Here is a 251024-nt window from a genome sequence, read left to right as displayed (position 1 = left end):
CGCTGCCTGCTGCTGAGCAGTTTCCAGATTCCATGTTGTTGTTTTTGTTTTTTCACAAAGCAAAGCGGCAGGTTGATGAAAAGCCTATGAATAGCAACTGTACTGCAATTTGTCAGCATCAGGGATTGTACGGACAGATGTTCAATAGTGCGGGGAGTGTCTCCATATGTGTGATTGAGATTTATTGATGGTGGTAATTAAGCGTGTGAGGTGTTTTGGTGTCTTTAGAGGAAGAGAACATCACTGAGATGGTCCTGCAAAACCGAGTGTTTCTCAGGACTAATACAGAACCCGTCTCTATTCTGTAGCAATTAACAGCTCGGTTTTGTTCTTCAAATGTCTTCTGCTTGAATCAGCTGGCGAGTAGTCGCACACTCCAGGCAGACCTTTGACATATTGACTTGAATTCTGTTTAGGGCGGGTTTATCTAAAATGGATTATACAGTAATTATAGACTATCATGGAGGAATTAATTGAAATGATGGCATTCTCTGCTAACAGCTGCACAGAAAACACTGGAAAATATGTCTCTTATCAGAATCTCTGTCTGTAATTATAAGAAAACGCTATTTCACGGACATAACTCAGAAAATGAAGTGTACTACAATTTTGCTTGTGGATATGTAGTTACTTATGCTAGCATCACCAAGTGCAAAAACAAAACTATGGATGTCTGAAGATTTGATGCCACTAACCTGACTGTGACAGTGCTGTTACTGTTGACTAAAATTATTACAAATCATTTTTGTTACATTACAAATGAATTGAAGTAAAATAAAAATATAAAAAAAACCTAATAAAAATGACAAGTACATAATAAAATTACTAAAATTTAAACTTAAAACTTTCAAAATATTAAAAATACACTACAATAGCATATTAATAGCATAACACTAGACCGTAAAGACTGTAAAACCCAATCATTAGTTCCTTAAACATGACTCTTTTCACACAAACTGGGCAATTTGAGCAAACTAAATGGTGTATTTGTGTTATTATGGGACAATCACCAAAGATGTATAGGTGCTAATGTGTTTTGTTTGTTTGTGGTTGCTATTCTGTTGTCTCTGGCTGAGATTGTGTGATAGCCCATATTGAAGGAAAGCTGAGTGATTGGAGAGGCTCTGAAAACACTTCAGGCTAATCAAGCTGGAAAAGCCTAATATGTCTGTGTAAGTCTTTTTTATTATTATTATTATTATTATTGACAAGTCTAGATATACTGATTTTTCCCAAGGTTTCCCATTTTGTTAGTGTGGCTATCACCAGACCAAGCTCAATTTAAAATTGAACATTGGTCTGGGGAGTTTGCTATGTATTTCCTACTGCACAAGAGGCGTGATCAACGAGCATTAGTCACGCAATTGGATAGTCCTTCAACCAATCAGATCAACGATCCGGGTGACGTACTTTGCAGAGCGATGCGATGCGAAAACTCCAGACAGGTTTACCGTGGCCGTTTCTCAAAACCAAGTTTGCAAACTTCGGACTCGCATCCTTGGTAGTTATGACTTGGCAAGTTCGACTCAGGAGAACGAGCTCCCGTGGACGGGAGAACACAAGTCCGGTGATTCTGCAAATGGAACAGCAGCGTTCTTGATAACGTCACTCAGCTCGCTCTGGCTTCTCCGGTTATCTCTTTATGTATATTTTAGCCAACAATAAAACGAAATTTGTTATAAAACACCACTCTGCCTCTTTTCGTTTTATTTAAAAAACAAAAAAACAAAAACATATTAATAGTCTCAGGCAACCAGTGATTGATTATCTGCAATGTGCATATATTTATAACAAAACGAAATATTAAACAACCCTGCCTCTTTTCGTATATATTTCAAAAATATTAAATGTACTATCTGTGCTTACTCTGATTAACTTCACTGTAATAAAATGAAATAGGCTATAACATAAAACAAAACCATGTCTCTTTGTTTTATGTCAGTTTTAATGATCAATATAAAAGGTAAGAATATACAATAAGAAATAAAGCAAACAATTCAGTCAAGCGTACAAAATCAGCGCTTTAGTAGGATACAAAAGTTAAATAGCCATATATAAAGTTATGAACAAACGTCACGTTGCCCTCAGCCAAAACGGAGCCAGCGGCAAACGTCAGAAGGACAAGCCGAGATAAGGCTGCTCTCGGCTGGGTACATGAGCGCTGAGCGTCCGGTGATCGCCTGGATCTCACAACTCCGACAACGTCAGATCAAATTGTCAGAAAGGCGCAATCTGTATCAATAAAACACAAATTTGAGCTTTAAACCAACACATTCTCGCCTGAAAAACTCTTAAAACTACATATCATGACATAAAAACAGTAATATGTTTAAATTATGCGGGGTTTCTCCTTTACTATTGACGCTTGCTGGTTAGTGCGAGATGCATTCTGGGATACCTGGCTGTCTCAAGTCTGCACAAGTTACCTCTCGATGCATCCTCGATAAAAGGGGCGGATCAAGAACACATCCGGGAATTTGAACTGAACTTGGCTAGATGTGAACTTTGAATTGGAACAGTACTTGGACAGCGACTGATGACGTTTCACAAGTCCACGAGAGCACAAGTACAGACAAGTACGCATATTGAGAAACGGCCCGTGTGTCTCAATCAGCTCCCTAGTTCAGTAGTCAGGGCACTGATCAGGGAATCAGCCACATTCACTTTCATGATATACTGATTCACGACCTAGGGAACTAAGGAGCTGATTGAGACGCAGGTTTAGTTTGTATTGGTTTGTAGCATTGATCCGCGGTTTGCAGAAGCAGCAATGGCATCGAGCGATTTTTGCAGGTTGTGCAAAAAAACATGAAAGTGATCGGTATTTACACCCATTCGAGCGATTTGTTTGCTAACTAAAGAAGTCATTCAGCATCATCGAGAGTTTAAAAGGCGACTCTGATACTGTTCTGGTTCAGTGTAAATGAACGCGGAATATAACCGCCCTAAACTACGTCATTGTCATGACAACCAAAACGAATTCCAGTCAGCTCAGGCGGCGCGAGATTCAAGAAGCAGGGAGACGAAACATATAGAGCAAATAATACAAAATATTGTCTACCATCAAGGGGCATTGAAGTAAAAGAGTCCTGTACTCACATCGTGAAGCAAACCACCAAAATAACAGCAGAGAATCGTCGTGTGTCATCAATCGCCGTTTGTAATCTTCCTATGAAGAGACTGTCGGATCAACGCTCTGCTATATTTCTCTCAGATAAGGTAAATGCTTAACACAATCGGCGTCACTGTGATTGTGCATTGTTATTGGAGAGACGGGTAGATCAGATAGAGTTTGAAAGCTGCTTGACGTCGCTTCTCTATCGCCATCGTGTTATACCCGCCAATAGCGAGCAAGGTGGATAAGCCAGTCTGTGATTGGTTCCCGCAAAAGTGTAACAGCGCAGCAGAAATGAATGCACGGGTTTCCAGACTGAGTTGCCGAGCGAAATCAAATCGCCGGCAGATCAGGCTGGGTTTACCCAGACTACCATTTTGTCTCACCATGAATTTGAATTACTTTGCTGCAAACTGCTGTTTTTATACAGCAGTTCAAACTGCTGTTGTATATACAATGTTCATCTTTGAGTGTATGAAGTCAAGCTTCACTGACATGTTCTAAAGGTACCTGAGCAGTTACCTGAGTATCATTTTTGCTACTTTTACAAGTTGATTTTCAAATCATGGCCAAAAAGAAGCTTTTTTTTATTATTACAGTGTGGTTTGGTAGCGAATGTGCATTGCACAACATAATATAGTTTTGCAATGCACATTCTTTTTTATTTTATTCTTTTTTGGCCACAAGCTCTGCAATTGTTGTAATTGCAAAAGTTTTTCTTGTATTTTCTTCCCCTTCCCCTATATATATATATATATATATATATATATATATATATATATATATAATTCAGCATTATAATGTAATATTTTTTACTGGACAAATTTTGGTAGCAGGTGCTGTGAAGATCATTGGGTCAGTTTAATGCCTGACAGCATTATATTACATTGGCTGGTGCTTGACAAGAAACATTTGTGTCCAGGGTAATGGGTTTGTTACCATTTTCTGACTGTCATCGGCTGCCTGGTATATCAATAAGTATATCATTTTCCCCCACCCCCACAACACAACAGTCTTATCAGGTCATCGGAAAAACACCCGCTTGACTGGAAATATATGGGTAAACTGAAACTCTTTCCCATGATTTTTTTTTTTTTTTTTCCCGTTGTCTTTCATCACAGTTTGTCACCCTGCACCCCTACTTCACTGTACAGTGTGTTTGTCAGGTCTTTGTCAGCGCTGCTAGCTGAAATCGCTCCTTCCCCTTGAACAATGTGTAGATTGGCAAGGTCAGCCATGCACTTCACAGAAACCTGATACTCCTTTATCCCTCTGTGTGAGTGTGCTGGAAGTCAGACTGTTGTCAGTAACTGTTGATGCTCAGGGACATGCGGAATCATAGAGGGGCACCTGTGTAGGCTGGAAAATTGGTGGAAAGACTAGCACTTGAAACATTACGAGGCTGAGGTGGTCACACTACACTTTGCATATTCAGTTTTTTGCTGCGATCCAGTGTTTCCATTTGGTTAACTTATATTTGTGACCAATATTTGACCGGTAGAACACCTGCACAGCTGCTTAAACCAGCCTAGACTTAAGCTTTAAAAAATTAGATAAAAATTTAAATTAAAAATGAAGGTTAAAGATGGTCTCCCAGTCTTACCAGCTAAAACAATATGCCAAAAACCTCTCTAAAACCAGCCAACAGACCAGCCTGGGAGACTAGCTAGGAAATGGGTTTAAGATGGCTTTTACAATGAAACATCACACATTGCCTATTAGCTGGTTGCAGCAAGTGATATGCTGGTCTAAGATGATCTTTGACTTGTCAATATGTTCTAAAACCTGTCTGGACAACCTCAAGTAGGTATGACTGGTTTGCTGCTGGTCCAAAATTAACTACTAGATTGGATCACCAAAAGACCAGTTACCATATTCCATCTTATGCTGGATTTTCCAGTGTTGCAGGATATTGACGTGTTGGTAAATTTAAAATGTTAAAATATACCATCATAATGTTGATTCAAAACAGGCCCTAGAGCGACGTTCCTGCAGAGTTTAATTCCTAACATACCTGAACCAGCTAATCAAGGTCTTCAGGATTACTAGAAGGCAGGTGGATTTTATCAGCATTGAAGCTAAACTCTGCAAGACTGTGGTGTTCAAAGTCAGAGTTTGCCCATCCCTAACCTAGAGTGACATCATATCCTGTTGCCCATATTTGTGGAGGCAAAAATAATTCTGCATGCTTAAAGGAACAGTAAATTATCAGGAAATTTTTATTTGACTAATCCTGTAAAAAAGTCTGATGTGACTGCACCTTTACTATCACCCACATTTGAAACCGAAGAAGCAAATTAACGCAAGTAAAAAGTGTTTATTTACATCTGACAGAAGAAGCTTGACAGACAACAAATAAAAGCTGTGCAATGCTATTGGAATAAATGAAACGCAAGTAATATGGTATTGCCAAATTGAGCTTTGATGCCTTCTGAGTTCAGGGAAAACATCACAGAAAAAGCCCGCCGTAGTCCGCTGTGGAGCTTTTCGGCCTGCAGGGGTCCTGGAGTAGTTCTCCTCCAGATGTAGTGATCACTTCCTCCTGGAGGAAAAGCATACCATCAGCCAACAAAGTCAACATCAGTCCTTGGACAGCTAGGCATTAGCAACACTATTAATTCTCTGCATCAAACGCACAGATGGAAGGACAGGTGTGCTCGCCACGTTTATGTTCCTCGTGCCCCATGGGGTCTGCGATCGCCCTGTGAGCGTGTTTGTCAGTCGTGCTACAACGGTAGTATTATTCAGTATACAGAAAAAGTTCAGAGATGCAGTCTTTACATCAGTCTTCTTCAGTGAATTGTGATCCTTCAGATCAAGAAACATTTCTTTTTATCAATGTTGAAAACTGTTGGGCTGCCTTATATTTATATTTATATTTATATATATATATACACACACACACACACACACACACATATATATATATATATATATATATATATATATATACATACATACACATATACATACATATTATTTATATATATATATAATATGTGTGTGTGTGTGTGTGTGTACATTATATATTTTTATCCAATGTTTGTTTAGCAATTCTTTTTCTTTGTATGACAAAATATGTTCACATTAATAAAAAATAATATTTTACTTAAAGGATAATTTCAAACAGTAACATTTAACATTTTAGTCCTTTACTTTCATAGACGTATTGTGTTTGATTTCTTGCTAGCTAGCAATCTCTTAAATCGCCTTCCAAGACTTTATCTACTCCAGGAAAGAGAGCTTACCTTATGGAAGTCAATGAGGTCAGCTAAGGTGGCGTGACGGTTCTGGTCAACACCTAGGAAGCTGTAATAATCACCCGAGGCGTCAATGAGGAAGTGCTTAAAGCCAGAGGTGGTGCGGTAGGACAGCGTGTAGCCCCAGATTCGTTCACTCACTCTGACCAAGAAACAGCCCTCTGCAGCATTCGACAGCAAAGCCTCTGACTCCTGCCGTGATATTATTCCTGCAGAGGTAGGAGATGGGTGACAGTGAGAAAGACAGATGGAGAGCCGGAGACAGGATGAGGCAGAGTGATAGACAGGAGGATGCAGATATGGAGAGATGTTGAGTGAGAGTGCAGCTGGAAGCGCAGGTGTCTGACGCTGGCAGCACTCTCGTGTTTCCTGGTCGAATAGCGAATAGCACTCAGATGGTCGCTAATCTTATCATTGTCCAATCAGAGGCCACACAATGTGGCTCCACTAATCCTGGCACAAGCTTTAAATTATTGAGTCTTTCTGTCTGCCTCTTTCCTCTTCTCTCTGTCTCTTTCATTATTTTCTCAATTTAATCGATGTTTTCTTCATTACCACCACTGAACTCGTTCCCACTAAACTGGTGAGTCCATTTCTAAAAAAAAAAAAAAAAATACAGCAGTGTCTGTTTTTTTTTTTTTTTTACGTGACTCCTGTCAGCATTGCCCCAATGCGTTTGAACTCTGTGGAGTGCAGCATCAGCGATACCCTAGCGCCGGTCAAGCGTTGTAATGTGCCACTTAAAGTTCAAACTATTTCAACTTCAAATGACCCGTTTGCCACTGACCTTTTGAAGTGCAGTCAATGGTAAACGGACAGTTCTCATGATGTGTCTATCTTTGCAAGCTTTTGTTAGCTTTGCGCGTTTGCTTGTAATTTCTTCACAGGCCTACATGATTTTGCCTCTTGAGTTTTTTCATATATCCACTACTGTTCAAAAGTTTGGGGTCGGTAAGTTTTTTTAAAAAATGTCTAATATTGTAAAATATTAACTATTTATGTTTTTATATATCTTAAAATGTAATTTATTTCTGTTATGGCAAAGCTGAAATTTCGGAAGCCATTACTTCAGTCACACGATCCTTCAGAAATCATTCTAATATGCTGATTTTCTGCTCCGGAAACATTTCTTGTAGGAAAAAATATGTACCATGGCCATAAATTAACAGTTTGTTCCCATGACTTACTAATATTTCAGCAAGTTTTACTAATCATTTTAAGTAAATAGTATGCTTGATATATAATAATTTGTTCCCTCATTTTACTAAATCATGGCCACATTGTAATAATTCATTCCCTCCGTATTGAATCATGAGAACAAATTCTAGTTTACTATCTTGTGAAATCGCCCTTCCATTAAATGTACTTTTTTTCGTGTGAAGGTCAAAGCGCCGGATGATTCTTGTGTTGAAGCCCTGACGTGAGCTGTGAAAGGTCCTTAAAACCATTTTAGCTGTCTTTACCATGGAACCAAGGGGCGATGGTGTTGCTGCTTCGCTCATAACCCGCTCGTCTCGGTCTCTGCTCCTCTTTAAACCAGCGAATGATGGATTCGCGAGAGTTTGGCCTAGGTGGACGAATCCAAACTGGGCTGAAAGGCAGTGGATGTGTGGTTAGCCTTCAAATGATTCATTGTTTGTTTCACTTAATTGTGTGGCATATTGACCTAAGTGTGAGTGGTATATTTTGTCTGGAATATAAGTTACTAGGGGTGTGACGAGATTTCTCGTCGAGGCGAAAAGTCTCGTGATGTTGCGATGACAGAGTAGGATGATTAGGAAAGAATATGCCACCGCTACGTTTACATTACGCCTCCACTGTCGTTTTGCTTTGTATTTAAATAAAAAACATTAAATTCAGTTTCATAACGGTCGCCGTCGCTCCATATTTACAGAGTTACGCGCGATCGCTGAAAGTGAAAGTAAACGCGAGCGCGCATTCAAACGCGATTTCAATACCCCGCATTTTGAAAGCGGCTCCCTGATGAATGCAAGTATCTCTCAATATGAAAGCTATTTTAGGCTGGGCAGTGTAGTTGTAACCATCTCTCAGCTCTGTATCAAAGAAAAATTTGGTCTTATTTGCACTTTGAATATTGAGAGAGTGCGATTATGGTTGCACTTAATGTAAAGTGTTACCATAAAAACAAATAACAGATTTCTCTTAATCTTATTAAGCACAAACAACAAGGTTTCATTTGTTAACATTAGTTAATGCACTGTAAACTATGAACTAACAATGAATGACTATTTTTATTAACTAATATAAACAAAGATTAATAAATACTGTAGCACTTATATTGCTCATTGTTAGTTGATGTTGGTTAATACATTAATGTTAATAAATGAGACCTTATTGTAAAGTTTTAACATTTTTATTTATACTGATTTTATTAAGTAGAACTGAAATGACATTCATTACAAGATGATTAGTTAAAACATTTCAAATACACCTGCAGAATATTTTTTCTAGTCATGTATTTCACCACTGAGGATTTCTTATAAATAATGTGTAAAAATCCTGTCTCGTCACACCCCTATAAGTTATGCTACTCAAATTTTTGGTGCATGAAAACAATATCACACTCATAAACAAATACATGAGGTATTATCATTGATTTGATTGATTTTACCATTCTGTGAGAGACTGTGTGACCGGATTGCTGTAACGACGGTGTTGTCTGCGCCTGTAATGGCCTGAAGCAAGTTGGCCAGCACTAGTTGCGGGTGAATGGCTGGCCTCAGCTGGAGGGGTCGGATGTTCAACGACCGTGACGTGCCGTCGGTTGTGACTCGATCCGTTCAGGTGTGTCTTATGGAACAGGCCGCTGAGTCCAGCCACCAGGCCCTTCTCGATAGCCCGCAGAGACTGGCGCTTGTATTCATCTCTAGCCCGTCGTGCCTTGCACTTCATCTCCTCATCCGCCGCCTTGGAGCGTCGCACTGCGGGAAGCAGAGAGAAATTTGAATAGAAATAAGCTACTTTATATTAGAGCAGCCAAACTACCCATTTTCTTTCCCATTCCGTTTGTTCTCTCACATTGTTCCTGCCATTCTTTGTCATCTCTCTCACTCCTCTTTTCCTCCTGCTTCAGAGAGATGTACAGTTCCTTTGCTCTCCTCTCCTCCGTTTGGCGGATTTCTTCCTCGCCTCTCTGTCTCTCTTCCTCCTCACATTTCTGTGAGAAAAGGAGAAAGAATCAGCCCTAGATAACACAAAGGCACAGAAGTTTCACTGCGGCTTGCTTTAGTTTTCTCATTTCTGGTGCCATTAAGCTGGGAATATAAATGATTAATTCGGTGGACAATGTCATTAACCCAAACATCAGTGCTTTCAACTCTATTATAGATCAGGCGTACAAATGTTGGCCTTGTGTCTCAGAGATCGCTATCTACATTCTGAGAGGTTGCCAACCTTTAAATAATTCATTCTCAGAACATGGAACACATAGTAATTAAGCCTAATTAACCTCGATCTTTATTATGAGACCATAATTAAAGGACTGGTTGAAGAATAAATGCAAGGACCCTTAACTATTGGATCTTTTGTCACAACTGAGCCATTGAGATCAAGATTAAGCTTTTTTAGGGGGTTATAAATGTATTATAAATGGTGCTTTATAAGAGTTTTAATAAGATGAGACATAAATAGAGACATAAGACTAATATAAGACTAAGTGATATAAGTCTCTGGTGTCCCCAGAATGTGTCTGTGAAATTTCTGCTCAAAATAAACCATATAAGCATGTCAAATTTGCCCCTATTTGGGTGTGAGCAAAAACACGCCATTTTTCTGTGTCCCTTTACATGTAAATGAGCTGCTGCTCCCGACCTGCTTTCCAGAAGAGGGTGGAGCTTTAACAGCTCACGCTTCGGTTGCTCAACATCAACAAAGCTGGAGAATCTCACACAGCCAAAATGACGATTGTCAGTAACAGTGTTCAGCCTTACATTTTTCAAACCGGAGAGTTTGATGGAGAGACTCAGGAAGAAGTTACAAGAATTTACAACTTATAGAATGCATCTGGATATTTCTGAATGTGGAGTTGATTCAACTCGTCGACTAGCATGTGCCGTCATGTTAATCTTCTGTGCAAATCAAGCATTGAATTGACCCTCATTTGTGAAGCACTCCAGCGGAAAATGACGGCATGGCAACAACACCCTACAACAACTCTTCCTCTTCTCTAAACATGGCCTCACCCCCTTTGTTGCGTGTTCTCGGTGGCAGGGTTTATGTAAATTTTAGGGATAGTGATGTCACTAACCCAGGAAGAAGCTCGTTGTAGTCCCTACCAGCCATTTGTTGTAGTCCTTAAACAGAGAATTCTTTAAAAGAAAATATCTCGCTTTGCTTTGAACTTTGAGCGTCGTAACTTTGCAGATGTTGTTTATGCTCTAACAGCAACATTACACACTAACTAAAGTTAAAAAAGTGAAATCATAATCAACCACCCCTTTAATGAGAACAAAATTACTTAGTTTAAAAATGAGTTAGTTTTAAAACTTTAAAAATCCACTTGGCTAGAGGACACGAGGCATGATGCGTTTTTCAATGCTTTTTTTAGAACTGCGTCACCCTCTCAAAAATTGCATAAAATATTCTGTGTTTTTGTCATCTATTCAAAGGAACATACTCCAGCCAAACCCACCTTCAGTTCCTCTCTAATGCGATCTTCCTCTTCTTCCTGCTTGGCTGCCTTTCTGTCATCTGTCTCCTCCTTCCATTTTTCTGCCACGAAGCGAGCCTTTTCCTTCGCCATGGCATCTCGAAACTTCTTTTCAATCTCTGCCTCCTTCACACGCCTCAGGAAATTTAAGCAGAACTTGAGTGATGCGCATTCTATCCCCCTGTACTTTTATCATTATTACCCCCCTTGAATCACATCTGTCAATCTTCACCCACCCTCAGAGTCCCATTGCTCCCATCCCTTGACCCTGTCCCTATGGTTCTCTCACCGGAGTTCCTGTGCCTCTCGTTGGGCCTGCTTCCTGGCTCTCTCCTCCATCAGCTCTTCCACAATGTCTTCAAACGGCTTGTCCCCCGGGGCCTCCCCCATAACCCATACCCATACCTCGCCATCTGAGCCCAGAAGCCACTGAATGCCTCTGCGGTCGCCTGGGAAGAGACACCACACGGCAAACAGTGAAATAATAGCGTGAAAAACACTTTCCAGACCCATCAGACCGAATTCAGATAAGATAAAGACAAAATAACACAGACAGCGCGACAAAGCTGGAAGAGATTATCCTACTGGGATCCTTTGTACGTTGTGGGAACATGACAACTGAACAAGATAATGTGAGAACTTTTGAAAACAAGGAGACATTAGCTGTCAGTGCACAGACACAATCTGTGACATTCTTTGACCCAGTGTGATTGCACTTGCTAAAAATTGTAAATCTAATCCAGCTCATTTGCACCACTGCCGTAAAGTGGAAGTATATCATTTTTTAGATGTGTAAAAAATATAAGTGCTTTCTCCTATCCCCTATAATATGCAAAGATTCTGCGAGTAAGTCATTCGTAGACTGATTTCCCCACAAAGTTTTTATACTATATGGCTCTGTCGTGCTTTCAACATAGTGCTGTCTTTCAGCATCCCGCAGCAAGTTTGCGGAGTTTGAGGCGGGACTGTCTGTTTGTCAGAACAAGGGAAGATGGGCAAATCTGTTTTAAAGCAATCTTTATTTTTGCAATTTCATTTGGTGATGCTAACAGAGCAAAAAATAACACATTTTAACAATCTATAAAGAGATAGTTTTCTATTTCTTAGTAAAACATGTCACTTAATTTATGATGATCAATTTTTTTTTCTTGGAAATTACTTTTATTCAGCAAAATGCATTCTTTTGAACTCTGCACTCTATAATAAAATAGAAAACATTTATTTTAATATTTCTCAATATTAATCTTTATTAATGTTAGTTAATAAAAATCCAGCTGTTAATAAAAATCCATATTTCATGTTAACTAAAGTGTTACCACTTATATATATATATTAACCCTATGTGACAGAAATTACATAAGAGACACAACATTATGGGGAAAATGCTTATGTGATCATGTCTTAATCTAGCATTGAATAGTATTTTATATGGAATTATTTCAGAATTTTGCATTACAAATGATCATAAATAACAAATGTTCGGTAACACTTTATTTTATGGTCTATTAACTAGTTACTCATTAGCATGCATATTACTAGAATATTGGCTGTTTATTAATACTTATTAAGCACATATTAATGCCTTATTCTGCATGATCTTATTCTACATTCTTAACCCTACCCAATACCTAAACGTAACAACAAACTTACTATTAGTAAGCAGTAAATTAGGTGTTTATTGATGAAAAAGTCATAGTTAATGGTAAATATGTGTTTCCTGTACTAAAGTGTTACCACATGTGCAAAATACCAAATAGTACAAGAGCTTTTTTCGGAACTAAATTTCTTTTCCAATATTTGGTTTGAAAAGTGTGCTTGTGTTATCTTTCAGTTAATAAATGCCACTTTGTTTGATCATTTATCTAATCATTAGATGCAATATACCTAATACATTTTCAGATGTGGCTTAAATGTCAAAATACTTCTTAGAACCACTGTTTATTAAAAAACACTCATGTTTCAATTATATAACTCATATAGACATCATCAAATAAAGGTACAAAATGAACCCTGGACTCACTCTTCTTGTTTACAGCATGGCTGGGGTCTCTTCTCTCCCTCTCGTTCCAGCGCCGCACCTGCTCCTCCCGAATCTTATAAAAAAGGATCTGCTTCTGCTCTTCATTGAGTTCAGCCAACAGGTCAGGCTCGATATACATATCCTGAAGAATCTGCTGCATCATCCTGACAGATTGCCAAGTATATGTCCCTCTCGAAATCGTTTGACCTTTGTCTCTAGTCACTGCAGACTGTAAGTCCAACTGTCTGTCTGTCTCTTAGGATCAGTCTTCACTGCCTGAGGAAGTCCCAGGGTTTGTCCAGTGTAACGCACAGCTGATCTAAGGATCTTTTTGAGTGTGTCATTACTACTGTAAGCCTTTTCTTTCCTTTCACCCTCCTTTTTATATACCTCTCTGTTCGACAACTGTTGAACACAAATGCATCCCTTCCTTTAATCTTGACCTGAGTATGGTCTATGTCTCTCCACTCCTGCAGTGGTGTTTTGTTCTTACGTTTAGATCCTTTATGGGGTTTAATTTCACCCTCTCCGCCCTCTATCTGTCTCCTGCAGTGACCCTACAGGCCAGGTGTGTCTGACACTACTACCTGTGTGTGACAGCTCTACATGGTTTTTTTTTTTCCCAGCTTATTTTTAGGTTAAAATATATCTACGGATGTGGATTAATTGCCTCATACAAAAATTGTTTTCTCTTAGGCTACACCTCTGTCACAATAATTACTTAAAATAACAGATTGAAATCAGCTATATGCAAGCAATTACTCTTGCATAATTTGTGAGGTCAAATTATTAACAAACATATTATTACGAGAGAAAAAATTGTATGTAATTATGGATGCAATATGAAAATTTAAGATTTAATTGGTATACACAGTAGTATGTATGTGCTTGTGTGAGAATGGGCATGTTATCTGACCTGTCCCTTTCTCCCTACCTTTTCATGGTGTAATCTTACATCTGCGACTCATATTGCCATAGCTCTGCAATAGCAGATGGCGTTAACCCACCCGTGCCCCCCTCTTTTAACCCTGGACATCAGGTAGTCCGTGAGAAGACGATAATGCTATGACTTGCTTTTAAAGGGACGTTCGCCGTTTTCAGTTTTATTGGTTTCATTTATCTGTTCACATGCTGTTTAATGCAATCAGTTTAATTGACATCCTCATTATTTTTGTGCTTGATAAATACTGCTCTGATTGCATCTGATTATGTTGATTATTATATGTTTAAAAAATATCGCCCCCGTCAGTGGCGAGAACAGAATTCTCCAAGTAGGTGGATCTTTGTGGAATAGAGTGGACTGTTATTCTGTACTTATCAAATTATTATTTTTAAATTGTATAAACGTGTTTTTAAATGAATGAACAGTCTCATACTAATACAAATACAAAGATTTGAAATGCCACGTAGGAACTCAAAATGTTGAATCTTTTTGAAATGTGTTTGGAACATGGGGTTGGTGTATGATGAATTGATTTACTGGAATAAAGGCCCGTTCACACCGAGGACGATAACTATAACGATAAAGATATAGTTCTAAAAAATAATTCTAAATACAAAAGAATGGAAGAGCCTACACCACAACTATAACCATAATGGCACAGAGAAACTATATATTTGGAATCACATTCAGTATGATTTTTTTCTAGCTGAACGATAAAAACATTGAGCTTGAGCGTTTAAAGTGACAGACAACAAAACTGCAGCACAATCTTGGAATTTAAACAATGATATCATGCGCTGGTATGGACGCTAATATGGTTATCGTTATAGATACATTCATTATCGTTATTAGTGTGAACAGGCCTTAAATCAGACTTTCAAATTCTAAAATAAGAGAGAGACATTTAGGATGATTCAATAGAATTAATCAAACTTTCCAAAGCTACACATGAGGGAAGGAGTGTTTAAGATGGGGATGTCCAATCCTGCTCATGGAGGGCCACTGTCCAGAAGAGTTCAGCTCCAACCACAATTAAACACACCTGAACCAGCTAATCAAGGTCTTACTAGGCATACTAGGAACTTCCAGGCAGGTGTGTTCAGGCAAGCTAAATTCTGCAGGACATTGGCCCTGCAGGATCGAGTTTGGACACCCCTGGCTTAAGACAAACCGATTAACTAGAATGAATTGAACCTAACAGCACTACATACAAGAGCGAGCCAACAGTTATAGGCCAGAAGTCTTCAAACCTGCTCCTGGGGACCCACTGTCCTGCAGAGTTTAGCTACAACCCTGTAATCAAACACCTGAACCAGCCAATCAAGATCTTCAGGATGGCTTGAAAAATCACAGGCAGGTGTGCTGAAGCAGGTTGGAAATAAACTTTGCAGGAGATGGAGGCTGCATCCGAAATCGTAGACTCCCTTGAAGAGGTATTTATTTTGAATAAGTACTTACTTTGTGACCGCTAAAAAAATATGTTCTATATAGTATGAGTGTGTGTAGTATGAATGTAACCTGGACATACTATATTCTCCATGTTGTCATTATCATATGACCTACAAGCATTAGTTAGGTTACATCACTGCCATTCACAATCATCTCCCATGGCCTTATGGGATAGTAAGGTGTCCATAGTAAGCACACTTCAGAATCTCACAGGAAGAAGTAGGTCATCCAGGTATTTTTTGCCTACTCCTTTATGAATACTGTGAATTCTGGCATACTACTCTTACCACATACTGTTTTTCACCTACTATATAGTGGGGAAGTATGCAATTTCGGATACAGCCAGGCTCCCCAGGAGCAGGGTTGAAGACCCAGGCTGCATTCCACTCCACTTTTAGACACGCACTCGTGAACTTCCCTAAGCACTTCCCCTCGGGGGAATCCCTGACGCCATTTTGAAGTGCGTTCCACTTCGTGAAGTGGACAAGGGAAGTTGCAAGTGATCAAGGACTTAATTCAGCCCATTGAAAGGGTTCCACTAATAGTGGGCACTCATGCAACGTATGCAATGACGTACATCCGAGTCAGTGAGACTGAGGGAAGTTAGCGAGGGAAGGGCATAAAAAAACGAAAACAACAGCCATAGTGTTTAGGCTACCTTGGCAGTGAGGTAACAAACATGACATTAAAAACAGCAATCGTTGCGCTACAATGCTAATTGTCATGCAATGACTTTCCAGAGAATATAGAAAACAGATGTTGTTATTTTGCAGTTTTTCCCCACAACATTAGCAGGCTACCACCTTAATCTCAAGGGGAAAACATAACAATGTTACGAGGTGGCAATTTTTATATGAATCCATACAATGTTAATCTTACAAAAAGTGTAGTTTCACCTGAAGTTTTTTTTGCTTGAGCAGATAAGAGGACTCAAAGTAGCTTCCCCAACACTGGTTCTGTATAATTGTCAGTATTTTCATCTTCATGCCTCTCTTCACCTCTCGTCCCCTGCCGCCCTTTGGACCTGATTTCTACAAGGGGCTTTTCATGTTCTGCATAAAACCCCCATGACCTCATAATTACTCTTGTCTTTCCTGACTATTATTCTACTGTCACTTATTCATCCTGGTCACTATTAGCCAAAGGGAACAAGGAACGAGAGCAAGAGAAACAGAATAAAGAATGAGAGGAACAGAGAAAGAAAGAGAATGTGACAGTAAGAGTAAATTAATGCATTTGGCAATTGTTAAACTCAAACGATTTACATTCAGAAACATTATAGCGATAATATTTTCACATCTTCTGAAACCTGTCAAAGAGGCTCCTGCGTTCATGGGAGAACTCCAACACAAATGCTAATTGCGCCATTGATGTAATAATCATGTCTAACAGTGAGACTCGTTATCAAATGCAATTAATCAAAAACAAAACCCTGTCATGCCTGTCCAAAGCTCAGTGTTTACACTAACGCAGCTAATTCGTGGTGGGCGAATTTGGGCAAAAGATCGAGACTAATTATGTCATTTAGCCTTTCGCAATGTGCAGCCAGCACTCTGTGTATTTACTTTCCTTTCAAACCCACCGCGGCTTTCCGCTCATACCCGCAGACTTGCGACCTGAGAGGGCCTCGCTTCCATTATGCAGAAAGCAGTGGCTTTTAAAATCCTACTGCAGTACACAACATTATCAAAGATGTGCGCTGGATGTTCGTGTCAGTGCTGCTTAATAAAACAGGAGCACATTTCATCTTCATGATGACCTGTCAAGCAAAATTGGCCCTTATAGACAGTAGAGGACTGGGAGGAGCAGGTTTCCATGTGAGGCCAATAAATAATGATTATTTACTCTATCTGATCTAGACTGATGTGGCGCAGTCACATACGTTGCACTTGTTTGATCTTTGCTGTCATAGAATGTTTTTAATGCAGACTTGAGTGTAAAAAATAGTCACTTGTTATAAAGTGAAAGATGGAGCAGAGGAGATCTGCATTGACAGCTGTCTACTGCTAGGAACTCTGGAATTGTGGATTGCTGTGACCAGCAGTGTCCACTAGAGGCCGCTGTTTTTTTAGTGCAACCACAGTGGGGTGCTGTAACCCATCATCAGTAGTAAGTCTGTGCCCTCTCCTTCCTCTCAAAACATAATTACTTCAGCCAGAATTGGTCCAACCAGCCCAAGCCCCATCCGTTAGACTCTTCCTGTGAGTGCTAATGAGAACAGCTCAGACGGCTCAGGAAATGAAAGAGGAGGAAAATGAGAGACAATAGTGACACAGACGGGCTGACATGGCATGTCAATTTGACCTGGGGATGAAACTGACAGAGAGAAGACAGGGAGGCAATCATATACACATACGCTGCAGTCACACTGTGCTTGGCTTGATGCCTCTAATTCCATATTCAGATCTCATTTACACGGCAAAGGTCACACATGCCTCATTTCTACATAAAATGAAGGAGCCTGTAAGTGTCTAAAACTAAACCACCTTTTCACACCGTGTGAATCAGTTTTTTGGCGCCGCAGAAGAACCCTGCTGCTTTTCTCCTCGCCACCGCAAAGGACGCATCCCCTTTCGCCTCCTGCAGGTCATTCTCCAGAGGAAGCCTCTGTCAGAGTCTGTCATCAGCGCCAGCTGTGCCTTAGTGGATCCGGCATATAGACAGGCATTTTTATTTGCAGCTTGTCAAGCTATTTTTAGGGAAAGATGGAAAAAGTAGCAATTTAATACATACTTGTTTTTTCATTACTTTTTTAAAATGTGATAAAAATAGTACACTTGATCTGTGTGAAAGTATACATTGGACAGATTGTTAAATGGATTGCTGTAGATGATCAATATATTGACTTTCTAAAGCCTCTTTTAGTAATGTCTATTTAATGCTTAACTCATAGGCTAATGTCTGAATTGCCTTCATTTGGGCGAATTTCTCTGCAATTATAGGGATATGTAGTTAATCGGATTAACTAATCACCATATGATGTCATTAAAATTTTCAATCGATTGACAGCACTAGTAAAAACATCCCTTGTGCTGTGCTGTCAACACGAATTTGACAGGAGATGCTGTCATCCTGACCAAAGCAAACAAAAAAAACCAGACAAACAGTCAAAGAGATAGACAAAGAAGGAAAATGTGACATTGATGAATGTTTTTATGTGACTGCTGGGAAGGTTGTGATGGTGCCCTTCATGTTTATGATTGTGAGTTGTATTTTATTATTTATTGATTTGCCCGATTTTGATTGAGACCCATGAAACGGAGGTAGAGAAGCCAGTTTTTTAACATCACTCAGTAGTTGAGGTCATACACATATGCTCACTTATTTCTTTATGGATTTTGCTACAAATGAGCACTGAGCATCAGCTGCTAGAGCATCTCTTGAGCTGGCCTTTGTTATACTCACCCCCCTAAACCTCACTCCCATCTGGGTCACGGCACCAATGTAACCCCTCACCCAGGTCCTACTCACCCCCCTCTGTGCGGGCCTCAAACCTGGGTCTCCGGCACGGGAGTAGGACACTCTAACAAGGAGGCTAAAGGCAGCAATCTCTGAGTCTCTAGAGCATCTCTTGAGATCAGAGGAGTGAGGTTTACTTGCACAGCAACTACTAGCTGGCCTCCGTTATATATATACACACAGTTCAGTCATGAAACTCTAGATCAGTGGTTCTCAAACCTGTCCTGGGGACCCCCCACCACTGCACATTTGCATGTCACCCTCATCTAACACACCTGATTCAAGTCATTAGCTAATTAGTAGAGACGGCAAGAGTTGAATTGGGTGTGTTAGATGAGGGAGACATGAAAAATGTGCAGTGGTGGGGGGTCCCCAGGACAGGTTTGAGAACCACTGATCTAGATGGTGCAGATTGATGGGTCCTTAACGCAAGTTGATGAAAATTACAGCATTAACTACTTGGCACAAGCTGATTGGTCCATGTCACAGTGAGCTTGTTGCTCACACATTTAAATGGCTGGTTACATTAACTATAGCGGTTTGCAGCGCGCTTCAGAGTTCCTGTAAATCCCTCCACCTTCCCCAGCTCCACCTGTATAGATCTGCTATGGGTTATTTATATATGCTATTTGTGCAGCAGCACTATGTCTTACTCTCTGCATCAGCGTATGTATTGGCAGTAGTAAGTTCCTGTACTTGCTCTGCAGCAGCAGCAATAATCTACAACAACAATGATAATCTACAGCAGCAATTCAGCAGATCTCTCCCCGACCAGACCAAATACATTAACATTGTCATATCATGTCATAACATTGCCAAAACATGTTTTAGTGCCATTAGTGACAATGACAGGTTTTAGTGCCATTAACAAAACATTTTTGATCATATGTATTTGAACTGCATTTCCTTACAATGGTTTAAAGGGTTAGTTCACCCAAAAATGTAAATTCTGTCATTTACACTCATGCCGTTCCACACCCGTGAGACCTTCGTTAATCTTCGGAACACAAATTAAGATATTTTAGTTGAAATCCGATGGCTAGGTGAGGCCTCCGTAGGGAGCAATGACATTACCTCTCTCAAGATCCATTAATGTACTAAAAACACATCTAAATCATTTCATGTGAGTACAGTGGTTCAATATTAATATTATAAAGCGACGAGAATATTTTTGGTGCGCCAAAAAAAACTAAATGACTATTATAGTGATGGCTGATTTCAAAACACTGCTTCAGAAAGCATCGGAGCATAATGAATCAGCGTGTCGAATCAGCGGTTCGGAGCGGCAAAGTCCCGTGATTTCAGCAGTTTGGCGGTTTGACATGCGATCCCAATCATGATTCGACACGCTGATTCATTTATGCTCCGATGCTTCCTGAAGCAGTGTTTTGAAATCGGCCATCACTAAATAAGTCGTTATTTTGTTTTGTTTTTGCCGCACCAAAAATATTCTCGTCACTTTATAATATTAATATTGAACCACTGTACTCACATTAACTGATTTAAATATGTTTTTAGTACTTTAATGGATCTTGAGAGAGGAAATGTCATTGCTCCCTATGCCGGCCTCACGGAGCCATCGGATTTCAAAAAAATATCTTAATTTGTGTTCTGAAGATTAACGAAGGTCTTACGAGTGTGGAATGCCATGAGGGTGAGTAATAAATGACAGAATTTTCATTTTTGGGTGAACTAACCCTTTAAGTTTCAGTAACTTTATGTTCAAAATAAAACATTTTTGAGATCCTAAGCCTGTCAAAGTAATGATTTAAGTTCAGAAAGTTAGTTCAGTAACCATCTTTACTGATTCTGTGAGTGAATGAGCTGTTTCAGATCAATGAGTTCATCTGTGGCTCGTTGGGCAATTCATTGAAGAGAACCACATTTAGTCATTCATTCACCAATTGCACTATTGCTTGCGTTTGTTGCATGCAACTAGCGCGGACAATGCAATACAGAGTTTAGCTGTGTCTGAATTCCCGTACCTTCGGCTTCTGAGTATGAATTGAATTTGATGATAAACTTCAAGGCCGTTGACGGAGTGCGTTCTCTGTATGCAGGTGAGTTAATGCTGTTTTTCTGAACTTTCTATTTATCAAAGAATCTTTATTACAAAAAAGTATCACAGATTCCACAAAAATATTAAGCAAATATTAACTGTTTTCAATATCAATAATAATGATAAATGTTTCTGGAGCAAAAAAATCACCAGCCCTACTCAGTCAAGTCTACCCCCACTCCTTTTAATCATCTGTCACAGACAATACAGAAATACAGAAGCTCCCAGATTGAAACAGCAAAAACTGAGAAGAATCAGTTTAGATGAAACACTGTTCTTGAACAAAGGCACTAAGATGTGACAAGCTCTTGCTGCTCTTCTGTCATTCACACAGAGTGTTTTTCTCAAACCGCTTTTTGATTTGTGGTGTTACCTTTTGATGGGCTTCTGCCGTCTAACTCCTATGGATGACCCTGTGTCCTCTGCCAGCATCATCCCGACTGTACTGACACTGACACGAAATGACAAACACACTGTGTGTTTGTGTGACTGTGTGTATGTCTGTTAATGTGTGACAATGCAAACATAACCCTAGCAATGACCTCTCCTGGGATGTCTCTCAGCGGATACACACGTCACCCCACACTGCTGAGAAGGCAAACGGGTCTCATCAGAGCGGACATGCCAAGGGAGCATCGCACGGCAGCCTTTTACTGCTGTCACTCAAACGCTATTCCTTTCCTCGCTCCCTCACCATCCAGCTCTCAATTTCCAAACCTTTGATTTACGGTCTGAGAAAGAGAGCTAAGAAAGCTTTGATCTTGTGTTGTATTTATTCTGTGGATTGAATGCAATGCTGATGATGTTTAGGCTGCTTTTCACATTCTTCTTCATTTGCATGCATCCATGCTGAAATGGGGCTGATTTTCACTGCTCCCCTCGAGGCCCATAAAGAAATGATAAAACATGTATGACTCTGGCTAGATGATTACTGTTGTCTGTTTGATTCTGAGCTGCACCTTTGTTCTGCTCTTTGTTAGGACTGTCAATTTAACATGTTAATTAAGAGCAGTTAATTATAACAAAAGTGATCAATTATGCCCACTGATCTGTATGTAATCTGCACTCTAGCTGCTTTCATGCGTTAAAAAATGCTGGACATAGTGCAACAGAATAGAATAGAATGAAAAGGATAGTTCACAGAAAAATTCAAATTCTGTTATCATTTACACTACTGCTGTTTTTTTCTAAGAAATTAATACTTTTATTCAGAGAGGACACATTAAATGGATCAAAAGTGACAATAAAAACTTTAATTGTTACAAAAATAGGTTACACTTTATTTTACTGTGCCGTAGTTACATTGTAATTACTCAAATAAGTACTGAGTACTAATTAATGCACTACATGTACTTACTATAGCACTACATTTAGGGTTAGGGTTTGGATTAGGGTTAGTTACTTGTAATTATGCATAATTTACTGTTATTACTATAGTAAGTACATGTAGTAACGTGTAACTACGGCACTAAAATAAAGTGTTACCCAAAAATATTCTCTTTCAAATAAATGCTGTTTTCTGAACTTTCTCCCTGGTTTCACAGACAAGGTTTAAGCTAGTCCTAGACTAAAATTCATGTTTGAGCTGTTTGAACTGAAAGTAACTTGTATCGACAAGATATCTTAAAATATGTCAGAGCCATTGTTTTGTTTCAAGATGCACACCAGTAATGTTTTTTTCTAGTGAATGTTTATGAAAGCTACTTAAATGCCCTAATTAAACTAAGGCCTAATCCTGGTTATTCTCTAGTTATCGAAGAATCTTGAAAAGTATCACGGTTTCCACAAAAATTTTAAACGGCACAATTGTTTTCAATATCAATAATAAATGTTTCTTGAGCAACAAATCATCATCTTAGAACAATTTCTGAAGGATCATGTGACACTAAAGACTGGAGTAATGGCTGCTGAAATTTCAGCATTGCCATCACAGGAATACATTACATTTTAAGAGATATTAACATAGAGAACAGTTACAATATTTTTCACAATATTACTGCAGCCTTGGTGAGCATAAGATATGTCTTTCAAAGACATAAAAAAGCCATTTAGCTAGTTTAACTAACTGCCATTAAAAAGCCAGATAAAGAATAGCACATTTCCACCACCTTGACTGGAGTGTGAAGCACAGAAAAATAATGGCCTTCGCCACAATTTTACTGTAGCTTTTCTTGAATGTTTAATGTTACACTGTAAAAAAATCCCAAGAAACTTTACGGTAAAAAACCGGCAGCTGTGATTGCCAGAACTTTACCGTAAAAAATACAGTAGCAACGTAAAAAAAAAAAAAAATCTGTTAAATTTACGGTAAAATAACGTATTTCATTAACTGATATAATGTTAATTTACCAACCTAATGAAGTACTAATATCTGTTTTGTACCTTTATAATACACTGACAGTCACCAAACACAGTGGTGATAAGAGTCACATGATGAATCAAAGTTCATCACAAGCAGCTTTTCCACAAACTGAAGAGGACAATACTAATATATAGAAGGAGCACACAGTGTCATTCACACACACACTAAACACCATCATGGTAACATGCATGAAATTTTAAAAATGCAATAAACATTAATTTAACAACATTAGATGTAACATAAAACCCTAATATACATAACTGATTAGAAAAAAATCAGAAAAACTAAGAAGAAACAAAGTTATTTCAACGAAAATATATCAAATGTGAAGTGTCACGCAGGGAATGTCAATTTACGGTTTTTCACTGTAAATTTTACAATGAATTGTTTTTCACTTCCAAAAACTGTGAATTTAACGGTATTTTACCGTAAAATTACATTAAATGTACCGTTAGATCTATTACAGTTATTCACCGTATATAATACGGAAACTTTCTGTAAATCAATTGACAGTCTTTCACCGCAGCATTTTTACAGTCTTTTACTGTTAAATCACGGTCATTTTTTGCAGAGTATTTGTAGTTTAACTATGCCTTTAAGGGGCCGTTCACACAGAGCGCGTCTTTGCGTCTAAAAACGCGAGACGCGGCGCTCAAGAGTGGTTTTAAAAAAAGCACAGCGTAGAACGCGAGGGTCTCGAGACACGCTTTTGAGACGTGAGGCAATAACGACAATAACGGAAATAATAGAAATAGGCAAACAGCAGAATTGACAGATAGAAGTTTTGACATAGAAAAAAAAGAAAATAAGATAATAATGATGAGCGCCTACTCTGCCATGTTGCAGTCATATAAAACAGTTGTCATGCCAACTTGCTTCTGTAAACAGAACCTCCGAGTTCTTCTGATTGGTCCACTGTTTTGGAACTGACATTGATGAGCGGCGCTGCGTGTAAAAGTTGAAATTCTTTTAACTTGACACGGCGTCTTAAAAACGCAGCGCTCATGTGCGAGGCGCTGCAAAAGACGCGAGACGCGAGTGTAACGGTCATGCACGTCCGTCAAGCGTGTGTTTACATAGAAAAACAATGGGAAAGTAGCGCATTGGAATAGAAAAACACGTTCTGTGTGAACGGCCCCTAAGGCTCTTGAGATATGTGTTAATACAATGCTTCAAAGTCTTAATACTGTAAAAATGTTAAATTATCTTCATAATGTTCTATTTTCGATTTTGTGTTGGGATTGTAAAAAAAAAAAATAAATCTCAAAAATTCATTTGAGGAATTATTGAGCAAATATCATGTCATTTTTTTCTTGATCAACAAGCCTATCTTTCTATCAGTGCGTCAGTGAATGCATTTGTTTTACGTGATACTATAAATCTTACACCTAAGAGTGTTTTCCTAAAATACAATCTGTGATGACTGATGGTAAGCCTTTTCCCCCATTGTGCTCTGGTAGACTGCTAATTGTAGCAGATCTAATGTCTGATTTGCTTAAACCTCTCTCTGTTGTCTCAGCATGGTTATGGTTTGGACAAGAATGCTTTGTTGTTGTTTTTGTGTTGACGTTAATTAAAATAAATTAAGCAAGTGCCTTGATGCGCGTGCGAATGAGAGAGAGCGAAGCTGGCTTCTGATTGAAGTGGAAATGGGAGTACCTGACAACTGGCTCATCGCCAGAGCGAGCGAACGAGAGTTTGGGCCACGGCAGGGTCAGAGTCGCAGACTACACCGAGAGTAATTTGTACGCTCATCGTGGGGCTGGGCAGCCATCTTAGAGTGCTGTCTAGACTGCAGAGAAGATCCAAAGCCTGCTGGGGCCACACAAACTGCCATTCATGACAAATTACTGTTGTATTAAACCTTGGACTACAGAGGCACAAAGCTTGCTGTCCACACACTGGATTCTTGGCATGTTTTGAAAAGGTTTGGGCGGAAAAACTAACTGTAAACAAACAACTTCCACCTGGGAATCTTTCTGTGCTGAAACAAAATTATCAGTCTTGCGTGTGATTTATTTTTTAAACAGTGGGAGATGTTGAATTATTGCATTCGTAAAGACTTTATCAGAGCTTGCTTAGCTCACATTTTTTCATTGTGAGAATGGAGCTGCTTGGAATAACAGCCATGTGGATATTTATCAAGCTTGCCAGCATTGCCGGGCTATAAAGCATTAGTGGGGGTGGAATCCTCTTTTCGGTATCAGAGGTTACTAATGGTGATGTAGTACTAGCTCTCTGTCCTATAATAAGTAGCTGCGTATAACGCACACTTGAGCATTGATAACAGTACTCCACCCTACACAACACTGTTTTAGATGACTCTTTAATACATTACACATGAATTCATCCTGTTAGTATGGATGGCCGTGAATGAGTGGGTGTGATTTAAGGGTCATTCCTGATATGCAGTACACTAACTTTTGAGCCTTGTCAATCTGAGAAAAATGTATGACTGTTGTATTTTCAATGATTAGTTCACCCAAAAATGAAATGCATTTACTCACCTCATGTGATTCCAAACCTATGGAAGCCTGTTTCAAGCCTGTAAAAAAAAGGTAAGGTACTTGCAGCTGTATTATGTATTCTTATTTATTTATTTTTTTGTAATTGGGATTTTATGTCGCAATTTTGAATCTCACAACATGATTGTTTGGCAGTTTCAGATTTTCCCCTCATAATTCTGACTTTATCTCACAATATGACCTCATAATTGTCATTTGTCAAATTGTGACTTTCTCATTTGAATTTTTTTTTTTTATATATAATTGCATCATTATTTCTCATTATTGAGAATCTCAGTGTTACTCAATCTCTCAATATGTGACATATTAGTTTATCTCATAATTTAATATTTTTTCAAACGGCTTTGTATACAAACTGTCATTCGATTAAAAAAATTAACTAATTGATCACATTTTTTTTCTGTAATTATTCTGTAAACATTTATTATGCTTTAAAAAATAGCAACTTTTAATTTAAGTGAACATAAAACAATCTTCACTTAAGCCGCGCACACACTTAACGATTGTAAGGCCGATTATGAATGTAAATTGATACTTATGACTTATCGCGCTCAAACGCGTCCAGTCAGAGCCAGTTGCGTTCAGTCTGCGATTACAGTCGGTGTTCAAATTCCATGTGTAAGTATATAAATCGGCTCCAGTCGAAGGAAACAATCGGTATGTGTGTTCAGTTCAGTCTTAGAATGTTTCAGCTAATCGTTAGGTGTGTCCCCGGCTTTAAACCCCTATAAGTTGATTTAAAGGTGCTCTAAGTGATGTCACGTGTTTTTAGGCCAAAACATTTTTTGTCACATACAGCAAACATCTCCTCACTATCTGCTAGCTGCCTGTCCCCTGAACACACTGTAAAAAAACGCGGTCTCTGTAGTCGCCACAAGCTCCGAAAATGGCAATAAAAACTAACTGGTGCAGCCTGGACCACGAATCATAATAAACATGCTCCAGCCAATAACCAACAAGAATGATTTTAAATGCGCGTTCATGACCGTTTCAGGAAGCACGGAGGGGAGGGGGAGGGGGAGGGGGAGGAGGAGGGAGGGTCTAGCTAGCCTCTGTTTTGTTTGACAACACTTCGAATGTCAACAGAAAGTTACTCCGCCCAGGATCACTTAGAGCACCTTTAAGATGTTATTTAACTCATTTAAGACTGCTCTTATAAGGATACATGACAAAACAGGCATTTTGGCATGATTCTGTGTGTTATTGTTTGTTCAAGCGTGAAAGAGAACTCGATATTGGTGCACGTCTTTCTGTGCACACTCGTGTCACAGACAGCGCATTCTCATTTGTCTAATAGTTTAAAAGCATTTTCGTGAATAGGAGCGTGATCATATAAATGTAACGCTAGCCAAATTATGATGGAAAAAACAGATGCTGCATTAATTGAGTTAAATATTACTGAAAAAATTAATCCCATGCATTAACACGCTACTTTTGACAGCACTAATACAAAACCCATATGACTGTCTTTCTATGCACTATATTCTGAGCTTCTGAAACCTGTTGATAGCTTTGTGTGACAAACAAACTGAAAATTTAAGTCATTATTTGATTACCAAAGTGATTATCCAATGTGAAAAATGTTTGAAAGATCATAAACAGCACTCAGGACAAAAAAAGCGCATATCTGCTCAAATCAAAGCAACTTATAAAATAATTTAAAATTCACCCTATGCTCATTAAAGGGGACCTATTATGCCCCCTTTAACAAGATGTAAAATAAGTCTCTGATGTCCCCAGAGTGTGTATGTGAAGTTTTAGCTCAAAATACCCCACAGATAATTTTTTATAGCATGTTAAAATTGCCACTTTTGGGGGGTGAGCAAAAACGCACCATTTCAGTGTGTGCCCTTTAAATGCAAATAAGCTGCTGCGCTCCGCCTAAGAGGGCGGAGCTTCAAGAGCTGATTCTCCGGTGTCAGGAGTCAGTCAGGACGCGCTATAATGTCAGAAACTGCGAATATATGCTGCATAGAGAAAGAACAGGTATAGTTTAGTTCAATTACGGTTATAACTTTTATTGTCTTCTTGTTTTTATCCACTATACTAGTACAAGTCTGTTTACCGATGAGTATAACGCTTATTATACTTCACACAAAATATGAAGCGTCTGTTTTCACTCTAAGAAAATCACTGTGTAATGACTGAGAGAAATCAGACACAGTTATTTGTATCAGTTAACCAATACTTGTTTAAAGCTCACTCTGGGGTCTGTCCCCATCCCCTGAGAAGTTCTCAGTTACAAGTTTATTGCGCCAAAGAATGTGCTTGCCACATTGAGAGCAGAGAAGAGACACAGAAAATCTGCATCTTCCCTGCATTTTCCACACAGAACACAGACGTTCCTGCATTAATTTATAGACAGACTATTCTATAAATGAACATGCATATTCCCAGGAAATGGTATCCATTATTACTGTGTTGTATTGCAGTCATTGTATTTACATGTTTTATGATTTTTAAGTTTTATGACATTTAAGGTCACTTCAGTTATGCCATGTTTAGTGTCTATGGGTTCGTATTGAGCAGATTTAAATACTTGTGTATGCGGTATGTCCATACCTGTGCAACACATTAGTATTACAAGAATCTTTAATAGTTCTTCCGGCCTCGGCCTACAACCAAGCCATGTGGTCATCTAGAAGTCGTTCCATAGTACTTCATCCAACGCAGAAGATACTGGCAACAACTTCGGACTGAATCCTCAAGATCTCTCCTCAGATGGCAGATCCGATGCTCCTCAGCCTAAAGGCATCTTGCAAGTATCGTACATTTGAACACTAAACAACGATTTAGTATTCATTTGTAAAACTTACCTTTGTCATCAAAGGTGTTTTATTACTGAGGAAACTGATGATTCCTTTCCAGATTGTCTTTGACTTTTTCCTATAGCTCTAGAAACAGTACCTCTTCCGGTTCAACTCTATCATTACTCATTCTTACCTACGTATGTGTGTGACTTTTGTGTATGTTATGTTATGTGTTTGTTAGTTTATTTATGTGTTTGTGAGTTAGTTAATAAAGTCTGTGCACAATACCGGTTTGGTTCTGACTCCGTCTGCTAATAAATTGCCTCTTAAGTGATTTAGATCCTGACTACATGCTCTAAGTAGCACGGTACAATAAGAATGTTATTTTTCCATAACCTGGAAATGAACATTTCTTAGAATTAATAAACAATCAACACTGGACAACAGGTTAATTGATTGTAATATTAAGCTTAATGTAGCTATATCCAGTTAATCTGATTAACAGATTTACATATTCATAGTTAATCATAATTAATAATCATATTGAGTTATGAATAATTATTAATATTTCCCCTTTGAGTTAATTCGCTACAACTGCAATCGCTTAATAAAACACAGTGCAAGTGTGCATTAAAATATTATCCATAAACTCTCTCTCTCCCTTGCATTATCATCAACATATATAGTGAAGTACACAGAAACATTCGTTACAACTAACAGTAAACATATATATAAAGACCTTATGCCTTTTCAGGTGGTGCTACGGATTTACGTGTAATAAAGTGCTCTCACCTTTACTGCCGTATCCAGTATCACTCTGGAGACTGTATGTTTTGTATTGTCCCTTTGTATTGACATTTGTTCACAAAGCAGTCCGGTGTGAAATGATTAGTGTAGATGAATTTCGGTAGAGTTGAAGGAGCATTTTCTTCGAAAACAAAATTAATCCCCCTCGTCTTCAGCGGCTCCGAATTTGGGAGTAATTGAGAGAGCAATGTGGATTAATCCATCCAGTACACATTTATGTCCAAACAATGAAAAAAAGTGAATTTTGCATAATAGGTCTCCTTTAATGTCTTAATGCACTGGTCAAAATAGGTTGAAGACATGGAAATATACTGCATAACAGGAATGACTCTTAAAACACTGTTGTAACCTGTAAATCCATAACTGTTTATTCCTCCCAGTGAATAGGGAATGATGGATTATTTCCAGCCAAAGAAACAATTTTTCAAGGCGAGGATGGAGCATGTCCAAATAAAACAGTGACCTCAAGGCCAGAGTACCTAACAAACACTTCCACGGTCAGGAGACCAAGAGGTCAACAGATCTAGTTTAAGCTGTGTTGACCCTGTGACCCCACTATGGGAAATCTTCCAAATGGCTGACTCACACCGAAACGCTATTCTATCTTATTCCATTCATTGTTTCTTACAGCCTCTTTCTTTCTCATTCTCTTTTTCCTCAACCTTTGTCTCTCCAATCCCCAGCCTCTTCCATGTGTCATTGTCTTTTTCTCTCTCTTTGTCCTTTGCTTGCTTGCTTGCTTGTTTAGCAGCATGAGAATAAAAGAACAATACAAAAACACACAACAGAAGAGAAATATGCACAGGAGATATCTGAAACTCAATTAGGCTAATTTGAATACCTCTCCTTGTTAATGAGATATAGGCTACCGAACACTAGATCATTCTAAAAGACGAAATGTACAAAAAACACCACTCAGTTTGATTAATCAGCATAGCACTATATCTGTATTTGAAACCATAATGGCATTTTATCTATTAATTTTAGAGTAATGAGCCTCTGTGATTTGAACTGACTGTGTAGTACAACATGAAGGGAATCGTTTTGCTGTGTTATATGTTGTCTCTTTATTTCTCTTGTGCCTTTCTGTGTCTGATACCCTTGTTCTCTGTCTCTTCCTTCTGTTCGCTTTTTTTTCTTCTTATTCACACACACACCAGAAATAGCTTACAAAAATGTGTTTATTTGCCAGAGATCATGCAGAGCTTCCTTAACAAGCTGTAACCTCTTTTCTTGCAAAGATCTGCTTTCTCGGCTAGACCAGTGAACAAGAAAACGGGGGTTAGTTTTGTTTGAGTAATCCTCGGGGTACAATCGTGTGCATGCGCATGAGTTCGAGATCAAGTGAATGTAATTGTGATAATTATTCGTTCCATATGAAAGTTTCATGAGGCAGTTTGCAAAGTCAATATGGTTTAGCCAGAGGTGATGCCTCTGGTTGCTTTCAAAGTTCTTTGGTGAAACTAATTTAGATCAGTTTATCTGCAGAACTGCAGCAGAACGATCCCTGGTGGACCAAGCTTTCAGCATTGCGTGATCACATGCCTTGTCTCAGTCTCTAGTTGCAAAACCGTGCTGTGCATGTTCAAAAAGCAAGTTTTCGCAGGAAATTGCGTACATGGGTCACTTGTCAGAAAAGTTGCTCAGGCATAGGTTAGTTCTCACAAAGAGCATGAAAGGTTGACATAGAGCGGGCTAAATCTGGAACCTCTAGGGAATCACCTGTTCAGAACAAACGCCGAACAGAGGAGAGTCTGCTGGCAAAAAGAGAATGTGACAGAACGCATAATAAAATGAGAATCAACATAGCTTTTTGGAGATAGCAAGAACTAAGGGATTTAAAATGTTGTAAAAGCGACGCTGAGATGAGAAGAGCTTTCTTACACCGTGACTACATTGCGAATCATATTTGTAGCATCGTGCCACAACAGCTAGTGTATGGACGGAACAAAGTTGCGTTGCGAATCTATTTGTCCTTCATATGAGAAGTATCTCAAGTGCTTGGAGTAATCACAAATAGAAGGAGGCATCAGTTTACTGTCGGATTTGTAATGGTGTATCTAGTGTAGACAGCATCACTGATGATAATGGGTTCTATTGTCTTTTGTTGCGCCGCATCGTGTCGCTTTCGTCCGGTGTAGACAGTAGGGATGCCACAATTCTCAATATTATATTGAAACGTTTTATAGGACATCCATGGTCCAATACATGCTTTTGAATTGCGTTTTTTTCTTTAGTTTTGCATTTAAATTTCCTCTATGCACTGAGTCGTTTCAGTCATCCTGTGACAGCCCCATAGGCTAGGCTATGCAGTCTGTACAGGAAACAGAAATTAGTTCACCTCTCGAATCTTTGGGTCTGAGCCATTCGTTCTTTTGTCATGTGACGTGAAAGGCGTATTGGATACAGAAAACAGAAATTAGTTAATAATTCACAATCTTCAAGCACAATTTTTTTTTACTCTTACAGTTGTGCTTCTGGTCTCAAATTCCTTACAATTTGTGAGCTGCCAGTGTTCATTTTTATATATTTATTTTATATTATACAATACACTAGGAATGTGTACAAGTGAAATCTTTTTTTTGCTTTCAAGTAAAATAAAGAAAGAGTATTGCAATATAAAAATTTTATTTTTTCTTACTGTTCCTGTTGCCTGTAAGCAGAACAAAAAACACTCTGATGTGTCAAGCCATCAGAACCGAACTCAACCTAAAACCTTGGTACCTAAAACCTAAAAACAACTGAGGAATGTATTGAACCCTGGGCTAACTGTATTGTTGCATCCCTGGTAGACATGGTGTTACTCCACAGGTAAGTATGTTATTTTATTGAACAGATAAATTGCCATATGTAGCTCTCTAACAGAGTTCATTGTAAAGCATTATCTATTGTGAAGGGTCAAGGGAATTTATTTTCAAGGAAAGACCATGTCTGTTAATGGGTAAAGCTACAGTACAGCTTCAGCTAGTCAGCTTGAGATCCTTTCCATCTAAACACAGTTGCCACAAACTATATATTCATTCATGCAGAGCCCAAGAACAACCAAAACCATGTTTGTCTGCAAAATGCATGCAGTTTGTTTTTTAACTGCTAGAGGGCCAAATATTACATAGTGTACCTTTAAATAGCCCAATAAACAATTAAGGTGAGACACCCCAGGTGAATAGGGTAAAAAAAAAATTTACTAATAGATATCATCATACTTCCCCAGCTGATTGATTACATTAAAAATTGCAAACATTTTTTGTATTACAAGTTTTCTAAAATGTTGTTTAAATATGCAAATGAGGCGTTATCTAATTAAATATGCACTAATTTGCATACATTTCTAGAACAAAAATCTGAATATTGGATGAAGTCAGGTTCATTTAATTTTTTGGACATATTAAATTAAAAGGTTTTTACAGAAGGAATTTTGGATATCTCTTTTTATCACTCCATAAATCAGAATATATACTATCAACAGCCAGAAAAAAAATAATTTTCACCATTTTTTTTAGGAATAAAATGTTGTATAAAATCCTGCAAATTATATATCAACAAATCCCTCTGTAAAAACCTACAGAATATAGATAGGAATAAAACTGTAAAGTTTGGTGTATGCAAGTTCTGCTGAAAAGGAGATTTCTGACTCAGAGCAGAAGAAAAAACTTATTTTGAGAAAGATATTTACTGTAATTGAAATCTATAGACGCAAATAGATAAAGTGCTATAAAACATACACTTAAAAGTGTATTTTGGATGTTTTCTTTCCACCAGTCTGAAAAAACACTTTATGAAAAGCCAAAAAGCGCAAAATCTCAAAATTGACAGGTGCCTGAAAAAACAGTGTTTTTGTCTGTAGTGTCTCCCCTTAAATAATAAAATAATTTATTATTACAGGTTTTTATTGTTATTTAGTTAGTTAAAATATTTTTTGTAATTATATATATATATTATATATATATATATATATATATATAATATATATATATATATATTTTTTTTTTTTTTTTATTAAACTTTATATTTGTTGAGCAAATGTAAAAAAAAAAAAAAAAAAGTCTACATTCAATTTCCAATTTCAAATGCCTTGGCAAGTACTCCACCTTTATTTTGCAATTTGATATTTATCATATGGTGGCCAGTATTCTCACATCCGAAGCCTTGGCAAATGATCATATCTATTAATTTAGAAATAATTGTGTATTTCTGCCTCTAATTTCTTGAAGACACCCACTGAGACTCGGTTCATATGTTATTTAGCCTTGCTGCACTCATGCATAGAGCCCCTTCTCTCCTCAGCTCATGATTTCCTGTAATGGTATTTGCATCAGAAATTAGATACCATCTTTCTAATTAAGCTCATAAGCATAATCTCATTGCTCTTATCAATTCTGCTGTACACGAGTTCAAAAAGCACACCAACATCTGTGGGGAGAGGCATCACAAAGCCAAAACCCATAATGCTTATCTTTCATCTGATAATGTGGATATGTGCATGAGAAATGGAAAATGTGTGTGGTTACTAACAGAGCCGCTTTTCACTTTACAGAAAATAGTGTCTCAAAGCCCCCCAGTGAGCAAGACTGCAAAAACTGTAAGATGTTTTTAAGGGGGTGAGGAAGAAACCCTGGGAGGAACTTACAGACTCAGCAAGTGGATCCCTCAGGCTCAGATTTAAAGTGCCCTTATTATGCTTTTTTTAGATAATACCTTTCATGTAGTGTGTAATAGCTGTTTGTGAATGTGAATGTAAAAAACCTGCATGATTTTATAGACCAAAGTGCACAACCAATGGAGTTGTTGTCTTCCAAAAGAAAGAACCAATTCTCAACTGCTTGAAACAGTCATTATCAGACTCTTTCATATCACTATGTATACAAGAGGAAGCCTCCTGAGCTGAAATTCAGATATGGTAATGGGTGTTTCATTTCTAATGCGCTGTAAGCGGTTGACCAATCACAACAGACTGGGCCATCTGATTAAACATAACAGAGTAGGCTCGCGGAAAGGAGGGATTTTGAGAGACCTGATCATTTATCAAACCATTTAAAACCCTGTGAAAAAAGATGTAATGTATGTACGAAAATTAAAGTATGTTTGAGCTTGGATGCATGTAAACCTCTTGTAGGAAACCTCCAAAACAAAATGAAGAATCTTTAAAGGTCCCGTTTTTCGTGGTTTTTTAAAGCTTTGATTGTGTTTATAGTGTGCAATATAACATGTGTTCATGTTTCGCGTGTAAAAAAACACAGTATTTTTCACATAATTTACTTATCTGTATACCGCTGTTTCCACTGTCATAAAAACGGGCTGATGACTTCCTTGTTCTATGAAGTCCCTCCTTCAGAAATACGTAACGAGTTCTGATTGTGCCAGCGGTTCCTGTGTTGTGATTCGACAGCAGCTTAGCGAACCTTGCCCAGAAAGGTCACGCCTCTTACCATAACGTGGAGATGCACGCGCTCAGTGTTATTGTAAACATGTCTTTAATTTTACCCTATCAATTTGAGCCGGAATCAGACCCGGTGATTGGACTGCGGGATGAAAATAACAGCGTTTCGACGACATGGCGACAAACACACTCTACAAACGCAACTCAGGTTAGTCAAAGAACTGTTTTAGTGACGTCATTAAAGAAGGAAGTAGAGGGATGTAGTCCAAACTGGCCGTTCGATGTAGGCGACTTCTGTTAAATATCTCGCTTGGCATTGAACTTTGAGCTTTAAAATTTTACAGATTTTATTTATACTCTAACAACAACATTACACACTAACTAAAGTTTGAAACATGGGATCACGAAGAACGGGACCTTTAAAATACCATAATAGGGGCACTTTAAATAAGTATGCATAAGCAAAGTTAGTTACATATGCAGTAATTGGTCACAATTATTTAATAAATGAGTTAATGTGTAAGTAATTGTAGTAATTGTCAGCTGGAGTGATGCAGGCATTGGTCAGTGAAGCGTCTATCACTGTCTGGGTGTATTGGCGCTAGGTGTGGCACAAAGTCAGTTTGGAATGGAGAGCAACACAGATGCAACAAATTAGTTGCATCTGTTGTTTGTTAATTCTGTGTTGCCAGAGGAAAAGCTTAGAGTAAACCATATTTAAATCATATGTATCTCATTATGATATTGACAGCCTAGGCTTTATGTCACATCACTAATCCTGGTTTATTGAAAACAGTCTATTCACTGTGAATTTCATTGTGAAAATCCAATTTGACGGGTTTTATTTACCATGAAATAAATTTGAATATTTTTTATCCGTCACATACTTACTTTGTATACTCACCGGAACAATTTTGAATCAACTCCGTGATATGAAGTAATTTCACTGTATTTTATTGAGACCTTTTCTGCATTGTTATGGTTAGACATGATAAAATGTGTTTGTCAGTTTGTGAGTGTTAGTCGGATATAAAACATGTCTTACATTTAATTCTACACTGGTGCACGTTCCTTTAACAATAACAACAAATATGAAAATTTGCATTTTCTTGTGAACAGTGACACTAGAGTTATGATCAAGTATTAAAGTAGTCACATATGTTTCCCTGATCCACGAATGTGAAGTTCCCTCTGTATGTAATCAAGCTCACTGTCAACTTCAACGCTGTCAAGCTCTGTCTCACCTGGGAGGAACTCGGAGTCAGTCTGTTGTGCACATACACCTTTCATCTGCTGTATGAAGAGCCCTTTGGTGCTCATTTAAAAAGTTTTACACAAGACAGGCCTTCTGTGAGCTACAAGGTTGTTAATCAATGGCCGAAGCCATGACCTAGCACTATTTTATAACATATATTTTAAATAATCATGTTTAACGGCAGACATTACCCATTATTCAACAAAGAAATCTTCAGAAAATCGTGACAAGCAAAATCCAACAAAAGAGCTGTTTAGTGCCTACTCTCATAACGCACTGCAAAGGACATAATCTAGTCAATGTCCTACTTAAATATGTGTAAATATTGGTATCACTGAGATACCATAATAGTTTTTATTAACTCTTCCCCGGCATTGACAGACAAGATTTTCTGTCATATATAACACCGCTTCCCCGCCATTGACAGGTTTTCTGGCAATCCGTGTTTTCACTGTTTTATGGCAGGGGTACTTCTGAACTAGTACAGCATCTCTGGGTTCAAAAACAAGTGAAGATCATCTATATAAACCAGAAGGAGTGGACAGAAGATTGCTTACGCAATTGTAAGCTAACTTGATCGTCAAATAATTAACAGCGTTACCGAATGAAATGCTGAATCCACAAAATGGTATGGGGGCGTTGATAAACTCGATCACCACAATCATTGGTCTGAATCTGATCCAATCAAAGTCTTTGACAAATATGCAATTTTCTCAGCTTTTTTGAAACCTTCATATTCAAGTGTTGATAAAATAAGAATGAAGCTAGAATATGTAGCAGTTGTGGCCTAATGGTTAGAGAGTCAGACTGGTAACCTGAAGGTTGTGGGTTTGAGTCTCAATACTGGCAGGAAATGACTGATGTGCCCTTGAGGAAGGCATACCCGGGTGCTGCAGAAAAAATGGCTGCCCACTGCTCTGGGTGTGTGTGTTTACTTCTCACTATATTCTTTAAATGCAGAGGCTCTGTTATTTCTTTTGATATACTGAAAGTTGAAATGAAAAGTTGGTCATGAAAGTTTTGTGACTATGATGGTGCTGGCTGGAAAAGAGTTAATATCTTCAATGAATTATTTTTTTTCTGTTTTCATTTTTTATTCAATTTTATTCAAAGTTTTAATTTTTTTTTTTAAATGTCTATATACTATTTCATATTTTTTTTATTTCAGTTATTTTAGTACATCAGTTTAAACTACAGTTGCAAGAAAAAGTAAGTGAACCTCTTGCAGAATCTGTGAAAATGTTAATAATTTTAACAAAAGGGAGATAATACAAAATGCATGTTATTTTTTATTTAGTACTGTCCTGAGTAAGATATTTTACATAAAAGATGTTTACATATAATCCACAAGACAAAAAAATAGCTGAATTTATTAAAATAACCCCATTCATAAGTATGTGAACCCTTGATTCTTAATACTGCGTGTCATTACCTGGATGATCTACAACTGTTTTTTTGTTTTGTGATGGTTGTTCATGAGTCCCTTATTTGTCCTGAGCAGTTAAACTAAGCTCTGTTCTTCAGAAAAATCCTCCAGGTCCCACAAATTCATCAGTTTTCCAGCATGTTTTGCATATTTGAACCCTTTCCAGCAGTGACTGTATGATTCTGAGATCCATCTTTTCACACTGAGGACAATTGAGGGACTCAAACACAACTTTTAAAAAAGGTTCAAACATTCACTGATGCCCCAGAAAAAACATGATGCATTAATAGATGGGGGGTGAAAACATTTGGAATTTGAAGATCAAGGTAAATTGTATTTAATTTGTCTTCCTGGAAACATTTAAATGTGTTCTGTTGCTTCTGAAGGGCAGTACTAAATGAAAAAAAAAAAAAAGATATTTAAGCGAAATCAGAAAAATTTGGACCTCTTCATCCTGTTTAATAGTTTTCACTCCCCGACTCTTAATGCATTTGCATATTCAATGTTTCCTTCTGAAGCATCAATGAATGTTTGAACCTTTTTTAATAGTTGAGTTTGAGTCCCTCAATTGTCCTCAGTGTGAAAAGATGGATCTCAAAATCATACAGCCACTGCTGGAAAGGGTTCAAATATGCAAAACATGCTGGAAAACTGAAGAATTTTTGGGACCTGGAGGATTTTTCTGAAGAACAGAGCTCAGTTTAACTGCTCAGGACAAACAAGAGACTCATGAACAACCATCACAAAACAAAAAAAAAAAACAGTTGTGGATCATCAGGTAACCACACACAGTATTGAGAATCAAGGGTTCACATACTTTTGAATGGGGTCATTTTAATAAATTCAGCTATTTTTTTGTCTTATGGATACATCTTTTATGTAAAATATCTTACTCAGGACAGTACTAAATAAAAAATAACATGCACTTTGTATGATCCCTCTTATTTTGTAAAAAAAATTTGCACATTTTCACAGATTCTGCAAGTGGTTCACTTACTTTTTCTTGCAACTGTAAATGAAAATGAGAAATGCTGCTTTCTCAACCAGTTGAAGTGGTGAAAGTTTTTTTATATGGTTTTAGTTTTAGGTGCTGTTTACATGACACCATTTTTAACAGCAACAACAAAAAAACTTTTAAAAAAACTTTTTATGCGTTTTGGCCATTGTGTAGACCACTGTGTAAAATTCACAAAATATCAGTGTCATTTACATAAAACTCAAGAGACAATCATGCTGAACCATGTCAATAGATGACAGTGCAGAATCTAACACCATTATGGTATCGATACTTAAAGGTGCCCTAGAACTTTTTTTAAAAAGAAGTAATATAAGTCTAAAGTGTCCCCTGAATGTGTCTGTGAAGTTTCAACTCAAAATACCCCATAGAGTTAATTCATTTTTTTAACTGCCTATTTTGGGGCATCATTATAAATGAGCCGATTCAGGGCTGCTGGCCCTTTAATTCTCGTGCTCCACGCCCACGGAGCTCGCGCTTGCCTTGAACAGTGCATAAACAAAGTTTACACAGCTAATATAACCCTCAAAATGGATCTTTACAAAGTGTTCGTCATGCATGCGGCATGCATGGGTCAGATTATGTGAGTATTGTACTGTTATATTGTTTACATTTGATTCTGAATGAGTTTGAGGCTATGCTCCGTGGCTAACGGCTAATGCTACACTGTTGGAGAGATTTATAAAGAATGAAGTTGTGTTTATGAATTATACAGACTGCAAGTGTTTAAAAATGAAAATAGCGACGGCTCTTGTCTCCGTGAATACAGTAAGAAACGATGGTAACTTTAACCACATTTAACAGTACATTAGCAACATGCTAACGAAACATTTAGAAAGACCATTTACAAATATCACTAAAAATATCATGATATCATGGATCATGTCAGTTATTATTGCTCCATCTGCCATTTTTCGCTATTGTTCTTGCTTGCTTACCTAGTCTGTTGATTCACCTGTGCAGATCCAGACGTTACTGGCTGCCCTGGTCTAATGCCTTTCATAATGTTGGGAATGTGGGCTGGCATATGCGAATATTGGGGCGTACACCCCGACTGTTACGTAACAGTTGGTGTTATGTTGAGATTCGCCTGTTCTTCGGAGGTCTTTTAAACAAATGAGGAGGAAACAATGGAGTTTGAGACTCACTGTATGTCATTTCCATGTACTGAACTCTTGTTATTTGACTATGCCAAGATAAATTAAATTTTTCATTCGAGGGCACCTTTAAAGTAAACAAAGAACAGGGCTAGCTAAATATATACCGTATGTGCCTTTTATATAAATGGTTAATGTGGTTAGCAATAATCACATTTTGTGTAATTTTTCATATGATAAAAATACAGTGCAAATGACTTCCATTTCACCATAGATTGCACTGATTTGCAAGTGATATTGCTTAAGCATCCCATTTGTAATATAAAATGTGTTTGTTTCTAAACATGAGAAGTTCTTCACATCCTTCACAGCTATTTAAAATAAGCAATCTGTTTATCTACCATACCACTGAATGCACTCATTGTTCATTATCTCTTATCTATTGAATAATGAAAAAACTAGTCATCCATCGGAAAGCGTCTTTTGTTTTGGTTTGGGCTGCGAGTAGAATTGTGAGCGTTTCAGTTATTAAAAAAACCTATGGCCCGGTTTCACAGACAAGACTTAGACTAGGCCTCAGTTCAATTAGGACATTTAAGTAGCTTTTATAAACATGTCCTAGAAAACATTCCTGGTGTGCATCTTGAGACAAAACAATGGCACTACTGACATATTTTAAGATATGTCAGTGCAAGTTGCTTTCCATTAAAAAAGTCTGGGACTAAATTAAGCCTTGTCTGTGAAACCGGGTGTATATACGTTTTACCCACAAGTTTTATTCTGGGCCAGTGCGAACAGTCTAGAGAGAGTGAATTCTTCAGACAAATCAGAAAATATATATATAACTAGACAAACCAAAGGTACAGTGCTGCGGAAAGTATAATTTAGAAGTTACTGCAGCTCATTCCAGGTGACAGATACGTTTCACTTCTTGCCACTGCCCTCATTGCGTCTACATTGTGTTCAGCTCTGCACTCATTTCCCACCAGCATCTGTTGGTCTACCCCTGTTGCTCTGTGCTGTTGTACTCTCTCTAATGTCAGCAGCCTGCCTGAAGAAACATCCTGCCTTTATTAATATATCAGCATAGAGGAGAAATAGGCCTGCTCTTCAGAAACTCAAACATATGCACAGGGCTGTGGTGTTTGGTCTATCAAAAAAAAACAAAAAAAAAAAAACACATGATGCACACAGGACTCCAGCTATTTGTACATTACATCAGTGTTTTTGTGGCTTTCTCCCACCGGAGCCAAGATTGATTTGAGATTGAATTTTAAGCTGTTGGATGAACATGTGTAACGTTCTCGCAAAATGAAAGGATCGCTCATTATGTGTTTCAAAGCCGATGGCTCACACAAGATCTACAGAGAGACACGGTGTATGAGAAGAAAACAAATGTGTTTGTCTGCGAATTAATTAAAAAACTGCCAAATGTTGCTTCTGTGGGGCTCTAGTGGAAGAAACTGTTGGCACAGACAGCCAGCGGTTGGGTTTTTTCTTCTTGTTTGGATTATAATGTCAACTCACGCTGTGGCTCACGCTCAGGAAATTAGCCCGATAATTCATAAAGCGTTCGAGGTGCGATTCGCCCGTGTTGCCCTCGTTTGAGGTAAACACGACGAGAGACTTCAATGACACCGTGCTTTAATCTTTCTGCTGATTAATTCCACCCTCACCTGAAAAAAGAAATGAGCTAGTTAAGGAAACTTTTTTCCCCTCCTCTTTTGCGGTTTCAAAATAGCTGATGCAAAATAATGAGTCTGGGCTTAATTAGCAAGAGCTACTTTCACAGGAGATAAACAAGTAAATGATTAAATCCATTGATGGTCTTGTTGGATAGAGAGTCTGCCGCATCCGACTCCGCCGATCTCTGTTGCCATGGAGACAGACAGTGACTCTGCCGGTTTGTCTCCGTTCAGCACGTTCGTTGGATCGTTTCAGGGGATAGTTGCAGATACCTGGCTGCGGCGCTCAGCGAGCTCTCTGCTAAAAACAGAAGGTGTGAGATACACAACATCGATCGCATGGTTACGGGCAGATACTCTCTGATCAAATGACAGGGTGACATTCAGATTTTATTCAGAAACTGCCGTTTTCTTCTCAAGATCTCAAGCAAAACAGACAAAAAGACAGAGCTGGGCTGAGATTATAGAACAGCAGTTATTGGAAAAAAAGCATCTGCATTACCATGTTTTGCATCTTTATTTTCGTCACTCGGTATGTCATATACATGGAATATATGACATACATATAGTTTTGACATCTATTATATTTTTTCTTCTTTACAGTAGAGAAACAACATTGAGATGACACACTATTTGGTTTCTAAATTGAAGCTTTTGTTAAATAGTGGCATATAAATCCTTCTCAGTACCTCTTTAGATCAACATCCCACCAAAGTCCTCATTCTCTCGCATCTATTCACATTGTGTCGTCAGTAATGCAGTGTTTCAAATTCAGTTGTCAGTAGTTGTAGTACTTCACAATGCAGTAAAATAGTTCCAAAAGTAAGTGTCTTGCACAAGCGGGGACGTCGCAGCCCCATCCACGCCAACATGGAGTTTCCTAAGCAATCTTTTCATTTATCCAATCAGCTCTTGGGATACGTGAGGCAGGCCACACCTCTAACCCCGTTGGAAAAGGAGCTGTCTTTTTCGTCCCCCACAAATGGGGTTTGAAAACCGCCCCCCTGCTGCGCTTCCCCGAAGGCGGACCGATCCTCCTCTCCTCCGGTAGCCTTAGACAGCAGGTTGGCGGCCAACTGTGTGGTTTTCGCCCCTGATCCCAGTACGGTCATAGAAATGACAGTCTTTGCTCTCCTAGAGCTTGTGCCTGATCCCAAGGCCGTCGTGTAGGTAACAAGGCTTTTGTGTTTGATTTGGCCCCTTGACATCAGTGCAGACTCGGAGCAGGTGAGTGTCTGTGGATCCTGCGCCATCGCAGAGGAGCTGGCAAGTGATCGGCTGGAATTTGCCACAGCCTCGGGATTGATTAGGTTGTAGCTGGAAGCTCCCCTACCCCTGTTGTGCAGCTTGTTCCCGCCCCCATCCCCAAAATCAGGTCCCTGAACGGAGGGGATAATGGGTACGGAGTGGGCTCGGAAAGAAGGGGGAGGAAAGGTCGTTCCCTGGTCAAGACGTGTGCACGGAACATCGGCGTAGCCCGTCTTCCCTTTCGAATGGGCGGAAAGCATTATTTGCATATTCAAATTGCAACGGCTTTGTTGATTGCTGTCCGAGTGAGACTGGCACCTAGAGAGCGAGAAACCGAGGGAATTAGTACTTAACATCTCTTTATCCATAACATTGATTTTGTCCGTTACACATGAAAGAAAGCCATTGCTTGGCCACTGAGAACGTCGTGAAAATAATTTTATAGCCTAACAAAAAAACAAAAAACTATCACAGCAAATGATTTGGTGGTGGGAATTTTGAATCTCAGTGTAATTATGTATAATCTGCAGCTTGGGCTGTGTGCCTGTGGCAGGGTATCTGCAGGGTTTTTAAAATCAAATTGAATTTTAAGACCTTTTTTAAGACCTGTGCAAATCAAATTAATATCTTATGGGTTGGGTAGAGGAAGATATATGGTAACATGCAAACCATAAAATGACTGTAAAAACGACAATTTCAACAACTTTATAGTTCAAATAACACAGATTCTGACAAAAACAGTAAGTTTTATAAAATGATAAACCTCACATTTTAGCTTTTGGTGAAAATCAAGTTTTTAATGTTGTTTATATGTCTATGTGGTGTTTTTAATATGCTTTATGACAAGCCATGTGCAAATTCAATGTGGAGTATTTTCTTCTTTGCACATTTTGAAATCGCTGGTGTTTGTGATGTCACAAACTACCTTACAACCAATCACGTCAACGTGCCGGCGGGCTTTAGCATATCATTAACCGTGACCGCTCTGAAGCAGGGGAGTCTCAAGAGAATATATCCTGGTATATTTTTCTGTTGATATGAAAAATCGGGTAGATTTAGCAATATGGCGGGTGTATGATGTACATTACGATGTACTATATGCCTTTCTCCACTGACATTCTAAGCTGTTCAAAGCGTTTATAAGGATACTGATTTTTAGAAGGCACTGACTCTGAGATGGCGAACGTGAATATGGTTTGTAACATTAGCAACACATTATTAGCAGCTGTCTATTAATGTAGTCAAGCAAAAGGCTAAACATATTAATTACCGTTCTGTGTCTGACGAGTGATGTAAAGAGCGATACTATTGTGCAGCGTTTACCTCAGTAAGTTAACCAAGTGGATCTCTGAGCTCACGCGGGTTAGTGGAGGCGGGGCTAATTAGCATATTCCTAGATTTGATTAAACATTACAAAGTCAAAAAATAAAAAAATAAAAAAATGTATGGATGAATTGTTCACAAAAACATCTATAACATGCATTTGAATTTAATGCTGAGCACTATCTCTATTCTGAAGGCTTTATCATAGATTTAAGCCATTCTTATCAAAGCCTGTGTATCACCCAGACCTATGCGTTTATGAAGACCACGCTACTTGATTTGGCTATGGTTTTGATCTGCAGGAGGGGACTTCTTATCGAATCCCGCACACCTTGTGGTGAAAAACCAAAACATCTTTTGCTTTTTTGCTGGGAGACTGTTGTGGAGTAACACTCAGATCTTGCTTTGTGACCCGAGTGGTTTATCTAGGGTTTGTCAGATGTAAAATCATAGGAAATACTGTGGCTTTCTCAATGTTGAGGTTCAAACTGGCACAATTATCACCCTCTCATCTAAACCTTGACGTGATGACATTTAAATACAGTTTTGCATAATACCAAATCAGACACATAAAAAGGTATGTTTTGTCACTTCCCAGAAACCCCATCTCATCTAACCACTGAGTTATTGTCTAACATCAAAGACTGTTAAATAACAGGGCTTAAATAATTGAGCCCTGTAACACAATGCACGGGTATTAAAAGTGTATTCTAGCTGCAGGTTAATCCGGCAGATCTCAGCAAATCAAAACAATATCTAAATATAACTGCACCGATGGCACACACAGTTTCAATCCATATTTCATCTCTGACAGGTAAATATGTGTCTTTGCAGAGATTTTTTTTTTTATATATATATAAAACTGACAACATTCTGTGGGGGTCCTGCTGTCATAGTGAAGGGGATAAGCAAGCTCTTCATGCCCATCTCTCTCTCTCTCTCTCTCTCTCTCTTCCCCCCCTCTCCTCACTTCTTTTTTTTCCCTCCATTAGACTGGAGGGTGTCTCCATGGCAACAAGAGAGAGGTTCAGGGATGGTGTTGGTGTTTTAAAGCTGTTAAGTCTAGAAATAGGTCAGTTCAGCCCCAGCCTGTCTCTCTTTGGGCCGGCCAAGACCGGCCTGAGAAAGCTTCAGAAAGGCTTATCAATATTTAATTAATCAAGAACAATAATAACAATAGCTGAATACTGTGGACCCTTGTAGAGGGGTAACCCACTGGTTGTGCTTTCAGACACGAGCTTAAATTAATTAAGCAAAAGTCGAGCTAACCCAGCAGACCATAAAAAAAACCACAGAGTTCCCTGCTGCTGACACACTGGGAAAAAGAAAACCCCCCTTCTGTAAGCGTGTTAGTACGTATGTGCTTGATCACAGCCCTTAAATGAGTCTCCAAGCTCAAAGCTACACTGTTTAAGAATGTAAATTATGGAAATAGGTCAAATAGAGAGAGTTTGGCAGTGAGCAGAGTTTACAAGTCACTGTGAAGCTGGATCAAGTTGGCATGGTAATGAGAACATTGCTTGGAAATTCAAGAGCAAAGGCCTGTTCACATCAAGGACGATAACTATAACGATAAAGATGTAGTTCTAAAAATTGTTCTAAAAATAAAAGAAGAGCAGTCTACACCACAACTATAACGATAATGCCACAAAGAAACTATATAGTTGGAATCATATTCAGAACTTTTTTTTTTCTCCAGCTGATGAATGATAAAAACAATGACAGCCAATCAGAATCCATCCTGCTTTAAAGAGCCCGAGCATTTAAAGCGACAGATGACAGAACAGCATTGTGCGCATAAAATAAACAGAACGTTATCATCTGTTGGTGTGAATGCTATTATAATTATCATCATTATAGTTATCTTTATAGTTATTGTTTTTGGCATGAACAGTCCTTAAAGGAATAGTTCACCCAAAAATGAAAAATTGTCATCAGTTACAGTACGCACCTTCAAGTCGTTCGAAACCCACCTTCAAAACACAAATGAAGATAATTTAAATGAAATCTGAGAGATTTCTGTCTCTTCATTGACAGTCCACGCAACTACCACTTTGTCACTTTAAAAAGTTCATAAAGAGATTGTAATCTATATGAGTTGAGTGGTTTAGAAGAAATTTTCTCAAGAGACACGATTGCTTTATATGATGAACAGATTGAATTAAGGCTTTTATTCACATATAAACACTGATCAGCGAACATAAACAGACGCTCAACCGTACTCGCTTGATGTGCGAGAACAAACCTCATTGGTTTTAGTGGAAGTTCAAATGTGTTGCGTAACACACGAGAATGAACCTCATTGGTTCTTGCACGTCAAGCGAACATGCCTGAGCTTCCGTTTAACATAACTGATATGTTTGTTGATGAATTATGATGAAAAGCCTAAATTCAATCGTATTAAGTAATCGTGTTTCTTCAGAAAATTTGGTTTAAACCACTCAATAATATGGATTAGTTTTATGATCTCTTTACAAACTTTTCGAAGCAGCAAAGTGATAGTTGCACAGTACAGATGAAGATGAATGAAAGTCTCACAGGTTTGGAATGACATGAGGGTGAGTAAATGATGAAAGAATTTTCATTTTTGAGTGAACTAACCCTTTAAGTGCTACTAACTTGACTGAAGGACATTATTCCTGCCATGAGCTCTGTCAATGAAATCCAATTTCGCTTTCTGACTCTATATTGTATGCTCTGTAGAAATCTCACTTGACTCAGGATCTGGTTCTAGACCCGTTCTATATGAAATAATTCAGTGTTTATGGTCTTTATCCTTAAAGGTGCTACAGAGGATCTTTTCGTCGACTGAGAAACCAAAGACTGTTAGTGAGTTTTTGAAATGAGCGCAATCGTAAGAACAACCCCCCTCCTTCACAGCTCATTTCGAGGGAACGCCTCCCAAAACTTGTGCACGAGTATTGGAACACGAGTGTTTACCACCGGCATTCGCTGTGTCGTGTTAGTGGATTCATTATGTCGGACTCACCGCAGGCAACTCATAATCTGCAGTTGTTACTCCTGTCTCCTGACAAAAACATTGCATGCGGCGCCTGTGGAGTGTGGAAAGTTACTGGAGCGCGCAGCTGCGCTCGTCTCTCACAAGGAACGTCATGGCAGTGATTGACAAGCAAGAGGGCCAATCCGCGCACGTCTTTTACAAGGAACGTAATGGCAGTGATTGACAAGCCAGAGGGCCAATCGTTTACGCGATGATCGCGTAAACGATTGGCTGATGTTTTTAAGGCCCTACCTCGTGCACAGATGATGTATATTAATATCATTCCTTTCAGTGCACCTAATAAATAGTCTTTTATCAGTTAGTAAAGACAGTTTCAAGAAATATTGCAAAAATGTATAAAACAAAACATCCTCTGTAGCACCTTTAACATAAATGGGTGTTTCTTCAATTATGGGGAACTTTGGTCCTGTGAACCTTATTTTTGTCTACTAACAATGAACAAAAGTTTGTGGTCTATAAGATTTTGTAAATGTTTTTGAAATAAGTCTCTAATTCTCATCAATGCTGTGTTTATTTGATTAAAAATACAGTACAACAGTACTATTGTGATATATTATTACAATTTAAAATATTTCTGTGATGGCAATTTCCAGCATCCATTACTCCACTCTGATTTGGTCATCAAGTAATTCTTATTATCAGTTGAAAATGGTTAATATGCTGCTTAATATTGTGGAAACCAGTATACATTTTTACTGTCACTTTTGATGAATTTAATGTACCCTTAATGAATATAGGTATTTATTTATTTCCAAAAAAACAAACAAAAAAAAAAACAACAATTTCACTGACCACAAACCTTTGAACTGTTCATGCATCACAGGAAAATTTCCATCACATTTCAAATGTGTATATATATATATATATATATATATATATATATATATATATATATATATATATATATATATATATATATATATATATATATATATATATAATTATATATATACATTTGAAATGTGATGGAAATTTTCCTGTGATGCATGAATAAAATATATTCATAAACATATTTAAATTGCAAAAATAAATAATAAAGACGTGTTAAAAGGTTTCCAAGACAGTTTTAATTGCTGTCATATAATAAAAAGGAAATAAAAAGAAGTTGAAATCTGTCTGTTTTTATATATATATATATATAAAAAATAAATAAATTCTAGAACATAAAAGTGGCAGTAGTTAAACAAACACCCATGAAGTCTGTGAACCCTTAAGAATCTGATCAAAATAATCAACACTGTGCTTAGTGTTGCAGTTAGAGCTCAAAAACATAAATCATTGCAAGTGTGTTTGTCATATGATTACAAGTCAAGTCACCGTTATTTATATAGCGCTTTTTACAATGCAGATTGTGTCAAAGCAGCTTTACATTGATAACTGGTATATAATTTTGGCTGCACAGCAGCTCTTAAAGAACAGTGTCAATGCAGGCAGATCAAAGCACTGTCAAATATCAAATGTCAAGTCAAATGTCAAGTGTCCCCAACTAAGCAAGCCAAAGGCACTCTGACATTTTGTTGCATTTTATTGCTCACCTTCTCAAAGATTGTGGCATCACCTCATTGACCTCCACCTCCTGCAGATGTTTATAGGAATGAAGAGAATCTCGAGATCCTCCACTGAGATGATGGCCCGCTCTAGAGATGGGCGGGGTCCACTTTGAGACAGCTCGATAATTGGTTACCTTGTGTTTTAGGGCGGGGCTCGAGGAGAATGAGCAGCTTCTGTAGAAACACATAAAATTTTCCAAAGTGAAAAGACAAAAATCACAGATTATTTCAAAGATTTTATACAAGACAGCCTTAGGTTAGCACAAGGCTCAAATGCTAGAATTCAAAAGAAATAATTCAGTCCCCATTGTTAGATTCTTTCTATAATTCAATGTTTCTAAATAATTACTGTGGAAAAAAATATTCCACCATAATTCAGAAATGCTAATTATGGTTGTTACCAATTACAATTATTATAATTATTTTAAGTGGTGAATTTTTGACGTTAACATATGGTGCCATATTGAGAGCTGATTAAATTTCTCCCTCCGTCGCTTTCTCTTCTGTGGAGAGGGACGGAGTGTCAAAAGTTTTACAATAGATGTGAAGCTCTGGGAAAGTACCTGCAGCGCTTCCCCATGGAGAGACTGCGATTATGATTTGGTAGGGAGACTTTAGAGCTGCTGAGAACTATGCTGGCCGCCTGCGGAGAGGAGAAACCATGGGCTCTTCTGGTCTGTAAAACGAACAGGAAATAAAAGATATTATTTCAAGCGAACAGAACTATATAATGGATGACCTCACTTCTATGCATGTATGACTCATGACTTTCTATCCATGTGTGAATGTTTCATGGGTGTCAACAAAGTTAGAAAGTGAGAAAGCTGGATGAGTGACACAAGTGCTGGCTGTGATGTCGTGAAATTTTAAAGGCTCAGTTCATGAATATTAATTAGGTTATGCAAAAATAATTTCAAATGATCTTTTATGGTTTTCATTAAACAGACCAGGTCTGTAGAGCATTTGTTCATACCCTAATCAAACTTGAAAAGTAAATGTAACATTAGCGATTAGAAGTGTCCATAGAAACATTTTAAAACAATTTCAATAGCACAGTGACTCACTAAGCTATCATTACACACAGGGTTGAGAGAGCAAACACTTTTTTCTAACCAAGTTCACATGCCTGAATAATTTTGTGACATTTAATTGAACAACTTCATTCTTGTATCTACCAGTGTCTGGCCAGGATTTTGTAGGTCAGTGGATGAATGCATGGATCATATGACTTAGTCCAGCAGTTCGTCCTATTAAATAACTTATTTTAATAACTCCATTGCAGCTGAACTGCAGTGAATGTACACTACAGTTTAAATGTCCCCATGTGGTGAAAATCAAGTTTTTAATGTTGTTTATATGTCTATATGGTGTTTTTAATATGCTTTAAGACAAACCATGTGGGAATTCATAAGTCTTAAGAGTATTTTCTCTTTGATCTAAAGACAGTTTCAAAAACGCAGTTTGAAATCACTGTTTGTGACATCACAAACTACCTTGTAACCAATCACGTCAAAGTGGGGGTGGGCTTTAGCATATCATTACTATGCTGCAAAGCAGGGGGGTCTCAAGAGAAGCCAGGTTATCCTGGTATATTTTTCAGTTGATATGAAAAAGTGGGTAGATTTAGCAATATAGCGGGTGTATGATGTGTATTACAACGTTATGATGAACTATATGCCTTTCTCCATTGACGTTCAAAGCGTTTGTAAGTATGCTGACTTTTAGAAGGCAGCTGTCTGATGAACAGAATGGTGAATGGGATGAGTTAATTTAAAAACAAAAAAATTGGCTACAAGAAGACTTTAAATATTTTATTCTCACCAAAGCTGAATAAAAAGAAAAATAATGTGAAACATTATTAAATTTTAATAAATTTTTTAAAAAAAAGTTAGTTTTCAGTCATGATCTTTCAGAAATCATTCTAATATACTGATTTAGTGCTCAAAGAAACATTTCTTATTATTATCAATGTTGATACAGTTGTGCTGCTTAATATTTTTGTGAAAACATGTTTTTTTTTTCAGGATTCTTTGATTAATATAAAGTACAAAGAAAACTCATTTATTTGAAATAGAAATCTGCAACAGCATACATGTCTTTAGTGTTATTTTTGATAAATGTAATGCATCCTAGCTGAATAAAAGCATTCATTTCTTTCTTTCACTTTTGAACGGTAGTTATATGAGAAATGGGAATGCATTTGTTTGCATTTTGTTTTATGACTTGACTAGAACGGACTGGCTTTTCACCAATGATGACAACTGCAACAACCGCTCAGCAAAACATTAAAATCTAATTCCAGCGCCGGATTGCCACTCGTTATAACACACGCTAACAAAATGAAAACTCCTGCTCAGCAATTAGAGATGCTTCCTCTGTATTATCCACATCCCTGCCGCAAGCTATTTAATGAAGTGGTGTGGACATGACCAGCCGTAAATGACACGTATATGATTACTTTTGTGTTGTACAGCATCTTATCTCACTTCCCCTCACTTGTACAGACGGATAAATGTAGGAACACACAAAAAACGAAATAAAGGGATCATGAACTCTGAAGAGAGGCCGTTTTTAGATGTTCACTCTGCGATATACAGGCCCCTCAGTGAGGGAAAGCCACTTTAATTAGACTTTACATTTAAACTGCATATTAAGCGAGACATTCTCCCTTTTCGGCTACCCCAGTCAGGAATTAATCCCAGACAAGATTACATTAATTAATTCCTTTTCTGTCCCCTCTTAAAATTAAAGCCATTATCTTACAACAACCCAGCAATCCCGAGAGCAGCCCGCAATAAGTATCCCCTGCCCCCCGATGTTTCCTGATCAGGAAAAGACAGTCGATAATGCAGTTATTCCAGTTAGTGAAATCTCCCTCCCCCTGTCTGTCCTGTGGAACATCATTAAAACGATTGAGTTTGACTTTAAACTAGTTTGGGGCCTTACAGCTGAAAAACCATGTCGTTCTAACACTGCTGCTTCCTTGGGGACCTGTTAGCATTGTTCTTCTCTCCAACAAGAAAATTGGATGATTTCTGACCACCCTTTCATCGCCTTAGCAGAGTGAGAAAACTCAGAGCAAGAGAAGCAGAACAGAAGTATTTGCTGCTGTAAAAAAAAACTTTCCGGAGGGGTGGGGGTATGAAACATGCAGAATTCAAGTCTGAAGAAAAGATTGGAGCTCCCCCCTCAACCTCTTCTTAAATTAATTTTATAGTCGTCTGCAGCTAGCTCAGCAGATTTTTGTGACGATTATATAACCGGTCCAATTAAAGGTTTTCCGTGCATGCTTGGATTAACAAGAGTGACACTGATCTGATACGCTACACCCTGTGCCATTTATGCACTATATGCACTTTCGTCCAAATTACTTTGTTATAAAAGCATCTGCAAGGAAATGTTAAACCATTGGGAATAATCGAGGCTTGATTCTTCGCTCTCATTGGACCTGACAGTGCACATGGGAACATGAGCCGTCAACATTTGTGAACAGGATGAGAATGAACCGCCAAGTGGCACCAGAGAGAGACTGATCTTCCAGTTTGGATAATGCAACTCTATTAATCCAGTTCTTCATCAGCTAGGTGGCTGGCTGCCTTTGACTGTTGCAACAGATAGATGCAGTGTTTGCTCCCTAAGCTGCATGCAATGTTATTTCTGTCAGCTTGAGGGATCTTCGGAGCAGGTGGGAAAGCAGTAAAGCCGTGGAGGGCATCATTCCTCCAGCTGCCTGCTGGCCAATTGTATTCATTACTGGTGACTGTTATGCACAGGGGACTTTATACGAATCTCCATAACAGCACACGTGGGTGGCTTGATTTCTGACCGTACACGTATATATTTGGTATACACATGGGTGCGGAGATGCAGGCTTTTTTTTTTGGATAAGTGATCATTATGCGCACTGTCAGCACAAATGTGGACATCATGCAAATTTGCTCTCGGAAACAAACTAACGGCAGCTGCGAGATGTCACCTTTTGAAGCTGGAGGGTGCTCTCGAGTCTGGGGCTGGATTTAGACATGAGACCCGAGGCGTTGACAGTACAGTCCCTCAAGTTGCGAATTTCGGTCAGATGGGCTCGATGCTTCTCTCTTTGTCTCCTGCAAAGTGTTAATACATTTTTAAAACACTCAATTTTATTTTGTGCAATGAGAAACACCAATGACAGAAAAGAGGAAAGCAAAAATCTTTTAATAATCTAGTTCAAATACAAATTCTTAGAAATATACCTTTTGTATTCATGTTGATTTAGTAATATTTAAAAACATATAATAAAATATATAATCTTAATTATTACATAAAAAAAAGTTTTTAAATGAAAAGTTATTTTATTACGACAAATATCATGAATTTTTAATAAAAAAATGTTATTATGTTCTATGGGGGTTGCATTATATTACATTTTACAACCTGAACTACCCATGCCTTGTCATGAAAAGGCCAAATTATTCCATATTTTTTGGTTGTTGTGAATTTACAGACCTTGACAAATGACATTTATGTAAAAAAGCAATAAATAAGCAGATAATTAGTTTTGTTAAAAGATTTTTTAAGAAATTGTGATAAAAGATTATGCCAAATTACTTAAAGGGTTAGTTCACCCAAACATGAAAATTATGTCATTAATTACTCACCCTCATGTCGTTCCAAACCCGTGAGACCTTCGTTCATCTTCGGAACACAAATTAAGATATTTTTGATAAAATCCGATGGCTCAGTGAGGCCTGCATCGCCTGCAATAACACTCCCTTTTTCAATGCACAGAAAGCTACTAAAAACATTTTTAAAACAGTCCATGTGACTACAGTAATTCAACCTTAATACTGTAAAGTGATTAGAATACTTTTTGTGTGCCAAAAATAACAAAATAGCGACTTTATTCCACAATATCTAGCAATGGGGGCTTTCAAAACACTGCTTCATTAAGCTTCGAAGCTTACGAATCATTTGTTTCGAATCAGTGGTTCAGAGCGCCAAAATCACATGATTTCAGTAACCGAGGCTTCGTTACGTCATAAGTGTTTTAAAACTTCAATAGTTCATGTGACTTTGACAGTTTGATATACACTCCGAACCACTGATTCAAAACAAATGATTCATAAAGCTTCAAAGCTTCATGAAGTGGTGTTTTGAAATTGCCCATCACTAGATATTGTTTCATTAAGTCGCTATTTTGTTATTTTTGCCGCACAAAATGTATTCTCGACGCTTTATAATATTAAGGTTGAACCACTGTAGTCACATGAACTGTTTTAAATATGTTTTTAGTAGCTTTCTGTGCATTGAAAAAGGGAGTGTTATTGCTGGCAATGGAGGCCTCACTGAGCCATCGGATTTTATCAAAAATATCTTAATTTGTGTTCCGAAGATGAACGAAGGTCTTACGGTTGTGGAACGACATGAGGGTGAGTAATAAATTACATAATTTTCATTTTTGGGTGAACTGACCCTTTAATAATACTGTTTTCTTTAAAACATGATTTTTTAAAAAAAATAGGAAATTAAAAACATTTCATCATAGAAGATGTACAGTATAAGTCATTATGAATTGATGAACTCTTAAACTTGTTATTGTGTTGAAACAATGTTATTCTATCTTCCGATGATGGTTTGGACTTTGGACTCACTTGTTTTTGCAGTAAAGAGCCATGCAAGCCACTCCCAGCAAGCTGATCCCCATGGCTATGCTGAAAATGGACAGAATCTGTCTCTGATAAGTTTCTGCACTCTCTGAAAAGACAGATAAGGACAGCACACGCTCATCTTCAGGCTTTATTCACAGTCATGCAAGTATAGATTGTACAAAAGAATCTTGTGTAGCTAATCGGCTCTTATAGGTTGTAAGGAAATTTCAATGCCACAATAATGGAAACATTCCCAGTGTGAGAGAATATGAATTTTAGAGATGATTGTAAAAGGGACTGTTTCAGAACTAATCGGCTGGTTCAACCATTTCTGCATATTTAACTAGCATGCAAACATGTGCACACAATCACATTTGATTTGATGATGGAGGACAGACAGCAGAGAAACATGCAGGGAGCCGTCAGCTAAACATTCATGTGTGTCAGGGGTCAGGCAGGCTTGAAATGTGCTTTCTGTAAGGCTCTGCCTAATGATTGGCTTATAGGAAACCAGCACTATTGAACTGCCCACACCTGACAGGAAGCTGAACTGGTATTTGAATTGGAATTACACAAAGTGGAATTTACAGACAAAAAAAAAAAAAAGGGGGGTAATGGTATGCTGGGAAGTGCTTGGTCAATAAAATAAAAATAAATGGTTGTCTGTAGGGCTGGGCGATATAGCTAAATATAAATCTCTTATTTAAATTGTGTTTACACTTTGTTGGTTATAATGTACGGTGGCCCAGTAGTGCACAACACAACGAAATTAAAAAAGCAAACATAAGTTCACAACACAACGAAATAAAGCCACAACACAAAGAAATCAAGCCACAACACAACGGAAATGCTCCTGACCACTTGGGGGCTCTCAGAGCTCGGTAATATTACTATTCCTTGCCACTGTTCTATAAAGTCGACAGTTTTACAAATATATCAATACCATGATTAGTATGTAAGTATGTAAGCATTGTATATCGACATGAAATATTAATTAAAAATCAACTACGTTCACAATAGCTTCATATTTATACTTGTGAATGATTTGACGCGATACCACGGCACATGATAAAGGGAACATCCACCAATTCCATCAAGTGGTTAAAACGTATAATTTGTATTCATTAAAATTACTTTTAACATTTAAAAACAGACATGTTCAAATTCCAAAGGTTGTTAGTTCCTGTTGGTAAGAATGACAAGCTTTGGAATTTGAATATGTCTGTTTTTAAATGTTAAAAGTAATTTTAATGAATACAAATTATACGTTTTAACCACTTGATGGGATTGGCTGACGTTCCCTTCATCATGCGCCGTGGTAGCGTGTCAAATCATTCACAAGTATAAATATGAAGCTAATTTGCACGTAGGTGATATTGAATTAATATTTCATGTCGATATACAGTGGTTACATACTGTTTAAACTAATCGTGGTATTGATATTACTGCCGACTCTATAGAACAGTGGCAAGGAAAACTAACTTTACCGAGTTCTGAGAGCCCCCTAGTGGTCGGGAGCATTTCCGTTGTGTTGTGGCTTTATTCCGTTGTGTTGTGGCTTGATTTCGTTGTGTTGTGGCTTTATTCCGTTGTGTTGTGGCTTTATTCCGTTGTGTTGTGGCTTTATTCCGTTGTGTTGTGGCTTTATTCCATTGTGTTGTGGCTTTATTCCGTTGTGTTGTGGCTTGATTTCGTTGTGTTGTGGCTTTATTCCGTTGTGTTGTGGCTTGATTTCGTTGTGTTGTGGCTTTATTCCGTTGTGTTGTGGCTTTATTCCGTTGTGTTGTGGCTTGATTTCGTTGTGTTGTGGCTTTATTCCGTTGTGTTGTGGCTTGATTTCGTTGTGTTGTGGCTTTATTCCGTTGTGTTGTGGCTTGATTTCGTTGTGTTGTGGCTTTATTCCGTTGTGTTGTGGCTTTATTCCACTGTGTTGTGACTTGATTTCATTGTGTTGTGGCTTTATTCCATTGTGTTGTGGCTTTATTCCGTTGTGTTGTGGCTTGATTTCGTTGTGTTGTGGCTTTATTCCGTTGTGTTGTGGCTTGATTTCGTTGTGTTGTGGCTTTATTCCGTTGTGTTGTGGCTTTATTCCGTTGTGTTGTGGCTTGATTTCGTTGTGTTGTGGCTTTATTCCGTTGTGTTGTGGCTTGATTACGTTGTGTTGTGGCTTTATTCCGTTGTGTTGTGGCTTTATTTCGTTGTGTTGTGGCTTTATTTCGTTGTGTTGTGGCTTTATTCCACTGTGTTGTGACTTGATTTCATTGTGTTGTGGCTTTATTCCGTTGTGTTGTGGCTTTATTCCGTTGTGTTGTGGCTTTATTCCGTTGTGTTGTGGCTTTATTCTGTTGTGTTGTGACTCGATTCCGTTGTGTTGTGAACTTATGTTTGCCTTTTTAATTTCGTTGTGTTGTGCACTACTGGGCCACCGTAATAATGCAATAATTCACAAGCATATAGAACACAGTAAGCGAGCGTGATGAATGAAAACTTCAGCGTTTGGAGTGGCTTGAATAGATGCGCCACTGATTAACTTAAACGCCTCAGTTTCGCCATTTTGTTCAGACATTCAACACATTTATGATTGGTTACAATGCAAAAAACCTTTGACTTTCCTCACAGAAAGCTCAGACAAATATGTATAGGAGCATCTAAAAGCAGCACCTATCAGCTGTCATAGTTGATAGTTGTGAAAAAGGAGAGTGAAATAGGCTTAGATATTGCGATAATATTGCTTAAATATTCTATGTATCACCTAGCCCTACTTGTCTTTCTCTAGTGCCAACAGACCTAATTCACAGCAGTGCCATCTTTGATTTTTAATGGGAATGAAAGCGAGGCTCTGAGGAATAAACATACATCTCTTCAGTGTATTGTACTGTTATTTAATGTGTTTTTGGATCATTCTGCTGTCGAAATACTGTGAAAATATCTTTCCAAGAAATTTCAGTAGACAAAAAAAAAACACCCGACAATATGAGCTGTGAAAAATTATAAGTGATCTAGGAGCTTTATACAGCTTTTTACAGCAGATGCCATTAAAAATATGTTAAGTCTATCCCTCAAGCCTTACTTTCATACCTGTCATAGTGCTGCTCTGAAAAAAAGTCTATAAAAGACATTTTAAACTTTCAAAATAGGCTTTGTTCAAAATAAGCCTAGAACCAAATTCATGTGTTGGATTTTAAAAAGCATTCTCAATTCTAAATCTAAATGATGATAACTCTGAATAATAATTAACTTCAACTCTTCTGGGAGAAGTTCCACTAGATGTCAGAACATTGGTGTTGAGATTTGCTGTGTGACTTCTATCTGCTGATCCAATGCATCGCAAAGGGGTTCAGGTCTGAGCTTTGTTCTTCAAAGGTAGTTCTACTACATCAGAGTATATTTAAATAATCTATATGGATCAATCTTTGTGCCCAGGAGCAGAAATAAGCCATCCAAAACTATGTCTGTGGAAAACCAAGGGCAGCCAGTGGGATAGCAGGGACTGAAAGACTGGCCCTCACAGTTTGGTGGAGAGTCTCTGCAAGCAGATGGCTAGACTTCCCTCACAAACGCACACCCATGACTGAAATGCTCTCTCGTGCCACAAATGCACAGAGCTGACCATTCATGCACACGTGCACTCAACACCCCCCACCTCCACCCCCCTCTCTCTCACGGAAAACATGCTCCGTAATGGCCACAACTTGACTCGCTCACCATCCAGATTAAAATCACTGAGGCAGTCATTTCCGAGAAGCAGAAATGCATATCAGTTCCACTTTAACTATCTCTCCTTCTCTGACAGTTTTTGAGGAAATCTTGAGGCGAGTGTGTGAAGCACGACTAATGGAAAACTTCACAGGATTCACTCGTTCACTTAAAGATGCTTTCAGTTGTCAGGCACATGAGAGAGGGCAGGGTATGTGGACGCAGAAAGGGAGAAAGCCTGCAGAAAATCCATTTTCACAGCAGTTTCTGGGGTCCTTTTTGTTGGCACTGCTTTAAGTCTGTGGATACTGTGGTTTGTTAGGGTGTATAAAGGCATGTATTTAGCCCTTGGCTGTGTGATATTTCTCATCCCCAGAGACTTGCTATGTAACATGCCACCTCAGCAAGGTGCACACCTCGGGGCTTTGCAGTAATTAACAGCAAAGCACACAGCAACATATACAGGCGAGCGCAAGCAGACACACACATGTATGCGCACAAGCCACACAGACTTCATCGCCCATACAGATGCTGCCCTGTGCCTTTACAATACATTTCTTTTGCTCTGTTTCCATGGCAACTCAAGAACATTAGGCTTAGGAACATTAGGAACAGAGAGCATCATGTGTGTTTGTATACATTAATGCTGGTCAAGAATAGGAGGAGAAGCCTGTAGGTGTTTTTTTTTTTTAATATACATAATCATGATCCAAGATTAAAATGTATAAATATATATAAAGAGCTTTAGATTCATTGTTTTGTAAACCATTTATAATAACAGTTTGTCAGCAATTTAAATGGTTCTGTGGTGTGATGAATGTATTTAAAAAAAAATTATATTCCATGTAGTCTCTCTCAAATAAAATGAGGTCAAAAATAAATTATTTATATATTTATATTTATTAGGGTTGTGATAAGACAGTTAGCTCACGAGAACGAGACTAGATTCCTGTATGATTTCTTATGAGTTTCTTCAGACCTTAGAACTGTACATCCTAACTTTCCACTAATTGATCATATACAGAATAAATAAAAATGAATAACACAGTAATCTCTTATTAAGTGCAAACAATAAGTGCAACAATAATCAAAGTACTCTCTCAATATTCCAGAGACCAAATTTTTCTTCAAGTATGATACAGAGCTAAAAGATAGTTACAACTACACAGCCCAGATTAAGATAGCTTTCATATTGGGGGATATTTGCGGGCATCAGGGAGCCGCTATCAAAATGCGGGGTATTGAATTCGCGTTTGAATGCGTGCTCGTTAGGGCTGGACGATATGGCCAAAATTTATATCACGATATAATTCTTAATTTCGGACGATACGATATAATTCCGATATCGATATGAACTATATAATAGCCTCAGAAAAACTGCCAAGAACGGCCACAACGGATGTCTGTACCTACAAACGTCTGAAAAATGAATTTGCCAAATCTATAAAATCTCTTTCTATAAAACTATACAATATTTTAGAAATAAAAACAGTACAAATAAATTTATGTTAATCTTTTATTTGTATTTAGCTTTCATACAAACATAAAAATAAACATAAGACTCACTCACTTTAGTAGCCTAATATTAATATCTTTAACATTAAACTATAACGTAGGCTGATTTTATTATTCTTAAAGGGTCATGAAACCCCAAAACACTTTTTTTGAGATGTAAACAGATATGTATAGGCTGCACATCATTGAAAACACTAAAGGTATTCAATGTTATTAATAAGTGAAAAATTGTTACAATTTTACGATTTCTGTCTTCCTGTTTGAAAAGCTGAGTCGGAGCAACGATACAAAATCTGACGTCATTGTGTACTTTCGGCCTAAGTATGGGCATGGTCGAACATGCTGACGTAGACCCTTTCGAGCGAATCTCGACATATATATTCATGACATAAAGCTCATTTAATCCAATCACTGCGCTGTAGTATGCATAAGATTATAATTGCAGTATTATGCATGAGGAAGCATCGACTTCACTCGGAAGTGGATTGTTTTGCTGTAATCTACCAGCACAAAAGGAAAATATGTTCGCATGAGATCGCATTACAGCGGATAATTCAAATAACACAAAAGTGCTACTCATTCACCTCTGCCTGCTCTAGCTGCGTTCAAATACGCAAGCCGTTGGCTGTTTACCTCAGCACAGCACGTGTGTTGTTTGTATTTTGCTCGCGATGCGGTCAGAACTGGAGTTTGAATACGAACACATGAAAAATACGATTGTTTTTGACCGCGCATATGCTCGGTTTCAGCGCGGAGCTCCGCGATGAGTTTAATAACACTAGCCACGTGACACATAGCTCATACAGAACAAAGTATCCGTGGTTAAAGTTTTTATTTCACACATTCTCCTGCACCAAACATTAACCAGCACGGTGTAGTTATGCACACATAGTTTCATCAAGTTGTGGAAGCTTGTTCCGTCGCATTTGCATTAGGTGTACTCATTTTGTAAAACTTGCCGCGTTCGCGTTTGATCTTAGCGTACAACTGCTGAGCACTGGCTGGTGGCTGCATGTCTCTGTGGTGTACGTCATCACGCAAATAGCCAATCGCGTTCTGCTCTTTCTAACGGCTGCGCCTCAAGTCAGTGATGCTGTAATGTATATATCGAAATACCGGAAATGTGTTTAAAAATCATATCACCGTTATCGAAAAAAAATATATCGCGATATATATTGATATTGAATTATTGTCCAGCCCTAGCGCTCGTGTTTTACTTTCGCTTTCGATTTTGAGATCATGCATACTCTGTGTATAGGGAGCGGCATTGCTGAGCCTGCATTCTACAAGACAAGACATTTACCAGGCGCTTAGGCTCTGTTGCGCAACAAATACCCCTCCATGGTCTTGTCAGTCATCTCATCTTACTCTCGTCACATGATCAGTGAAGTCTAATTCCTGCTGTACTATATACGACTCTGCAGCTTGTGTTTGATGAGCAGCGGTGGCTTATTCTATCCTAATTTCACCCTCACACTCCGTCATGGCAATATCGTGAGACAACTTTTCACCTCAACGAGAAATCTCGCGAGATCTTGTCACACCCCTAATATATATATATATATATATATATATATATATATATATATATATATATATATATAAAATCCAACAAATAAATAATAACATAATTATAAAGTAATCAGCAAAATGCTATTTTAGATGGAGTTTCAGCATGTCAAACTGCAGGATTTTTCAAAAGAATTTCATATCGGGAGGTAAAAATAATGTTTAAGAAATAATACATTTCCTTACCCATAAACTCAATTCCCAGCTCATCTGCTGCTTCAGGGAGAGAAAGAGACAAGTGGTTAAATAGACGGAGATGAAGATAGAAACAGGGAGAAAGATGTTATCATACAGATTTCCACAAACAAAGACATATTAAATCACCCAGATAATAACCGTGAATAAAAAGCAAGCGAGTTTTGTCAACTAAAACTGCTCATTGTTCAGAAGGAGAAAAGGTTCTGTAGCGGCATCGTTTCGGAAACAAAAATAGCTTTCTCTTGATTACCCAAGATACGAGCAGCCACAATATTGAAGAGGGTGAAGCTGTTTATAATATAAAGCACATAAAGGCCTGTTAGTTGCCTGCAGAATAGATACTCTTCCCAAGAGAAGCCGGATTTTGTAAGGGACGGGCTTTAGAAATGCCTCAATGTCAACTGTAATGCCCAGGAGATGCTTATAATTGTCTTTTCTAGTTGAAAAATTTTATTAATTCATCCGAAGGCTTCAACCAATATGCCTCCTCTTTAAGGGAGTCTTCTTCAGCAGAGCACTGCACAATCTCCTTTCTAAATACAGTCACTCTCTCTCTCTCTCTCCCTCTCCCTTCTCTATCCCACTGAAGCCTCAAAACTGCTGGTCTGGATAAAGAGAAGAACACTCATGCTCTTTTCATTTGAATAGTCCCCTTTTTCACGCCACTGTAATATAATCTCATTTAAATTAAAATGAAACCCTCACACTTAATTGCTTTTCTGACAGAGGTGGTCTAAGGTTTTTAAATAGACTGCAGCTTGCCCAAGAAAGATTATTTTAGTGGACATACTTAAAGGGGAAAAAAACAGAAATTAAACACAGTGACAGAAAACCTTCTGTCAAATGATAAATCGCCACATAGCAGCCTCAATTTTTCAACGCCACATGTTTTTGCATATATTCATGCGGCAATTTAAACATGATCTGTGGGAAAATAACGAGCTGAAATGTCTTTTTTTCCTCTCAAAGAGGCCATGCTGCAGTTCTTAATGAGAATGCAAGGAATGGTAGTTTGAGCCTAAACAATTCCTGCTTGTGATTTAAATTCACGGTGAATAAGGACAGAACCCTTGTTTACAGGCAGCCGCACCACAGCGCAGGCACAATGAAGTATGTGGAATCGCTTAAAGGTTGTTTTAAATGCTAATGTAAGCAGAATTGTTGGTAATACTCCTACCCGAGATTTTTGCACTGTGTCTCTCCTCTGGGCCTATTGAATTCACTGTGTGTTGTGGGATCGGGTGAGATTTTTAAAAAACACAACACAGCTCTGTTAGACAAAAGGCCCAGGCGATGATCCAGCGGTTCTGTCGTATCCCTGCTGCCAGCGTTGCTTGGACCATTCATGCTGTGGCTGCCTCTGATTGCCCACAATAACTGCCACATTCATCCCCTCATAATCGCTGTGCTGTCATGAGCCACACACACAAAGTCATTAAGCACGGATATGCATGCATTCCTCGAATCCTGGCAGCAAGCTCCTGATGTACGGCTCCCATAAACCACAGGCTCCCATCCGTTGTCTTGTCACCCTTGGGAGACATTTACGCCATCGAAGAGGAATGGCACCCGGTGCACTGAATCAACGTCAGTCGCTCAGAGACTGAGTGGAAGAGCTACAAAAATGAATCAAATCCCTAATCCTTCCGATAGTTGGAGCAATAGGCGAAAGCTCCTTTGTGCGGCTTACTTACATAGCCTAATGCTCGAGAGATAAATACCTAAATGAGAGGGGCCGCTGTCCCCTGAGCAAGCCAGTTGTGAAATCCGTCTCCCTTGAGTCACCGGCTGAACCCCGAGCTTTTTCCATTGCTCTGAAAAAGGCTTCGCTAACCAAATTCCTTGTTCATGAGGAGGATGGTCCAAAAAAAGTCATAATTTTCTCTAGTTTCTTGTCACTCTTGTTTGTAGAGTTGTAATGAAAGGAGATGATGCTTCAAAATATCATCATAAAAGCATCATAAAAGTGGTGCATACAACATACAACACACGCTATATTTCAGTTCTGAAGATGTACAATAGCTTTTTGCAAAAAACATAGCTTTTGAAAATTCCCTTCATGTGAGCTTTTAACTACTACAACAATTGAGTTAGAACTTGAGAACCGAATGAGTTTGATTAATGAACAAATAATTTAGATTATTTTTGTGAACCAAATCAAAAAACTCATTTAAACTCATTGAAAAGGTTTAATTCAAAAGACTCATTAGTTCATGAATCGACAACACTATTCCCATGAACCTAAATTTTTCTTTTTCGCAAAAAGCTATGTTTGGCTTTAAAAAGACTTAATTAGGGTAGTGCAATATTTAATTTTGACAGGATTGAAAACGATGCAGTGAACTCAATGGATAGTACATGCCAATGCCAATTGTTCAGCTGACAAAAAATTCAGTACACAAAAACTAGTTTTGAAAATTGCATGTGATCTATACCTTTATAAATGAATGGAAGTCTATCCCTCACATGTTTTCCTCCATGTAAACTTCAATATGACGTCTTCCCTGACTAAGGTCTGTAGTGCGTGATTTATATGGATCACTTTTGTGATACTTTTTATAGCTTGAAAACATCAGTCCCTAAAAAAGCATAAAAACACATTTTCTCCTTTTGTGTTCTGTGGAAGAGTGAAAAGTTGTGAAAGTTGTACAGCTTTGGGAAAAAAAAACATGAGGGTGAGAAAATGGGTTTCAATTTTGGGTGAACTACTCCTCTAACTCCATTGCTCATACAGTGAAGGCATAATAGGTGACAGAAAGTCAACAACATTCCTTATATTAAGCACTGGGGTTCTTGCAGTCGCTGACCCGCAGTGCTTTCCTTTGCCAGGGAGCTGGGGGGAGGTAGGGGCCAAGCACAAGCGAGGCTCTTTTCGCATCTCTTATGCGGTAGTCGATATGGAGACAAAAAAGACAGTCGACAGATGATTTGTGCTTGTGTGTTGAGCAGAGATAGATTGTGAAAAAGCTCTGGGGACAAAAGACTTGGTGGCAGATAAAGCCAAGCCGCCCCCAGGGGGTGATTTGTGGCTCATTTGGTGGGTTAAGTGAATAAAGATGCACTGGACCAAACACATCAGGCTCAAACTAGGAACGGGGAAAAATAAACACTGGCCTCAACAGGGTGGAATAAAGATACATTGAAAGCATAATGGGCTATGAAAAAATAGTAAGGGCTGTAATTTGACATAAGATATCGAGAACTGTGATTGCTCCTCGTGCGGGCCGCTCCCAAGCCCGTTGTGTTTGTTTTCATGGCAGGAATGGATAGTAATTCAAGCACATAATCTGGATTAACTGGCTCATCTCTATCAATGTTGGATAGGTGGATACAACAAAAAACAAAAACTATAGATGCTGAAAGCTTCACCCATTTAGCAGATTTGCAACAGCACTGGCCTAAAATTGCTTCAATGCTAAACGGTGTCAACAGGAGGGTGGAGGAGGCAATACCAGCAGGACTGTGTAGGTGTATCCGTGAAGGAGATGATGGCACTGCTAGAGATGAGGGCTCCGTCTCCGAGGGCTTGATGGATAGCGGGGATATGAATGCTTTCATTGAGAAAATCAGATAGGAAAGAGAAGTATCTGGGACACAAAGTGAGCCCTGGCAGAAAAGCTACACAGAAAGATCCCATTACCAGCCACTCAGTAGGGTCAGCAGCTCAAAGTGCACTAAATGGGAGTTTAGGTTGCCGTATCACTCACTGGAAAAGATCACCCCCCAAAAGCTAGACAATTCATACGACGGAAGGCATTCAGAGAAACAGCCTTGTTGCAGATTCATCTGTGCGCTGGACAGCTCTTTTCACCGCTTTCTCCTTCCAAGGCTTGTAGTTCCTTTCATACCGGTATAATAGCTCTCGGAAAGTTGAGTCACAGGAAGAAGGGTTTATGAGTCAAGGCTTTCTGAGGTCTCACAAATCTTCCAATCCTAACCTGTAAGAAAGCAAACATCTCTCTTTGGCAGCCTTTTCAGTGACTATGAACTTCCCTTTGGCTACTTGTACTCCACTGTCCTTTTTTTAACCTGTGAGACACTTTCCTATCTCATCTAGCACAGAAATGGCTAATGACTTTAGCATCGACCTAAAATTAGCAAAGCAATTACTTTCATTCAGGGACTTTCCTAATGACAGGGGAAATGTACTCTTCATGAAAAATGGTCACTTGATCACATTTCGTTACCACTCCGAAACTTGTAAGAATCACACAACAAAGGTAAACGGGTTACGCGCTATATTTATCACGCTAAAAAATTCTGCACTAGCAGAGTTAGAGATCAGCTTTCCTATAGAGAAAATAGCATATGCAAATGCTTTCTGATTTTCATGAGAGTGTGGCATTGTAGGGTGATGGCAATTTCAGCACTTAGAGAGAGAGGTATAATTAACTACTTAAGCAATACATGGTTCTGAGAAGTCGGTGGAGAACTCTCAGCCCTGGAGGCTAAGAGACTCACCTGATGCTAGAGAGGCTGAAACTTTGAAAACTAAGACTGGAAAGCAAGTAAACAACCAGTAAATTATGTTCTCTCATCTTTTTTGCTGTATCTTGAAGCATTTTGTCACCGAAGGGAGGGCTTTGTGTTGTTCATGCTAGTAGGAATGGAAATAACTCAATAACATTGTGTTTATCCAAACCACATTCATTTTTCCTGTATCCCTGTATGAAGCACACAAAATAAAAAGATTCCCTCATATTTTCCCTCAAAGAAAACATACAGTGGCAAAAGTACATACTTGGGTCAGATAAGATGGAGTCTGTCTTCGGCACAAACTGGTCACAACGAAGTCCACGGTAACCCTCTTTACACCTGCAAAAGAAGACAAATACAGAAATATAAATGACCTTTGTGTGCACACTTTGATTATTTTCAACACTTTCATCAATATGGAGTCCATAATTCATAAATGTATGTGCAAAGCACCCATGAAAAAAAAAAAAAAAAAACACATAACAGAAAAAAAAAAAAAAAACTTTCCAGAATTCACAGTGTATAGTATGTGCAAATATCTGTGCATAAATACAATGGGCAATCATTGCATCGAGAGCACACATACACGGTTTGTTTGAATGATCTGATCGCAAACAGAGGAGAAAAATTAAAGGGTTAGAATAGAAACTTCCGCCTACCAGTGTTACAGATACTTGCGCCATTATAGATGCTCAGTGTGACAAACTCCCGACTTCTGAGATCAACTAACTGTGTGACGTAAATTAAGTTAATGATGGAATTTCACGTGCTTCAGGGATAGTTCACCCAAAAATTAAAATGTTGTCATCATTTACTCACCCTCATGTTGTTCCAAACCTGTTTGAGTTTATTTCTACTGTTGAACACAAAAGAAGATAATTTAAAGAATGTTGGTAACCAGACATTTGACGGTAGCCATTGACTTCCATATTGAACATAAGAAGAAAAAAAAAAAATTTTACAGGTTTGGAACAACTTGAGCGTGAGAAGGTGATGACAAAATATTCATTTTTGGGTGAACTATTCCTTTAAGGATTTTGAATCACTCGAATGCGTTAAAGGCACACTAGAAATCGCAGAGATTGAGCGCGGAATCTTGAGTTGTTGTTTTCACCTCACAGCTGGTGGAAAAGAATCGGGACAATTGCTAATGAGAGACGAGTGTGACACACGCCTTTAAAGCAGCAGAACTTTTATTATGCCGCAGTTGCCGCTTCCGCTTCTTCCAGTCAAGCGTATGTGGGGTAACGCAGCGCTGTTTTATCATATTAGATACATTTGACTGTGTTGAAAATGATGTTATAACGTTACTGTGCATTTGCTGGGCGGCTGCTGAGACACTTGTTGCACACACAGTAAGCTAGATTGATATTAGAATATCATATTAAGAAATACTGGATGGCTTGTATTGATAAATGGCATGCAATTAATTTTAAAACATATTGTATGATTGAGAAAATGCTGTATTACTGTTGCTAAAAATAAAGCTGCATCTGATTATGCTATGTTAGCCACTTGTCAAAATAGTGTTTATCTCAGACATGGTGAAAACACGCAGTCGTGGAAAATCAAGAAAACGAGATTCAAACAATAAGAATAAACGTGTTGAGCTATATAACAATAATTAGTTCTGTCAATAAATGTAACCAAACAGTTGTTCCCTTGCCTAATAAAACGTAATATATTAAATCGTCTTTGGTGTTTCCATGGTTTCTACAATATAAAACTGGAAATCGAGGGTAATGCAGGTATGACGTCAATGATAGGCGACGCATAGACACGAAATTTGTTTATTTCTCTGGATTTAAACATTCTTGGAAATATCTGGAACAACAAAACATATAACACTGCAAACAAAATATATAACACTGTTCTAGAGCTTTTTTTGATATTTTAAACCAAAAATCTTACATATTGTGCCTTCAACACATTAACTTTTAATGCAGTCTTAAAATGAGCATAAAATTCTTTCTTTTCTTATTTCAGGGGTAGTTTATATTTTTTAATATGCTGTCTTTTAGTCACCATTTCATTTTTAATCACCTTTTAGTGGTTTCTGCAGCTCACCTGAAGGCACAGCTTACCCAAAATATTAAAAATCTGTCATCATTTACAGGCATAAAAGAAGATATTTTGGAAAAATTATCGAATAAATGAGTAAATGATGACAGAGTTTTCATTTTGGGCTGAACTACCTATTTAAATAATCATGTAGTCTGACAAATACCTTTTAAGAGTACAAATATTCCATGCAATCTCTCAACTAATATCAAGTCATAAAAAGTGCATTTTTCTAATTATACGAGAAGCATAAAAATGTTTAAATTAGTTCTAGATGGCGCATATGACACTGCAGGGCACCGCTGTCACTGCTTGACGTCATGCCAACCCATTCAGAGTACAGATCTGCATCCACGTGTCCATCCATCATTATGTCATTTTCACAGAGAGATTGACTCAACATTAGAAATCAGAATACCCAGAAATGTTATAAATTAGCCTCATGCAGAAAAATATGAGGAAGTAAAGGAGGGAGGGGTGATAAGGAGAAGAAAAAAGAAGAAAAAAGAAGAAAAATAGGGATAACAGGGCGGGTCTGTCCAGAGCTCAGTGGTGCCTGCACTCGCACAGATAACACAGTCTTGACATTTATGTCACATCCCCACTGAGCTATGGGACCGTATGGAAAAGACGAAGGCATTTGACTAGACTCTTAGTGTGAGATCAATGTGAAACAGGGGACTTCTTCCAAAAGTAGCAATGTGCTCTGAATCTGTGTAGAAGAACCACAGAGAACACCAGCTGCCCTCCAGCAAAAGCATTTCAGACATCTTCTAATCTCTTTCTCCATCTCATTCTGTGCGTTGTTTTTACGTTTTAACCCAACAACTGTTGTCTTCCCATGTGCAAACACATATACAACACACCTCCAATGCTGCAAACAGACTCATTTATATTTTCCAGCAGCATCGCACCTTTTATTCGCACGTGTTTACCAGAAAATTGCCCAATTCTGAGATCTGCCTCTGTGATCACTTCTCTTTCCTGTGCAACGCTAACATCATTTTGAAGAGGTGTACAATGATAATGACAGTTCACAAAAGGAGACAAGAAGCATTCAGGCCGAGAAGTATCAAAAAACCCTCAACGGAATGATCTCGAAGTTGTTTCATCTGGCTTCGTTGCGACAGCTGCCTAGACTCAATCCTGTCTACGTGTCTGGTTTGAGGAAGCATGACTGAGGTTTGCTGAAAGAAACAGAAACGAGACTGAAAACTGACTGCAAAGAGGGAAAAAACATGGTTAGGCTGTAATTACAGTCACGGAAGCAGGTGAGGAGCACGTCGTGCGGTCTCATCTCTATCTGCCTTGCGCTCTGTTAGCTCACCGCCTGGTTAACACTGACTCACGTGTTGACGGCAGAATGATGGCTGTGACTGTTGGCAGCCTATTTGTATGTTTTTCCCCTTTCTCCCCTTTTCTGGTAGACGATACAATAGAGCTTTTAGGAGTATGCAGAGAAAACAAACCAACAAATGATTTCATGCATCATTGTTTACTTGTTATCGGAGGAAAGGAAAATCAATGTGTGTGCATGCGTTTATGACATCTGAGGTGCCTACAGAGTAAACAACATTGTAAACTAGATTTTCTGCATCTGCTCGATGGCTTTTCATTATCATTCAAGGACATGTAGCTTGGCATCAATGATCGTGCCCCCGTAGGTTAAATTACAGCTAGAGAGAAAAGGAGCGAAAAGATATATTTCCCCAGAAGGAGGCCAAGGCAATGAGCAGGACTTGCATGTGCCTACCGCCCAGCTTGTTAATTAAAACTGAAGTGTAAAATACTCCTGTTCTAGCTTAATATGCAGAGACGACTAAAAGTAAACCATTAGTGGGAAGATTTCCCCGAAAAGCGTAAACTCTGTGTCTCTGTGGCCCCATCAAAACATAGCTCTGTTTGTTCGAGAATTACGGACTGCCTCGCACGGCAACAGCGCTCAGCCAATGGCGTGAGTCCTGGGGCAGGGCACTCTGCTTGGAGGGAAACCTGTTTGAAATCAATCAGACATTATATTTGCTATAGCATGTGGTGCACTTCAGCTTTCAAGGTATGTGGATGCAAGTTGGAATAAACAGGAGAGCTTGTTTGTGAAGGAAAGCGTGTCTGCGAGTGGGATGTGCGTGGTGGTATTCTTTTCCTCCCTGTCAAACAGCTCCCACATAACAGACTGAGCTTGTGGCTTGCATGTGGGTGCTGCATATACTACCCACATTCACACACCCACATACTGTACAAACACACATTTACACAAAGATACTGTCATCTCTTCTCAAGATCCTGTGACAACTTTTCCCCATAAATAAGGCCCAATCTGATCCTGGCATCCTTTACTATTATTGATGGATTTGGAGGCTGAGATAAGGCCAGTATTGGAAACAATCTTTGTTCAATTGTTTCTTATCCAGCCTTTTCACAAAAGTGCTGTTTAAGAAACCTGGCTACTCTATTATCATACAGCCAATACATATTCATATGTATCTGTCTGGGTTTGCAGATGGGGAGAGGAGAGTGAGCACTGCAACAGAATGATTTTATTTGTTGAATGACATTGACTGATGCCCACTTCACCATTCAAGATGTTTGTTTGCGAGACAACCTCACTGATCAAATTCAGCACACAAACAAGGACTGGATCCCCACCAATTCAACAAGTGTTTCTTCAGTTCTGGGCATATAAATGTCCTAGGGGTTGGCTTCTATTCAAATGAACAGATTTCAACTATATATATATATATATATATATATATATATATATATATATATATATATATATATATATATATATATACACATACACACACACATATATATATATATATATATATATATATATATATATATATATATATATATATATATATATATATATATATATATATATATATATATATATATATATATACATATATATATATACACAGTACAGTCCAAAAGTTTGGAACCACTAAGATTTTTAATGGTTTTAAAAGAAGTTTCGTCTGCTCACCAAGGCTACATTTATTTAATTAAAAATACAGTAAAAAACAGTAATATTGTGAAATATTATTACAATTTAAAATAACTGTGAACTATTTAAATATATTTGACAAAGTAATTTATTCCTGTGATGCAAAGCTGAATTTTCAGCATCGTTACTCCAGTCTTCAGTGTCACATGATCCTTCAGAAATCATTCTAATATGCTGATTTGCTGCTCAAGAAACATTTATGATTATTTTCAATGTTGAAAACAGTTGTGTACTTTTTTTTTTCAGGATTCCTTGATGAATAGAAAGTTCAAAAGAACAGCATTTATCTGAAATACAAAGCTTCTGTAGCATTATACACTACCGTTCAAAAGTTTGGGGTCAGTAAGAATTTTTATTTTTATTTTTTTGAAAAGAAATTAAAGAAATGAATACTTTTATTCAGCAAGGATGCATTAAATCAATCAAAAGTGGCAGTAAAGACATTTATAATGTTACAAAAGATTAGATTTCAGATAAACACTGTTCTTTTGAACTTTCTATTCATCAAATAATCCTGAAAACAAATATTGTACACAAATATTTTTACAATTGTACACATTAAATGTTTCTTGAGCAGCAGATCAGCATATTAGAATGATTTCTGAAGGATCATGTGACACTGAAGACTGGAGTAATGATGCTGAAAATTCAGCTTTGCCATCACAGGAATAAATTACTTTGTGAAATATATTCAAATAGAAAACAGTTATTTTAAATTGTAATAATATTTCACAATATTACTGTTTTTTATGTATTTTTAATTAAATAAATGTAGCCTTGGTGAGCAGACGAAACTTCTTTTAAAAACATTAAAAATCTTAGTGGTTCCAAACTTTTGGACTGTACTGTGTGTGTATATATATATATATATATATATATATATATATATATTTGAATTGTGCATTAAAATGGTCTTACACCGTGTCCTAAACAAATGTGATGCGATAAGATTCTCAAACAGAAAAATAGAAACCGTTTCTAAAATAGAATCGTCACCGTCGCCGGCTGGTCACCGTGATTTTGAAAACTAAGACATGTTCCTGGATCAACATCTTTGTTGATTCTGGAACAACATTCCAATCAACCAATCAGATTTGAGAAACAAGTTTACCGTTTATGTCAAGTTTAGGCTTGCAACCAGGGTTAGGTGCTTCTACATCATTGTTATTCAGATCTTTCCCCTCTGATTTTAGGGATAAGTTATGGGTAGGATTAGGTTTAGGGGTAGGAATAGGGTTAAGACTAAATTTTCAGACTGGAATGTTGTTCCAGGATCAACAAAATTTCCATCACCTGAACAATTCTATCCTTAAAGCTTTTTTAAAGTTAGTATACATAAAATATGAGAAATGTCTGTACTATAATATTATATACAATATATATGCACAATAAAACATTGTTCAAAAATATAATATTATACATATTATATATTCTAATATTTAATGATGCATAAATAATATATAATATTATAATAAAAGTATTAAAATATACTATTATGTATAATATTATTATTATTTTACTGTACATCAATATTGAAAAAAACAAACCACATTCATTATTGTGCAAAAATGAATTTCAGGTGGACAAAAAGAAGAAAAATTAATAGTGACAGTGTAAAAAGTGTGTTTTCAATATTCTAGTATTCTTCTTGGCCAAAAGAGCCCACAAGTTGAATAAATACCCTCGTATGAAATACTGTACAGAATCAAGCAAGACAGCAAAGAATAAAAGTATCTTCATTAAGGAGCCATACATTTACTCTGAGCTTTGTCAAATGAAGAGTTTTCTACCCTTCACATGCTTTTTAAAACCACAAAGGCCTGACTTGAAAATAAACCTATTAAAATGGTAATCACGCATGAGTAGATAAGTCCCCCTAAGCTTTTACTTGCGGAAGTACAAATACTCAACCGGGAGTTCTCCTGACGACGGCATTGTCATGGCAGAGCGCTGGTTTTAGATAAGAGGAAGCAAAACAGTTTGTGTGGAGTCTATCCACCAGCATGAGGATCAGCAACCGTCTGAACGGCATATGGAAGAAGGGCAAGAAGTGAGTTAGAAACCTTGATGGCCATCTTCACATATGACAGGGTTTCACAGCTCTGACACAGACTATTCCGTGATGCTCTGATAAAAGGCCGATCGCAGTTGGCTAAATAAAGCTGTTCCCGTTGCTCACACAACACTAAACCATTCTTGTCAGACTAAAGATCACACACAGGTGTCAACGGAAAATAAATGTTTTTTGTCACACATCTTATTCTGAGACTGTTTTTAGGTCAATAACGATGGATTGGTCAGGTAGGTGTCGATGCGATCTGCTGTGAAAGTGCGCATATGTTCACAAAGACCATCTCACTTTACACGCTATACAACAGACATGTGCAACAGACAGTGAAACCGAACCGATGTCTCTTTACAACAAAAGCATGAATATCTCATTTTTCATCAGATATGGTTGGATAATCCAATGAAGCTGTGAGAGCGGCAGTCTGTCTCAGAGGTGTTTAAAAGCTTATCCTCCTTAATATCATTTACATGGCCCTTCTGCAGTCAGGGCAATAAGTGTAATTCCGTTAAATTGCGATATTGTCCTTCTCATCATTCTTCAGTCTTTATATATAGAGTCTGGTTAATCCTTTTCTTTTTAATCAAGCCGCTTTGATGTATTCATCATGCCATTTTATTTAATTTGCTATTCCCCTGCAGGGAAGGATAGAGGTGGACAGACACTGATGGAATCAACGTGCCGATGAGACGTGCATAGGTTCTGCATCTCTGTGGTGACATTCACCATGGTAACTTGGCTTGTTTGTGGGCTTAGTGCCCACCGGATTCACTGCAACCAAGGAAACGCATGTGAAACTAAGAGAGATGGGCAGTGTTGGCAATGAGATGGTGAATGTTGCGAAGAATCTCTGAAGCCTCGGAGTCTATTAACACTGTGAAAATCATACCTTGGAATCAAAGATTTTATGCGCATCTCTCTAAAAAAATCAATGCATTTGATTGACAACTCATTACAGGATAGCTTGCTCCTGAATACACTTTTTTTCCCCCATGGGAAATGAGTGAAATTTCTATTAATTCAATCTTGTTATTAAGCTGCTGTTATCGGAGGACTTTAATCAAGATTTCATAGAAATTTTAGTGCCGGAGGCTGTATTGACCATATTGAGGTCCTAATTAAATGCATTTCTTATCTTTTTTTCTTCAAGACAAACACAAATGCTTTATCAGCAGACATCTTATCAGTGTGACGGACGTCTCGTGGAGTTTTACTTGAAACTGGAATTATAGAATTACATTTGCTCTGAGTCAATATTGTTTTTCACTCATTACACAAGGACGAGACAATATCTTCAAGCATGCCATGCATCCTTAAAGAAGCTTTCAATGAAATGACAGGTTTTATAGAGTATATGCTAACATTATGCTAACCTCTTATAGTCATAACAGAGGGCTAACAAGGCTAGAAATTCACAGGTGGCTGTTAATTCATAGCGTCAAGCTGTTTCTAGCATTAATGACACAAACCGAGTTGTTATTTAATCATATTAACTTGTTAAAGCTAAGGGCTTTAACATGCCACAACCATCATTTAATTTTCAAGTGCATGGCATACGCTTACTGTGTCAACAAGACCCCTGCCATTTTGGGTCTCTGTGTCTCCCTGAAGTATCCTCAGAAAGTTTGCCTATGTTTAGTGACAGCTCCCCTCTCACAAGGCACAACTGGGCGTCTTCACATCCCCGCGAGTGATGTTCACAGAGGCAAAACTGCCGCTCCGGCACATGAACAAAAAGTGACATGCTTTAACCTGGGGTGGCAGAGAGCTAAAGGTTCGGGGGAGATGGTTTCAACTTTAACATCCCCGGCACTGCACAGCTTGCGATGTTTCAGAATATGCGGAAGGCTGGGAAATGTCCTGAGGCTGGATGAGACGGATTTCGGTTCAGTCAGGAACATTAATGGAATGGAAATGCTGGTATTCTTTTATGCGACTGCTGCTTGGCTGATAAAGCCTGTGCAGACAAGCAGATGTAAGATCACTCAGGGGAAACCCGCCTATCTGAGCTGAGTTTTGAGTAATTTTTTGTACTCTTCCTAGAAGTTTACTATAGGTATTCCCCCTTTGCTTGGCTGAGAAAACACGTTAGCCAATTAGACAGGCCAAAGCGGCATTTTAAAGCATCTGGCGCATTAATTATAGGCTCTTATGAAGGTTTGAAAAGACCAAACAAACATATTTGAGGATAAAGCTGATTATTTGCCAATTCATCAAGGCGTAGGATAATAGAAAACATCCGATTTTTAAGTAGCAGCAAGGCAAGGCTCTCGATCACATCAGAAAGCATTTCTCAGGCACCGTTAACAAACCTGGCGTTCAGAGGCATTGTGCTTCCTCTTGCGTGACGGAACACAAGCGCTTCGGGCGCTGGATTTTGGCAGCCATCAGCTCTCGCATCTTTGCCTGATCAAACAATCCCCACATTTTCCATGGCTGGCCCCATGTTTCTATACTTCTAGTCATCCGGCCAACTACATAGTTTTTATATGTGACCTTGCTGCCAAAAAAACACATGCTCTCTGGCGTTTTAAAATTGTTTTGCGTAAATAAAGACAACATTGCCTTTATGAGTGACATTTGTGATTCTGACATTTTCTTGAGCAATGTTAATCCTGTCAGCGGCATTCAGGATGACTGAGCTAAAATAATTGAAGATGAGAGTGTGCTCAGAGGGACAGGATCTCACCAGCATGTCCCACAACCACACACACACTCAAATTAAACCAGGCATACTAACTTGAAGTCATAGGGCAAATTCCAGTTGGAAGTGAGCATCTTTATGTCTACTCAGTGTGAAGGGCACTTGGCAAAGGGAGCAATGAAAGACAACATCATTTTCTTCACTTAGAATGTTACCATAACAATGCAAAGAGCCAAAAATATGAATTTCTTCTTATTGCTGTTAATATAATTGTTGCCAATAAATATACATTTTATAATAATATGTTAATAAATATGTTATAAATATGTGTGTGTGTTTCCTCTCTGCTTTATACCTATAAAATTTGGAAACTACATGTAGTCTGTACGGACGTACTACTATCAGATACATTTTATACACTCTTATATATAAAGATTCTTTATTGCTATTGATAGTTCCATGAAGATCTTTTAACGTCTATGGAACCTTTCCATTGCACAAGTCTAAAAGATAGCTTTAGAGGATTTAAAGAATGACAAATTGATCATGATTCAAAGAGCAGAAAAATGGGGAGCAATAGTTATACAAAACACAGAAAAATATATAATTAAGGTAAAAACTATGCTTAGTGATTCTTCATGTTATAAAAGATGAATGCTAGACCAGATGTTAAATAGACGTCTTGAAGAAAAATGGATGAATTCAAATGTTTAGCAAATCATCATCCAATTATACCAGTACTTTTGCATTACCCACAATAGTCAAGTCAACTGACCTTTATTTATAAAGCGCTTTATAACATACAGATTGTATCAAAGCAGCTTTACATTGATAACAGGAAAATGATTCAGTGATGCAAACAGAGTTCATTTCAGCTGTACAGCAGCTCTATAAGAAAATAGTGTCATTGTTCAGCTGAAGTCAGTTCAGTGTTGATTCAGTTCCGTTGTAAAGATCATCAATTATTAAATTAGTTCATTTAATCAATAAAGCAGTTCTGCATAAAAACAGTGATGTTGTCGTCCAGCTCAGTTCATTTCTCATCCAATAAGTGTCAGTGCAGTCAAATCAATAATATTGTTGAATATTAATAAATACATAAATCTAGATCCAGCTTTGCACCTTCTATCATCTTTTTTAAGAAGAGGCTGAAAACGTATTTTTTCTCCCAGGCGTCTTCTATTCCTGATTTTATTTTATTTTGTTCTATACTCTGATCAGCACTTTGGTCAGCTTTGCTGTGTTTAAATGAGCTATATAAATAAAATTTACTTACTTACAGTACAGTCCAAAATTTTGGAACCACTAAGATTTTTAATGTTTTTAAAAGAAGTTTCGTCTGCTCACCAAGGCTACATTTATTTAATTAAAAATACAGTAAAAACAGTAATATTGTGAAATATTATTACAATTTAAAATAACTGTTTTCTATTTGAATATATTTCACAAAGTAATTTATTCCTGTGATGGCAAAGCTGAATTTTCAGCATCATTGCTCCAGTCTTCAGTGTCACATGATCCTTCAGAAATCATTCTAATATGCTGATCTGCTGCTCAAGAAACATTTAATGTGTACAATTGTACAAAATATTTGTGTACAATATTTTTTTTTCAGGATTATTTGATGAATAGAAAGTTCAAAAGAACAGTGTTTATCTGAAATCTAATCTTTTGTAACATTATAAATGTCTTTACTGCCACTTTTGATTGATTTAATGCATCCTTGCTGAATAAAAGTATTCATTTCTTTAATTTCTTTTCAAAAAAATAAAAATAAAAATTCTTACTGACCCCAAACTTTATAATGCTACAGAAGCTTTGTATTTCAGATAAATGCTGTTCTTTTGAACTTTCTATTCATCAAGGAATCCTGAAAAAAAAAAAAAGTACACAACTGTTTTCAACATTGAAAATAATCATAAATGTTTCTTGAGCAGCAAATCAGCATATTAGAATGATTTCTGAAGGATCATGTGACACTGAAGACTGGAGCAATGATGCTGAAAATTCAGCTTTGCCATCACAGGAATAAATTACTTTGTGAAATATATTCAAATAGAAAACAGTTATTTTAAATTGTAATAATATTTCACAATATTACTGTTTTTACTGTATTTTTAATTAAATAAATGTAGCCTTGGTGAGCAGACGAAACTTATTTTAAAAACATTAAAAATCTTAGTGGTTCCAAAATTTTGGACTGTACTGTACATCTTATCGACCTATGGTTCACTCACTGAAAAGTTATCTGAATTTACAGATTCTCATTTACAACCATTGGTAAAACAATTGTCTTCTTTATTAAGAGACAGAACTGAAAAAAAAAAAAAAAAAGTCATATTCAAGTTTACACTGGATGTATCATCTTTATATACTTTGATTCCACATAAAGAAGGCTTAGAATCTTTGGACATTTTTCTAAAAACTCCAGATTCTACATTCATCTTAGATTTGACCAAATATATACTAAAAAAGTTTGATAAAAATGAATATCTTCAAGTTCAAGGTACTGCTATGGGTACTCCCTTAGCACCTAGTTATGCAAATATTTTAATGGGTAAATTTGAATTAGATTTAATTTAAAACAATAATCATTTTAGACATTACATTAAGTACTTAGATATATTGATGATTGTTTTCTGATTTGGAAAGGAAGAGAAGAGGAACTACATGAATTTGTGTTTTTGAACTCAAGACAGGATTCTATTACATTTTCATTTGAATGTTCATTTGAAATCCATTCATTTTTTTTTTTTTTTTTTTTTTTTTTTTAGATGTGTTGATATCTAAGATTAATAACATTGTTTCCACTATGGTGTTTCAAAAACCAACAGAGAAGAACACATTACTCTCTGCCAACAGTCATCACCCGCTACCTCTGAAAAAAGGTGTACCCTTAAGCCAGCTTTATAGATTGAGTCGTATATGCGATTCAGAAGAGAAAATTGACAAACTGTCTGCAATTCTCAGCAAACGCTTTAGTTCAAGAGGACACCCACGGACTTGGTTTCAATCAGCGTTTGATAAAGTGAAAACATCTGAGAGAATTCAATTATTAAATAACAAAAAAGAAAAAAAAACAAACAAAAAAAAACATTTTCAGTTAATGATATCCTTACTTATGAAGAATAGTCATCAGATCAAATCCATTGTCAATAAACATTGGTTTATATTAGCTTCAGATTCTTCCTTAAATTATGTTTTTAAATATCCTCTGATGTTTCCCTACCAAAGATATCAAAATTTGGCGAATATGCTAGTTAGATCAGATGTCATAAGTGATGACAAAAAAGCGTACATAAACGATTAAATTACTTTCTTGAAGTGACCATTGCATGTACCCTTCACTAACAGACTTGTGTAAAAGCGCATTGCGAAGGGATTCAAGATTCACTTTCTTTTTGAACTCCCCTACAAATGGCATCCCCTTCTCGAAGTGCCATTGAAGGGTACAAAAACGTTGTTTGGAATTTGCCCATACACTTATATGCAAGTAGCCGTTCACCAGATTTAGGACACTAGCTGGATCTGATGAGGATGGATTAAGGTCCTCTCTTACAGAGATGTGCCAGTTTCTCCCATCTCATTCTCCACCACCTCTCAGGACTGGAAGTAAAGGGCAGCCATCTTAAACCTGTCTGAGACACAGCTACAGCTAAGACTAAAGGCTTGTCACCAATCTCTACCAAGCTCCATGTGTCAAGTACAGGCTTTTGGGAAGAGGAAGAACAGGCTTAAAGAGCTCAAGGAGTGGCTAAAATCCATAACTTGTCTGTGGGCAAGCCATAATTCACTGCAAAATTCTCACGATACAATATAAGAGGTAATAGGCGTGTCACGGGTCATATATATTTGTGCGCAAAGCATATTGAGAGCATGGATTGTACATCTCTGGTTTGGCTCGCTTCTGAGAGAATTAAATCAGAATCCAATCAATATCAAGTTTAACAAATAACTTTTTATTCTAGGAACTCACCGGTGAATAAATAAGAAAATATTGGTGTGTTTACAAGAAAATTTGGTACGTATGCATCACTGTCAGCTGTGGACAAGCATAAATCTATAAGGTTGCAAAAAAGAGCACTTTGGGTGGTAGTTTTTCAAGCACACTTCTGCTCTAATGAGCTTTTCTTCCATAAATTTGCCTCAGTGACCCATTTTTCATTTGTAAATGTGCTGTGTATTCTCACAATTGTCTAGAAGCCTTTAGTCCCCCAGCCAAAATGCTGTTTATTTGTGTTTACATTTTCCTTCTCATCACATTGTTATCTTCACATTTTGGAATGTTCTGCTTGAGGCTATATTCATGATGTTGGCTTACACCTCAAAATTTTGTTCTAATAATAAGCATTCTGTCTGTGAATAATAAGATCAGATGCCATATTATATAAATGTGCTTCGTCACTCTCTTCAAAGAAATGAGGTGAGATGAGGATCAATGTCAATGTTATCCTTGTTAAAGGGATAGTTCACCCAAAAATGAAAATTATGTCATTATTATTATTATTTTTTTTACCCTCAAGTTGTTCTAAAACTGTATGACTTTCTTTTTTGTGTGGATGAAAAAGTTATTTAAAATATTTTAAAAAATAAAATATATTTTAATTACATTTTGCAAGTCTCTGGCCATCTTATCATTCTCTAACTATAGCCACTTTTCTTGTTAGCATCAGGTTTGTGGGCTTGGTGACATGGCGTGTCATTGTCACTGTTCATTACCTTCGCATTTCCTGTGCTTGTTGTGACAGAGAGGTAACGCCCCTTCACAGTGAAAACTCATTCCAGCTCCACAGGGAGCACTTTGTCTCCTCCACACTGCTATTGCACCACAGAAAATAACAAACGAAGGAATAATAAGATTTGTTTGTGTGGTAGGTAAGTGTTGTCTGAAAGGCGCTGAAACCCTGACATCCTAATCCTTATTAAAAACCTCATTAATGAGGTCCTCCGGAATTCTAGGTCTAGGTCTTGAACGCAGGTAATAGAATTAATCGCACACACAAGGGCTTACCGTCGAGTACACATTTAATTTAAAGACTTATTGCAAGTGGAGAGTTTAATATCTGCTGTGAGGGGTTTAACACCCGTATACGGACTCTCAGCAGGTCATTGCCAAAAGAAGAATTTTTGTCTGATTGGGGGAAAAAAAAAGAGACTGATTAGAGCATCTGGCCACTGGCAATCAGACGGACAAGCAACTTTGCGTTTCATTAAAACATAATTAAACCATCCTCTTAAGTTCTAGTGAAAACATTATGTTAATTCACCACAAGTTCAATGGCCAGTGCTTTTAATTCAAAGTGTGCCATTCCTCTGTTAAACCAAATCGAGTTTCAACAATGTATCGGGTCAGTGCTCCTTAAATGAGCTTCTCCCTTGTTTTTCACTTGTATTTTCCAGACTAAGTGCATTGGCAACCACAGCTCAAACAACAAAATGCCCTTATATTATTCAATCAATTTAACTTTTCTCAATATGAATGAGAGCTTCAGTAAATCTAGCCACTATGCCATTGGCTCATATTGCCACTGACCTCAAATAAGGCCAGTGAATGTGAATGCAGTGAATGAGCGTGGACTCATGGAACTTGTCGTCATTCCAATGGATCTAATAACATTAATGGTGAAATAATGTTTATGGATGAGTGAATGCATTCATGTTTTTATAAAGCAGGGTGTGGCCGATAATCGCGGGCGCGATTGCTATTAACACTCTGAGGTCTGAGGGTATTGCCGGCGATACCACCGTGGTTGTTTTCTTACCAGTGTGAAAGAGACTCAAAATACTCAGTTAATGTTGCACATACAATTAAGAGTTATACACCATTTTAATCTGTGGAATATCTTCTTTTATTTGTGTACACTCAGAGTAAAAACAAAATGTTGTGCTTTTTGTGAAATAAAGAAAACTAACATGATGTGTGATCTCTCTTCTCCCTCTGAAGGAAGTCCAATCTGATATTTCTCAGAAAATGAACTGTAACTTAGTGAATAATCACAAAAAAATTAGACTTATGTGTAAAAAAACATTGAAATGTCAGGTTTTAAATCGTGTAAGTCAAATCGAAAACAATCATTCTGTGTTTATGTAATCTGTATGAAAAGAGAGCCATGTCAGAAATCCGTGATTCAGCTCATTATCCGCTAATGCGGCCACGCCCTATTCAGCCAGCGCTATTCAGACGCAAATTCTGAGTCAATACATGCATTCATCGTCTCAATCGTGTATTTATTGTCTTGAAAAGTATTTTGAATAGCCATAGTTAGCGATCTCTGTCCTCTGTTAGTTCGGTTAGTTCCTGGATTGCCTATTCTTCTTTAGTGCTCAGGCATTTGTGGACTAAAGGTGTACAGAGCGCCCTCCAGCTGCGAGTATGAATTGTACACAGTATCCAGCATTCATAGTAAAGACAATAAATCCTGAATAAATATTACTCTTCTGTATAGAAAATTGACAAACATATGAGAATCCATCAATATTTCTCCAAATGTGCATGCTTTTAAGCTAAAAGCCTATATGAAATGCCACAGAGGTAACATAATTGTTCAGACACTTTGCATTACAGAAATACATTATATTTGAAAGAATATAATAGAATACCATTATTTTAAATTGTAATAATATTTCACAGTATTGCTGTTTTTTCTGTATGTTTGATTTACACCATGATGAGATTTGAATCATGATCACAGAGGGTTTTTTCACAGCCTACCTGACTGAAAGGCCTCATTAATATGCAAGTCATTTCAGGTCATTATTATGTGATTCTTTTGTCTTCTCAGGTGAGAATCACCCATTATACATGAGGATTCACGCCTCCACGCATACTGTGTTTCTTGACCAAAGATGTTTTAGAAAATTTAAATCTCTCTATTGTTTTATATGAACAAGTAGGCATCATAATTTTTACCTCATTTTGAAGCAAAAACTCTAGTCTACAACCTCAAATATATATAATATATATAAATATTTTTTGGCTTTATTTCAGTGACTTAAGTTTTTTGTTTTTTCAATAACCACGCATAAACATTATTCCTTCAAAAACACAAACATGTACATACATGTTCCTCACATATTATTGTAGCCTAGTTTGTGCTGAATACAGTGTAATGACACTTTTGTCATTAATATGTTTATGAACAACTGAAAAAAGCACAAATGTCAGGGCATGTCAAAACTTCTCCAGGGTCCCAAAAATCCTCAGACCCCTGAGGGTTAAGAGACTGATATAAGTGCCACACCTGAGTCCCAGTGGATACAAAGGAATGAGGGCATTTCATTCTACCGAACTACTCGCAAAGCTTAAATACTACTAATACAAGTCAGTTTATTTGATGAATTAAAATTGTGAGGTAACGCATATTCTAACATTTAATCTTGTTGAGCTATATAATATTGATTAGTCTTATGTAGTCTATTTGCTTACCTTGTCTAATAATGTGCAAGAGCGGCGTCAAGCCCCGTCAAGTCCCTTTGTCCCAAAGTTTGCTTGCCATAGTCCATAATGTTTGAACAAAAAAACAACAGCGTGTCGCTAGATGTTACCCTGCTGTCCGTGTCTGTTGCCATGGTTACTATGCAGTACAAGGAAACCAGGCATAACGCAGACAAGTGACAAGGGAGGAACGGGCACTATTTAAAATTGTGAATTTCTCGGAATTTACAAATTTTTGGAAACATTTAGGAAAATGTAAGTACACAGCTGAACGAAATATATAACACTGTGCAAGTGTTTTTTGGTTATTTTAATATAAAAATCTTACATATTGTGCCTTAAACCAAAGACTATAGAATAACACAAGACATGTCACTCGTATTGTTTTGAATGGGAGAAAGTGTAACGCGCAATATGGCGGAATAAGTCCCGCCTTCTAAATAAGAGCCAATCGCCAACTGGTAAAGTCATTGCGTCACTTCAGCGGCCGTTAGAATCACCGGTTTCTCCGAAGAGACGCGCAATTAGGTCTGCGCATGCGCATTAGCTTGATCCAGCCTGAAAAATAAAGTTTTTTTGTCATGATTCGAGCGTTTAGAAACTAAATTTATGAGCCGGTTGTTGTTAGATTTCATTGGTGATTTCAAATATGAAATGTAATCATAAGGTTGGCGAAAAGTTTTGGAGAATTTGATGTTTCCCCATTCAAAGAGATAGGGCATTATGCCCAGGATGCCCGAGAGGCGTTTCAAAGATGGCCGCCGAGTGAAATGACTTGTCTTAAAGGGACTTTGCTTAAACCAATGTTATGCAACTAAAAATGTCTTTTTTTTCTTGTGCGATAAGTCATTACAAAAATCATGGCAACGGATATCGGTAGGTTTACATATATCCCAGCCACTGCACTAGCCATTATTTTTTATCAAAGGAGACGTAGGCATATTATCCAAGCATTTATGTCAAGGAAAGCTCCTTATACTTGGGAGCGGCCATGTATGAGGTGTTTCTGGGTGTTTCTCCCTCCTATCTGCTTCGAGGTCTTGATATATTCAAATTGTAGCATTTCTGTTGTTTAGAATCCAGTAATACTTTTGTCTTTTTTGAGTTTAATGAAGAACTCTCATCTTCTGTCCAAAAATACACGTGACGTGTTTCCATTTTTTTTTTTTTTATTCGCAATTTCAATTTGCGCAATTTAAAGGGTAATGGAAATGCGCTTAGTGACACATATGTGTGAGGTACACCAAAGTACTGGACTCATGTGTGGCAGAAGTAGAATATTCTCCTCACCCACCACCCCCAAATTGCAGGCTTTACAGGCTGGGGGCAACGCTGTTCCACCTAATAACTTTGTTTGATCCCATACTGCTCAAGTATGCATTACCAATCAGGTCTCTCCTTTCAGGGCTTGCTTATAAACCTGATAAGTGCACGCGCTAGAATCCTAATCACTGACGCCCTTCTGAAAATGAGAAGCAGTCTGTGAAAATCAAATCTGATTGCACTCAGCAAACAAATACATATCATGAGTACGGAACATAATCAAGATTAGCTAGAATACGTGACTCGCTTCTGCGGGCATGTTTGCGCGTGTGATTTGAGCATTAAATCTCTGTGCCACCGGAATATCAAGTGATAGATAGGTGACCTCCTTCTAGCAGTAACCAATTTCCACGTGGAGTGGGGAAGATAATCTGATCACAACAAGGTATAAAGATAAAGGAAATCCCCATTGCCCTCTTTCTATTTCAGAGGGTTTTTTCCATGTGCAACCACCCAAAAGCATAGCTTTTTTTTTTTTTTTTTTGCCTTGAAAAAGAAGTGAGAAATGTCGGTTGGCCAAATTGCTCCAACCTATTTTGCTTATTACCATACAATCAAAATGCCTTATCAGAATGAGCAAAAAGAAGTGTTAATAGATAATTACTGAGCAGAACGCATAACACTGGAAGTAGGATCATATCTACAGGCTCCTCTATTATTCCAGAAAGCTCACTGCAATTAAATCTTGACTGTTTAAAGTAATATTCCAATTTTAGTACAAGTTAAACTCAATCGACAGCACATGTTGCATAATGTTGATTACCACAAAAATGAATTTCGACTATTAAAAATACAGCGCAAACATCTGGGCTACAGTGAGGCACTTACAATGGAAGTGAATAGGGACAATTCATCAGTGTTAAAATACTCAGTGTTTAAACAGTTGAACCACAAGACAAAAATAATGTGTGATAATATGAATAGTTAAAAAAAAAAAAATGTTACTGACCTTTTCTGTGTGAAGTTAAATAAAACTTTGTTGCCATGACCACATAACACCTAAAACCCAAAATGACTTTAAAATGACCAAAACACATTTCAAGATCAAATAATACAGGTTTTACAGATGAATGAATGTAGTGTAAGTGCTTTTATAAGAAGTATTACAGTTCTGCTTTTAAATCCCGAAAAAATCCTGAAAAATCCTTATGGCACAAATGCTGTCGATTGAGCTTAACTTGTATTGAACCCAGAACATTCCTTTCTCTGAGTTCCCTTAACACTTCTTCCCTGATTGTCTTTATCTCTGTTTTGTGTTAATTTCCTTCCTCTTCTCTGTCAAGAAAGGTTTAATAACCTTTCTTGCCAAGACTTTCTTTGATCGCCAAGTTGCTGACATTGCAAGGCTTTAACCCAAAGTCCCTGGCGCCGATTCTTGATAAACAGGGGTAAACAAACACAAGAAAGCCATTAGCCGGTGCCCACAGTCTAGAGTTTGCAAAAGACTCTCTTTGGAACGAGCGTTGGTTTGGTTCTGTTTACTTGTATTGCTTAACTCGCACACATAGGTACACACAAACACTGAGAGAAGTGACACAGAGGCTGCTCATTAACAGAAAAGAGGCGACGGTGACTCAGACATGCTCTTAAGGACGTGCCCTCACTCAATTCCTCCAAGACATTTCCAGATCCTTTCAGGCATTCATTTAAATCAGGGGAAAGGTCACATTCTGGTATCGCCACAGAGGATCTCTGACTGATTGATTAAAAACAGACGGATACATGGCAAGCTACAGCGGATCAGTCTGAGATGCTTGTGCTATTGGTCCTTTTGCTGAGAGCAAGGGAAAGAGGCATGTGAAATACAAAGCATAGAAAAAGGAATAATTCGGCATGACTTTCTCTGCAGATTAATTCTTCTGCGAGCCTCTGCTCAAAGTCCCGGTCTAATGAGGTGCTCTGACCTCAGCTAGGTTTAATGGAATAATAAATGTATCAATGCTTTGAAACCTGCAAGGTCTCTCACACACACAAACACACACGATCGAACAGAATAGTAACTCTGTTCGTATGTGTCTTAGCCCTTTGTATAGCACCACTGTATTGTTACTGATCCGTGCATGTGACGAATGAGGATCTTTTGATGGACAGCCGCAGAATACCAATTCATGCCTAAGGCCTTCATATTCTGCATCTATACAAACAACACATAAATCTTTGTTCCTGACAGGAAGGATACCCCATTTTTCAGGGTTTCCAGGTTGTGGCAGTATATATTTTAGTCATGTGACAAACGGAACTTAAAGAAATTCATTTAAACACAATCTGCATGTTTTTATTATTTAGTGTAGTAAATAATTTCAATAGCCAAAAAAAATTAATAAAATAAAATAATAATAATAATAATAATAATAATAATAATAATAATAATATATAATTACATATAATTATATATAAAATATAAAAAACTATCCTGTTATTAAAATGTATTATTTATATTTAAATATAAAAAGAAATAATAAAATAAGACATACTGTCGGTCTATGTATTAGTGATGGGGATTTTTCAGATATTCTTTCTGCAGGTCACTGCTTTATTCATTCAAACGATTCATTAAAACATCAATTCATAAAAAATTACTTTTTATATGCGTGAGTCATTGAATCATTTACTCAATCGATTAATCTAAATACTCCGAAAAAACACCGATGCGCAGTGATTATTCTGTGGCTTTGTTTGAAACTAATTTTGTTGGCAGAGCAAAAATATACAAAAGTAACTGTGTCTTTATGTTCCTCAACATTAACTTGTTTACTGATCCAGTTTTAATTTGTTACTGTATATTATTGTATTGCAGCACCACAGTACAAGTACTGTACACAGCAAGCCAGTAGTGATGTCCGGTTCGCGAACGAATCGTTCTTTTTAACCGGTTCTTTTCAGTGAACCGGTTGAACCAGTTCACCAAATCGGTCTGAATCGTTCCAAACAGTTCGCATATCCAGTTAGCAAACACGAATCCACAAATTACTAAAGTTATTCACTTTTTGACGTGCCTGACACTACCTCTCGAAATAAACCAACATCCCGGAGTTATTCGGTTACTCCAACAGTACAGTGACTTAACCTGCTGTAAAGAGAGAACTGATGATGATGACCACGAGCAGCAGAGTGCTTTCAAGTTATTTTTTTTAAAGATTGGAAACATTTATTTGTTTCATAAATAATCCATGGACAGTTTATTTAATTTCTAAACAAGGTGATATAAAGATAACTAGAGCAAACAAGCGACTCCTTTTGAATCGCTCTCGCGGTTGTCGAATCTCAATCTCGTTCTCGAGTAGAATCGGTTGCAACGGTTTTCGGATCACCAGTACACAACCGAGAATCACTTCTTTTGGACGTGTCCGATTTGAGAACCGGTGAGCTGATGATACTGCGCATGCGTGATTCAGCGTGTGATCTGAAGCTACCAAACAGTAACATCACAGCACCGGTTAACTAGGACAACTGATGCTATGAGAGGACTCGAATGAGGGGCCAATTCTGGCGAAACGTAAGTTTATTTAATTTCAAATAAATCGTAATGTAAGAGGATCATGGTTACTGCTCTGATGAAGACAAATTTATTCACTTTATAACTGTAAAACTTTTTTTGCACATCATTGCCTGTATATGTCATGTGTTTGGATGCTTTAGATGCAAAACTAAATTGTAAGAAATGCTTCAGATTATAATGTTTTAGTTGACTGATGTTATGATTACTGACTTTATTTGAATGTGTTAAGTTTTTTCATCCCGGCCCACGATAGACGACGTCATCGCGGATGACGTCATTACGTCGGAGCGTAAACCGGTTCGCGGAAAAGAACCGAACTTCCCATCACTACAAGCCAGAAACATTTGTGAAGCAAGACAAATTAAATACAAAATACAAGCTCAGATCCAATATGCGCTGTTGTTAATTGCTACAAAAATATGACTTTTAAAATGAAAAAATTCATAAATTAGAGAAGAATGTATGCAAAGCGGCCTGTGCATTACACTTGCTATATGCCGAAAATATCATTGAATTTCTATTTCAATATCACTGTCATTTCTATATTTTTGTAACAAAGCTACAGAACCAAAACCTTTCAATTGGTGACCTATACCAAAACAGCATGCAAAAGGTTGAAACAGTCAGGACAGGAACTTTTGTTTAACGTCTTTATACTTATTTCGAAATTCAAATTTAATTTAAGTATCTCGTATGTATCTCTTCATTCTCTTCAGTACTGCTCTTGTGCACACTGTATTTCTGCAAACTTACCTCAGGTAACTGATGACAATAAACCACCTTTAAAAGTGTTCAATAAAAGACTTGTCACTTATAGGTATGCTCAGCAAATTTATACAAATGGCCCACTTTCTCTTCTATTGGCTGATAAAATGTAAACCAAACAGTTTTCTGCTCTGAATCACGGTGAACTTCCATATTTAGGAAAACGGTGGATTGCTTTGTAATAGTAAAATCAATAAAAACCTACTCTGTATTAAAAATTGGTATCTGATGTTACAAAATTCATTTTTTTTATGTCAGGATGTTAAAGAAGATTGGAATAAAGTATGTTTTTCAGCTTTGTTTCAATAGATGGTCATTTTTGACTGAGGAGGAAGAACTTGAAACGTAAAATATTTCAAAAAATTAAAAAAACCCTATAATATAAACATTTTAACATTTGAAATTTAACAAACCTCCTAGTAACTTATTGACAAATACAGCACTGCTGTTTCTGGGTTTAACATTAGTAGTTCAGTAACACCGACTCCAAACTGCCTTGGGTGAGTCCTCGAAAGAAAATTACCTTCGCAGCTCCTGAGTCACGCATCTCCTGCACGTCCATCCAATCTTTCATATTTTCTACAGACTGTCTCGTTCTTTAAAGTCTCTTGAGCCTCAATTCATTCATTGCAGATTCTTCTTTGATTTTGTTAACATCTGTCACTATAGACCTCCGTTCAACTTCGAAGTTACACTGCTCTCATTGCTATTTGTGTTGAGAGAAGCCAAAAGTTGATACTGCGCATTCTTCTGCCCGGTTACCTAGATGATACACTGCTGAACTGCTATACAGGATATGAAGTATTGACAAAATGTCTCCAGTTACACTATCTCCAGCCTCCTTTGGCCTTCCAGCATCCTGTTCACCCTGAAACAATCCTGAAAGACACAGGCAAGAAAGGCAACAAGGCACTAATTACACATGCTGTTTAAAGTTTAAGGTCGTTAGCTGAGGAGATTGACAGGGCTGTGGAGCAGAGCGGAGCGGATGTATGGATGCCGGGTGTACGCGATATTAAAGCTTGTACAGCGTTCATCCACTCTTGTAATTACAACAATTAACTGTTGTGATTACCAAGAGCTTTATTTGGCACTATGGAGTGGAAATAAGGAGGCTTAATGTGGCAGGATGATTATTGATAACTCCTCATGGGTGAGGGACGGTCAAGGCAGCGAACGATAGGAATAATCCCCCGATTATCTTGTAGCAGAGATTAGCTTTAAGAAAATTAGCTGTGTTGGCTTTGCTAATGATCAGATTATTAGCCACAAACTATGGACTTTCAGCACAGTTGCAGACCTGCAGATTGGGCCCATGAAAGTGGATTAAGCCTTGTTTAGGCACTGGGGCTATTATTTATGAGTGAACTTAGCTTAATGGAACGCAAGCAAATCAAGCTAATGCTACGGCTAATTCTGTCAGCCTAAAATATCATTCTGCCCACAAGCATGTACAGTGAGAGTGAAGTTAAATAGGCCAGCATTACCATGGATACACAGCGCTGTTGGAGCAAAACAAACAAACAAATCAAGATGGAAATCCTCCTCGCTAACTGAAGAAATTATGCGTATTCAGTTATTATAATAAAAATGAAGCTAAATTACAAAAACAAGCCAAAGCTGCAAGACATATCGCTCCCCAAACAAAAACAAGGCCTTCCAGGCGCGCTTTTTCACGACAAGATCCGGTAACAGTTTCCTGTGCCTATAACATCTAATTATACGGCAAACAACACCATCGTGTAATCTTTCGCAAAGCAGGCCTGGTTTGTAATAGCTTTGTCACATTTGCTAAAAGACCAGACACCCACAACTTCCCTCTGATAGTAATTTCCTGTTTATACACTAACACAGCTTCTGGAGCTGTACCTATTCAGCCTGAGTTATTGATTAATGGGCATGTTGCCTCGCAGGCTCAGTCTCATTAAAAACGACTGGCTTTCAGTGATTTGGGTCTTGGGTACAGATGGAAGGAGCCTGCACAAATGGAGCTGAGTCAGGAATGCCAATCCTGGCCGTCTCTCTGTCTCCTGACCCTGTGCTTCAGCGCAAGATGGGCAAACTGAGTTATTTACAACTGCAGCATTTCCAGATCGGGCAGAGAAATTGTCGGAGAACACATCAATGTTTAAAAACATGCCACTGAACATCATTGTGTCTGGAGCATCCGTTAGGTCTAATTTTTGAGGAGAGCTGTTGTCACCGCCGGGTAAAACAACAGCACAGTGCACCGTATGAATTTTACAGGAAACATCTCAATGCTCTTCTAAGACTCATTCATTGTTCCTTTGGAGAGCAGTTTAACATTTTGAACATCACTCAAAGAGAGAGAGAGAGAGAGAGGAATTGTTCAGCATGCCATCTTTTGAAAAGATGAATCCTGATCCTCTGTTCAGCTCCATCTGCCAATTTTCTTTTTCTTTTTTCATCATGCTGTCTTCTGTAGCATCCTCTGTACATCTCCTTTAGATATACACACACAAGTGAACTGACAAAACTGACATTTTTCTCATGATTCAAACCTATTATTTGCAAGCTGTATTACGGGTAAACTGCTGGATGGCCGGCGAGAGGAAGATATGGTTAAAGAGATAGCCTAGAATGACTTGTGTGTGATAGTGCAAATCCTCTGCAGGGGAAAGCAAGGCAATCCTAAGTACTTTATTGATTTAGGGACTCACTGCAAAGTTCCATTCATTGTATGCAACCTGATCCGCCACCATCAAATCTTTCCAGCTCCATGGTGTGTGGTGGACTTAGAAAAATGAGTAGGTAATGTCTTCTCTTCTTCTTCTCTTGTCTAATCTTCGCTTTTTAGTCCAATGTATATACATGTTACAGGCCTATTTGATGTTTCCATGATGTTCAATTGATAGACTTAAATAACCATTAGTCAACAAATCTTCTGTAAACACAGTCATAATGCATTAAAGGTATAGTTCAGGCATCCTCAAATACTGGACAATGGTCCGGACCATAGTTTGCTTCCAACACAACCATGAGACAAAATGACAACGATAGCACCATTTTACCATTTCTACAGTTTAAAGTAGGGATGCACCGATCCGATATTCAGTATCTGTATTGGTTTCGATACTGTGATTTTTGCCGGATCGGGCATTGGTCAGACATGACAGATCCAAATGCGATACTTTGCGTAACTAAGGTTGTTAATGTTAAGCTCCACAAAAAAAGGACCATAAAAGATTTTGTGCACTATATTCCAAGTCTTCTGAAGTCATTCGATAGCTTAAAGGGTTAGTTCACCCAAAAATGAAAATTCTGTCATTTATTACTTACCCTCATGCCGTTCCACACCCGTAAGACCTTTGTTAATCTTCAGAACACAAATTAAGATATTTTAGTTGAAATCTGATAGCTCCGTGAGGCCTTCATAGGGAGCAATGGACACTTCCTCTCTCAAGATCCATAAAGGTACTAAAAACATATTTAAATCAGTTCATGTGAGTACAGTGAGTCAATATTAATATTATAAAGCGACGAGAATATTTTTGGAGCGCCAAAAAAAACAAAATAATGACTTATTTAGTGATGGCCGATTTCAAAACACTGCTTCATGAAGCATCGGAGCATAAATGAATCAGTGTCAAACTGCCTACGGCTGTTTTTGGCACTCCAAAAATATTCTCGTCGCTTTATAATATTAATATTGACTCACTGTACTCACATGAACCCATTTAAATATATTTTTAGTACCTTTATGGATCTTGAGAGAGGAACTGTCCATTGCTCCCTATGGAGGCCTCACGAAGCTATCGGATTTCAAATAAAATATCTTAATTTGTGTTCTGAAGATTAACGAAGGTCTTACGGGTGTGGAACGGCATGAGGATAAGTAATAAATGACAGAACTTTCATTTTTGGGTGAACTAACCCTTTAACCTGAGCATGTGCATTAGGGCTGGGAGAATAAATCTATTCATCTCAATTTGTAGATTCTGAGATGTTCCGAATGCATTGCGATTCTCTCTTGAATCGCTTCTGAGCTTAGTTTTTAACAGCAGATGGCGCTCTAAGGTAGTTTTTAACCGCATGCTCAAATGCGGATGAAGAAGTGTACTTGTGCGTTTGGCTATGTTCTTGCACCTCAGAATGCTTTTAATGATGCAAGATTAATGTAAACAGCCCACTGCAAACACTCTTGTAATTCGCTTCAACCTTTTCGAACTTTATGAATGATTATTTTATAGAAGTTTCAAATGGTGTGTGTAAGGAATTGAAAGAGAGCAGAGTACAGCTGTTTATAAAGCACACAGTGACGTCTGCTGTTAAAAACTAAGCTCAGAATTGATTCGAGAGAGAATTGCGATGGATTCGGAAAATCCCAGAATCGATCCAGAATCATTTCTTGATTTGCGATTCTACGATTTATTGTCCCAGCCCTCATGTGCATACAGAATGACGTGTCTGATGTAGTGGATTCAGGAGCCTCTATATTTTACTACACTTTACGGTCAGTTTTTTGAACGCTCAAGAAGTTGAAGATGGAATGGTTTCCTATAACAAATTCACATAGAAAATTCACTTTTGCTAAAATGCTTCAGAAATTATATCAGAAATATAGTTATTTTTTTATCCCGTTATCCCCGCGCCCCTGGCCAGACCTCCCCAGGTAAGGAAATATTGAGACCGGACCACATTAAAGGATTAGTTCACTTTTAAATACAATTTTCCTGATAAATTTACTCACCCCCATGTCATCCAAGATGTTCATGTCTTTCTTTCGTCAGTCGAAAAGAAATGAAGGTTTTTGAGGAAAACATTCCAGGATTATTCTCCTTACAGTGGATTTCAATGGCTACCAACAGATTTAAGGTCAAAATTACAGTTTCAGTGCAGCTTCAAGGGCTTTAAACGATACCAGATGAGTAATAAAGGTCTTATCTAGCGAAACGATCGGTCATTTTCGAAAAAAATACAACCGTTTGTGCTTTATAAACAAAATATCGCATTGAACGTACTTTCCGCATTCTTCATAACGCTTATGCTGAATGTTCTACGCCTTCCCTATTCAAGTTACGGAAAAAAAAACGAAACTGGCGCCGCGTTCGTTCCGAATAGGGAAGGCGTAGGACATTCAGCGTAAGCGTTATGAAGAATGCGGAAGCGGAAAGTACGTTCAAGGCGATATTTTGTTTATAAAGCATAAACGGTTGTATTTTTTTCGAAAATGACCGATCGATTCGCTAGATAAGACCCTTATTACTCATCTGGTATCGTTTAAAGCCCTTGAAGCTGCACTGAAACTGCAATTTTGACCTTCAATCTGTTGGTAGCCATTGAAATCCACTGCAAGGAGAATAATCCTGGAATGTTTTCCTCAAAAACCTTCATTTCTTTTCGACTGACGAAAGAAAGACATGAACATCTTGGATGACATGGGGGTGAGTAAATTTATCAGGAAAAGTGTATTTAAAAGTGGACTAATCCTTTAATTGAATAGTATATCCAAAATTTTACATTTATTTACTTACCCTCATGTTATGTCTATATTTTTCACAAGCACCTTTTCATATTTGCACAAGAAAATATTGTTGAGTAATATATATTGCACATCTTATAATTCTCTCTATTTTTTATTTTATTTTACAGTATATTGTATGATACTGTATTGCATTTATTGCTATTTTTCTATTCTATTCATATTCATGTTTATTGCTTTAATTTCCCACAGGGGATTAATACAGTACCATCCTATCTTATCTGATCCAATCTGATCCTATCCTATCCTATAAACTTTAAATTCACAGTTCATTTTGAGTTCATTTCAATTTGGACAAGACTGAAAATGGTGATGTAAAAGTGAGCGAGTTGTTTACTTTGGTATTAGTCCAGAGTCATTCAGAGCTGAAATGACAATGTCTTTTAAATTTCTGAATTTAAACTAAGGTGTGAACTGAGAATGTAAGGAATAGGATTAAAATGATTTAAAATTCAAAGAAATTCACATAACTCTAATTAATGGAAGAACAAATCAAAGAATCAATGAAGTTCAACTTCTCACCTTTTCACTTGTAATTTGCTGTTTACTCAATGCCTTGATGAAAACACTAGCTCAAAGAGATGATATAAATAAACCTCCCTCTAACACCTTACTTAATGATGTTATTGGTTTCGAACATTATTTGAGCTCATATGTAGTAATCTGTTTCATTTTTGTACTGTAGACTATTTTCTCATTGAAGAAAAACGGCCTTGATTCATTCCTTACTGAAAGGCCAAATAATTAACCCGGCTCATGCTCAGATCTATGACAGCTGTCCAGTTAAGCTGTGACTTGTGGCAATAGTAATGAAATGGCAATCAGGAATAAGGTACCGTGAGCAATGGAGCGGTTTTACTTACGAGCATTGCGCTCCTGGCGTTTACTGTGTCTTTAATTTAATAATGCCACACAGGAGTTCTGACAACAGTCATGCATTAGACATTACATCATCATTCATCACAGCCGCATTACTCCAGCCATCCAGATGCCAGACACACAGGGGGAGATACTGAGACAGAAGAGAAGAGTCAGAGAGCGACAGAATGAGACAGGGAGCAGCAAAAAAAAAAAGAGACAGGGACACGTGGAGAGCCAAAGCCATCCAAAGCACTTTATTGCATAACCATAGTTGACAGGAAAAGATGAGACTTTATATAATCTGATGGATCCAGGATGAAGGAGGATTTACCCTCTGCTTAAGCATGAGAAACTGAGCATGTCCCGCAATTGTGACAGACCACAGAGACACTCTCTCCTCGTCTGTCATCCCGTTGCTCCGCACCCCCTGGTACGCCAAGGACACGGTTTTGAAAAGATGCAAAGAAGCTCCCCAGAGGTAACCTGGATAGAGCTAGAGTTAGACTAAAACTTGCATTATCTATTAGGAGATGATAACAGGGTTACCAGTTGTGTTCTGCTTCATATCTTCCCACACAAACAAGCATGTCTAGACCCTCTTTAGGAGGGTTTCAGCCCCCTCTTTCCTATCAGCCCCCCAACCATCTGCGATTAACTGTCAGCCCACTTAAAAATCTGTGATTATGATATCTCTCTTCATGTTTGCTGAAAACAGCAGCTGCGCAAACATATCAGGTTATTTCACTCTGAATCTGCCTCTTATCAGTCGCTTAAAAGCTTAAAACTTAAATTAAAGATGTGCGATATCTGCACAGCTAGCGTCACCAAACGGAACTGCAAAAGTTGAAAAAACCTCAGCATCTCATATTCAGACTGAAATCCGAGAACCGGTCCCTCTTACTTTGCCTCGGCCTCTTTCCCGCTGTGAAATATTGTTCTGACCTTAACCCTCCATTAAAATTCAATTGACAATTTAGTAAGTGTCTTCCTACCAGGGCTTTCCTGTCTCTTCTTTTTGATGAAACGAGCTTTTTGATCGCCCCACGCTGCGAATGCTACACTCTCCCTAGAATCAGTAAGTTCTTAAATTGATCATCCTTCATTCTTTATTTGTTGTCCCTTTCCTTGAACAATGGCAGAAATTACAGGTTTCAGCTAAAAGAGGAAATCAAGACTAGCGTGGCAGCAAAGCCGCGGCAAAGATCAATAGAGTGGTGCAGGCGTTTCAACAAACACACACCTATCTGGGTTTTACAGACTGGGATGACATTTATATGTTGGATGGAAGATTTCAGAGAAGCTCTACTGTACTGAACTGGAAATATTACCTCTGCGACTTCTGTCATAGGAAGAATGCTTACCCGTAAATGTTTACGGAGCACACAGGCCCACACAGATTTATCGTGAGAATAACAGGCTTCTGTGTTCAAGACACACTCCCTGTCCTGAATCGATCCCGGCCTTACCTCTCCATAATGGGAGACACTGTTGCTAATAGGCTGTAATAAAGTAACTCGTGGCACTACTAAAATCTCTACGTTTAGCCTTGCCGCGTCGATTCGGCGTCTCGATATAATTCAGCATTAATGGCTGCCTGTGGATCAAGACCTGTGAAAACAAAAGCTACTGACTTTAAGGCCAACATAAATATGCGGACCTTTTACAAGCACATATTAGCCGTGACAAGCCATTAAAGGGGTAAAAATTTCCCAAGCGAGTGAAAAGTGCAACCGTTCGCTACCCTCCCTTTCCCAAAGCTGGGATTTTAAGCACGGGATGATCCATGATTTTGCTTGGGCTAAAGCGTTAAATATTTCACATCTCGGAAAAACAGTGAGGGAAAATCACCGCCGTCGTTTGTTTATTGCATCCCCCGGAGAATTTTTAGTAGATGGCTATGGGAAAAAAAAAATAATTAGCATTTTCTTGTGCTATCTATAACCTTCTCTTGTTCTAGATTATTGTAACATGTTCAATTATGGTTTCGCCGTGCCAACGGCTGTTTTTCTCTGTTCGAATTGCGAATGCAAGGGAATACGAAAACTTTTTTACAACCCTCCAGCTTCTGATCAACGAATCGCTCATGTACAAGCGGCGCCACGGTCTTAGACACATAAAGATTTTACATGTTTAATGCATTTGTCTGTTTTAACTAGGCCAATGAGAGGAATAAACAAAACATGCATTCAAGGATTTTGGGAATAAACAGTGATTTTCCAAAAAATACCCTAATTTACCCACCTGCTTCGGCAGAGCAAACACAGAAGCAAACAGTCCATTTGCTCTCAATGAAATGGTTGTTTCCAGGTTCATTGCCAGTAGAAATATAGCCTCTTTCTCTTATTCTCTCTCTCTTTGACTATGACCACCAGAGTATCACAAACCTAATGTCTCCTCTCTCTCACCTCACTGCAAAACTCATTGAGCTACTCAGAAATTTGAGCCCTTCTTGCTCTAAAGCACACATTAGGCTGAACAGTTCATTACCAAATGGAAATTGATGCTGCCTCTGTCACTTGCAGCAAAGCTTTCAAGAAAAAAAAAAAAGACCATAACATTCTTCTCTCTGGCAGGAGAAGAGAAAAAAAGAGAAGAGAATGGGATGAGAAACAGAAACATATGGTTTGCAGCAGAATTTTGATGAGACTCATTTGTTTCAGGAATACATTGTCCTCAAACCTGATACTTCAGAGGCTGTCTGGACTTCAGACTCTGTCAGGTTTAGTAGGGGGACCGTACGGGTGAGTTGCAACGATGTAACAATCACAAGTGATAATTCAGGCAAAATAAGATTGCCTCTCTACTTGTCTCTCTTGCATATTTTGATTTGCAAGAGGAAATGAGAAACAAGTCCAATCTGGTCTCATAGACATTGCGAGGCTCGACGTGTCACTCCTCAGTCTTATTCACGAGCGTCTCTCTCTCTCAACATTTCTAAAAACAAAACACACTGTGCTGGCAGTGACAAATCAGCCAATCATGTGATGTGAGATCATATTGCACTGTAAATATACACAAGGTTTCATTCATAAACACAGATGATGTACAATCTGGCACGAAACAAATTTAGTACAGATCAGACAATAATGTACAGTATTATAACTTTGATATGTGGGATGTACGTGAAGCCAAATAACTTATTCAGAAAGGCTCGAATAATGACTTCAAAAATGAATAAGAGAAAGAGTATATAACATAACTCTATAGACGGGTCATTGACGAATAAGGTTTTTAAAAGTGTATAATAAAATAATGGAGATATAATTAATTTTGAAGTTTTATTGATTATGTTTTTTTTTTTTTTTTAATAATCAATTAGCATGGCTTTTGTCATTTTTTATAAGATGGAAATTTGTCACACAAAAAAAAAAAAAAAAAAAAAAAAAAAAAAAAAATCAAGCAGTTTAACCAAAATTTTGGTTTTACAGAACGACACTTTTGGTTATATCGAATGATGATATTTTCAAACAATGCTAACAGGCTGATATCAAGCTAGCTAGCAAAAGGACAATCAAACATTTTATATTTCGTACAAGTTTTAAAATATTACAACTTTTTTCATGTTTTATAGTGGTGGTACCAAATGACCTGATGTTTCGGGACATGCATTAATTTTTACAAATAGTTAGGAGAGAGTTAATTACTTTGCTTCACGACCATGTGGTCCTTTGCAAGCTGTCTGAATGATGTCACATCCTGTCACATGATACTAACCGCACGACTTGATACAAAATGGTCTTTTTATATTGGTTACTCCGAATGACATCAAATGAAATTAATTTTTCCGGACATCCTTTCTCATGACAAAACAATAACTTCTACACATATTTTTAATTCCATTTTGCACTATGTTGATATATGATGTTATAAAATCATGCCAGAATAAAAAATATATACATGTATTACATTTTAAGATATTTAATCACAAATTAAATGGCTGTATTGGCATTTGGACGGTTAAACCGAATGACCGTTTAACACTTCAAAATCTTTAAATTACCTTGATATGTAGCAAAATATAATTAAAAACTTTTGGATTTAGTTGTACTACCTTACATACTTTGGATGTCATATCTTTGTTTTTTTATTATTAACCCTTAAATGCATACCTCGGGTCTTTAGTGACCCGGGATGTCATTCACTACCCTCCTCCTCATTCATTTTTTAAAGTTAGACTTCAACCTTCTTGGTATTCCTAATTGATTAATTATAAAGAATATAACATGAATAAAATCATAAAATTATAAAAGAATGCCTATTTTTGAATTCATTTTTTGTAAAAATTGTATAGGGTCGCTAACGACCCGAGGTGTGTATCAGTGTACGTATATTTTTTTTCTGCACTGAAACAATAATTTAATCTTAGAAGACGGAATAAGTGCAATTCACCTTTATTCCACAAGGTGGCAGTGTCTGATACACAGTGACAACTCTTTCAGGCAGAAAACGAAATAATAAGAAAAACATGAAATGGCTCAGTGATTTACTGCAGAGCAAGTACTGAACGCAATCAAATATGACTGTAACTGTCACTGGATGGATCTGGTGAAGCTGTTAGCGATCGAAATATTGATTTTGAAGATATTGAAAATTATATAGTTCTGAGAATATGTTTGAGATCGCGAATAGGCTCATATTTGCGACCTCAAACATAAAACTAGCTTATTATTTGCTGAATTTACTGGGAAATGAGCTCTGACGAGGACAGTGATGATGGCATAAAACATCTGCTCAAACTGAGCCCTTTCAAGCTCCAAAAGGTAACAAAATATGATTTATTTTATTCTTCTGTAATTGCTACTCTAATATCAGAGGAGTTTTATATTATCGCGACAGGTAGAGATCCTTCCGTGTTAGATATATATCCGGGTCGATAAAGACCCGAATATGTAAGAATGATTGGCGAAACAGTCATGCATTTAAGGGTTAAGGCCTCTGGACAAAAAAAATGACCTGTCACATCATTGACCCATATGTATTATTCAACATGCATAAAACTACACTAAATATATTTTAAAAAGTAACCATTTTTTAAATTATTATTATTAGGGTTTTAAAAATGTATTTTACATAAAAGGTTATAATAATAAAAAAAAATAATTTTATGAATTATACAAGGCATATTTTCCATATGGAAACTACAAAAGGAATAGAGTTTTTTTGTTTTTTTTAAAGAGGCTTTTCAGTGTAGGTGTAAGCCCTCCTCCCCCACATCCGGTTGTATCCTAATACACAGATTGTTGTCATTGCAACAGCTACAGATACACATCCAAATAATGGCTTCACTGCACATCCCTATCTGATATGACGATCTTCCCCATAAAGCTAGCAGCTTATACGAGACACGTACAGTATTTACCACAGCAAGACAGGCAGTTGCTACAAGAAATAGAATAGGTGGAGGGGAGGAATCACAGAGGATGCGCTCTTTATTGGTCCCCTTGTCTGCCCTTGTACCTAAAACGCAGTATTTGTTCAAATAGGCTAATGTGAAATCACAACTTCCTCTTTACTTTATTTATAGCCAACACACTCCGCTCCTCAGACTGCAATTCTGCCTCACACATTCTGCCAGGGTTTGTGCACCAAGCAGTCTCGTTTGCATATATTTGCATGTAATTAGCACATCAAACCTTCAGACTTGAAAGGGACGCCTTGTCAAAAAGTATTTTGCATCTCCCTCTCCTCTCCACCTCTCTCTCTTCCTCTCTCACTATCTCTCTCGCTCACTCTCCTGCTTCTCAATCTTAGCCTCCATTCTGAATGTGTGATTAGAAGAACAATTATATAAGTTAAACCTCTCTGAACCTTGGGAATTATACCAGAGTTTGGATATTTGTTACTGTGACTTTGTATACAAGAGGAAATTCTCATGTGTGTGTGTGTACAAACATCTCAAAGTTCACTTTGCTTCTGTTGTATTTGCTGATTGTTGACTTTTCACCAATTATGAAAGTCACTGAGATGATGAGACAATACCATTGACTCAGTGAATTGCATTAATTAGAGTGAACGATGATGTCAACATGCATCAGTCAAGCCTTTGAGTCACAAGCAAACATGCAATGAGCCATAAAACAAGTGCCCAAACAATTAATGAACTTGCATTCATTTGCAGAACTTTTAGTGAGTGCAAACACAGTTTTAGAAACAGCTCTCCATTAGGTAGCTCACAGGTCTGTATTTTTTCTAGTAAATCACTGTGACACATCAGCCCACTTCCCGTGTTTCCCATAATCATGTGATTGTGAGTGTCACATAATTGTATATGGAATGTTAAGGATGGCATATTGAAAATGTTTTTGTAGCTAAAATGCTAGAGCATAGCTTTACCAACACCAAGGCTTGCATGAGCTGATATGTATGGCTTTAACAGGTGAGTAAACTGCCAGTTTAACTACTTAGAAAATAGCTATAATGATGAAAAAGTTATTATATGTGAACATAAATATATATATATAGAATTACGTTTACATCATCACAAAATGTAAACTGTATTATCAGCCAGCTCTAATATGCTAAATGTGACTATAAGACATAAATATATTAAGATATTACACACATTAACATCAAGATTTTTTATAAAGTTTTTAAACAATGAGTATTGTGAAAAGTGCTATACAAATAAAACTGACTTGACTTGAAAAACACTAGAAACACTGAAAACTAAACATAGGAATACATAAAACTTTAAAATATTTTTTAAAAAGAAAACGGTTATTTTAAATTGTAATAATGTTTAACCTCCAAACTTTTAAATGGTAGTGTAAATGTAGGAAAAATATATCATATAGCCTAAGTCTGAGATAAATAGCACAAAAATACAGACGTTGAAGTGTTACAATCATCTCTAGTCTCAACACTGACGCAAAATATAAGAGGCTTTGCAATAAATGTGTCGGTCAAACACATAAATGTAAATATGAAACCTCGATTATTATGGTATATGCATATCCCAAGCTGTCATATTAGTCTGCAGAGCAAAAAACCATAGTATACTGATGCCGAGTGGATTAGTTGGGGCATTCGGCATACCATAAGTTTCATATTTAAATCAAACTGCATTGCGATTACATTCACCATACATTTATTATTAATCTCTCTTGCTCTTATATTGCTCTCCTTCCAGTGATATTCCCTTCGGCACGTGTGCCTGAGGTCGCGGACCCCCATGAAGCTAACTTTTTTTTAATAGTGTTTGTTTTACTGTGGGCTGTGGTTTTATGGAGCATAAAATGTCAATCTCAGTTTTCCTACAATGTCCATCTCGGTATAAATCGAGTTTAAATAGACACACATGGTTTGTTTGTAGGGAAAATGCGTTGGGCAGATATATTGTATTACTAAAGTGACTCTGTTAAAGGGATACTTCACCCAAAATGAAAATTCTGTCATCATTTACTCACCCTCACCAGTTGTTCCAAACCTTTATGAATTTCTTTGTTCTGCTGAACACAAAGGAAGATATTTTGAAGAATGTCCGTAGCCAAACAGATCTCGCCGCCCATTGACTTCCATGGTATTTATTGTTCCTACTATGGCAGTAAATGGGGGGTGAGATCTCTTTGGTCAGCAGAACAAAGAAATTCATACAGGTTTGGAACAACTTGAGGGTGAGTAAATGATGACAGAGTTTTCATTTTTGGGTGAACTATCCCTTTAAGTTTCTTTTCTAGCAAGCGTCTGGAACAACTGCCATTGGTCTGTCAAGAAAAAAAAAAGCATTTAATTTAATTAAAACTAGGAGCGAAACCATTACCAATTTGACTATAAACCAAGATACAAATTCCTTACAGTTAGTTTAGTTTAGCTTTTTTTCTTATAAAGCACATTTCTACTGCCAGACGTTCAGCCCAAAGTGCTGTACAAAGCAATCAACAAAACCAAACAAAGACAATACAAACACAACAACATAAAAGACTAAATTCGTTCTCTCCTAGGTCAGACTCAGTTAGTTAGTATTACCGCTTCATATTTTAATTATCATTAAAACCGTATTTGATTATCGTGATTTGAAACACTCATGGTAAATACTGTTCAGCATTAAAGGTCCCGTTCTTCGTGATCCCATGTTTCAAACTTTAGTTAGTGTGTAATGTTGTTGTTAGAGTATAAATAAAATCTGTAAAATTTTAAAGCTCAAAGTTCAATGCCAAGCGAGATATTTTATTTAACAGAAGTCGCCTACATCGAACGGCCAGTTTGGACTACATCCCTCTACTTCCTCCTTTAATGACGTCACTAAAACAGTTTTTTGACTAACCTCCGCCCACAGGAATACACAAGAGTTGCGTTTGTAGAGTGTGTTTGTCGCCATGTCGTCGAAACGCTGTTATTTTCATCCCGCAGTCCAATCACCGGGTCTGATTCCGGCTCAAATTGATAGGGTAAAATTAAAGACATGTTTACAATAACACTGAGCGCGTGCATCTCCACGTTATGGTAAGAGGCGTGACCTTTCTGGGCAAGGTTCGCTAAGCTGCTGTCGAATCACAACACAGGAACCGCTGGCACAATCAGAACTCGTTACGTATTTCTGAAGGAGGGACTTCATAGAACAAGGAAGTCATCAGCCCGTTTTTATGACAGTGGAAACAGCGGTATACAGATAAGTAAATTATGTGAAAAATACTGTGTTTTTTTACACGCGAAACATGAACACATGTTATATTGCACACTATAAACACAATCAAAGCTTCAAAAAACCACGAAAAAGGGGACCTTTAAGAAAAGTTAGCAACAGCCTCACGCAGACGCAGCATGCAGTGTATCGTTTTGTGTGAAAACATGACGGAAAGCAGGGTGAAGAATGAACGAATCCTATTATTGTGTCTTCAGAAAAGTTTCGATGGCATTTGCTTTTCATCTTCCATCCATGTAATACCTTCGTTGTTTACAGAGGTTACCGGGGAAACAGCTCTATTTCTGCTGTTCCATAAGTGCCACCTACTGTCAGAGAGTGGGTTTACATTTTCATTCAGCCTGTCTTCCGTTGCTGTTCAGCAACGTCCGTCTTTCTTAATGTTAGCCTATTATTTCAATGTTTATGCAAACAATTTTATTTGTTGTATGTTGGTTTTCGACATAAAACTTAGTGAAATGATTTTGGTGTGTGTATGAGTACTTTTTGAACTTTCCAGCATTTTAACAGTACCATAATAATATCGATAACCGTGATCATTTTGGTCACTATAATCGTAAAATGAAATTTTCATACCGTTTTTTTTTATTTTATTTTTTTTATAATTAAAACATTAAAAGGTGCCCTAGAATGTCAAGTTCACAAGATGTAATAGAAGTCTAAGGTGTCCCCAAAATATGTCTGTGAAGTTTCAGCTCAAAATACCTCAGATTTTTTTTTTTTTATTATACCATGTTTTAACTGCCTATTTTGAGGTGAGAGGAAAAATGCTCAGATTTGGTGTGTGTACACCTTTAAATGTTCGTGCTCCCTGCCCCCAAGCTCCCGACTCCATTAAACATTGCATAAATACTACAGAAGTTCACAATATAACTCTTAAAATGGATCTTTACAAACTGTTTGTGATGCAGCATATCAGATCATGTAAGTATGGCATTTAATTTAAATATGTTTGTTAAAATTCGATTCTGAATGAGTTTGATAGTGTGCTGCACGGCTAACATGGCTAAAGCTACACACCGTTAGAGAGACTCTCATGAGAATGAAGATGCTTTATGAATTATACAGACTACATATGTTTTCAAGTTAAAAATGAAAATAACGACATGGCTCTGGTCTCTGTGAATACAGTAGGAAACTGGTAACTTTAACCACATTTAACAGTACATTAGCAACATGCTAACGAAACATTTAGAAAGACAATTTACAAATATTACTAAATACATCATGATATTATTATCGATCCATCTGCTATTTTCGCTATTGTCCTTGCATGCATGCTTCACAATAGCCTACCTGCAGAACGTCTGACGATTCGGCTGTGCAGCTCCACAACGTTAATACTGCCTAGAACATGGGCTGGAAAAGTTGGGGGCGTAAATAATAATGATCCCGACTGTTGCATCACAATCGGTGTTATGCTGAGATTCGCCTGTTTTTCAGTGGTCTTTTGCACGAATGAGATTTACATAAGAAGAAGGAAACAATGGTGTTTGAGGGTCACTGTATGTCATTTCCATGTACAGAACTCTAATTATTCAATTATGCCAAGGTAAATACAGCTTTTCATTCTAGGGTACCTTTAAAACACAATAATAATAAATTAAAAAAATGGTGTTGTGTCCTGTAATGTCAAGATACCTAGAGCTAAAAATCTTAGTTCAACCATTTCTGTACAGATAATCAGACTGAACCTCACAAAGCAGAAGTGTCCACTTTATGGGCCACCTATGGACAAAGCACGACATTGAATTCTGCTTTTATAGCGAGTTGTAAAATAAATGCAGAGGTGAGGGACGTGTCCTTGCTTGATCTGGAGAGGTGGCTGTGTTGGGTGTCTTAGCACTCTGCATCATAAAAGCTGACCTCTTTCACCCTGGGGTTCTGAAAGGCCTACTCGACTGCGCCCATCTGATGTGATTATTGAATGTTTATTCCCCTTTTCTCTCATTGTTAGTGCACTTACAATGATTAATTACGCCAAGCTCTCTTGGTGACATCTCGTCTCACTCAGGGGAAAAAACACGCTCTCCATGCTCCTTCCCACTGTCTCTTTCTATCACTCGCTCCCTCAGTCCTCTCCATTCAAATCAAATTCAATTCAGAGAGCACTCCATCTGCCATCATGGCACTATACAATAACAACTACAGCTATGGTAAAACAGACAACAAATAAATAAGAACGCCAATAAATTGAAGGAATAGTTAAAGTATGCATTAACCCAGAGTACTCAGTAAAACATAATAAGATTTTATGTGAGCGGCACTTCATAACCTTGTCGCTTTCTATACACCTACGTCCATCTCTTTTCCCATCCCTCCATTTTTGTCTCAGCTTCCTCGTTCTGTTCCAAAGCTGCTGAGTTTGACATTTAGAGGGGTATCAAATCACCAGACCACCACTCACCTCCTACAGTGTGAAATTCCTGACACAGGAAAGCACTTTTACTGAAATAGATGTGTGTCTGTGTTTAAACATGCATGTTTCTGTTAACAAGCTCTAAACTGTCTGTCCACTATGTAATCCACTTAAACACCCAGAATGAAGCATCCACAGATGTTCATCCTTTATACCAGCTGAGCAGCCAAAAGGGAAAGACAATACCAGCAGGCGCACTGTCTGCATTCAGATTTAGCCACTAAAGTTGCTACAAACTGACATGCTGTTCAACAGAATTTGTTTGTGAAATCTTTCATTATCTTGACAAATTTAACCGCTCACCCATAAACTAAAGATGTGTTGGTTTATTACCTGAACTGAATATTTCTGAATGCATTAGCTTCTTTCAGAAGAAAGTAGTATGCGCACATCCCAAAACAACTTAGAGCAGGTGCTCGATCATCAGAAACACTTGAATGTCAAAAAAAACAAAAATCGGCACACTGCCACTGCTGCTCTCAAAATTTATTAAAAAGACAATGTTTCGACCAAAAAGGTCTTTGTCAGGTCAGACAAACAGTGAATAATCAATTAGTTACATGAATTGTATCAGGTGTGATTGACCATGTTGATAAAATGATAAGAAATTGTCATCTTTTGATTATTCACTGTTTGTCTGACCTGACAAAGACCTTTTTGGTCGAAACATTGTCTTTTTAATAAATTTTGAGAGCAGCAGTGGCAGTGTGCCGATTTGTGCATTAGCTTCTCTTCCATCAACTGGTTAAAAATCTGTCCAATTTTTGGATTTGTCTGAACAAAAACAGCAGACGGACTGAATAAAAATGCAAATTATTTCTCTGACAGTAGGTGCCGCTTATGTGTCTTGCTTCGAAGGCTGTGTCCTTCAGAAGTTGCATTTGTCAGATACGTCATAAATGATGTCTTATTTAAACATTATATTTGTGTTTCATTTTTTTTTTTTTTAAAGTAAGAGTGTTGGACTTTCTTCTCCTGCATTGCAATAAATCAGACTACACTACTCCCCCTTAAATTTTTCACTCTTTGTTATATTGCAGCCATTTGCTAAAATCATTTAAGTTAATTTTTTTTCCTCAATGTACATATATTGACAGAAAAGCACAGAATTGTTGACATTTTTGCAGATTTATTAAAAAAGAAAAACTGAAATATCACATGGTCCTAAGTATTCAGACCCTTTGCTGTGACACTCATATATTTAACTCCAGGTGCTGTCCATTTCTTCTGATCATCCATGAGATGGTTCTACACCTTCATTTGAGTCCAGCTGTGTTTGATTATACTGATTGGACTTGATTAGGAAAGCCACACAGCTGTCTATATAAGACCTTACAGCTCACAGTGCATGTCAGAGCAAATGAGAATCATGAGGTCAAAGGATCTGCCTGAAGAGCTCAGAGACAGAATTGTGGCAAGGCACAGATCTGGCCAAAGTTATAAAAAAAATTTCTGCTGCACTTAAGGTTCCTAAAAGCACAGTGGCCTCCATAATCCTTAAATGGAAGACGTTTGGGACGACCAGAACCCTTCCTAGAGCCGGCCGTCTGGCCAAACTGGGCTATCGGTGGAGAAGAACCTTGGTAAAGAGAGGTAAAGAAGAACCCAAAGATCATTGTGGCTGAGCTCCAGAGATGCAGTCGGGAGATGGGAGAAAGTTGTAGAAAGTCAACCATCACTGCAGCCCTTCACCAGTCGGGGCTTTATGGCAGAGTGGCCCGACGGAAGCCTCTCCTCAGTGCAAGACACATGAAAGCCCGCATGGAGTTTGCTAAAAAAAACACCTGAAGGACTCCAAGATGGTGAGAAATAAGAATCTCTGGTCTGATGAGACCAAGATAGAACTTTTTGGCCTTAATTCTAAGCGGTATGTGTGGAGAAAACCAGGCACTGCTCATCACCTGTCCAATACAGTCTCAACAGTGAAGCGTGGTGGTGGCAGCATCATGCTGTGGGGGTGTTTTTCAGCTGCAGGGACAGGACGACTGGTTGCAATCGAGGGAAAGATGAATGTGGCCAAGTACAGGGATATCCTGGATGAAAACCTTCTCCAGAGTGCTCAGGACCTCAGACTGGGCCGAAGGGTTACCTTCTAACAAGACAATGACCCTAAGCACACAGCTAAAATAACAAAGGAGTGGATCCACAACAACTCTGTGACTGTTCTTGAATGGCCCAGCCAGAGCCCTGACTTAAACCCAATTGAGCATCTCTGGAGAGACCTAAAAATGGCTGTCCACCAATGTTTACCATCCAACCTGACAGAACTGGAGAGGATCTGCAAGGACTTGTTGCATGGGTCTGAATACTTAGGACCATGTGATATTTCAGTTTTTCTTTTTTAATAAATCTGCAAAAATCAACAATTCTGTGTTTCTCTGTCAATATGGGGTGCTGTGTGTACATTAATGAGGAAAAAATGAACTTAAATGATTGTAGCAAATGGCTGCAATATAACAAAGAGTGAAAAATTTAAGGGGGTCTGAATACTTTCCGTACCCACTGTATAATGAAAATGGCTTATCAGAGATGTTCTTCTGTGAATGATCACACTGATTGCACTGTAGATTCAGTAGTGAAGAAATTGCATATGTATTGCAGGAATAATTATGCTGTTTTTGCATTCCACTCATCATTGCTTTTCCATTGATTTTTTTTTATGTAAACAGTATGTTTAAGAGCTGTTTAATTCATGCATTTAATTAATTAAAACTAAATCCATAAAATGATACCATGATGGAAACGTCTAATAGGTTCCATATATGAAGTGCTTGATAGAACCCTTTAAAGGTTCTACAGAGAACATTTTCTTCTAACAGTGTATGCTGTTTATTAAACAGCACCAAATACTTAACCCTCTGGCACTCTTCGGTCAATTTTGACCGAAAAATTTAACATTTGTCCTTTTTAGAATTTTTTACTTCATCAGAATGGTACGAAACTTGGTAAAGGTTTTATTTTTATTTTTTTCATACAAAAAAAAAAAAAAATTATAAATATTTTTGTGCAGTTTTCAAAACAATAAACATAAAATTCTGTAACTTTGCCAAGTGTCTTCCTTAAAAAGAGACCAAAATTAATTCTAATTAATTCTGAGTGCTCTAAAGCATTCAAAAGTTTAAGTTTGAAATTTCATTTTCAGGTCCATGCTCAAAAAGTGAATAAATAGATTATAACTACAGTGTAAATATAATTTAGCATCATAAAATCCCCTAAAAATACTAAATATCAAATAAAAAAACATTACTGAACTAAAATATAGTACATTCATTTCATTGAAAAAAAAATAATAAAAAGATTTGGTCATTTTTGACTGACACACGAAGAGCACCAGGGTAAAGATGCCATTTCCCCCCCATTTACACATTTTACATGGATTAAAACATGGCATCCTAAAAGTGATTAAATCAACAATACTGGTTTGAAAATGCTCTTATTCTTTATTATTGTTCTTTATAGTTATGTTCTTTTGGAGTTTAAGCTGTTTGAAACATTTGTTTACATAATACATTTTACTGTGTTTATTATAATTATTAATATTATTATTAGAGGGCAACACTGAAGTTTCTTTATCTTTTCAAACTGCTTATTCAATTCAATACCATAATTTGATATCGTCACATGCCTACAATAAACATACTTTAAAATGTCTTTTTTTTCCCATTCATTTTTCTATGTGTGGTCAATGTCATCTTCTTTACACAGTCTCTGCTGTAGCTGAGACAATGCTAAGGTCATTTCTACTAGGTTTGTATTCATGAGAGAAAATTGGAGTATTTATGCACACCATAATTATATTGTCTTACTTAGTTCCTGTACTTTAAGATGTTATTTGGGCGTTAAAGAGGGTACGAGTGCAACGAGTCCTCCCTAAGGCCAGCGAAAAGGAGGGGAGACAGCTTCCTGGATTAACACTGTGTGTCGAGATCTGACAGCTTAATCGCGACTGCTTCCTCGGAAAAGAGAGCGCTTGATAAAAAAACCTGAAAAAGAGGATATCGTCATCATTAATATGATTCATTTTGTCAAGTCACTTCCCTTAATACCCCTACCAGGGTTTCGAAGATCCTACTCCTGCATTATACATGTACGTCTTTATCATTTGTCTTCAGTGAAGTGCATCGAACAATCCCTCCTGTCATATTTTCCTGGGTGTGAAATAGACATATTCTATTTATTAATCCTAGCACCACAATTCTCTGCTCTAGTTCTCCTTTCTGCCATCATTCTAGATAATTACAGGCAAATAACTGTGATAATATAACACAGCGTCCCTTAAAATGTAACTTTTAATTAATAGATACAACAATATATCACATTTACTTATTATGAACGTCTGCAGCTAATATTATGAGAAAACAAGATTTTAAATTACCTCTGTTCACTTTATAAGTGTAATAAAGGTGATGGAAAACAATTTCCAATTGCAAAAACGATATTGGAGGCACCCTCTCAGTGCTGTGAAAATTAAATTATAAATAGTTTTTATTATAGCAGTACTTGGACACAGCTCTATATTATCTGTGTGCATATAATAAACACCAAAGATCTGTTACCATGGCAATGACTGGGAAAAACAATCCCATTAGTGGGACTGATAAAAGGCCAAATGAAAAAAAAAGATAAAAGAGAAAATGAAGGAGAGAAATAACTGCAATAATATGGCTAAAACCTCTGATTACATTTACCGAATGCTGCTGTACTGAACATTAGCCTGCGTTAGGGCCCGAGGTTGTGGTGGTTATTTAAAAAAAAAAAAGAAAAACACTTAAAAACATTATTACATTCGAATGAGGAGGAGAAGCAGGCAGGTCTGTCAGATGAAAAGGGGCTCTGGGAGCTGTAAACAGAAACGTTGATAGGATATACCTAAACACCTGCAAGCTCTGCAGCATGGCTCAATGCAAAGCACCCTCAGATTTACAGCTAGAGATGGAAATTGTCACGTTTCTGCTTCTGATTAGGGTTCCTTAATGGTTCTATTAATGATTCTTCAAGCACTTTTAAGGAATAAATATTTAAAAAAAGAAAAAAAAAGAAAAGAAAAGCAGTTCCATGGCCAAACGATAAGGTAATATCAATAATGTCATTAATTTAAAACAATTCTTGCTAAATGTTTGTTTATACAGAATTAATTATTGATTTAAGTTCACCCACACTATAGGATGAAAACAAAATTTGAACTGAACTGAGCTGAATAACTATTGCCTTCTGTAGAGCTGCTTATAGCTAAATTGAACATCTTTTGTAATTGATGAACTTTGCTGAACTGAATTGAAAAAACAATGAACTAAATTGAGCTGAATAATGACACTATTATCTTCTGAAGTTGCTTTGTTACATAAGTGATGAATTTTACAACATTTACAGTTATTTTCCTGTTTTATTAATGTGAAGCAGCTTTCATACAATCTGTATTGTACATTAATACAATCCAGGTTATACAAATTATTGTATAAATAAATGTGACATGACTTCATGATTTTTAGAGCCACCATAGCTGCAATACAATAATTGATTTTAAAGGATTAGTTCACTTTAAAATGAAAATTACCCCATGATTTACTCACCCTCAAGCCATCCTAGGTGTGTATGACTTTCTTCTTTCAGACAAATACAATCAGAGTTATACTAATAAACACCCTGATGCTCCCAAGCTTTATAAAACCACCTGTTTGAAGCTTGAAAAAGTGCATTAATCCATTATAAACGTACTCCACGCAGCTCCGGGGGGTTAAATAAAGGCCTTCAGACGCGAAGCGATGTGTTTGTGTAAGAAAAATATCCATATTTAACACGTTATAAAGTAAAATAACTAGTTTCAAACAGGTGGTTTCCGTGCATTGCCATTATAAAGCTTAGGAGCATCAGAGTGATTATTAATATGACTCCACTTGTATTCATTTGAAAGAAGAAATACATACAGTTACATGTAAATATGATCAAAGATGACTATAAAAATAAATCTGCATTGTTTATCATTTTGATCTTAAAAATCTAACCTTTCATTGAAGGAAAAGAATTGAAAGTGTGTGGGGGGGGGAAATCACATTATGAAATAAATATTTTTTTCTCCAAAACATGTTGGCCACAATAAATTGGCACCCCAGAAATATCTCTGAAGTATATATGAAGTATAATTTTCTTTTAGCACACCAGGATGATCATGAACATGAAATTGTCCAGCAATGACTTGGGAAACATGAGGAACATGCGGAACATAAATATGAGGAAAGACAAAGGCCAAATTCCCTTAATCATTCATCACAATGAGTAAAACCAAATAACATAGTTCTGATGTGCAGCAAAAGGTTGTTGAGCTTCACAAAATAGAGCTAAAGCATTGGAAATCACCATTTCCACTATCAGGGCAATAATTAAGATGTTCCAATCAACTAGAGATGTTACAAATCTGCCTAGAAGAGGAGGTGTGTCTAAATCGTCCTGACGCGTGGTAAGGAGGAAACTTTGAGTGGCCAAAGACTCTCCAAGGATCACAGGTGGAGAACTGCAGAGATTAGTTGATTCTCAGAAAGCCTAAAACAAATAATAAAACTGCACCTACATCCCCACAAGTTGTTCGGGAGGGTTTCAAGAAAAATCCTCTGCTCTCATCCAGAAACAATCTCCAGCATATTCAGTTGTCAGACAAGACTGGAACTTCAAACGGGACCGGCTTCTATGGTCAGATGAAACTAAAAAAAGAGCTTTCTGGCAGCAAACCCACCAGATGGGTTTGGCGCACACATGGATAAAAAGTACCCCATGCCCACGGTTAAATATACTGCTGGATCTTTAATGTTGTGGGCTTATTTTTTGCTGGAGGTCCTGGACATCTTGTTCAGATACATGGTATCATGGATTCTATCAAATGCCAACAGATAAAAAAAAATCAAAACCTGACCGCTTCTGCTAGAAATCCAATAATGGGCTGTGGTTGGATCTTCCATCAGAACAATGATCCAAAACAAACATCAAAACCAACACAAAAATGTGTCACTGAGCACAAAATGAAGCTCCTGCCATGGCCATCCCAGTCCCCTGACCTGAACCCTAAAGAAAATGAGTGGAGTGAACTAAAGAGAAGAAGCACCAACATGGAGCTGGAATCTGAAGGATCTGTAGAGATTCTATATAAAGGAATGGTCTCTGATCTCTTGAAGGGTGTTCTCCAAACTCATCAGGCATTATGAAGACTGAGAGCTGTTATCTTGGCAATCCTTTAACACTATACTACACAACAATACTAAAGAAACAAACAATACGGTAACGTCATTCTTTTATTTTTATAAAACACTATTGAAAAATCTCATATTGTGCATCAGCTACATATTGTCATATGAACAACCAGTCAATAACTCCCATTTAAACCTCACAGATAGTTGTTGGGCTAAAGCATTACATGTAACATGATTTATGTAATCAGATTCGTTTTTAAGTACCTAGTGAAGTAAGCATTACTTTTAAATTTACAAGAAAATATCATTTATTTACTGTCAGCTCTCCTGTCCCCATGTTGAGAGAAATCAGAAGTGAGGTGCAGAGGTGTTGTGTGCAATGTGTAAACATGATAGCAGGTCTAGACTAAATGTACACATGCATTTACTCATCTCACTTGCACAAAACCAGATTCAGTATTCATCAAAATTAATAAGAACTCAGAATATTATGCAAACGTGCAATGATTGGTATGCTAAATATACTTCATGTTTTTAACCTCACTTTATTAACCAATTTTTTTGCTGCTGATCTTCAGTGATCCAATTCAACCATACTAATAAGCAAAAATGACTTAGATAAACAACACATTTGTGTTTCATTTTTTGCTGAAGAAAGTGTAGAACTTTCTTCTCCTTTGTCCCATTCTTCTGCAATCCAGAATGGCAGCACAGCTGAAAGGTTTGTTTGAGTTGCGCCCTCTACAGTACAGGTGTGAATTTGCATTTCCCTCAGCCTTATTCATTTCACTTTTGTTGGGCCTTTATATTTAAAAAACAAACAAGCAAGGCCAGCCCAGATGAAAAAGTAATGAAAAAGTAATGTTACTTTCCATAAAAAGTAACTAAGTAACGCAATTATTTACTTTTAATTAATTATTCATTCAGGGATCTGACACCATTGGTTGCACTAAATGTCTTTGATTCACTCAAAAGAATCGTCTCAATAGAGTAATTCATTCAGAAATCTGACTACACAGGCTGAACTCTACTGTATGTTTTTGATTTATAAAAAAAATGGCTTATCAGAGATGTTCTTCTGTGAATGATCACGCTGATTGCACTGTAGATTCAGTAGCAGAGAAATTGCACATTTATTGCAGGAATACTTAGAGGTCGTTCACACGTTTTTGCATTCCACTCATCACTGATTTTCCATTTGCTTTTTTTATGTAAACATGCACTACCCTTCATAACAGTGTGAATGGATGCTTAGTTAAGAGTATTTTAGTGTGGTATGGATCTGGAACCATTTTAAAAAATGGAACTGGCTATAAACCTTATTTACAGCCCTTTACTTGAGGAATTCAGTGCTAAGAGACTTAAAACCATTTAACAGTTCAGAGTGTATCAAAATGAATGACAGACTCAGCATGATCACACAGCAAAAAAAAAAAAACAAACAAAAAAAACTGCAATTATTCGTTCCAAGCAAAGCGATTCATCTTTGAACAAGCTGGATGCATTAAATTCTTCAGGTTAAGTCATTCAGCTGTTCCAACGAGGCGGATCAGCATTCTAATTATACTCTTGAAATGTTGGCTTTTCAAACTGCTATCGCATGTGCCAAGATGTCCAAAATAGACCACATCGTTCAGCATGACTCCTCCTTTCATCTCACATCACTGGAGTAATTTGTGCTCTGTATTTTAGTGATTTTTCACATATATTCAGCAAATCCAGTGCAGACAGTCACAAGCACATGGATTACATGGATACTCTGACAAAACATAGACTTACCTGCAGTGTCTGTGTACACCTGCCACTGTTTCGATGATGAAGCACTCTCCCTCATTCAAACAGAAGGCCATCTCCTGACTGTCTTGGCATGGCTTGAAGAACTCCGAACGCACGGTGGAGGTTGTGGGGGCAACTGTGTGTGAAAGAGACACAGGGAGGGTACAAGAAAGATGAGGGGGGACAGAAAGAGATTAATCAAGATTAAATAAGTTTAATCAAATGAATCAAATACTAATAATCCATCCATTTTCATAATGTCCATTTCAGTGATAAAATTACATCTGAATGAGTTCTCAATATTATGACATTAATGGTGTTAATTGAATCACACATAATGTGTGATGGTTTCACAATCACTGCACTGATTACAAATGAGTCCATGTAAAGACAAGAAAATGTTATAGAATCTATTTTAGAGCCTATATGGGGTATGAGGGTTTTATGACACAGGCCATCAGAGATAATAAACCTCATGTAATAAGCTACAACAGGGATTTTTTTAAAAAACGCTTTCTTGCCAAATGTTGCGAGGGAACCCCTTTCAAATAAACTAGGTAGCTACACCTTTTTGTATGTTATATTGTGGTATATTTACATAATAAATGTAAATATACATTTATTACTAACTATTAAAGGGGTCATTTAATGGCACTTTTACAAGATGTAAAATAAGTCTCTGATGTCCCTAGAGTGTGTATGTGAAGTTTTAGCTCAAAATTCCCCACAGATAATTTTTTATAGCATGTTAAATTTGTCACTTTTTGAGGGTGTGCAAAAATGCTCAATTTTTGTGTGTGTCCCTTTAAATGCAAATGATCTGCTGCTCCCAAGAAGAGGGCGGAGTTTCAAGAGCTCTTGTTAGCAGCTCCGATTACCTCACGCAGACTCACTGAAAATGTCAGAAACTTTTCAGCTTTTTATGTTCAAACTGGAGTCGGAGAATGATGAGAGACAACATTTTGTTAGCAATTTATATAGCTGATGTGGAGTTAACTATCTTAAAGTCATTGATTAGCATATTCTGTCATGATAGTCTATAAATCGCTCGTGTGGTAACTGTTGTAAGATGCCTACAGAGCCAGAGAATATATGCTGCATGAAGATAGAACAGGTATAGTTTAGTTTAATTACGGTTATAACTTATGATGTCATCTTGCTTTTATGACATGGTATTGCATTTGTGTTATGTACTGTATTGCAATAACATGGCCTCACTCCTTTATGTACATTTTAGGGTTAGTGATGTCACAAACCCAGGAAAAAAGCTCATTGTAGTCCCTACCAGCCATTTGTTGTAGTCCTTAAACATAGAATTTTTTAAAAGAAAATATCTCGCTTTGCTTTGAACTTTGAGCGTCGTAACTTTGCAGATGTTGTTTATGCTCTAACAGCAACATTACACACTAACTAAAGTTTAAAATGTGAAATCATAATCAACCATCCCTTTAAATATTATAAATATGTATTAAAAATTGTCCAAAAAATATTTAAATAATAAGAACAATAATACAAATTATTAAAATATTATGTTTAGTTGAAAATATTTTTTTCTACCCAACATTAGGTACTGTTAAATGTATTAACCTACAAAAACAATTGCTGTTCTTACAATAAAAGTAATGATAAAATAATTAATAATAGTAAATGTGTTTAATTATGACTGAGTTCCCAATAACTAAACAAGGCAATAATCAAACAAGCTCAAACAATGTCCACTCTCTCTCATATGAAGCTTTGAGATTTAATTTATCATTTTAGAGAAAAAGTTCATTCTGATTGTTCTTTTAAATGAAATGGTTAAAAAAAAAGGGACAAATCATACATATTTGCCTGCCTCATCACAGAAAATATGTAGCAATTAATACAATGCATTGCTCTTTAATATATTTAATTAGTGCAATTTATGAACAAAAAAATAACCTGCCTAATCAAGACTGAAGCGTAATGAATCAGCATGCTTGTCAAAGCCTGCATTAGCACCTTCCTGTTGCTCTCTATACAAACTGCAGTGATGATTCACATACACAGTTAATCTCAGGTAGGACTGCTGCTTATAAAAGACCACCTGCACCTTTTAATCTGATTCAGAACAGGGCAAGTCCAATTAATCCGGTTCCTCTGACCCTTCTTTACTTGCCTGACTTCAGCATGTACATCAACATCTGCTGTGTTGTTAGCAGTCACTCTGAATACAAAACCAAGGCCTGAGGCACCTGGTACATGTTTACACAGTCATACCGCCACCAGCCATGTCCATAAGCAGAAAACAATGCACTGAAAGCATGCACACATATAATCTCCCAGACATCTGCCACGGGATGAAATAAAGCAGAAACATTCATAAGCGTGGCAAAGATGCCGTTGCCCACTCGAAATCTACATCTGTAGTCTGCAGCTGCCAGCAGAGAAGGCAAAATGTATTGAAGTCTCAGTGAAAGCATGCGCCCTGTTCAAAAACAAGGCAATCCAAATAGCACCAGACACCTGCAGTCACACAGGAAAGGTCAAATCAATCTGTTGTTCTCACGTATTGATGGATAAATCTCGGGTCACTGGTGCAGAAGACGATGACGGATTAGAAAATTGTTGAAACAAGAAAAAGAGAACAAAGATGCTTCGTTCGTTTGAGAAAGCTGCGATGGATGACTCCATTACATGGAGTCACAAGGTAGCCAACAGCAACTGCTTTGCACCATAAACAATACAATAACAGCGCCAAATGCCTTATCCTAGCCCTCAGACAGCATCCGACTGGATTTTTCATATCCTCTTGTTCAAGTGTCCATAGAAACGCTGGGTTTTATGACTCAGTATAAATCATCCGAGAAGCATCGATCAAATGACCATTGATCTGCACATTTCGTTGTTAAAACGGAGGATTCTGTTGGGTAGATTATTAGTCTCATTTTTCTCCAGAGTGGCGTTTCAAACCTGACTGGTATACTGCTGCTGACTGGCTGTTCGATCAGCAATCAGCAGTGTTTACTGTGTGACCCAGGGCTACTTATGGACTGATCTCTCACCACTAAGGCTCTAATATAGGTGCTCATAAAACCATACTGAGCCCATCCGCAGGCGAGGACTGCAATAATCATCGCAAAGGACTACATTAAAAGGAAAAAAATCCTGTTTAATAAATACACGATCTCTCAAGGGGGGTGGCGGAAGTACTCAGCGAATTAATGAACATTGCAATCGATGCTTTGGGATTCAAAGGAGCTATTTGCAATCAGCTTCATTTTAGGAGAGATCATTGATGAGTTTATTAAATCAAAGGTGCTGAACGCCTGCAGAGACAGAACTGAGGCGTAACACCCACAATGCCTGCTTTATTCTTTTGCTTTCTATTGACAGGTTATTGAAACAGAACGGAAACCGAGAGCATGTGGGCGACGAACCCCACCATCCAGCCTAATTAATTCTGCAGGGAGGTAATGATTTCCTCTACCCGCAATGGGCTTTGTTATAAAAACAAACTTTTATAAACCTAATTGCAACAGAAATAATACAAAGAAATGAATAAAGATGACAATGCAGATCTCATCCTCTAAGTTTGCATCACCAGTTTAGGCCATCAGAGGAAAAACGACTGCATTCACACTGTGCACCTGCACTGTGGGACTCAAGAGCGCTCTCTGCACATCAGACACTGCGCTTCCATGGGCGGCCAGCTCATGCATGACATGATAATTGCTCAGCTTCTGGTTATTTAGTGATAAATCCTCCCCTCTTGTTATTCCCAAAATGGTTTGTCATAACATTTGATTCATCCCAGTTGCTTTAAAATTACCCCTTTTTCTGGAAGGCAATCTACACAAGTAAGTCCCTTGGTAAGTTCCATGAAATAGTCTTACCACAGTTCAAAATTGAATCAGTAAACCCAGTGGGTTATTCGTCAGAATATGTGATGAGCTAATGGACAAAAAACAACATGTCCACTCTTCAAGCACACTGAAAACTGTATGTATAAACCCTGCAGTGTTGGGGAAACTAATGTGAAATAGAAGATGTAGTTCAATTACAGTCAAGATACAGCCGGCTAAAAACACTAAAGCTATTTAAGGGAGTCAATATCAGACCTTCATAACCATCAGATAATTTATTTGCAATAAGAGCAGGAAAACAATTTGGATCTAGTGGTGGTATTTTTTGGAAACAAGAAAACACAGTAATTTACTCAAATTGTTATATAAATATATCTTTAAAGGTCCCATGGCATGAAAATTTCACTTTATGGGGTATTTTTACATTAATATGGGTTCCCCTAGCCTGCATATGGTCCCCCAGTGGCTAGAAAAGGCGATGGGTGTAAACTGAGCCCTGGGTAAATTGAGAAAATTAAAGCTCAGACAACCCAATCTGGAATCTTCCCCATATGTCGTCATAAGGGGAAAGGTTACCTCCCCTTTCTCTGCTTTGCCCACCCATGAGAAAATGAGCTACTACAGTGAGATTCGAGCACAATATTTTTTTTTCCTCGAGACACATCATGGCTTGCAAACGAGGTAGTTGCTCAGAGTTTGGATGTACAAATGAACACCTTAGTATTTTTTTAGTTCCTTCATCCGAGCCTATGAAGAAACAGTGGGTTAATTTTATTTTATCTGGTAATGTGCCGATACAACTTCTCATAGTTTTGTATGTCTGCGCCACACATTTCACCGACGACTGTTTCCTCAACAGAGGACTAATTTAGTTATGCTGGTTAGTGTCTATAGCTGATAATTATATATATAATATATACACGATAGCATCAGTGGCGTACTGCAAGTCTATGAGGCCCCCCCGCAAAGAATGAGATGGGGCCCCTCCCACAAGCAGTGATGTCTATTGGATATATTGAACGGGCCTGGCTAGCCATCAATATGCTATATAATGTTTAGTGATTTTGATATCGCAGACTAAAATCCAGGCAGGAATATATATTTAGGCTAATTTACGAACGTGGAGACAAAAGTGCCACTGCTCCGATTTTAGTTATTATAGAAATAGCAGGAGGATCCTTCACAGCAATAATTCACAAACATCCGTTATAGCCCCCGAGGTACATATTTTATTTAACAACAGTAGCCTATGCTCAATAAAGTAAATGTAATGGCCAACACATCTCAGTTTAAACACTGGCCTATAAGCATCGCTAATTGAAGAAAATAAATTATACAAGAAAATTTCATGCCTCGCAGTAAAAAAAAATTATAGTAAAAGAACTGAGAAAAACATACTTTAAAGGAACAACTCTATCAGTTATTGGCCTATGCTATGCTCTATTCTATATATCAGCTATATGCTGTATTTTGAGAAAAAATAACTTTATATACATCTTAATATAAAACCTTTTGAGGATTAACTTGTTTATTCTTTTTATCAACTGACTACCACACACAAAAAAGCAAACACTCTACAGAATCCTTTGCGCTCTCCGAGCGTTTTGATGCGCAAAGTCTTTCAGCGGATAGATCGCCTCTTATTTTACACAGACCTACGAATTTCTTATCGAATGGAGATGTTTCTTTCTTTTAGCTACAATTATTCGCCGAGTTTAAGTTAATTTTTGAGACGTTTCAGAAAGATTCTCGCAGAGAGACAGCTGAAAGCGCACCCTGTTTTGTATTTATTTTATTTTACAAAAATACAAGGTTTTGTTGTTATTGTGAGCGTACACAAATAAAAGTAGACCATTTGTAGTTTTGCACTAATCTAAAGCCTATTTTAAGTTGTTTCAGCTGTCATGAGGAAAAAAATCCATCAGAACGCGCCGGCGCGTTCTTGGGCCAGAGGGATAGAAATGTAGCCAATTTAGCTTAATATTTATATTTAAATATTGAGCTATAGCCTTATATTATTTTTTAAAAATTTCACCTATTATGAAAAGTGAATAGCATGACGGATGCGCAATGTCGAGAGACATGCAGCGGGTCAGACAGTTTGACCACTTCATTAAGTTGTGTTTTATAGTAAGTCTTTCTTTAAAGTGAATTTCGTTTAGTAGAAATTGTATCTTAATTTCAATCAATGTTTCATCAGCCAATTGTCTATATTTAATAATTAGGAAGAAAACCAAAACGTCGGGTGTGGAATGGATTGCGTAACAAACGAACCCATGTTTCCGCGGCCTTTGAATAAGCAATAGGCCTAGACGTCTTTCTGCTTTTATCAAATTTCTTAAATACATGTCTTTATTACTTAATTAATTGCTAAGATATTTTTGGTCTAACAATATATTTTAGTTGGTCTAAATTAGACACAAATTTGCGTAGGCTATAGGCCAATACAAGGTTCCCTTTTAGACAAGCGCGTAAAATTGCTGTTTCGGCCGCAAATTTTCGATCGGTGCATCAAATGATATAGGCCTAAACTAAATTTGTATTTAAAGTACAAGAATAAAGAAATAACTCTAGATTTATTGGATAGCTACATTTAGAAAATAACTTCAGACATTCCGGTAGCTGAGCAGAGCTGGCGATGGGGTAAATACGTTTGGACAATATACAATAATAATAATAATAATAATAATAATAACAATAATAACAACAACAACAACAACAACAACGTCTCAGCAAAGACCGAACACATATTTATTTGTCTCGGCTCACGTCCGCTAACAGGCTAACATAGCGCATCAAAGCTTGCTGTTGGCTACCTACAAATGGCGATGGAAACAACAGTGATACATTTTCCCCCCTTTTGTGGTAATTTAGCACTATTTTCTATGATCTTCTGCTTGCATTTTTGGGCTTCAGTTGGATGCTTTATTTTAATCTTTAGTCAATTGAGTTCAGTTCTAAAAAAAAATCAAAGGATATGTAGTAAATAAGTGAATCTGCGACGGGGCCCATCATAGGGTGGGGGCCCCCACGCACCGCGGGGGCTGCGGGGGTGTCCCGTACGCCCCTGGATAGCATATCAGAGCAACATGAAGAGCCAACAATGTAGGCTAGCATTAGCTACATGATAACTGTAACAGCATACATAAACCAACTAAAGTACCGTATCCAGACACTACAGACACTGTTTTAAACTAACCATTCGGAGAAGTCCTGCTGTAGCCGCTGAGTTGCAACTTCTTCATCCGGATCAGATTCTGGGTGAAACTGAAAGCTTGAACGACTGCGTGTCTGAGCCATTGGATACATCCACTGTCAACATTAGCGCATGGTACAGTAGCGCAAGCTGGTTAAGGCCACACCCACCCTCCACCTTGCCCCGCCTCTGTCCTCCTCATTAGCATTTAAAGCTACAGACCCAGAAACGGCATATGTCCTGAGGAAAGCTCAGTGTGTGACTGGCTTGTAGTGGCTGAAATTCTACACCAAGGCTGAATTTCAGGAAAGAGACTTCAGATACAGTACTAGGGACCACATAGGCCTATATAAAAGCATCCAAAAAGTAGCATGTCATAGGACCTTTAAAAGAAAGTAAAATGCATAGTAACTTGAAATACTAAATGAATCACTAAAAATCTGATTTTCAAATGATTCATATGAAAGAGAGAAAGAGGCAGGCAGTTGTTGCTACACAACACTACAAAAATAAAATAAAATTAAAGCTGCAAGCAGTGATGAAAAGGCCTTTGGACCCTTGTCACTGCTACCCGGTGGCTTTAGGAAAACAGAGCACAGTGGGCAATATGCTTTTAAGTATATAAATATAGAAGGACTACGTCAGTCATTTGTATTTGCCACACTTCCTGCTACCAGCTGGTGGTAATATGGCTATAACTAAATTTTGGGATGTAGATGTCTTCAGGCCAGGGCACTTATCAAACATGTGAAGTTTAAGGCAGATTGGACATTGTATGCTTGAGTTACAACAACTTTCTGGTTCATGATGATAATAGCATGCTTTAGCACTCAGCTAAGTGTTGCTAACATGTTTTAGAACGTTTGTAGCATGTTTAGCACTCAATTGCATTTTTAGTATGTTTGTAGTAGTGCATCACAGTCTTAAACGCGACACTTGCTGTTGCCAGTGGGTGGTGCTATTACTATAACTGAATATTGTCATGTAGATGTCTTCAGGCCAGGACTCTTATCACACGTGTGAAGTTTGAGGCAGGTTGGACATTATATGCCTGAGTTACAACAACTTCCTATTTCATGGTGAAACATCAGATTTTGTCAGGCTGCCACAAACACGCCCTTCAGCGAAAACTCAAGATAAAGTCCTTAAGATTAGACTGACCAAATATGATGTTTATCTGATAAAATCTCTAGGAGGAGTTTGTTAAAGTACAACATCTGGAAATGGCAAAAACTGCAAAACATTTGCAGAGAAAATTCAAAATATCTCACTTCCTGTTGGGTTTTCAGATTTTGCACCTGGGACTTTTTTTATAGGTATTGGGCTGTTTCATCTACCCAATTTCATACTTGAAACGTAGCACAAAGGACGCTTAATTGAAATTTTGTAGGTGGCGCTATCAAGACAATTTGCCACTCCTAATTCTGAAACCCATATCAGACGTAAATTTTCACCACCTCTGATGCGTGTGCAAAGCTTCATGAGTTTTCAAGCATGTTCAGGCCCTCAAAAATGTGATTAATTTCAGAGAAGAAGAAGAATTGACCGAACAATTACAATAAGGTCCTCACACCATCAGTGCTTGGGCCCTAATAAAAAAAATACTGCATATATGTACAAGCAAGTATATAATCAGAATAATCTGTCAGAAGAACAACATTTCTCCAATGTAGACAGGGAGACACGGGCAATTGTAACACACATAATTGTTTCAGTCACAAACAAGCTATAGAGTGATGGCACTTTTCAGCACATACTATATTCAGTAGTGTTCTCCCTCTGGCTGAATTCTTTTTTTTTTGTCACTGTACATTAAAATCTAATGTCCAATATTTTTCTTCTGCTGTATACAATTTTAATGCCTTTGAATTTAAACATATAACTTCTTTACTGCAAGTTTGTTGGTTAAAAGATGCAGCTGGCAGCTACAATGGTGTCAGGGCAATTGCAACAATACTAGTTGACAGATGACAGAACACTATTTTATTAAAGCTATGAAGATGAATACTGTTCTGCTAAACTAATACATTTATTTTATTAAAAAAAAGATTTAATCCATTTTAAATAATAATTACCTAGGTCCAACTAAGTCTTTAAAAAAGAGAAAACTACTCAGTATTATTAAAGGTGCCCTAGAACTTTTTTTAAAAAGATGTAATATAAGTCTAAGGTGTCCCCTGAATGTGTCTGTGAAGTTTCAGCTCAAAATACCCCCTAGATTTTTTTTAATTCATTTTTTTAACTGCCTATTTTGGGGCATCATTATAAATGAGCCGATTCAGGGCTACTGGCCCTTTAATTCTCCTGCTCCACGCCCACGGAGCTCGCGCTTGCCTTGAACAGTCCATAAACAAAGTTTACACAGTTAATATAACCCTCAAATGGATCTTTACAAAGTGTACGTCATGCATGCGGCATGCATGGGTCGGATTATGTGAGTATTGTACTGTTATATTGTTTACATTAGATTCTGAATGAATTTGAGGCTGTGCTCCGTGGCTAACGGCTAATGCTACACTGTTGGAGAGATTTATAAAGAATGAAGCTGTGTTTATGCATTATACAGACTGCAAGTGTTTAAAAATGAAAATAGCGACGGCTCTTGTCTCCATGAATATAGTAAGAAACGATGGTAACTTTAACCACATTTAACAGTACATTAGCAACATGCTAACGAAACATTTAGAAAGACAGTTTACAAATATCACTAAAAATATCATGATATCATGGATCATGTCAGTTATTATTGCTCCATCTGCCATTTTTCGCTATTGTTCTTGCTTGCTTACCTAGTCTGATGATTCACCTGTGCAGATCCAGACATTTATACTGGCTGCCCTTGTCTAATGCCTTTCATAATGTTGGGAACATGGGCTGGCATATGCAAATATTGGGGGCGTACACCCCGACTGTTACGTAACAGTCGGTGTTATGTTGAGATTCGCCTGTTCTTCGGAGGTCTTTTAAACAAATGAGATTTATATAAGAAGGAGGAAACAATGGAGTTTGAGACTCACTGTATGTCATTTCCATGTACTGAACTCTTGTTATTTGACTATGCCAAGATAAATTCAATTTTTCATTCGAGGGCACCTTTAAGTATTTAAGTTAAGTATTAAATCAGTATGACATTATTACTTTCAGTTATGCTCATGTGAGGTAAAGTGGACAACCACTGTGACAGACAATTGTTACACTCTGACTTCATATATATATTTCACAAGTTCACACTTACATATAATTAAATAGAGTAAAGGTTAAGCGTATCTAGCGTGCTGTCTGAGGGTAGGGCTCGGAATTTGACCCAAAGAACTCTCCCGTCCCAGGTTGGGATAGGAATAGTTAGAATTGAGGAGATGGGGTGGAGGAGGGATGCTGAAAAACTGGAACAGAGGTAAGTCTGCTGTGTATATCTCTTATCTTGTTAATTGAGTTGATTAACTGAATATGCTCCTCCTGTGTTACTTAGGTTAATTATCTGAATGTGCTCCTCCCAAACTTTGTTAATAAAACAACATCATATAGACACGCTGAAAGACAGCTGATAAATTTGTAATACCCAGTAAGTTATGAAGGAAATGCAATTGCCTAATTACAGAAGATTAAAATATATTCAAATAGCTTTGAATATAAGAGCAAATCAGAGGCGGATGTTCCACTAGCCAGCTCTGCACACAATGTTGAGTATTATGTAATGTATGTAATGTTCAACAACTCAGCTGTGAAAATAATCAACCAATTTAGAAATCATAGTATTCCTAACTCTAATTTATAATTCCCTAGTGTTCTCTTTCGGTTTCTAGTCCCAGAACACAAAATGAACAGATGAAAGGAAAAAGAATTTAAAATATTAAAAACACCACTACTAATCACCTCGAAACAGCGGGCAAACCATGCACATCCATGTGTAAAAACACACATGCTTTCTGTCACAGCAGAGACGGCCATGCACATTTACATTTGTAACATTTTCCTGAAAGCCTTCCCGTAATCACCCCGCTCATTAGTGTGCTTATGCGCTGGCGTATCTCTGGGGAGACACCAGAATGAGCAGAGTTCTTCTATGCTGTTTACTGCACTGCACATCAAACACTGCACACACACAGAGCTGGAAGGTCTTCTGGGAACCTGGACTTAGCTTTCCCATCATGCACCGCTGCCCACTGCCCTGCTGCTCTCTCCTGAGTGGTGTAGTGAGGCAGGGAGCCTGTGTCTGACCGCTGAGTGTACAGAGCTTCTGGGACACAAGCACCACATATAAGCCCAGGCAATTCTGTGGTGTTTTGCATATTTTGAATAATGTATGTCAATACATTAGAATGAATTAAGTAGTAAACTGGACCCGGTCTTCGCTAACAAAAAAAGTTATTAAGAGCATATTTATGGGTCAAGATCCTGGATTATAAAATTCATTCCGGTCCTCTAATTTGATGGCTCAGCGGCATCCCGAGGGGGCTGATATACAGTTCAACAGGACGTTTCACTGGTTGTATCATTCCATTTGTCCACTTGTTCATGGTGTTTCAAAGAGAATGTAAGATGTGTGGAGTGGAAGTGGCAACATCCATGTAGTTTTTGGACCAACAGTATGACTATGAGTGTGATTTTTCTATTATCTGATGGTCCAATAAACAAGTTAAAGGGATAGTTCACCCAAAAATGAAATTTCTGTCATTAATTACTCATCCTCATGTCGTTCCAAACCTGTAAGACCTTCGTTCATCTTCGGAACACAATTTAAGATATTTTTGATGAAATCCGAGAAGTATCTGAACCACACATAAGCAGCAACGTCATTGCACTTTTCAAGGCCCAGAAAGGTAGCAAAGAGATGACAGGGAAGAGATGAAATTGTTGAATAAAGTCATTATTTTTGTTTTGTTTTTGCACACAAAAAGTATTCTTGTCACTTCATAACATTAAAGGTGCCGTAGAACGTCTTTTTAAAAGATGTAATAATACCCCATAGACTTTTTTTTTTAATTAATTTTTTTAACTGCCTATTTTGGGGCATCATTAAATATGAGCCGATTTAGGCTGCGGCCCCTTTAAATGCTCACGCTCCCCGCCCCCGGAGCTCGCGCTTGCCTTTAACAGCATAAACAAAGTTCACACAGCTAATATAACCCTCAAAATTGTTCTTTACAAAGTGTTCGTCATGCAGCATATCTAATCGCGTAAGTATGGTATTTATTTGGATGTTTACATTTGATTCTGAATGAGTTTGATGGTGCTACGTGGCTAAAGCTAACATTACACACAGTTGGAGAGATTTATAAAGAATGAAGTTGTGTTTATGAATTATACAGACTGCAAGTGTTTAAAAAATGAAACAATGGTAACTTTAACCACATTTAACAGTACATTAGCAACATGCTAACGAAACATTTAGAAAGACAATTTACAAATATCACTAAAAATATCATGATATCATGGATCATGTCAGTTATTATTGCTCCATCTGCCATTTTTCGCTGTTGTCCTTGCTTGCTTACCTAGTCTGATGATTCAGCTGTGCACATCCAGACGTCCTGCCCTTGTCTAATGCTTGAACATGGGCTGGCATATGCAAATATTGGGGGTGTACATATTAATGATCCCGACTGTTACGTAACAGTCGGTGTTATGTTGAGATTCGCCTGTTTGTCGGAGGTCTTTTAAACAAATGAGATTTATATAAGAAGGAAGAAACAACGGTGTTTGAGACTCACTGTATGTCATTTCAATGTACTGAACTCTTGTTATTCAACTATGCCAAGATAAATTCAATTTTTAATTCTAGGGCACCTTTAAGTTTGAACCACATAGTCACGGGGACTATTTTAATGATGTATTTGCTACCTTTCTGGGCCTTGAAAGGTGCAATGACGCTGTTGCCTATGTGTGGTTCAGATACTTCTCGGATTTCATCAAAAATATATTAATTTGAGTTCCTGAAGATGAATGGAGGTCAGGTTTGAAACAGCATGAGGGTGTGTGCTTAATGACATAAATTTCATTTTTGTGTGAACTAACCCTTTACTTTTGACACAGCACTGCCAGTGACACTGTGTATTTTTGCTCTAATAATAAAGTTCAAATGATTCAAATATAAATGATTCAATGACTCTTTCATAAAGAAAAGTATATTTCTTTCATGAATGAATCAGTGTTTTGGACAAACTGGTTGAGTAAATGACTCATTGACACTGTCAAAGACAGTCATTTGTTTCATTCATGAATGAATCACTGTTTGAACAAATTAGTTGAGTAAATGACTCAATTACTCACACAAGGCCAGTCATTTGCTTCATTCCTGAATGAATCAGTGTTTCTAATGATTCAAATTTGTTCAGTAAATGACTTAGTGACTAACAGACAGTCACTTGTTTCATTCCTGAATGAATCTGTTTTTGAACTAATCGTTTTAGAGCAAATAATTCAGTGACTCACTCGTGGCCGCCTAAAGGCTTAACAGTAACAACCTGCAGAAAGAATCACTGAAAAAGTGCTGTTGGGCTCTTATATCAGTTCTCCTAGAATGCCGTACAGGCAAATTTGTGCAATTCATCAAATTTGAGAACCAGAAATAGCTGTGGAATTATTGTTTAATTATAGGATTACTGTTGCCATGTGGTTACTCGGAGATAAATTCAATGAACTTGAACTCTCTGTACGAGTTGATTTATCTCTTGTACACATTTCACTATGTATAGGCCATGATACAAGTCATCTAAGCACGTGGTCACCTTTTGACAGCTTCCACCTTGCCTTTCCCTCTCACACCTACCCAGTGGGGCCACCTGTCATGGACAAATGGAGGTTAGTGGTGGGACTTGTACGTAAAAGCGTATGCCTTTACTGTCAGAGGGATGGTGGGCTACGAGCACTTCTGCTCACTGACAGCTCATGATGGCTGTACACACAGACATCTGTCACATGGTAACAGCACGCCCTGTCCTTCACCGGTCAAGATGACAGGCCCTTGGGGCAACTTTCTGCAATAAGCCTTTTCTTAAATTACACCTAGTGTTGTGGAGTGAGAACTGGTTGCATTTTTGAAAAAAATAAATAAATCAATAAATATTAGTACTTAATGGTCTTCATGACATCCGGTTTTGTTAATGTAGTTCCAAACGTAGGTTTGAGAGGATCCTAAACATTCAGTCCTGTCAATCATCATTACGAGCGTATATAAGCAGCAGTCACTGCGTCATCCTAGAGCAGTTCTTCCAGCATCCCTCCTCCTCCCCATCTCCTCCTCTATTTCTCTTATTCTCCCTCTATGCAGTACTGTTATAGGGGGGTTTAACTCGGAGCTCAAGCCGAGCCTCGGATTCGAGCCTCCTTCAAGGACAGCAAGCCAAGTTTGTTTTACCATTAACCATTCAGACTGAATGGGCAGGTGAACTTGTGAAATGGCTCCTGAATGGCTCAATTTTATCTTCACAAAAATACTTTAGACAGTGTTTTCTGCACAGCAGGAGAAATCATGTTTTAGCCGAGTTGTGGATTTCAGTCTGAATTGACTGCGATGAAGAGTATTACTTCATGTACTAACAGAACTGTTAATGCAATTGTGAAGTGTGTATTTTTTTTTTTTTTTTTTAAGATGTTAAAATATTCCTAGCTTAATATACAGCTAGAACTATAAGTAAGCCACTGTGACACTATACGTAAAGATTGCTCTGTTTGCTCTGTGAGCAATATTGGCTCAAACAATGGCATGAGGTTTGGCGCAGAACTCCTGTGGCCTCATGGGATAGTAAAGTGCCCATCGAATGCGCACTTCAGAATCTCGTAGTTAGTAGGTAATCTGGGGACTTTTTGGCTGCTGTTTTTCGAATACTACGTTTTCAGACATACTACTCATTTGGCGTACTGTTTTTTGAATGCTATACAGTGGGGAAGTTTTAATTTCGGATGCAGCGTATGCGTTTCGTCACCTAATGGGAGATGGGGGAGTATTCATAAAAACCTGTTTAATTTTTTTGTGATTTTATGTTTAAATTAAGCATAAATTCTACACTGCAGCGTTAAAAGGAGCAGAAGCTTACAATTACAATTTTCATCTCTACTTAACCTGCGGTCACTGTAATTTTGCCATGTAAGACATGTTTGTTGATCAACATATTTTGTTTATCCTAGATTAACATTACTGTCTGAAAATTTAGTCCTAATCCTATCCCTACACCTAAACCTAATCCCACCCATAACTTATTTCTAAATCAGTGGGAAATAATAGGTGAATAACACTGATGTAGAAGCACCAAACCATGGTTCTAGTTCCTCAAATCTGATTGGTTGATTGGAATGTTGTTCCAACAAAGATGTTGATCCAGGAAAATGTACTTGCTGAAATCACGTTCACCATTAAAGGGTTAGTTCACCCAAAAATGAAAATTCTATCATTAATTACTCACCCTCATGTCGTTCCACACCCGTAAGACCTTCATTCATCTTCGGAAGACAAATTAAGATATTTTTGATAAAATCCGGTGGCTCAGTGAGGCCTCCGTTGACAGCAAGATAATTAACACTTTCAGATGCCCAGAAAGCTACTAAAGGCATATTAAAAACAGTTCATGTGACTACAGTGGTTCAACCTTAATGTTATGAAGCGACAAGAATACTTTTTGTGCGCTAAAAAAATAAATAACAATTTTATTCAACAATATCTAGAGATGGGCGAATTCAAAACACTGCTTAATGAAGCTTTGAAGTTTAATGAATCTTTTGTTTCGAATCAGTGGTTCGGAGCGTGTATCAAACTGCCAAAGTCACGTGATTTCAGTAAAAGAGGCTTCGTTACATCATAAGTGTTTTGAAATTTCAATGGTTCACCACTGGGGGGCGCAACTTTGGCAGTTTGATACACACTCCTAACCACTGATTCGAAACAAAAGATTTGTAAACTGTAGTCACATGAACTGTGTTAAATTTAGCTTTCTAGGCATCTCAAAGTTTGTCAATTATCTTGCTGGCGATGGAGGCCTCACTGAGCCATCGGATTTCATCAGAAATATCATAATTTGTGTTCCGAGGATGAGCGAAGGTCTTAAGGGTGTGGAATGACATGAGGGTGAGTAATTAATGACAGAATTTTAATTTTTGGGTGAACTAACCCTTTAATCTAGAGGTTCTGTTTGTGTCAGAAAACCTGCAGAAAGTCAAACTCACAATAGGCTACTATAACAAATGGAGATAAATGAGGACTACCAGTGATTGCCTGAAACACATTGAGGTTACAGATTAAGTATACAGATCTGCTAATGTCTTTAGTCTTGCAAGAGCATTTTTACTCTGTCCTTTGAGCATTTTCATTATGCTAAGTATATTAAAAGCTTTCACCTCTGAATTACAGTGAAGATGAAAAGATGATTTACTTAGAAAAATGACAGAGATAGAGAGTGCTACAGGGCCTACTTTTGTAAGATATGATGCTACAGAAAGTCATTTTTGGACATGAATATAGGACGTCTTAATCTGTTAACAGAGCCAACCATGAAATGAACATTTTCTATCTTCCTTTCCTTTTTTTAAGTTGAGTACCCTGTCCATTTTTCATTTAGATATTCCTGCAGTTTAGAAAGCTCAGATGACAGCATGTATGAGGCAAGCAAAACTGCAACAAACTCGTATAATGGATCGCTGCGCCAGCACAGCAACTTTACATATCAGACAGTAGAAGTTTCTGAGTAAACAGTGATTTTTGAGCTGCGCTTGCATCTACATGATCACAATGGATCTCCTGGTCAGTCTCAATGTAAGAGGTTTGAAGTAGCACATTTCCTGAACAATAAAGAATTAGTTCACTTCAGAATTAAAATTTCCTGATAATTTACTCACCCACATGTCATCCAAGATGTTCATGTCTTTCTTTCTTCAGTCGAAAAGAAATGACAGTTTTTCAGAAAAACACTCCAGGGTTTTTCTCCATATAGTGGACTTCAACAGCTACCAATGGGTTGAAGGTCCAAATTGCAGTTTCAATGCAGCTTCAAAGGGTTCTACGCAATCCCAGACAAGGAATAATGGTCTTATCTAGCAAAACGATCTGTCAGTTTCTGAAAAAAAAATAAAAAATAAAAATGTATATACTTTTTAACCACAAATGCTCATCTTGCACTAGCTCAGCAATGTGCCATGCATTATGTAATCACGTTGGAATGGTGAACTCCATCTCATTTTCTCCTCCAACTTCAAAATTGTCTGACTTCATTGTTTTACCTTTTTTTTGTAAAGGCCATTTGACTTGTCTTTGCACATTCGCTTTGGAAACACTTGCTCGATACTTCCGAATGCGTCACGCATGACCTTTCCAACATGATTATGTAATGGTTGGCGCATCACAGAGCTAGTGCAAGACGAGCATTTGTGGTTAAAAAGTATATAATTTTTTTTTTTTTTTTAAAGAAAATGACATTGTTTCGCTAGATAAGACACTTATTCCCCGGCTGGGATCATGTAGAGCCCTTTGAAGCTGCATTGAAACTGCAATTTGGACCTTCAACCTGTTGGTAGCCATTGAAGTTCACTATATGGAGAAAAATCCTGGAATGTTTTCCTCAAAAAACTTAATTTGTTTTCGACTGAAGAAAGAAAGAAAGACATAAACATCTTGGATGACATGGAGGTGAGTAAATTATTGGGAAATTTGAATTCTAAATGAACTAATCCTTAAAGTAAGTAAGAAAATCAGGATTAAATAGCATAAAGCTCACTTACTCTAAGGCGGGGTGCCCTTCCTGGAGATCGACCTTGCTGCAAAGTTCAGCTCCAACACAACTAAACCAGCTAATTAAGATGCTGCAAAGTTTTATTACAGCTACCTAAAATAACCATAATTGAACAGGAGAAAACTGAGGGAAGACAATTTGTTGCTCTGTTAAGAAGAGTTGAAAGTGTCTAGACAGATGACTCCCCCTCAGAGGAAAAGGAGACTGACTCATTAAATCCCACTGCGAGGCGAAGACAGGGATAACTTAAGACAGATTAATGCCAGAAACAAGACCCATTACCACTCTGAACAGGGGGAAAAAAAGAAAAAAATCTGACAGAATAACTCTAAGAAAAGTGTAGTATCTAGAAAGGTGAATGGATTCATCTCAGCACTTCTTCTGCAAACAATGACAGCCATGACTGAACAAAGTGTGCCTGACTAAATGCAAGTGACAATTAAGACAAAACTAGCAACCTGGAGGAATTACATCTGAGTCTAGCTTTTTTCTGCCTCTGCAAAAACAATCAAAATATGAAATCATGATGAACTGGACAGGGAACGAATCTAAGTGGTTTTAGTGTACTAAAAGCAAACATCCTTAATTAAGCTAAATGTCTCACATGCATTAGTAGAATATAAAAAGCAAATGATGTGCTTTCACAACCTCCGCTATGATAGTCCATAAATTACTTTGAACCGCACAACTTGAAAAAAAAAAAAAAAAAAAAAAAAAAGGAAATGGTATGAATTATTAAGCCTTTCATTCATAAGCAGGAAACATTTCACAAACATTTCCAAATGCCACCAAAAGGGTAATCATCTTCCCTGACTGAAAGAAAACAAATGATATAAAAGTATAAAAGTGTAGGGCATAATAGTACAGATTGTATGCTTTTAAAGAACAAGGGGGTGGATATTCATTTAGTATCTAAAATGCCATTAACTTCATTACCTGTTAAGTATGTGACAAAAACAATTATTGGCCCATAATGTGAAAAATTTATAAACAGAAAGCAGCCATTGATCTAAAGACTTCTATCTCCATGTTTTATTAAAAAAAAAAAAAAAGAATTGAGGTAGAATTAATCAAATTAAGTCAAGCATTTAAAATGTGTAAAATTAGCAAACATTACAAAAACCACAAACTGACATAAAAAGCAAAGTGTTGAACTGCCCAACTAAATGAAACAATGATCACCATAATAGTGATCAAACATTTTCAATAAAATCAACATCAACATCTCTGTTAATTCTTGTGTTTATAATTCATCTTTGATGTCTGTCTGTTAAATTAAATTTTACTTGTTTTAAATTGTTGACATTTAAGTAATTCATCTGATTAATTCTAACTCAATTCTATTTGTTAAATTTAATTAATAATTTTACTTGCAATCTGTTGCGCAAATTTTATGGAGTAGATATAGTGTATTACTTGATAGATAGATAGATAGATAGATAGATAGATAGATAGATAGATAGATAGATAGATAGATAGATAGATAGATAGATAGATAGATAGATAGATAGATAGATAGATAGATAGATAGATAGATAGATAGATAGATAGATAGATAGATAGATAGATAGATAGATAGATAGATAGATAGATTTTGGAAAACCAAGTGGTACAACATTTTCTGTAATTGTCAAAAAAAGGCCATTAATTGATATTTTATAGCACATTATCCTAGCAATGTGCTGATATCCTGCGGCGGGAGCACGAGCAGTAAAATCCCCAACACTGGAGATCCAGATTACACACTATTGTCTTTTATGAGGTCTCTTTGCACAAGGCAACAAACCCAGGACCCTTTAGCCTCCCCGAGTCTCCTGATGTACTGCAGATTTGGCCAGTTATTCATCATTTGATCTGCTCAAATCGCTCTGCCTCCCACACTCTCAAAACGTCAAACTGATTCATGTATTCATTATCCAGCGCCGAGGATGCATGCCTAAGCTCGTACACTCTCTTTCTCTCCCGGTCCCTATATCTCGCTATTCTTATTCGTCTTCTTCCTCCTCCTTATCTCCCTCTGTCTCTTGTTCTCCCTGGCTCACACGCAGCTGCTTTATGTTTCTGCTTGGTCTCATGTTTCTCCATAAGAAGAGGAGTTATAATGATCCATGCCTCTGAAGACATAGTAGATAATAGACTTTCCCTGTGAACATAACCGATAAGCTTAACCAGCTACTGTAGCCTTATCAAAGGCGATCTACTGCTTTTCACACATGCATCTTGGGTAGAGCTAGCATGCTGCAGAAGGGAAGCACATGTTCCACAGACTTTAGTGGATGTTTGACCAGAGTAACCTTGGCAATAAGAGAACAGCTGCAGGGATGATCCAGGATGGAGGGGAGTCTCCTTTGAGCTGGGTGTCCTCTCAAATCTCCTGTCTTATATGGCCTCCCCTTCCCCCTTAACTCATGTCCTGGAGAGGAAGTGTAGCTCCGTCAGCTTCACTGTGAGCACAGCTATATTTAACGCCCAATGAAATATTTATCCTCAAGCTCAGACACAGGAGGATGTGCAGAGCCAGCATAAATGGGAGGGGACTGAGATACAAGAAAGTGAAAAAGAGACGGGGTGAGGAAGTGCTGGGATGAGGGGTCTGGATCGCCTGCACAAAAAACATGTCAATGCACAAAAGCAGAACTGACAACTGTGTATGTAGCTATTTGATTTGCTGCACTTGCTGTACTTTCTCCTTTTCAGAATTGTAACTCTTTTCACACTCATTTAATTCACCCAGCAACAGTATCCAACATTTCAAACTATATATTGTTTAATAGCATTCTGTGATGAAAAAAAAGAGAGGAAATTAAATGGCCCACTTCCTTGGTCTTGCTAAGAATTAGCATTTCCTATAAACACACCTTTAGCATAATGTGACAAAATTACATCATGATTGTAAATTATGCACAAAAAATTAGTGATAAACTGTGACTTTAATAAGCCTTATTAGTCTCTTCACTGATACTGTTGTCTTCTTGGTTAACAAAGTACACTTACTTTTGAAAAGTTTTTGATAAAATTATGTGATTATTTCACACTAAAGTAATCATTTAAAATATCATAATTAAAGAAATAAGCAACTGGAGACTGTGTGTTACAGCTAATTTACCATGGCTACGGGCTATTCTTATGATTTTACAACGACTTAAAATTAAAAATATTCCCTGAGACAGAATTTGCCTGTAGTAGAAGAAACACCCAATTGTGAATTCAAATTCATCTTTCGACAGAAGCAAGTGTCTTGATTAAACACGCAACATGAATTACTGAATCAAAATCCTTTGTTGGTCCTGGAAAAATACTCTTTTGAAACAATCATAACCCTAATCCTAACCTTAAACCTAGCCCTAAATATCACCCCCTCCCTAAAATGTAATTGGTTGGTCGCATTGTTGTTCAACAGGAACATGTCCTACTTGGCTAAATCACGTTAAGCTCAATGAAACACATATCCTTTTGCATTCAGAAAATCAGGTTTAAGATGAGTAACATTCACAGCGTATCAACAAACAACATGACCTAGATCTCAGGTCTCAGATGAGCAATATATCTGAAACCAGGAAAATGAAACGGAAAGGACTGTCTGAATTATGAAAGCTCAAACCCTCTCCTGTTTGCTGTCATTGGGAAGCTAGGATAAAGGCAGTACTCCTCTACCGGTCTACTACATTTTTTTTTTTTTTTTTTAAACGGATGAGACATACTGGAGTGGAAAGATAGCAGCGAGTTACAAGTATAGGTGCGCTATGGTTATTTATTCTTTCTCCCTGTATCCGTCTCTTTTCATTTTCTCTTAGAGCACCAGACAAATCAGAAGAGTGATTTCTCCACTACCCTCTGGAGTGAAATGTGATTCAGCAGTGGGCATTGAGGTAGTGTATATTCTCAGCAGTGTATGTGCGTGAGAGAAGCAGCAAGCAGGGTGTGATGTACTGCTAGCAGGTGGCCTGGTTTTAGTATGCACAGAAGGATGGAGAGAGGAGTATGTGCATGCCAGTCTCAAAGTCTCTCTCTTCCTGTCTCTTTGCTCCCTTTCCCTTGGCTCTGCTCCCAGCATATGGCTCAAAGATGGGCATCCACAGGGCACGCATTAGGACCCACTGACACATAAACCAACAGGCCTGATGCAAGACTGACCACACTGACCTTTTTTTGCTCCAGATGACTGTGTCCAGTCCTTGCTGTTTGTTTGCTTGTGAGCATTAGCATCAGTGCACAGGCCATTCATGTGGGAGAGGTGATAATATTAATGTTAATTAATCAAATGAATCACAATTAATCGCACCTATATTGATATGTGCAGAGAAAAGCTCACGATTTAAGACATAACATTACATATCATGCCATCTGCTGAGTATTTTTCGCAATAGGCCACTGCTGTCGGGATGAAGAATAGTATTAAGATTTGGCCGCAATCTAATCTCCATGTTAGTATGTTCATCCGAACTGTGGTTCACTTGAATTCGTCCAAACAAACATATGAGGCGCCAGCTCTCTGGATTCCAGAAAAGAGGATTACAAGGTTGAAACTCAGCACAGCCTCCACCCATTTTCTGCATGGGCTGGGCAGATCCAATCATCCTGACACACTCTAAACAAATGAAGGGTCACGCTCCCTGCCTCCTTGGAGTGTCTATCATGGGGCCCCTGGGTGCGGGTGCATTTGAGTGACACTGACTCTGAATGTGTGTGATCCTGTTTAACCTCTGTGCCCTGCCAAGAGTCAGGCTCCCTGCCTATTTAGTATGCAGACCTGTGACATTCATCCAACCACAGAGAATGAGAGATGGACTACTGCCAGGCAACACAGAGGAGAGGAGATGAGATGAGGAGAAGAGACGATAGAAGGAGAGGGAACAAAAGAGGAGGGGGAAGGAGGTTAGATAAGAGGAGAGAGGAGGTTAGAGAAGAGGAGGAAACAAGAAGGGATAAGAGGGAAAGAGAGGAGACAGGAGAACAGAGGAAGAGGATGAGAGGAGAGAAAATGGAGAAGAGGAGAAGAGACTAGATGGGAGGAGAGACTATAGGAGGAGGTGAGAGGAGAAATGGGTGGATAAGGGGATGAAACGACTCGAGAGGAGAACAGAATATGAGGGATGAGAGAAGAGATGAGATAAAATAAGACGAGGAGAGGAAAGACAAGTGGAAAAAAGTAGAGGACACTAAATGACAGGAAGGGGAGGCAGAGACTTGGAGGAGGCAAGAGGACAAAAGATAAAAGGAGGTAGAATGTGAGGGAGTCAAGATGGGAGGAGAGACTGGGAGAGACTAGTAGGAGGCAAGAGGAGAGGAGAAAGGGAGATAGGATGAGGCAAGTCAAGAGAAGAGGAGATGAGAGGGAAATCAAGGGTGGAGGGGAGAAAAGCAAAGAAGAAGAGATGAACCTAGAAGAGAGGAGAGGGTAGACGGCAAGGAGAGGAGAGGAGAGGAGAGAAGAAAAAAAAAAGGAGACAGGAGGAGAGGGGATGAGACAAGTCAAGAGGAGATGGGAGGAGAGGGGATGAGACAAGTCAAGAGAAGATGGAAGGAAAGGAGACATAAGGAGAACAGAGGACTGGGTGGAGGGGGGTAGAGATATAAGACAAAACAAGACATGAGGAGAGTAGAGAAAAGTGGAGGAGAGACCAGATGAAAGGAGGTGGGACAAAAGACCAGGAGGTGGGGAGAGGAGTGGAAATTGGAGAAGAGACAAGATTAGAGGAGGTGGTCAAAGATAACAGGAGGAGAGGAGAGGGGAGGAGAGACCAGGAGGGGAGGAGAGGAGAGATCAGGAGGAGAGGAGAGACAAGCGGAGGTGGTCAAAGATACCAGGAAAATAGGATAGGATAGGATAGGATAGGATAGGAGGGGAGAGACAAGGTGAGAGGAGGTGGTCAAAGATTCCAGGAGGAGAGGAGAGACCAGGAGGAGAGGATAGGATAGGATAGGATAGGATAGGTGAGGAGAGGGGAGACAAGATGAGAGGAGGTGGTCAAAGATACCAGGAGGAGAGGGGAGGAGAGACCAGGAGGAGTGGAGAGGAGAGGAGAGGAGACAAGAGGAGAGGTGGTGGTCAAAGGTACCAGGAGGAGAGGAGAGACCAAGAGGAGAGGAGAGGATAGGATATGTGAGGTGAGGAGAGGAGAGGAGAGGAGAGACAAGATAAGAGGAACTGGTCAACGATACCAGGAGGAGAGGAGAGGAGAGTTGCGAGTGGAGGAGATTAGACAAAAGGAGACAACAGAAGAGGAAAGGGGCGGAAAAGGGAGCAGATGAGGGCCAAAGATTTGGAAATGTAAGAGGAGACAAGATGAGAACAGATGAGAGGGGAGGTGACAAAAGGAGAAGAGACAAGATAGGACGAGAGCAGAACAGACTAGCCTATGAGAGGAGAAAAAAGGAATAGCCCTTGTTGCTGTGCTCACTTTCTTTCTTAGTATCACTCCTCTTCCCTCCTGCCTGAGATTTTCATTAACCAACAGCCCTGTGATTTACGAGCAGGAGCCCAGCTGAAGGTGGGGGAGTCTAGCCTGTGTGCATATGCACTTCAGCAAACACACAGACACCTCTGCTCAAAAGCACACGGATGTGCTGCTAAAAACATACCCTGAAACACAAACACACAATATATATACTGCATCCGATTTGCATCAGTTGTGTTTGTAAAATTGCTCTTTTCACAGTGGGCAGCTGCAATTATCTTCACTTCATTTTTTGATGAAGAACCGAAGATAAGATTTAATTGAGAGTACACAAATTTGATGAAACAATCTGTCTCTGAGTGGCTCACTTCACACAAATTTCAAAGGTGAAGTGTGTCATTCTAGGAGAAACAATCAGAACTTTGAAAATAAGGACTGTTTTTAAACAAAAAATGGTTTCCAACATCTTCCATTTTTCAGTTGGGTAGTCCCAGCCCAAAATCTACACTGATGTTATGTTCAGCCAATTGCAATTCTGTTTGGTGCCACTAGTGCCACATAAATTACACACTTCACCTTTATGCTGCAATCATTTCAGTGAGAGAGCAAATTATGTACTCAGAATTGTCAAGCCCATCTTACATGTTTTCAGCCAACATCAAACCTGTTTAATCACATTTGAACTGTACTGATACAAAACAGAGTTGCTTTAACAAAATATAAATCTGGCAGAAAGTACTGACTGATACAGCAGAGTAGGCCAAGCTGATTAGTTGGCCGACATTTGGATATTTTAGAGATTACCAGCATTCACTGGCGTCTGCTGGATATCCGGAGTCTAAGATTTAAGACTGACATTTCCTATTTTGAAATATTTAAATGTTAATTTAAAGCTGCAATATGTAACATTTTTGCAGTAAAATATTCAAAAACCACTAGGCCAGTGTTATATATTTTGTTCAGTTGAGTACTTATAATATCCCACGTTTCCAACTATTTGTAAATCGTGAGAAAATTGCAATTTTAACCAAGGCTCCGGGACATGAGAGGAGTCGCCTGTCAATTGCGCCATACCCGTGTTACCCTTGGTTTCCGGTTTTGTTTTGTAGAAACCATGGAAACACCAAAGACACTTTAATATATTACATGTTTTAGTAGACAAGAGAACAACTGTTTGGTTACGTTTATAGACAGAAAACAATTGTTATATAGCTCAACACGTTTAGTCTTATTGTTTAAAATCTAATTTTCTTGTACCATGCTTTACCATGCTTCAGAGAAAAACACTATTTTGTCAAGTGGCTAACATAGCATAATCAGATGCAGCTTTATTTTTAGTAACAGTAATACAGAATTTTCTCCATCATACAATACGTTTTAAAATGAATTGCATGCCATTTATCAACACAAGCCATCCAGCATTAAATATGATATTCTAAATCGATCTAACTTACTGCAGTGTGTCTCAAACAAGTGTCTTACAGCAGCCGCCAAGCGAACGCACAGAGTAACGTTATAACAACATTTTCAACACTCTCAAATGTATCTAATATAATAAACAGAGCTGCGTTACCTCATACTCATGACCGGAAAAGCGGAAGCGGCGCCGGCGACTGTGGCATAATAAAAGCTTTGCTGCTTGTGAGGTGTGTGTTGTGCAATCGCTCCAGTGGCCTCGTTCCCTCGGTCCCACAACACTCGGTCCTGCTCTGCTTCATACTATAGTAACGTTAATAATCGCATCCATGAACATGATTTCTGCCCGAGTCCTATCCCGATTTATTTCCACCGGCTCTGAGGTGAAGACCACATGTCCCAAGATTCCGGGCTCAAACTTGGCGTCATCAAGCTACGCCTTAGTTTTGAATAGGCGCCCCCTAGCGGATGAAAAAACTACATAGTGCACCTTTAACTTCGACATTTATTCGTACACTGCATTAAATGACATCTTGTTTTATTTACATTATACGAGATGTATATTACTATAGAATTTTAAATAAAATTTGTTTAATTGTATGGTTTTATCTACATCTACACAGGCCAGTACCAATACCACTATTAATATTACTATGAACTTTTTGAGGTGTCAAAGTGGTCGTTGCAAAGGCAGTCATTGGATAGACAGACATCTCTCAGATTTCATCAAAAAGATCTTAATTTGTGTTGCAAAGAAGAATAAAAGTCTTACGAGTTTGGAACAACATTGAGGGTGAGTAATTAATGACAGAATTTTCATTTTGCTAACCCTTTAATATTTAAATGATCAGACTGCTGTTTTTGTTTGTCATTAATTAGCAACAATTACAGAACATGATCAATCTTACATCTTTTAATTTAAATAAACTTACAACAATCATCACATAAACCCAGTATAATTAATATCACATTTAGGCTTTGACTTTATTTAGCATGAATAATGTAGTCCGTCAGCTCTCTCAGTTTGAAATTAAGGGCCTCTTCATTTTATTTACTTTGAAGCGTATTTTATGCATTAGTTTTCTTGATAAATGAGTAATAAAATCACTAGTTAATATAATATTTTATATGTACATACTTCACATTCCATATTAATGGCATTAAAAATTAATGTAAAATATGGAGATATATTCTCAAAATAACACAACTGTGTTTGTGTCTTGTGTGTTTGTTTATATGATTTATGAGGACACAAATTTGTATAATCACAAGGCTATTACACTGGTATTACAATGTAAATGTGGTTTATGAGGACATTTCCTCATATTAAAATGGTGTAAAACATAGTAAACAATGTTTTATTAAAAATGTAAAAATGCAGACAGTTTTCTGTGATGGGTAGGTTTAGGGGTAGGGTTAGAGTAGGGGGATAGAATATACAGTTTGCACAGTATAAAAACCATTACGTCTATGGAGAGTCCCCGTAAACCACATATACAAGTATGTGTGTGTGTAGATAGATAGATATAGAGATATTCACACATTCCAGATATAAGCATTTGATCAACTATTTGCTACTATTATAACTACTAGCAGATGGTGAGAGAGAAATAGTTACTCATAAAGAGCAGAGAAACAGGCACAATTTAGTGAAAGAGTGCTAGTGAAAAACAGACCACTTCCTGGAAGGACATTTAAAAACGTTAGCCTTGACACACAAAATGTAGCTTCAGACTGATGGACCTGATTTTCAAAATGGTTTCCACCAGAGCGCAGCACTCCTACTAGACATATTTATCAAAAATGTTCTGCTCTGAGGCATGTTGTGATTTTCGCAAAGCCAGCTCCACACTCTAACAAAAACATCCGTTCAGGGGTGGAGTGTGTGAGTGACACAGGCAGATACGCCGGGAGATTTTGTGTCTGCATCACTCCGCCAGCTCTGAGGAGACAAATCGAGTTAATTAGCTTCAGCTTTTTCAAACCCTGCACCTGAAGTAGGTGTTTGCTTTTGTTCTGCTTGGAGCCGGCTATGAGTTTGCATGGGGAGCAGCACAAACAGTCCTCCCTGTTCCCTTAATCTTGCTCTGCATGGAGCATTCCTATTCCACCTGAGCTAAGAGGTCTGTATGTTCACTTAGAGCTGAGATGAAATAGCTGCACTGAAACCATGTTTGTGAGCAAACAAATTATTTGGGGGGGGAAATGAGATCTGTTCCTCAATTACATATCCGCCCCCTTCAATCTGCCGTCATTGGTAATTGCTTTCCTTTTCATATTTTTCATATTCATACAAGGACAGCAGCTTTTGGAGCCCATTATTCACATGACCTAACATGGTTCTCTTCAATTTTTGTTCTCATCACTGTTACGCTAAACTCTGATATTGTGTCTTTTTATTATTTTCGTTTGCTTGCTTGTGGGGAAAGTGAAATCCAATTGAATTGTGGGTAAATGTCCACTACTAACTCTACTTGGAGCTTTGTAAATTTCGAGAGTCGTGCTTGAAACATTGGGCTTGATTTGTTGTAGCATTAGTTAATGAAGGAGGACATGTTTTTCCTTCATTGTGCAATTTTGTGTTCCTCCTTCATCTGAGTGGGGACAAGAGGTGATAATCACCAAAATAAGACTAGCGCTTTCTCATTTTCTCTTGGAAACACACACACACACACACTCTCTTTATGGCTCTCTTTACTCTCTCTAATTCGAGCTTTCTATCTGTTTCTAGCAGAAAATCAGGGTGAAGCCAGGTGCCAGCAGCCTTTACTGCAGCCATCAGTTCACAGCTGAACTCACTGCAGCAGCCGCCCATGATCCCGCTTTCATTTCTGCCTCTATCTGATAGGCTACACTCCACCGCAGCCAGTTCATATAATTAACCTGTCAGCAGGATCAACCTGGGTTAGAATTTGCTGTCCAATCTCATATTGAACCAAAACATTCTCACAGCTTCATCCAACCAGAGAAAGACACTTTAATTTCAAAGACCATCCCTGACCTGCTCTTCTCTTTGCTCTGCAGGCGCATGCGGCAATTAATCTATTAGTCAATAATCCAATAATCTATTAGTATTGGTCAATCTTTATCTTCTTTGGAACTCTGGACACCATCTTTGGTGTTCATTTTACTCATTCTCTTTGTAAGTGATCAATAAATTCTGCTAATAGGCTGAAATAAGATAAAAATCGATCAGTTACAATTGGTCAAACACACTCTTTATATTTAGAACTACAGACAGCTGTTTCAGCTGTTTGACTTCAGCTCTGCTGTTTCAGAGGTTAAATGTAAAGTGAGTAAGTTTATTCAAGTGTGCTATTAGTATACTTCTTTTAAATTAAAAATGAGAAAGTATACTTACAGTCGACTTTTGATGTACTTCACAGAAATATACTTTATGTACTTGTCAGAAATATACTTAAAATTACACTTAAGTATACTTGACTTGTACTCACTGAAATGTGTAAGTTTATTTGACGTATTGTACTTAATCTTACATCAAAACTTACTTACATCAAAAAATAGGTACAATGTACTTATTGGGTTCATATAGAATTGCAAAACACTTGTGCTGCTATTGAGGTGGGATATGGGTAAGGTTAGGGAAAGCTTTGGTGGTATGGGTAGGTTTAAGGGTGGGGGTAAGGTGTAAGGGATGGGTCAACAGTGTAATTATAAATGTAATAACAGAAATTAATTACAGATGTAATTACATGCAGGTGTTTTTAAAATATAAGTACAATGTAAAAACATGTATGTACACAATAAGTGCATTGTATCAAATGATTAATTTAAATGTAAGTACATAGTAGTTAAGGCTATCCATTTTTTCAATGTTATACAATAGGGGGCTCTATTATACTTCTTCTGAAAGAGGGCTGAATCTTCTGATCAAAACACAGGCAAAGAAGAAACAGAAACAAGCGCTGTAAGATTGCTAACGCAAATGTAAAACAACGCGATCATCAACATTATACAGAAATCAAAACTGCCTAACGTTATCAAATGAAATGTTGTCGACATGAAGAGGAAACGACTGTGAAGCTTTGGGGGTGCTGATGGACTCAATCTACTCCATCTGTTTTGATCGTCGTTAAGAATCCCATCTGAAGTCTTTGACAAAAATTTGATTTTCTCAGCTTTTTTTTTTTTTTTTTTTTTTTTAATGAAACATCCATATTCAAGTGTTGATAAAAAAGGATGCATGAAGCCACAATAAAATGTTTTTAAAATGGAAAGAGTTAAAGCACAGTTAAAGGTATATTTAAAGTATTAAAAAAATAATACCTAAACAGGAACATAGTAGCATACTTAAAGTGCAAAAATATATATAAATAGTAAACTGTAATTTTGATGTTATGTTAACTTACAAGTATACTTGCAGTGTAAAACTACTAACCTAGTTTAGTTTAAACTTTATAAATGTCTTTACTCTCATTCTTAATCACATTTGAATCTACAAGCATATAGCATAGTAACATGATGCTGTCATTTATTTTTCCCATAAATATTAGAGACGTCTTACATGTAAATCCCATTACAGTTACTTATCTCATAAAAATATTATTTGCATTACAGTACACTCAGGATTTGTCAATTTAAAAGCTAAATTTAACACCCAACAACAAATATTTAACCAAAATTAATATTTTAGCAAACCGCACTGCCTTTCTCTCTTAGACGCCAACGTGTATACTTGCTCGCTTCATGAAGCCTGTGTAGTTTAACTGAGACATACTGTCTGGATGAGCCTTTATGCAAAATGGAAATAATCGTGTGAACGTATAACATTGCACTAGAGAAAAACACCTCTCAACAGCACACGCTCCAACAAGAACTTCTTATGAGTGCCTTTAAAGCATTAAACAAAGTTCTCTCATGCTTTTGACAGCTTTTGTCATGCACTTTTCCCACAGCAGTACATTCTGTGATAATTAGCCATTATTCAAATGTGTTTATTCCACAGAAATACATCACTTCACTGTTGTTATTGTGAACTAAAACTAATTTTCGTTAATTAAAATAATGCTAAAATAAAATAAAATATAAATATTAGATGAAAAATAGATGAAAAGTCCTCCTGTGGTGAAAATCAAGTTTTTATTGTTGTTTATATGTCTATGTGTTTTTTTTTTAATATGCTTTAAGACAAACCATGTGCAAATTCATAAGTCAACACCATTGCTGAGAATTTTCTGTTTAAAACAGCAATGATCTAAAGACAGTTTCAAAAACGCTGTTTGAAATCGCTGGTGTTTGTGACATCACAAACTTATGATGTTATGATGAACTATATGCCTTTCTCCACTGACCTTCTGAGTTGTTCAAAGCGATTCTAAGGATAGCTGTCTGACTCGCGAACGAGAACATGGCTTGTGTAACATTAGCAACACATTATTAGCTGTTTGATAATGTAGTCAAGCAAAAAGCTAATCGTATTAATTACCGTCACGTGTCCGACATTGTAAAAAGTGATACCATTGTGCAGCGTTTACCTCAGTAAGTTGACCAAGTGGATCTCTGAGCTGAGTGGAGGCGGGGCTAATTAGCATATTTATATACTAGTTATTTTAAGGCATGAAGATTTTTTTTTTTTTACAGGAGAAATGTTTAAATATGTAATTTTGGTGATCAAAGATAAGTTTTAAGGGATACAATTATATTAAATTGAAGTATCGCCTTGGCAACTTAATGAAATAAAATAAGTTGAAGTACTAAAATTGGTAATACAAAAATAAAATAAATATAGAAAAATGGCAAAAGCACAAAACTAAATTAGTAAAAAACATCACTCAAAATATGAATAATAGTATATTATACTAAAATAACACTCACTTACGCCATAAATGCAAATAAGTTTTTGACTATTTTCATTATCAATTATTCCAAATTTTATCGATGAGTTGTTGCAGCCTCCCTCACTGGACCAGTGCAAGATCACAATGCATGCCAGCAAACTCAAATTGCAATATGGGATGGGTTTGTAATGGGAACAGTGTGCTGTGAAGCGTACAGGGGCACCTATGCAAGCGAGAGGATGGCATTACTTAAGAACGGAGAGCGAAAGAGTGACAGGCGTCAAGGGACACGGCACGGCCCAGACGTGTATGGGACAGCCAACAGAGGCGGGAAATTAGCGAGTGAAAACAGATCCAATGAGGCATGAAGGAGCCTCTCCTCTCATTCGTTGGCAGTAAATGAAGCTCTTCCTCAGCCTAACTTCAGTCACGAGGCCCCGGGGCCCAGGAGGACGAATGAATGAGATGCCCGACAGGCAGACAGGGGAAAAACAGGAATGAGCCTCAGTAGGGACAAAGCAGAAATGTGTTTGTTTGGCAACCATGTTTGCTCTGACGGTGGATAGTTAAGAGAAGCCGTCCCCATTGAATCTTCAACAGGGACGGCTAATGTACATGGGGGTTTTATGTGTAATAGCACTCACGGGGGAGATGCAACATAACTGCGGCTGTAAACACGAGTGAACGCGCATAAATGCGCAGGCAATCGTGAAATCAAAACTGATCTCTAAAGAAGGACAAATGCATGTCTATGCACTTATGCACATAATCACATGCACTTTCTGCCACGCATTCCGCTCATTTATTGCCACTGATTGGCTATTACACATCGCAGTCATGATTATGAGGCTGACAGCGAGGAAGCTCTCAACACAAACAATGCAAAGCTGGAGGCAATTTATATCTTCCATATCATCATTATTACAGTTATGATTGCTCTAACCTTTAGGGGCATATGGGGGGAGAAGTGTGGTACTTGTTTTAATTACATCCAGAGGGAGTTTGGTTAACCACTGTAACTATTGTTGCTTTCTGTACAAATTTTTACTTCCACATCCAGACACAAGAAATTGGTGCCTCTTAATCTTTCATTTTTCTTTTTGCACCATCCTTTTTTTATCCTCCACTTTTCTCCTGTTCACACAGACAGACAAGCACACATACACACAAAAGATGCATGGGCACATTCTCTTTGCTTGAATATTTGAGGAACACATCTCTGTCTGGTGCCTATCCGTCATTTCCAGGAGGCCGTCAGTCTGGCAGGTCAGTGACAAATGGCAGACATGATGATAGGCTGGTTGTTCATGCCATATGACATGTGAATGTGTGTGTACATTGCTTGTGTGAGCAACATCTTTACTATCGCTCAGCCTCTTCTGGCCTAAAGGGGATGGAACAATCCCTTTTTGTGATTTACTCAAATAGGATATGTTCCTTAAACATCCTTGATGGTCCAACATTACTATAAATTATAGGACTGTCAACTGAAGAAAATGATATGATGTGATATGCAGATTAATCAAACTAAATGCATATCAATATTTGTTTTCAAAAGATAGACGGGCAAAGAACTGAATAGACATTATAAAACATGATTTTGAAAGTCAATATAGTATGTTCTATTCAGATTATAGGGTTAAGGTTGGGTTTATAGCTGTGGTTAGGGGCATGAACGTCATTATCATCAACCTATTTCTCAATGACTTTAGGGGAAAGTTATTGAAATGCCCTCCATGACCAAAAGGATGTTGATCCTGCAGATGTTCTACTTTGGTAAATCACATCATGACAGTTTTGTGACCCGGCTCAGGCTCAAAAAAAGGGACTCAAAAAAGAGGACAAAAACAACCATAAGGCTTGTGCAGTACCAGAGTCCTTCACAGCCAGACACCTCAGCATTGACTAACATTGACAGTTAAAGAGATTCAGTGACGGCTGGTGCTTTTTAAAAGTGCCAGAGCACAGATGTCACTTATCACTGGCAAAATGTGTACTCGGATCTAGTTCATTTTGATGTCTGTAATGTTGCTCCTAAAAGCTTCTCAGACTAACAGTTAAATTACTTAATGAAAACAATTGACAACTCAGAACTGTATTTTTATTATCTCAATATTTACAAAAGGCACTAGGCAAAAGACACAATTATGAATACTTAAGTAAATGTGCTATGACAGACTTTAACTATGTCTCCCTCAAAGCACTCTGTGTTTGGTGGAGTTTTTAATTCCAAATTTTGTCATTTGTTGCAAAGTTCCATCTATTTAAGGATGGATGGAGGGACAGACAGATGGATAGATTGACTGATTAATTGAATGATTGACAGATAGAGTGATAGAATGATTGATAGATAGAACGATAGATAGAATGATAGATAGACAGACAGACAGACAGATAGATAGAGCAGAATTATATAATGACAGAACAATACAATGATAGAGAGAAAGATAGAAAGACGAATAGATAGATAGATGGATAATGAACAGAATGATAGAATATTAGAACGATTGACTGACTGATAGAATGCTAGATAGAATGAAAGAACAATAGATAGAACGACAGAATGATAGAATGATAGATAGACAGACAGACAGACAGACGGACGGACGGACGGAAGGACAGACAGATAGATAGAATGATGGATGGATGAAATGATGATAGATAGATAGATAGATAGATAGATAGATAGATAGATAGATAGATAGATAGATAGATATAATTGATGAGTAGATAGATAGACAGACAGACGGACGGACGGACAGATAGATAGAATGATGTATGGATGAATGGATAGATGGATGAAATGATTAGATAGATAGATAGATAGATAGATAGATAGATAGATAGATAGATAGATAGATAGATAGATAGATAGATAGATAGATAGATAGATAGATAGATAGATAGATAGATAGATAGATAGATAGATAGATAGATAGATAGATAGATAGATAGATAGATAGATAGATAGATAGATAGATAGATAGATAGGACTGATTGATTAATTGGATGATTGACAGAGTGATAGAATGATTGACAGAACGATAGAACGATAGATAGATAGATAGATAGATAGATAGATAGATAAAGACAGAGATAGATAGATAGATAGATAGATAGATAGATAGATAGATAGATAGATAGATAGATAGATAGATAGATAGATAGATAGATAGATAGATAGATAGATAGATAGATAGAGCAGAATTATAAAATGACAGAACAATACAATGGTAGAGAGAAAGATAGAAAGATGAATAGATAGATGGATAATGAATAGAATGATAGAATAATAGAACAATAGACTAACTGACAGACTGACTGATAGAATGATAGAATGAAAGAACAATAGATAGAACGATAGAACGATAGAACGATAGACAGACAGACAGACAGACAGACGGACGGACGGACAGAATGATGGATGGGTGAATGAATGGATGAATGGATAGATGGATAAAATGATAGATAGATAGATAGATAGATAGATAGATAGATAGATAGATAGATAGATAGATAGATAGATAGATAGATAGATAGATAGATAGATAGATAGATAGATAGATAGATAGATAGATAGAGATTTTTAATGTATCTTTAAATACATTTGTCATGAACAGAAGTTATGACAGCCATCATGTAAATGTTCATATTTCAACAAAGAAATGAAATAGAAACCTAATTATATAATTAGAAAGTTGATATAAAACAGCCTTATGTATCATTTAAGTAAGCAATAAGGTATGAGAGGAGTGCGATAGTTAGTTTCTGAATGCTTTTAAACTGTGCTCTCACTACAGACTGGCACCAATGGTGTGAGAACAGAAATGAAGTGACAACTAAACTGACACAGACATGCCTCCAGTCACAGCAGTCCTACTCTGAACCATAACGGATCAGGCAGCTGTAACATGTTCCCAGTCAAACACACCTTTAGGGGCCAGAGCAGACAGGTTCGTGACCAATGCACACGTGGGACAATGCATGACGTATGCAGGCCAGTGTCGGCGCTCGAGTTTGCTGAATCAAAAACTGTCAAAGATCAAAGACACAAACAGCAGTGACACACTGTCTAAGCCAACTGGAGCACCCCATGGACAGTTCCCAGATGAGCAGGAACGCACTGCTTGAGCCACGGAATAAAACTACTTACTACACTGGATTACTTTGCATCCCAAAGGTGCAGATTTGAGGCTTTGTATGAGAACACACCAAATCCTCACTGGATTTTCAGGACAATACAATATGTACTCATCTCTTCACCAATTCCTCTTGCAGTGCACAGCAGAAGAAACAACATGCTGCCTGCCATTGCTGAGTCATACTTTAAGTCCTTCTAACATAGTTCTCTAATACTGCTACTATAAGTGAATCAAATCAAAGTTTATGAGATTTCACAAAAACATATTAAAATTGTAATATTTATATACAACTTGTTTGATTTTATTTGTGTTGATAATTATATCTAGAAATGAACGGAATTGAAACAATTGAATGCAATTGACCCTTCGCAAAGACCCACCCCCCTTAGTTACTGTTGCTTTGTCCGACAAGCCGTGGTGCTGTCACGCCACACGCAGTGAAAAATACATTGCAGAGCAAAGATGATACTGACAACATGTCGACAGACAAGACAGAGCAGGTTACTTATGATATTAAACAAAGTCCCAGCTTTCAAACTGTGTAGTCATTAAAGAAATTCAAACAATAAAAACCGTTTTGTGGCTCTTTAATGTGTCGTGACCATGGTCGTGACAGATTGCTGTAACGCCTCAGCTCAAGAGGCTCGTTAACCGATCATCTCTTCGTACTAGTCCATTTATAGTGTCAAATAAACATGAATGAACATGAGAATGAATGTTGTTTCAAACGCGGAAAGACGTCAATATACACCATTTTTCAACTTTAACTTCACCGAGGTAAATCTTCTAACTACTGGCTGCTTTGTCGGACAAAATAGCGGATGCGGCGTTCTGATTGGTTAGATCGCTTGTCAATCAAACTCAATTATTTTGGTTATGTTGTTAATTTTAATACTATGGTAATGTACCAAGTTAGAGGGTTCCCAATACTGTCATATTTTACTGTATAAAGTATTTTTGCTTTCTCGATCTGCACTGGGATTTGTGTTTATAAGTCAAACATGAACTGGAATAACATTGAAACTCCAGGGCTGCTTTCTAAATGAACTTTTTGTCCAACATTCAAGGTGAAATAGATTAAAAGTTCACAAAATATGTTCTCTTTATAAATTACTGTACATAATACTGTTCACAGCTGCAGGTAGAACAAATAACAGAATGAACAATGGGTCAAAAGAATGTTATTGCAAAATAACTGAAATATATACATATGTATCTGCTGTGAAGCCAATGAAAAGTGTTTTGTCCAGTCAGACTTACTTTATCTTATTTTTTTTCTTAAATAATAGAATCTGTAAGCTAGATAGATTATTTTTTTATAAAATGGTTAATTCCTGTCCTTGATTCTGATTGGTCAATTCACGATAAAACAAGCTATGACTGCTTTACCCAATGGTTCTGTGTATCACTACACACACACAACACCCTTGGCAACCACTCTTAGCAACGTAAACTGTTTGTTCTCAGTTGAAATTGTTCATTGAAGCTTACTGTTTTATGTAGAACTAGAAAAGTATTGTGAGAAAAAGATTGATTATCTATTATCTTGTCATTTTAACAGTTAAGGGGTTTTCCCATGACTGACAGCACTAGTCAAAGCATTTGAAACTTCTTTTCATGACAAATTTATTTAAAAATACATCAAATAAGAAATCACCAAGAGGTCAAAATATTATGAATATATAATGTTAAAAAAAAGTGCATCAGAATGCAGTTTTAAATGACTTTGAACGTAGCATGGATGATGGTGCTAGATGGGCTGGTCTGAGTATTTCAGAAACTGTTGATCTACTGGGATTTTCACACACAAATATCTGTAGGGTTTACAGAGAATGGTCCGAAAAAGAGAAGTATCCAATGAGCAGCAGTTCTGTGGGCAAAAATGCCTTGTTGATGCCAGAGATTAGAGGAGAATGGCCAGATTGGTTCGAGCTGATAGAAAGGCAACAGTAACTCAAATAACCACCAAGAACATGTCGAACCTTGAAGCAGATGGGATACAGCAGCAGAAGACCACATCGGGTGCCACTCCTGTCAACTAAGAACAGGAAACTGAGGCTACAGTTCGCATGGCCTCACCAAAATTGCCTTGTAAGTGTTCAGGCTGCTGCTGGTGGTGTAATATGGGAGATATTTTCTTAGCACACTTTGGGCCTTTTTACCAACTGAGCATTTGCAATTGACTACAGCAACTGTGTGATGCTATTGTGTCAATATGAACCAAAATATCTAAGGAATGTTTCCATCACCTTGTTGAATCTATGGCACAAAGAATTAAGGCAGTTCTAATGACAAAAGGGGGTCTAACCCATTACTAGCAAGGTGTACCTAATAAAGTGGCAGGTGAGTGCATGTAGGCTCTATTTATCACTACCAACTGCTGTTTGGCTATTATTTTTAATTGTCACCTCAAGTACCATCCGGATACGATGTGTATATTTAATCTGTGTCACAAAAGGTGTTTGCTTTCTAATTATTCAGTCCTCCACCAGCTTGACCCATTCAGGTGTATTCATAAACCAACAACACAGTAAAATCCCCAGAGTTAAATCAACTCTGCTCAGAGTACACATGGTCCCTCTCTAAATAGTGTTAAAGTGACACTGAAGCAGAGTTAAAGTTAATGAGATAATTAAGCAATTAATAAGGCTGTGACTGAAGTCAGTTATAGTTCTTGTGTCTCTCTTTTCTTCAGTGATTCTGCTTGTTAACAGCAGGTGTTCATCACTAATGCACAATCAGCACTTAATTAATTGCTTTATCTCATTAACTTTAACTCTGCTTTAGTGTTATTTTAACACTATTTAGAGAGTGACCATATGTACTCTGTGAAGAGTTGATTTAACTCTGGAGATTTTGCTGTGAAGGTAGGCAATATCTCACTGACAGGGTAATCAGCCAGTCATAACAACATGGTGGCACTGCCTCCTGTCACATGAGTTTTCACCTCTATTTTTCTGTTTTAACTGCGTTTCTGCGTTAACCACATTTTCTACTTTTTGGGAGAGGAAATACTGCAGTAGATTGACTAGAAGGCCCTGTTTTACTGTCATGATGAGAGAATATTGTAGAAAAATTCCACACTAGAGTGAATAGAGGTTTACAAAGCCCCACAAAATGATGCTGTGGGGAGACAACCACCAATAAAACACTGACCTGCAACACTCATTACAGACACATAAATATTAAAATTTTGAGGGCACCTTAAGCATTTTAAAAATCTAACCCTATATAACAACAAACTGCCAAAATGAAGGAGAAACGCGGAAGAACATTTAAACTGTCTAAGGATATTTTCAGTACATTTAAGAGCTCTACAGTCTCTGAACAAATGACACACGCAAGTTTAACACAGAAAGAATAAAGCAGTTACATTTTTGCCCATTCTTCTTTGAATTGTCAGTCTATTTATTAACTTACATCATCTTCTGTGTAGCAGAATAACCCATCGTGTCATCGCGGTCGTGATCATTTCATTTGAAGACGACGTGATGAAATATGTGCGCATACACACTGCTGGTTCATGTTTAGAGCACTAGAGTATATGAAATAGGTCCATAAAAAACTTAAACACGCTCGCTCCGGTCTATATAATATGATCCATGTGGAGAAAGTTGTTAATCTCATCACGGCGATCCGCACAGAAACCACTCTTTCGCGCGCGCCGCGTGTAGTTTGAATTCTCCGCTGTAATGAAGGGCTGAATCCGAAATCGCCCCCTATAACCTCAAATAGGGCATTATTTGAGGTGACAGCCATTTGTAGTGGTGTCCGAAACCATAGTGGACATTATTGAGTGCACTCATTCAATCTCACATTGCACCGCAATAACGAGTGTACAGCCGATGCACACACAACGGCTGTCCGAATTCATTCACTCGTTTTCATTCACTCTTTCAAGTGAGCAATATAAGTGGATAACGTAGGGAATAGTGAATGAGGCTTTAGGGGGTGATTTCGGACTTGTGATGCGATCTCAGCTGTGCTCTCGCTGCAGTGCAACAGTGAAACAGGACGCTCTCAAACAGTGACGGGCTGCGCCGCGTTCCTAACGTTGGTTAAGCGACACATACCGGTATTGCGGTATCATCAAAATTCATATCATTCATATTCATTTGGTCTATGATCTTGAACTGTGTGTATGTGTTATGGATGCTGGTAGAGCAAACACACGATGAGGAAGAGTAACGTATAATAAATCTTTACTTGATAATCCACAGGGAGAAACACAGAATCCAGAGCAGAGCATACACCAACACATCCAAGTATAAACGAGACCCGACAAACAACTGAACACAGACAGGAACTTAAATACACTGACACAAACAAGCTCAACAGGTTAACAAGGGGGCGTGGTCCAATGAGTGTCCATGGTGACCGAATGTGGCGGGAAACAGAACAAAGGAACACGTGACAAAATGCAAACCAAAACAAACAGAACATGACGGTGACAATAACACTACCCACCCCCCGGTAGGCGCGTCCTCGCTCCTTAAAGTGACATCAAAAGGGAGGGCTGGAGGGGGTTCTGGAGGTGGTGGCTGGCCAGGAGGAGGTGGGAAATAAAAGTCCGGGGTGAAATTGGTGGAGCAATCCAGGATGGAGCCTTGAGCAGGGGCAGATGTCGTGAGCTGACCCAGGCCACAGCTGAGACTGCGTCCTATGGCGGCGGCGCAGGAGGAAGGAGCCATGGAGTGAAGGTCTTTGGAGCCGCAATGGTGCAATACAAAGCAAAATATCTTGTACACAGCATATCTGTGACCTAGTATAATCCACTTGAAATAACCCCAACCATGAATATATCACTGGCAGGAATTGTGTATCTCCTCCCTCCTGAGTAAGGAAAATAACCATTTTAAAGCACTCACATTATATGTGTGTTCATGTGTGTATTTGAGGGTAAAGTGGAGGAGAAGCTGTTTGCGTATATGTGTGTAAATTACATTTTTATCCGAGCCCAGAGGTGGCTTTCTTTGAGTGCCATCTTGGACTCAGCAGGAAGGGAAAATAATTTCTATCTGGCAAAGAAAAGTCACTAGGCATCATTTCCATATGCCTCAGAGTAACTCACTTTATCCGTTGACAAACTATGGATTTTTTCCATGACATTTGACATTAGCAGTTCTAGTGATAAATAATCACACAGAGCTGTCAAACGTTTCTAATGTGCCTACCTGATTTCACAGAAAAAGTCTGTGGATGGAGGAAGGAGCCATGGAGCGAAGGTCTTTGGAGCCGCAATGGGGATGGCAGCGACACCGATGATGAAGCTCACCGCGAAGCCAGAGAGCCGATGTAGTGGAGGGACTCCGAAGATCTAGGCGGCTGCGACGTAGCCGTAGTGACGACCCCCCGAGATGGTGGTAGAGGTCCGGAGGGCTGAAGGCGAGCAGGAGCAACCGAGGGCGGAGGTGGAGCCTGAGGGAGGGAGGAGCTAGCCGAAGACAAAGGGGTGGAGGGCCGGAGTGTAGCGACCGGCCCGTAATTCTGTGGCGTAGGCATAGCGATGCCCGACCCAGGTGGAGCCGAAGTACTGAGGGAGTCCTGCGAAGCTGAAAGTCAGACGATCTCTGCCGGCATCGAGGGAGGAAGGAGCGTAGTCGCAGGAGTTGGGACGTCAGATCGAGGAGGACTGGAGCGTGCAGAGGCAGAGGGCGGAGCCAAGGGCTTCTCACAGCAGTGACGAGATGGCTCCCAGAGGGCCCGAGGTGTAGCCTCACCACTGAGAGGAGGCGCTGAGGGACTGATGGGAGGCATTGATGACGGGACAACAGGAACAGCTGGGGACTGGGGCAAAAACTGTGGAGCAGAGGAAGGTCCAATACAAAAAACAGTTCAAGGTGTGCTGGAGAGGTAGTGAATGAGGGAGGTTTGGAGGGAACACAGGGCTGGACGGAACCATCGGGGAGACAGAGAGTTCAGGGCTGGACGGAACCAGCGGGGAGACGGACAGTTCAGGGCTGGACGGAACCAGCGGGGAGACGGAAACATAGACAGACTCAGGAGATAACAGAGGGGGAAACAAAACCTCTCCAACATCAAAAAAAACCTCTCCAGTGCGGTGGCCGAACACTCATTCTCAGTGGTGGGGGGTTGGGCAGGGCTCGCTTCCATCCCGTCGAACTCCACTAAGACTCCCTCAGCGATGGCAGTGGCAGCCGGCTCACACACCTGGTCAGGCACACGTTGCTCAGGCTCCATGGCGATGTTCAGCTCGGTCGCTCTTGGGTGCGCTGGCGTGTACATCGCGGTGGAGTGGCTCTCGTTGCCTGCGGTGGGCTCAGGCTGTCGTTCCTCGCAGTCGGGGTGTTGCTGGCTGGGCACTGGGTAGCTGGTGGGGCTGGTGTCGTCGTCGATGATGTCAACTGTGAGCGGCGAATCACAGGACACCAGCACCCACTCGACGTATTCCATGAAGCTCCCTCGAGTCCCTTCCCCGGACAGCAGTGCTTTGGTGGCGGTGTTGAGGCCGGCATATAGGAAAAGGAAAGTATCCGGGAAAGTAGTATATGGTACCAGACGGATAAAATCCTCTAAGTGTGCCTCGAGGGAGTGTTCCTTCTGCTCAAGGCAAAGCAGTTGTACAGAAGAAAAAAGGGTCCATAGTGCAGGAAAAACAAAAAGAACACAAACTCACAAAAAACACGGAACAAGCAAAACAAAGACGACAATTAACGCCGCAACTTTTTGGGCCGGGTCTTCTGTTACGGATGCTGGTAGAGCAAACACACGACGAGGAAGAGTAACGTATAATAAATCTTTACTTGATAATCCACAGGGAGAAACACAGAATCCAGAGCAGAGCATACACCAACACATCCAAGTATAAACGAGACCCGACAAACAACTTAACACACTGACACAAACAAGCTTAACAGGTTAACAAGGGGGCGTGGTCCAATGAGTGTCCATGGTGACTGAATGTGGCGGGAAACAGAACAAAGGAACACGTGACAAAATGCAAACCAAAACAAACAGAACATGATGGTGACCGTAACAGTATGCAAATCAAATATGGATTTTAAATGGTGCAATACAAAGCAAAATATCTTGTACACAGCATATCTGTGACCTAGTATCATCCACTTGAAATAATCCCAACCATAATTATATCACTGGCAGGAATTGTGTATCTCCTCCCTCTTGGGTAAGGAAAATAACCATTTTAAAGCACTCACATTATATGTGTGTTCATGTGTGTATTTGAGGGTAAAGTGGAGGAGAAGCTGTTTGCGTATATGTGTGTAAATGACATTTTTATCCGAGCCCAGAGGTGGCTTTCTTTGAGTGCCGTCTTGGACTCAGCAGGAGGGGAAAATAATTTCTATCTGGCAAAGAAAAGTCACTAGGCATCATTTCCATGTGCCTCACAGTAACTCACTTTATCCGTTGACAAACTATGGATTTTTTCCATGACATTTGACATTAGCAGTTCTAGTGATAAATAATCACACAGAGCTGTCAAACGTTTCTAATGTGCCTACCTGATTTCACAGAAAAAGTCTGTGGATGGTAACAAAAAGCGTTCAAGCAACAGCCCATCTCAATCATAAGGTATCTAGCCAAAGGTCTGCTGTTTTTGATCTGATGCTTTTGTTGCTATATATTTTGTGTGGCAACTGGTATTCAGGGGACTGATATGAGTGTGTTTGGGTCTTTTGTAACACTGCTGTAAACTGTGATTATAGCCTCTGGCTAAACGCCAATCAAGCCAAGTGCTTCCAGACGGCTACCACAAGCTATCTCAGCCAATCAGTTTGGAGCTGCTGTTTGGTACGGTGATGTGTCAGAGGGGGAAACTGCACTTACTGCAAGGGTTGCTATTTTGGGTTTCCAAAGAAAAATAATCCAAAAAGGAAGGAAAAAACAAGATTAAATTTCATTGTGTGTGGAGAAGACTGAAGATGAGTGAGTCAGAGGAGAGGAAAGAGAGAGAGAGTGAGGAAGACGAAAGACAGAAATAGAGAGAGATAAGGGAAGAATCAAAGGCTGAGTGAGAGAGAGAGATAAGGAGAGAGACAGAGAGAACGGCTCACATTCGCTGAATCTCTCGCCAGACCTTTGGGTGAAAAATTACAACCAGTCACTGCAGGGCACGAGTGACTTCCTAACCACTTTAATAAACTGAGGAGAATGTGATTGCACAGTTAGATAGTCTGTCAGTGTGTTAATGAGAAACGAGCTTTTATCAGAGTCAGCTACTCCAGAACCACCTGGACACATTAGCGTAAAAACCCATAATCACCCATCTACGATCTCTTTAATAAAAGAACAAACAGCCTCCCCAGCAACCCTTGCACTTTTCTTTCAAATATATATATTTTATATATATATATATTATTCTCATTAACACACTTTCTCATTAACAGCACAATATCATGAGTGTTGTTTTTCTGTCCAGAATAACATGAGTGCAAAGGGATACTGATTTTACACAACAGTTCAATAAATAAGAAATTAATATTGTGTTATTTTAGACACAATATTGTGATTTGATTGTCTGATTTGCTCAATTTTCCAATGAAAATATAAAGACAAAGCAGAACTGTTTGTCTCCGAGCAACACACAGTGGCGCTTCTTTTCTGAATCCGCGTTTTGAACGATTCAGGTGAACCAATGATTCAACTGACCATTCATAAAAGGCTTGTTCGACTTGAAAGTCGAACACAAAGTACAGCGAGAGCGATGCAAAAGCATATGCAGCAGTCTGCTCTCTAATCACACTTGCGGTACTTTGATGCCATACACTGATCATTCTGTGCAGCGCCACTTTGAGATGAACAAGCCTGAAGAGAACCATTTACTACACTCCTGAATGAATCAGCCATTTGAACAAATCAAATGAATGAATGAATGAATGAATGTATCATTAAGACATTTACCGCCACCTACTGGCAGTTTTAGTTTCATATTTTGAGTCTATTTTCATTAAAAATAATAATAATTTAATATATCCATATTAAATCTGCTGTTTGTAACTTTTTTTGTGTTCAAAATTTACAAAAATTATATAATGAGAATGTACAACATGAATCCATTTTCCAAACCGTGTTTTTGTCTTACCCTGAATCATTATGGTACACTTACAATAAGTGTTTATATTTGGACTATTTCAGACCGGACTGGTAGGACCCGCCGCAGAGTATCACAGTACCTGACTTGCCATAGACATACACGGAGGAAAGTAGCTCCGGCTACAATGTTCTTCCGCAAGATGCGTGCAGTTCTGTTTATTAACAGCTAGAGGGCCAAAAATCGCGAATTGCAGCTTTAATAAAAAAAAAAAAAACTGTTAAAAGGTAGCCTATAGTACACCCAAAAATCAAAATTCAGTCATCATTTACTCAACCTCATGGTCTTATAGGGGGATTTCACACTGGCAGTTTAGTTCAAAACGGGGCACGGTTTGCATGAAAAAATGCTAATGTGAAAGCTGTCATGCGAACCCGGGTGCACACCAGGGTACCAAACCTGAGACTGCCTGAAGGAGGTGGTGTGAGTTCGGTTGCACTCGAACTTTGCCGTAGTTCGCATGAATATGAAAGCAACACGGACTCGGTGCGCACTTATTCAGGAAGTAAAGTAACCTGCGCATGTGTTTTTGCCGATTGTAATGTATTTACTTGAATAAAACACATGTAAGAGATGACAGTGTTGATGATTTACCTTGTATTCGAGCAGGAGTGCTGCACTGGGAACAATCGCACCCGGGCTCGGACCGCGGCAAAGGAGCCAAGTGTGAAAGCCCCCAAATGTTGATGTGTAATAAAATCTATGTTAAATCAAATAAATTATATCTTTCTGAAGCTCTTTGGTTCTTCACACAATAATGACTTTAAATTATTTATTAATTTAATTATTAACACTATTAAATTAATTATTAATAATATAATTATTAAGTGTTGGGTTTGTAGCAGAACATGCATGTATAAAGACTCAATACAGAGGTGGATTTCTGCAGCAATGCTCTTTACGTATCTCGCTCACACTTCTCCATAACAAAACAACACTCTTTTCTATTTTTGCCTCAACAGATGACTCAGCCAGTCAAACTAACTAAATGTTGTTAAGAAATACAAAATCTCTCAAACTGCTTTTTTTTTTTTAGTTTGAGAGTTTCAACCACATTATTAATTAAGTTTAAAAGTGAGTCAATATAGTGATGGTAATTTCAATAATATTAATGATGCTAAATGATGATACAAGTTCAAAAGGAACATATTTCTCACTTGAAGGACTAATTTGAGCCTTATTGTGGGTGTATCAAAAAAAGGGTTTAGAATCACCTCTGCTTTCAGAGAGAATGAAGGCCACATTTGATGGAACGGCACCCAAAGCTTATTTTTGGATTCGCTCTTTGGGGTGACCCATGCCTAGACCTTGCTAGAACACGTTTCGAGAACATTTTTCTGGCAACGGGGGAATGAGGCAATCTATGTAAAGCACAGTCAGGGCCTCCCTAAATCTGCTCAGAGGTAGCACAAAATCCCGCTGAGACTGAAGAATGGAGCACAAAGCATGCCGTTAAATCGCCGTGTTATTCCCTGCACATGCTTGTTTGATTGGAGCACTCGCTTGAATATAAATAGCTATAGAAAACGTCTGGCCACACTGTGCTCATCTTCAGCGCTCGCACATGCTTGTGTTTGCCATCTCTCTGTCTATTTTTCAGAGACCTTCTTTTTTTACTTCCCCTTTGAGCTTAATTCTAATAGCGGGTTCAAGCCCTATGACCATTCAATGAGCATGTACTCAGACATACGAAGCCCAATCTGCAAGGACGTGCCATTTTTACCTCTCTGATCAAGAGGCCTGACAGGAACTCACTCTATTATGCACATGCAGAAAGGTCTCTCGTCCCCATTTTACAAGGCCTCTCATACTCATTTGAGTTAAGTGATCCGTGTTCTGAGGTCGAGATACAATGTTTGGGCAGGAAGTCGGTGGTGGGTTAAAGGCCTGCGGGCAGGACAGGAGCGACAGAGAAGCAGGAGGTGGGGGGTTGAAGGCTAGAAATGAAAGTGAAAATGAATCCCGCCAGCCTGCCAGAGCCAGAGTTGGAAGGTGAGAGCCTCTTAATCCATTTCCCGTGCCACCTCTGCCTGCCCTTGCATTCTCTGCACTGGGTTTCAAAATGGAAGGTGACAGACTGTGAGCAAGAGCGAGCTGCGGAGAAGGCTAATCGGCCAGCCCTTCCCAGCTCCAGCTCTTCTGTCTCCCTTAGGACCAGGAACAGGCCCAGGCCTCCAGCAGGAGATAGATATATAAATGTACGCTCACACTGCAGATGCAAAGCAGCGGGTGGCTGATGACTTATAGGCAGATCTGGCAGCCTGGCTCCTTTTCTCCAATGTGCAGAGTTACTCATGTGAAACTCAGGCTCAATCAGGAAAGTATGCTGAATACAGAAACAATCATCATTAATCACCACTCCGCCGGCTCAGGGTGAGTTTCCAATTAGCATTTGGGCACTGGTTTCCCTGCCACCAATATCCCAGCATGCCGTGTTTGTCTTCTCCCTTACACATCTATCTAGCTTCGGGCCCCGCGCAGTTGCAGAAGTGCCTACGTGTTTATTTTACGTTGACAGCCAGTGGCGAAGTGCGAATGCCGGGCGCATGGTCCTCCAGGACCCGTGACACAACTTGGAACTCATTTGGCTTCCAATGGTGAAATTAATGACGCAAGATATCAATGTGCCAATCAAGCGAACGCAAAGGAAAACACAACGCTGACTTTGTGAGTTTTTAACAAGTATCTAATAAAAAGCGCTGTCGATGCTCCATAAAATAATATACTGTTACTTATAATAAACCATAAACATTCATTGCTTTCTTATTCATTCGAAATAAACCGCAATTGAGCAGAACGGTTTATGAAGATTGGCGTGTGATGGCTTTGTTGCTCTGACAGTGGTGGAGGCGAGAATGGCAAGAGGTTTGTCGAGCTGAATAGAGGCACAGCGTCTGTTTGGTGCTGAATGGAATAATGTACTGCGCTGTGCCCAATCTAGTGTTCTGGATGGAGTCGCCCTTTGTCCAGCCATATCCGTGTGTGAACAGACACAATGTCTATTCAGACCCCAGGTCTCTACTGGGCTTTCCACTCTGTCTCTCTTTATCTTCTCTAGTGTAAACTTGCAAGAATGGAATGGCGGGTACAGTCACTTCAATTTGCTTCAGATAAAGCCTAACTATGTCACTAACAGGGATCATGAGTGGCTCAGTCGACCCTTCCATTTTGAGGGGATCTCCTTTGCGAAAACGGCATCTAGAGGCTATCTGATGGACACCGGCTAAAAGTGCCAATCTCCCTATCAGCTCGCCTCAGTGTTAGTTTGAAACATCACCGCGTAATCTTTGTTATTACAGTGTTGAATTATGGCATACAATCACACAGTACATTTAGGCAGCCCAGCATTTCCCCACTAACAAGATAATGCTACCTAAACCATTCCATCGTGGTTAAATTATGAAGATGGATGGGATTCTCGAGCACTAGATGCAAAGGAGCTGTTGCCATGGAGAGCAACTTTGTGATTTAGAATGCAGGTGTCAAGTGATTTCTGTTTGGCTGAGACAACGGGTGGCCAGAAATAAAGATTTTGATGCAAAGTCAGTGAAGGGCATAAAATATCTTATCTACCCAAGATAAGATGTTTTATGACATGATTTATACAATGATGGAGGGGAAATTCACTGTTGACGACGCAGCAACCGTGACGTGAATAATCAAAATGGCTTTATGCTTTGCTTTCAATCTCTTTCTATGAAAATAGGACAGAGTTAGCATTGTGTGAGCAACAAGTGACTAGCTCAGGGGTTTTCAAACCAGGGGTCTGCAAAAACTGTGTGTAAATACATAGAAAAATAGTATAAAACATTATATTTCAGAATTTCAGATTACAGTTTCATTCTGATTCTGGTTGGACAACATGAGATTAATAATTTAATTAGAGCCCGACCGATATATCGGCCGGCCGATATTATCGGCCGATATGAGCTAATTGCATTTAAATCGGCATCGGCGTTTATAACGGCCGATGAAACATGAGAAACAGAGTCTCATGCTTCACTCATGTTATGAGTGTTGCATAGTTTGCCCACCAGAGGGAGCTCTGCAACTCCCCAGTTGACAACAGCGCCAGAAATCCACTACAGAAGAAAGCTATCAGCCGAGCCTTTTGACGGTGAGTCTGTCGTTCGTCATGTGAAATGATAGATTTAGTTCATAGGTAACACTTTAGAATAATGGTCATTAGTTAACATTAATGTATTAACTAACATGAACTAACCATGAGCAGTTCATTTGTTACTGTATTTGTTCATTTTTGTTAACATAAGTTAATAAAAATACAGCTGTTCATGGTTTGTTCATGTTAGTTTACGGTGCATTAACTAATGTTAACAAGATTTTAATAATGTATTAGTAAATGTTGAAATTAACATTAACAAAGATAAATAAATGCTTTATAAGTGCAGTTCATTATTAGTTCATGTTAACTAATGTAGTTAACTAATGTTAACTAATGACCATTATTCTAAAGTGTTACCAGTTCATACACTGTATATAAAAACAGTGTGGTAGTTCTAGCTAACGGTCCTATCATTATCACTTCTAAATATTCTGTAACATCACTTACAGCCGCTAATGCATTGCTATATTAGATTAGCCACAAAGCTAATACCATGTTTATCAGTGGAAGAGCGCGAACGTTAATAAGAGGTCAAACTATAACGTTAGCGTTTAACTTATTCTAAATATATCTGCAGTGTTTCCCATTTAACTTATTTTAATTTTATTTTCAATTCATTGACATGGTTTTGTGGAATATTGAATTTGTTTGGTATAGCTCTTTTACTTAGTATTATAATTTATTTACAGTATACACACACAGACTGTTAAAACCAGCTTCAACTGGAAGTAAGTAAAACTGTTAAATGTTTAAAACCAGACTGTTTTTTGATCATTAAAAAATATATACTTTTGATGTGCAATTGTTTAGTCATTGAGACTGTAATCTAAGCTTTTTTTTAACATAATCCCTTCTGGAAAATGGTTTATACAGCCCACATACATAGAACAGGCAGATACTTTGCTATTGAATGTTGTGTAAGTGTAGTTTATAGGAAATGGGTCTAATATCCAGTTTATTTTCAAAATCAAAATATCGGCTTATAAATCGGCTCTTTTCGAGTTAATATCGGCATCGGCCCCCAAAAATCCATATCGGTCGGGCTCTAAATTTAATTATTAATTATTTTAAACTGACAGTCTTTAGGTTTATACATCAGACAGTACTCTCACTGTATAAAAAAAGCTTCTAAAGTTATATTTAAAACAGTTCATGTGACTACAGTGGTTCAAACTTAATGTTATGAAGCGACGAGAATACTTTTTGTGCCCCCCAAAAAAACAAAATAATGACTTTATTCAACAATATCTAGTGCAATGTTCGAAAGCTTTACAAATCTTTTGTTTCACCAAAGTCACATGATTTCAGTAAACATGGATTCGTTACGTCATAAGTGTTTCGAAGGTTCAATGGCAGGTGACTGTGGCAGTTTGACATGCACTCCTAACCACTGACTCGAAACAAAAGATTCATAAAGCTTTGAAGCTTCATGAAGCAGTGTTTTCAAATCGCCCATCACTAGATATTGTTGAATAAAGTCATATTTTGTTTTTTTTTATCGCACAAAAAGTATTCTCGTCACTTCATAACATTAAGGTTGAACCACTATAGTCACATGAACTGTTTTAAATATGTCTTTAGTAGCTTTCTGGGCATTTGAAAGTGTAAATTATCTTGCTGTCAATGCAGGCCTCAATGAGTCATCGGATTTTATCAGAAATATCTTAATTTGTGTTCCGATGATGAATGAAGGTCTTACGGGTTTGGAATGACATGAGGGTGAGTAATCAATGACATATTTTGGTAAACATATTCAATTAATATCTTAAGTTAACATGACTTCAAAAACAGACTTTAAAAAAAAAAAAAAACTCACTTAGTAATTAGGACTCCCCTAGCCCCACTTTGTATTCACAGAGAGTCCCTGGACCCCAGTTTGAAAACCCCTCGAAAAGTTGTAAGGCAACTCACCAACTAATATATATTTGAAAATACATTTTTTTGTAGTTAAAAAGCCTTGTAGGGATACCAGTATTCCATCCAAAACACAACATATGCTTATTACTGATTATGCTGGTTGCTTCAATTGGGAATATCTTAGGGCGTAATAAAGATGGCTCAGATTAAACCAAACATGTCATACTGCAGAGAGGAGGGTGGAGGGAAAAGCACAATTAGTAGAAAATAAACAGTGTTAGTTTATAATAAGGAAGACACAGTGTGATTTTCGTAGAGAGTGCTGGTGGCTTAGAGGGATATGTGTACACTGGGCCATTTGACCACTGTCAGTACCTCTCCTGAGATCAGACAGGCCGTTTGCCAAGAATCAGAGAGCAGAGGCTGACGCAACCCTCTTAGCACACACGTCAGTCGACACACAATGCATACACACACATTGTCAACACTGCCAACCTCAAATACAAACACATATCTAATATGAGCATACAGAGAGGGCTTACAATCGGGTAACTATTACAATTGGGGAACTATGTCACAAGCAAAACAGAGCATGGTCATTGCTCAACGGTGTTCACAAGATACACGCAAATAGACATTCTAAACACATCCATCCATCCATCCATCCATCCATTCATCCATAACTATGTTGTAAAACCATTTAAGTCATAAAGGGTTTTGATAAGGTTTCACTTAACACCACAGATGTTTTTAACATAATATGTATGATCTCATTGCAAATATGTTATGACATTAGCACATCCTCCTTGTGACGTTTAAGGAACCTCATTAACACATCTAACTTGATACGACTTACAGTATGCCATTGTCAAAACATGTTTGCTTTAATCTATCAAAGTGTTACCAATAACATAAAACAATATTAGTAAAAAACAACCTAAAATTTGGTGTTTCCATAACATTTTTTAAAATCTTATGTTGTCTTTACCTAACCTCAACCGTAATGCAATGTTGTGAAATTCTACTGGTATCAATTCATCCATCCATTCATGGAGCTGTTCACCCATAGCTCTTCAGTGCCAAACACAGAGCATGAAAAACTTTCCTGTGTAAAGGGGCATGAAACACTCATTTTTTATCACTGGTATCACTCACATTTTCATGTATATTCACTGCTAGTAAAATCAGCACTCTGGGTGAAGTGGGCTGTTTAAACTTCACTTGTCTCCACTCACCTGAGAGACTCTTGACACAAATGTCATTTTGAGATTGCTTGTTGTTTTTTGCAACTGCTTATTTAGGCACATTTGTTGTTTGGCCCAGACAAACCACTGAGGCCTACAACTACTGCTGATACATTGTATGCTTGAATATGTGTCCGCCAGCACAGCTGAGACACTTGACAAATAAAGAAACTCTCAGACAGAAATGTCAGGTAATCTTTAACCTCCAGCAATGAGGGAAAAACATAAAACATGCCACCATTATATTTCCCATTATGTTTTGGTTGAACCCCCTGCATACAATTCAATTCATTTCATGTCTTTCAGAGTTCATTGACTGAGTAGACAAGCCATGGAAGAGCTCCTGGGAGAATATTAACTGTCTGGGAAATATAGTAGCATTGTTTAGAGGCAAAGTGCTACTTTACATTCAGTACAGAGTGTAAACATTTGAAGTGGACAACATCTACATGCAATATTGACATCTATACGCAGCAGATGAATGTGTAAAGACAAGCCCTTGAGCGTTTCTTTATCGACAAACATGACATTTTTAATGAAGAATGAAAAAATGTCACCTTTTCACAGTCAACATTTTTTGTAATTTAATAGCAGGGTAATAAACGACACTAAGTATGTTAAAGGGGTAATGCACCGCTGGCAAAATGGGCTTTCAATTAAACTTCAACATCCATAATGCACTGGGTATGTTTCCATTCAAGGCCACTCCCAGTCTGCTCCTACTGAATAGGCTTGATCAGTGTCAAATACTGTCTTGCTTGAGTAGAAAATACTTCTTAGCAAACTTTTAGTCACAATGATGTCAACATCTTGTTCTCAGATGCAAGAATTTAAAGAATAAATGTTTAGCAGGACTGAGTTGTTTCGGTTTCCAATAGTGTACGGTGTATGCAGTGGCTAAAGGCTGCAATTATGAATATGGACTAACACTGGAGAAAATATGGAGAGAACACCACTAAAACTGTTGCTATATTATTTTTACCATAATGTTGTTTAAAGAGCAGACAAAGTACATTAAAATTTTTAGTGATAAACTTACTCTTACGATAACGTTTGTTAATAACTCTGTCGATCCAACTGTCTATAGGCGGGGATACAAAAATGCGGTACAAGTACAAATCTGTAGTTTTCACAAAAGCCATGAAGCTGTTAAAAGTCCGCCGGTTGATGCATAAACGGGAATTCCTCGGTTCAGGTAACACAGAGAAAAAGTAAACATTATCAGTTTACTCAAACTACCAACATTGTAACAATACGAAGTGGGTTGAAAATCAGTGAACTTACACTTTATGGCAAGTATACTTTTTTTTAAATAAATATATTGGCACAGAGTTACAGTAAACCAAGTCTGTTTGTAAGCTTTGTATGTTGTTATGTATAAAAAATAACATGAATAACTATGGCCTGGTTGTATTTGTAGACCACATCTACATGTATTGACGTGACAAACGTGACATTTTTCCTCCTTCATTAAGAAGTACGCAACTTTATCTCACTTCCTGTGTTCTCTCAACCTGGCTCTGCCAATTCTTCTGCTGCCTATTAAAATGGAAAAAAAACAGTTCTTCCGAATATAACTTGGTTCCATAAAGGCTATAAATTTGTGATGTAGATTTACACTTTCCCAGTCCCTGTCCCCAGATGTGGTGCTTCTTTATGCATGAGCGATTAGAGGAAAATGCTAGCGCAGGCTGCCCAGAGGCTGACGAATACCACGGACTGACGTGGAGATCGACGGCCGATCGCGGAAACGTGTCACAAAGAAAAATTAATCACGGATTCAAGCATGAATACTGATACATACTGCTCTGCATTTCAATGAGCCGTTCAGAGGCCAGTGACACTGCGATTGACAGACTCCCCTGAACAATTCAAATGACCTTCAACCTGCCAGAGAGACGCATCGACAAAAGCACGGAAATACAAGGCTTTACCCTCCATTTTCAGTGAACGTTTATCTCTGGAGCAGCTGTAAATTCTGTGACATCTCACCTCTCACTAAGCAAAAACAATTATTCCTGGAAAGCGGGAAGGAAAGAGGAGATTTAGACACACTGACAGACTAAAGAGATTTTGCGTGGCTCTGTAAACTAAGAACAGCATGCATAAACCGCAGCAGGGTTGCATGAAAAAGGAAACGAAAGAACTTCTTTCAACGCAAACAGACACACTCATATACTGATACAAACAAACATGCTAGCTTATAGGGAGTGCTTTGTCTTCAGCTGCACCAATAATCTCATCAAACACACTTTCTGTCTGCATTTCTGTTCTTTTCCCAAATAAACACATCACATAGACAAAGCCCATTTTGTGAGCTACTTCCTGAATTCATTACAGAGCCTCTCGGAAAAAGGCCAAGCAATGTTGTTGCAGAACCTATGCAAGGGATGCGGCCTTCTGCCACATTCTGACTTAACAAGAGAATAATTAGACAAGTAATGCTGGATGAACTTGTCTGCCAAATCAGTGAACCATGGGAAAACCAAACCAGCCAGGCTTCATAATAGAGCATTTTGTCCTTGGTCTCCAAGGTGCATCATTTCACATGCAATACATTAGTTGTAAATGACTGCAAGTCAGTTCAAGTCTATAATTGAGCAATGATCACAGAATCCCGCAACATGTGGCAAACTGGGTCTGCTAGAGTTTTGACTAAGAGACTGCTGGAAGAAGAAACTGCTGTGCTTTTTAACAAGTATGCAGGCTTATTGAAATTTGCCTATTATAATACTTGAAGGTACACTGGGTCTTATTCACTAATGAGCAAGTATTCTTGTTTCTTGAACTACGGGCACTTTTGGCCCTGTAGACTTTTCAAAAAATATACTTTTCACACTCTCACTAGTAATTTGACAACCAACAATGTCCAACAGCGGACATGCAATGACAGTGTAATAAAAAATTTCCACCATTGTGCCATTTGAAACACCTCAAATGAGGAGTTATGTTTAAAATTGGAATAAAATGGCTGAATCCTTTTCTTGCTAAAGCTAGAATGTTATGTATCTTAAATGCACACAATTAAATAATATTTTCCTTTTTTTTTTTTTTGCATACAAAATGACAGCAAAACTGAGGCACAGTCATAATTTTGTAAAAAAAAAACAAACAAAAAAACAATAAATCTCACAATTATTCCACTTTTAAACATGCAATGATATTTTTTTAATAATGGATTTTCATATTTTAAGATTGAAAGTCTGGGTCTATGACAAGAAAACAAAAGTATCAAAAATACATGGTGATAAAATATTTTCAAGACTTCCAAGTTTTATTAGAAATCAACCCCTGAGACATAAAAGTGATTGAAACCGACTCACTTACAGTATGTGAGCCAGATTCACAACTGGTGTGTATACACACATAAATTTGTTCTTGAAGGAGCGAATGCCTACATTTATGTGGTACTTAGCATAATACATGGCCAACGCCCATATATAAGGGCTTTCTTCACAACTTGACCCATACAGCCAATCATTATTCTCTGCAAACATTTACTTATTCCATCTAAAAACACACTCAGGTCAGAGAGCACGATTATATAAACCTTTTTTATAAACCCGTATCACAGATTAATCTATAACGCATATCATTTTTGTTAACACTAAAATAAGACTTACTGTAGGATCTCTTAATTATTCAGTTTCTAATACTAATACACACAAAAACAACATTTCATCTTAACACATTTCATGTTTCTAAGGCAACTGGAGGTGTGTTTTTTTTTTTTTTTTTTTTTTTATAAGTGGATTCAGTTGGTTCTCAATTTGATTCTAATTGTTTAAGATTAAAAACATAATTTTATTTTAAAAATAAAGTTACTGATTAATCATTTCTGTATGCAAAGATACACACAAACACATATGCACACACTTGATTAGTGAGTAAGACCTGTTGTCTATCTATATCCAGTTATGGAAATAAGACGCACGAAACATAGCATGCTGGAATTAAATCCGACAGGGCTGATGAGGACGTCATTGCCTTGTCCCTGTGAACCCTGCTCAGACTGCAGATGAGCTTCATAAATACCCTTGTGCACTTACAACTGCTACCCCCTCTCTAGTCCACACACTCATTAAAGACCTCCACAACCCCTGTGGAGCTTCAAATCCACGACTTTCACCTAACATAACCACACAGCCAAAGCAAATTAGGTGACAGTTCAAAGCGAGGAGAGAGAGTGATGAAAATGGAGACCGAGAGATGAGTCATGCTGGTCGACTAGTCATCGAAAAAAATAAACTAGTGGATAAGTAATGCTGACAAGTTTATATAAATTTCTACTTATTTATGCTGTGAAAACTTACTTGAAATGGCAACTGTTTAGATATTAAGATGGCTGCCATAACATGGCAAAATTCCCAAGGGAAGCGGTGTGAGGGGGCGCTATTAATGAACGTGTAGGATGAGTAGGATTCTTAATTTAGATCAGGAGTGAAGGTGAGAGTGTGGTGTCCAACATGTCGTCAGCAATGAGCAGGAGGCTGCTCAGCCGGCATAAAGCACTTGAAATGTGAGTGAAATATTTCTCATTGCCACAAACCATGTTAATCCGGTGGATCAGCGCTCATCTGCCCCCCACTTTAGAGATGGCTAAACACTTCAGCTGGCAACATTGTAATTCTCTTTGAGATGTCACAATGGCCCTACTGAGCTCAGTGACGTATTTCTGCTTTAATTCAGCAGGATAAATCTAGCCATTTTTTTCTTTTCTCTTTTAATGTAGATTGGTTCATACAAACTTTATTTTGGCTGGATTCACACACAGGGCTTAAACTAGAGTAGGCCTTATTTAAATTAGGACATTTAAGTAGCTTTTATAAACATGTCTTAGAAAAATATTACTGGTGTGCATATTAAGACAAAAGATATCTCAGTGCAAGTTGTTTCAGTTAAAACAGCTCAAAAATGCATTTTAGTCTAGGACTAGGCTTAAGCCTTGTCTGTGCAATGATGTTATATTACATTACATTATTTTAATCTAATAACAAAAGAGGAACATTGCAAGCGATTCATAATAAGACCCAACAATATTTGCAGTACAAAATGCCAAGTTTCAACAGTACACTACAGAAGCTATGGCAGAAAACTGGAATAGTAGGAAGAACAGATGTTATCGAAAGTGCCTTTGTTCAAGGTTGTGGTTTAGTTAAAGGGTTAGTTCACCCAAACATGAAAATTCTGTCATTAATTACTCACCCTCATGTCGTTCCAAACCTGTAAGACCTTTGTTCATCTTTGGAACTCAAATTAAGATATTCTTGATGAAATCCAAGAGCTCTCTGACTTCTCCTTAGACAGCAATTTAATTACCAATTTCAAGGCCCAGAAAGGTACTAAAGGCATCGATAAAATAGTCCACGTAACTATAGTGGTTCAACCTTAATGTTATGAAGCCAAAACCAAACAAAAATGACGACTTTATTCAACAATCTCTTCTCTTCCCCATCAGTCTCCTACACAGTCGACGTAGTGAATGCAGTGCAGCGCTTCCGTGTTTACGTCCGAACGCCAGCTTAGTATTGGCCAACACTGTAAACGTGAAAAGCACAATACTTAGTCGGCATTCTGACGTAGAACACGGAAGCACTGCACTGTGTTTACTATGTGAACTACACAGGAGACTGACAGGGAAGAGAAGAAATTGTTTGTTTGTTTTTGTTTGGTTTTTGCACACAATTGTATTCTCAGTGCTTCGTAAAATTAAGGTTAAACCACTGTAGTCACGTGGATTATTTTAACAATGTTTTTAGTAATGTCTTTAGGCCTTGACAGTGGTAATTAAATTGCTGTCTATGGAGGAGTCAGAGAGCTCTCGGATTTCATCAAAAATATCTTAACTTGTGTTCCAAATAAAGGTTTTATGGGTTTGGAATGACATGAGGGTAATTAATTAATGACAGAATTTTTGGGTGAACTAACCCCTTTAAGTGCTCAAATGAGAGAACTTTCTTCAACTGCTTTTTGAATGCATTAAGTTGCCATTAATTATTTAAATTTAAATCAAATTTAATTAAAATAAAATTCTGGAAAACTAACCATCACTGCTGTGATGGATTTTACAGCATTAATAATCAAGTCTTCCCCAAATCAGCTATACTGTATGGGATATCGCTTCCATTACAAGAGTGAGTGTGATTAGGCTCTTGTTTTATTTGTTAGAAAGCCAGCTAGTTTACTGGATGAATGAGTCCATAATCTTATTTAATGTTGTGTGAGAAATGCTACAGTAATTGTGACATTAAATTGTTTAGTAGTGTTGACAAGAATTAACTGGATTGTATAAATGATTATATTGCTTTCAACTCTACTGCCTTTACAAACAGATTCATATGCAGCTGTTGAGAGAGTGACAGTAAATTTGGCACCTTCCTCTTCTGACTGCTGCAATCCATCTCTCTTAATTTCCCCCCTTTTGTACAGCAAAGTACTATTTCTTTTGCATTTTGTGTAAAAGGGAATGTTGTATTGACATGTGCTGTTCTCTATACTCTGCTATGGTAACTCTTATTTACCCTGCTGTTGTTTACTTCCATGTATACCAAACCCAGAAATACAAAAAGGTCCAGGCAGACAGCTGAAAACGAGAACTCACAATGTGATCTCATTTCGTATGTATTCTGCCACACGTATATTTACTTATGTTTCCACAGACACCGAAACATACGAAATTGATAGCACTAAAACGTTAATGATTTATGTTTAAAAACGTTACCGATATACAAATGTGTACAAATCCCTATTTATGAAAATTAAAATTGCGGCATTAATATCTTAATTCTATTGTATTCAATACTCATATGAATGACATTGGGCCCTATTTTAACGATCTAAACGCAAAGTGTAAAGCGCACGGCGCAGGTGCACTCAGGGCGTGTCCAAATCCACTTTTGCTATTTTAACGACGGATAAACGGTCCGTGCGCCGGGGCGCATTTTTGAAATGGGTTGTCCCTATTCTCTTAATGAGTAATGGGTGTAACGTTCAATAAACCAATCAGAGTGTCATCTCCCATTCCCTTTAAGAGCGAGATGCGCTCGCGCCATGGCGGATTGCTATTTACATGGCGTAGACGCGATGAGTCAGTTAATATATATGTGTGTGTATTGGCACGATTGTTCAATTAATTAGCCAATTTCGTTCATCATTATAAGTAGTAATAGGCTGAATTGAAAATAGGTAGCCTAATTCTAATACACGCAATGACTATTCATTATTACATTTTTATATTTATGTAGCCTACACAATAATATTCTTTTACACTGTAATCCATTTGTTTTTAATATTTGGCATGTTTGTGTGATGCGCATCCCTGTGTGTAATAAGCAAAGTCAACGCGCACTGTGGACGCGCCCAGAGGCGCAGTTTCTACCAACGCGCTCTAACAAAAAAATATTGCGCCATTGACTTTAGACTTTAGACCACGTTTGAGTTGGTCTATGGCGCAGTCTATTTTCAGCTCCTTAAAATAGCAATGCGCCGGCAATGCGCCTGAACACACCTCTTTTTTAGACCAGCTCCCATGGGCGCACTAACTGGCGCAAATCCATTTACTAATTTAAGGACGTGGCGCTGAACGGGAAAACGCGAACGGCGCCGGACGCAAACTAGCAAACACACTTGCGCTGCGCCTTGCGTCGCATTGCGCTGGGTGTATTATAGGGCCCATTATGTTTTTAGTCGCATTTATTAACGTTTATTATTATTTACGTTCAACAAGTGCTTTCTCCAACTGGGGCCACAGCTGGACTCCTCCTGTGGAGACCTCCTTGTGGGAATACTTTTCACCACAGGATGGATAGTTTCCAGATCAGGAAGGGTGAAATGGTGGATCCAGACCTGCCTGTCATGAAAATGGATTCCTCCCTGTACGCCTGTATTCGTGGCAGCTGGCATAGCTTAGCCTGGCCTCAACTCCAAGGCCACAGGCTTAATCTTTGATCCCTGGAACTGATTCTGTTATTCATTTTTCTTCCACGGTCTCCCTCTCTGTCTTTCATAACCCACCACCCCCTCACTTTTTCACTCACAATTCTCATTTTCTCTCTTGCTCTAGACTGCTGCTCTAGTCTCTGAGGTCATCTGGCCAGTAGCGATGCCCAGTCAGATGACATGCTCCAGTCTGTAGTGCAGTGCTGATCACAGAGAAAGATAAAGGAGGCAAACATAAAGTGACAGACAAAGACAACTATAAGATATTGCAGACCAACGTGGTCTATAATATCTGGAGAAACTATCTTGTAGCATTCCCATTCATCTGCCAGTTGTTCGGCCGGAACAGGACCCCCCTGGAAGTGTGCAGTTTGAAATTTGCCATATCACCTAAGCAGTACATGACATGTGACTAATAACTCTCGAGCTAAAGGAATATATATATAATAGGGATGTAACAGTACATGTATTCATCCGAACCGTACAGTACGGACGTCACAGTTCGATTAATGCAATTAGACGATGAATACAGTCAGTTACAAGCGATCCACACTACAATCCAGAAGGGGGTGTGTATGGTAATGCAACGCTGTTTGCTAACTGCCACAACAGGATAAAGAAGAAGAACAGACGATGTAGATATGCGTGTAAACTGGTGTTTCAACCGTGGAAAAAGAATAATTGAGAATAATATCTCACATAGCAATACATTTACATCAGGCAAGTCATTTACTGTCCACACCATGTTAGTATACTAGAGAAAAGAACTCTAGAGGGGAGCATTTCACTAAATGAATTGAAAGATGTTTTTGGGTCTAGAGAGCGTAGTCACAGCATTTACCAGCTGAGGCTAACAGGCCCATGCTAACCAGCCAAACATTGACCACTTTGGCCAAGACAGGTATGGCAAGTGTGAGCAAGCACATGTTCTCTCATGCCCGTTAGTAAGACCCCACAGCTATGTAGCCAAGCCAACATTTTTAAACAGGTTGCTTTTCATAACCCGTCACAGCTCAGTCCTCCAGCTGACAACAGACCCACGCTCTCGCAGATGGAAAGAATAGGCTAAAAAAAAACAAAACAAAAAAAAAGTGGGAGGAAAAGAAGAAGAGAATGATATAGGGGGGTGGGAATAAGAACATGGCACCACATGCCATTACTGTCTGTCCTCCTCATTATCTTTTGATTGTCTGCGGTTGCGTGGGGTGTTCTTTTGAATCTGAATTGGAAACACTTTTGTCAGCTACTGTTTGAGTTTAGTCTCGCTGCAGACACATCCTTCTCACTACAGCTAGAGAGCAGTAGTTCGTCTACAGAGAACTCACTCTGTGTTAAGTGTACTCGACAAGACATATGCTGTGAAATTATAGAGAAAGTCAATAATTTTCTTTTATTGGACTCCCAAGCACACCGTGAGTACACTGTGTACCACATAAAATATACTATTTAACATAGCACACTGGAGTGTACAAAAAAAAAAAAAAAAAAAAAAAAAAAAAAAAAAAACTGTTCTCCAGCATTGAACCCAATACTCTTCCTTTCAATTTACCAAATGGACACAATAATTACCCTTCTTAACTCACCTGTCGCATGAGACATATAATTGTCATCTCTTATTAAAAAGACAAATATAACAAGCTCAAGTGCAGAATACAGCACTGCCTAAGCAGTGCACCACAGTGCATTCTCTCCATATTTGATAAAAATCTCATATTTCATGACAGGTCAGACCTCTGTGTGACACTGAACTGCTTCCCCTTAGCACTTCCTGCTATATGTAATAGCACACTGGACAAGTTCCTCATCGATTTTGATGCTTAAATGCCGTTAACAGCAAATGGGACTGTGAATGGAAAATGAAATGAAATTACACACATGCATCCTGCCCATATCAGTGATGCAATATTTAATAAGTAAACAAAATGGTTTGTATTTGTGCTGTGGGACAAAACTGCTTCTGATCCAGATTCTAGACTAACACTGTATGTATAATCATATCGACGAAGAATGTTTCTGTTATAATATCAAAGACAAAGATGCATAAAACTAATTTGTTCTGATTGTGAACGCCCACATAATTACAAAGACTTGTGTAGTGATGTGTGCAACATTCCATCACCCCAATGAACCTCAAGCCCATATCATGATAATCGTTAATTAATAACGACACCATTATCTATTGCCAGCCAAGACTGTCATCCAACATTTCATGTTTTGTTTGAGGTACTGTAACCATTTGAAATTGCTGCACGGAAATGACTTGCAAGAGTGAGAGATCTCATTTGGGGAGAAAATGACTCTTAATTTTCCCCCTCAGTCCAGCTATTCACTTTGTCAGTGCCACTCTGACAGCCTATGCATGGTAACAACGTCTAGAACTATATCGCCTTGTCTCTGCCAGCTTTGAATCCTCTCTCTGTGTTGCGAGCCTTAAATGCTACATGCTATTAAATCCCCCTGCCACTCCCAAAAGCCTTTGCTTTCAAAGAGACTATTAATTCGAGAAAAACTCTTCAGTCACCAACTGTGCATGTTCTGAAAGAGGGTAAAATATTCATGCTGTTCAACCATAAATATATATATATCCCATATAAATATATTTATATATGCATTCACAGAAACCTTATTATCATTTTCTGTGTGGGTCTTCAAAAAGGTGACGAATACTCCTCCAAAGCCATGGAAATATAAAGCAGCCTCATTTGTCAGCAGAACTGGTTGCCCATGGTGCACACAGAATACCAAAGCACTATATGCCCGTTTCATTTTGTGCTTTGGCGGAATACCCTTGGTTCTTGGAAATATTTAAATGTGTGGGTAGTCGGCACAGACTAATAAGGCGGGTATGGGAGGGACAACAGCGGCTTAAATCAAAGATCCACATTTTGGAAGAGCTTTACTCCAGAGGTTGAATGTGGTGGATAAATAAAGTAAAGCACAAGCATGTAGCCGTATCAAAAAAAAGAAATGTGCATTTGTTTTGTGTTAAGCAAGTCTATATGGCAGATTGTCTGCGCTTAATAAAAGACACCCATCTTCCGGAACGTCTACACAAATGTTTATTGCTTTTAAATACAGCTGTAATCAGTCTAAGCTAATTGTGATTGTGTTAGACAGCTCAGAGACGATAATTCACAGCACAGCTGTATAATTTAATAGGCTTGACCCATGGGTCATTGCCGCCAAGCGGATCTCTTGTTGTCATGTTCGAACGCGGGGGCTCCCACTCCTACAGGACTCCAACCAGTGGAGTTCATTATCAAAAATGGGCATCAACCATCATTCTCCAACACTGCAAGGCCTAAGGGGAAATAACACTCTTTGATCCCACTGTCATTATCATCTATCCCCCACTCCCACACCCTGACTCTTTTTCTTCATCAACTCTGACTGTTCCCACCCTCCCCCCGCCCCACGGCGGCCATTACAGCGTTTGGTCCTCCCATGTCAGGATGAATGAGATTCTCTGACTCTGTGCACCGGTTCTTCTCTTGAATTTCACATCAGCTGAGAGTCTGATTCCGTTTTTGAATGCATTGAAAAATGTCCTCAAATAACTTACATTTTGGTACATCTTAATTAAATTTATTAATTTACTCGCCCGCAAGTTAATTGACTTCCATAGTATGGAAAAAAATACTATAATACTATGGAAGTCAATGGGGCCCATCAAATGTTTGGATATAGACATTCTTCAAAATTCAATCTTCTTTTGTGTTCAGCAGAAAAAAAGGAATCCAAACAGGTTTGGAACAGTGAGGAACTATCCCTTTAAGATAAATATCAAGTAAGTGACTTGTCATATCACAAAATAAACTAAACTGACAGTAAAGATTTTTACATTGTTACAAAATAGTCATATTTCAAATAAATGCTGTTCTTTTGAACCCTGAACAAAACATGTATCACAATTTCTACAAAATTATATTAGGCAGAAACTAGAATCAGTATAATCATTTATGGACAATCATGGAACATGATGGTGGCTGAAAATTCCACTTTGCCATCACAGAAATGTTAAAATTTAGTTAATTTTTTTTTTTTTTTTTTTTTAAATATACTAAAATAGAAAAAAGTTATTTTAAATTGTAGTAATATTTTTTTCTTATTACAATAATACTTGTAATAATATTACTGTTTTTTCCCCTGCATTTTTATAAAGAAAAAATACATAAATATTGGTGAGCTTCAGAAGTCTTTAAAAAAACGTTTTAAAAAATCTTATAGACTTCAAACTTTGAACTGTAATCTATGTTAAAATATTTAAAAACATTGAAATTAAAGCCATTATTCACCAAAAATCTTGCTTTAAAGGGGACCTATTATGTCCCTTTTCACAAGATGTAATATAAGTCTCTGGTGTCCCCAGAATGAGTCTGTGAAGTTTCAGCTCAAAATACCCCACAGATCATTTATTATAGCTTGTCAAATTTGCCCCTATTTGGGTGTGAGCAAAAACACGCCATTTTTGTGTCCCATTAAATGCAAATGAGCTGCTGCTCCTGGCCCCCTTTCCAGAAGAGGGTGGAGCTTTAACAGCTCGTGCTTCAGTTGCTCAACAACAACAAAGCTGGAGAATCTCACGCAGCCAAAATGACGATTGTCAGTAATGGTGTTCAGCCTTACATTTGTTCAAATTGGAGTTGGACACTGAAGAAGAGACTCAGGAAGAAGTTACAACTTTTAGAATGCAACTAGATGTTTCTGAGCAGTTATTGGATAAATTAATGTAGTTGCTGTGGAGTTGATTCAACTCATCGACTAGCATGTGCCTCCATGTTAATCTTTTGTGCAAAACCCGTATGGACGCCCACTACACATAGCGTACCTGTTTGCCAAACAGAGCCATACACACCAGGCTAACGTTTATGATTGCTATCAAATGCTCTAATATTTTTTTCAAAATAGCACTCAGAAATGCTCCTTTTTTAGCAATCGAGCTTACCAGGGTCAACTTGCAGGCTATCCAAGCTAACGACACTCTAAATAGTGTTGTGCGCTCGTCTGTACAGCCAACGACAGAACAGTTAGCATGCTTTGCTCGAACTTTTGTCATAGCGATAGAACTGGTACACCATTGTCGCTTGTAATATTATAATATGGACAACTTCCTACATCACAAGGGGAGTGGAATCTGTTTTTTCACATACTTGCAGAGAAAGGCTTGCCAAACAAAGTTACTGGGTTGTCCTGTGTTTCACGTTTTCTGGGTTGGTAGATACACCCCGGGGGACACGATTATAGCACTTAAACACGGAAAAAGTCAGATTTTCATGATATGTCCCCTTTAACAATCTTGCTTGACAGCTGTGGTGGTGGAAAGCAGCTTGGACATTCTACTATAAATATTCCCTTTTGTGTTCCACAAAAGAAAGCAAGTCATACAGGTTTAAAAAAAGACATGAGGATGAGTAATAATGACAGAATATTCATTTTGGGTTGAACCATCCCTTTAAATAACTGCTCATATTAACACTTCACAGTGTGATTGGGAGGAGGACTACAGATTTAATGGGAATGAAACCAACTGACTGCAAGAGACATGCAGGCAAATGAAGCCAGTCAATGCTGGATGTGCTCAGTGTTTGTTAATGAGATGGTGCTCGCAGCACAGTGCAGAAATCCACCCCCTACAGATGGAATGCACCACGCTCTAGGGAGCAGGCTATTACTAATTAGCATTACGTAAGGGCCAAATAAGTACAGGTTCTCAGAAATAAAGCGATGAAACCTTGAACATTAATGAATTACAGCTCTCCTCTGAAATGTGCAGATATCACTGATATTAAAAAGCCTGACATGAAAGAATCTCGCACACAAACACATAACAATAACTCAAGCTGAATATGAAAGACGATGTTGTGTGAAGGAAAATTAATTGAAATGCTAGCTGTAATTGTAAACGCCCTATTAACAAACCCTTTTCCTTTTGCTGTGTGGGGTAGCAGGTATGTCATAAGTACGTGCGTGTGCATCTATCCATGTTCAAACTTTAAAGTCTGCCGATTCTCTTATCTCACCATGAACATGAGGAAGGAGGAGAACACTAATCTGATGGCATCCAGCATGCTTCGCCTGACACACTTCAGGAGTCAGTGCAGTGTTTCGAGACAAACATACACACACCTGGGTGTCCATATAACCACATTTGTCATGTCTTATGTAAGGCAGAGCTCGCGACAGCTTCGCCACACTCCACCCATGATCAGAGTCACAACAATTCACGCACATCTGCTTATCCAAGCAGACCTAAGATGCTGTCAGGCAGTTATGCATTTCAAAGCTGCCCACAGCACATTGACAATACCGTCAGCTAGCCACTTTAATTGAATGTGGGTGATACATATGACGAATGTGGGCTGCTTGCCTCCGTGTATGTGTATATATGTATGAGTGTGTTTGTGTGGGTGGGAGAGTCAGATAAGATCTGCTTCCGTCAGTACTTCTCTGCAGGAAATGTCATCATTAGTCACACGCGGGTAGTCAATGGTCAGACATTTAAGGCCGCTGATACGCACATAACACTTAATTGAGGAAACCTGTTGCATTTTTTCAATGAATTGTTCACAAATAGTGTTTCTCAAATCAACAATTTACTGCATAGGTGTAATTTGTGGGTGGGACATGTCCCCACCACTTTTTGCCAGGGTCGATATTGTCCCACCACGTTTTGAAACATCTTGTGGCATGAATGTATCCAGCTGATTAGCAATTTGCAAAGCAAAATAAACCATACAAGGGCGAATTAGAACCCAGAACCTCTGACACGCTTAACAAAAATTCTACCACTAGTCCATCAGGACAAGCTAACTATTGATGCGGATCTACGTATTTATTGACTGATGTAAATACTCTCGAGACTAACAATATATCATATTGTAATATAGATGTAAGGAATCACTGAACTGAGAACAGCATCTTTCAGACATTTCAGACTTGTAACAAGGATTTCTTTTGGACATGTTGGACTCCTAAAGAGGCATGTTAAAAGCTCACAAACTCTGTGAACATGGACCAGATTTTTTTTTTTTTTTTTCTCAGACATGTAATCAAGCAGAACATTCAGTTAATGATCTGGTTTAACAACTCAGTGACTCGCTGAACAGTCTCTTTCAGGACATCTTCAAATCAGGGTGATTCAATTCAATTGCTCACCCACAGACTATCTCTTTTAAACGTGTGATTCGCAATGAAGCAGGTTAATTCGGTATTTGACAGATGGGGCTAAAAGTAACTAGCTGAACTGCTAGCAATTGTCATAAGCAAAACTACGCCACTGGAATATTTCTTACTTGATTTTTATGTATGTGCATTCCACAATGATAAAATTGTCAAACAGTGTTGGCAACTTGGCATAAATAGTATGTTAAACTGAGGGATGCACCGAAATTAAAATTCTGGGTCAAAGCCAAAACTGCAGGATACACTTGGTCAAAAACCGAAACCAAAAATAAATTCATTAATTAATCAAACTAAATTTAATAATCAACACTCAAATAATTAATAACTGAGTTGTACAAACATTTAAATTGCACATAAGGCAGTTTTTTATATGAACTTTTTAATAACAGAATTGTTTCTACTCCAGTTCGTTGGTGAAATCTAAACATTTAAAGGACAATTAACTGTAATAATTTGCTTTCATGACAGATTCATTCATACATAACATAATATGTAATACAGTGCATATATTTAGCAAAAAGCTCTTCTGAGGTTTTTTTTTCCTAGCTAACTGATGAGTTCTTGGACATTGAATAACTTTCTTGAGGTAAAAGTGACACTAAAGTCTAAGCTGTTTTACTGGCGTCTTTTAATGCTGCGTTCACACCAGACGCGACTTATGCGTAGTTGGACGCTTGGACATTTACGAGCGTCAAACGCCCCAAACGCTCAATTCGCGCCGCCTCATTCGCGCCGCAGGATGTCTATTCACGTCTTTGCATTGACTTAACATGTAAATCACTCGCGCTTAACGCTTCATTCGCGCCCACAGACCACTGGCTGAATGTCTGGTGCATATGGCACACTTAAAGGGATAGTTCACCCAAAAATGAACATTTGATGTTTATCTGCTTACCCCCAGGGCATCCAAGATGTAGGTGACTTTGTTTCTTCAGTAGAACACAAATGATGATTTTTTTTAAACTCCAACCGTTGCCGTCTGTCAGTCAAATAATGTGAGTGAATGGGAACACAATTTATAAGAGTCAAAAAAACATGCACAGACAAATCCAAATTAAACCCTGCGGCTCGTGACGACACATTGATGTCCTAAGACACGAAACGATCGGTTTGTGCGAGAAACCGAACAGTATTTATATCATTTTTTACCTCTAATACACCACTATGTCAAACTGCGTTCAGCACTCGCTTAGTGAGGTCTGATCGCACTCTGACAGCCGAAGTGATGTCTAGCACTCATGAAGTATTTACGTGAGACATCACTGCCGTTGTCACAAACCGGTCTTTTTCAGCTGAATTTGTATTAAGTAAATGCAAAATAAATGTAAAAGTAAATGAAATTGTATTATGTAAATGCAAATGATCTTTAGCTTTTAAATTAGGCTACTTTGTTTGAGCTCAATCATGGCTGTAACTAACTGGGACATTTATTTCCGTTCAAAATTTTGTTGTCAGAGGAAAGATTTAAGTAATTATTACTTTTACACAGCAAGGACACATTCAATTGATCAAAAAAATTACTGTAAAACATTTATAATATTTATTTTAAAAGATATTTATTTTAAATACATTTGTGAATTATATTGTTAACTATTTTCTATTTTAATATATAATTAATATATTAAAATATTACAAATATTATTCATTTTTATATTAAAATATATATTCTATTTTAATATATAATTCTATTTAAATGTAATAATTAATTCATATATATTTTCAAAAGATCAGAAATTATTTGTATTTTCCATCACTACTGAATGCTCAGTACAGAATTTGGCATTGCCTACTATATCAGGGTTAAGTAATCTGGCAGAAATCCATCAGGCCTTCACTCCCCTGATGTTTGAGAAACAGAAGGCTCAGCTGTGTTGTCCCCTCTCCGGTTATGATGAAGAATAGACACTCCATCAGTGTAAAATGAAGAGATGATGGTGAGTGCCAACTAACACGCCAGGCAACATGTCTGCCACTCGCACTCAGGGAGCCTCAAGTCTCAACAGCCGATTTGATTTAGTCCCCCCAAAACAAAAATTTTTTGAACACAGAATCACTTCAAAGATTTACCCCCCGGTCCTTTGGGAGCCCCTTTCTTTGCCTGCCCTTTCCACTTGATTGACAGATGAAGGCTCTTCTTTGTTGGGGTGAGTGGGCTGTCCATTCATTTAAGCTTGTCCACAGGCAGACCTACACCGTGACACATTCCGAAACTTCATATTGACTATTTGGGTCTCTTGACAGAATAAGAACCAGATGAGAAGGGAGAAAACTCCAGGGAGTCTCATTTTATGAAAGGTTCTAAAAAACAGCAATATGATGAATAGATGAAAATATGATATCTCCATCCAGACATGTCTTCAAAATACCATATCCGCTTGTTTTATTACTGCAACATGAAATAAAAAAAATAGATTTGCACTTCTTGATGTACACTTCCGACAGCAGTGCTGGTAAGAAAGCAAAAGAATAATGTTGAAGTTTCAGTTAAGATTTTGGGATCCCACAATCGTTCAGTGGTTGGTCAAAAGAATAAAAATGGTGCCTGCTGCATGAAACTAAAAAATGTAATTAATTCATGACCATTTTATCTTTCATTTTTAAACATTTCTTGGTAGAAATACAATCACATGAAATATTTCATTAGGATTAAAGCACACTTGAATTTGTTATAATCAGATGTGAATTTATGCAGGCTTGGAAGGAAGCCAGAAATCAGTTTTTCTTAAAAGGTGCCTTAAATAGCTATCTGATAAGTCAATGACTACCTGGGTGGCGAAGCAAATGCATTCTGCTTTAGATAAAGAATCTGTGCAAAAGGGAGCTGAAAGAACATGCCAATCACATTTCAGTATACAAATAAATGCACAAAATTACAATTCCATATGCAAATATTACTGATGACAGCGCTGTAAGACTTTGAATCAAAGTTTCTTTTTGAAAATATTAATAAAACAATATGTAAAGTTTATTAACAGTATTTCACACAATTGCTGATTTTGCCATCACTTTGAATTATCCACTTATTTTGGAATTGTGTTTTGCAAAGTGTTTTGAATTGACTTTCAAATTTGTAAAAAGGACTCTATCACCAAACATTATGAACCATTTTCAAATTACGTGTATAATAATTTTATAACTATCCCTTGCAATATTTTATTGTCTGTGGATGTCGAACTAGGCTTTAGCCTGAAGTGCATATAGAACAAATGGCAATTGTTTTCGTAATTAATTTTCGGGGTCAAAAAGCCTGAGATGACATTGATTTCATTAGTTAATGCATAAAGTAAATACCTTCATGTTTTATTTTAAAGAAACATGTTGATAATTCAATTATTTAAAGAACACCTAAAATTCAATTGCTTGTAAGACTCTTCTATGATGTAATACTTATAAGATAATATAAACCAGTCATAAGTCGCACAGGTATATTTGTAGCAATAGTCAACAATACGTTGTATGGGTCAAAATTATCGGTTTTTCTTTTATGCCAAAAATAATTAGATATTAAAGGTGCCCTCGAATGAAAAATTTAATTTATCTTGGCATAGTTAAATAACAAGAGTTCAGTACATGGAAATAACATACAGTGAGTCTCAAACTCCATTGTTTCCTCCTTTTTATATAAATCTCATTTGTTTAAAAGACCTCCGAAGAACAGGCGAATCGCAACATAACACCGACTGTTACGTAACAGTCGGGGTGTACGCCCCCAATATTTGCATCTGCCAGCCCACGTTTCCAACATTATAAAAGGCATTAGACAAGGGCAGCCAGTATTAACGTCTGGATGTGCACAACCAAATCATCAGACTAGGTAAGCAAGCAAGAACAATAGCGAAAAATGGCAGATGGAGCAATAACAGGGTTGCCAACTTTGGGACTTTGGCTGGAGTGAGACTTTGTAAAATTTCAGTTTGCGCGTGTGCGCGGAGAAAATGTTTGGTAACCCTAATTTTAAAAATCAATGTCAGTCCATGTTTACTTAGTATCATTGGGGTGAAATAATTTATTTTATTTTTTGTCAGTTTTGTTACCTGACAGGGGCGGAGCCAGACATTGTATACATTCGGGGCTTAGCCCAAATCTATATTTGTCCAAAGACATTTCAATTTTCTATTAATACTGACTTGAAAGGAGCTTTTGTTGTCGTATTCTTGCTTAGAAAATGTACATTATTTGACACTGTAATTTGTAAACCTCTGTTGGATGTACCTCTGCTAGGGGGGTCCGGGGGCAGGCCCCCCCCCGGAAGAAAATTTTGTACATTTTAAGGTTAAATGCATCAATCTGGTGCACTCTGGAAACTCAAAATTAAGAGCTTCAACCCATGTACAGTGTGCAAATTGAACAAAGAAACAGCATTGACTTGTACCTGGGCATTAAAAAGGGTTCAAAAAATGTTTTTTACAATACTTTTTTTTTTTTTACAATACCAGCTGATCGCGTGCGCAAATGCGCTCACTTCTCTTTAAAACACGCAGCACAGACAGACTGCATATATACTTAATCACTGTCTTTTGCTGTTTTATAAAGGCACAAAGCCATATCACAGTTTCGATTTTAGTTCGTTGGCAAACGTAGTATGTTTTAAATTTTCAGTTCATTATGAAACGGTGGCGGCAGCAGAGGGTCATTAATGGGAAACACTGAATGAATGTATAGCTGATAAATGTGCTAAAGTTGTCATATCGGTTGTTATATAACAAAACGTATATAACATACTCGGTTACTTACGTAACCTCGGTTCCCTGAGAGATAAGGGAACGAGTATTGCGTTGCAAACGCTATGAGAAAACTCCTTTTCTCGCGAAAATAACGGCCATGTGTAAAGCAGAAGCAGCCTGTCCAGCGGCGGAGTGTGCACGATCCGGGAGTGCTGAAGACGTTCTGCGCGGCTTTGATGGGTGCGCGGCCACAAATGGGCGGCGACCGCTTCTTCCAGTGGCAGGAGCTTCACATATCCTTTTTCCTCAGCGCCCTCAACAAATAGAGCGTTAACTGTACGTACACACCGCCGCCGACTTGAGCTGCAAAGAAGCTCTGGCCGCTTTGTCAAAGACGCTTGTCAAAAAGTACGGGGAAGCGTGACACTATGGCCGCTCTGTATATTGAGTGCGCGCGCGCGGCCGGGGCTCTCTCTCTGCTCGTGCGCGCTGAAAATTTCATATTTTGGTATGAACATTAACCCGCCAGTGTGGCGGATAGCCTTTTGAGATTTGCTCGCCAAACGGAAAATCTACCCGCATTTGGCGCTTGGCGGGTGTTAATTTCGGACCCTACATTTTTATTGAGCAATTTAGCTAGCCCACATCATAACGCACGTCAGACAACATTTGCAACTATAGTTGAAGTCTGTAACTTAGTCTCGGCACACAGACTGATTAGGCAAGGCTACGTCTGTAGTGACAAGGCTCACCATTTTATTATTTGCTTACCTTGATTGTCTTCCAAACTTTCACACGTGCCGACTCCGACTCCGAACCTATGCTCCGAACTCTCTCTGAACTTCTCACACGCAACTGACGTATCAGGTGCAAGGTTTTCAGCCAATCAACGATCAGAGAATACTGCAGTGAGAACGTTGTAGGGAGATGTAACAGCTGTGGGCCTTAAATTCCTCTCCTGTCATTAATACGCTGTGGTCTAGTCATCAACAGCAAGTAACGGATTGAGAGGGGAGAAAAATGGATTTTGGCATGACATTTCTTGCGTGTGCGTGAGAGCGTGAGATTGATGCTGAAAGCGTGAGTGTCACGCCAGATGCGTGAGAGTTGGCAACCCTGCAATAATAACTGACATGATCCATGATAACATGATATTTTTAGTGATATTTGTAAACTGTCTTTCTAAATGTTTCGTTAGCATGTTGCTAATGTACTGTTAAATGTGGTTAAAGTTACCATCGGTTATTACTGTATTCACGGAGACAAGAGAGCCGTCGCTATTTTCATTTTTAAACACTTGCAGTCTGTATAATGCATAAACACATCTTCATTCTTTATAAATCTCTCCAAAAGTGTAGCATTACCCGTTAGCCACGGAACACTATCAAATTCATTCAAAATCAGAAGTAAACAATATAACAGTATACAATACTCACATAATCCGACGCATGCATGCCGCATGCATGACGAACACTTTGTAAAGATCCATTTTGAGGGTTATATTAGCTGTGTAAACTTTGTTAAGGCACTGTTCAAGGCAAGCGCAAGCTCTGTGGGCGTGGACCACGGGATTTAAAGGGGCCGCAGCATAAAATCGGCGCGTTTATAATGATGCCCCAAAATAGGCAGTTAAAAAAAATTAATAAAAAAAAATCTATGGGGTATTTTGATCTGAAACTTCACAGACACATTCAGGGGACACCTTAGACTTATATTACATCTTTTAAAAACATAATCTAGGGCACCTTTAAGTAAAGATCAGGTTCCATGAAGATATTTTGTAAATTTCTTACCGTAAATATATCAAAAATTTATTTTTGTGAGTGGATATGTATTAATAAAGAATTCATTTGGACAACTTTAAAGGCAATTTTCTCAATATTTAGATTTTTTTTACACCCTCAGATTCCAGATTTTCAAATAGTTGTATCTCGGCTAGGCCAAATATTGTCCTATCCTAACAAACCATACATCAATGGAAAGATTATTTATTCAGATTATGAATAAATCTCAATTTAAAAAAATTGACCCATATGACTTGTTTTGTGGTCCAGGGTCACATATGCTTGCAATAGTTGCAATAGTAGATTCCCTTCAGAAACATTTTTTGTTTTGCTGGTTAAAAGTCTCCTCATATCCTGATAGCAATCATTATGTTAAGCAGTCTAAATGTATTTTTATAAATATATATATCAACTGTGGAAGGCGTAGGAACATAAAATGTTTATTATAATAACATTATTAGAATTATTGCGTTTGGTCCGAACGGTCCGATAGCATCTGTTCCGTCAGTCAACATGTGTTTGCATACCACTGCACAGCCTGTTCACATAGGCATCATACGGCATCAGCGCATTTCTTGTATGCTGTGAAGAGTCAGAGCGAGAATGACAGGCAAACAGCAACAACTCAACTTTCCTTCTGAACCGACAACAAGTGGCACTGGAAAAGTATCGACGAAAAGAAAGACAGTCTACAACAACAACAAAAAAGGACCATAAAAGAGCTAAAACCCAGAATTAATATCGGTGTTGCTTTTCCATGCTGGAGACAACTGGGTTAGTCAAAGTGTCTGAAAGATGATGCCATGGTTGCAGTATTACTTTTGGACAGGTAGGTACATGGTGTGATCTGATGTTGATGTGTTTTGATATAGTAACACATAATGTAGCATATGCAGTTTGTGTACCTTTACTAATAAGCTCAACAACAGCAGCATCTAGCGTCTAATCGGGAGCTATTTTTATGTTGTCAAAGTTACCAACAAACTACAACATCCACATCTTTGGTACATGGATTCGTAAGGCCACCACCACCAGATGTTTCATTTGTTTTTGAGGCTTGCTACAAACAATTAGTAAAACATTGTTTCCTCCGTCAATGAAAATACTCTCAGCGCCCCTGTGTGTATTGTGAATGCCGTCCGTAGCACAAAAGATTGTTTTGTGTTGTTCCTTCGCTTGATATTCTGACAATGTTTAACTTACATTATATTTTTGCTGAAATACTATCATCTTTCTGGTTATAAAGACAGTGATGTGGTTTATTTTGTACTCAATGCTGCTAGTTTTTCATCAGCTGTCATGTTAGGCTTTTGGACGGCGATTTGCAGGGAGGGTGGGACGTAACTTTCAATGCTAGCAGGCTAAAGTTAGCATTTTCCCAGATCACCTACTGCACCTTTAATTTCATTTCAGAATTCCATGTATTGTAACCCTCTTAGAATATTGTGCCTTTTCTCTTGTAAATGTTCTTTTTATTTGCAAAAAATAAATTAACAAACAAAAAAAAAAATTATGTGAGTCAATGGGAGAACTTAGCATAATTTATTAAAAGAAAAAAACAGCTAAGACTTTAGAAATTATTGCAACATTTAAATAATTAAAGTTTTGAAATGAGTTTACATGTTAAATAGCTCAAGCTGAATTAATTGCAGACATTTGTAGAGAACAATAAGTGCAGGAATATCAATTGCCTCACAAGCACTGTAATTAAATAAATAAAGCAATAAATTAGTGTATGTATAAGACACTACATCTGTTCAGACGGTTCAAATGGTACTCTAAAAATAAACCTCATTTTCGCCTCTAAATGAATACTAAAGTATAGTGATAATGTTTACTCAGATCGTTCAGCCTGCTGTGAGGAAAATCTTAGTATGCACATACGAACACAGTTTAATTCAGGGACTGCATGTTTTCTAGGAGACCATCTTCACCTAGATGTTCTAATACCTCCAGTCCCTCCTCACTGAGATATAAATTATGGATTGTGTGCCTGTGAAATGTGACATTAAAAAGCCGCACTGACATGCCGAAGGGCAGCACTCTCCTCTTCATGCTGACATTAATTGCTACTCCATAGCGTACAGTGCAGCCATACACGTGTACTCAGGCTGAACTATTCATTAAAGATGAGCAGGAGTAATAAACACCTGAAAGTGTTCAGTTCATTGCCATCGCTGCGGTCAAATAGTGTGTGTGTTTGTGTACGTGAATCTTACGTATATGCAGTATTTTTCCTTGCAGTCAAAAAATCTCTCTCGAGTGGACAAAAATGCATTATTCAGCTGTACTTTACCATATAGATACCCAAATGAGCAGTCTGCTGACATACACTGACATATCCAACAATCCAGCCCGTAAGTACTCCCATAAAAACACACACTCACTCCTTTTTCTCTTAAATGGCTGACTGCACTGTCATATGGATTACTTCTTTAGTGTGCTGAAGGTCTGCCGAGCAATTCCAGAGGTTATACCCTACAGGGACTCCATTAAACTCCAAAAATCAGAGTTATATAACCTTTTAAAGGGCCACATGTTTACTTAAAGCATGTAAGGTTCATATTAAGTTCACATTAAGTGCTCTAGCTAGACCAAAACAAGAGGAGCAGGAGCAGAGGGCAAAAGAATGGCTTAAATACATGACATTAAATGGCCGTGCCTCCACGCCGCTCGCTCGGAAACAAGCTGCAGCGCATCCTGCGTTACCATGCAAATTCATGATTGGATTGAAGAGAGGATAAAGCTACCAACACTCAATACTCTCATACGCAACTAATCTTGCAGACTAACAAGCTTTTAATTGGCCTTTTCTTTCAGATGAAATGTGTTCCGTGCCATGAAATGAAATGCTTTTAATCAGGCTAAAGGAGTTAACTTACTGTAGACTGTTCCATTATACTATCAACAACTGCATTTAACATTCTCCATGGATGTTGAAACACAGGCATTAGCCTGAAGCGCATATAGAACAAATGGCAAGTTTTCGGAACTACTGCGAGGTCCAAAAGCCTGAGATGACATTGATTTTTTTTTTTTTTTTTTTAATTATTAACATTGGTTAATGTTGGTAAACTTACTTTTTTAAGTTGAACCAACAATTATTTTTTACAGGGTAATGTAAATTAGAAATATACTATTGTTCATTGATGTTTGCTGTAAATGAATTCAAGCAAAGATGCTCTTTGGATCATCTTTGGAAATTCATTTACATTTTTCAATGCAGCTTTTCACTAAAACTGTTATGCTGATAATATAATAAAAATCTTTCTATTAAAGGTGCCCTAAAACATTTTTTTTTACAAGATGTAATATAAGTCTAAGGTGTCCCCTGAATGTGTCTGTGAAGTTTCAGCTCAAAATACCCCATAGATTTTTTTTTTAATTAATTTTTTTAACCCCCCTTTTTGGGGCATAATTAAATATGCGCCGATTCAGGCTGCGACCCCTTTAAATCTTCGCGCTCCCCACCCCCGAGCTCTTGACTATAAAACAGTGCATAAACAAAGTTCACACAGCTAATATAACCCTCAAATGGATCTTTACAAAATGCTGCATGCATGCATCGGATCATGTGAGTATAGTATTTATTTGGATGTTTACATTCGATTCTGAATGAGTTTGAGGCTGTGCTCCGTGGCTAAAGCTAACATTACACACTGTTGGAGAGATTTATAAAGAATGAAGTTGTGTTTATGAATTATACAGACTGCAAGTGTTTAAAAATGAAAATAGCTATGGCTCTTGTCTCCGTGAATACAGTAATAAACAATGGTAATTTTAACCACATTTAACAGTACATTAGCAACATGCTAACGAAACATTTAGAAAGACAATTTACAAATATCACTAAAAATATCATGTTATCATGGATCATGTCAGTTATTATTGCTCCATCTGCCATTTTTCGCTATTGTCCTTGCTTGCTTACCTAGTCTGATGATTCAGCTGTGCACAAATCCAGACGTTAATACTGGCTGCCCTTGTGTAATGCCTTGAACATGGGCTGGTACATGCAAATATTGGGGGGCGTACATATTAATGATCCCGACTGTTACGTAACAGTCGGTGTTATGTTGAGATTCGCCTGTTCTTCTGAGGTCTTTTAAACAAATGAGATTTATATAAGAAGGAGGAAACAATGTTTGAGACTCACTGTATGTCATTTCCATGTACTGAACTCTTGTTATTCAACTGTGCCGAGGTAAATTCAATTTTAAATTCTATGGCACCTTTAAATCAGAAAAATGGTCTGAGACTACACTGACATATTACCAAGATATGAAATACTATCCACTTTGTAGATGGCGTTCAAAAATCCACAGGAGAAAAATGGCCCTTCATTGCACAGGAAACAAAATTGCACAAACATGATTAGCTATGCAGATGATGATAGTCAGACTGTTCACCTTGGGGTATGAAAATGGAACCTCCTGACTCACACACAATGGCTTTGCGACTGTTTCAGGATGTCAAATGTAATTTCTTGCCTCAGAAGGTCATGAATTGCAGATTTAACATTAATGTCACCTTTCAAATTCTTTTTAAATCATTTCCAGAGCTGCATCCTGTGATCTCTGTTGACACCAGAGCCCTCAGAATCTGAAGAAGGTAAGATTGTGAGGCTCATGCACCCTGACTGTTCCTTCCTGCCCCTGTGAGCTTTAACTCGATTGCTGGCAAGAGATGTGTAGGAGAGCGAATTAAAAAGAGGTGTGCATCAGAAGATCACCATGACTCATTCCTTGCAATCTATAGACACAGATGCACGCACACACACATACAAAACCCTGGCTGGAAGATGCCAAAACTTAATCATCCAGACCAAAACACATCAATCTCTATCTCACATCTATCTCTATCTCACTCTAAAGTAGGGATGCACCGATATATCGGCCAATAATCTGTATCGGCCGATACCGATTATTGGCCAATATATTGTTGCATCTCTACTTTAGAGTAATAAAATGCATGAATGAGACTATAAAGAGTGGGGCGTCCTAAATGTTAAATAGAATAATAAGTGCAATTACGCACTATATCCTGAAAAGGAACTTTTCAGGCACACAGAAAGCTGCCGCTCACAGAAAGCTGCCGCTCAGAAGCTGAATTTGGGATGTGCTCAATGTTAAAAAGTGTTATTACATACACAATAAGCAGTGAAAAAGAACTCAATGTGGTGCACGCACTGACTGGCACAGCTTAAGCATGGGCACAGAAAGCAGCGTCTCAGCAAGCGATCGCAAATTCAGTTCTCTTTCACATCTTATTGTGCTTGAATTTTCGAATACACATGCAATTATGTCAAAATGCCCATCGTGTGAAGCATTCTTGTAAACACAGCTGGTTATGTCTCCAGTGAAAGTAAACTGTTGGGTAAACTGGATGTATATCAGTAAAATTGTATACTATATCAGTGTTCAGTGCCATCTGAAATCATTCTAATATGCTGATTTACCTGGAGAGAGCTAGCCGTTAGCATTTCCCATTTCTCTCAAATCTCATTGGCGCTTCCTCAGCTATGCTTATCTTTGCTGATAATTTATAATAACTGTTTTCTATTTCAGTATATTTTAAAATGTTATTTATTCCTATGATAGGAAAACTGTATTTTCAGCAGACATTACATCAGCATTCAGTGCCACTCAAGAAACATTTCCAATTATTACATTGATCATGACAGTATCGACTGTTGCTGTTCTTTTGAACTTTCTATTTATCAAAGAATCCTGAAAACAATGTATCACAGATGTATCAATATTAAGCAGTAAAACTGTTTTCAAAATTGATAGTAGGAAATGTTTCTTGAGTGGCACAGAACGCTGAAGTAATGGCTGCTGAAAATACAGCTTTCCTATCACAGGAATAAATAACATTTTAAAATATATTGAAATAGAAAACAGAGTTAGTGCCACTGAGATTTGAGAGAAATGGGAAATGCTAACGGCTAGCTCTGTCCAGGTATTAAAGATTTCCTTGGATAAGATCATTGCAAAAGCAGTTATAATTTGGAAGTTTGCCTGCTACTCAGCTGTGTCTTTCATATTTCCCGATTCCCCGTGGTCCACTCCTCCTCTTCACTCAGGGGCATTCCAAGTGTCATGGAGGTCATGCCAGTGCAAACTGCAGCTCTCTAAGTTCTGAGAAAGCAGACATGGAAAAGCACTTCAAATCTGGTTTACCCTTGATAACCCCGAGCACACTCTGGGTCAACGTGGGCCCCGGCCAGACTGCAGGGAGTTGTCAGCAATATGAATAATTCTGTCAGAGAAACACTTCTTCCCTTGTTAACGGTGGTATTTTTTGATGAAATATGCATTTTGCAAGGATGATTCACCTTTTTACCTCATTTATAGCTATTGCAGTATGTGCACGGTTGCCAGGATTATGATCTGGTTGCTTCCCCTCACAGCAGCGACCTGTCTGTGTGAGAGCTTACCCACTGCATCAGAGTTTATTCTTTGCGACATCACCAGGCATACAGAAGTCCGAGAGAGTAATCTCTTTAAATCGTCAAACGCCCAAGGCTGTCCCTGTGACGTACAAATAAGTGCAAGTGCACGCAAGAGCGGTTCCCATTGATGAGATATATGCTGCTCCTGGCATATTGTGTCATCAGTGTTAACTGTGAAGCTCTGAAAAAATGAAACAACAGAGGCTCTCTGGCTTTCTAACAGACCTTGCTTAAATCAAGCAGACCATGAATTTGTAATGCATGCCATTTAATTTGAAGGATTCAGGCAGAAAAACAAAATGCAACATAAATTATTACACACATGTATAAATAATAAAAAACACTGAGCAGAGATAAATTACGGCTGTTCTATAAGATCCTTCTCCAGGTGGTGAGTCTGTATTCCACTCAAAGTCAGAAAAACCAAAGTGCCAATGACCCCTAACAGAGGAATGTCATTATGGCCGAGAACTTGGCCACAGAAATGGCAGCATGGAGAATTGAAACATCTCTCCTCCCTGTCCGTGATGGGCATTATAGATCCCCGGCTAAAGGTCAGGTTATCACCGGAAGGACAGAGCAAGAGGACCCGAGTAAACTCTATCAAACTCAGTTGCTTGGCAATCCACGCTCTATCTCTCTCTCTTTTCATCTCTTAGCTGCCTGTGTTCATAGCCGGCAACCTTGAGAGGAAGATGCTTCATTTCTTTCCACTTTGTACAAAATACAACTTGAGCATGTTATTTCTTATAACGTAATTTGTCTGCAACCTCTTTTCAAGTCTGAGTGTTGGCAGATTATAGTAAGTCTTAACACTATCAAATATTCTGCAGAGAACAGGAGAGTAAAATAAATACAAGCTCAAGGTTGAGAAACAAGAACCAGTTCTTATTCAGAACAAGTTCATTAAAATAAACAAAAAAATACTGGAATGGTGTTTGGTTCTGTTTACGATTCTTAAATGTACAGGCTTCCATCAATGCATACATTCATTGTCATGAACAACTCGGTCCCCCCGTTGAGTGGAAAGTCTAAAGGCCCAGGTATACTTCATTTTCCGTCTTTCGCTCCATCTCGCGCACAGCTGACTGTGCAAGCTTTTCAATCTCTTTGGCTGTGAGTGTGGAAAGACATGTTCGGCACTTGCGCATCTAGTGGACTTCTAGTGGAATCTAGCATCTAGTGGAATCTTGCATCTAGTGGAGCTCAAGTCACTTGCATATGCGCTGCTGAATGCGCACTGTCCGCACAGACACAAAAATTGGGCTAAACGCGGACAATGTGCACTGACGCGCCACAAAAATTACATCACACATACAGTATGTGGACTGTCGCCTAACATGGACGGCCAAAGTATACTTTTGGCTTAACACCCCAAAGCAATTCCAACACTGTAAAAAACGATTTTCGTGATTTGTTATCACAACATTTCAGATGACATAATAATTTGAGTTTCTGTTGATTAAATCAATCGCCTTCATTGTATTAACTCAAATTTTAATTTCAGTGAACTCAACATTTTAAGGCTACCAGGTAACTTATTTTTTTTAAGCTATAAACCAACAATTCTTTTTTACAGTGAATGGGTGGCCAAGTCAGTCCTTGATTTAAAAATCCAACAAAACTGCTTTATGATGTATGACATTACTACTAATCACGAATAGCAATGTGTTTTAATAGTACAACAGTATACGGTAATTATATTATAATGTACTACATTATACTGTATACATTATTATTTATAGTAAACATAACATTTTATATGTTATATTAAACCACAAAGTTTTAGTAAAGAGTTCCAGAAGCTTTAAATACCTTTAGTGTGAAAGTAGATCATATATCAGTTTTAATTTGTCCTGTCATATAGCACTTTCTCAAGTTGTTAATTTTGACAACAATATGCTTAAAATGTCCATACACTGTACTGCAGCAGTAGTTTCTGTGGCCTCTGACACTAAATGCGAAAGTGATTGCACGTAGAGTCCATTGTTCATGACACCAGACACCATACCAACTAAATAACAAAAAACTAAAATTAAAGCAAACAAATAAATAAATGGGCGACATAACTTTCTAAATCTTTCACAATGCAACCAGTGAGGTCCATTTAGCAAACGAATGACTCTTATAAGCCAGTTCTTTTTAAATGACTCACTTTTTAATGACTCACAGATGAGTCTCAAATGGCACACTTGCTCAGTGAATCAGTCGGGACATTTGACTCAATCACTTTCGGTAATATCCGACCGGTGCTTCCTGAAAAGTACTAAGAGAATTGTTAATTAAATGGAATCATGAAGAAACCAGAAACAAAGCGGAATCCTTACGATTTGTACTTTGCTAAGTCCTTGCGTTTCTCATCACTACACAGCACTAGAGTAAACCTTGGTTGTAAATGTCACAGTCTACATCATGAATTCGATATTATGTGGCATCGTCCTTTACTATAATTGATTAATGCACTCTTCTGCCCTCAGCTAGGTGTTCCTCTCTCTGTTCGTGTCTTTCTTTCTTACGCCTGTACTGGTTATCTAGAACAAACACAAACTTTGCCACAATGCGCTTTCATCTGGATGACCTGAAAACTTGTAAAGCAATACAGTGGCGTTGCATTAAATCTATTTACACTATAAATATGATAGATTTATGGTCATAAAAGACACTGTCTATGCGTGAGTGTAATCCTGCACTGCTGTAACTTTATAAGAATACTTTCAGATCTATTTTATGGACAACAGAGCTAACAGCCTCCACAGGGAGCAATGAAACAACATGTTACAAGAAAACAGGCATTTCTGGAAAACTACAAAGCCGCGTGAGGAAGACATTAACTTGTCAATCAAGAGATCAAAAACGCAGTGCCAACCAGCTGAATTGTGCCGCTTATTTCCACTTGTCTGCCAATGAATTGTATCTCTGGATATTATTCTAATTACACAGCTCTGCTTCTAATGCAACAATGGATCACAGACTGTGATTGTGTCTAGCTTTTAACTGCCACTATGCCATAATGACTCTGTGAAATCAAGTACGGCCCGGCACTAAGATAATGCATACGCTGCTCCCACAACGTAGAGGATGAATTAAAGCACGTGGCCCCATCGGCTCGCCAGGCTTGGGGGAATTGAGGATGGAAATGAGCCGTGAGTGATGTGATTTGTTGGACGATCCGCCGGACCCTTCACGCATCTGCCCACTGCAGCACAGCGACACACTGCAATCAGCCAGTGCAAAGCCCCTATTATGTTCCGCCATTACCAGCACACAATAGCAGGTATTATCAGTCATACGAGCGAGTGACTTTGACTTGTGCGAGGAGGAATTGGTAGTGACGGTTTTAGTTGTTACGCGAGCAATAAAGGTAGATGCGATAATGTGACAAGCTGTAATCATAAAGGCTGTGGCATTTGTCATTCCCGCCAGTGTGTTTGTACATGCGTCAGCAGGGCTTTCGAATGCACATATGTGTAGCTTTGTGGATTAAGTATTACAATGCACAATGCACAGCTGTGCCCGGACTCCCTGATTAAATGGCTCTGTATTAGTGGTCCATAGCAAACGGCCCTGTCTCCACCTGTCAATGCTTCCAGCCCTGAAGTTTAAAGCGTTCAGCGTTGCGGCGGCTGGAATGGGCTCATAACCTCTGCAAGTACCTGCTATAATTGCACACTGATTATCATTACTCACACTGCCATTACAGCAGCACGAGTGTCATTAGCAGGCTGCCCTAACGCCATTTCTGATGGTTCACTATTCCCTTTTGTTCAGCTTTACATTCCTGAGTGCTAACTCCAAACATTGTCAAGCCAATTTGATTGAGTGAGAAGCAAAACCATGTTTTTTTTAGTTTTTTTTAGAGTTGAGCTGCTTTTAAAAAGTAAAATGTGTCATTTGAATGTGCTAAATTACAATTAACGCCCCTTCGTTTCGGCGGATTTCACGGTACACGAATCGCGGATGTAGTTTGAATCCCCGCTTTGTGCTTTAACTGACCCTTTCGTAACAATCCAACCTCTCATTCTAAAGCAATTTTAGCAGTTAGTGCCTCCAAACAATCAGACCTGCAGGTGGGGCTAATCCTAGATTAGATTAAACGGTTGGCCATGTTTGTTTACCGAGCAGAACCGCGCAGAGATTCTCGGACAGAGAGATTGAATTTAGACTGAGTAAAGGCACCCAATCTCAGCACTTAAATTGACATGATTTGTTTTGCATTTGCTGCAAGTGAGTGGAATATTATTGGCTCTTAGTGGGCCTGGAGGAGCCTGAGATTCAGAGAGCTGTCTGATTCTTTTCCAGTTAAGTTTGTGCTTATAAGATATTCCTCTGAGCAGGCTTTCATAAAAGTCATTACCTGCTGCTCTTCGGTATAACCTAATTCCTGGAAGCACTCAAAAAGTCACACTTTGATGGCATAAACCAAACAGCAACACAAGGTTTGACATGTTCTATTAGCAACAGAACACCTTCTTTCTATTCAAGACAGTTGTTTACTAGCTTATTCATCATCACTGGCTTCAGAGTGATAGCACTGCATGTTAATTTATTTCTATTTACTTACACTGTTAAGACCCAACATGCATGATCTCAAATATCTACACACATTTACATTTAGTCATGCATGTTTTTGTTTAATCGCAAATGACTACAAGGGTTATTAATATAGTACATTTTATCAGTAATGTAGTCCCTGAGAATTGAGTCCATTGTGGCTGTGTGAGATTCTCCAGTATCTGAAGCGTGAGTTGTTAAACCTCCGCAATCTTTTGGAAAGCAGGCTGGGAGCAGCTGCTCATTTGCATTTAAAAAACGCTGATATTTTGCTCACACCCAAATAGGGGCAAATTTTAAAAGTTATAATAAATGATCTGTGGGGTATTTTGAACTGAAACTGACACATTCTGGGTATACCAGAGACCTATATTGCATCTTGTGAAAAGGGGCTTAAATGGCCATATTAGTACTTTAGCAGTTCACCTTATTAACTTAAAGTGGTATATTAATACCTTAAAGGTGCATATTAGTACTTTAAAGTGGCATTTCAGTACCGTAAAATGGCCTATTAGTACCTTACAGGTATTAGTACCTTAAGAGTTCTGCTTAGTAAATTAACGTTGCATATTAATACAATAAAAATTAATGTACTAATATGCACATTTAAAACTGCATATTAGTATAATAATTGTGCATATTAGTAACTTAAAGGTGCATATACGTAGCCTGACGTGGTCATACTCAATTCTAGTTCGAATATGAGTCTGATACTGCTCCATTGGGCTTTGATTATGGGGGCGTATTTCAACCGATCCAGGAAAGACCTCAATTGGATAGACCTACAACCAACAAGAGCTACAGAGTAAGTGACGTATGTTGAGCGACGCATAGTTGTCAACAGAACTCTTCTTAGCGACCATCGGGGCCAGCTGATAAATCAAACTTTTGCCGAATCCCGTAGGAAGGACGGCAAAGACATCTTTCCCATCGACAAATGCCTTGATCGCGGTCCTCTGTTCCTTTTTTAAAATTAATGCGCTGTCGATATCTTCTATAACGGACGCGATGGCGGAATCTACACATCTCAGTTCTTCAACAGCCATCATTGTTGTAAACCAATTGACCTTTCGCAAAGACCCACCCCCCTTAGTTACTGTTGCTTTGTCCGACAATATGCACAATTTTTCAAGTTTAACTCCACCGAGGTTAATCTTCTAACTCCTGACTGCTTTGTCGGACAAAATGGCGGATGCGGCGTTCTGATTGGTTAGATGGCTTGTCAATCAAACTCCCCAAGCGCTCTTTGATGACGTGGCTGATTACGTTTCTGGTGATAATCTGTCAATCATCGCCCTGACAATGTGATTGGTCCGAACAGTTTCTGTTCGGGCATAATTACTCCTCTACGGATCGAGTCCAGACCGAACACCCCGACCTCAAAATGTTGTGGGCGGGGCTAAGTTCGGCTGGCATCCAGGCTAGCATATACATTCCCTACAATGCATATTATTACCATGAAGGGGCATGTTAATAATTTAAGGTAGTAATACGAACACTATAGGAGTTGATAAGGTACAAAAGTGTACATTTAAGGGTTATTTTCTTATTGTGTAGTAGCCAGCCCCTCCTCCTCACCCCAAACAGCCAAACACACACCAGTATCCTGTTTATTACATTCTCTCAAATCCAAAGAACTCCTAAAATTTCCCATTAAAATAGCAGATTTTATGATGGCTTCATTCACGAGTCATTAGTCCAGGCAAAAAGATAACCCATAGCGCAGGATGAAGTCATACTCATTGAAACTCCTTCAGTCTGTTTAAAGATTCATGGACAGCCATTAGCTTTTCCAAGCAGTTCTAGCACTGTTCATCTTAGTGAGGCCATCTTAGAAGAAAAATGGACCCACGATGCTGCTCATCATATTCAGCCTGCATGCCCTTTGAAGAACTTAAACTGCTAAAACCAATAAAAAAAACACACGGATGAAGGGTAAAACATGAAAAGCACAGAATTCAATGACCCCTGGCCTCAACATCGAGCTTTTAGAGAAAGCATCAGGTCCAGACATGAACAATTGATAATTGATTCTATAGGGAACCCTGTTGGGAGGTGTTGCCCTTCACCTGAGCTGTCAATCAAGCAAGATCAAAGCTCAGTGGGCCCCACATGCAACATAAAAGCCTTCATCTCTGAGTCATTAGAGACCTGAAGGCTAACCACAGAACTGTGACTGCAGAGGGTAGGGCTCAGTAATGCATTTGACATAATGTGTCATTTGCATACTGAATATATGGACACATATATTCAGTCTCTCCCATAGGAAGCAATCATATTAAGAATTCAGAACAGTCATGTCATATTCATAACAGTCAAAACCTAAATAATCAAAGACTATGATGCTGAGCTTTAAAAGCTCAGATTTAAAGGGATATGTTCACCAAAAAATTGTCTTCTGAATTAAGATTTTATTCCTTATTGAGTCATAAGGCCTACAAAATGACAAGTCAGCAAATGCCAAATGTCTACTTGTATATCCTGTGTAACTTGATGCAGCACATTTCATTTAAAATCTAGAGCGATGGGGAAGATTTTCACCAATTATTGTGAAATACATGTTGGTATCATATGGCTTTAGTAGACTTAGAATATAGCAAATGAGTCACATAGACTATCTTTACAAGAAATGTTTCACTGAACAAAAGAAAGGTTTGGAACGATATAAGGGCTGAGGAAAAGATGATAGATTTTTCATTTTTCCACGAAATACTGTATCACTTTTAACTTTTAACCTGTCTCCAAGATATTTTTGTACATTGTTCAAACTGCAGGGGCTCTCCCTGCTACCACACTCAGTGCCATGAACTTTCAACCACACACAGACTGCAAGATATACATCACAGAAATTGCAACAAATGGCACTTTCGCACGCAGAACCACCCCAGGTCTCATTTTGAGCACACGCAAACACTCACATACAGCACACAAACATACCTCCTGGCAGCAATCCCTGAGCTGTTTTTGTTCTGATGGAATGGTGGAACGCTTATTGGAACTGTTCACAGTGGAGCAACTCTTCAGTACAGCTATCACAGACGGTAGAGAGAGGAGAAATCACCTGCTCAGGCTGTAGAATTACAGCATAATTGGTTTCTAAAGCAGAGCCCGGTCATGTGAAACAATGCAACTCCAATTGACCTCTCTTCTGCACTCTCTCCACACACACATACAGAAACACAAACACTGCAGCTTCCGCTGTGCCACTGCATTTGAGGCCTCAGATTTCAGCACTGGACAGCTCTCTGTCTGCCAAAGCACTCCAGAGTTGCATTGTTTCAGCACCACCACCATTAGACAGCTCTCCTCATGTTAACAGCTATTGGCAAAGAAGATCTTTTCCTCTTTGTCCTCTTTTCTATTGCTGACAGGCCCAATGTTTACATACTGTGGTAAGTGAGAACAGGTCAGAGAGAGAGAGATAGGAAATGAATATAGTGGGCTGGAACAGATGTTATTGCTTACTCAAACTGCAGACATCTTGTATTTTTTATGTAAAGCTCTGAGCAGAGAGAGGGCAGGGCACAGGGCTTCACCATCACATTCTGCACACTTTTTAGCTGACGCTGAAGTCTTGGCACTAAGCATATTAAGAAATTCCAGCTATGCTGTGAGAATGTTTTGTTAGGTAACCTAAAAATGTGCTTCAAATGTGCTTTAAAAATGTGTGAGCTGTAACATCTAAATTGGTTTTATTCAAAATATTACTTAATTAGGGCTGTCGATTTAAAGCTTTAATTTAATTAGTTATGAGGGAAAAAAAATGTGTTAAAATTATTAACGCATTTAATACACCTGCGCCGCCACATGAATCCAAATGTCTTTAAGAATTTGTGTCACCAGAGGAGAGATTGTATTTTAATGCATTGTATTTTTAGCGCTTGCATTTTTATGGGCTAAAATTCTACATGGTTGTATATTTAAGCTGTGAATATTTCAATTCAAAACATTTCACACACATTTTCATTGTTAAAAATGCAAAAATCCATATTCCAGCAGGTGGTGCAAGTGCGTGCAACAGTTCATTAAAACGGAGTTACAGTAACAGAGCAAGCGGTAAGTGTATGTGTGATGATTGCAACATGTTCTCCAACCAATACGACCATATAGGTCGTTTGTCACTTCCCTGAAATACGACTCATAGGAGCGTTTACTAAAGTGGCGCCCCTATCGACAACAGGACACTTTCATTTTAATTCATGAAATATGACCCATAGGAGCGTTTGCTATAGTTGCGCCCCTATTGACAACAGGACACTTTAATTTTAATGCATTGTTCCCTTTTATCTGCATCATATTTCAGGTTTCGCGTAGCTCAACTGGTAGAGCATTGCAATAACAATATGCAATCATGTGATCATGCGATCGTGGGTTCGATCCCAGGGAACACATGTGTTCATAAAGTGTAAATGCCTAAATGCACTATAAATCACTAAGGTTAGGTTTAGGGGTGGGGTGGGTGTAGTCATTAATAAAAATTAGTTTTGGTAAATGGAAATAGGAGAAATGGTGTAAAAAGTCCACACACTGCATTTAAATGAACACGCATTTTGATTGGTAATGACAGTCATACATCATTGCATGACGACAGACGTAACACGACACTGTCATTATTTTTACGCCCACTAGAGGGCGTATGACTTCAAAACGTAAATATAGGTCGTAATATGGTGCTTAAAAAACGACCTACAGGGTCGTTTTTTTTGGAGGACAGTCTGGATGATTATCAGGGACAGTATATATGCAGAAAACCCGATTAAGACACAAAAGTTGTGTTTACATTTAATTTAATGTCTTCACTGTTACTTTCCCTGTGTAGCCTACATGTAAGAAGCTTTCTCTACCATGAACAAGATTATAACGTTATTCTCCGATGCTGATGTACAATTAAAACGTTAAATCTGAGGTAGACATATAACTTTCCTTAACTTTATATTGCGGCGCTGTGCTGCAGTACTGGGGTTTCCCTCAGATATCATACTCCAGGATTCCCCTGTTGTCGGGACATATAGAACGCTTAACTTAGCTTTATAGACTAAATACAGTGATATAAAAGATCACCGAAGATGGAGATTATGCTCAGTACTCTACTGCCTTTCCTGCAGTTGCTGGATGTGAAATTTTGGACGCGAAATAAAATGGACTGAAAATTGCTTGCTTAATATTATAGGTTGTATTTTTAAACAGAATGAATATTTTGGAAGTGAAATCTGAAAGGTAAATATATGGATTATTGCATTTTTAACAATGAAAATGCGTGTGAAATGTTTTGAATTGAAATATTCACAGCTTAAATAGAGCCCATAAAAATGCAAGCCCTAAAAATACAATGCATTAAAATACAAGCATGGTTAATGCAATGCATAAGTAGTGCAATTCAAGATGCTTTTTGTATCAAAAGCATGGCATTATTTTACTTCCATAGTATTTTACTCAGTTGGTATCCACAGAGCAGTTCTGGTTGTGTTACTATTATTATCTGTTAAATAAATAGCAATTGAACTGAATTGTTTGGTCCCCTATATATATTGTAATGTCTGTTTGTTGCTTTTCTCATTTAACACAATAATGACTTTAAATGACCTTTTGCGATTAATATGCAATTAATTTGGTTAATTGCTACATCTTGTAATTAATTCAATAAAATTTTAATTGCTTGACAGCCCTGTACTTAATATAATTGAATCAATATGACAAACATTGGTTAAAGGTCAAATCATGTAGAAATCGTTCCTTAAAAAAACAGTTTACCCAAAAATTAAAATTTTGTCTATATTTACTCATGAGTCCTTCAGTCTAATTTGTAAACTGGATCAAGCTCACAAGCTTAAAAGAATGATTTGTTCACTAATTCAGGCACTGAGTTCAACTCAGTGATCCGCTCATAGTGGTTCTCAATTAACAGTTCACTGGAGGGAAAGATTATCAATGAATAATGTGTTAAATCTGTCTGTTGCTCACATAAAGTTATCAAGTTACTTCAAAAGACTTGGATTATAGTGCACAAGTCATATGGACTACTGATATGGTGCTTTTTAGTGTTTTTAAGGCTGAGTAAACACTGATTTTTCAGATGAATCACAATCCTGATATTAATTGTTAAAATCCTAACACTGATCCTTTACTCTGTTTATGTGCACAAGCCAGATTTTTCTTAGTACGTAAAGGTATAGCTCACCCAAATTTTTTACTCACCCTCAAGATGTTCTAAACCTGTATGACACTTTTGTGGAACATAAAAGATGATGGTCTGAGAAAAGTCTGTGTTTTTTGTCCATACAATAGAAGGCAATGGTAACCAAAACCATTTTGTTAGCAAAATTCTTGAAACATCATCTTTTGTGTGCTGCAGAAGAAAGAAATGTCTTTAAGAATTTGTGTCACCTGAAGAGAGAATCATTCTTTCTTATATTTACCCAAGAAACTGACAACTGTTGTAAGTACACTGTCATCACACTTTTTGAATTTGTATTGAGCGCCGACTCAATACAACTACATCGCTAACACCAAATGTTGTGTGTGTATATTTTACCTGTTCACGTCAAATGGTATCCACATAGCAGTTTTGGTTGTGTTACTATTATTTTCTGTTAAATAAATAGCAATTTAACTGATTTTTTTGGTCCCTGCTGTTAATTTTTAACATTAATATTTCCATAATGCACCATATTAGAAGATTCGACGCCACGTCCTACGCTATAACGCTTTTTGCGATGCATATTTTTTTCAAGTAGTGCAATTCAACATGCTTTTTGTTTCAAAAACATATGGCATTATTTTACTTCCATAGTATTTACTTATTTTACCGTTCAAAAGATTTTTTTTTTCCCAAAGAAATTCATGCTTTTATTCAGCAAGGACACGTTAAATTGATCAAATGTGGCATTAAAGACAATGTTACAAAAGATTTAAATAAAAGAGATTCTAGATTTGAAATACATGCAGCCCTGGGGAGCATAAGAGACTTATTTTAAAAGCATAAAAACATCTTACCAACCTCAAACTTTTGAAGAGTAATGATTAACTTTACAATGTACAATGTATCTTGTTCACTGGAAGCATCCTTGTAACCATATCGATTAATGTGATATTTATTTGAAGCTCTGCTTTACCTTGCTGCATAGTCCAACAGCTAATTGTTATCAAGCAGCCTTGACAAAATACAATAATTTTTAATAAAACACTGAGCCAGAGATGACAGCCAGCAGCTGATGTACCAAACCGAGCGAGAAGCAGCAGAGGGAATGAAAAGCAAGAGAGCTAACAGCCGAAATGAAAACCACAACACCACAGAAAGCACAAAAGAGACACCGACAGCCATATGCAGTAAACTGGGATGAAGATAAACCGAGAGAGACATACAAGAGGGGACAGAAAGCAGAATGGGTAGCATTCCGTCCCCATCAAGAGACAAGTAAGGAAGAACAACAAAGAAAAACAGCAGACGCATGGGAACTCGGAGGATACACTTTACTCAGCACAAAGCCCCAGGGTTTTAGGACCAGCAGTAAATGGAGATTGACATTTTAAACAGTATGCATAATGAATAAGCCCGAGCGAAGAGAAAAACACAACCAATGCATAGCAGCTGCCACCTCAGCCAGTGATCGAATGAGAGTGTGTGGCCAGACTTAAATACACCCTTATCGTTGGCTAGGTGCGCTGCGCACAGTGTTCCGAGATTTAATTCACTGCATTAGAGAGAATATATCGCTTTGATCTGGGCACTAAGAGAAATGTGGACTCTGGCATTCCTTTATGTCTAAGGCTGATCGCTGGTCAAATCGGAGCATCAAGCACAACAGGAGCTGAAGTGCTCTCATTACACATGAGTGCGAGAGTGCGTTTTGTGATCCGGGCCTCGTTGTCTACGAGAGGACCCAGTGTCAATCAGAAGAGCCCAAAATGTTCCTCCCGGCCAGCGGGGGGCGATAGCAGGCAGCACAGTATCACAGTGCCATCAGATTCTCAACATGCATCATTCAGGCGTCATCCGCTGCTAAGCAGACCTCACAGAGGCAGACGCTGTCAGGCCTAATCCTCTTAAACTAGATTTACAAACTGCAGGCATGGTGCAAACATATCATATAGCACAAATACAACACATGTCGATTGTGTAGCCAAGATTTAAGCCTCCGCTGTAAGTGAATGAGAGAACAGTCAGAAATAACACTGAAACAAAACAGATGAATATTTCACATTCGCTGTCAGCTCACGAACCTGAGAGTGAGATGACAAAGAACAACACACTGCCAGGGAGCCATTTCTTATCATAAATTGAAAACACGAATAAATCAAACACAACGTGTAAGGCGGAGTGATCAAATAATGTGGTAAGAAAATGTGACAAACAAGAGTGTGAGTCCTGGGATGGGGCATCCCTCCCTCTGCACGAGTCAAAGTCACCCTGCAGGACCTGTGACTACAGACTGATGGAAAAAGAGCGAGGCGGTATGAGGCTTTAATACATTTGATATAAAATATTCAAGCCCGTTGCATTAATCTGCCTTTCCCTCAGGCCCTTAGAGCAATGTTTGTCCTGTGCAGTCCTGACAGAGGACAAAAATGGAGAATCTCACCTGCCTCTACCAAGCAGGTTTATAATACTAGGAGAAAGCTTCGGTATAGTTAGCATTTCAAGCAAATGTCAATGACGGTTGCTCAGCTGACGCAGGACTCCTGTACTGTAAGTAAATGCGATTTCGGAAATTTAAATCTTTTCTCATGGGTAACACACATTTTTTAACATGTAAGCAAATAAAAGTGCCTAGTCACTCTAGAGCCTTGATGCTGATTGGCCGATCCCAAGCTGAGCTATGATGTGAAAGGCAGCAAGTGGAAAAATACAAGTGCATTTTCTTTCGGTAGCTCAAACAGTAGAGCACAGCGCTAACAATGCCAAGGTCACGGGTTTCAACTCTCAGTGAATACAAAAACTGATGAAAAATGTGTACCTTTAATGTAAGTACTTTTTGATAAAATGATTAAAATAATGTTTAAAAAAAACACACACACACACACACTTTTTAGAGCCGTGCAAAAACAAATTAAAAAAGCATTTTACTGTGAGAAGGTGGTTATATATATATGCTGCAGATATGATAAAGATATGCTGATGATTATTTTCATGTTAATTATATGATATTTTCAAATTAAAAATTCATACTATTTTATCAATGAAAAGATTAAAATGATTTAAAAAAAAAAAGATTACAGTTAAAAGTGTTATAAAATTATTAGTGTTATTTTTTTCTTTATTTTCTTTATAATTAAATATACAATATCATCATGCATCCAAAATAAATAAATATAAATAAATATATACAATTATTTATTCATTATTTATTACAATTATTTATTAAATTAAATATATACAACTATTTTTTTTTATTTTTATTTAGGATACATATCAACTGATATTGTATGTTTAATTGTTCATTCTTGTTTCCTTTATTTTTACATTTACAGAACATGCTCTTAAAATAAAATAAAAATAATAAATTGTAATATAATAAATCAATTATTAATAAATTATTATTATAAAAATAAAATTATTAGGGTTTTATTTTTGATTTCAAGAGCATGTCAAAGGTAATCTAAATGTAAAAAAAAAAAGAAAAAGAAAGAAATATGAACAATTAAATATACAATATCAGTTGATATGTATCCTAAATAAATCAATCAATAAACAAATAGGTAGGTATGTTAGTAAGTTACGGCATATGCCAGCAAGTGCAAACCAAGCAAAATTTCACCTTCACTCTTCAAAGGTTGGGTTTTTCACTTTGCAGGTGTGTTTCTCATTACCCCAATCAAATGCCTTATTGTGACCACAAGCAGATTGTCTGTAATATCTGTCTGATTAATAATCAGAGAACATGCTTCTCTCCTGTGTGTGTGGGAAGTGTATCTCTGCATCTGTAATGAGAGATGACAATGAGAGCCCAAAGCCACGGTCCAAAGCAGAGCTCACTGATGTAACCCTGGAGGAGTCGAGCACATGCTTATCTAGGACACCAGATCCACAGCTGGCCACATCTGGACAAACAGGCATCACCAACATACACACACACACACACACACACACACACAAATGAAATTAATCTAGAAAACCCACCCACTCAAACACGCACACACTATTATTTGAACAGTACGCAAACCATGCAGCTGTTGTGGATTACAAAACCCAAGTGCTGATTTTTTTCCCCATGCACACCCAGCTCGTGATGGGTTCGCCCTGGGTTTGACCTGAAGCAAGATCGCGCTTGCCTGAACCACAGAGTTCCCGTTCCACGTCATGAATATATTTAGCACCAAACGCTCCCTGTACTGAACCCAAACATGTAAAATGCACACCTCTCACAAACATACAAACCCCCCCCCCCCCCCCCTCTCTCTCTCTCTCTCTCTCTCTCTCTCCCTCTTTCTCTCTCTCCCTCAAACAGTCATACACAAAGAGTATTGCCAATCTAACCAATCTTCAAGCAATCTACCGCAACAAGTGTCTCTGCCTGGCCTTTGACATTGAGCACTGAGAGGCAGGCATCAGAGCCCTTACCTCTCCAATGCTCTATTATAAACACACTGCCTTGAGGCTGTTTCACTGCTCTCAGAACAAACTGAGATCCCTGACAGAAAAAAAAAAAAAAAAAAAAATCATCCTTCGCCACAACCGTGTCACACAGATTGTTCTCAGCAGACTCATGCTGAAAACATGAACTCACACATACATCTATAGCTGTCACTGTACACCTTGAAGAGAGAGAAAAAAATACATTAGCTTTGTATAGCAACATTAAATGGAACAGTCTTGCTTTATATATATATATATATATATATATATATATATATATATATATATTAAAAGAAACAGTAAAGACTTTTCATCAAAGAATCCTGAAATAAAAAATGTTTCCAAAAAAACAATATGCAGCACAATTATTGATAATAATTTCTTGAGCACCACATCAGCATATCAGAATGATTTCTGAAGGAACATGTGACACTGATGACTGGAGCAATGGCTGCTTTGCCATCACAAGAATCAATACATATTAAAATATATAAAAACAGAAAACGGTTATTTCAAATTGTAACAATATTTCAGTAAATTACTGTTATACTATATGGTGAGCCTAAAAGACTTCTTTCAAAGACAGAACAAAAAACTTTCTGAACCCAAAAAGTTTATAAATACATAAAACACATTAAATTGCCACAACCAGAATAACACAAAACACTTTCAGTAGCTGACGGCCACGCTGAAATCATCATCTTGCACGCACATCTATAGCTGTCACGGTGCACCTTGAAGAGACGTGCACTGCTCTTAAACAGGAAAAATAATAATAAAAAAGAGAGGCTGTAGGCCAGAAAGGGAAATCCATCCATTTACCGTGACTCTCAAATCTTCAAGCTATATCTTTCCTTAATCTTTATTATTCCTCTGAAGCTCACTGGCCTGGCTGGATGGAAGGATGGATGGCAAACGCACTGTGATGTTTGCCATCACTAAGGAGGGAGGGGAGCCACTCACAAAGGATACATTAACAGTCCTTCCGTCCAGATGGCTGAATGAGTTCCAGAGGGGAGAGCCGGGACACACACACACACACACAGAAAGATAAGACAGGTGTGGGAAAGGCCACAAGCCTTAATTTTACTTGAGACGGCATGCTCCAGCACATCTTATCATATTCCTGCAGAGTAGTATGCCACGCTGGGATCAAAGTGCTCATATTTAATGTTGAAGGGCCTGTATGCACAGCACGCCAACAGCCAAGACACGGAGAGAGAGAGAAAGCGGACCGCAAAATATTTGCAGAGATGTGCATGTTTGACAAGGTGAAAAGGGGAGTCTTTGAACTCTACAGCCTAAGTGCTCCATGAACTCCGGGTATACGTGTAAGCATTAGTTGGTTGCACGGACTCATTTAATTCTGCCAGAGTCGACATGTTGGGTCTGCGTCTACTAATTCTGGATCGTATGAGCTGAGTTGCAATAGTTCTTCAATCCACACACTGCATCTATTGAAGCTTTCCAAGTGAATTTTGAATTAAAACTTATTGATCATGATACTAATATATTAATGATGTGATATGTACATAAAAGTGCTTTTCACACTTGAAATAGTTAACACTGGGTCATTCTAAACCCCTGGTAAACAAAATCCATACTATACCCAGGGTTAACAGTTAATCCTGCACTGTAAAAAAATGACCGTGATTTTAACAGTAAAAGACTGTAAAAATGCTGCGGTGAAAAACTGTCAATTGATTTACAGAAAGTTTCCGTACTATATACGGTGAATAACTGTAATAGATCTAACGGTACATTGAATGTAATTTTACGGTAAAATACCGTTAAATTCACAGTTTTTGGAAGTGAAAAATAACAATTCATTGTAAAATTTACAGTGAAAAACCGTAAATTTACATTCCCACAATTCCCTGTGTGACACTTCACATTTGATATATTTTCGTTGAAATAACTCTGTTTCTTCTTAGTTTTTCTAATTTTTTTCTAATCAGTTATGTACATTAGGGTTTTATGTTACATCTAATGTTGTTAAATAAATGTTTATTGCATTTTTAAAATTTCATGCATGTTACCATGATGGTGTTTAGTGTGTGTGTGAATGACACTGTGTGCTCCTTCTATATATTAGTATTGTCCTCTTCAGTTTGTGGAAAAGCTGCTTGTGATGAACTTTGATTCATCATGTGACTCTTATCACCACTGTGTTTGGTGACTGTCAGTGTATTATAAAGGTACAAAACAGATATTAGTACTTCATTAGGTTGGTAAATTAACATTATATCAGTTAATGAAATACGTTATTTTACCGTAAATTTAACAGATTTTTTTTTACATTGCTACTGTATTTTTTACGGTAAAGTTCTGGCAACCACAGCTGCCGTTTTTTTACCGTAAATTTTACTGGGATTTTTTTTACAGTGTGGGTATTCATAAGATGTTGTTTCCTTATTAGCATATTTCTGGTGTCAGTGTCACTGATTGGACAAACGCAGCACGTGACCTGTTTACATAAAGGCTCTAGCATTGCGTGTCCTCATATTACACATGTTGCCTGTAATAAGAGTACATTTTTCGAACTATAAAGGTAAGAATGACAGTTTTGTTTTCACTCCAGTTGTCACATTTTCCATCGCTGTTTGACATTTTTCCTATGATACGCAGAAAGGACTGTTTATACATTATGCTGTGTTTCCGAGACTGCCCAAAGCCCGTGAATTTAATGCATGCAATTGGTTGTCTGTTGCTAAGCATCTAGTTGTAACATTCTGACACTGCATCGATTAACACTGTACAAGTTTAGCACCACAATGCAGAATTAACACTGCAAAAGTGGTGCTAACCCTGCACCCGGGGTTATACGCAGTATGAAAAGCACTAAAATGTACAAAGTTAGATAGATAGTTAGATATATAGATATAGATATATAGGACAGACAGGGAACAATAGGTAGATTGTCTACAATAGGTAGAATGATAAAATGACAGACAGACAGACATAAACATGTTATAAGTAAACCACACTGGCAGCTGGGATGCTCTGTGTTTGTTCAATATAAGTTTTCACAAACATGTCAAAAAGTCTTGCAAGCCACTCTGAAGCTAATCATGTGTCACGCAGTGGCTGACAGAAATGGCACGACTGAGACATGACTGTTTGTGCATGACAATGCAAGCAGCACGAATCTGGCAACAGAGACGAAGCACGCTTTTGTTTCTCACCCGCGTCATCTCAGCTGCGTGGACGTTCTCTCCCCTCACACGCTTTCCGTAAACAGAGTGTTGGACTTGCCAAAAACAGCTAAGACCGCCGATGCTGCAAGGCGTATGGTGAGTCAGTTTCATAAGGTAAACACTGACCCGTGAATACCCTGCTAGCTGGCTACTTTTCTGGAAAATTATTAGTCGTGCAAGACCAAGTCGACATGCGAGTTAGCTTCTTGCTCTTGCTAGTGACAGTACCAAGACTATACCCTTCAGATACACCTGTGGTGGTCTGTTTAGACTTGTCTTAAAAATTAGTCATATATTTTTTTCTTAAAGACTGGTCCTAACGTTTTAAAATCAGTTACATAAAAATGTAGATTGGTCTAATTTGCAAGGTGGTCAAACTAGTTCTTAAGACAGAGTTTGAACATAGTGGCTAAGTTTATGCAACTGGCCCCTATAATAGACTAGTGTTGTCAAAAGTACCAACTTCGATACCAAGTCGGTACTGAAAATTTAAAAATGTGCATTTCCCCCTAGCATTTTGAGCACTGTTGAGCAGATGCATATACATCTCTGATTGGCCATTGTGTTCACACGCTCAACAGATATATCTGTGATTGGCTAAAATGATCAACACACGGGAGCGTTTGAAAACACACTCAAATTTTATCTGTGTACAAACAAGTGTTTGGTGAAGAGCATCAAAGATGTCTATTTACAACATTTTTTGAAGCGTTGATCATTGTAGCCAATCACAGACGTATCTGTTGAGCACGTGAACACAACGGCCAATCAGAGGTGTTTATGAATCCACTCAACAGCGCTCAAAATGCTAGGGGGAAATGCTGGTATCATCTTTTTAACACGTCCATAGACACCACCTTAAACACACATACGGTACTTTCAAGAACCTGACGGCAGCACAATAAATCTGCCTTCGGAAATTCTTAAAGGGTTAGTTCACCCAAAAATGAAAATTCTGTCATTTATTACTCACCCTCATGCCGTTCCACACCTGTAAGACCATTAATGTTCGGAACACAAATTAAGATATTTTTGTTGAAATCCGATGACTCAGTGAGTCCTCCATAGCCAGCAATGACATTTCCTCTCTCAAGATCCATTACTAAAAACATATTTTAATCAGTTCATGTGAGTACAGTGGTTCAATATTAATATTATAAAGTGACGAGAATATTTTTGGTGCGCCAAAAAAACAAAATAACGACTTATTTAGTGATGGCTGATTTCAAAACACTGCTTCAAGAAGCTTCGGAGTGTTATGAATCTTTTGTGTCGAATTATGATTCGGATCACATGTCAAACTGCTGAAATCACATGACTTTGGCGCTCCGAACCGCTGATTCATTATGCTCCGAAGCTTCCTGAAGCAGCGTTTTGAAATCGGCCATCACTATTATAAGTGTTTTGTGTTTTTTTTTTTTTTTTGGCGAGAGGAAATGTCATTGCTCCCTATATGCAGACCTTAGGGAGCCAACGGATTTCAACAAAAATATCTTAATTTGCGTTCCAAAGATTAACAAAGGTCTTACAGGTGTGGAACGGCATGAGGGTGAGAAATAAATGACAGAATTTTCATTTTTGGGTGAACTAACTCTTTAAGTAATGACATCTGGGCCAACACCACAGTCGAAGCCGAATGCAATTGCAGACATTTCTGCAGCACACTGCCCAATAAAGATTAGTAAGCATGCTGAATTAATCACGGCTGCCAGAAGAACCCCAAATCCATGCCACTCCTATAAACATTTCACTTTACTTTTTTCAAAGACGAAGAGACTGGGGAAAATGCAGGCCAAATGTGGAACACACTGAGAAAAAAAGACTGCTCTAAAAAAAGCAAAATAACAATACAGTAGAGAATAAATCTGGGAATATTTGGCATACTTGGAAGAACAAATCGTACCCGACACCTGAATTTGTACCTGAGTGTGATTCGAACAACAATTCAGGTAAAAGGAACAAACTACATGTCATGCTCAGCAAATGACTGCAAGTAAGGCATCACTCCAAAAACCGCTGGCGTCAAAGTGCATCTTCCCGTTTTTTTTTTTTGTTTTTTTGTTTTTTCAGTAGGCTATTTTTATGTGCTTTGTTGCATGCTGAGCAGATCAAACGCATTTCCTGCGCAGGAGTTCCTTTCTGTCTGCCTGTGACAGGTGCTTTAAGAGATGCTTGGCATTGTTGGTGTGTAACTCAACTATCAATGATTTAATATTTCACTTCAAATGGAAAGCGAGAGATGTTGTGGAGAGAAGATTCTCAGCAGAGCATCCTATTTTATAATTCACACTGTTGCCTGACAGGTTGAGAAGCACTTCGTGTAGCTTGAGTCAATGAGTCCCTGAGATTCCCCCGCATTTCTCCTTCTCATTATTCAGGAGATGTGCAAAGTTTGTTTTGGGGCGGAACGCAGCGCGCCAGGGTCACGGATCGTTACTGGGAAACATAAGGGAATGAGGAAGGGAGATAAACATGGAAGATGGAAGATTAGAGAAGAGCCAGAGTTTGGGGGTGAGCACAACATTGAGATTGGAGTAGTTTACATTATCCCTCCGAAGCTTTTACCATGCCAGGATTACACCAATGAGACCAACACTACTGCTCTGGATGGCTCTGCTCACTTTCACCGTCCACACACACTCATTCACACACATACTGTATATATACACAGAACACAAATCCCTACAAAGACATGAAAAAACAAAGCTACTCACTCACTCTCTCTCTCTCTCTCTCTCTCTCTCTCTCTCTCTCTCTCTCTCTCTCTCTCTCTTTCCATTTTCTAAACATAAACATACACTCAGCTCATTTTCCAAACAATGTGCATCATGTAGCAATAATAACCATTTTCTAATTATAAAGTTTACAGTCTCAATTTCTGATGCATTCAGAATCCATTTCATTTTCACCTAAGAAAAGAAAAGAAAATGTTTTTTAGCACTCATGGTCTGTAGGTTGCTTTTAAAATCATTCAAGCCTATTTCAATTAGGCCTATTCATAAATTAACACTCAGTATTACCAGCCTCATATTTTTATTTAAATAATACACAAATGAGGCACACAGCGAAATATATTCTGCTTCATTAATAAAGTCTGAAAGCATTTGATGAAAATGTTCCTTGTGCCATTTTTTATTTAGACCGAAGTCAGAAATGATGTGTAATTTGTTGTAAGCAAGACCTTTTGAGGTTTTCAGTGCAGAATAACTGGAAAAGGGGCACAAAGAGCAAATTAGCCCATTTACAGAACAATAATCATGGCTGTTCACAGTTACAGATGGGGTGAAAATGTGGATGATTCTAGAGGCCAACAGGTCAAATTGGGGGCTCATAACAATTAGAGTAGGATTGATGTAGGATCCTTTACAATTAATACAATGCATTTCACATCACAACACAAAATAATTATTATCAAACAAATCAGTAAATGACAAGTAAAGTTACCGTACATGTTAGGAAAAGAGACAACAAAATGTACCACTTCTCCAGATGCTTATAAAAGATTGTTATAAAAGACAACAAATGTGCCACTTCTCCAGAGATGCTCGGTTTTGATCATTTATTTGTATAATCCTTTCACCATGAAAATGATATTGGGGGAGGGGGGGATGTGGCTGTTTGTGATTGACTTTTCTTTAAAAATAGCTTTTTGCTTTAACAGACAAATACACAAGGTTACAACAAAGACCAACTTATTTCACTGCTGTGTCAGCAGATCATCAAAATGCAACATTCTGAACCTGTCAAAATGAGCAAATAAATCTTTGCTGAAACCTTTTGATTTATTTTGCCCCCATGAGCCCTTTTTGAGCAATTTATACTATTCAGCTACACAAATGTGAAAATAAAAAATACATAGACCAAGTCAAAGAATGCAAGACATATATATACACTGTATATAAGAGAGATCATACAAAATGCATATTATTTTTTATTTAGTACTGTCCTGAGTAAGATATTTTACATAAACGATGTTTACATAGTCCACAAGACAAAAAAAGACAAAAAAACAAACAAACTGAATTTATTAAAATAACTCCGTTCAAATGACCATTGATTCTTAATATTGTGAGTGGTTACCCAGACGATCCTGTTTTTTTGTTTTGTTTTGTTTTGTTTTGTTTTGTTTTGTTTTGTTTTGTTTTGTTTTGTTTTGTTTTGTTTTGTTTTGTTTTGTTTTGTTTTGTTTTGTTTTGTTTTGTGATGGTTGTTCATGAGTCCCTTGTTTGTCCTGAACAGTTAAACTGCTCAATGTTCTTCAGAAAAATCCTCCAGGTCCTGCAGATTCTTCAGGTTTCAAGGATTACCATGGGGGGTGAAAACCTTTTGAATTTGAAGATCAAGGTAAATTGTACTTAATTTGTCTTCCGGGAAAACATGCAAGTATCTTCTGTTGCTTCTGAAGAGCAGTACTAAATGAAAAAAAAAAAAGATATTTAAAAAAAAATAAGAAAAATTTGGACATCTTCATCCTGTTCAAATGTTTTCACCCCCCTGGCTCTTAATGCATTGTGTTTCCTTCTGGAGCATCAGTGAATGTTTGAACCTTTAATAGTTGTGTTTGAGTCCCTCAATTGTCCTCAGTGTGAAAAGATGGATCTCAAAATCATACAGTCACTGCTGGAAAGGGTTCAAATATGCAAAAAAATCTTTGAAAACTGAAGAATCTGCAGGACCTAGAGGAATTTTCTGAAGAATATTGTGCAGTTTAACTGCTCAGAATGCTTGAACAGGTTTGTTTTAATAAATTCAGCTATTTTTTTTGTCTTGTGGACTATATGTAAACATCTTTTACGTAAAATATCTTACTCAGGACAGTACTAAATAAAAAATAACCTGCATTTTGTAGGATCTCTCTTATTTTGTTAAAATTATTCACATTTTCACAAATTCTGCAAGGGACTCCCATACTTTTTCACGCAACTAAATATATAATTTGTTGATGATCCCATACTTTTCATGCAACTATATATATATATATATATAATGAATATTAAAATGATTTGTAATTGTCATCACGAACTATACTATGCATTTAATTTTCTAACAATATTATTAAATAATTATTTCATAATTTTTCAAGCCATTTCTCCATTCCAGTTGGATGATTCAGCACACCAGAGCGGGCCTTTAAAGCATCTCAATGCAGTCATTAAACAGCACCTGCTCTCCCCGCAGGCCAGTGTTGCCAACTCTAGCTTGGGAGAAGTGTTAAAATGGAGTCTACATCAACAAATACATACAGTACTATTCTCTAAGTACTTTAACCTCTTATAAGCATTTCAATGTACCAGGTGCAGAAAAGCCCAAATGTCACTTCCATCTATGCTTATCTATCCATTCAGAGGCGAGCTGATAACTTGCGTAATTCAATACAGAGGATATGCAATAACTGAACTGTAATCCCCTTTACTCTGCCACGGCAGTATGCAATAATGTCATGTCATATCTTGTTATAGAACAAGATGTGAGTTTCAGCCTATGAACAAATGGGTAGGTGGTAAGAAGGCAATAAGAGACCAAAGAACAAGAGGTCCTTTTCTTTCACAAAGCAATAGTATGGCTTCAGAAGTCTTGGTATAAAACTCTAAAAGTCATATGGACCACTTTATTATGCTTATTTGAAGCTTGAAAGCAACCAGGACCTTCTTTAAAAAATCTCCCTCTAGTGATTTTACAGAAAAAGACAGACATACAGATTTGAAAAAGGGACATTGCCTTTTTACCGCACCATGACCCCGTCGAAATATTACTGATAAATCCTTTTCTGAGAATAGAGATTATATATAAAAACTTGAGAATTAATTTCCTTGATAACATTTCAGAAATCAAGTCACGTGTTTTCTATCAGCTGTCAGGACTGGCGATGATAGATTCGCAAGTGAATCACTATTGGTCTAACTGGTCAAACACTGGACAAACAACCTGTCCCAAATGGCACAAGTCTGCACTTTCGCGACATAACGCTGCTTTGAAGCCTGCTGCGGAGCTTGCACAGGTGCGGGCTCGGCAAAAGCAGTGGTGGACAGTAACAAAGTATTTTTACTTCATTACTGTACTTAAGTACATTTTTCAAGTATCTGTACTTTACTTGAGTATTTTTATTTTGAGCAACTTTTACTTTTACTTCACTACATTCCAAAGCATAAGATCGTACTTTTTACTCCACTACATTTAAACATATCGTTACTCCTTATTTCAAAATGAAGAAATCGGCACATGCTCAGAGACGCAAAAGCGGTGTCCGATTTGTGCACAAGCTGATTCTTTTCAGTCATCCTGTTAAATCGGTTCACAAATCACATCAACAATTCATTCGCGAATTGGACTGGTCCTATTGCAGCTGTTCTCGAGTCAACAAATCATTGATTCAATGATCCGTTCAGAGCGAGTCTCCAATGAATGAATTTACAAGTCTGACTGAAAATTAGCCAAGACTACTTCACTTGTTTTATGACTGAATGAATCAATGTTTTTGAACAAATCTTTTGAATGAATCGTTCAATGTCAAATACTTTTTATGTCATTTTGGCGCCTCCGAGATCGCAATCTGTAGACACGGTCACCGTGATTTTGCCAAGTAAGACATATTTTGTTGATCCTGGAACAATATTCCAGACTGAAAATTTAGTCTTAACCCTATTCCTACCCCTAAACCTAAAATCAGAGGGGAAAGATATGTGAATATCATTGATGTAGAAGCACCTAACCTGGTTGCAAGCCTAAACATGACATAAACGGTAAACTTGTCCCTCAAATCTGATTGGTTGATTGGAATGTTGTTTCAGGATCAACAAAGATGTTGATCCAGGAACATGTCTTATTTGGCAAAATCACAGTGACCGTGTCTACAGATCGCAATCTCGGAGGCGCCAAAATGACATAAAAAGTATTTGACATTGAATGATTCATTCAAAAGATTTGTTCAAAAACATTGATTCATTCAGTCATAAAACAAGTGAAGTAGTTATGAGTGAGTCATTAAATCATTCATTCAAACCCATTTTTTAAAATTAATTAAATATTTGTATACTGCAACAATTAATATTTTGTCCTCTAGTAAATAATTATCCGCAATTTTGTTTAGTTGTCTATTCAGAATCATGGGAGAATCATGAATCATTTCTATTAGAAAGAAACAAATAAAAATCTTGATTCTCATTTTATCCAGAATTGTGCAACTCTAACACAAATTAAAATAACACATGCACGTTCATCTTCCCCACTGCTGCAGCAATTTTTTAAAATGTTATGTATTTAGTGGTTTTATATTGTTTGTCAACACACATTACATATTATGTATCTGCATCCACTAATCTTCCATCCATACTGACTAGTGCTGGCTATTTGACAATTCATAATCATTCATAATTATTTTGAGCAATAGGATTATATAAAATATATAATATAAAATTACAATATAAACATTCATCAATCAGTACTTTTTTACTTAAGTACATTAAAACTCAAATCCTTTTGTACTTTCACTCAAGTAAAATTGAAAAGGAGCACTAAATACTTTCACTTGAGTAATATTTTATGATACATATCTGTACTTTTACTCAAGTTCTTGATTTGTCTACTTTGTCCACCACTGGGCAAAAATGGGCGCATATCGATCGCAAAGGGAGCACTTCTGACACCTAAAATGACAAATGGGACACCCTATGGTCTCCTGGACTTAACAGACATGCGCACACGGCAGCCATCGTAAGTCCACAGGACTGAAAGTGCCTATAAAGTGTGCCATTTGGGACAGAGCCAAAGAGGTTTGCAAAAGGTCTGAAATTGTTTGTGATTCAGATTGATTCATTTGGACAGTTCGATGAGGCATTGAATCGTTTGCAGCCATTTCTCAAACTGAAATAGTTATGGATACTTAAAAAAACACTGGATGAGGTTTATATTTAAAATCCAGTGTAGTCAATGCTGAAGCAGCTCTTTATTGAGTGTGTAGCTTGTGAACAACTCTCTACTCCAGCCAGGCTATGACAAGTTGTCCATATATCCATAACTATATTAAAGGGATAGTTCACCCAAAAATGAAAATTTGATGTTTATCTGCTTACCCCCAGCGCATCCAAGATGTAGGTGACTTTGTTTCTTCAGTAGAACACAAATGATGATTTTTAACTCCTTTAACTCGTTGCCGTCTGTCAGTCAAATAATGGGAGTGAATGGGAACTTGGATCCCATTCGAAAAAGAGTCGAAAAACCTTGCATAGACACATCCAAATTAAACCCTGCGGCTCGTGACAACACATTGATGTCCTAAGACACGAAACGATCGGTTTGTGCGAGAAACCGAACAGTATTTATATCATTTTTTACCTCTAAAACACCACTATGTCCAACTGCGTTCAGCACTCGCTTAGTGAGGTCTGATCGCGCTCTGACAACGGCAGTGATGTCTCGCTCTCATTGAAGTATATGCGCGAGACATCACTGCCGTTGTCATAGCGCGATCAGACCTCACTAAAGCCGGGCATACATTTAACGACTAGCTCAAACATTCTAAGACTGTGCTCAACATACAACGCGATTTGAGCGCGATCAGTCATAAGTATCATTTTACATTAATAATCGGCCTTACAATAGTTAAGTGTGTGCGCGGCTTAAGCGAGTGCCGAACGCAGTTGGACATAGTGGTGTTTTAGAGGTAAAAAATGATATAAATACTGTTCGGTTTCTCGCACAAACAGATCGTTTTGTGTCTTAGGACATCAATGTGTCGTCACGAGCCGCAGGGTTTAATTTGGATTTGTCTATGCAAGGTTTTTCGACTCTTTTTCGAATGGGATCCAAGTTCCCTTTCACTCCCATTATTTGACTGACAGACGGCAACGGTTGGAGTTAAAAATCATCATTTGTGTTCTACTGAAGAAACAAAGTCACCTACATCTTGGATACGCTGGGGGTAAGCAGATAAACATAAAATTTTCATTTTTGGGTGAAATATCCCTTTAAAAAGAAAAAATAAATACATTTTGATGGGGGGCTTGTGCCCCAGTACTTATAAGATGCTAGAAACAGAAACAGAAGCCTTGACCAGCAAAAAAACCTTGCATAGACAAATCCACATTAAACCCTGCGGTTCGTGACGACACATTGATGTCCTAAGACACGAAACGATCGGTTTGTGCGAGAAACCGAACAGTATTTATATCATTTTTTACCTCTAAAACACCACTATGTCCAACTGCGTTCAGCACTCGCTTAGTGAGGTCTGATCGCGCTCTGACAACTCATTGAAGTATATGCGCGAGACATCACTGCCGTTGTCAGAGCACGATAAGACCTCACTAAAGCCGGGCACACATTTAACGACTAGCTCAAACATTCTAAGACTGTGCTCAACATACAGCGATTGTTTCCTGCGACTGAAGCAGATTTATATACTTACATATGGAATTTGAACACCGACTGTAATCGCAGACTGAACGCAACTGGCTCTGACTGGACGCGTTTGAGCGCGATCAGTCATAAGTATCAATTTACATTCATAATCGGCCTTACAATCGTTAAGTGTGTGCGCGGCTTAAGCGAGTGCTGAACGCAGTTGGACATAGTGGTGTTTTAGAGGTAAAAAATGATATAAATACTGATCGGTTTCTCGCACAAACCGATCGTTTAGTGTCTTAGGACATCAATGTGTCGTCACGAGCCGCAGGGTTTAATTTGGATTTGTCTATGTAAGGTTTTTCGACTCTTATTGATCCAAGTTCCCATTCACTCCCATTATTTGACTGACAGATGGCAATGGTTGGAGTTAAAAATCATCATTTGTGTTCTACTGAAGAAACAAAGTCACCTACATCTTGGATGCGCTGGGGGGGTAAGCAGATAAACATCAAATTTTCATTTTTGGGTGAACTATCCCTTTAAAAAGAAAAAATAAATACATTTTGATGGGGGGGGTGCTTGTGCCCCAGTACTTATAAGATGCTAGAAACAGAAACAGAAGCCTTGACCAGCAAAAAAATTCAAAGTCTTGAGTGTGCCATTACCAATAATTCAATTCACATTCACTTCCTCCAAACAGTTTTTTGCTGCATTAGATCACTTTGTAATTCCTATTTATCTGTGTATTACTATAGGTTAAGAGTAGTTCTGGCTGCCTCAACATCACAGTAAATGGGTACAAGCAGGTTGTGGCATCGTGCATTTGCCCATGAAACGTTCTATCATATTGGTTTGGTTTTCACCTGCGTTGAAAGCCTATGTTGCGGTGAAAAAAAACATGTACACATGACTCTATTTCCAGTGCTCGGAATGGGACATCCCCAGCACTTTTAAAAAAAGATGCCATCAATTATTTACACTTCCCGCCACATGTGCTCTACATGTTTCTCTTTCTGTGCATTAATATTTCAGCCTACTCTGCGACAAACTCTTGGCTTCCTAGCGGACATTTTGTCTACATAAATCACACAGTGACATTAAAGAAGCCTAAGATGGCCTTCACTGCTACTTACCACAAGTACACATGGGGGCACATTAATCTCACCCTCTCTCCAGACAGAGGAGAGAACCTGATGCTTACGGCGCACTAAAATGTCACTAACAAACAAGGCCGCTCCAGAGAGAACTGTCTGTAAGTGCACAGTTACACAAAGACCATGAGGACAACTTGGAAGTCTGCTGAAAATGTCACGTCAATGTTTGCAGATAAAAGCCAGCTAATCTGCAAGATAAAAGCGACCAAGTATGGTACTTCATTTTAGAACGGCCTGGGAAACATCAGGTGGAGTGAGAAGTTCGTCTCTCACTCTCTGAGCCTCTAAGGTTGCGATTGGTGGTCTGGCATCACGTGGCTATCCTGTTGCTGGTATCTGGGGAGAGCAGTGTGGTAGCAGCAGCTGGAACTACGCTCCTGTTGGCCCGGGCAAAAGCCTCACTGACCTCCCATGAGATGGCGCTAAATGGATTTCTCTCTTTAATCCATGTGTATGATTTTATGGTACACCTTCCCCACAGGAGCCGCAGGGGTTGTGGCGTATGCCGAACTATGTTAGCACGTCAAAAATATTAATCAGCACGTCAGAGGTTTTCTCTTCCTCAAGCCCTCTATTTTAGCAGCTAGAATGTGATTTACTGGCTATGTTTTTCCCCAGGCTTTAGCCTGACATGTTCTCGGGTGTCTCTCTCCGATGCCGCCGCGCTTTCATACCTGACAAAATCCGCTCAACCACGCCGGCTTCCGACTGTGCCGCGGAAGGTGTGCGTGGAATCACAATGATGTGTCAGTGAAGAAGCATCCCCGCCCCCCAAAGGCAGATAGCCAGCTGCATTTAGAGTGCCAGCCGCCCACTGCCTCCTTACACAGGAAGTAATGAGGCTTGGCCCCTGAGCCAAATCAACCCCAAACATAGATAGGACACAGAGACAAACATAACACATACAGGAAACTCAGGCATGAAGACAATGAGGGCGAGGGAAAAGGAAATAAGGAAAAGGAGGAGGAGGACGAGAGTATAAAGGATAATATTAGAGTAGGAAATGTAATGTGCATCAGGGTGAAAGAAATGGAGTCAGAAGGCAGGGAAGAAGATGAGCGGCTCAGGTTTCAGAGCTGCGGCTAATGGATGGCTGCATGTCATCCTTTAGAACAATGGGATAATAATACAGATATGAATGAGAGATGCACTCTCATTGGGCCGATTTTAAAACGATGTTAGTGTATCGCTTATTCAATTGGGCTCCTATGGAATATACAACATACTCTCTCCCGGTGCATTACCATACTAGTCCCAACCAAAACATGAGATCATTTTGCAGTCGTAAAGATGAATGCGTTTGCACATGGTTGCTACCAGTGCATTTCATCATGTTCCTTCTCAAGACGATCCTCAGAGAGAAAGTCCAAGCAGGGGCGGAACGGGCTTGTATTATATTATACAGTGATGCATTACCCGACACAATATCGCACATTCAAAATCCAACTTGCAGTCCACTACTCTTTTACCAGTTGCCAATTCTATTCATAAAACAGCTTGGCCCAACAATAACACCTCCCTTACTTGATGCAGATATATTCCAGGAACCAAATCTGTTCTCCATCCATCTCATATTTCACAATATAAAGAAATTCCAATGTGTCATATAGACCTAGGCGTTCTGTCCACTGTTGTCGTGCAGGAAAAGCAGGTACATTATCATGAATGTATGCGGGGAAGCCTGTAATGAGCTTTTCTTCAAGTTAAATATTGAATTAAATATAATATTAATATTTATTTTTAAAAAATGCAAATAAAACTTATACACACTCAGCTTTATTTACTTTAATTCAGCAAGGATGGAGTAACCTACTGTATATAAACATATATTAAAACTAAGTTCTGTGTTTTTGAACTTTCTATTCAAAGAATCCTGTGTGTGTGTGTGTGTGTGTGTGTGTGTGTGTGTGTGGTGGGGGGAGGGGGGTGGTTGGGGGGGGTACCACATCTGTTTTCAATAAGAATTCATGTGATATTAAGTAGAATCAGTAGTTTTTTCCTAAACAGCAAATCAGCATATTGAAATAATTGACACTGAAGACTGAAGAAATGGCTGCTGATAATTCAGCGGTGTCATCACAGAAATAAAATAGTTTTAAATTGTAATAATATTTCACAATGTTTTACTGTATTTTTTATCAAAGAAATGCAGCCTTGGTGAGTATACGAGAATTGTTCCTAACCCCAACTAATATATAATTTGTTTGTTTGTTTTTTCATTAGGCATTTTAATATTTGCATTTTTGTGTCAGGACCCACCATGTTAGAAACACTGCTTTATTAGGTATATAGACTGGGAAAGGAGCCCACCCATAAAAACTTTTCCCGGGTGAATTTTAGCAATGACCCTGGCACAGACAATGTCAAAGTATTAATAAAAGAGAAAGACAGCCATGTGGTCTGCAAGAACCCTGCATGGTTTCTCATCCTTCTCTGGCCCTAGAGTCAGGGCCTTCTTTTGCCCCTCACCCCTTCCTTATCAGTATTCGCCCCAGGGCACTTTCAGCTCAAAAGAAAATTCACTGCACTGTGAAAGAGAGAATGTGTGGTATTAAATTATACATAAGCTTCTCTTTATACAAGCAGTTTGCCATGTTCTCACTGTTGACTAGGGTGTTGGATCCAGTTCACAAATAACGAAAGAAAGGGGGAAAAAAAAAAAAAAAAATATATATATATATATATATATATATATATACACCCACATATAATTTTTCCCCCCAATAAAACTCAGCTATGCAAATGTCACCCAGGGGCATAAAGATGCAGATCTTGATTTGTTTTCCTTATAAAAAACACAAACCAGGGTTCAGTGCTTAGATTTGTATATGCTATAAACCTCTCCATGATCTCCAAGATACGATTATCGAAGAAGAAGTGGGAGCAGTAATGTGAAATGTCATTTAAGTTACCTCTGTAATTGTTTTCTCATTGTTTGGGGCTGTTTAAAGTCCCAAGACTGGATGGTATTCAAACTCCATGCTGGCTAATTGGTGCTGACACACAAAATTGATGGCCTGTTTTTACCACCTTGCTTTATAAATAAACAGTATTGCAGATTTGATTACAGAAGTACATCAAATTAGCATGCAGACTAATGCTAATTCCCCATTCCCTAGTAAAACAGAATATTTTTCAGTTGTTGAAACATTTTGTTTGGATAGCACATTCTTTCAGTATTCATGAATGAATTAAGCAGTGTTATAGAGTAACTAACTCAAACTCACTAACTCAGAAGTAGAACAGATTGGCTTTTTTCAAATTAGCGTAGCTTTTACCAATGAGTACCATGTAGTATGAAAAAATACAGGAACAATCATACATGCTCCCTCCTGATATGCATCTCTCATAGTGTTGCAAAGTCAGGTTCCTTTTATTAGGGTTCAAGTGAATGAACAGACTGAAAAAAAAAACCTCAGCAGTTTGAATACCTATGCTGCATTTTAGGGATCCATTTATAGTAGAATATTTAATTAAATTATGATGTTCATTACTTTGTTTCTGCTTCAATTCCATAAATTAGGTATACAGTATTTACAAATTTGGAGTCAATAAAATATTTAAGAAATTAATTTTATTCAGCAAGCAAGCATTAAATGATCAAAAGAAATGTTTCTTGAGCACCAAATGAACATATTATAATGATTTCTAAAAGGATCATGTGGCATTGAAGACTGAAAATTCAGCTTTGCCATCACAGGAATAAATTATTTTTTTTAAATATATTTAAAAAAAAAAACTGCAATAATATTTCCCAATATTACAGTCTTACTGTACTGTTATATTATTATTATTATTATTATTATTATAGTAAGCCTAATTGACATTGCTCATTCAAAAAAACAAAAAAAAACAAAAAAAAAACACTGTTTTCGTTCCAGACAAATCAGCCTGATTAAATTATAAAATATATAAATAACCTATATAATAGGTAAAGAATAAGCAGCCTGATAAGTAGACTCAATGCAGCAAACTACTAGAGCTTGACTGAATTATGAGTAGCTTGTAGCCTTACAGCTATAATTTCAAAACAGCAACCCTAACACTGGTACTGACAGTATTACAATACAGATGTATGAGGACATACAAGAAATCATACAAACACAGATTACAATGTAAATACTATTTCCCATTTGCAGCGCTCTCATATCTCTTTTCTTCAGTTCTCTCTAGTGTGTGTGTGTGTGTGTGTGTGTGTGTGTGTGTGTGTGTGTGTACACTCCCTGCGTGAGTGTCTTAGCGTGTATCCAGTGCCTCAAGTCTACCTACCAAACCTACTGCAGTACTCATATCTTTACTTATCTAAATGGAATCTCCACCCTAAGACCTGATCTCCACTGACAGGACGAGAGCAGCCAGCACCTTCTCCTGCACTACACTTCCTCTTTTGCCTTCTATCTGTCTCTCCTCCTCTCACCTTGAGCATCTGCTTCAGATCAGGAAAATCTCTATCTAACAATAGACCTGCTTTAAATGGGCGAGCATGCTTATTCTTATGGGGGGGAAAAAACGGAAGCTGCAACACTGGGAGTCATTATTCTTGAAAATTGATATGAAACAAACAGAGCAAGTGGGCAGATTTTAGTCCACATGATATAGAGAGGATAAAGACAGATGAAAAACAGTCGCCTATGTGCTCCCTCATTAACATGCAGAAGTAATGAACTCAGCAGCAAGCACGAACACTATTAGACTGCTTGACTGCCTCTTTTGTAATGCCGCGAAGAGAGCTGGAATATGTATCTATCGTGATGCACATGAAGTTGAGAAGGGATTTTATTAGAGGAAATAAAAATAATGAGGCCTGAACAAACAATGTGGCTATATGGCTAAAAAAGGTGTTTCGTGAAATCATGTTATCACAGACAGTGGGGCAATCTTACGCACACGTGCATATCTGGACATCCACATTCATACATGTACACATATCTAAATGTTTAGAAGATCGCACTTACGTGTCCTGAAGCGATGGTGTGGGCGAGTAGGCTTGGTAGAAGGGCCCTTGGAGGAGCGTCCATGGTTCCAGCGTTGACCGGGCTTGGAAGGGGACGCAGGGGTGGAGGTCGGTTGGGCCGCTTGGGTGGTGGTTGTGCTCGTTGTACTCGTCGTGGTTGTCGTGCTCGTGGTGGTCGTAGTCGGTGGCCCAGCCCGTGCAGAAGGCGATGCGTTTCTGCTCCCACCGTCCCCGTTGGGTTTTCGGACAGTGGTGCTGCGAGGGGTGACCTCCTTTGCTCCCGGTGGGACAGGATTGGTGGCCCGGGTGGCGGTGGTAGTGTTGGCCACTCGCGTTCCTACTCGGTTATGCAGGTGTGGAGCTCTGTTTACCGACCCTCCCCCTAACACCCCGTTGCCGCCTCCACTGCTGCTACTGCTACTGGCCGTGTGGTTTGAGGACTGCCCAATTCGAGTCCTTTGAACTGTACCTGTGCCCTCAGCTGCTCGGGTCACTGAACCCGGAGCCGCTGAGGGTGTGGTGGAAGCGGTAGACGTAGAGCCATCTGAGCCCTTCGGCAGAGCACTGGGTTTAGATAGGAAAATGGGGTCCTGTCCGATGCGATTGGCGTCCACCAGGTCAGTCGGGACGTAATCCTGCACTGAGCCCACCACAATCCATTTTAGAAGCATCAGGCTAAGGCCCAGGCCCACAAAGCCCATCAGCAGGGGCACAACACAAAGCCAGGTCTGCTGGCGGGGCCACACCGCACAGGGGCCACAACGGAGGGGCCCTGGGGCCCGGGGAGAGGCTTGTTCAGCCCCGGGCTCTTCCAGGGTCATGGTCTCCATGGTGGCCCCTAGTGCCGTTCTCTCACTCATGCTTCTGGGGTTCAGGGCCCAGCCAGGAAGTAGTGCAAGCAGCGGAGGGGGCTAGGGAGGGAGCCAAAACTGGGCATCTCATTAATATTCATTTAACACTCTTCCACAGCTACAGATACATGCAATACTGACTACTCACATGAATAGAACAGCAAACATCAGCCTATATACATATATATGAACACATTAATATATAAATTCTATACAATACAGTAAACAAACCTTAAAGCCCAAAGACACCAATAGTCACGTACACACGCACACGTACACACACACACACACTCAATAAGGAACTGAACAGGACTGGGTTTGGGAAAAGAGTGGGTTTTGGGAGCAAGCCCCTGTTTAGTTCAGCTTCCGTAGAACCGAAGGTAATTCCCAAGATGCTCCATATATAGCGACGAAAAATAGAACAAAAATTAAGTTTTGCGGATCCGTCGGGTGTTCTGCCCGTAGTCAAATTTTCCTTGTAAATCCGTGAGTGTTTGAGCGAGGGCAGCTCCCTGCTGCAGATCTTTTCTCACAGCTGCATTAACGCATCGGTCGTCGCGGCTGGCGCAGCCCTGCCTCTGTATGTGTGTGCGAGTGTCTGTGTGTGTGGAGAAGCTCAGGTAGCGGCAGAAGCACAGCTCCACTCAAGGGACAGCTCTCTCTCCCCTGACACGGCACTTCGTCTCTGGCTACACAGCTTGGATCTTCCCTCTAGTCTCTACAGCAGTGCATCAGTGGTCACAGGCAGCCGGTAATCCACCCCACAGGAGCAAACAGCGGAGAGGGGGAGAATGATGTACTGTGATCAGGCAGAGACGACTACTAGGGTTAAATCCATCAGATCCTTTTCCCAATCCCTGCCCTTAGTTCTCCCGTTCTGTCAGTGCACATCCGAGCCTCTGCCCTGCATCCGTCATTGCACCAGAATTCAAAGGCAGTCCTGTCTCTGAGCTTGCTACATTCCCACACTGAAAGACTCAGACCTTGGCAGAAACACAGGCACACGGAGTGTGAGAGAAGCAAGCAGAGGGAGAGAGAGAGCGGAAACAAGAGAGAGAGCGATAGAATGTGCGATGGAGAGAAAGCAGAAAAGGAGGGAGAGTGAGTGGGTGAGCATGAGACTGGGAGAGAGTGAGATAGAGAAGGGAGGGGGAAAAGGAGAGAGCGCTGCTCTGAAAACTGATGCGGCTGCTTTTCTTAGAGGCTGCAGTGAGTGTGTCTGCATGTGTGTTTTCTGGTGTGTGTGTGTCTCAGAGAGGGGTGGGGGGGGTGTGTGTGTGTGTGAATGATGCTAGTTATAAATTTCTGAAGCAGCCACTCTTTTCCCTCCCTGGCCCTTCCATCTTTGTTGACTGCATATGTCCAGATTGACAAACATGAACTGCCCAATGACTATACTTGAGCTTGTTTGTGACCAGACATGGAAGAGCAAGGAGGGTTTTGAAGAAAAAGAATGAAGAATGGAAGGAAGTACAGGAAAGGAACAAGGGAAAGAAAAGAGAAAGGAAGAAAGAAAGAAATAAGGGAAAGAAAGGGGATCGAAAGGAGGGAGGGAGGAGAAGGAAAGGGGAGGAAAAGAGGGGAGGAAGAGGAAAGGAAATAAAGGAAGGAAGGAAGGAAGGAACGTGAGGGAGGCAGAGGGAAAGGAAAGGACATAAAAACAAAAGAAATTAAGATGTAAGGAGTGAAAGGAAAGAAAATAAAGAGGGAAAGAAAGGAAAGAAAGGAATGCAGAAAAGAGAAGAAAGAAAAGAATGAACAAACAATGGAGAGAAAGAAAGAAAAGAATGAACGAACAATGGAAGAAAGAAAGAAAGAAAGAAAGAAAGAAAGAAAGAAAGAAAGAAAGAAAGAAAGAAAGAAAGAAAGAAAGAAAGAAAAAGATTTGCTGCGGTATTAAATCCTGCAGTAGTTGAAGAGAAAGAGCAGCACATGTAAAGTAGTTCAAATCCCCCACAGAAACCCGTCTCTCAGACACACCCCTGAGTGCCTGGTGCCTGAGGGACTGCATGAGGAGAGGCTTCTGGAAGACAGATAGGGACATACAGTCTTGGTGCCAGAGTAGGGAGACTTGATTTTAAAGTCTCAAACCAGGACACTCAGGGGGTAAAGTCTGATGTTTTTGTGGGAAAAATCTACCCAGCCTGAAACACTGTTAGGAATAACATTATCCAACATCCAGTCACTTTCCATCTATTTCCAGTCTGCAGCATAGTTTATCAAATACAACCACATACCAAAAGGGCAAGCTCCGCCCCTGGCCCCTGCTCTAGTTAAATTTCGTTTCCACAATATCTCAGAATCAAATGCAAATAAGATAAAAAAAAAATTACATAATAATAATAATAATAATAATAATAGCATAATATGTTATATTTGCATGTAAATTTCAAGTTAAAAGGGTATTTCACTGGTGGCAAAATGGGCTTTCAATAAAACCTGGATGCCTATGCGGTATAAAGGTGAAAAAAAAAATGAAATCGTTAAAACCTAACTTGAGAAAACAGAGAACAAAAAGGTTGTTGTCTTCCCTTTTATAAATAGGTAGGAAATATTCAACACCCATAATGTACTGGGGAATGTTGCCTTCCAAGGCCACTCCCACCAGTCTGCTATGGATAAGTCAAATAGTGCCTTGCTTTATAGGAAATACTTCATAGCAAACTTTTTTTCATAATGGTATCAACCCGAACAGAAAATCGGGAAAACCCCTGTGTTTGTAGTCTCATTTCAAATGGGATGACGAAGAACACAGTGTTATGGATGGAATTTATGCTAAACGTAGGAGAAAGAAACTACCATTCTGTTAGTTCCGTGTACAGGTTATAAAGCTGTTGCCATAGTGTTCCATTTTTATCATAATGCTTTTTAGACAAAGTATTTAGACAAATAACTGTTTCATTAATCCTTAACCCTGTCAATCTGACTGTCCGTAGGCGGGGATACAAAAATGTGGAATATTTTTTCATGAAATCCCTAGAGCTGTAAAAAGACTTTTGGTGATGCATACATGGGAATTTCTTGGTCCAGGTCACATGGTGAATGAGTAAACATTGTTCATTTACATATCCTAGTACTAACAATACAGAGTGGGTTAAAAATGTCGTTACAGTTACAGTTACAGTTACAGTTATAGTTGCCAATAGGAATGAATGAGAATAATTATTCTCTGCAAAATGTATCTTTAAAGTATTTTATAGCTACATTTTTGGCAAATGTATTTTGCTTTACGGATATTTAAATTTTTTTTTATTTTAAATAAGATAAGGATACTCAGTTTTTAGCAGTGTAATGTGACTGCACAAACAGCATTTACAGTCCATCTATTTCATATTGTCCTAGTGTCTTGTACCTTCAAACACAGCAGTAGACTATCACATGGATGGAAATATGCATATGGAAATTATATATGGATAAGTGCAGCATACGCCACAAAGTCTGTCATTTTCATTGGAGGATCAAGTTAAGATTAAACATTACAAGGTATTGGGACACCCCTCCAAATCATTGAATTCAGCTGTTCCAATCACTTCCATGGCCACCGGTGTATAAAATCAAGCACCTAGGCATGCAGACTGCTTCTACAAACATTTGTGAAAGAATGGGTCGCTCTCAGGAGCTCAGTGAATTCAAGCGTGGTACTGTGATAGGTTGCCACCTGTGCAATAAGTCCATTCTTGAAATTTCCTCACTACTAAATATTCCACGGTCAACTGTTAGCGGTATCATAACAAAGTGGATGCAATTGGGAATAACAGCAACTCAGCCATGAAGTGGTAGACCACGTAAAATCACAGAGCGGGGTTAGCGCATGCTGAGGCGCACAGTGCGCAGAAGTTGGCAACTTTCTGCAGAGTCAATAGCTACAGACCTCCTAACTTCGTGTAGCCTTCATATTAGCTCAGGAACAGTGTGTAGAGAGCTTCATGGAATGGGTTTCCATGGCCGAGCAGCTACATCCAAGCCTTACATCACCAAGTGCAATGCAAAGCGTCGGATGCAGTGGTGTAAAGCACACCTCCACTGGACTCTAGAGCAGTGGAGACGTGTTCTCTGGAGTGACGAATCATGCTTCTCTGTCTGGCAATCCGATAGATGAGTCTGGGTTTGGCAGTTGCCAGGAGAACGGTACTTGCCTGACTGCATTGTGCCAAGTGTAAAGTTTGGTGGAGGGGGATTATGGTGTGGGGTTGTTTTTCAGGGGTTGGGCTTGGCCCCTTAGTTCCAGTGAAAGGAACTCTTAATGCTTCAGCATAACAAGATATTTTGGACAATTTCATGCTCCCAACTATGTGGGAACAGTTTGGGGATGGCCCCAAAGCAAGGCACAAAGCAAGGTCCATAAAGACATGGATGAGTGAGTTTGGTGTGGAGGATATATATTAGATTAATAGATAAATTATTAATATATTTATATATATATATATATATATATATATATATATATATATATATATATATATATTAGTTGTATACATTTTTTAGAAAACAAAAAGGTTTTATCTACAAAGGACTATGGAATGCAAAATCATTGTTGTTGTCACCAAAAATATTATTCCACATCCAATATCAGTGATGGAAATTTAACTTTAACAGTGGAAGTAAAACACCTTACTTGCATTTTCAAGTGTCATGCAAAGAAATCGATGATCTTCTTTTAGCTTGTTGAAACACAGTATCATTTTATTTTTCATTTCGTCAAAGCTGCTTTGGGAAACTGTAGAGGGCAGAAACAATCATGCGGTTATTGTCACGGCACCTAGATATATTATTTGCTTAAATGCATTCTACAATGAAGTATCTGCAAATTAACCTGCAATACTGAAGAAACAACCTCCCTTCTCTGCAGTGTCATACTATTGAGAACCACAAACAACAGAGACAGTAGCTAGACTGAAAATGAAGCAACTCCATATTAATTTAGAGAAGCTAAGAACAAGAAACCATGACTTATGAACATGTCAAAACACACCTCATGACATCTTGCCACCCTACGAAATTTCATAATCACAAAATACTGAACAGACACACACAACCACACAAACACAGATCACTTGCCACGCAATACAGAAGAAGGTTAAAGCCCTCATTCAAGCAGATCCCTCTGCAAACAATCAATATCAACCTTTATAAAAATGCTTTCCTCTGGGGGGCACTAGACTGTGAATGCACACCCACCGAGAGTGTGACCTGGGGTGGATTTGGACACTTTTACGCTCTGACAGCACTTGATTGACAGAGGAGGATGTCTCTGTAGAAGCAGGGACAATTAAATGTGCGGTGACCTCACATAGGACCTCCTTCTAATAAGATAGGAGAGGATGAGGGAGAACATGATGTGAAACTAAGAAAACAGGGCACATGGACGCATTTGTTTGTCAACCGGAGAACCAAGGGAAACAAACGAGTGATTGACAGGGGGAGAATGAGAGAAGAAGAGAAAAGCAAGTACATCAGATGAGAACAAGATACCACCAGTGGTGCAATTCCTTGCGCAGAGGATGCAAATATTTACACCTTATATAAGACATGCCATCATCTTCAACACTGGATGTCATGTCAATGACACATTCAAGAGCACAGAAATTCTTCACTCAGCATCACTTTGGAGATGGAAAAATATTGTTCACAGCACAATACTGAATGATTTTGAGCTTCAGTAAAAGAGACATGGACTGTGTAACATCATGAGCACAATATTCTCAATGTATTGGATCTCTTTTCCTCTGCAGAGCAAATGAAACCCATACCACTGGAATAGACATTGTAAATGACAGGACTGTCAGTAAACATCTAAACATTTATTTGTGAGTTACCGTATGGATTTAAATAGCAAACGGGTCTTGAACCCACTGACAAAATAAAATGAAATAGACTGTGTCATTAAAAGAAAGGCAATGCTTTGTTGGGTTAATGTCTTATTAGTCTGTGCAATGGAGTAATCGTTTTCTTACTGGTCATTTCTTAATCTTTGGGTGCAGTTGACCTTGAATTGAACTGGATCCATCGTTTACTACGAGCCTTGCCAGAATAACATAATTGCATTTAGGAGATTGGAACAGATTCCGTCTGTTCAAAGGGAAGAGTCTTTTTTGCCATTGCACTTGAGACTGGACTGAGATCCACCCACATTCACACATACCCACACAATTCCATACACACACGAGAAAACAGAATGCATTTTCTGTAGCACACTGGTGAGAAAAGCTTTGTAAAAGCTTTAGAAATTGTAAATACAACACAATGCACAAGGTTTAAAATGCCCAGGCTGGGAAATAATAAAATAATAATAATAAAAAGTGACCTGTATAGCACCTTTCACACATAAAATGCATCTCAAAACGCTTCAAAATATAAAAACATAAAAAAGGAATAGCAAAACATAAACAAGGAGCAATGAAAAATAAAAGCAAGCTAAAGTCAAAAAAGGAAATTACAGATTAAAGCAATAAGCTGTTATAAATTCACTGTAAACCACGGCTTCACAGGGCTTATTGCTTTTATAAAACGGTTACCACACAATACAAATATTAAAGCCAAAAATATGTATCAATGCAACTTTCATTAAGTAAAATCATTAAAAGCCTTCCTTCCTCTGGAAAAAGTAGTCCCCGACCGTGAACAGCAACAGAAGTTACATTATTACAGCATTAGATGGCAGCAAAGATTGTCTTTATGAGCGATATTTATATTGAAACTTGTTGTGAACACGGAACAAAATGCAAATGCAAATGACAAATGACTAGCGCTATCAGTGTGAGCAGGTTAAATGTTAAAAGGATCGCAGCTGACATTCAAACTGATTTTTTATTATGAACAGAGGATTGACCTGAAGGAAAATGCTAAATCTGAATGCAGGTAATACACTCAATATCTCTCTCACAATACTCCTCTACATAATGCAGTAAGTTAAAGCTTCAATGAACAAAATCAATTGACCCTTCGCAAAGCCGCGCCCCCCTTAGTTACTGTTGCTTTGTCCGACAAGCCGTGACGCTGTCACGCCACACGCAGTGAAAAATACATTGCGGAAGAAAGAGGATACTGACAACACGTCGACGGACAAGACAAAGCAGGTTACTTATGATATTAAACAAAGTCCCAGCTTTCAAACTTTGTAGTTTTTTAAGAAATTCAAACAATAAAAAACGTTTTGTGGCTCTTTAATGTGTCGTAACCATGGTCGTGACAGATTGCTGTAGCACCTCAGCTCAAGAGGCTCGTAAACCGATCATCTCTTCCTACTAGTCCATTTATAGCATCAAATAAACATGAATAAACATGAGAATGAATGTTGTTTCAAACGCAGAAAGACGTCAATACACATAATTTTTCAAGTTTAACTCCACCGAGGTTAATCTTCTAACTCCTGACTGCTTTGTCGGACAAAATGGCGGATTCGGCATTCTGATTGGTTAAATCGCGTGTCAATCAAACTCCCTGCGAAGGGTCAATTGAGAACAAACATATGTTTACATGGCTAAGAGTGGTTTCTAAGACAGACGCAGCCACATACCAAAGTCCCTTTAAGACTGAGGGGTGAAAACTTTTTGAATTTGAAGATCAAGGTAAATTGTACTTAAAGGGTTAGTTCACCGTTAAGGTAGAACCACTGAACTCACATGAACTGATTTAAATGTTTTTAGTCCCTTTATGGATCTTGAGAGAGGAAGTACCATTGCTGAGCCATAGGATTTAATCAAAAACATATTAATTTGTGTTCCGAAGATGAACGAAGGTCTTATGGGTGTAGAATGAAATGAGGGTGAGTAATAAATGACAGAATTTTAATTTTTGGGTGAACTAACCCTTTAATTTGTCTTCTGGGAAATATGCAAGTATCGTCTGTTGCTTCCAAAGGGCAGTACTAAATGGAAAAAAAAGATATTCCAACAAAATAAGAATTTTGACATCTTCATTCTGTTCCAAAGTTTTCACCCCCGGGGACTTAATGCCTCATATTTCCTTCTGGAGAATATTTGAACCTTTTTTAATAGTTGTGTTTGTTGTCCTCATTGTGAAAAGATGGATCTCAAAATCAAACAGTCACTGCTGGAAAGGGTTCAAATATGCAAAAAAAAAATCCTTGAAAACAGAAGAATTTGCAGAACCTGGAGGATTTTTCTGAATAACATTGGGTAGTTTAACTGCTCAGAACAAAAAAGGGACTTGTGAATAGCCATGACAAAAAAAAAGAGAGAGAGAAAAATGGTTCCCAAACTTTTGAACAGGGTTATTTTAATAAATTCAGCTATTTTTTTGTCTTGTGGACTATATGTAAACATCTTTTATGTAAAATATCTTACCCGGGACAGTACTAAATAAAAAAATATGCATTTTGTATGATCTCTCCTATTTTGTTAAAATTATTCACATTTTCACAGATTCTGCACGTGGTTCCCATACTTTTTCATGCAACTGTATAATCTAATATGTTGGAAGAAAAAGATTGCCATGCATCAATGGTACTAGGGTTAGCCTTATTAATTTGTGCTGCTGTACATTCACAAGTCACTATTTTAAGGAGGCTATGAATTAAATATGTTTTTGCACACATGTGCGAAGTAAACCAGTACTGTATTATTGTCATCTTTGCAGCTGTAAAACCAGCAAACAACATTCTCTTTTGTAATGAGCTTATACAGGAGTCAGAATCATCATTGAGAAGACATAAACCTGGATTAGACATGTAATCAATTTGATAGTAAGGAGAACAAAATAAAGTTGTCCACAGGTTGTCCACAGGTTGACAACAATTGGACACTCCCAAAACATGTGAAGAAAAGTACCTGATGATACAATGTTACAGACATGGCAGTTATAAGTCGGTTGTAGTTTCATTTTGAACCTCTTGTAAAGGGGTTATGTATGCTGTATGGATGACTTTGAAATGAATAAGACGGTGAGATTTGTCATTCTTTCTTTTGTTACCTTGTCAGGCAAAATTTTTAAAATAGGGACATTAGTTTGAATGTGCTGCTCAGTGACTTGCAAAATAGTCTTAAAACCAAAATGAAAAAGAATTGTAATAGGTTAAGTTATAAATTACATTTATATGGTGAGTTACAATTGCAATAAACGCCTGACAGGTGTTGGGTGTAATTTTAAATACAGGTACATACATTTTGTGTCAGATTGCAATATAAAATGATTTTATTGAAATCACTGCATATATAAAATGATGAGTCTTTCTCTCCCCAAGTTCACTCTGTCCCTTTTGCTTGAAAACCTCTTAATCAAAGAGTCCTCTTAGTTAATGATGTCACAATGAGCCTGCTTAGGCAGGGAGGTCCTCTAACGCATCTTCAGAGAGTGCAGTTACCATGACGGCTGTGAGTGACACATTGTCACGGCAGCTGTAATAGATGCCTGTCACTAAGGATTACCACTCTCCTGAATTAAGAAAGAGAGATAGGAAGAGTAGCTCTTTCGAGGGCTTTCCTCCTTCGGCATCAGAGCAAGTGTGTGTGAGAGAGAGAAAGAGAGCACTCCATACATGTTAGAAACAAGACCTCAGACTTGAAAAGCCTGGCTATTCCCGCTGAGTGTCTCACAGTCCAGAATAAACACACCAAAATGTGTACACAATCAGATGTACAGAACATTCACAGAAGCAAACAGAAACAGATAAGGGTTCTCTCAAGTTGTGGTCTATGGAGAGTCTAAGAGGCCCAGCTGGTGTTGGCGAGATCAGCGTGAAGCAAAGATGTCCAGGGAAGACATTATGGAGGAGGGGACACAATCTGCTGTAGGGTTATAACAAGCACTAATCATTTACAACCAGCAGGGGTCAGGCATTTTCATCCGAGATCTAATCATCATTACTCACACAGACTGATCATTTAAAAAAAAAAAAAGAACAAAAAAGAACAAAATACAGATAGAATAGAATGCTAGAAAGACAGACAGACTGACAGACAAACGTGTAGTTATTATAAAGTGTTACCAAGAATGTATAGAAAGAATGACACAGCGATAGAAAGAATTATAGATAGAAAGAACGACACAACAATAGATATAAAGAATTATAGAAAGAAAGAATGACACAACATTAGATAGAAAGAATTATAGATAGAAAGAACGACAACAATGGATAGATCGAAAGAATGAAAAACAGAATAATAAAAATACAAAACTATAGAAGGAAAAGACAGAATGATAAAAATACAGAACGATAGATGGAAAGACAGAATGACAAAAAGAGAGATGGAAAGACTGGACACCAGACAGACAGACAGACGGAAAGACAGACTGACAAAAATACAGAGCGATAGAAGGAAAGACAGAATGACAAAAAGAGAGATGGAAAGACTGGACACCAGACAGACAGACGGAAAGACAGATTGACAAAAATACAGAGCGATAGATGGAAAGACAGAATGACAAAAAGATAGATGGAATCAATAGATGAAAAGACTGGATGGAGACGGACAGACAGACAGACAGACAGACAGACGGAAAGTCAGAAAGACAGACTGACAAAAATACAGAGCGATAGAAGGAAAGACAGAATGACAAAAAGATAGATGGAAAGACTGGACACCAGACAGACAGACAGACAGACAGATTGACAAAAATACAGAGCGATAGATGGAAAGACAGAATGACAAAAAGAGAGATGGAAAGACTGGACACCAGACAGACAGACAGACGGAAAGACAGACTGACAAAAATACAGAGCGATAGAAGGAAAGACAGAATGACAAAAAGAGAGATGGAAAGACTGGACACCAGACAGACAGACGGAAAGACAGATTGACAAAAATACAGAGCGATAGATGGAAAGACAGAATGACAAAAAGATAGATGGAATCAATAGATGAAAAGACTGGATGGAGACGGACAGACAGACAGACAGACAGACGGAAAGTCAGAAAGACAGACTGACAAAAATACAGAGCGATAGAAGGAAAGACAGAATGACAAAAAGATAGATGGAAAGACTGGACACCAGACAGACAGACAGACAGACAGAAAGACAGACGGAAAGACAGATTGACAAAAATACAGAGCGATAGATGGAAAGACAGAATGACAAAAAGAGAGATGGAAAGACTGGACACCAGACAGACGGAAAGACAGACTGACAAAAATACAGAGTGATAGAAGGAAAGACAATAACAAAAAGATAAATGGAAACAATAGATGGAAAGACTGGATGGAGATGGACGGACGGACGGACAGAAAGACAGACTGATAGATAGATAGATAGATAGATAGATAGATAGATAGATAGATAGATAGATAGATAGATAGATAGACAGACAGATATACAGATAGATAGATAGATAGATTAGATAGATAGATAGATAGATAGATAGATAGATAGATAGATAGATAGATAGATAGATAGATAGATAGATAGATAGATAGATAGATAGATAGATAGATAGATAGATAGATAGATAGATAGATAGATAGATAGATAGATAGATAGATAGATCGATCTCTGGCTCTGGTCCCAAGTGACTCATCAGCATGCAGCTGACCCGTCTTTTTTGGTCATAGTTCTAAGGATGGATCCTCCCTAGAGAACTCGTTCATTGGCCCATAAATCCCTCTTACACTGAAAGGCAGCTCTATCGCTTTCCAAGTTGAGAAAGTCCATTTGTCTCTTCCATCCCTCCCTCTGTCCCCTCCCTTTGGCTCTCATTCCATCTCTCATCTTCTCTCAACACTGATTTTCATTTAGATGCTGTTGACTCAGTTGGTCATACCCTCTTGTTGAATTCTCTTTGATTTAGCTCTGACACTCTCTCTGACACATCCGATGCTCCTCTAAATCTTGCACTGTATGACTTTGAGCCCTTTTACAGTATCGCTTTTATTATCCTACTGTGGCAAACAACTCATCTATTGAAAATTCATTAGATCTTGCTTGGGAGAAAAATCGCAAGCTCCATGCGAAAGAAAGCAATTGGATTTGTAAGGCTGCGTCCTCTAAAGCTTTGATGGGCTGCAGCATGTACTATTCCTTTTGGTTTCCAGGTTTACTCCCTAAAGATGACTGATTCAATCAAAAAAAGAAGAGAAGGATGAAAATAGTGCACAGTTACACAGTTTAACAGAGAGGTCCCCGCAATGCCAATTAAATGCATGAATAATTGTGACTCAGTTGCAACATTTTTGAAATGCAAATGTCCTGCACTGTCCTGGCACTTCTGCATCATGCACACATGACAATATGTAGGCCTCGAAAAGGATGGTATGCATAGGTGCAAACAGCAGACGACTTAATAGAACGTAATTATACTTAAAGACGTTGTCGTAGCGTTCAAACAATGTTATATTAACATTCATAAAGACATTAAATGACACTATACAAAAAGAATAGATGTGTGCTGTTATGTTTGGATAAATGAGCCTTATATCTGAAAATGGAAAGGCTATAACTCAATCTTTCAAAAAGCTGCAACAAGAGAGAATTTTATTCATGAGACGCCTTTGAGAATCATTTCATAAACAGGAAGACAGTTTCGCAATCTAATGACCATTGTTCTCTTTTATGAATGTTTCTGTGTGCATTGCTTTGGTTTGGTTATTTCTCTGCGGAGCTAGTAAATTGTTCTTTTGTGATCATCGACTAAAGCCGATGTAATACTCTGAGCAATGTGCTTTAATATCGGTGCCATTCCGTGTGCCTTAAAGAAGCCATTTATTCAATGTTCAAAGAGACGTAATTATCTATTTATCATAGCTGTAATGTGTTTTTAGTGCAGATATGGCTCAAGGTTGCTTCACAGGCTATATGCCTGTATCATATGACTACAGCAGATCTTGTCATTGCTATTCTCATGACTTAAAGCCTCATGCAAGCAGGACATTTTGATAACTAAATGTCTACTGAATGACTGGTTCCCACCAGACGTCGGGCGAAATTTGCATTCTTTTGAATGCAGACCTGTTGGTTCGTGAACAGCAACAAAGCACCATGTTTGAATAGTCAATGGCTGCGGTCAACACAAACAAACAAGCAAACAAACATGACTGTAGCATGTCCGCTTTCACTGGAATGAGATCAAGATGTAAACAAAAGCTAAACAGAGGCTGTTTGGGAACACACATACAGAACTACAGATGGTTCATGATCATTTGTCTATAATTTTATAAGGCTTTTAAAAGACTGATAAGTTGAGTATTTGTTCAGGCAACCCACTGACTAGGTAATTTTGAAAATATGTAGCTTTGCACATCATAAAAATCAACAGGGAAATGAGTAACGTTCTTGAAGAGCAGTGACTGATTATTCTTATGAATTCAAAGATGAAGCAAAAAAATCATCTCTCTACTCAGAAGCCATTCTGCACAGCTAGAAAGCAAAGATTTATGTAAGAGGAGAGCAGGATGAGTCTGCATACTGAGTACCCTGACATCCCCAACAGAACAGGCACAGCTTAATGGACCCGTGAAATCAACACTGACACTCTCGGCGTGCACTGTACCTCTGAGAAAACTTCAGAATGTGCTTTTGTAGTTCTGCTTATCTGCTTTTAATGCAGTAATGTCCAAACTTTTGTATGTACATGGTGTAAATCAATGTAAGTGGTTTAGACTATGAATGAAAAATTAAAACACATTCTGCAACAGTCCACTGGAAACAAATTCGTATGTACCAAGATACTGGATTTGCCAAAGTTTGCCAGGTTAGTGGTATCAAATCTCTGAAAAAACACTAAGGCCTGATTTCACATCACTAACCCTAACATTTATATAAACCCTGCCCCTGAGAACACACAACAAAGTGGTGAGGCCATGTTATTGCAATACAGTATGTAACACAAATGCAATAGCATGTCATAAAAGCAAGATGACAACATAAGTTATAACCATAATTAAACTAAACTATACCTGTTCTGTCACGGTTGCAAACACGGAGACAAGAGACAGATCCAAATGCAGGTAAGTTTAATGGGTAATCCAATATCGTGAATCCATAAACAGGCCAGGGTCAAAATCCAGAGTAGCAGTCCATACAAAAACAGGCACAAAAACAGGGAACAAGAAACAACACAGACCGGGAAAAGTGAACTGAAAACTCCATGACTAGAACAGAAACCAACAGGGTATAAATAGACAGACACTGATAACATAATACAAGACAGCTGTGAGTAATGAAGTGATCATGAGATAATGAGTCCGGCAGTGCGTTATGGGTAATGAAGTCCACGGGGTGAAAACAAGAGTCCAGGATGGAGTGCCCTCTAGTGGCTGATAGGGCACTCACACTAATGATCATGACATTACCCCCCCTCAAAGGAGCGGCTACCAGACGCTCCACCAGAAAAAAAGAAAAAAAAACAAAAACACCATAACTCAGGAGGGAGGTGGACAGGAGGAGGATCAGGGGGAGGGATGGCGGGCCAGGTCCAGAGTCCCCAACAGAAGGCCAGGGCGGTGCTGGAGGAACTGACCAGGCGGGCGCCAGCAGGCCTGGAGTCCTGGCCGATTGCCAGGGTGGCGCTGGAGGAACTAACCAGGCGGGTTCCCGCAGGTCTGGGGTCCAGGCTGAACACCAGGGCGGCACTGGAGGAACTGACCAGGCTGGTTCCAGCGGTTCTGGAGTCCTGGCTGAGTGCCAGGGTGGCGCTGGAGGAACTGACCAGGCGGGCACTGGCAGGTCTGGATTCCTGGCTGAGTGCCAGGGCGGTGCTGGAGGAACAGACCAGGCGGGTCTCAACGGTTCTGGTAGCCTGGGCAGAGGCGGCAGGGCAGAAGGCTTGGATGGCGGCGGCAGGGCAGAAGGCTTGGACGGCGGCGGCAGGACTAGCCAAGGGTGCTTCGTGGCCATATCAGGGCGAGCGGGCAGCTCGGTGACGGCCTCCGTGGCCGTATCAGGGAGAGCGGACAGCTCGGTGACGGTTTCCGTGGCCAGCTCTGGCTGCTCAGGAGGCAGGGCAAGGCGCTTAGTTGGCGCCGGCAGGGCAAGGCGCTTAGTTGGCGCCGGCAGGGCAAGGCGCTTAGTTGGCGCCGGCAGGGCAAGGCGCTTCGGTGGCGCCGGCAGGGCAAGGCGCTTCGGTGGCGCCGGCAGGGCAAGGCGCTTGGAGAACCAACGAACAACCTCTAGAGTGGTCTCCAGGCCTTGTAGGATGGAGGAAGCCCTTTTCCTCCTTCTCCTCCGCTTATGAGGGTGAGGCGGTGGCTCATCCAAAATGGACTCACTGGCTGGAGCGGACTTACTGGCTGGAGCGGGCTCTGTAGTGGACTCACTGGCTGGAACGGACTCACTGGCTGGAGCGGACTCACTGGCTGGAGCGGACTCACTGGCTGGAGCAGGCTCTGGAGTGGACTCACTGACTGGAGTGGACTCACTGGCTGGAGCGGACTCTGGAGTGGACTCACTGGCTGGAGCGGGCTCTGGAGTGGATTCACTGACTGGAGTGGACTCACTGACTGGAGTGGACTCACTGACTGGAGCAGGCTCTGGAGTGGACTCACTGGCTGGAGTGGACTCACTGGCTGGAGCTCCATGACTAGAACAGAAACCAACAGGGTATAAATAGACAGACACTGATAACATAATACAAGACAGCTGTGAGTAATGAAGTGATCATGAGATAATGAGTCCGGCAGTGCGTTATGGGTAATGAAGTCCACGGGGTGAAAACAAGAGTCCAGGATGGAGTGCCCTCTAGTGGCTGATAGGGCACTCACACTAATGATCATGACATGTTCTATCTTCATGCAGTATATATTCTCTGGCTCTGTAGGCATCTTACAACAGTTCCTACATTACCGATTTATAGACTATATTGACAGAATATGCTAATCAATGACAATTGACAATTCAATATTCCACATCAGCTACATAAATTCACCAACTAACTGGTCAGAAACGTCCTGTTGCATTCTACATGTTGTCACTTTTTCTTGAGTCTCTCATCATTCTCCGACTCCGGTTTGAACATAAAAGGCTGAACAGTTTCTGACATTTTCAGTGAGTCTGCGTGAGGAAATTGGAGCTGCTAACACGAGCTCTTGAAACTCCGCCCTCTTCTTGGGAGCAGCAGCTCATTTGCATTTAAAGGGACACACACAAAAACGGAGTGTTTTTGCTCACCCTCAAAAAGTGACAAATTTAACATGCTATAAAAATGATCTGTGGGGTATTTTGAGCTAAAACTTAAAAGGTTTAGTTTGAAGCACTTCGTTGCAAGTAAACTGTACATACACAGGCAGAACGGAATGTTCTGCTTTATTTACTGTCTGTTGAGTCATGTGCACTTTTAGACAAAAAGAAATCTAATTACAAAGTCTACACACACTTGCTGCTAATTTATTTGTTGTTTTCTGCACTGTGTTTTGTGCAGTTCAGTTATAATAGGTTTCTAATTATTGCAGCATTTAAAGGATTAGTCCACTTTTAAATAAACTTTTCCTGATAATTTACTCACCCCCATGTCATCCAAGATGTTCATGTCTTTCTTTCTTCAGTCGAAAAGAAATTAAGATTTTTGATGAAAACATTCCAGGATTATTCTCCATATAGTGGACTTCAATGGGCACCAAACAGTTGAAGGTCAAAATTAGTTTCATTGCAGCTTCAAATTGTTCTACACGATCCCAGACGAGAAGTAATGGTAAAAAAGTACATTTTAACCAGAAATGCTCATCTTAAACTAGCTCTCTTCTTCTTCTTCTTCTTCTCTATTAGAATTCCAGCAGTGTAGACACTGCTAAGTGTATTACTGCCCTCCACAGGTCAAAGTTTTAACTAATTTTTATATGCAATATGCTAGTTCAATAGTATATAACAATTAGTTCAAACTTTGACCTGTGGAGGGCAGTAATACACTTAGCAGTGTCTAAACTGCCGGAATTCTAATAGAGAAGAAGAGAGCTAGTTCAAGATGAGCATTTCTGGTTAAAATTTATAAAATTTAAAAAACATTTTTTAGAAAATGAGTGATTGTTTCTCTAGATAAGACCATTATTTCTCGTCTGGGATCGTGTAGAACAATTTGAAGCTGCAGTGAAACTAATTTTGACCTTCAACTGTCTGGTGCCCATTGAAGTCCACTATATGGAGAATAATCCTGGAATGTTTTCATCACCTTCATTTCTTTTCGACTGAAGAAAGAAAGACATAAACATCTTGGATTACATGAGGGTGAGTAAATTATCAGGAAAAGTTTATTTAAAAGTGGACTAATCCTTTAATATTTCAGAAACACCCACCACCAATGGCACAAAACAAATGTGGTTGGTTGCTCTAGTGTCAGATGTACTCTTGATGTCAAAGTAGGTGGTTCAAAGTGGACTAGACTTAGTCAATAAGTCAAAAAGTGTGCCGATATTCAAAAGTGCGGCTACGTGATACTAAATTCTAAATGGCTAGATTTAAGGATGCACGATATATCGGCCACCATATCGGTATCGGCCGATATATGTTCATTCGGACCCACTTTATATTAAGTGGCCTTAACTACTATGTACTTACATTTAAATTAATCATTTGTTACAATGCACTTATTGTGTACATACATGTTTTTACATTGTACTTATATTTTAAAAACACCTGCATGTAATTACATCTGTAATTAATTTCTGTAATTACATTTATAATTACACTGTTGACCCATCCCTTAACCCTTACCCCTACCCTTAAACCTACCCATACCACCAAAGCTTCCCCTAACCTTACCCGTATCCCACCTCAATAGCAGCAAAAGTGTTTTGCAATTCAATATGAACCCAATAAGTACATTGTACTTATTTTGTGATGTAAGTACATAGTAGTTAAGGCCACTTAATACAAAGTGGGACCGTTCATTCTTATTGTTATCGGCCCAATAAGACAATTTGGCCAATATATTAAAGCAGAACAATAATGGATTATTTCCTTCAGCTGAGACATTTTAGATGCACACTGTTCACCATGATGGTTTTGAATTGCTTGAAATATTATTGGAGTCAAAATACAGTTAAGTGCAACATGTGCAGTGTAAGTCTGTCATATAGGCTACATAAAATTTGTGTGCTTGGGACATGTCTTTTAAATGGTGAAACTTTTGTTTTTGTAATCAGGCTCTCAAATATTATATAACAATTTGGATTTAGATTTGTCAGCCAATATATTGGTTATCGGCTTTCAAATATAAAAAAATATCGTTTATCGGTATCGACCAGAATTTTCATATCAGTGCATCCCTAGCTAAAATGATGATTCTTAGACACAGTGTTGACCAAATTTATTCATCATGGAAAAGTAAACAATATACTTATGTATAATTATAATATACTTAATATACTTTAAATTAAACATTGATACATGACATCACATTGTTCCAGGCTTTCTTCAAGATATTATGAAGCATCGTGTTCCATAGAAGAAAGAAAGTCATACAGGGTATCAAAGGTTCACTTTCTTTTGAGTACTGTATGGGAAAATTAATAAATAATAAAAAAAGGAACATGTTAAAAACCTTGACCCCTGGTGCAGGCTATTAAATGAATAAAATGTATTATACTAGCCTCTTTAAGATGACCCTGACTCATGCCATATGCATTCCATACTAGGCCTCTACATTGCTCTGAATATATTGGCTTTGTAGTGAGGCGTTGTTTTTGAAATTTAAAAGTGTAGGAATTTTACCAATTACAAAAGCAGTGAAAATCACAAGAAGAACAGCTGCGCTCTTAAACAGAAATAATTTACGTCGTATTATGTGATTACAAAGTAGAAATCATCCAAGCTGGACAACTTAATGATTTCACATCGGCCTGCATACACATCAGAAGCATAAGCAATACTTTAATCATGTTAAAAGAACAGAGATTCAACTAAATTAGCTCAAGCATTTTTGGTATACCTTGAACTATTAAAACGAATCTTAAATGTCTTCTTTTTTGTTTTAATAGACTGTCAGGCTGTTTAACAGACTGTTTTATAATGCCAAACACTGCATATAACCTTTCAGCCTAGAATCCACAGGAAGAGATCAAACTTGATAGCCAAAATTGATTTTTAAAAAGTGTCTCTTTGACATTATCGGTGCAATATTCTGCAGAAATTCTGATGGTGTTATGTTCTTTGAAATTATTAAACTACTGGCTGTAGCAACACCTCTACAGGAAGAGAGCAACAATATGAAAAAAAAAAAGCCTCTTGCAGAGGTCTTTTTAGAAATAACTATCAAAAAGTAGGTATTAGTGTACTCAAAGGAAAAATGCACTTACAATGTCAAAACTGAATTATGACCAAAATCAGGTCTCTTATGTTAAGTTAGCAATGCTCAGTTTTTGAGAAAATGAAATGTGAAAATTTATTTCACAAAATCAATCAAGTCAAATTTTCTCAGTTTTGCTGTTGTCATACAGTTACAGTGTTTTGTTTTTATAGTGCAGTGTTGGCCTGTTTGCCATAAAATAACTAAAATGACAAAGGGGAGAAAAAAATAGGTCTATTTGGGAAGAGAGAATGACAAACTGCTCTATGCATCTGACTTCTGGAAGGCTGAATGTTCTGCGGGCAAAGACACTGAAAGTCAAATTGTAAAAATAAAAAAAAAGCATCAAAGAGCACCTACTATATAAAAGTCTGAGTGCCTCTGTTTATTTTACCTTTAAAAGGAAACATCACAAATTCTCAACTGTAAGTACTGCAATAACAGAAAGCAGGAGCTGTCAAGAACTGTTCAGTGAGTTGCAACTTACTTCACTGCTTCTCCCTAAATATATCACTATTCTCAAGCCTCTCCTGAATAGAGTCTACTCTCGGTTTGACCTCTAACCTGTCAACAACCATTTAATATTTTTTAGTTTATTTATTTATTTATTTTTTGCCACACGCTGATCTCCACAAAGAGCAGACTGAAATTCATTCACTTGTGTTCTACTCTGTAGATCTCATACTTAAGGAATTTTTGATGTCTTTTGAAATTATGTGATGCTTAGGGTGGGAAACTGCAATTTAAAAAAAAAGAAAAGAAAAAAAGATGTATAGTCATGAAATTTAACATACATGGAGGAAATTTAATATGCATCACATTCACATTTAATAATCTCCATGGAACAGAACCCCTGCTTAAAGTATAGCTATATGGGAGGAGAAATAAATATGTGCTACTTACACAAAGGGTATCAACTATGCCTTATGCTGATGGCACAAAAAAAGAAGAGGTGATGCAACAGATTTATAATATCAAGTATAATATTTTCAAATCAAATATATTTAATATACTTATTTTATACGTGTTTCTGCATTTTTAGCCCTGTAAGCTTTAAGAAAATTGTTAAAACAGTGTAATTTGTCTACTAAAATCTGGATACTAAGGCAGGGTGTTGGTATACTGATTAATTTTTGCTTAAGGAAAGACAATATCCCTCAATTAAGCCGTAAACTATACAGGGAAAATGAAAAACACAGCCCAAATGATTAAATTGATTTTTTTTTTTTTTTTTTTTTTTTTCAAAGATCTCTCTCACTTAGGGTATTTTCACTTATAGTTCGAGTGAACCAGAAAGGGAACCGGCTGAAAGTGATCTTAGTCCTTTTGGTGTTCACAACCTAACTCAGACTTAGGGTACAGTTATGTTAGGACAATCATCTACAAACTTAAATAAGAGTTGGACTCTGTAAATAGCTGATTAGAGAACATGGAAGTTGAAACAAAATATTCAGTGCATGAATATTGCTAAAACAACTTTTACTATGCAAAAAAAAAAAAAAATTAAACTTGTTACTATATAAATATATAAACAGAATGGTTTAGTAAATGTTGACATTAACCAAGATTATATGTTGCTAGTGATCATTAGTGGTTTATATTGTAGCAAAGAAATGCAATATTTTATATTATATCACAAATATATTAAGCATCCCCCCCAGAAGGCGATTGCGAATGGACCTTGTTTTCAGCAGTGACAGAAAAGACAGAACAGCAGGTATGGCAAGCCTCCAGGTACAACGAACTGTACTCAGACCACCTCCTTATATTATGTATATAATTATGTATCCACTAATTTGTTGAACTATAAACATTGAACAGTGGCTGTCATAAAAACTTGTTTGGATGACAGATTTATTAAAGCATACATTAAATAACTAACACATCACTATCAGGTAAAAACACAATGAATATATAATATAGAACATTAATTTAGCAATACGTTTCCTTCTAGAATTAATTTTCTAGCTAATAAAAGAGATATGGACATTGAATGGCTATCCTAAGGTAAATGTAACATTACGTGACATGTTGTTTACAAGCTGTTTTATTTGGTATGGTAGAAATAACATCATAGCTGTAGCAATTAAAAATATAGCTGCAAGCAGCAATTATCGGGGCCAAGCACAAAAAAGCACAATGAGTTATGCAAGTGTAACCCCTCCAGTCCTACTTGCCCTGCTCAAAACAGCTCTCACAGCTGGCTTCTGTTACACTCACCCACCAAAACCTCACTCCCATCCGGGTCACGGCACCAATGTAACCCCACCGGACTCACCCTGCTCCGAGGGGGACTAAAACTAGGGTCGCTGGCATAGGAGGCGGGCACACTAACAAGGATGCTAGAAACTAGCTGGCCTCCATTACACAAGCATGGCTGGAACCTTAATTATTTTATGCAAATTGGATGAAAAATCATTAATACATTCACTAGTAATATGATTTAATTGTTTATCAGTCTTGACCAATTGGTGGTGCTGTTACCAAATTATTATGGTGTGATCAGTGTGAGGTAACAATGACTTATACAAAATTTAAAGGTGCCCAAGAATGCTTTTTCACAAGATGTAATATAAATCTAAGGTGTCTCATGAATGTGTCTGTGAAGTTTCAGCTCAAAATATAAGATTTTTTTAAATTAATTTTTTTAACTGCCTATTTTGGGGCATCATTAACTATGCACTGATTTACACTCGACGCCGCCCCTTTAAATGCTCACGCTCCCTGCCAAATGAGCTC

At 38.2% G+C, this 251024-nt stretch overlaps 2 protein-coding genes across 4 annotated transcripts; both read right to left on the bottom strand.

The window, feature by feature from the left end:
- Positions 1–5412: 5412 nt before the first annotated feature.
- On the bottom strand, positions 5413–13340 carry sh2d4bb (SH2 domain containing 4Bb). The gene is made up of 8 exons (XM_048171643.1): positions 13065–13340; positions 11334–11493; positions 11027–11180; positions 9415–9553; positions 9008–9317; positions 7839–7966; positions 6364–6584; positions 5413–5657 (listed from the first exon to the last, which is right to left on the bottom strand). The coding sequence occupies exons 1-8, from the start codon at positions 13225–13227 to the stop codon at positions 5565–5567; spliced, it is 1368 nt and encodes a 455-aa protein (XP_048027600.1). The 5' UTR covers positions 13228–13340; the 3' UTR covers positions 5413–5564.
- Positions 13341–41638: 28298 nt separating this feature from the next.
- On the bottom strand, positions 41639–230301 carry nrg3b (neuregulin 3b). 3 transcript variants are annotated; one of them, XM_048170291.1, is made up of 9 exons: positions 228270–230299; positions 114687–114819; positions 65763–65836; positions 61010–61036; positions 54047–54149; positions 52393–52519; positions 48980–49092; positions 48402–48590; positions 41639–42839 (listed from the first exon to the last, which is right to left on the bottom strand). In XM_048170291.1, exons 1-9 carry the CDS (start codon positions 229126–229128, stop codon positions 42179–42181), a joined length of 2286 nt encoding a protein of 761 aa, XP_048026248.1. In that variant the 5' UTR covers positions 229129–230299; the 3' UTR covers positions 41639–42178. The 3 variants fall into 3 exon arrangements, with proteins under 3 accessions (XP_048026248.1, XP_048026247.1, XP_048026249.1); XM_048170290.1 differs by having other exon boundaries at positions 61010–61039; positions 228270–230298; XM_048170292.1 differs by lacking the exon at positions 61010–61036 and having other exon boundaries at positions 228270–230301.
- Positions 230302–251024: the final 20723 nt, after the last annotated feature.

The sequence above is a fragment of the Megalobrama amblycephala genome, linkage group LG20 (assembly GCF_018812025.1).
Source record: "Megalobrama amblycephala isolate DHTTF-2021 linkage group LG20, ASM1881202v1, whole genome shotgun sequence".
Taxonomy (NCBI): domain Eukaryota; kingdom Metazoa; phylum Chordata; class Actinopteri; order Cypriniformes; family Xenocyprididae; genus Megalobrama; species Megalobrama amblycephala.
The sequence above is the reverse complement of the archived record's forward strand: the minus strand, read 5'-3'. Positions and strand labels throughout refer to the sequence as shown.

Coding starts and splice junctions, on each gene's coding strand:
- nrg3b (XM_048170290.1), bottom strand. CDS start 229,128: ATGAGTGAGAGAACGGCACTAGGGGCCACCATGGAGACCATGACCCTG. Junction 54,150..61,009: donor GCTGGGAATTGAGTTTATGG/GTAAGGAAATGT, acceptor CTGTCTTTTCAG/AGAGTGCAGAAACTTATCAG. Junction 49,093..52,392: donor GCACCCTCCAGCTTCAAAAG/GTGACATCTCGC, acceptor TTCGTTTTACAG/ACCAGAAGAGCCCATGGTTT.
- sh2d4bb (XM_048171643.1), bottom strand. CDS start 13,227: ATGATGCAGCAGATTCTTCAGGATATGTATATCGAGCCTGACCTGTTG. Junction 11,494..13,064: donor CCATGCTGTAAACAAGAAGA/GTGAGTCCAGGG, acceptor GTCTCTTCCCAG/GCGACCGCAGAGGCATTCAG. Junction 9,318..9,414: donor CAAAGAATGGCAGGAACAAT/GTGAGAGAACAA, acceptor TGCTTCCCGCAG/TGCGACGCTCCAAGGCGGCG.